This window comes from Thunnus albacares, chromosome 2 (genome assembly GCF_914725855.1).
Source record: "Thunnus albacares chromosome 2, fThuAlb1.1, whole genome shotgun sequence".
Taxonomy (NCBI): Eukaryota; Metazoa; Chordata; class Actinopteri; order Scombriformes; family Scombridae; genus Thunnus; species Thunnus albacares.
The window spans coordinates 26,050,080-26,338,437 of NC_058107.1; the positions used below are offsets into that span (position 1 = coordinate 26,050,080).

A 288,358-nucleotide genomic window follows, 5' to 3' on the forward strand; every position below is an offset into this window, starting at 1 on the left:
TAAAGTGAAGAGAGAAATGGCAGAGAAAGAGGCAGGGTGGAGGCAATAAAGATGACTAAATCTGTTCCAAATTGTACTGATACAGATGACAGAGAGCCAAGTATTCGAAATGAATGAAAACAGTAATAAGTCATTCGGACAGACACTGAATGAGTCCTGAGTGAGGAAGTACGGTTTAAAAATTTCTCAATCAACCACACTGACTACTTGGCCATCTGTGTGTTTACATGTGACCTGTTTCAATGCTCCTTCTGCTTTTTTTTTTTTTTTTTTTTTTTTTTAAGCAGTACCACATACCAGGGTCATGATCGCTAGACCTCGTTTTCTCACCTGATTTTCCTCAAGTCTTTTGACCATGACACGTCACATAATATGCACAAAGGCCATTTTCACACCTAGTATGTTTCTAAGAAATGATTTCTACTTCCCCTCTAATTCATTGCAGTGAGCTCTGTGCATTAGTTGTTGTTAGCAGTTAGATCATGTTCTCGCTCCATATGCAGCAGATGATGATACAACATGTTTGTTTACTCCTGAAAAAAAAAAATTCCTAAATTTCTGACCTGCAAAGGCCACTTCAGACCACTGCACCCAAGAGGTTTTCCATGATAGGCATCTTAAACCTCTAGGCCACCAAGACCTCTACTAATGCTTATTTTGGAGTCCTTGCATAGAATGAGGCAATGCTGCAGAGACTTTGACAACTTGACCTCTTTTGTCTCTGCTACTTGTTATTCTCTGTTCTGTGATTTGTTTCACTTCCCTCCTTTTGTTGCTGCACACAGATATGCTGTGAACTTAGTAGTTTGACTCTGTGGGTGTTTATTTTGTAAAAGCCTTTAAGACATGTTTGTCATAAAGGCCTGTATTAATATTAGGCTACATTCAGACTGCAGGCAAAAGTGGCCTAATTCTAGTTTTTTTGCTCAAATGTAACTATTTTGTTCATAAAAGTGTGAACAGCACAAATCACATGGAATCATTGACTGTATATAAATATGGATGTAATGATAGCTCCCCAAAAGTTGAGCCAAAACATCTCGATTGCCCCCCTCCGATGGGTGGCTGCAGTATAGGTCCCGCCCCCTCCATGTTAGCGGATGGGTCATGAGCCAAACAAAAATTAAAGTATTCTATCATTTTAGTTCTTATCATGCTGATGTTTGTCTAAGTGCTAATTTTTTCTGATATCTTTGTTTTTAATTTGTTATTTGATGATATAACAAGCCAGGGAGCAGGACAGCTAGGGGGCTTGTCCCACAGACCGCCATCCCGCCGCCTGATTCTACTGCACAGACTCCAGCTCCAAAAAATGATGTCACACAAGCAAGATGGCAGTTCCCGGAAAGCAGATATTTTGGCTTCACTTTTACATATCCGCAGGAAGTGGAGATGCGTCGTCCATATTTATATACAGTCAGTACATGAACTCTGTTCTTTTCAATTTTGATATGGGCCACTTTCATATGTGGTCCTAAATCAGATATAGGTCTGATTTTTTTGCAATGCGACCTCAGTCTGAACAGTCATGCGATTTTTACGTGACTCTAGATCGACATTCGCAACAATTCTGTGCTTGGAGGGAGTCACTCGGCGAGTACAAACATGGAAGACAGCTGCGATGGAGGTAGTAGTCAGTGGAGGGACTGTGAGGTGTTAGACCTCATAAGGATTTGGGATGAGACTTCTTCCACTGCACATCAACTTATAAATTAAACCATAGACGCTGACTTTAGTGGCCTCCATGATTACTTCCATACATTAGCGTCAGTTCAGGACTGTGACCGGCTCACAATAGAATCGGATCTTGGCCACATTAAAAAAAAAATAATGTGAACAGCCAAACAAAAAACAAAAAAAATCAGATCTGAGCAATAAATCCAAATTGAGCTTGCAGTGTGAACGTAGCCTTAGCACAATCATGAAATTGCCCTAAAATATTACATCATTTTCCTCATGCTTGACCACTTCAATACAAACTTTTCTTATAATCAGTAGTGTCAAAGCACTACTTTGCCACAATAATTCTGTGTAGAAAGTCAACTGCATAAAAAAAGTCCTGTTCTACTCCAGGACATGCTTTTACCCATCAACTGTGGTTAACTGACAGCTACTTTTGTCATTAGACAGAAATGAGGCCATGGTTTAAAGAGTTAACCATATTCTACAGAGAAGAGGAAATGGGTTACATACCTTACTATTCAATGAGAACTCTATCTTGGCCATCATCTTTTCAAACACCCTGTTGCTGTTCCCTAATATGTACACACTGCTGACCTCAACTCATAGTTAAAGAAGATTAGTAGGAAGGATGTAACGTTTTCAGTGGAAGCGCAGCAGACCTTAGCTGATGCAAGAGTGAGGCTTCTGGGTTGCAGACAGCCAATGGATGATACACTGTTGTACAATCAGCCCGCAAAGTTGCAAGTTTTGCAGCTGTGAAACTAATGGTGACACAGCTAAACAATGGCCTTCATATGTGTTCAGGTTTAACCGAGCAGTTTGATTATTCTCTCTTTATCTGTTCAGGCAAGGCGATTTTTGCAAACTAAAGCTTGGTAGGATTTTACAGTTATACTGGTTGCACAGGATGATACTGGTTGGCTGTTTCTGCAAAAGTAGAGAACACAGGTAGAATATCTCACCATAAAATGCTTCCTTGCAGGAAAACAAATAGGTGTCACAGGAACATGAAGAGCTTTTAAAAATGCTGTATCCAAAATACATTATATAACAACTGCAGCTTCTCTACTGCTGTATCCATGTCTCCCATAAATGAGCTGCTGAACTACAGTTGAAAACACTCACAGTAAGACATCAGCTAGTATAACAAGGGTTTAGCAGTCTTGTTAACTTCAGCGTGTGTCTACAGTACATACCATCTTCCTCCAGTGCAGCAGAGAAGGGTCTATTCTAGATACAGGATGTATGAGTGTACGTGTGCATATTGGTACATGTGGGTTTGTGCGTGTGTGTGTGTGCGTGTGGAGGGGGTGGGGGGGCGTTACAGACTGTGGTCCAACAGATCACAGAAAACCACAAGAAATAGAAGTGGGGGGGGGTGGAGAGGGGGTCGTTGTGGTCGGGCCAAACATGGAGCAACATGTCTCGTTATCTCTCTCCCTCTGCGTGTCCTAAACGACGACACGCTGAGAAGGGAACTTGTGAATTCTTAAGATCGTGTCATGCAACAAAGCCCACGACTTTTTCATTAGTATCATCAAACATACCAGGGGACACGTACGTCAATGAGGGAGTGAAAACTTGGCATCATGAAATATTGCGTCACTAAAGTTCCTGGATGTGTCCTGTCACAACAACCAATTCCCTTCCTGTACTTTTCAGAGCATGCTCAGTGCATGCCCCCTTGTGCCCCTCCAGCTGGCCCCCCCACAAGCCTGTTTCTATCTGCCTGGCCAGCCCAGCAATGACTCAGCACTGACTGACTGACTGACTACAGAACATACACACACACACACACACACACACACACACACACACATACACACACACACACATACAGAGACACACACTTCCTCTCTCTGTATCCCTCTGGGGGCTTGGCCGTCTCTGTTCCCATGGTTTTCTCTTTCTTTTCATCCTCTGTCTTCTGTGGTGAAGATCTCCAGATGTGTTTGGATTCATGTTTCCTTTACTTTTTACCTCGACTGAGGATCAAGTTCAAGTTGTGAGGGAAAATAAGGAGACTAATACAGTTTTGTGTCACCTTTCCTCTTATACACAACCTCTGACCTCAGCCACGGTGCTTTATTTTTGTGTTATCATTTTCCTAGACAGTATGCAGCAGGACATGACAGAATAAACAGGCCAACAACCCATTTCAAACATTCCAGCACAATAGAGTCAAAGTTCCTGCTTTACCCCCCCCCCCCCCTTCTTTCTTCCTCACCTTAACTCATCACCCCTACTCCTTCTCTTTCTCAGCGCCTACAGTCTTTACTATGACACACACACACCCACACGCACGCATACACTGATTGCTTTCATCATCTTTCTCATGTCCTTTACTGAAATCTGCCACAGCTTTTCCTGCATCATCGCCACCACAAGTAGCCTGAGAAACTGCTGCCAGTAAGTATATTTTTTGTGCTGAGCAACTGTGGGCAAAGTGGCTCATGTTGACATCAGTTGCAGGTCTGTGGCAAGAAAAAAAAAAAATATATAGCTGAACTGTCTCAAACATGACTGTGAAACTACTGATGCTGCAGCTCAACAACTTAAGATTAAAATAGCAAACAAATACGCAGAAGTCTTTCACATTCATGGGACAGATGTACGTGTCAGACAGGTGCTAGAAAGAAAAAAAAACTGTTGCTTGTGACTAACCAACATTTAGCAGTATAAAGTAGAACGTCTTTATCTGAACATCTGACCAAATGTGAATATGGAACAATTAGTTAATTGGCAAAAGTAAAAATTTCAAAACACTAGTTCAAGCTTCTCAAATGTGAGGATTTTCTGTAGGGCTCAAGGTGCAACCTGAAATGTATTTTTCTGTTCCATTCAACAGTCCACTACCCAAAGATATTCAGTACACTATCATAGAGGACTAAAAAAAAAAAAAAAAAAAATTTTACATTGAAGAAGATGGAACAAGAGAATTTTAGAATTTTTCTTTTAAAAAATTATTTAAAATGATTAATCAATTATGAAAATAGTTGCTGACTAAGTTTGTCAATGGATTAATCGTCAGACAAAAACAATTTGAAGGCGTCACCTTGGGCTCTGGGACCTTGTGATGGCCATTTTTCACAATTTTACTAATCAGCAGATTAATCAATAATAGGGAGGTTGACTCTTTTGCAACTCACTTACCTTAAAATGTAATTTTAGGCCCGTGATCTGAATTGTAATCCATTTTGGATGGATTACAAAGTGAATACCAATCCTACACAGGTCAGGTTAAAGGCACAGCTCTTAGCCTTCCTCATAAATGTGTTCCTCCTCTTGACACCAGAAGTGGAACTAACCTCCTTGTTTACTGGGGACAGCCTAAAACTGATTTTAATCGAGCAACAGGATGCATGAAAGACACACGTGAATTGATCTTGTCAGCACGAGTAACCTCATGACTCGTGTCAGCTCGCTGGGTTGATTTTTAACACAACACAACCTTGAATCAACCTCAGGCCATCTTGGGGGATGGACGTGTGATGCTGTGGTACTTTATGTCTCACCCATTCAACGCGCATACTGTAGGAAAGATCTCGCAACATGCCTGTGGTGACCAGTAAATAGTATACTGGCCTATTGGGAGTGGAGCCAACACAGAGCTTCCTTTAAACCAGCATTCCCTTCACAACACACACACAGTCAAGTTAAAGCCTCATGATGCCAACACAAACATTACCACTCACTACAACAGTAAGATTTCAACAACAAAAAAAAGAGGAGATTGCATTCTTTTTTTGTGCAAAACCAAGAAATTAATATCTACAAAGCCACACAAAGACTGAGGCTTATACAACACGTAGAGAATTATCAGTGCCGCTGGTGGAAGCCCTGTTGCAGGGAGGTCCTATTTATATCTCAAGAGCTTGGTATCAGCTCTCACACACCACTGTTCTCCTCGTTATCCCCAGTTGGGAACAGCTCTTGTTTGATGCAGTGGACACACACAAACACACAAACACACACAAACACACACACACACACACACAAAAAGAGGTCTCTGAGCTTTCAGGTCATGTATTCATAGCAGGAGGCAACCGCCATGACTGTGTGCTGAAGCAAGTTCAAAAGCTGCTCAAGATGCAGCACTTCTGATTACCACTAGATGCTGGTAGTAAAAACAAGTGGTGCTGGGTGCAAAGCAAAGGGGAAAAAAAACACAGACTTCTTGAGTAATACAATGTTTTTCTTCATGAAAACTCCCCAGTTCCGGCCTCTCAATTGTGAGGATTTGCTACTTTTCCCGGAGAAGATGCCCCCTTGACCTTTAGGAAGTAGTATTTTTCACTATTTTTTTTTAAATTTTATAAACAATGAATCAGTGAATTGAGTAAATAATCTGCAGACACATCAGTTACAACCCTACGTCACAGTGGTGATGGTGGTTGTCACTTGTTAGACCCAATTCAGCTCATGCACATCTCACTGTTAGGTTTTTATCTTTTCACTCACACACACACACACATACACACACGAGTGTGTGAGCAACTTGTCTGAGAATGTGTGCACATGTACACCCCCATGCGCCTTTTGGTTGTTTATTACTTCAAAAATAGGATGTGCTCCTAATTGTCATACTCATTATATAAAATGCAATTTACAGCAAGCCACATCCTTCTGACCTTTATATTGCCCGGGCCTTATTACCAAGATCAGCCGGATCCAATCTATTGCTTACGACTCAATTAGTCTGCATGGCATCAAGGCTCTGAGACATCAAACACTCCAGTTTTTACTGGAAAAACTGGAGTGGAAAAAAATGAATTCCACATAAAAAAATAAAAAAAATGCAGCAACATGTGCATCACAGGGTCTGGGATGAAAAACAGATTTTGTTACCTTTGAATTTTCATTGTCTGAATCACTGAATGAATCACAGAGCTGGGGATAAATTTACAAAGCCGGGAGAGAGTGAGTATGTGTGTACGGGCATTAGGGGGTTATTAGAAGAGAGAGAAGAGTGGGGGAGGCAGTAAGGAGTGAGGAAATCAAACAAGAAAGGAAAGGGAGGAGACAGAAGCAAGAGTCATAGGGACAGAGAGATGAGGGGATAATGAGAAGGCAGGCAGGAAGTGAAAAACAGAGCACGAGAAAGGAGGGAGGAGAGGAGATGGCGCCAGGTTTTGGAGTGAAGGTCCAGGTGGCAGAGCCAGAGAGGAGCAGAGACCAAAGGATCTCTGCTCTGCTCTGCCTGGGCAACAATCACAGCAACAGGAAGCCCTGCCCTGCCCTGGCAAGCAGGGACCAGTGCACACATGCAAAGACACGTTATACACACACACACATACACACACACACACGCACGCACACATACACCCACACACACCATGCCAAAATGCACGCTTACGTCAGCGGTGGAAAGACTAGACTACCCGACTCATGTACAAGAACTGCTTCTTAAAACACATGTGACTAAAATTAATTTATGTTGAAAGCTACAAGTTTTAGTAACAAGAACCTCTTTTGCAAACTACTGTTGTTACATTTGTTCATTACATTAACTGTACTATGAACATAACCTACCAACCAGTTCCTCTCCAGTTCAGGGATGTCTCCCACAGTGGTGATCATGTTCACTTTATAGGAATATTTTCTCAAAGACCTCCTTGCACAGTAAAATAGATTCAAAGAAATTTTAAAATTAATATTCATGTTATTATTCCGCAGTAGAGTAAGGGCCTCTAACATATCATTAGCATCTATGAGGAGGGGTGCAGAGCACAGTGCAGAGGTAAGTTTAGTGTAGGTTTAAGTTACAAATGTAAGCAGGCAGCAGGAATTTACTGAACTTTAATTTAAGCACGACTATCTGCCTATTCACCATGCTACAGTCATTCTGCAAAGATCTTAGTATGATTATAAGATGGAGTTGTAGTTCAGGCCTGAAACCGTTTCACGTTACGTTATGAACAAGTGTCACCTCCTCGGTTATGCATAGACAGGTGACAAACGAGGCCAAAGTGGAAACTGATGAGCTCAGTGGTGAAGTGTAAAATCCGAGCGGCGCACAACACCCAAAGTAGCGCCGGCTTTGAGGTCAGGGCACAAAATTAGCACCAGCTAACAGCCAAATGCTGGTAAAATATGCAAGTGGTTGGTAGATGCGCTTCACTCACCAGCCCAAAAAAACAATGGTAATCTATTGAGGCTTGTAAAATTTGCTAGCCATTTGGCTGGTGAACAAAAAAACTTAATTTTGCATCCTGCTTGAGGTTCAACAGTTTTGCTTTCTCCATAGTAAAACAGTGCCTTACACCAGCGAAAAGTCATTTTGCCACTGAACATGTGTAGAGGACTTAAGTGTAAGCTGCTCTTCATGGCTTGCCTTTACAAAACTATTGGAATGAAACCAAAAATCTCCTTAATTGAAAGTTAAGCTACAGACTTTAAATGAAAAATGTAATATAATACTTGGAATTTCCATCTAAAAGCTGGAAGACTACAATGAAATTAAAATGATAATCATATTTACTATTGATCAGTCGACAGAAAACTAACTCGGCAACTATTTTGATAATCGCTTAATCGTTTTAAGTATTTTTTTTTAAACAGTGGACAGAAAAGACAAAATCATGACTGTAATTACTACAAGAGTTGTTAAGCTCTGATCCATCCTTGTCTTCTATAAGTGCAAAAATTAATTTGGTAAAAAAACAAGAAGATATGCATAAGTGAAAAACCCACAAGCAACGATTATGAAAGTCTATTATGAAACTATTATGAACTATTATGAAAGTCCATTATAAAAGAACAGAAATTCCCACCAAAACAGTTACCATTCAATATTGTTATGACAAGCAAAGCAGCCGGCTTCACGTTAGCCAAAACACCAGAAAATGAACTGACGCCATGTGACCCATTTCCATCCCTTTCACTCCATGTTTTATACTTGAGTGCAACAAGCTGCTGTATATCAAGCAAAACTGACATGACCTGACAGCAGCTACACACAGTTTTTTTTTAAAATGTATTGTCTAATTGATCCGTGACATAAAGGAAGAGGTTTACATGAAAAAGATCTACAATCGCAGGGATGGGATTGGCCGGGTCTCCGTGTTCCTGTTTGTGTGAAGTGAGATGTGAAAGAGCTTTGATAATGAACAGAGCAGAAAGCGAGACGCACACAGCTTACATAATTGAAGAACATATTGTAAAGGAGGAAGTAGTGCTGAAACATGAGATAACCTTGGCCTTACTTCCCATAGCCTGAGCAAAGCATCAGCTGATTCAGGGTAAAACAAGAACAGGGTAGCCTGCAGCTACATCGCAACAAAGCTCGGCTGGTGTCTATTCCAAATATACACAATCAGTAATATTTCTTTCTGAATGCACAGGTATGAAAAAGAAATCGAAATGTTTATTTTTGCCCAACATTTAAGCCTGTTTTAAAACCTAGAATATTGTTATTTCACGTGAAGGATCAGCAAAACATCTTTTGAGTTATTATACAATGAAACATTATGTAAAAAAACAAAAAAAGAAACACTGATATGGCAACACTACAAAGTCAAAAATGTGGGGCCATAATTACACCTCCAAGTTTGGCATTTAGTGTTGCTGGAGCTCTTATTCAGAATGGCCTTAGGAAATTTATAAAGTAGTATAGCCTGTTTTTCTGAATCTCTTCAAAAAAACTAACCTTTTAATAAAAGAAAACAAGAGGTAGTAAACGCTGTGAACAAGTGAAGACTTATCTTTTGCATCGCATATGCGGTTTGTTGTTACATGTGTAGGCAAAAGACTATGTAGGTACATAGCGTTTTTGTTTTGGTCTGGGTATTCTCTAGCTGAGTCCTGCATTCCCACAACAATGCAGGCTCCGACACAACACAATGCTGCTATTCTTAAGACACACAGAAATAAAGCCTTGCTGCTTTCTGGCCATTTCCTGTGGCCTGGGAATGGAGAGGCAGGTTGGGAAAACTGAAATCACAAAGCACAATCAAGGACTTGAAGTATCAAAACTAGACAAAATCCGGTGGAAGCAACTATATAGCTAGGGTGCTGGGAACAGATTTCCCCCATCAGTGCTATAAAAACGTGGGGTTTACATTCCAAGGAAACAGCTTACAATACATGGACATTGCTGCTACTCTGTACTTACAAATACAGCACAATATCAACATTTTGTAGCCTGACAATCAGACTAAACTGCCATTTCGTTCCACTTGATTATTACTATTCAATCCTTCACTGTTATTATCTTGATCTTGGCAGTGATTCAGAGGGCTGGTACCAGGTTAAGAGTTTTATATATGAAACACTCCAAAAGACAAGAGAAAATGCTCCAAATGTACCAAATAACCTGGTTAAATTCTCACTAACAAGCATTCTTCCAGCTGTCCGGCATCCTACCAATGACTAATACAAAACGTCTATGTATGTACAGTCTGCAGTCTATCATTATCCCTCAAAGACAGACCCTGGCACGTTGAGGAAATACTAAAATATAGGGCTCCCAGACACATAATGACAGACGAAAAAGAAAAGAGAAGTTGAGTTTTGGCTTTGGTTGGATGTATGTGAGGAGGGGAGACTCAAGGAATGAGGTCAGTAGTGACTATCGGGCATTACAGATACTGCAGGCCTCAATGCTGATAAAACACAATGCACAATAAGATCTATATTAGAGGCTCCGCAAGCAAACATGCCATTTCAAATCAGGGCTGGGAAAAGTCTGAACAAATTTCTGTAGACTTAATCGAATTACACAAAATCATAAATAAACAGGAATTCCACCCGGTCCCTCAAATGCATTTTGTCTTCTTGTGTGTTGTCCATTTATTGCGCACTGCTACTATGTCTTAAAATCATTGAACTACATGTATGAACTGGTTGATAAGACAAAGTTTATATTGTGATATGGTACCATATGTTGAAAAGTTGAACTCATGTATATCACATTTGGTCAAATGATTTCTAAATGTCTTACTAGAACAAAATTAAAAAGTAAATATATATTCTTAAGTTTTGAGAACATGAGAACTGTTAACTACAGTTTGTCTTAACATGATTATGGATCTGATGAATGATAATACAGACTTATTGCCAAATGCCATAAATATAATGTTCAAATCACAGAGGTACAACCATGCTACATGATTAGGGATGCAATGAATGCTTATTTTCTTGATTGTTTGGTCTATAAATGTCAGAAGATAGTGAAAAACATTCATTACAGTTTTCCAGAGACCAAGGTGACATCTTCAAAGTCTTATTTTGTCCAAAATCCAAAGATATTAAAGTGGTTACTGATGAATTTTCTATTGACAACTTGACTAATTGTTTTCTGCCTTTCAACACAATCATAAAAGGGTCAACTGATGCAACTGACTCATACAATTCTTATTTTCCCAAATGTTAAAAAAGCAAATGCCATTTCTAAAATAGAAGTGAATGTATTAATACCTCTACTGAATCTGAATATTGTTTGAAAGTACAGAATGTGACCATATTTATTGCTATGCAGGGGATTTCATTGCACAAAGGGTATTGTTTAATGTACCATGGTCACTTAAAATAAAAGGAAAAGTGAATGCATGCACAGAAACTTTTTCCTGCACTTACACTTTTGAGTCCTAGCAAAATAAACACTGGCGGCGCATATTACAGAACATTAAATACGCATACACTGAATAACTAAACAGTTTAAGTGTGTTTCTAAGCTACAAAGCCACTAAAAACTGACCTCAACTTATTATTGGAACCCTTAAACACAGGCTTAGTTTCTGAAAAGTTGAAACAACTATCCATCATTCACAGCTCAGTCGAGTCAAATCAATACAGTTCAGCCAATTCAAGCAGAGACTCAAATGTTCCAGCCAGCGAGTACGACAGACATCTCTCTGAAATCCACAAGCACTTTGTGAATGACTCATCCCTACTCGTGATGCGTTTCTAATTCTTTGTGAATTGTCAGGACGCATGACAATATTTAAGATGTGAGATATGTATTCGATATATTATGTCTTTGTGTGTATGTGTGTGGAAGAGGAGAAGGAGGGATAATTGACTCCCTCACTCACTCTGATCGGCTGTGAATCATCTATAGCCATCTGACTTCCTGGTAGGCTAATTCAGCAGTTAGAAAACTTTTCCACATTGGGACTCATGGGGAGCCAACTGAGTTTCAGTGTTAGCACTTACAAAATACCACTTTCTGAGACGGGAATATCATCCAAGAATCCTGTGTTGGGCTCTACTCTGCAGGGACAGCAAATACTGTGCTTGTGTTGGGAATAAACTGATGTGACACTGTGTATTTTGCCGCCACATGCATGAGAATGTGTACTTTCACTTCAACATAGACATGACTCTCATGTCTGCTAAACACACACGCAGAGGAACAAACACACACAAAAAAACTATTTGATGTGTGTACGGATGCGCCTGTGAAACCTGGAGAAACTTCTCACGATTAAAAAGCAAACATTCAGGGTGTGTTTCTTTTCTAAAGTTTGACTGGAGAAGTTGGAAAAAAACAAAACTCTTGACCCCATCCACTATCCTCACAGTGTACACACACACACACACACACAATCCATTGATATATTGCAATCGCACGGGCAACAAGCACACACATGTTTTAAGCGACATCTTCGTACTCCTGCAGCAAAATCGAGCCTGTAATCAACATTTTTCCAACAACAAAAAGTGGGGTGCATTGGGGTAAAGACACGCAAGTACACACAAAGTCTCTAATTATTGCTGCTTTGAGGAAAAAAAAAACAAAAAAACATAGACACATGTGTGTCCCCCAAACACTTGCATGAACGCATGCACACTCGTGCAAAACAACATAACCCCTTTGTATGCCTTGTGTGTGTGTTTGTAGTGAGAATCCACAGTTAAGTCTGAGATTTAAGGCTTAGCTGTTTGGGTGGCCGAGTGCCGTGTGAGTCACATCACACACACACACACACACACACACACACACACACACACACACACACACACAGCTCAAAAACACGTGTGTTATGTTGTAGAAGGTCCCCATTGTCACCAGAAAAAGAGCTTTCTTTCTCTTCCATATTTCTGCCCTAATTTGTCTCTTCCTTCTTTATCCATCAGTCTTCTTTAGCAGATTCCTACTGCTGTCTGCCTGCCAAATTATCTCCCACAGCTCCTCTCTTCCTCCTTCTTTTCCGCTCTCTCTCTCTTTCTCTCCTTTCCCTCCTTTTCCCTCCCCTCCTCTCCTCTCCCCTCCTCTCCTCTCCTCTCCTCTCCTCTCCCTGCAGGGCCGCTGTGGGTCAGACCTCTCTCGTGGTCTCATCAGTGGATTTCTTAGAACCCCTGAGGGAAGCGGAAGAGCTGGCGTCCGATAACATCTCAGTTAAAGACATGCAACCATGACACTGTCTGATCCATGGCTGATGTTCGTGGCTGCAGAGCCCACTACTTTTTTTTTTTCAGTTGCATGTGTGCACACACACTTCAAATGTTCACAGAATATATTTGATAACAGCTGCACTGAGAAATTGCGAATGACTTTTCTAAGAAGCTGTCCAGGACATATTTTCTTTCAAGGAAAGATATGTCAGACAGTTTCCAGGACAATATTGTGTTGTAATGTGTAAAATCCCCAACCAAATAATCATGTCATGTTGGAGAAAATTATATTATAATCATGCTGGACAAGTGTGATCCCACTCTCTAGGGAGAATCCAAGATTTTTTCAGTGCTGCAAATGTAAGGCAGACATATTACTATAACCCATGATGATCAGATGGTCAAATAATTTATGATATATACATGATTTCCATGTGGTTCTAGTGCTAATATGTTTGAGTTTTATTGTATTCATGATAAGCTGTGTGTGGGGCCACCTACGTGTCTAAACAGGCAGATCAGAACTGCACTCCTGCATACAACACTGAGTAAAAGAGAAGTGAAGACAGTACTAAAATATCCAACTGCAAGAAACCAAGGAAGTCTGTAGAGAAGTAAACACTTTTGAAATTCATTAGAAACATTTGTGACTGTGTAAGCGACCTCTTTTCCAGGGTTGACGGAGTTAAACCTGTCTGCCATGGAAAACATGTACAAGCTTAACAAGCATTACCTCCCCACCCAAAAGACTGGTTTTCTCTCTTTTGTGCTTCAATGACTCAATGTGTGACAACTATTACATCTAAGTGACCGAATCAGCAAAGAGGGCCAAACTCAGCATGTTGCATTACTGCAGAATGTGAAATATGAACCCTGCAAACATGCTGCCATAATGCTTATGTGAGTCACGCCAGGTAATATGACACAGCTACTAACGTGATACTAATTTGTAAGTGTGGGTGATATGACGACAATACAATATGGTGACATGAGACCGTTAGTTAGACAGTTAGAGGTTTTGCCATACCGTTAATACTGTGGTAGCTTTCCCTGTAATACCTACAGGTGTATGAGGCTATAAATTATATTGGACCTTGGTTTGACAGGTACTTAAATTGCTGGATTGGCCATAAAACAGACATTACTGACTGATTATTTCATAGATTAACAGTTTGTTAATTGTTTTTCAGAAGTTGTACTATCTCAATATATGTGTATATATATATAGTCCACCCAATTACAGTACTGGCTGCCTGAGAATATTTTTGACATATTTTAACAAAGGCAAAGGTTCATAAATTCACTTTGATGTCATTCATTTTTCTCTGCCTCATCTCAGGGAACAGCACATGCACAAGAAAAAATTAACGCCCACTCTTGTTAATTCAAATAGAACGGCAGCCAGGTGTGAAAGTCAAACAAACAGTATAACTCTGTGTATATAGCAGCACCAACAACAGATAACTGTGGCAGTGAAGAGGTGGCTGACAGGCCAAGACTGTCGGTACCAAACCAGAGCTCATTCAAGGGTCGGCCATGTTGTCTGTTGGTCAGCTAACATTGAATGTACGGTTATCTCATGAATCGAAAAAGCTGCGGCTCTCCGAGTTTGATGTATAACTGTGATCAAAGCGCGCTGGCAGATGGCGGACGGCCTCCCAAGTATATATATCTGACCTTTGGGAGACACTGTGTTTGGATATTGTGATATGAAGGATTTTAGGATTTTATCCGTATCCCCCCACAGCTCTACTAATCTGGTAAATTTGGTCAGAAAATTTAGGAAACAGCTACAATTTCAAACCTGCTGCCTCAGAGTTTCTGAGCAAACAACAGAGAGAGAGAGAGAGAGAACCTTTTACTTTGAGGGAATATCCTCCTGTACACAAACCTGTATTTATCCACCCACCCACACACACACACGCATGCATGCACACACGCACGGACACACATACACGCACGCATGCACACACACAAGACATAAATAGAAGTGAATCCTTTCCAAAACACACACACACACACCCCAAAATTACTGTTTTGATTTACTGCTACACAACACTGGGTTGTGAAACCAAGTAGCTGCTCCCCACTTGTTCCGGTTCCGCATCCAGAAGTCATGAGGGGTGACCAGAGGCCGTATATAAAGATGGACATAGCACAGGCATGACGTCACCCGTTGGTTTGTATTGGAGCCAGTTTACTCTGCCTCTGATTGGCTCTGACCCTGATATTTTTACCCTAACCCCAACCATCTCACGCCTCATGCCTAAAACCAACCTAACCAACCAAGGCAACGAGTACTAGCCAATCAGAGGCAGAGTAGAATTAAATAAGGCAGTTACTGCTTATGATCAGCACTATCTTTTCCGTTTGGAGCCAGGACCTTCCAAATAAGGAGTGCGGGGTGGTTCCTTTCACGCACTGGAAACACGCCCTGCTACTCTGGACCAAAGCTAACGCTAACTTACCAGGAACACAGAGCGGTGCAGACTTGTGCTAACACTAGCTAACTAACATGGCAGGTATTGTCATCAAGCAACATGTCATTTGCCACTGACAGGCTCAGATTCTTATTATAAATGTCTGACAACATTATGACGCTGTCTTCCGGCAACAAGTCACCTCTCACTGGATTTCAGAACAAGACTTCTCCTTGAGCAAGACTTGGTTAGACAGAATAACTAACCAGTCAAGTGAAAGGTAAAGAGAAAAGTTTTATTTCTCTGTATGGTCCTTTCCATAATGTTGTCAGACACTTTTAATAACAATCTGAGCCTGCACTTTTAGTGGACGTACATTGATGGGCGCAATTGCCCTGAGGGATTACATTGCAGCCGGTTTAGAGGCTGTCTGCTGCAGCACTCTTACTCAACACTGGACCAATTCCAAAAAATGTTGTCCCCATTAGTCACTTAGACACAAAACAGTGATTAAAGCAACAAAAGACCTGAAAAGTTGTCCAGGAGGAAGTGTGTATAATGTATTGATTTAAGTATGAAAACTTCTCTATGGTGCCTGAGAACTTAAACCTCTGCACAAAATGATGGGAAAATAGGGTCCAGGTTGAAAAATACCAAAGTCTCCCTTTAACTGCCGCGAACATCATTAACGTTCACATTTCAAGTACACAACTTTATGAATGTGTTGGCTGTTTGTTTGAGGTATACTGAAGCAGTTGAGGTGACTTTTTATTAAATGTTTGGCTCAAAACTCAAGAGGGGGATTTTTAACAAACACCGCATCCCTGTGTTTTTCAAACCCAGCAACACACTAAGACAAAAAACTGGTCCACCAGAAAGACCACACACCCAAACACAAGAAAAAGTAATCTAGTGTATACAGTGAGGAATGCACTGACTTGTATATCCGGGAAACTACACAACCATTAAGCAAACACAGGGCTCAGCACAGGAGGGCCAACTCTTCAGGTCAAGACTCAACAGTTTACTACACCTGAAAGATAAGGGACACTCCTTTGAAGATAACCAACGCACCTATTTTGGATAAGGAGGACAGATGGTGAGTGAAGGGGACTTTTTATGACAAAAGTAGAGAAACCATCTCTCAACAGATAGATAGAGAGAGAGAGAGAGACAGAGAGAGAGAGAGAGGAGGGGTGGTCTACTACACCATTTATCCCCCACTTACAATGCTGTCCTTTCATCCCTTCCCAGGAGACTTAACAACCATTCACATTTGGTCTCATGTGACAACTCCAACGACTGTCGTTTACACTTGGCATCAGGTGACTTCAACGACTCTTAACGACTGCCGTTACACCAGCCAGGAGGCACTAACGAACCAAAGTGGTATCAATGACCTTGATAACGACCCCACAGAGCTTAAATACCTGGGACTCCCCGCCAGTCAGTTAGACCTGAAGAAGCCCCCGAAACATCTCCAAGTATCTACAACCAAGAAGTCCTCGATTCAACCCTCCTTGGATAACCAAGGACCTGGACCTGGAAGCCTCACAGACGTTAAAGTTTGGCCTTTTAAACATACGACGTACGTTGGGTTCTATATTGCGTCATTACCATGGCGACCACCAAAAGATTTGCGCCAAATTATACTGACTGACGTAAATAAACATACACTTTAAGCTACTAAAAGACACATGTGGTGTACATCTTTTGTGCCAATTATCCTCATTGATGAGCGGCCAAGCAGCTCACAGACAGAAACGTGTGCTTACTGATGTGACAGGACTTTTTTTTTTAAGAAAGAAAACTTGACTCTTTGACTACAAAAGTCTGCGCCAGCGCCACCATGAGAGGCAAAGCCCTTTAAATTGAACAAGAGCACATTTCTCGACGATTTTTTTTTTTAAATTTTGGACGGAAGCTATACCCACATTGAGGGATTATCTCCCATGTGGTTGTGTTAAGAAGAGTTAAGTGTTGTTTTAAAAGGCACTCTGAGACAACAAGGTAATAAAAGCCGACAGGAGTTCAGCTTCACAACATACTCACGTTCTCCGTTATCTCGGATGGGCACCGACCGCAGCACGACGACGACAAACCAACAGGTTGGACTTCGCATAACGGAAATGTGTTGAGAAGCATCTAAAGTAAGTTAAAACGACGTCGTCGAGGAGCAAAAGAAACTGGACATGAGTGGAGAAGCTGCACGCGGAAAAGACGGTCGCTTTCTCTCTCATTGTGAGTGCACGCGACGGTTCCTCCGCGAGAAAAAAAAATAGAGGAAAAAAAAAACTTTCAGGCACGAAGTTAACGCGGAAAAAAAGTGGTGACTCCTCATTTCCGCTTGTCAAAAAAATGTGTCCAACTGTCAAGACAGAGGAAATTCACAGTGTTACTTCCGTCTCTGCCTTTTCTTCAAAATAAAAGACGCATACAATGCAGATTAACCTTAAACCTACTGACTGTGGGACCCGCAGACCCCAGATGTCTACTTTTTGTCATATTATTCCTATTTTTCATGACTTTGTCAATCAGTTTGTTCCTAATGACGTCATATAATTGTTTTCTGTTTCTGCTTTAATTAGTGCTTTTTAAAAAATACCAATGTACTGGATCTCTTGGGGACCCCAGTCAAAAGTACCCAATTCCCCCGATGCAGTTTTAATAAATGGAACTATTTGATGAGTTCATGTTTGCCATGGGTCCTAATTTAAAGTATCACACATTGTCAGGGAGGGTAGGGTCATTTTGAAGGCTTTGCAGAAAGATTGTACTTGGGATAAAAGCTGCAATTTGTATTAAAGAAAAGTATATCTTTTCATTTTACACAATATGCGAATTAACTAACTTTCCTAAAATAATGATAATTTGTTTTACTGATGACATTAATTACATAACTAATAATGTTTTGAGAAGAAATAGGTTAACATTTTGCTACGATGGTTGTCTCTTATAGTAGTTTACAGTAGTTTATTCTCAGTAGTCCTTGTATGTCAAATATGTTGGCAGAATGTTAACCCACTAAGGGGGCTCTAGATAAAAATAACCTATTCAAATAAAAAAATAACCCCTACTGACAGTGGTGGAAGAAGTATTCACAATGTTTTCTTAAGTAAAAGAAGCAAAAACACAATCTAAAAATACTATTAAAAATTAAATTTTACTTTATAGCCCCCCTCCACTCAAAAATATGTTTTTCTTCTTGTTTCTACAGTTGGATGTTTGAGCTTCACTGTGTAGAATGATGTATGAGCAGAGTTTGTTTTCACATTCATCTGCTGAAAGTGGAAAGTTTCTCTGTGCTCATTGAAAATCTGATTTTAAGGGGTGGGCCTACGTTCATGATTGGTGACATCACAACTATAGTTTGGAGCCAATCGTGGTCCAATATTCAACTAACACAAGTGTGATGTGGAAACTTGAAGCCTCCAGTGCACAAACACTGAGTTTACAGTGAAGTAGGAGACATCTTGTGTCCATCAGTTAAACTTCTGAAATGAACAATACTTGCATATTCATAGATTCTGACATTTTTAATGATGGAGAAGGAATTCATGTAATTTTAAGGACTCGCAATGCAGCCAAAATGGGCTCTGTCAGAGTCACATTTATAGGAATATATTATTCTATTGGATAATATTACTGATGCATTAACATGTACGCAGTATTTTAATCTTGTAGCAAGCTAGAGTCCAATTTACCCATTTTATATAGTGTTGAGCAGATTAATTATCTGTATAACACCACACTGTATTTTATGTGCTGATAGGTTTTTAAAATCTTCATCTGCAAAGTAAGTGGTAACTATAGGCCAGCTGCTAAATAAATGTTGTGGAGTAAATGTACAATATTTCCCAATGAAATATAGTGGTTAAACACAAATTCATTTAGGAATATGCACACATGGCTCATCTCCAAGACAGGTAATCCAGAACCACCCTTACCATTTGAGTTCACATTGTGCTTTATACATAACATTTCCAAACAAATCTCCAATTAATCCAGCGTCTTCAGAGTCCTGAAGGTTCAGGGCCTCAGGGCAATTTCACGCTTTGCCCAGCTGGTAACTTAGCCTTGACAGTAACCCACTTCCTGTGCAACATGGTCCAGTTAAAACATTGTTTTGCCTCAGCTGATTTCACGCTGTGTTGGGCTGTATTCAATTTGGATTAAAAAGACATTACAACTTTGCCGAATAATCTTGCAAACCACTGCCAGCTAGACTTTATTACAATAAGTACAGTAGGCTATAGTAACCAATCAGCAGAGGAGAAACATAAAAGTACTGTATTTCCATTTTATGCCACTTTATACTTCTATTCGCCAACAGTCCAGGAGGGAAATCACACATCACATTGATTTGACACCTATAGTTAATTTGCAGAATAATGTTACAGACAAAACATACAATCTTGTCAACCAAGCAGTGGTTTGTTTTCTTCTTAATCTTCATTTTATTGCTCAAAAGTAATTTATTGTGGCTGATGAAATTCATTTCTGTATAATATTTGGCATTCATCAAGAACCACAGCAAGAATTACCAATAATGTCACAGAATAGATTTTGCTTTCTTGGAAGATACAAATTCTGTGCCTAAATTGCTGCTTAATTTCATAGACAGGCACTTTTTTTGTGGTTAATCTAATGTTTGTCTAATCTAATATGTGCTCTTCTGTAAACCCAAGCAGACTTGAGGGCTGTGAATAGACTAAGTGGAGCAGAATTCATTAAGCTTATTTAGCCTAATTTTCTTATTATATCAGACAACTGGGCAATGGTGGCCTAAAGGTTAGAGAAGCGAGCTTGTGACTGGAAGGTCATCGGTTCAATCCTCTGGGTGTGAAAAACTGGAAAAGCAGTGTTTGCCCCTCCCTCATTACCACCATTGAGCAAGGCCCAACCGCTCTAGTGGAGCTACTCAGTGGCCAACAGATCAGACTGTGGTTGTACTGGGCAGCTTCCAGCTGTGAAAGTGTGTAACTGCATGAATGTGATCAGGGTGTTCCTGTGAAAGAGAGGCCTGCTCTCAGTGAACTTCAATAACTTGAAGTAAAGGTTAAAAAAAATAAGCATGTGCAAAAGGTGAATATTTCCTTATTAGTGATACTCATTCTTTCTCTGCTGTAATTAGTATTTAAACATGTATTTGTTATTTTGAAGTGACTAGACAGGAAGTAGCTCTTGAGTTTCTGCTGTCTGCAGTCAGCAGCATAATGGATAAGTACAGTATGTGCAAGATGCCGAAACTATCTCCAACAAAGAGTCAGAGTCTGTTCAGATGCTGTACATTTGGTTCAGTAATTGTAATCTGCAGATGTCCGTCACTGCTTTAAGTTATTTTTCCATTTTACTATCCTACAGTATATATCATACCATATAAACTCTTTTCACACCATCACAGAACAAAATTTACATTTTTATCGACTCAAACTAGTACAACACATTGTTGGCTGCCAGTGCAACTCCACACACCTTACAGCGCTATAATGTGAGGAGATCTAAAACGTCACATTTATCTGCTGTTTTTGTGCTATTGCAAGTGATTTCCATAACATTTCACTAAGTACTACTTCTTATCAAGAAGAGGAAAAAATAAAACACATAATTCAGGTTATCTGACCTCCCCACACCTAGAAAACTAGACTCTCTTCTTTAGAGACCCAAAGCTTTGCAGGTTCTGGCAGACCATTAATCACATTCATCACCTCACTCACCAGGTGTGTAAAATAGTGGCTAACTGATCTGAAGTCAAGGGTCTGAGACCAGTCTAAAATTGTTGCACAGTGACACCTGGTGAGAGACAAGCTGAATAGCACCGATAGTGTGTCTGACTTCATTAGGTCAGGCATCTGCCATGCTGTACTTGTCTCTAAAAGTAACAATAGGACGACCTAACCAGCCATACGAATGTCTAAAAATGTCTTGCCGCAACTTTATTATACATAAAGGAAACAAATTTTGATAGTAGAAGAATAAAATGTTCACAATGTCGTAATAACAGTTTATTGAGTGGTATACAGCAAATGCTTAATTAACAAACATCTTTCAAGGGTACCATATAAGGACAATGTGTTAAATATTATTGGTTAATCAAGATAATACTCATAAAGTGTACATTAACATTACAAAATGTTATTAGAGTCATGGAATTTAGTGGGAAAAATGATTTTTGTGCATTTAAGTTGCATTCCTCATTTGGCACTCTTGAATAAAGACACGTATAATTATGATTTATATGGTTCATTTGACACATTCACAATTTCCTTTAAATATTGTTGCCAAAAAATAGACTCTTGCCATCTGCAATTATAGTAACCGTCTCCTTAAGTCAGTAAAATTGGCACTAATACAACCAAAATTTTAGATAATATATGTCAAAAGCATACTGCCTTGATATTGCCATTTAAAAATAACTCAATCCACACCGTACCAGTCTCTCCCACATTGTCGTTTCTGTACAAGCCGAGTGTATAACAGCAATGATAGTGCTGTGCACTGATGCAGACTGAAACAACTGAGCCATTGTCAAAAAGTGATTGCACCGAAATCAGCCTTTGGCAACAAAGAAAGAAAGAGAGAGGAAAAAAAAAACAAAAAAATAGCCGTACAGTTTTAAAAAAAGAGGAAAAGACAAACCCCTCCATCACTGTAGTCCTATGGTAATGGTTTCAAGTGCAGTAACAAAGTTATAAAAAGATAACATAAGGCACAAACAAGAATGTAAATGCTATGATTGAATACAGAAATACAGCTTGTGCAGTCACATTAAAAACGCCCATTTTGTAGACTGCTGGTGTTAACTTCCAACATGGAAGAGTTAAGTACTTGTATACAAACCAAAGAGGTTAGATGTTCACAGACAGTAACATTCAGGTTAATCAGCTGTAAAAAACACACCAACAGGGCGTTCAAATTAAGACGATTTGATTGCATAATGACGAAAGTATCACGGTTTTTATGAGTAAAAGTGTTAAATCCTCTAAGTTCAAAGATAAACAATCTCCTTTTATGAAATACAAGAGTCAAGAGAGAGAGAGAACTAAGTGACAAGCACTCTTATGACACAGCATCATCTGGCTGCTGGCTAACAAAGGCTAAAAATATCAGGGTGTGTTGCTCTGAGCGAGACATCCAGCTCCCACCTCGGTCCCCAGTGACTGTGGAGGGGAGGCTCTGACATTAGCAACCACAAGGCCTCTGGGGTGAGATGTGCCCTGGTGGGAATACAGAGGAGGATCTAGATTAGTTTTCCCCCCCGCCCTGGCTCTTAGCCCGAGAGTATTTTTTTCTCTAAAAGTCGATATATTAAAATGATCTTAAGGTTAAGATGGTTTAAAGTTATAGGAAACACCAAATGTTGAATTTCTAACTTGAAAGCCGTTAATTCTCGATGCCATTTCCATTTGGATTGTAAAAATGTCAACAACTGTGCAGACAGCTTCCCTGCTGTTACTTTAATGTTATCATTTCACTTCCCTTGTTCGAACACTCGTCTCTGAACGGTTGTGAATTGTTTCATCACCAACAGGGGAAAGCTCAGACCTCACCAGACAGGCACATCAATCATACAGCTGCAGGTTTTTCTGTTACTTTCACCGCTGTAAGCTTAGGTTAAATGTATCAACATAGCAACCTGAGCCATGTCGATTTGTTTTGTGCAACATATTTAGGATGTTATTTATGTGGCCTTCATGATTTCATTTGCATATAACAGAAACCCTCACCATTCTCTGCTTTTCTCTTTCATCAGAAATTTGTTTTTAGCTATTTTTAGAGGTTCTTACAGCTTTTAAGAAACTGACAAAATAATTGCACAAGTATATCTGGAGGTGAGAATGGCAAAAAAGTCTTAAAATTGGCAATATAATGGTAGAACAGTATATTTTTTTTATGAATTGTATTTATTTCAAGGCCAAACTCCACTCATTTTGTTGGAAAAACTGATGATTTCTCATATGTGGTTACTACTTTAACTGTATTCTTACATTTCTTGTATTTGTCCTTGGCAAACGACACTCTGAAAAACATAATATGTGTTTTCTTTCGTGGATTGTACGGTGATTAGTGGTAAAACAAATTGATTCCCCTGTGCCAGACAAGATCTGGAATCAATCACATTTTTCTTAAAAATATCTTTGTTGATTGATGGTAAGACTGCAATTTGCAATTAAGTCAGTGTTCTCTCACCTTTCTGCTGGATTCAGAAGGGTGTAATAATGCAAAATGTTTAGAAAAGAAATGATATAGCTGTGGGAAAAGAAATGATCCATCTCCGTCAGTTTACTGGCTCTGCAGCCACTGCACTCTCAGTTCCTCCACTTCTCTGCCATACCAGTCATGGAGCTTGGAGAAGCACCCAGTACCGGGGGAGACGGGGCTCTCCAGAGATGCTCCTCTTCTCCTGGGTGGCACTGGTGGAGCCCTCACCCCATCAGCCCCATAAGCAATCATACTGCTGTACCCAGAGTCTCCGCTGGCTTCCCAGGCCACACAGGAGGACGCTCCCTCGACAAAGCCGTTAGCCAAGGCAACTTGTGGTTTGCTCCATGCGACACCGTTCTCCTTGGAACACCCAGACATGAGCTGGACCTCATCCTGGAAGTTCCTTTGATTAGAGAAGGGGAGTGACAAGGGAGGGGCACTCAATGATGATGATGACAAGGAAGATGAGGATGATGAAGAAGAGGATGCCCCAGACCTTGATCTTGACACCTGGCTTCGCCTGGAGGACTTTGACCTGCCCTGCAGGCCTCCTACACCAGCCCCACCACAGCCACCTCCTGCAGCCTCCTGAATCTCCTCCAGCTGCCTCTCCAGCTCCTTCACCACCAGCCTCATGTAGTCAAAGCTGGCCCTCGACAACGCTTTCACCCACGACTCCATGGCTGCTTGGTTCTCAGCAGCCATCTTGTACACCCGGGCTTTGGCGCAATCAAACTTAATGGCGAAGGCGAACTCCTCAGCTGACTCACACAGCTCCACGGTGCATCCTTCAAGGACGATGACACCGATTGGCTCGCGGCTGTCGCGCTCCTCAAAGTAGAAGAGCATGTTGCCCTTAAGGACAAACCAGCGCCTGTGATAAGCTGTGTTGCGCTCACCCTTTTTGAACAGGAAGCCTGTTTTGTCTGGCGGTGAGTCACAGGTGGCATAGTGTGCCACACTGCGTTCATTCAGCTTCATCTTCACTCCTCCTCCTTTTCCACAGTGGATTCTTTATTCATCTGAAGGACAATGTAATGACACAAGTCATCCCCAAGGTTTAAAGGTTAGTTCATAGTCAATGATGCTGATAAGAGTCTTTCAGCAAATCTTTGCAACAGCTGATTCCGCTTATTAGTTGCTCTTTTTCTGCCTTATCTTGTGCTAATTTGTCTTTCTTGAAAGAAAAAGTCATTGCCCTCAGTGCTACATGACTGCATACTTTCTAGTTTATTGACATGGTAATATAGTAATAATTAGGCTGTGAGATGTTTTATTGTTTGATGTTCAGCAGGCAAGTCATCTATTAGCACTTCTCTTGTTACAAGGAAGTCAGAGTACAGGGTCAGGTATAAAACAAAGATTGCTGCATATGCTTGCCAACAGGACTTCAACCTACATCCTCCAGTCTCCTCCCCCCGGAGTTATCCTGTCAGCACTCCTGGCTAAAACAACAATGTTCGTCTACTTTCATTATATCTGCCAAAGTGCGCAGCAGTCATAACCTCACACATGCTGTTGCAAAAGTATAGAAGAAATACTGTATAGACTTGATTCTCTACAAATTTAGGTCAAGTGATAAGGCTGACTTATACAACAGGGTGAAATTCTTAGGTTATTCACTGTGCAATCACATGTGCAACTGTAAACTAGGACTCAGTCCTTCCCTCGGTGTAAACAACTAATCCAAATCTAATCTGGCCGTTAAAAAGGAAGTATTTAGGTTCAACCCTGGTGTAACTTCTACCCTAACTGACTTGTTTATCTCGCAGCTTTTACGTGTAGTGGTGCAAACACAAATGATATTTACTGTACAATCTAACTAGACAACATTGTTTTTACTTACGTGTCTTTCTCATATCCAGCTGACATCCACTCCTCTCCTCCCCATCACATCTGGAGCTCACAACTTAACATGTCTTCATCTTCTTTTGTCTTTCTCACGAACTACATACGAGAGCTGAAAAAGACAATAAAAAAAGTGGGAGGTTTGTTGACCAGCGACGAGTCCGAGTGGAAATGACGGCTCAGTGAGAGGTCAACGTGTGACTAAAAGCATGCTACGTTACAGATTAGCTGTTTTTTTTTTCCATCTCTGCGAGCCGATCATGTTTGGTGGCTATGATTCACTCTCAAGCGGTCACACGCTTTTGACACATCAGCACTTTGTGGGCATTTATCTCTGGCTACAGAAACAGTTTCAGTAAATATAAAAAAAATACACAAACACAAACCTCTGAAAACACGTCTCTCTGTGCCAACTAGCTTATCGCATTTAGCCACTTTGGTGAATACAAATGTGCATCAGCGTCAGCGTTTTGAGTCCACAGAGCCGTTGAGCACTAACGTTAGCTAACAGCTGGCAGTTAGTTAGCCTCACATTTAAATTACCACGATATTGACAACGTAAATGTTAATATTTATTACCTGCCTTCTTTCAATCAGTCAGATAATCTCCTCGTTGTTTATTTTTTTTTCCTTTTTATCCCTCTCCCTCCTCTCTTTTTTCTTCCCTTCTTCCATGTCACGTGACCAACATGGAGGGCACTTGCTGTGTTGAACGCGGCCAATTTGAGTGGGCGGGGTCGTTGAGACAGCGCATACTAAGTTTTTATCCGGATGAGCGGTGAAATAAAACAGGCGCACCCCGTCTTTGCCCTTGGAGAAGAGGCATTTGGACGGCTGCTACAGGCTGCTGCAAACACCTGCATGGCTGGACCATGGATGCTCCTCCTGACGGAGGAATAACGGACTAATAACGGACTCTTTATTGAGAATAGAATAGAATAGAATAGAATAGAATAGAATAGAATAGTGGTTTTCAAAGTGGGAGGCAAACAGTTTCAGGGGAGGCTCATTGAATGGAAGTGAAAAAAATATTACATTAGTTATCAAAAGGAGATCAGGTAGAATGCCCTACATGTGTGTGATTTTGTTGAAGAAATTGTTCAGAGATACATGAGTTTTGGGGAGTTTCACTGTTTTTCCCACTTTCCCAGACTCAGAAACTAATAAATGCCTTAGGACAGACTTTTTTTTTATGTATTTCATGTAGTCTGAAGTTGTGTCAAACAGCAATATGAGGCTATATTGGCTCAATTGTTCAGTGTCTATGGGATGAAATAACATAATCATGATCCCATAGGCATCCAGAAATTGAGCCAAACTAAGAAACTAAACTAAAAAGGGGAGAGGGGGCGGTTTTCTCCAAGTTTTGTCTGAGGGGAGGCCCACAGTCTCAGACTTTGAAAACCCCTGGAATAGAATAAGTATTTTACCACTTTGTCTCCACTGCCTGCTTTAGACATTTCTGACATCTATTAAAGATCCCCATCCAGACATGTTTTATGATATATAAAATACTCTGCTTTGAATAATAATTTGTGTCTGATATGTTTTTCCGCAAAAATATTCCGTTAACTAGTTAAAAATTATGTGTTCCTAATATTTTTCCACCCTCATATATGTTAATGGAGTGGATAAAATATTAGGAACACTTTTCAGTATGACTATACTGCAGTATACCACCATCACCCACTATGACCTCAATAATAAACATAAAGTAGAATCATTAACTTTCTGACAATGTCAACAAAAACTGAAAATGTATAAGTGTTTGTGCACGGAAGCCTTCAAATCTCCACATCACACTTGTGTAAGTTGCATATTGGACCAGGATTGGCTCCAAACTAGTTGTGATGTCATAAATCATGCTCATCTTAAACTGAGATTTAAGGTGAGCACAGATAAACTTTCCTCCTTCAGCAGATAAATGTGAAAACATCCTTCTAGTGTCAAACCATGCACATAATTCTTCACAGTGAAGCTCAAACATCACAGCCAGGTAACTATAAAAAAATGAGTTTAGGGGGACTTTAAGTATTTATTCTTTAAAGTTTATTTTTCTCTTCATCACCCCATACATTACGCTTGACTTCCAACTGAGAAGAAGGGGTTAGTGGAAAAATAACCTTTGCACACCTTGCGGTAAAATATTCATACTTTGGAAATTCTCCAAATTGACACAGCAAAGATGCTTAAATCTTTGTGTGCGTGCAGTGAGACTGTCCTGCAACAGAAATATATCAGTCCCTGTCAAGAATGATGGTGCAAAGTGTTTTATGCGACCTCACATTTTATAAAGAAAGCCATTTTTAGGCTAAAATGTGAGACTTTTACTTTGGATATTCTCCAAATTGAGACAGTAAAGATGCTTGATTCTTTGTGTACCTGTGGTGAGACCCCTCTGGAACAGGAATATATCAGTCCCTGTCAGGATGATGGTGCAAAATGTTTTTATGTGATGGAAAATGTCATTATGGAAGCCATTTCAGTGTACAAAGATACAACTTTTACCTTGGAAATTTTCCAAATTGACACAGTGTAAATGATAAACTGTGTACCTGCAATGTTATTTATTTATTCTTATTATTTTATTTATTTATTTGACAGATGCTCATTAATCAACAAGAAAATGAAATGTAAATGAGCCAGAGTTACCCTAAAAGGCTAAATTCCCTCTGTTGTCCCTGTTGTCTCAGCTAATAATAGAACTTAAGAGTTAAGGTTTAAGCTGCAAAATACTACAGAAAATGTGAAATACATGCGAACAATGTGTGTGTGCGCGTGTTTGTCAGGGATCAGATTAACTCACTTTGCTCCTTCCACTCTTTATGCACTGTGCACGTATTCTGTTGCCCTTGAGTCCCCCTCAGTTTAGTCCCCCCCCCTTTCTGCCCAAGGTGTGCAGTAATTTGATTAATCACACACTAATTTATTTATGAATATACACGATAAGTAATGAAGGTATTAAAACTAGATTTCTGACACAGAGTCCCTCTACAAGACGAGGCCTCAAGATTACTTAAAAATGCAGGAATAAAGTACAAATGAATGAAAAGTATTTCGCTTTTTTTTTCTTCAGCAATGACGCTGCTACACACAGCTGCCCAGTATAACCACGGTATTCATGTCCTACCGTTTCACATCGGGTGCTTTGCTCAAGAGCACCGAGGCGGTGAGTTACAAATGCACTTTTCTCATGTTCGTTTCCTCTGCAACTTTTTTCTGGATTTGAACCCATGACCATTACAGTCTCCAAGTTCACCTCTCTGTCTTCTAGGCTGCCACCGCCTAACTCTTCTGACACTGTCTTTCATTTTCATGGCACTGAGCTGCTGGCGGTGGCCTGTGTTATAATGTGTATGACCGTGACAAACCACTATGAATTCATTAGATTATCTTCTGGAGACAGCTGATGGCCTTTAGCACCGCCAGTCTGCTATCTCATCACACTAATCTTCAATTAACTGATGCAGCTGCTGATGCCATTTAATGTATTTTTCTTTTTGAAAGGTTCACTTGCACCGCTTTTTGGGAACTCATTTGCAAGAGCACAGTTTATGATAAAAGCGTACAGATGTAGAATCGACACTTTCTGCACTCGAAATTATTGTCCAGTCCGTAAAATACACACAGGTACGCAAACATTTAAGTGCAAAGTGTTTACTTCTCACAAGTTATTTTCCAACAGTTTGTGGACACACACACAACAAAATATTACTGATAACCTTTTGAGACATTCCAATCTTCTTTGACTCTTGATTCATCCAGAGTTTGGTCATGAATTCAGTCTCTGTGTCCAGTGAGAACAAAGAGGTGGCGTTTACAAGTGTGGTGCCTCCAGTCTGAATGTGGAGAAAGGCTGTGTGCATCAAAGAAATTCTGTTTGCTCTCCAGCCCACATCTCTCTCACTTTTATTGATCCAAAATGCCCCATGAAAATTTGTCCACAACTATATATTAATATTCTTCCTTTTTATTTGATTACCAATGACTTGTTGGCCTAAGAAATGTGGTAAAACCCAGGATATTTGTCTGGTTTATAGTGGCTGCAGAAGTAGAACCTGATGGACATCATATGAGGAAATGAGAGTGACATATTTCCTAACTCTGTAGCATGGAGAGCAGAGCACCCCAACTGACAGCCTCTCCACATATGCATAGAAAAACACAGTGATGGCAGGACAAAGTGAAGAGTCAGTCATGCATTCATTCAGCCCCATGCCTCCTATCTGATAAAGCACAACTAGGTATTTGGTTTACGCCATTTATATTCTCCACATTACATTTTCTCTCACACAATACCGCTCCCTCTGTAAAGTTTCTTTAAATGATGATACTGAAGCACTTGTTTTCTTCCGTACAAACACTATGCTGTTGCTATATATAAATAACTCATCCTGCTTTGCCCTGCCGAAAAGCACGCACCTCGAGGGAATGACAGCTTTCCTCAGAATAACTCTCAGTCATCCAACACAATATCAAAAATATCATCTCTTTAAATGTTAAAGTCTCTGTAGAAAAATGCCTGAAATATATAGATATCAAACATGTACATGTATATTTGTATACATATAAAATTTGATGCAAATTATTACTTCTTCAAGGATCCTTTAAAGCTGTAACTATGCCACACTGAACTGTATCTCTGCATGTTATCGTGGAAAAAGAAACGTAGCTTGCATGGCAGCAGTTGAGCACGTAGATTTTGATGTACAATGAACATAATGTCTGGACACAGATCAGTGACCACATCATCAAGTTCAAACAATTAGTCTTTCCAAAACTGCTCTGTGTATGTGTGATGTGCATACGGCACACACTGTACTGATACATACTTAACATTATTTTCCCCTTATCTGCAGTCCAGCAGAGCAGTGTTTTGCTCACAGTCGGATCTGTTGGGCTCCCTAGACACAAACAATTACAATTCTTAAAAGGCAAATTCCATCGGTTGAGTGGAGCTATTGATTTCCATCTGAGTATGCACAGAGCAAACGTCTGTGTAGACATCAATCAAATACTGGCTGACATCAATTCACCCCTGCATGTACATCTATAACTAACTTTTCTCTATCCTTTTTGATGAGCAGAGTTTCAGCAGCTTTCTAACTATTTCTATGTAACAAAAATATCATTTCCACAACTATAAATTCATCCATCTGTATGCACTTACATACAGGGACTATCATTTCTCTCTCCCCAGTCTCATAAGAATATTTCCTCCAGCTCCCGTGAACACAACTATGCCCGGAGGTTGTTCATTGCTCAAAATTCAAAGTATGAATTTGTCTGGAAGATCTTGTCTCCTGTTGGTCGAGAGCCATTAGCGCTTCCAAAATAAGGTTGATGCCTGGCCTCCTCCATCTGTGATCAGCCAGGGTCGATCAGTGTATGAAATAAGCATCCCTTCCACTTGTATCTCAAGGATCTCAATGGGCCCTGCGAAGGAAAGAGGAAACACATTAGTGTGGATATCAGACAGCGCGGAGGAGAGCCACTTGACAGAGCAGTCGCAGCACTGACGGTCGCTTTCCCAGAGCAAAATGGAAAGTATATAGCGAGGTATCGTTGTCCACACACACACACACATGCGCGCGCTCACACTCATACACACACACACACACACGAGTCATCAAAGTTAATAGGACTGAACCGTCTGGCACATTTTCCTCTATGGATTAAAAAGCCTTCCCTTTCATGAAAACACAATCACCTAGCCTTGTGGCTCTCCTTAAATAGCTGTCTTTTTTTTTTGTTTCTTATTCAGTTCTGGAGTGGTTCAACGAGCAGAATACCCCCATCTGGGTCATTGTGGCTTTTACAAAGCTGATCCGGAGATATTGTTTACCTTCACTGAGAAAGGTGCAGCTGATGCCTCTAACTTTTAACAATCTGCAAAGGAGCGTGAAATTCTCCGATTAAGTTTGCTTCACCACCAAAGCTCTCCAAGTTGCACCGAGCCATCTCACGCCCTTTTGCACTCTCGTACATTACATTAAAGATACGGACACGTATCCCTTTAACATTAAAATGTATGCATATGAGTGTGCACACACATTTTGACAAGGACACACGCACATGCCCACTCACTTTCCCACATCATGACTTTGCCTGAGTCACAGATAAAGAAGCACCAAGACGAGCCAGTATCCATGCCTAATGTGGACCAGATTTACTTTTCAATGTTTGGCAATGTAGGTCATGTCTAGTTTGTATTCGAATGAACTTTGCATACAGTATCTCCATTACAGATGTAACGCCTCTGGCATGCAACCCCACAATTATTTGGCTTTCATTTTGTTTAATGTCTTCCTCGTAACATTTTCATTTCCAATGACTATAATGAAATGTGGTTGATTGAGGGAAACAAAAATCAAAGTAAACGATGCGTGCAGAATGGAGATGAGCAAATAGACAACTGTGTCTCTTGGCAAACTATCACCACCGACAATCAGACGGAGAAACAACAGCTAATTAATATTCATTGGCAAAAATGTGTGTCTCACACTGACACATTTATTGAGTTTTATTGTATGCTGCGCACTTGCCAGGTTGGAATATGGGAAGAAGACAATACAGTCAGGACACATGTGACAATTGTGTTATAAGACAACAAATGAGAGTAACAGGTTTACATTTACTAATGTAACTGTGACAAATTCAGCATTCAGCTCCATGAGTTTGAATTAATCATGTAAGCAGCAGGTTTAATCATTTACCCCATGAAATGAAGGTGTCGCAGCAGTGACGTCAGCAGAACGTGGGGTTGAGACTGAAAACACACAACCTCTAAATGGCGGAGCTACTCAGTCATTAGTGGATGCATAATGAGTAGGAGTGGATTTTTTTTTTCATCCCTAGAAGGTCATTTGTAATTCAAAAGGTGCAAAGTGAAGGATGCAGAGGCAGCAGCTCTTGAAAGAAAAAGTCTGTGAACTTTGATTAAACATACAAATGGAAATGTGCCAAAAGGTGTTTGCTGTACTAAGTGTCAGATATGTTTTAATAATAGCAACCCCACCCACATGTATATAGAGATACATGTGCACAGGGAGATTGGTATGCATACAGCTGCTGCCGAGTGGGAGTGAAGCATCATCTGAGGGGAGAGAGAGATAGAAATGAAGAAAGAGTGAGATAGAGAGAGAGAGAGAGAGAGAGAGAGGTGGGCTATGAACTAGAGCTGTGAGCTGTGAGCTGTAGGGAGTAGGTCAGTGCGGTTGAGTCAGTCCTGACTCACGATGGAGGCGGTGAAGATCCACCTCCTCCCTGCCCATTACAACTCCATCCTCAAGCCTGGAGCAGTGGAACTCAGATAGCCATTACAAAAACGGTGAAAAACTCCTACAACCGTGGTCAGACGAGCGGTGTTTCTGTGTAACGGGAACGATCTCAGAACAAGTCACGGATGTATTAAACAATGAACGATGAATTCAAACATAAAGGCTCATATTTTGCGATGAGAGCTGGTTAGTCAGCGCAAACGCCAAAAGAGTTTCTCCTCCTTCCCACTGTGGGTCGATTAACATATGCACATGAGTGTGTTTCCTTCACTCATATATGATGTGACTGTTTAAACTGTTTTATGGAAAATAATGACCTTGAAATATAATTTCTAATGAATCTTAATGTCATATTATAATAGATAGAAAAATATGTAAATAATATACCTGATGAAGGTCGGATAGACAAAACGTGATCTGATAAATATTTCAGCAGCAAGTGAGACAGTGTTCGGGAGTTCTTCTAGTTGTTTTCAAGTTGCACCTTCCTCCGACACACCTGTCACATATTCAGGTGTTCAGACATTTTTTCCGATAGATATAAAAGTTAAATTTGTTAGTTCTGTGTGCTGAAAGCTTTCTAGTAGAGATTAAAAATTGGATATGTTGGATTTTGTTCCACTGGCCTCTCACACAGTGGCTCACTTGACATCATATATTGTTAAAGTGCCTCAATACACAATGCACACAGCTTTTCAGTGTGTATTAGTCCGTGCCAGAAAACCTGTTTTTTGACCTTGTGTACCAAAAGCGGGCAACAAATGTCTGGTCAGATTCATAATCTTTTTTACTTCATCATCAGATAGCAGATAAAAAAAAGGCTTTTGTAGCAAAAATATTTTTTCTCACAGTAAATAAAAGATATAGTTTCATATTTTCATATCGTACTGAAATTCAGTACTGGCATTATGGCTGCAAATAACGATTATTTTTATTATCAATTAATCTGTTTTTTCTTGATTAATTAATTAGTCGTTTGGTCTATAAAATGTCAGAAAATGGGGAAAAATGACGAATACTGTTTCCCAAAGCCCAAGATGTTCCTTATAGGCTAATGTCTTTTGTCTTGAACAACAGTCTATAACCTAAATATGTTCAGTTTACTGAACATAAAATCTACTCGATATATAAAAAGCTACATGTGTGCTGCAGCTAATTTTAGCTTGACTTAAAATTCAACAGAGGAAAAGTTGGAAAGTCTCTGTAATTACAAAAAAAAACACAAAACAAACAAATTAGTTATCAAACCTTTACAAACAACTTTGTGTTTCATCTCTGGCTTGTAGCCTGTATGCAACAGCAGGCTGTCTTAGCTTCAGTACTGTGGTCACTGGTCACTAAAGTGCGATAAATAAATAAATAAATACCTAGATAAATACAAATATCTTACAGGAAAAACACAGTGGTCAGGAGCAATGCTTTTGAATAAAATTAACTTAGAAATAACTTAGTTGGGAAAAAGACACTGATGTAATCATAAACGTATAAATTATACATGCAAGTATTATGCAAATGTGTGTCCTCAAAAGTCCTGGTCAAAAAGAAGAAGAGGAACATGCACAAGGAAAAGTAATATAAACAAAATGCAGTCGCCCTTATTTTTTCATTGTGTTCCCTTAATCACACAATGCCTGGTCCACAGTATCAGTGTCCTCGGTTCAATGAATAGTGCATTAGCTAGGAAGGCAGTACTACTGTATAGCAGCAAAAGCCCTTCTGATCTGCATCTATTGATGATACTGGCTACACTCCATTCTGTAGCACATTCTGCTCTGCGTGCCTGTCTCTGTGAGCGTGCTGCTGCCAGACTCATTAGGATCCATTAATACAAGGTAAATATAGTCAATGCTCTACACCGAGTGCAGTCATGTTGAAGACAAAACACGCATCCACATATGCTCTTACAAAAGAGTAAACGCAATTCATTCACTACAGCATCAGCTTCCACTGCATTACTGTTTTCTCTTTCACCATCTTTCTCTCTGCCTCTCTCCATCACACATGCTCTCTTTTCCCCCTCTCTCTCTCCCTCTCTCTCTCTCTCTGTGTCTGTCCCACACTTTTTTTTTCTCTCGCTCTGTGCCCTTAACCCCCATCCTCACTCTCTCATTCTCGTTTTTCCCATGGCTGAATATCCACTGATCCCTAATCCAGATGCCGATTTTAGATTGTAAGGCCAGCAAGGTCATGCATTGGATTTAGTCGTCAGTGTGTGTGCTACTTCATACACTGATTTTCTCAGCCTTATCCTCCAAGCTTCCCACCTCCACAACCTTTACACACATATAGTATATTATACACACACATATATATAATCTAAATACAGTATATGCTCTATATAAAATACAGTCTACTGTTTATGCAACACACCTGCACCCTCAGAACACAAAACCGCCCTTCCTCTCTTTCTCTTTCCTTATTTCCGTCTCTATTTTTTTTAGCTTTCTCACTCTCTCTCTCTGTTTATCATGAAAAATATGTGCAGCAGCAGAGCTTTGTCAAGGCTAATGTTGGTACAAAGGCTGTCTGAGGCAGTGCTGTTATCTCCTGTAGTCTAATCCAGCTAATTAAGGGCATCGCTGGGAGGAAGGTGCTACTATTCTCATCCAACTCCAGGGTATGCTGTCTCCCCAAGTCTGCCAAACTGACATGTGCTTTTACACACACCTATGCACACACACACACACACACACACACACACACACACAGAGACGTGTGCACACACACACATACACGCACGGTTAAAGATACCTTGACACTTGATTTGAAAATGATTAAAATTTCAGTCACATGCGCACACAGTTCACGCACATTCACAGCACACTAGCTTTAATAAATATGCCTCTTAATAAGAGCTAATAAAATGAAGGCTACCAACTGCTCATATAGACTGAGATGGTGTGATATTACTGCGGGTTTATATTCCCTTATGGAAATAAAGGCCAGCATGTTTTCTGCCTGATTATCAGCACTCAAGAGTAGAATTCATTAACTTACTGTCCATTTAGTCTCATAGATATCACAAGAAATAATAGCGGGGGTCTGTAGAAATGGGAGTAGCGTTGCTGAACATTAATTTTATTGGAAAATTAAATGCAGGATTTTTTTTTTTAAATTAGAATTTGCCACCAATCAAAATGTCACTTCTGTCACCTAACACACACTTCTCTCTCTTCCCCCCACTGATTTTCGCTCCCTTCTTTTGCTCCCGCAGTCTGACGCGTCAGCAAAATGTGACATGTACAGACAAGAGGTGATGAAGGAAGAGGAAGCATGAACTCGCTAGCCTATATCTCAACCTTCATTGTTCATCTAGACAGGCTTGGTAGAGATGCCACTACCTGTCTGCAATGACTTTTTAATGTACTGTACTGTACTGAGTGTACTGTACATACTGTATGTACTGTATGTGTGTTGGTGGTGGAAAGTTGTTTTTGTAAATGTACAGTACCAGTCAAATGTTCGGACACACCTTCCCATTCACTGGTACTGTATATATCAGTGTATGGGAGGATCTTTAGGGCTTTGGATGAAATCTAAGGGAAGTGGGTTTTCTTGTTTCATCCAGAAGGACATGAATTAATCAGAGCTGCTCTCTGAAGGAACTTCCTGAGTTTGAGACTCGTTAGTACCAATAGCTTCCAGAAAGACACAGATACAATTTAGTTTTAGGGTTGTCAGCAGAGTCACTCCTGAAATTTTAAAGTCCGTGTACATTTTGCCGTCAATGCTCACGGCCTACAAACATCACACTCCGCACACATACGCCTACGCACGCACCAGCAAATATATACACACATGAATATACATAAACAAATAAACTTGTATGCAGACAGATATGACTCAGTGCACACATGCAATTGTTCCTTTGTTCCTCCTTTTCTCGTCCTGACAAACACGCTTATACATGCACAAACACTCACCGCTTCTTCCTGATCTCTCTGTGTGTACATCTCAGAGCCTATGGCGATGCCTTTCTCTCTATTCCACTCCTTCTCTGCATCCTTTTGTTTCCTATTTCCCAACCCTTTCTCTCTCTGTTTGGATAATCCAAAGTTCATCTTGAGTAGAAAGCGCTCATAAAGTAGAAAACACTATGAATGATTCAAGAATGTTTAAGTTAGACAGAACAAGGGGTTCGGTGTCAAACTGTGGTTGTGGTTGATTTGCGTAGGATTGTTTTCTGGGGTTTGAGGGAAGTCGGGTGAGGAGGCACACAAGGTGGAGGAGTGTTCGCTTTCGGCGGGAAACTGTGGCTGACCGAGAGGCCGCCGTTTTCCAACATTAGTTCATGGGGAAGAGAATGAGGAGGGGGGGTAGGAGAGGAGGAAGAAGAGCAGCAGTGCACAGGGCTGAGCCTCAAGTCATTCAGCTCAGCCTGTAAGTGTAGTTCTGTGTCGTCGACATCGTATTGAAGGTCACAATCCGGGCAGTAGCCGTGGTACTGGACCTTCTCACTGAAACGGACACGCTCCCTCTCACGAGGTTCCCTGCTGGGGGCCTTGGGGCATTTGTTCTTTTCATGGTGGAGCAGAGGCATGGGCCGGGGCAATGTAGGAACAAGCCCTGACTCAGGGATCCCGCTGTCACTAGAAATGAAACACGGCGTGGAGGAGAATAACTCCCTGTTTGGTTTCAATGGGAAAACCCCACCATTCCTCAATAGAGACCCGTTAGCCTTGGATATATTCCCTGATAACACTAACGTTGGGTGAGGCAGATTCTTAATGTTGTGATCCTCGGCTCTCATCGGGGTAAGTCTGGGTGGGGGTAAGGGCGGGTGGGGTTTCTTGAGTACAGTCAGGACCGCAGGAGGGTTGATGGGGACCGGTGTGATGGGTGCAGGTGGTTTGAAGATGCAGTCATCGGGGAAGAGCTTCATCTTCTCCAGGCTGGAAGCGGTGGTGGTGGTGGTGGAGCTCGAGCTGGAGTTGAGCGTGTCGGTCTTTGAGCTGTCTGTCAGTCCGTCCTCCTCTAGTTGCAGGTCGCAAGTCAAGGTGTCAATATCGTGAACAACCTGGTGACAAGAAGAGGAAGATAGCTGAGGTCAGGAATAATAAACAATGTGGCATGAGAGAAAGAACTATCACTCTCAACAAGATAAAAAAAAAACCCCACTATGACACCAGTATCTGGCAGAAGAATGATGATCCTGATAGAAGATTGAAGATCAAGAAGAGGGGAGATGAAAAATGTGTTCCTGTAAGGAGTTAATGACTTTATCTCCTCAAGTTCTCAATTAATGAATTGAGAACCTCATTGTATAAAATTTAAAGAAGATACACTTTGATTTAAGAGATTGATTTATGAGATTAAAGACTGATTAAGATATCGCTATGACAACCACGCCAGGGTGAAAAGAAATATCACCACAATTTATGGGAACAGCCATGAGCCTGCCAGACTCCGACTTAAGTGATATACTGCAACAATCCCATGTACCATCACAACTGAGAGAGGTGACAATACCAACCATTTCCTGCAAGCCAAGAAGCAAAAAGTCATTTGTAACACAAAACTGGTGCTGAGACTGAATGAAATAGATATCGTCTACATAATAGCTACATACAGCGAAAGAGTGCAGAGGACAGACACAAACACAGGGAACAAATGGGAAAGGGTGCAGAAATGAAAAATAAATAGACTGTCAGTCTTCAATCAGGAAAAGTCAGCACAAATGTGTGTCATGTTCTCCTGAAAGTGAGCAAGTTAGAGATTGATGAGATTTTCAACCAAACTAAATATAATACAAATGCTATGAGAGGGAAAATCCATTTCTACTCACAAAAGTGTCATTTGTTTTAACAGCAGCACTCATGGTTTGAGTTAATTGCAAGTAAACGACCTTGCTGTGACAGAGATAAAAATATTTTATAAACAGTAGAGGACATTCAAAATAACATCAGAAATCTTCTCCTCAAGCAACACAACATAAGAGAGAAAACACTCTATCAGTGGCAGTGGTGCAATGATGTACCGCAAGGAGACGAAAGAAATGCACTGTGACAGAATACTTTTTAGGGAAAGGAATAGAGGCAAATAGAGAACAGTTTAAATATTTGAATGAATTTGCAATCTTGAAATGTAAGATGATTTATGAACACAGGACAAAGCAGACTATTATTGTAATTGTATTGTCAGTGAAAATGGCAGAAATACTCTGCTCAGTGCAGTGGAAATTAATGATAGCTTTTATCTCGGGACCGCATGTATACAGTAGATATTTAGATCCAAAGATAGTTCCTTTGTCCTTCAAGAGGAAATTTGTTTTCACAGCCTGAATAGGGAAATATTAAAGAACTGTTACAGCAGAAACTGGTTTGTTGGCACTCTACATGTACAAAGGCAACAAAGAATACTGGTAATAGTAGTAAGAATGCAGCGGCACAACATAAGATAATAGACTTACACTTGGAAAACTTTAATGTCCTCCGAGAGGCATTTTGTGGTACAGCACAGAACATATACACATTAAAAGCACATCAGATAAACAAAAACAACAGTAGTCCAACACCATCTATAGCAACCATAATAAATATCACCACAGTCCAGGCAGCCATTTATACAGTTATGTCAATAACTGTACACCAACAATTGTAATAAAAAATAAATAGTGAGTATACTGCACATCCCCTATGTACCCATGTATGTCACATCCCTTAGTCCATGTATTTCCCCAGACTCTCCATGGCTACCGAATCTTGTTTAATTGAGTTATTGCCATGGGAATAAATGAGTTTCTTGCTCGGTTGGGTCTGATCTTGGGGTATATATACCTCAGACCAGAAGTGAGTGGCTGGAACTCCATACAGACAAGGTCTGTATGGGATGTATCCATACAGACCTTGTCTGCCTTCTCAGTCAGCCTGGTGAGGTGTGGGTGGTACAAGTCAGCCTGTAGCTCCACCATGATTTTCCCACAGGTCTTCACAATTTCCCTAATCCATAAAACATACATACAGTACATACTGTACAGACACATGTATATTCTACTGTAACTGTACATACAACACATTCTTTCAGGACATTGTGCATAACTGAATTTGATTCAATATCCACTAATCAATATGCACCAATCTAGAAGGCCAACAAAGGACTGAATATACAACAAAAGCATGACATACTGTACAGTGCTATCCTTAGACAGTACACTAAGTGGAACACCTCTGGTTATTGTCTCCTTTCCTACAACTGATTACATTTCATTCACATAAAGCAAACATTTGCATTGTGGACACATCCATGGAAATAAAAGAACAGTAAGGACAAAGTTTCTTGAAATTTCTTGAAATTACATGTACACATAATAAATATTGCCCACGGGAACCATTAGCATGGGGGAAATCAATTTAACAGACCAAATGGACTTGCTGCTAGTTATCATCTGAGGTCATTTCCTGTCATAATGACTGCAATTCAATAATGAAACATCCATGTTCTTCAGCCATTTTTGGAAGTGTGTCCAAAAACCTTTGGAGAGGAGTTCCTGTGTGGTTCTCTTTGCTTGGTGGAGTTTTTATTACTTTGATGCCCAGAACTGAAGTCTTAGACATTTTATTACTGGCTGCCTGACCAGTGAGAATCCAGCACTCAGTGAGTCTGCAGGAAGTCAAATAAAAGTTAAGCTGAACACGCTTTAAGCTCATAGCATTATGACCTGAAACAGCTGAAATAACTTCTGAGGAAAACTCACCAGAAAGGAAAGTTAATGTACTTTCGTTGTGCATTCATGAAGTAATTATGACAATGGCAATGTGCTTATGTTCATTTTGCATTAGTCATGTTCATCTCAGAGTACCCAGTATATTAACCCACTGTAAAACAACATTACTATCATCTCAGGGTTTGAAATGCATGTCCAAAGAGTGGCTTGAGAAAAGGCTGAAGCAGAGATATGGAGAAACGGTAATGAGGAGAGAAACACAGACCGAGTGAGTGAGAGTGAGAGATAAAAAGAAAGATAGAAGGCCTGGGCAGCGACAGCGATGGAGCTAAACTCTCCATGCAGTCTTTAAATGGATAATTTGTTGGGACACACACAAGAGGTAATACCAGTATCCCAGTGTGCAGCCCCTGCTGTAGGCCAGGCAGCTTCAGCGGCTATGCCAAGTATCTGGGCAGGGTCTCTCATCAGAGCCAGACTCAGCTCCAGCCCTGTCTGTGAGTTATAACACATAATAATAATAATAATAAAAATAATAATAATATTAATAATTTATTGTATAGCACTTTTCAAGCTAGGAGCACACAGTGCTCTCCATAGATAACTGCATTTCAAATGGATTATACCCCACATACTGGCTTTGATAGTAACACCCCCTTGAGGTACGTGTTTAGTGTGTGCGGTGTCAGAATAACTGATCCTCTACACAATTTCCTGCAAGCAAAAAAGGAAAGAAAGAAGGAAAGAAAGAAAGAAAGAGCGAACGAACGAAAGAAAGAGGGCACATCACAAAAAAATCACAATAGACAGATTACTATGCCTTCTTGTTCTCATTTATCTCTGGCGCCTGCTGTGAGACATTGTAAACTGCCGAAAAACACAAAAGAAATCTAATTCAGCTCAAGTTGCAAAAACAGAGTAAAGGGAGCAGAGAGGCAGAAGGAGACAGATGCTGTGTCGACTACCCATCCATAATGTAGGAACCAGAGGCTGTACGCAATAGGGTTTTATTAGAATGACAGCCTGTCATGTTAGGGTGAGAGGTTCAGCACAGCGGGCTGGACGCCTGGTGTGTGGCCAGTGGAGGAATGTAAACATCAAAAGCGGGTTAAGACTGCAGGTTATTGCAACTGGAAAAAATAGATCTGAAGCAAGCACTGTAACACGTGAACGAAATCAAAGAAAATATGTCTTTGCACACAGGCACTGCCAAGATACAGAGCAACTTGCTGCAAATAAAATCACAATATGTCTACGTATAATCCCTGAATCCTTCAGAGACATCCTCCGCACCCGCCCTGACTTCTATTCAACACCCCTGTCTCTGCATCACTGAGATTTGAATAGCCAATCAGACAGCTCTGAGAGTTTTGATCTTTAACAAGGACTCTGTGGAGAGGAGAGAGAGAGGGAAAGATGCAGAAAGGAGGAAGAGAAAGAGAGGCAGACAACAAGAGATATAAAGAAAGGATGAAGATGAGCGGATGTAATAAACACAGACAAGAAGTAAAAGATTAAGAAAGAAGATAAATGGAGAGACACCGAGAGAGAGTTTTGAGAGAGATGAAAAGTGAAAAGACAACTGCTGTATTATTTGGCAGGAGATAATTCGCAGCAAACAACAGTCAGCATTAAGATGATGAAACGCAATGCAAAAGCGCCTTCCTAGTTGAACCAACTTGCACATTAAATATTAATTGTGATTAAATTTTTCTCACTTTCATCAAAGCCTGTGAATCAGGGTGAAGCTGTCCTGTCATTTCACAGCCCATATCCTCCTGTGCCAAATGTCTTTCATGTTGGAGAGAATGATCACATACATTAGTGGGCAAGGGGGGGGAGGAGGGGAGGACAGTCTGTATGTTTGTGTGAGTGTGTGTGTGTGTGTGTGTGTGTGCTGTCATAGCCTATTCCAGGCCCAAGTGAGGTGGACAATTAGCTTTTCCATCACCTCTCAGACATGGATGTTTAGAAAAAAAGACAAGAGCATCCTCAAGCCAAACCTGTAGAAATAACACATGGATAACACATGGCATGACTAGTAGTGCTTATATGCTAGGCGTTGTGTGTGTGTGTGTGTGTGTGTGTGTGTGTGTGGTCTCTCCTGGTTCATTTACCTCTTTCAGCTCTTTGGCTACATCCTTGAGGTCTCCCAGGATGGTTTCCAAATTCTCCACGATTGTCTTGATCTCCTTTTTCACTTTCACTTTGGAGACTACTCCTTCAGCCTCTGCATCTGGTGTCCCTGACATTCTTCAGTTTGCGGCACAGTCCGTTTCGTGAAGGATCGTGAAGTCAAATCCTTTGGTTGCCACGCTGCCACTTTGCCAACGCATTTTTATTTATTTATTTATTTTTTTGTTGTTGTTTTAGTCCTCTGTTCCCTTCACTTTTGCTCCTACATCACGGCCAAGAAGGTGCGAAGTGGCGTCGGGCAGCGCTCTATATCTTCCACTAGGCATGCGCAATAGAGCGTAACACAAAAATAACGGTTATGTCAAAATATTGTATCATACTGTCTGCCGAGACTGTCCACTCGGTTTTTTTTCTCTTCTTGCACCTTACACGTTCATGTCCAACAAAAACAACAACAACAACAACAAAAGGACGTTCCTCACATATCCTTCACGTCGAGAGAGCGCTAAATTCAACATTTTGTGAAGAGGAAGAAGAAAAAAAGAAATGTTATGGCCGCGTTAAAAAAAATAAATTGTGTCAGCTGTAGTGAATACAAGAGTAAGCTACACTAACGGTTATCCAAACCGTTAACACCGCCGGTCGTTAACCTAATGGTCCATAATCCTCAGGCATCGACAAAAAGGTAATACACTCCTCCTTTTTCCTCAAATATACGGTTCTGGTAATGATATACTCAGGAAAGCTGCCAGGTAACGACACCCCAGAGGCACTTTCCCCCGAAAAATACCGCGGCAGTTTCATCCTGTCTCCATCGCAGCCTCCTCCGAGAGTCTGAGCAGCCAACGTCTGGGCGCAGAGGATGCTCTCTCTCTCTCTCTCTCTCTCTCTCTCTCTCTCTCTCTCTCGCTCTCTCTCTCTCCCTCTCTCTCTCTCTCTCATATTCAAATTCAAAGGGCTTTATTGGCATGAAGGTTTCAAGAACAATGTTGCCAAAGCATCAAATTTGTCCACAATAATAGTAATATGAACATTAACACAACATTAAGATTGATATATGTTAATTATATGTATACAGTATATCCGTGTTTGTGTGTGTGTGTGTGTGTGTGTGTGTGTGTGTGTGTGTGTGTGGCTGCTAATCTGTATATAATAAACAAAAAAACGTACACAATATGGGATTTTCTGGATTGAGGGTTTATGTTTAGGGAAGGATGAAGGTGTACAGTAGTATTGAAATGAATCCTCAGTTAACAGTAATATTATGGGTCTATGTAGGAACAGAGTAATTCACTCAGTAACCATCTGTGTGTGTGTTTGTGTGTGCGTGTGTGTGTGTGTGTTACCTCTTGGGGACCTTTTCCTGTATAAACACCAACCTTGTCAGGACCAGAAGTCCTCAAGGGGACCAAAGCGCAGTTAGTGGTTAGTGGTAAAGTGTGAATTTAGGTTAGGTAAAGGTTAGGGTTTGGGTTAGGCTGTCCACAATGAATGAAAGTGTCAAAGTGTGCGTGTGTGTGTGTGTGTGTGTCTAGGTCATTCACTGTCCCTCAGATTGTGGCATGTTGATACATATTGGGCAGCAACATATGCCCTGTCTCCTTGTCCTCTGAGTATTTTTTTATATTTTGAGAGGTCATTAAGCTCTTTGAAATCTGAAATTACAGAGTTGAACTTGTTAAAGTGAATGCTCCTTATTTCATTGAGTGTTTTACATTGTAGAGCAGTCACCGCATATTCTGTTTGCTTTTGATTGCCATGATTTTCTCTCTCTCTCTCTCTCTCATTGCATGGCATCTAGTAATTTGTTGCTATTTCATAACGCATGCATGAGGGAGAAGGAGTACTCTAGATCTCATTTTAAGGATTGTAACAAGATAATTTATTTTTTTTGTGGAAAAAACATATCGGACACAAATAATTATTCAAAGTAGAGTATTTTACATACATTACATAAATACATCTTTAGTTTCACCCCCACTATAACCTAAAGTAAAAATGAATTAGGATTAGTCTGAACAAGAAATACTTGATGGGATACTAGCTCAAACAATAACATGTCAGTAACAAGCACCTGAAATATGCACTATGGGAACACAATACTAGCTTGAGAATGAATGATTGAATAGATTGATGAAATGTCAAACACCTAAGGTGTCCAAATAGTCTTAAAAGTCTCCTATAAACTCTATTCATAGCCTACACACTACATGTGATGTAGAGTATAAATACCAAAAATAACCCGACAAAGTCATAAAAAAGTATATATATTTTTAAAATAAATGCTTTGAAGGTATGTTAGGTTGTGAAATAAAATTAGGTCCTCATGAACATAAAACAGCAAGTGAGTATCAGCCGTCACACTGGAGTCGAGGTAAGGCGTCTATGAAAGCTCCCCAGATAAACAGTGTGGGTCTCTTCTTTACATTGTAGAGGATCATCTCTACAGTGGGATGTTACTTCATTGATCCAGTGTCTTTATGAGGGAGGGAGGTTAGATTTCCAGTTTACTGAAATGCATTTTTTTTCCCAGCTGTACTGGCAAGTAAAATGAAGTGCATACCAGTTATTTATTTTCAGTGGATTCAAGTATAAGTTATACTATTATACTACTATAGGTTTCCAAAAACTCTGCAATCACTGGGCAATGCCAGATCACATGTAAAGGATTTGTTATTTTACATTTCTGGCACATGGGTGAGATATTATTGTTAAATTTGTGCAGCATATGAATACTTAAAAATACTCCATCCACGGGGCCTCAATAGGCCACTTTCACTACAGCCATTCGGACACAATAACTGCAGGAAATGCAGGTGTAATCAGTAACATTAATTATGGCTGTGTTTTCTTTAATTTTGCCACTTCCAACTTCCTGGTATTTTGCTTGCTTGCTAACTCGTTCTGCTTACTTCGACACTTAGACGGAACACAGTCATCAATAATTTAATTAGATACACCTGTGCTTTTTCTGCTATACGTCAAAATGTCTGGTGTGAAAGTGGAATGAATATTAGACAGTTCACTAGACTGTGATGTTTTTTTTTCACATTCCCTCTATGATAATCGTGATTGTTAGAAAGAGTTATTCCTCTTGGACAGTGGGTAACATTTTGGCATGGACTACTAATCTTTCAGATTTCCTAGCTAATAAAATAATACAGAATGTTTAGCTCATGTATGTATGTTTAGAAGTAATTAAGATACATTTTCTCATCCTGTAGTCTGGGAACTTTACAATTATACTAAAAGTGCCCCAAACAGCTAGATTTACTATGATGTTTAAATATGAAAAATATTGAATTATGTTACTATTCTAACTCATTGTACCCTGAAATAACTTATAAAAGGTGCCCAAAGCGCTTAAAAAAAGCAACTGTATACTTCTACTTCATTACATTTACCTTACATATACATGTTACTGGTTATGTCCCAAAATATAACAAATAAAATATGATGCATTATTATTGATTAAATGAATATAAATATTAAATAAAGTAAATAAAGATTGAGCATATTTTTTTTTAGCAATTTTATTTTATTGATCTTTTCTGCTAAAAAATAAACTGATAAGCAAAATGTGATAGCCTATGCTGTGATGAATAATGTATTATACATGTTGTGACATGTATTGCTGATTTCTTCAACCCAAGCCAGTCTGCAAACATCCACGGGAGATTTTTATGTAAGCCAGCAAACATCTAATAGATTTTTTAATATACAAAAACAATTTGAGATTGACTATACATTAGACATTTATTAGCTTTTTAGTTGACATTTTGCATTTCCATAGTTTTACACACATGCTGAAATAATCTATAACAAGGCAATTAGGTTCTAAAAGAAAATAATATATTATAAATTAAATTTTAAAAATCAGTTGTCTTGTAATGTGTTTTATATTAAAGGAGAGGTTTTTCAAGACTGTCTTAAAACAACAGTCAGGTGTCCAAATGAACACTGAAAGAGGATTTCCTCGCTGTAATCATTTCTCCTGCTCATACTGGCTGTTAAAAGATCCCCTTCAAATGTGCATTCAATGTAAGTGATGGAGGCCAAAACCCACGGTGTGTCCACACAGTCATTTTGTGCAAAAATGCATTTAAAAGTTGATCTGAAGCTTATATGAGGCTTCAGCAGTCTGAGTTAGTCATAACAAGTGGATACCTGCCTCATTTACAGTCTTTTTAGCATCAAATTCCCTCTTTGTGTTTCCCTTTTGAGCTGCAGTGGAAGTATAGTAACAAAAAGAGGGACTTTGGCACTAAAAATACTGTAACACTGAAAGATATCTACTTGATTTGACTCATTTGAAGCTTCATATTAGCTTCAGATAAACTTTTAAATACATGTTTGCACAGAAGGAGGACTGTGGATTTTTGCCCCCCATCACTTACATTGTAAGTGCATTATGAAGGGATCCTCTTCTGAACAGGACGAATGATTACAGCAAGAAAAAACTATGTCATTGTTCATTTGGGCACCTGACTGTTGTTTTAAGACAGACTTGAAACTTTGTGAACCTTTAACACAAGGTTATGAATTTGCCATGAAATAAAATATATGCAGTACGCTGAAGGGTGAGGCTCCTAAATAGTTAATGTAATTCAAACGATGATTAACAATAATTTTGTTGAAGTAATAAAATATAAAACATAAGTAGTAAATATAGACTACATGTGAAAACTCAGCAGTGGTGACAACAGGGTTAATAAAATTGTGGTTTCTGATTGGTCACTGCTTAGACCGCCCCCTACGTTATTGCGGAAGTGGAACTTGTGGAAGTTCACCCTGCTGCTGACTGACTCTGGGAATCACTGTTGCTCCTCTACTTGCAACTGTTGGTGTCCTGTCACAGCTCAGAATCAGAGAATAATATCTCACAGGGATGTCTTTGTCATTCGAGGGAAGAGTCGTGCTTGTCACCGGGGCCGGAGGAGGTAAAACTGTCGTGCAACTGAGCTAACTGAGCGTTAGCTTTACGTACTTAAATAGGTTTCGCAACGTTAGCTACGAATGCTAACCCTCTAGTTGCAAAGATTTAATAAATATATGAGCCAGGTTATTAACGCAGCTAGTGTTTAACTATGAAAGCCTCCCTTTCTATTGCAACAGACATTTGCTAGCCCTCGTACGTGAATAACACAGGGATCAAAGTGCGACGCAAGTGTGTCAAAGGGCACATACAGCAACTCCACAACATACTCCTTAATGGGGGGGGGGGGGGGGGGGGGGGGTGTTGTTCTGTTAAAGGTATACTTATAGCATTTTACTCATATGTCTTCTTTCCCCATAGGCCTTGGCAAAGAATATGCACTGGCTTTTGCTGAAAGAGGCGCCTCAGTTGTAGGTAAGCAAAAGATCTTCATTTCAAATCGCTTCCTTCACTGGAGCAGGTGTAGTGGATGTGATCTCATGTAGCTTCCCTAGTAAAAGTGAAGCCTCGTTACCACAATGGGTGTATTATTTTTAGTTGCTTTGAAGAGATAGTTTTGTCAGTATGCATGTTTACAACTTAGCATAATTCCCTGAAGTGTTAGAACTGAACTGGACAGCAAATCTATGTTTCATTAATCAAATGGTCTATTTTTAGAAATCTTACTGAAATGTGAGCTTTTTACCATAAATTCATATTACTTGCTGCTCATATACAGAAAAGGAGCAGCAGTGATCTTAATCTGCACAAGGTGACATCAGAGCTTGAGTAGAAACCTGCAGATTATTGCTCCTGCATTGCACACTGTTAAAGATGACTGCTGCTGCTTAGAGGTGTCCTCATTTTGATTCAATTACGGATGCACTGATCCAATACATCTGATTGGTGACCAATCCACAGTAAATACAGTTTCTTTGTCAATGTCATTGTGAAAAAAAGTTATTTTTGCTACCAAGTTACATTCATTCAGTCACAGCAGGTTGCAAACTCAGTTTTTAGTGTTGCAGCAATCTGTATTTTAATGTGAACTCACTTAAAAAATAATCCAATGCTTTCCACACAGTGAAGTATCAAATTGGTTCTCGGTATCAGCAGATCCCGAGTTGAGGTATTGAAATTGGTATCAGGAGGGAAAAAGTTGGATCAGTGCATCCCTAGATTTAAGTGATTTAGAGATTACATATACCCCAGAGTGAGGCATGTTTCACAGAAATGTGCATTGCATTGATTGTTATGATATCCTTTCTTTTTAGAGTCAGCAGTTGCAGATGCAGGCATAAACATTTGCCCCAAATTAACAGCTTTCCCTGCTGCCTGGGCTGAACTTGCCCTTGAACTCTGACAAGGAATCAGCTTAGCTACACTCTTCTCCTAACCTAATCACTCGTGGAGAATTGCAGAACTCACCCCATTATTGCTAATCTCTTTCTTCTCATTGCAATAAAGTGAATGACCTTGGGGCAGACACTAAAGGGGGTGGAAAGAGTTCTGCAGCTGCTGATAAGGTGGTGGAGGAGATAAGAGCAAAAGGAGGCAAGGCTGTGGCGAACTATGGTGAGAAGTTTGGAATAGCTCTTCTCTTCTTCTCTTCTCTTCTGTTCTCTCACACATCATTATCACTGTTTGTTTCTATCTCTGCTAACCTTGTAGTATTTAGGTCATGTAATGCTAGTCTCAAAAGGAATATTGATTTCAGTCAGTCTGAATACCTCACTGATAAAGCAGTCAGTGAGTATTGTTGACAGGTGTATTTTCCCCTCTCATCTCTGTGCATCTTGTATCTGTAAGATTTTTTTTTTTTAATGAACCAAGCAAGACAACGCTTTGATGTCTTTCTTTCAGGTATTTTTGAACATGGCAAATTCGTTTGTAGATGTAATTCAAAGGTATCACTTACTAGAAAAGATGCCATACTTTTTACCCAGTTTATAACAAACGATGATACCCAGCAATCAATACAAATGATTTTAATAGCTGAATAACTAGTTTAAATAGTTGAGTTGTCTCAGATTATTACTCAACATACTGAGCACGAGAACTTTCTTTACCATATAATAAGACGCTCATAAATTTTATTATTGTAACTGTTATACTTTGAGTTGTCATATCTATAAGAAACATTTTTATAATTGTAGCAGAACTAACTGGAACAATAAATAAGATACAGTTATGCAGAACATTTCATCATTTTATCACTATCTCTGCTGTTACAGATTCTGTGGAAGATGGAGAAAAACTAATCCAATCAGCACTGGATGCATTTGGAAGAATCGGTTAGTATTGTCTTTGGATGAAAATCATGTGGCCATCAGAGTTTATTATTCACTTCATTACTCAGTTCAATTTAAATTATCTAAATGAAATGATAGTGATTTTAATATTGTTGTTTTTATTGAACAAAATCTTTTCTTCCAGATATTGTTGTAAACAATGCTGGGTGAGTCATTTCATGGCATTAATCACACTTTTTTGAGGTCTAATCACATCATCCGTTTTTGGAGTGGCCCTTTGATTGCAGTTAGCATATTAATAGGAGTTTGGGGCACTGTAATCATGTTAAAAAAATAACCTGAAGTTTCGTCACAAAGACTGAAAAGACTAAAATTCTTTCCTGCTTTTCTTTGCCAAGGATCCTTCGTGACCGATCATTTGCCAGGACGAGTGATCTGGATTGGGGTAATTAAATTATGTCCGATCTTTACATTCACTTCACTCTCATTAACTCATACTGTGTATGGGGTCATCTCATATCGTCACATTATTTCCTTTTGTTTGGCTCACCTCATCATGAAGACTGTGCCACCACGCTATAAGTAGAAGAACACATTTGTTTTATCTTCGGCTTCTTCTACTTCAAGCTACCTTATGCTTGTAAAAACAGATTTCCTGTGTGGGAGTTTTAAAAAACTACTTCCATCTGGATCTGAGCCACAAATGTGAAATAACTAAACTGTGCAATGGTATTTGTTTTGTGCTAATGTTTACTGTGTCATTCCTCTTACTCTGCATTTCAGACCTGATTCATAGAGTTCACTTGAGAGGCTCCTTTTTGGTGACCCGTGCTGCCTGGAACCACATGAAAAACCAAAAGTTTGGCAGGTAAGGAGTCAAGCTACTAATGTTTATTGATGTGGATGAAAACTGTGCTTTCCTTCTATTATGTGGGCAGGATTATTTTTGTAGATCCTACAAAGTACAATATCCTCAGCAGACAGATCAGTGGAGTGTAATCAAGATATCAGGATACATATAATGCTGTATGATGAAGCCCTGATTCAGACTCAGCTTAAGTATCAAAGGTACTCGGTGTTCTTTATGTGCCCCACTTCAAGTGGGCACTTGAGGATATGCATGTGAGGTAGTGAGTATATAAATCAGAGAATGTCTGCCATCACAGTATTATACATATTTTCTGACTCTGACTCTGACTTCACAGTGTAAAAAGAATAAAATCTGCATAATAATAAAAGCCTAAGACAGCAAATTTGAGACGAATATGCAAATTACTAAAGAAAGAAGGAAATTAGTTAATTTGGGTATGCAGCACTTAAGGTTGATCTCTGAATAATTTGAATAGTATTTAAATTGATGACTGTACAAGAAGCAGTAGAGATGTGTGCAGATTCATCTCATTCTTCCAAGTCATGAAGCGTCAAGTCAAAATTAAAATTTCCACTGGACTAAACTTGCAAAATTGAACACGTTTTGCCACTCAATCAAGAGCTTATTCACACATGGACTACTTCTTCATTTGTAAAGAAACATTCAGAGAATAATTTAATTTAGACTTGAAGTAGTGAAGATGTATCCAGATATGTATCGATCATATTTTAAGGCACCATCGATCCCTAATGGAATATGGTGAAGACATTGCTGACTTCAACAGGCGTCTAATGCAACTCGTGTCACTACATTAACAGAGCCTTGTTAAAAGGCCTCATTAACGATGACTGCAATCTAAAACTGGACAAATGGATATTATTAATCACACCTGTGGTTTTCCTTCTATGACAAGTAAAAATGTATGTGCTGCTAAAAGGGCCCATTGAGGTTTGCGTGTTTTTGAATTGTAATTTTTCAGAAGAAGGTCACACAAGCAGATCTGCTCCCATGTTACTTCAGGTAACAGATGCCCTTCCCAAGTGCACACAAGCTGTTCTACATGAATGGGAGAAGGCATTAGTCTGTGAAAATTAAAGTGACATTTTGCAAGAAGTGTCATTGAACTCAAGAGTGGCTTTTAATTGAGCAGAAAACAGTTGCAGTGAAAGTCGTTTTTTATGTTAAAGTTTTGACATAAGAATATTCTTTAACGTATAGGTTGACGAACTGAATATATATCTTGATAATTTCAGATTATAATAATATATAGTTTGTATATTTTTTTCTAATGTTTGATGGGCAAGTTTACAATTCAATCTTTGTATCTAGTCATCCTAAAGAAAATTATATTATATTCTGTATCATCAAAGAAATGTTGTGTGTTTGCTTTTGCTCCTCTAAATAACCATATTCGATCATATTCTGCTCTTTAAAAATGCAAATAAGTAGTTCTTGTAGGAACACTTACTAGAATGTTTGGGACTTTGTTATTCAAGTGTAATTGATTCATTAACTTTAGGCCATAAAAGTTAACGATTATAAAATATTTTATTATTGCCAATCTTCTCGTGGTGGTTGTACTATACACCATGAGTGTGTTGCAATATTGGTCACTGCTTTCTGATGACCAGTGAGATGGCGTGTTTCAGACGTCATCTACAGTCAATTTGGCGTTGGTGCTTAACCTCTTTACTTGTGCTTGACTGAGGTGAACTCCATGCGTGAGATTACTAGCAAAAATGTATTTACAAGACTGTGTGTCAACTACATGCATCTATTTCTACATATAGCATGTGTTCGATGTTGTACAAGTAAAATATTCAAGTAAATTTGCTGTACGCAGCGCTGTATTTGTGATTAAGCAGTTAGATGTTGTGTATGTGTGTGAGTGGGTTTGCATTACATGTCTAGTTGCCCACATATGTGTACTCCTGCATGTTTATGCATGCATGAAAAGAGCATACTACCTCGTGAGATTATGTGTGTATGTTGGATGGGGGCTGCCTGTATCTCCCATTACTCCATTGCGATGCCTGTCACTTTGCATTAACACTGACTTGTTGCCTTGGGATGTCTGTGGCCAGAATCATCATGACGACTTCAGCTGCAGGCATCTATGGTAACTTTGGCCAAGCCAACTACAGCGCTGCCAAGCTGGGCATGCTGGGACTGGCAAACACCTTGGCCGTCGAGGGACGCAAGTACAACATCCATACCAACACTATTGCTCCTGTTGCTGGGTCGAGGCTCACAGAGACTGTTATGCCCCCAGGTAGGCAGACAGATAAAACGACCAATATATTTGCATGCAATTGGTGTGTATAACACATACTGTGGTGTTCCACTAGGTTTTAGGGTGCACACACTCTCACAACAGGCTAAAATGGGTAAATAGATTCTAACCACAGCCACTCATGTAATGTTGATTTACAAAATTTGAGGCAACAGCACTCCCGTTTGACATGCAAATTTATCTTCTAATATTCAAGAGCTGTGTTTCTTTTGCTGTTCCAATAACCATGATGAAATCATGATCCCTGTGAGTGCTTTAAAAGTTTTAATGTATCACCCCTTGATTTAAACAGGTGGCTCTGGCCTCCTCATTTGACTGTAGGTGTTATTATATTCACAAAAATGCGAGCAAGTATGTCAGTTATAAATATTTCTTAAGATGATGTAATTCAGCATTGTGAAATTAGGCTCATAATAGCTCATAAACACGATAAAACAATAAATCCACTTTCAAAATGACAACTTTTTAAACATTATTTCCTGTTTTTTTAAAAATGATCTTATGAGCGCAGGAAGATTTTTTTTTCCAACCTACCAAACTCTGTGTTTGGAAATGTCTATACTTCATGAACATATTGTGCGTTCTCTGTGACTGCAGCTCTGTTGACAGGGGTATTAAGTGACAAATAAAAGGAATGGTTTTGTTTTCCTGCCGTGCTGGTCTGCAGTAGCATCTGTCACACTGCGCTGTGCCAACTGTCACAGGATGGCCTTACCTTAGTAAATGACTTGGTTCCATATGTTGGCTTTCACTGACTCAGGCTTTTCTAAAAACAAACAAGACAAAAAAAAAAAACCTAATCTTGAAAAACATTGCAGTGTGCAGTGAAGGAAGCGGGGTGCCTGTTCTTTAACCACCATGTTTTGGTGACAGAAGCAAATATTTTCTACAGACATATGGTGTATAGTATTAAATCTTCAATGGATCATATAGGGGAATTCACAGTGTTTGCCATACATGTTGGACTTCATTCCAACATATATGGGAATCTATTTCATAATATAGTTATTAATACTTACTTAAGACTCCAATATACATCCAGAAATACTTTGATTATTTTCGAGATCAGTTTAAACTTATTTTACCCAGATCTTATACTCTAATGCATTATAGGTAGATCTGTTTCCCTCTTCACATGCTAGTATAAGTGCAAGTTTTGTGTTTTGTCCAGTGGAAGAAGATTATATTAAATAAACTACACAAATTGGTGTGTAGTTACTAATTCTTACTGTGTAACAATCCATAACTGTCATGACATATATATTGCCTTTCTTTTGATTAATTAAAATAAAGATTCAGATTTCAGAGCAATTAATTCATCATGCACATACTGTATAATGTGTACTGTAATACAGCCTAGATGTGTACAAAAATCAAATTAAGGGTATTTTCTCCATATAATTTTCTCTCTCTCTCTCTCTCTCTCCTTTTGAAATTTGTTCGGAATAAACAGCATCTAATGTCTGATAGCTCTGTAGCACGAGGACGAATGCTTGAGGCGTGTCTGATAACTCAGACCATGTCCTTGTAGTATTTTCAAAATGAGCTTCATTATTGTAATAATACTCTAACTACTAAGCAAAAAAAAAACACTGAAGCAGATGCAATTCTTTGCCATTCAGTAAATCTGTGTTAAAAGATGTACATTTGTTTTGTTTATTTAGATCTCGTTGAGTCTCTGAAGCCTGAGTATGTTGCTCCCATGGTCCTGTGGCTCTGTCACGAACAATGCCAAGAAAATGGAGGACTGTTTGAGGTATCCAGAAAAAAAAAACACTCTCTTTCTCCTTCTTCAAGGTCTCCCTCTCACTGTACTGTCTGTACTGTAGCTTTGTCTAATTTTTTCTTCTGCCATTGCGAACAGCAATGTACCACTGACATGTTCAATTTTCATAAACAGACTTTTTTTTTTTTTTCTATTTCTGTGTGATGGCTCATCTGCTCATGTTTCATCTTCTTTCAGGTCGGTGCAGGCTGGATTGGTAAATGTGAGTACTGTGTAATTTTCCAGAGGAAACGTCTGTATACATCTATGATATTCATTAGCCCCTGGTTCACCAGTACTGTATGTGTGCGTGACTTTCGCTATTCAATGACCTCTTTTATTTGTGTGTGTCCATGTGTGCAGTGCGCTGGGAGCGTTCTCAGGGCAGCATTGTGAGACAGAAGAACCAGCCCACGTCACCCGAGGCTGTCAGGGACCAGTGGGACAAAATCTGTGATTTTACAGATGCTACGAAGCCTTCTAGCGTGCAAGGTCAGTAATATTCTGACATGAGGGGCAGTGGTGGCCTAAAGGTTAGAGATTGGAAGTTTGCTGGTTTGACCCCTCAACCGGCAGGATAAGTCTGGGCGGGAGAAAGTCATGCTGTGGTTGTACTGGGCAGCTTCCAGGTGTGAATGTGTAACACTGTGAGTGTGGTCAGGGAAACTTTACTGAATAAATAAATGTAATAAAAGAGCACACTTTCATACACAATAGCCTACATTCACACACACACACACACATAGTAGTATATAAAAAATATAAACCATTGAATTTAATAATACACATCCTAATTTTTTTTCTTTTACATATCACTCATTAGTTGTGAACATGAACGTTTATCTCCAAGTCAGAGACCACACAACCACCGTTTGAGATGTTACTAAGCCCATTTTTTACATTTGATTTCTTCAATTGAGTCCATATCTGAGTTGGATCGACTCCCTCCTCGTCACCCAGCTGGTCTGCTTTCACACTTGTTTGAATCATGCTGTGTTGAGTCAGAATGATTCAGATTGCAGCTCACTGTGTAGCAACACTGAATGTGATCAGAGCCATCTGATACTGACCGATGATGTAACCGTGCTCACTGTAAAGCTTAGTCCTTGGTCTTGGGCAGGTTAACTCCCTGATATTCTACAGTTACAGTTATCGCTCATGTTTGAAAAATGGATCTACTGTATCTTGGCACCTTGATAAACTGTTCAATCATGGTGAGGAGGAGGTGTGTGATGCTGAGGAAAGGTGTATTTCAATCTTTATTATGAAGCTATTGGCAGGTTTCCATGAGACAGCGTCTGATATTGATTGATAGCTATGATGTGAGACAAGATAGAAAGTTGTTGAATATTTGTTTATATTTAGTTAGAAACAGCAGACATAATTGAAATGCTTCAAACATCAAAGGATGAGGGCGGCGATTTTCTATATTTTTCGCATTGTCAACCAATTACGGAAGCATAACGCATTCACTTGAGAAAAAAAAAATTGCCCTGTTTTTCTAAATTAACGAGATACCTCAAAATCCTGACTGTGGTAACGCCGCTGTCTGAATTTCGTTGCACCTAAAGTAGCGTAATTATGGTAACGACGGCCTCTGAACGAGGCAAAGGTCCTGAAAGATGCGTTCTCTGTCATGATTTTTCTGTGCTCTTTTATGAACATAACTGTTCTTTTTCGCATGTTTGACCTGTTGTAAGTTTTAGGTTATCAGATAAATCCTAAAGACTGCTGGTCCAGATGTCCTCTCTAAAGTCGAGTCATTCCACTATACCTGTTTGTGGAAATTGCAAACTAAAATAACCTCTCAGCTCTGTAGGCGGTCTGGTGTGTTTGTTTCATCTATTTTTGGGCTTTGATGAAACATTTTTGCCTGTCCTGAGATGCCTTCACAAAGTCGACAAACTAATAACAAAACCATCTATATTACTTAAAGACGAGTATTTCCCAATGTTTCAAACCAAAACCAAAATAAAACTGGATTAAAACTAAACAGGCGGGACATGTTTACTTCAAGCTCTCAAGTAGGAATGAGAGCTTCTCTTGGGATTTTGAGGTATCTCATTAATTCAGAAAAACATAGCAGAATTATTTTTTTCTATGAAAACTTTTCTCAGAATTTCCAAGATAATTATCTTGTTAATTCAGAAAAACAGGGCAATTTTTTTTTTTCTCTCAAGTGAATGCATGACGCTTCTGTAACAAATCTCAAGTGCAGAGCCAAACCAACAATGAACTCATCCTACTTACATTGTGTGTGTATCTAAAGCCTGAGTTATTGTTTTCCTCTGTGCTGTAGACCTGCATCATTGTCCAGAAATAATTAAAAACACATCAGTGAGCCAGACCTCTGACCTGGGTGACATGTTCCTTCGTCACAAAGAGTACGGTCATGTTATTTTGTCTAGAAACGGCTCCAAAGAGTATTAACAGCGCTGAAATTTTCAGTCTCAGGAGAGATGTTCTGTCTGAGGCAGACGCCACTGTACGTGCACGGCAACGCAGTTCCGTTTACAGAGCTTCTCTAGCTTGTTGTGCCACGTTGTACATTTCTCAAAGAACTTCAGTACAAAGAGGTTGTGATATGTAGCACAACAAGCTAGCGAAGCTCTGCTGTTTGCCTTACACAGAACAACTGTCCAGAGACTGAAAACAGAACAGCTGTTATTATTCTTCAAAACCGTTTCTAAACTAACCGAAGGAACATATCACCCTGTGCAACGGTGCGGCTCATTGACGTGTTTTTAATAGTTTTTGGACAACAACAGAGGTCTACGACACAGAGGAATAAGATATATCAGGCTTTGGATACACACACAGTGTAAGGAGGATCAGTTCATGGTTGGTTTAGCACACGATAATTAACATATTGAAAATCTCCAGCCTTCTTCTTTAAGTCAGTGAAAAATAGCAATGAAGAAAGAGGGGAAGAAAGGTGTAGTAGTCATGCAGTCACACTTTGAATTGTGGAGGAAATTAAGCTTTTGTGAGAGTGGGAACCTGAAACAAAATCCTTCAGTTTTCAGGCAATTGAGCCATTTTACTATCTGCTCATCTGTATTTACAGAGAGTTTAGTAACACTGAGTGAGGACAAGATGGTGTTAGATATCAAGCGGATGAGGTGGAGGGAAAAAAAGTGAAGGTGAATACAATAATTAGTATGAACTAGAAGAGTGTTGTTCCCGTAAGGTCTCATGCAAACAAGAATGTGTCAAATATTGATTATTATTACCCTCTGCCTCCTCCATCCCTCTCCACGCTGTCAGATGTACATTTGAAGAAAGGGTGGTGGTGTTAACATTAAATGAACGGGGGTGGCAGTCCCACTGGGCGCTAGCGGGCCTCATTAGCATGGCTTTGTAGTGCCTCCTCATTTGTAGCTTATTACAGAGACTTGTTGCAGCCTCTGTTCTGTAACTGCCGGCCACTGATTGATGGTAATTAGTGTCTGTGGTCTTCCAAGTCAATTTTTGTTCTGTTTGCTGGTTGTTTCAACTGTCTTCCTTTGTTTGTTTTGGCAGAATCTGCAGAGGTTTTCATGACTTGTGCTACCTGGGTAGATGTATTTACATTCTGTTTTAAAGTTGCAAAATGAGGACAAACAGTGTTGACTCAGAGTCTTCAGTACATGTGAATAACTAATGTTAGAACAGAGTACGTGGAGCTCATATTCATCTGTTTTAAAGCTGCCCTGGATCAGTGCGTGTTAGATTGAAGTTCTTAAAGTGTGTTAACATCTCATTAGAGTTCTTTACTTAAATAATTTACCTTGAGATTAATAATTTTCTGTCATATTCCTTAGGCTCATTCCTGCAAAAGTACAGCTTTATTGACAGTTATGTGGTTGATGACTTTTCAAAGGGAACCCCACACATGAACTGATTTTCTGTGATTTTTTTGGGGGACCATCTTCTTTCCTGTAGAGGCTTCGGTATGGAAATGTTGATATAATTGTGATTTTTAGATGAGCGCTTCTATGTTATTGATAAATCAATACAACAAAGTAAAATTTAATAAAGAACCAATCCAAATTTAGTGTAACTAAAAGTTTCTGTCTGATGTCCAACCAATGAAACCAACAAATCTTGATGGAGATTTGTCATTTGTCAACAGTAAAATATATATATTTTACCTACATTAAAAGTATGAAATGTATATATTTAAGTTTAGGCACTTAATTTCATGTTGCCATTATATTAAATGAGAGTGACTCCATGATTTAGCACTGGGCTCCTATAACATTGTTGGACAGTTTTTAAAAGAAAGGATCAAGAATCAATCAATTTTAAATTTCAGTCAATTTTTTTTGACCTGTAAACACACTTTGATGTGCAAATCCAGCGGAGTTCCTCTTTAAATAAATCCTCCAACTGTTGTTGAAGAATAAAATTTGCTAGATGAGAGTTAATAGGATAATTTTAGCTAAACCACGTATGAAGAATGGGCCTCATGTACAGTCAGTTGATGGGTAGATTGCCGACAAGCTTGTTGACACAAGTAAAAGCTATCTGCATAAGAAACAACTATCTCTGTCTTTCTGCACGCTCTGTGGTATCAGAGACTCACTTTCTTCAGGTCAAAAGATCCTGAAGATCACTTCATCTTCCTGTATCTCAGTCTCTTGATTTGTCGCACTCATCTGCCATCTCTCCCCTCTTTGCAGAGTCTCTACAGTCAATCGTGAGTGTGCTGTCTCGAGTGGATTCGGAGGAAAAAGTCGGTGGCAGTCCAACCGCCGCCGCCGCAGCCGCCGCGTCTTCAGCCTCAGGGATCAATCCTGTGAGTTGAAATATTGCTTCTTTTTTTCCTTGACAATAACGTAAATACATATCAGACATGGAATATGCAAAGAAAGACAATCATAGTTGCAGTAAACATTATCATGACCTGCCTACACCTGATCCTTTTCTACCCGCACTCTTACTCATCCTCTTCTACCATCGTCCTTCTCTCGTCCTTTTGCTTCGTTATTTTCTGGCCTCTTCAGTTCTTAACCTTATTTTCACCACTGTTTCTCCACACTCATCAAATGTTTTCCTCCACCTCAATTTTTCATAGCGCATTACTCCTGCAGTGGTGTCAGTAATGGAAGGTTGACAATGACTTCTGAAAGAGCTTTAAACTCTCAGACTGTTTCAAACACGGCAACTCATGACTCTTTAATACCGCCTCATTGTACTTAGTCAGGGATGATAATTACCTTTTCAGCAAAGCTCCTACAACATAGATAAGTACTTAGATGTCTCCTGTAAATACGAAACGTCGATGCACAAGACAAGTGTCAACTCAAATTAGCTTTTAGAATGCAAGATACAAAAGACGTCGGAGCACAATGGTACAGCGATGGTTCCCGGGGATGGGCGCTTCCTCACTTCGCTGTGTTCCCTATCATTGAATCACAGCAAGTGAACTGGTTACAGCTCACACATGGCTGAGCTGCCTAAATAAAACATTGAGCCACAAGTATAATTGTATCACATCAAATAATTATCCACTTGGAACAGCCACCATTTTTTTTTTTTTTTTGTGAAGACAGGTGTAGCATGCAATAGTGAGAGTGCAACATTTTATCAACAGATTAATCTGTTTTGTAATATGACTTAAACTGATACTTAAACATTTACAATTTGTAGATTTATTTTTAGAATAAAAGAAATGGCTTATTAAGCATCGACCACGATCATCACGGTTTTATGACTGATAATTTATTGTGGTTGAATGCTTGGTTTAGTGCAGTGTGTAGTAGGGGTGCAACAGATACTGGTTATCTTATCAGTATTAAGCAATAGTTGTTTAAATATGTTATCAGTATCCGGACCAATGTCCAAATGAAACTCAGCGCATAAAAGCATTTTGTAGGGAATCAATTTGATAATCTAATCTAGTAATTTTTAGAAATTTATATGTCAAAATGAGATCATGGAAATTATTGTTTTTCTTTAAAAATGTAAATATTGTGCATTAAACTGAAACGACTAGTCGATTAGTCGGAAGCAGTTATGATAAATAATTAATTGTTAAAGTATGATGAATCCAAAATAAACCAAAGTAGTTAGTAAAGTGAATATCTTTGGGTTTCGGACTGTTGGCTGGAAAAACAAGCTATTTAGATATGTCATCTGGGACTTTGTGAAATTATGATGCACATTTTCCAATATTATACAGACCAAAGAATGAATCAAGGAGATTAATAGATAATGAAAATAACACTATAGTTGCAACCTTAATGCATCCTTTTTATCTTCCGCTTGTGTGGTAATAACCAGATGCTGACTTGTTGAGATTCACTTATGATGAAACGTCCTCTTTGACATCTGGTGAGACCTCAGCAGCACTCAACTAGTTGGCCTCAATAATATCATGATTCACTAGCAAATGTTAAATGATGTGCGCTCCATCTTGGGTGTAATTGTCCTCTCCACTGAGTCTCTGGCAGGGGGGTTTGTTTGTGTGTGTGTGTATGTGTGTGTGTGTGTGTGTGTGTGTGTGTGTGTGTGTGTGGACTTGAGATTTGGAACAGGGTCACAATTCAGCCGCAAGACAAACATCGTCATTGTGTCTTTAGCTGACAGCGTTGTGTTAAGTGTGTATGTGTAGATTGTGTATGTTTGTGAGTTGCAACACACATATACATTTTTTGCAAGTTATGCCCCTCTTTTCTACTGCTGTGCTTATATTTATTTCATGACATGCACTTCTCCAACTGCAGGGAAGTGTAATAATCTTAGATATTATGTTTATAATTAGATATTTGAAGCAAAATATCAGGAACATTACATCAACTCTAGCAAAGTTGTTTCTCTGTGCATTTACAGACGCTTGTGTGTCATGTAAGTATTCTCTTCGTGGAGTGTTTAAAATGTACTTATATAACATCATGAGCAGATAAAACTCATTCTCATAACACTCTCAGCATGATGAGTTCAAGTAAGTAAGGTTCAAATGAGCTTACATGTTTTGTATTAGTTCATTTTTATTTCAATGTCGTGCCTATATGTTTGGCCTACCTACATGTGATTACAAGACACGGCTGTATGTCAAACATCGAAAATATAACAATAATTTTCTATGTACAAAGCCTAAAGAAAAGCATTGATTATAAGGTTATACTGTGTGTACACAGTACATTTGGTTTCATGTAACATTTTTGTGCAAAACCACTTTTTGAAAATAAATTTATATATTCAATTTTACCCTTTATTTGATAGTATGTAGTTAGAGCAGACAGAGAGGGGGAACCACTAGTCTGCTAGGACTAACTAAAACTTACAGAAAATAGTATAGAACAAATAAGTTAATAAATGAAATATACAAATAATTGAAACGTTTTAGAAAGTTTTATGGACAAGGGGTGTTGTAGTTGGGGAAACGTTGACTTGTGATCTCAGTATTCCTAGCTAAGCTGCTGGCTAAGGCTTTTATAAAATGCTTTTTCACATTTTATAGAGAAGAAATAAGAAAACATGGTGTTTATGGTGCACAGGTTTTGTCCAGATTCCTTAGGAGCTCTGATTGAAAATTCATGATCAGTTTGAGTCTTGAATCGTTAGAAAGTTCTGCCAGAGGATCATAGGCTGGGATTATTAAGGGTTTTAAATGGCTTGTAGAGCAACTGAGGGCTCCACCTTACTTAGCTTTTATAAGGCTACTGCGATGTTCTGTTCAGGTGTTTCTGCCCACGTTGCTCGTTAACACAAGCAGAAACACAAATCGAACGTCCATTTCCAGGCACCGCTACCCTGGCTGCCAGTCAAATTCACGATCTGTTTTAAAATAGTGCTGATCACATAGAAAATTCTGCACGTGCCAGCCCAAGAGAACATTTCCGAACTGCTGATTCCCATAATTCGGTGAGATCCCACAGGTCTTCAAACTAATGACTACTGATGATTCCACAGATCACAGATTAAATCAAACTCTAAGCTCTGGGAGCAACTTCACATACTTTATTCTTACATCAAGTTCAATCTGAAGATGAATATTCAGTTTTGTTTACTCTCTGTATTTTGATGTCTGTCTTTTCATTATTATTATTTTCTCTGAATCTTACAGTATATTAACTTGTAATCACTTTTAAGGGTCAAATGTTTCTTAATAGTTTCTACTATTGCTCACTGTGTTCTTCTACTACTTTTATCATCTCTCATCTCGGTTTAGAAAGGTGCTCTACAAACAAATATTGATTAATTCACTCATGACTGTATGTATAGTATTTATTAAGGCATTTGTATTCAGAGTGTTGAGCTGTGGATTTAATCTACCATAATGTAAACCTTCTTTCTTTTCTGCAAACCTCAAAGTTGCATAGTAATTCTCTGTGTCTCAGTTACAGTATAACATTTCATTTTCATTCCCCCAATATGTTGTGTCAAAAAAGCTGACCAAGTAAATGTATGACTGCGCTAAAAGCCTCCCCTCTCCTCTCCTCTCCTCTCCTCTCCTCTCCTCTCCTCTCCTCTCCTCTCCTCTCCTCTCCTCTCCTCTCCTCTCCTCTCTTCTCCTCTCCTCGTTAGACTGAGGCAGTGGGACAAAAACTACCACCAACCACATTCAACTTCACCCATACCCAGTGCATCCTCTATGCATTGGGGGTTGGCATGTCCACCAAGGACCCAGACCATCTCAGGTGTGTATCTAAACTCATCTTTATCTATATAGTACCTTTCATACAAACATGCAGCCCAAAGTGCTTCACATAGCAAGATTAAAACAACATGGACAAAAATAGACAACAGTAAATAAAATTTTGCAAGACTGAAAATTACAACAATAAAACAATAAGATGTTGAAAATAAATAAGTCAATAAAATAAACACCAGGGATAAAAATGATACAAAGACAATGATTAAAACTTAAAAACTAAGCCTATAACATTACTCCAAATTGAAAGGCAGATTAAGAAGATGGGTGTTTAATTTCCTTTTTCAAAACACATCCAGAGGCTGTGTGCTCCACAGTTGATGGGCATAAAAACAGGCGGCACCTTCACTGGTACTTTTATGGGACACATATGGAACATTGGAAAAAAAAAAAGCACTGGAGGACCTCAGTGATCTGGCTGAAACATAAAATGAAAGACGATCTCTGAGGTAGGAAGGAGTAAGATCATTAAAAACTTTATAGACAGGTAAAAGAACTTTAATGGTCCAGTATGTAGAGTTTAGTGGCATCTAGTGCAACGGACATGGCAGAAATGGAATTCAATATTCATAAGTATGTTTTAATTCGTTTATAATGTTACCTTTAGAATGAGCCCTTGATATCTACATAGGGAGCGGGTCCTCTTCTACGGAGCCCACCATGTTGCACCGCCATGTTTCTACAGTAGCCCAGAACGGACAAACCAAACACTGGCTTTAGAGAGGGCCTTTCGCGTTTTTCATGAATTTCGTGGCCATCGTAGGTTCTCCTACACGCTTTTTGAGAGATCTTGGAGATCTTTTTGAGTTAAAAAAGGTCTGACTTTGGCAATATTTTTAAGATGAAAAAATGTTTTAATGACCTTGTTAAAATGAGAATTAAAATTTAAATCAGGGTCTAAAATCACTGCCAAGTTCGTGATGTGTGTTTTAATCTGTTTTCTAAGACCACCAATCATTGAGTGCATTTTTTTTTCTCTTGCTGCTATTAAAAGAATCTCAGTTTTTTCTTAATTTAGTTTTAAAAAGTTTTTACCCATCCATACATTAATGTCAGTGAGATGGGCAATGAGAGCATGCAGTGCATTGGGGTCATTTGGCGAGACAGAGATGTACAATTGTGCACCATCAGCATATAATGAAAACAAATTGGGCCGAGAATGCTTCTTTGAGGAATACCATATTCAGTACCATGAGTCTCTGATACATAAGCACCCAGGATGACAAAACTGTCAAACTGCCAAGTAAATAACACTGAAACCAAGCTAGAACATGGTGTGAGAGACCCACTCATTTCTCAAGTCTGTCAATAAAATTCTGTGATTGTATCAAATGCTGCACTGAAGTTGAAGGACACCCACATTGTTTGCATTCAAAATAGTTCTCAGGTCATTTACAATGCTGAGTAGGGCTTTCTCACTGCTGTGGTTTGCTCGAAGACCAGATTGGAGTTTTTCTAAAATGCTGTTTTTGATTAGATGATGAAGTAATTGATTGAAAACAATTTTCTCTAAAAGTTTACCAAGTTAAGGTATATAAGAAATGCGTCTGTAATTGTTTAGCTCTGAGTAATCTAGATTGAATTTCTCAAGGAGAGGTTATACTGTTGTTGTCTTGAAAGCTGTAGAGAAATTGCCTAAATTAGAAGAGGAGTTTATTATACTTGTTGTTACTTGGGAGAGGTTTTGTGGACAGGATTTAAACAGCTTGGATGGGGTCTAGAACACAAGGGAAAACTTCATCTTGCTAATCACTTCACAGATGGCATCTTTTGACATCATATGAAAGGATGACATCATACATGGAGACCCATAGGCAGATAGATCACAGGGAGTTTGAGTGTCTGCATTTACAATGCTGGCTCCAATAGAAACTATATTTTCTTTTTAAAAAAATGAAGCAAATTCTTCACATTTAAGAGTTGATGAGTTATTATGAAGACTGAGAGCAGGTGATGTGTTTAGGAGATTGTCAATTGTGGAAAAAAGCACTTTGGGATTATTTTGGTTTTCTGAAATAATCTTTGAGAAATTATCTTTCTTCTTTCCTGACTGCATTATTGTGAAACTTGATAATTTGATCTTAAAAAATGTCAAGGTGAGCATGTAGTTCACTTTTCCTCCATCGTCTCTCAGCTTTTCGACAATTTCTTTTCAGCTGACAAATTGCTGTAGTTTTCCACGGTGACTTTCAAATGAATTGCCTTTTTTGATTTGTGCTGGAGCAACTGTATCTAGTGAGAATCTTAATCTGTCAATAACTTCATTGTGAACGTTACTTTTCACAACAACAGTCTCTAGACAGTCATGATGACAGTAGACAGTAGAGATGATTTAGAAAGAGTGATGTTAAAAAAGACACAAAAATGATCAGAAACAGGGCTCTTGGCAATGGATGAAATGTCAACATCAATACCCCTAGTAATAACTAAATGCAGTGTATTTCCATGAATGTGGATGGCACTCTGTACATGCTGAACAAGATTGAGACAAGCAACCAGATCCAGGAAATCTAAAGCCCTCGAATCAGTGTAGTCGTTGACATGAAAATTAAAATCATCGAGAATGATTTTATCATGACTCGTAAGAACAATTGACATAAAATCATAAAACTGAGATAGTCACAGTGAGTACAGGCTGGTATGCTTTGATAACCATTACTAAGTATTCAAATGTTAGAAAACTGCCAAAAGAACCTTGAGTGCAGGTAAAACTACTAGAGAAAATAGTGGCAATCCCACCCCCTCTTTTATTTTGTCCACTGGAACATAAAAAGGTGAAATTAGTAGGAGAAGACTCTAATAATGTAGATGAAGCAGTTGAAGTAAGCCAGGCTTCAGTTAAAAATAAAAAGCTAAGACCATGTTCAGAAATAAAATCATTAATATAAAACATCTTGCAAGAGAGGGATCTAATATTCAAAAGTGCTAACTTTATCGGCGCGGGTTTGGGCCTCACTGGGACCGACTGTGTCAGGCCGATTTTCATTAGGTTGCGTGCGTTTCCGCCATAATGAGGGATCAGTGTGACATTAATGTGTGAGGCTGAGCTGTTGTGAAGAGCACCCCGTGTTTGTGTATTTGTGTGTCTGTGCTAGTGACTATTTTACTTTAACTGCCCCCAGGGGTCTGAAAACTCAACCTCTGTGAAATTGAACTGAAAGAAATGATCATCTCAGTGCTTTTGCAGTGCCATACCTTGACCTGCATAGAGAAAAAAAAATCCAGGCTTACAAACACTGTCCTCGTGTTGTGCTTGTGCTGTTATTTCTTTTTGTCTTCAACTGTAGACTATTCCTATGAAAGTGTGATATTTTTAACAGTTCAGTAACCTTTTCATGTAGGTTCCTGTATGAAGGCCATTCAGACTTCAGCTGCCTCCCCACCTTCGGGGTCATTCCCTCCCAGGCAGCCATGATGGATGGCGGGCTGGCCTCAATCCCTGGACTCAACATAGACTTCACACAGGTTGTAAAACGTACATGTTCATCGTTATGGAATTTTCCATCTTTAGGGGTTATTAATTGGGTTATACTGGGTCAAGCATGGGCTTGGAGGTCACACTAATATTCTTAAGCAGAAGGATACATTTTCTCCTTTCCTTGAGACTCAGAGTGTGACCTCAATTTATAATCCCTAAAGATGGAAAATTCCATAACATTCATGTTATGTTGCTTTGTGCAAATGTGTTTGACACAGTTGGGTGTACATATGCTGTTTATATGTTTATATCCATATGGTCACACAGTCCTAAACACAAGTAGAACAGTAGTAGTGCACACATTACTCACACCAATGGGGCTTTAAAATGTCCTTTGCCATGATTATACTGTATGTCACAGCTGTTCTCATATTTTTTTCACATATTTTTTGCATCAGGTATTACATGGGGAGCAGTATCTGGAGCTTTACAAACCTCTACCCACCTCAGGTATTTCCTTCAATGTTATTAAAGTACATACAATTTATTGCCTATTTCTATAGAAATTACTGTAAAATAAATGCAATAAAAGCTCACTTGGAGGATTTTAATGTGCATCATCACTTAACTGGGACCATTTTGAGTTCAATATATAAAACTGGTGCTGTTAGCTCTGTTAAAGAGGACATAATATGCACATTTCCAGGTCAATATTTATATTCTGGTTCTCTACAGGAATGTCTTTGCATGATTTACAGTTCAAAAACCCCTTATTTATCTTATACTGGCCCTTTATGCAGCCCCTCAGTTCAGCCTCTGTCTGAAACAGGGTCCTGTCTCTTTAAGCCCCCCCTCCTGATGACCCCACTCTGTTCTGTTGGGTTAGCTCTCGGAAGCTGCCCTCGGGCAGACTTTTGGCACCTCCAGAGGCAACATCAACAATTACAATTTAATTTAGCAGACGCTTTTATTCAAAGTGACGTGCATCTCAGAGTTGATACAGCAAAAACAAGGATCTAATTAGGAGAGAACAACACGAGTAAGTGCCATAAAGCTAAGTTCGAGTCCGATAAGACGTAGGTCAGGCAGTGCACAAAGGCAATGCATAGAGTACATAGAAGCAGATTTTTGCCTGGGTCTTTAGTCTTTTTCTTAAAGATTGAGAGGGACTCTGTGTATCGAACAGAGTTTGGTAACTTGATCCACCACCAGGGAACTACAGAAGAGAAGAGTCTAGCCAGTGTCTTAGGGCCCTGTTGTGGTGGTGGTACCAGGCGCCTTTCATTGGCAGAGCGTAGTGAGTGGGAAGGAGCATAGACCTGAATGAGGGATTTCAGGTAGGCGGGAGCTGTTTTAGTTGGTGTTTTGTAAAGGAGCGTCAGGGTTTTGTATTTGGGGTGATGTGCTGTTTTGGGCTGGTTGAAGATCAGCTATGCCGCCACGTTCTGGATCATCTGCAGAGGTTTGAACCTACATTATGGGGAGGCCTGCCAGTAAGGAGCTGCAGTAGTCAGTGTGTGATATTATGAGAGCCTCTAACAGGAGTTGTGCTGCATGCCCAGACAGTTAGGGTCTGATCTTCCTGATGTTATACAGGGCAAATTGACTGGTGAACCTTAAAGGTTAGTTGGTCAGCAATCATGACACCCAACTTTCGGGCATGAGTTGGGTTGATTTGAGCTGGATACTGATCTGTTTTCATATAGAGGGACTGGTTGAAATGACAAGGTGCTCGGTCTTAAAGAGGTTAAGTTGAAAGTGGCGTTCTTTCATCCATGTCGAAATATTGGCGAGGCATGACAAGATCTGAGCCAAGACTGTGTGATCTTCCAGCAGGAATGATAGGAAGAGCTGGGTATAGTCAGCGTAGCAATGGTTTGAGAAACCATGGGAGGTGGCATGATATGTCACCTTTAAGAACCCACAGGATTAAATTACCATATATTATTTAAGTCGAAAGTAAATGGTGAAATACAATTTCCAGGAAAACTCACCTCTGAAGCCACCATAGCAGATGTGTTGGACAAAGGATCTGGAGCTGTCATCCTCTTGGATGGTGAGTTTTTTTTTTTTTTTTTTTGCCCATCAGGGTTCACAACTTTAATGATATAGTGTATTTATTTCATATTCATTTGTTTTCATCACTTTTACATGCCTTTTTCTTGAAAGTTGCCTCTCAGGCTGAATTAATGAAAGTTAATTTACAGTCTATGTCTGCAGGGATTGAAATAATGGACTGAGAATGACTCATATTTCTGTTTGACAATCCCATAGAGATGGATGATATTAGAACCACTCTGATCTATAATTAATCCGACTTAAAACAAATAACATGGGACCTGAGGTTCCCTGAGGATTCATAGAGGGAACTTCTGTGTAATTTCTTGATACACACCAAAGCAGTCAGTTTCCGTAATCCTCCTAGAGTGAAAGCAAATTTATTCTGGGTGAGAGTACTATGCCACAGTAACATCCTGCAGAAGCAACCTTGTTTATCTTTATGCCTGTTTATACTGTATGTTGAATAGACCTAATGAAATTAACCAGCCGGTACACTGACAGTAGTCAGGGTGTGATTCATTCTGACAGCTGCTAATTGTTTCCTCACAGCCATTCTCCACATGGCTTTTTCCCTCCTGGTCTAATTTTACTTTTTAAGTGTGCTGTAATGCGTAAATGATGCTCAAGCAGGTTGTTTATTGTTATTCTTAATGTCATATGTGGTACTTGGTGTTGAGTGTCTGTTAGAGCAGTCGCCAAGCAAAGGATACTAACTTATACAGCACTCCTGTCTTCCTTTAGTCTACATCTACTGCAGATTTGGAGAATTCTTTAATAAGACTTTAATGTTCTGAAGCATAATCACCCAAAGCGTATAAAAAATAAAATATTAAAGGACTACTGTACTACTGTTAGAAAGTAAATTTAACCATTTAACTTTATGTAACTGGTAAAGTGCAGTTATAATTTTACAGCACCATGAGTATAAAATATTTCCTTACCTTACATAAGTGCAGTTTTGAGGTACTTGTACTTCACTTGAGTTTTTCCATTTATCAATTTATACTTGTACCTCACTACATTTATTTAACAGTTATTGCTTACTTTGGAGATTAAGATTAAACAACAGTATGTTAGACACAAAGCTATTATTTATTAAACCTGCAGTGACTGATTATTTGGCCACATGAGGGCGGCGGAAACAAGCTGTAACCACAACATTTACAAATTATCACCTTTTTAAAGTTGTTTTAGTGAAGTTGTTAGCAAAAGGTTTCCTATTTACACATCGAGCAGCAACATTAACTTTCATTTGGAGTGGTGTCTCAGGAAGTCTGGCTATTTACTCTCCTTTTAGCTCTGTTTATTGGCTAGTTAGCTGCTAAATGCTCTTTAATTTTCACCAGCTGACATTTGGTGCTTAGCAGGTAGCATGCATTGGATTTTTTTTTTTTTTAAGAGCTGCCTTCTGTGGCTTGACACAGCGCTATGAGAGTGAACCAAAATGGTAAAGCTGCAAGCCAGAAAATCAAAACAGTGAGCTTGAAAGATGCTTAAAAATCCCCATAGAGCTGAGAGAAAGAGCAGAGTCTGTGGAAAATCTCTGCGAGTTTGTCACTACAAGCAACACCATATAATCCATTTTTAATACAAAAATATTGACTATAGCTGCTTTAAGTAAAATTTTGAATGCACTTTGAATGAACTTGTAATGGAGTATTTTTGCTCAGTGGTATTGCTACTTTTACTTAAGTAAAGGGTCCTTTAGTGGAAATAATAACCACCACATTTCTGCTGTTTTACAGTGAACACCTACGACGGTAAAGAGCTGATCTGCTACAACCAGTTTTCAGTGTTTGTCGTTGGAGCTGGGGGCTTTGGAGGGAAAAGATCCTCTGAGAAAGCCAAAGTATGTTTTCCATATTTTAGTTGACTTTACCAAAACAGACATCAGGAATAAATGCTGCCTCATATTTGATTTGTTTTATCTCCTCCAGGCTCCTGTGCCTCCACCTAAACGCGCACCAGATGCTGTGGTGATTGATTCCACCACAAGAGACCAAGTGAGTGCGTCTGTGTGGGTTTTGTTGCAGAACAAATCAGATGCATAGATAATGTGTTGGTGGGGGAAAGGACATTTATTTTTTATATCTAAGTGCTGCTCAAATAACCATAACGTTTTAGACAAAATGTAAAGGTATGGCGGATCAGCGCAGCAGCAGAAGTGTTGAACAAGGTTTTCAAAAAAAGAACGCTGACTGTATGATGCAGCAGAAAATAAAAAAGAAAGGGGAATAAAAAACGAAATCCCTTGAGCAATTTAAATGACTGCAACTCTATTACTTCAAAGACATTCTTATTTTAGGTATCTCTTCTATTGCCTTCATGATAATTTAATTTCATCCCATATCTGTGTATGAAAAGTTCAGGGGTTTATGAATTAGATATAGATCTAAACAATGTCTGCTTACCCTGCGGTTACAGGCGGCCCTTTACCGTTTGAGCGGAGACTGGAACCCTCTTCATATAGACCCCAGCTTTGCTGCCATGGGAGGTGAGAGTGCACTTCTAAATCTTTTGTAATATGGATTAACGGGTTTTTCCCTCAAAAATGTCTTTTAAGTTATTTGGGGTTTAGGTGTAAATCTTTCCCTGGGATTTTAGGTCAGATGATGTGTTTTGATCTCATTTATACTTTACATCATGAGCTTTAAAATGTTCTTTGGTCAGGCTTCAAGAGTCCCATCCTGCATGGCTTGTGCTCATTTGGCTTTGCTGCGAGACACGTCCTCAAGCAGTATGCCGACAACGACCCCTCCAGATTCAAGGCTATAAAGGTAAGTCTTACCTGTGATTTAATAGTCACATTTAATATGTCACATTTTACTTATTCTCTCTAATTTTCTCTTCTGCGCAAACAAAATTCACAAGTCATCCAGATCAGATACAGATAGTTTGACAGTCTTTATACCTTAATCTTTCTATCTTAATGAAATTGACGTTTAATTATCATGGTGAAATCACCTAAAATAAAATAAATAACAAAAATTAAACTAATTGGAAAATCAATATTCTGTTCACCAGAGTATTCATGGCTCGCCAGCTCACTGAGAGGTTTGACACAATTTAAATTAAATTAAATTTTTTTAATTTTTTTTAATAAAATATGAAATAAATATTCTTAATGCAGGTCGCTGTCAGTGGGAACATCCTAACAGCAAATCAAACATTTACTTGTATAGCACCTTTTCATGCAGGTCTGTGCAATTTAAAGTGGTTTACATGTGACTGACAAGCTGATTATAAGACAGAACAGATGTGAACAGTAAAAGCAATTTGAGACTAATGCACGTGATTCCAATAAAATAGATTATAATTAAATAAAATAAGAACTAGATACAACAGACGAAGGACAAATAAAATAGATAAAAGAGAATAAAACATTATACAACACACAGATACAATACAATAAACGATTAAACAGAATAAATAATGCCTGTAAGATATTCTGATCAAAAGCCAGGCTGAAGAGGAAAATTCTATGTTTACGTTTAAAGATGTCGACACTTCCAGCTGCTCTCACATACTCATCACGTACTATATGATATTATCCGTCTAATTTGCTTTAGGAAGATGTTTTTTTTTCTAGTCTTTAACTTCGTGTCATATCATCTCCTCTTCATTTCTGTCATAGTACGTCGCTGCTCTGATTCCACGTCATCAGCAGCTGTATTCATATTCTTGAATTGTCTCGGCTCTTGATATGACCGCTGACACTGCTAAATTTGGTCTGTTTTCACCTGCTGGTGTCCGAAAGCAGGACTCAGAGTTCCGCAGTGGGTTATGTCATACTCTTGGTAAACATTTTTGTGAATTAAACTTGCCCATAAATGGAGCAGAACAGGTATCCTTATATGGCAGTTATTGGGTGTGTATCTCATGAAAAGGTTGTATTGATCGAGTTGAAACAAGCATTTTATGACAAGTTTGAACAGTTTGCTGAATCCTTGGAACACTTGCTTCACAGAAAAAAGAGATTTAGGATGAAAGAACAGAATACGAAAATGTTCTTGCATGAGGCCCCTTGATGTGCATAGTTTAGGTTGCACAGTGAAGACATGGGAGCTTTCCACTTCAATCTATCCGGCTTAACAGCCAAGTCATCTATCAAGCATTTATTAGGTCTTGTTAAATGCAATAAAATCATTAAAGTGCAGAGCCAGTAACTGCTCTGCCGTCTCTTCATCCCCCGTTTCTCTCGGTCAGGTTCGCTTTGTGAAGCCAGTGATGCCGGGCCAGTCGCTACAGACCGAGATGTGGAAGGAAGGCAACAGGATTCACATCCAGTGTAAAGTCAGTATTTCACAGCAGCGTGGGTTACAATCTTTATAACAGTTTCAGTGCTGCTCTCTGTTCTGCCGCATGTGTTGTTCTGATCAACTCCTCTCTTTTCATCCAGGTGAAGGAGACGGATGCGGTCGTGCTGTCAGGGGCCTATGTGGATTTACATGGTGCATCAGAGGCTTCACCAGAGAATCTCACTCAAGTACGTCAGTCTGAAATATCTATCCTCTTTCCATTCCTCTCATCAAATTACTTAATGGAGCCCTGAAGCTTCTCTTCTTTAAGTGCTGAGGATGATTTAGACTTTTGACGCAGCTGTGACGTAAAGATAAACCTCCAGATATCAAATGGCGACTGTTACTTCTACCTTGGCGCAGGGTGGCGGCCTTCAGAGTCAGCTGGTGTTTGCAGAGATCGGCCGTCGTATTAAAGATTTGGGGGCAGAGCTGGTCAAGAAGGTGAACGCTGTCTTCGGCTGGGAGATCACCAAAGATGGAAAGAACGCTGCACAGTGGAGTAAGTGCACAGAACGCACAGCACTGGAGGCTGGAGATGTTTCATTCATCGCTTTATAATTCAGTGTCATCTTGGGCAAAATACTACAGCTCCCTGAAGCGTCTCACTCCTGATTTGTTGTTGACTGTTGTTTTTTTACTTCCATCTTGACACGTTGTCAGCCTCTTCAGTGCTCCACTTAACACTCAGACATCACAGGCTGGAAACGTTATTTGCTCTGACACCAGCCCGAAAAACAAAGGTTGAAATATAAGCAGGAGCTGTAAAGTTTACAATTTAGTTTGACCCTGATTGGCATTTTGAGAAAAACTTGTCAAATGAATCATTAAAAGCGAGACACACTCGGTGTTACTGACTGAAACGTCACTTTTTTCTCTTGCTATTTTCTTCTAGCCATTGATCTGAAGAACGGTAGCGGCGCCTTGCATGAAGGCCCTTTCAGTGGGAAGGTGGATGTGACCTTCACGGTGTCGGATGAAGACTTCATGGAGGTGGTTCAGGGGAAACTCAACCCTCAGAAGGTAACAAACAAGACCCATTCAGTCCCAATGAACCTGTGTTGATGTGTCATGTTTTAACAAAGGGGCCACAGTATTTGCATGTTGTATTGTGAATGGCCTTGTGTTTTTGTGTCAAGTTTTTCTAGTAATAAACATTATGTTTTGGTGAGGTGCCTATTCAAATTTTGAAGGCTTAGAACATTATGATGGAAGTATATAATGGTCATTCACATGCTCAATTATGTCTCACAAGTTGTTGCAGCAATTTTGTGGGTTGATACCATTTGTTACACAGATTTGGTGCAAAACTTAACCATTTTTTACCACTCGAGAATTGATAAAAATGGTCAAAAATCCCTCCAGAATACCACATTAAGACACCAAGACCTTGAGGAACAACACAGAAAAATTCATGCTGTGATTTGCTGTCAAAAACTATTGACATTTGGAGATTTCTCTAAGAATTGCATTTTTTGGCGATTGGATGGCGAGCACTTCTGCTCTGGAAATTGCTCAGAAACCCCTTTTATTGTCAATATAGCTAGGAAGGCCAGACATCCTCTGAATGCCATCGGTCTCTAGTTTGTGGTTGTAAAGTTTCATGAAGCTGTGATTATCCAAGAGGTCACAATAGGTCATTTTGTACATTGAGGTCAAGTTTCAAAAAATGGTCTCACTACAATGAAATGGCTACTGTGGGGACTAACATCATCACACATGAATATAATTGGGCTCATCGAATCCACAAGAGTCTCAGCTTTCCAGTCATACTCAATTTATGCAATTCCAAAACTGTTTAGAGATCCCAGTATGCAGAAATATTCAAATACACCATTTTTAGAAAAGGCAAAAATAACACATTTGTACTGCATGCAAAAATATGCATAGTTTTTGCACAAAACTGCATGGGATTAGCATAAAGTGGGCATGTCTGTAAAGGGGAGACTTGTTGGTAACCATAGAGCACATTTTCATTCAGATATCTTGGAGGACCCAAGGGACCCCTTTGAAAATGCCAAAATTTAGCCTAACTTTGGAGCGTTATTTAGCGAGCAAGCTAGCATGACATGGTCGGTACCAATGGATTTATTAGGTCATCTAGTTTACCAGGATCTTCACTGTAGCTTTAAAACTGAGTCCGCTACAGCCTCTGAAAGACAGAAATGTCATCTGAGGACGCTGGCATCCTCAGGGAGCGGAAGAGGTTTGTTAGCATTTTAACTAAAAGACACTCTTGAGTTTTCCCAAACAGATGCTACATTGCACAGAAATAATGAGGTTTTTGGTGAAAATGTATCCCATGTTATAAACACTGCCATTCCCCAATGTTCAAATTCCTTCTTGTACATTTTAATTAAAGCGAACGTTCCTTTGAAGAGCCCTCCAAATCTGTAATGACGTCTTCCTTGATCTCTACATGTCAGATAAAAAATGAAAGACTCTGATCAAACAAAAATTCAGAAAGCACTCAGCGCGGGTAATCAATCGACGCTACTTGTTATGTCTGTAGCATCTCATCTGTCACAGGGAGTGGCCATCACTGTACAGAATTTATATGCTTCCCGGAGCGCTTGATATTGATCTGAGGCCAGTGTGTGTGTTCTTTACAAAGAGCGTTAGCAGACTGCGGTGCTGAAGATCCCTCAGGCAGGGTCTTTTCCAGCCCCTCAGACGATGAAAGCAGCAGCTGGAGAAAGATCAGTTAGTAGAGTTGAAAAGGACGCCGCTAACTGTCATCTAGGGTCATCACAGCTCGCCGTCCTGTGATGGATTCAAGCCGAGGAAAGAGTTGCACATTGTCACCGCTTCAGTAAAGAGACTTTTCTGCTTCACCTCTCGGCTCTGAACTATACGAATATGAATATTCTTTCATTGTTCTGCTGCCAAAGCAACAACGGTCATATTCCCGTTTGCCCAAAGACCTGGCTTGTTGTTTTTTCATCTGTATGAAATGTTAGCCGCAGGCGTCTTGGCCCTATTTTACTCCCCTGTGTACTAGAAAACAGCAAACCAGCAAGAAATCACAGGAGACTTGTGCTTCCTTTCACAAAAAAAGAAAATAAAACGCCTGTGTGTGTCTTTGTTGTTTTGCTAGGCCTTCTTCTCTGGCAAGCTGAAGGTTAGAGGGAACATCATGCTGAGTCAGAAGCTGGAGGTCATCCTGAAGGATTACGCCAAGCTGTGAGCCTCCTCAGCCAACCATCGAGATGACTTCAGGAACTAACCCAACCTACCAACCCTCTCCTTGGGTGCTTTCCATTTGTGCTAATGTGGCCCCTTCACTTCCCTCACTCACGCCTCTTCCTCTTGGTCTCAGCTCCTCCCAGCGGGGGGGCGCAAGAGATGCGAGGACGGAAGATTTTTATTGACCGAACTAGACATCCTCACTCAATCCAGTGTTGTTTTTGAGGAGAGTGCAGTTCCTCATGACGCATGGCATCTCATCTGTCAAATGTGAAGAACCAAGTAAATATTTAAAAGGAAGAACACCTGATGCCTGCTGCTTCAATACTGATTCTAGATGTATGTGCAGTGTCAGGTTACCACAGAATAAGACTGCTAGAAATAACACAAATAGTGAGGGAGCAATAAAAACAGCTATAAATGCTATGAATAAGATATACTGTGAAATGTAGTACAGCATCCTTTTCAGGCTCAGGCTGATATTCATAGGAATAATAACCTCCACTGTCTCCGATTGAACGAGTGATGCCATCCGGTTATAAAACGTTTGCATAGTATACACCTGTAGTTCCTCGCTGGAGGCCTCCTCGCTCCCCCGAGATGCATTTAAGGGGCTTGAACATCCTCAGTGAAGGTGAAACCGGATCAGTTTCAGGGTTACAGAGGAGCGAGGACGGGAGAAGAGCGTCATTAGCAGAATGGAAAGCACTCTTGATCTCTACTTTTCTTGTCCTGTTTCATTTATGTGCTTTTGCCTTTTTAGAATAGATTCTCATCTATGAATTAACCTTAACTGTAGTGATAAAATGCATACAGAGTTCTTCAAATGGATGGAGGCAGATATATATATATATATTTATATATATGAGGAAGCAATAATTCACTGTAATTCCAGCTGGTGAGAGTTTACTTGGTTGGGTCCTTGTTGTCCGTCCTCACCTAAAATGTGCCCTTAAAACAGCTGCCTTCATAGAAATTGAAATTAACTCAGTTTTACTTCAAGTCTCAGTTTTGACACCAATCAGTCGTCGTATTCCTGTATTAGGAGAAACAAGTGTCTACTACAGTGAGCTGAAATGCTGCTGTCTTCTAACATTAGGTGCATGTAATGCTTGAAGTGATCATCATAATCAGAAGCAGTTTTACGCTTGGACTGACTAAAGTCATATTTGAGTCGTCTATTATTTCATTAAGAAATTAAGTTTTATGTACCTGATACTGTAATCACAGCAGAACCTTTCTGAACTGTAAAGTAATGTAGAGTTTATTACCAGTATATGAAAGAATATGAAAATAATGATTTTCATTTAATTTTTAAGTAATCAGTGGAATTACAATGTGTGTTTTTTTTTGTTTGCTCTTCTATGGAAATAAAGTAATTCAGACTAAAAGCTAATTTCAGTATGTTTAATACTTAAAACTGTGGACAGTTATTGTTATAGTTTAAATTTACCTGTATCAAATTAAAATTATGTGGTTATTTAGTTGAAAATGAGATGTGTCATTGCTTTTGTCATACATGATGAATGTACTGCAGATCAGACCAAATGTCACAAAATGCAATGATATAATCAAGTCACTTGTTTTCAAAATTACAGAAAAACATCTGCTCGTTACATCATTTTTTTATTACATCGGTACATTTTCTGTATATAATACATCGATTTACACGATATCTTCATTATAAAATTAGAACTATCTGATCAAATTCACATTTGCAAGATCGAAAGAGGGAAAAAAAAAACAAAACAAAAAAAAAAAACAAGTCAGAGCAGAATGTGATGATTTTTGTTGATCAGACCAAGTGAGTTTGTTTATCATCATGCAACAGCTACACCCGACACACTGATGTAGTTCATATTAGACTGATCTGTTGGTGGTGTGAGTCTTGAAAGGAAAATAAGTAATATTATTTGGGGAAAAAAAAAGCACTTGCTTTGATAAAATTTATTTCATTCTTGAGTTTCTGCAGGAGCACACATAGTTTGGCTTTGATAAAATGTATTTTAACTCTCCAGTTGCTTTTGGAGTACACATCGTTTCCCGTTGTGGGGAAAACAAGAAATTGCACTGCGATTGTTCAAGCCCACATCATGAAATAATGGACAGAAAAAAGAAAATGGCAACCTGATAAGAGAGAGAAAGAGAGAGAAAAAAAAAGCAAGAAATAAGATTACATCTACCTTTTGATCAATCAGTCAATATTCCTAAATATGAACATATTTCATAAATATACCTGTGTGTTTATACAGAATTATATTCTTCATAAAGTGGCTTTTGTCATTACCCACTGTTCATCTACTGTACGTCTAGTCGTTATGATTATGCAATTATAATGAGACGCCTACTTTATGGATCTATGTATATACACAACTGCAATAAATCTGCTTCATCTAAAAAGGTTTTTCCTCAGTTTATCCTCCCTGAAATCAAAGCTAATGTACATTTCTTTCCCTACAGCAGCACAACAAGGTTCTCTGGGTATTTAGCTTTATAGATTACACTCCTTCAGACTAAACAGCTACAGGACAGTTTGCATGAACCCCTTCCGTATCTATGTGGAAGACATATCATAATATAAACCGAATCTAGATTACATTTCCGAGCATGTACTGAAGGCAATGTGCTGCATTTGGATGATATAAAAAAATCATCTGAGTGGTAGAAAATGAGTTTAGGTCATAACTAAGAAACTGAAAAGCAAACCAGTCTGCTAAATAAAATGACTTCAAGGCAAACAATATTGTTTCCAAGGCAGTTTTTCAATCATGGTCCATAAAGGGAAATGAATGAGTCAATGAAAGGGAAGTGCATTGTTATTGGAATAAAACATTTCCACAACAAAATAGAATTAAAACTTGTTCAACCCCCCCCAAACCCCTCTTTCCATTGTCAACAGCAACGATTCCTGAAGCTTCATATCGAACATTTCAAAAAACAAACGCAGCCAGGAGAAAAAAAAAGGTATTATTCATCATGTCCCATATTAACGAGGGCACTGTCAAATTAAAGCTACTTTGTGCAACTTAATAATAATATTATCAGGACCAACAGTACTACAGTAGTACTGCGCCAGCACGGCAGAAGTAGTTTTCAGAGATTAAGGACACTTAATAATAATACCACTGGTTAAATCTAGGCCGCGATTAACAAACACCATAATCTATATCTATCTATATATATATATTATTATTATTACCAAAGGCTTAACTTGGACTGCTTTTATTGACATCCAGTCTTGTAGTTATATGCATTACACTACATATCATTTAGCTTAATCTTTATGTGCAAATAGAGAAAGAGAAATGGCGCATTCAGGTAGTCCATGAAAAGTAGGAAAAAGGATCGTTGGCGGCACAGCTGTAAACTCAAGTCACAGATTTCAACTTCACTTGATTAAAGGAATAGTTTGACATTTTGGGAAAAGCGTTTATTTGCTTTCTTGAGGAGAGTTAGATGATAAGATCCCTAATAATCTCATCTCCGGTTAGCATAGCTTCTGTTAGCACAAAGACTGGAAATGGAGGAAAGCGCCAGTCTGGTTCTGTCCAAGGGTTAAAAAAAATCCATCCACCAGCATATCTGAAGCTCACTAATTAACATGTTATATGTCTTTTTTTTTATCTGAACAAAAGTGAAGAGTAAAAGCAGCAATTCCCCGTTTCATGGGGTCGGACTTTTTCTTGGCCGGGTGTATATACTTGCTGAAGTCTCTTCTGGTTGCCTAGCAACTGCTCAGAGCCAAGAAATAGTCACACATCCCTGTAAAATGACAAATCTGCATTTTTACACTTCAGCTTTTAAAGATATTAAACAAAAGGCAAATAACGTGTTAATTAGTGAGCTTTAGAGGGGCTGGTAGGTGGATTTTGTTAGTAGTTTGGTTGTTGTACCGTCTTTGTGCTAAACTAAGCTAAGAAAACGAATGTTTATTCCCAAAATGTCGAACCAACATACTTTTTTAAATTTCAGAGATGTGATTTGTTTAGTTTTTCCCCCTACTTTTAGAAAATCACATTGTTTCCTGTGTTCAATTCAAGTCAGGATGGAGCAGGGCATCAGCCAAATGCTTAAAATATTAAACATGATAACGATATGAAACTGACATCCTGTAAATTTCCTACAGTGCGGTTTTGATCGTTGAGAAACACATGATCCTCTGCTTTGCCACCCAAAACGATCATTTGCGTCCAAAAATTATACAATGGAGCACCAGAATGCGCCGGGAGTCCTTGTGACCGGATATAATGTGCTTTCTACGATGTCGACTGGCCTTAATGCTTTGTGCTGAACCGAGTTTGACAGTGATGTGCAGTCTTGCGGTGACCTTTAAACCCCGACAGGGAACGCTTATCGTCCCTGTGAGATACACTGCTGCATACACGGTCCCACTTTTATCACCTGAATACTCAGCAGCAGAGACGCCAGAAGAGCTTCTACTATCCGACTACTTCGCTACCAAAGAGAACTAAAGAGAAGGTGATACTGTATTTAGACCAATGCTGCAGCTTTAGACTCTTCACAGTCTCTTCTCGCTCCTGCTCCTTCTACAGTTCCTGTGCAAAAAAAGGCAGTCAGTCTTCTCTCCGTGTGCTGTTCAGCAGACACTGAGGTGGCAGTTTGTTTTTGGAGACGTCTCCAGCTGGGTTTCTGTCTGTTTTTTTTTTTTTTTTTTTTAAACAGTCTTTTCTGATTGAACGTGCCCTCGGTCGTCACCCTGTGCCCACTTTGACTTCCACTACAGTTCAGAACACTTGTGGAGGCTCCTGTGTGTGTGTGTATGTGTTTGTGTGTTCGTGTGTGTGTGTGTTTGTTTGTTTGTGTGTTTGTTTGTTCGGCTTTGATGCCAAATTCTGCTTCTCTCACAAAGCACAGCAGAAGCAGTCACTGCACGCTCACTCTCGCGCCCATGAAAGTCTATAAATCCTTTGTCATGAGTCATTTACACTGGTAGATGATAACACTTGCCATCACATGGCATCACCCCCCCCCCCCCCCCCGTCCTCCCCCCCTCGAAACTGAACTGATCATAAAAATGCACTTCACATTATTCAGTCAAACTGCCACATTTTTCTATATGATGAACTTGACGTCGTTCTTGAGGTTGCCGTGGTTGTTGTTATTGACAACACTGAAACGGTTGGGGAGGATCCTCATCTTCATGGTCCCGTCGGCGCCGCAGGAGAAGATGTGATTGGTCGGTCCCACCTCGATCTGCATGACACCCGTGCCGAGGTTCCTGAACAGCGACTGGCGAGCGTGTTCGTTCGGAAAGGTGTAGAGCGGACACTGCGTGGCCAAGTTCCAAACCTGAGGAGTCCGGGGAAGATTCAAACATAAACTTTACTATTTAGAAAGTTTATTGATTGAAGAGATAGAATATTTGTACATCATATTAAGAATAAGTCTAACAAATCCCATGAAAACAAAACCAGAAATGAATTTATCCTGTGAAGCCAAAGCCTGATAATAGATTATTCCTTTAAAAAACACACAGTCAAACCACACCGTTGCTTTAGGTGACATGTTCGTTCATTATGTTTAAAATGGGCACTGTAGTTGATTGAGTCCATAACATAAACACCACCCTGCTGCCAGAAACACTCTTTCTGCAGCAGTGTTTGAATTACAGGGGACCCGAGGGGGCTGGGGGAGGCTTAGTTCCCCCAAGAGTCCTGAGCTCCACCAGAAGCAACGAGATTTTGAGCTTCAGGGGAGGGATTTGAAAAGTTGATAAATAAGGATTAGCATGTCTAATGCTGCAATGAATGATATAACAAATACTTAAAATCCGATGTCCTGTCATTCATTTTAAATGTGTGTGCGCGACTTGGACGGTGTGACTTAGTCACGAAACATGATTGATGGACATGTTCAGATTGATTTTTATGTATCATGGCTCACGGGCTTCTGTTGTTTAGCACCTATGCGTAATTATTGTGTGTGTATTTGTTGTCAGATCAATAATTCTCCACGTCCGGTCCGTGCAGTTTTGCGTCTTCACCGTGCAGCAGCTTCTTTCATCGTTTCTGCTGTGCATTAAACCTAAGTTTCCTCTTTTTTAGAAAATTTCCCAAATTTCTCAGTAGGTGATGAGTTTGTTTTTTAAATTTTTCTTTGTAAGTATGAAAGCAATAGTCTAATTAAGTCTCTCTCTCCGGCTGTATTTCAGCTATATGTACTGTATATGAGCTACCATCATACCATCGTCCTGGCAACAACAGACCCCCCCCCCCACCCTGAAACCCACTGACTAACCCGGACAACGCTCTGCAGCTAAAACTAGCTCCCAACAAACGAATCCTGTTTGAGTAACGATTGCTAAAAACCACATTCTCCATCTGTTTTTAATTACTTTCTTGAAAGATGACGCTATACTGTCTATTTGTGACATATCGTGATTATATTTATTTAAATATTTACTTCAGTAGGAACAAATGAGCTTTGGGTGAGAGCCACAGACGGGGTAATAAAGTAGCTTTGGTCTTTTCTTGGGATTTGTTGACCACAACAAAAATGCAGCAGCCAGCATTTCCTGTAATTTGTTTTGCCTCAAACTGGCAGCCAGGAAATTATTAACACAAGATGAGCGTCCACTGAGAACAATGATTAGCTCTCAGCAACTTGCATTGTTTGATTCGTATTCCCAGCCTGGGAGCTTTATTATTTGATAAGGTATTTCATAGGCTCAAGTCTGTATATTTGCTAATCTTCTAGTTCTCTGGACCCTCATCAAACAATTTAACAGCTTATAGATTTGCAGCACACCCGTGTTAAATTTTCAATCAGCCAATATACAATTAATGACTTTAGATGACTAACATCACACACCGCCTTCGAGGTTTTTGTGAACAATCATGAACAGTCACTTGAATTTAAAGCAGATGTGCACTGCACCATTCCTTCCACATTTTGTTTGACGCAGTGGCTTCATCCTTGGAGTGACAGCTGTGTGATCTGCGCCAACATATTCAAGTCTATAAGATGAAAGACTTGCTGTCTCTGGAAATATATGAGCTGAAGACGGTTGCATCTCCTGCCTGCTGAGTCAAAACACTTACCTTTGTTTTCCACTTTCACCTTATATTTTAGTCTCAATCAGTCACACTGTTGTCCCGAGCAGGTGCTTAATCATAAGTGTGACTTTGGTTGCGAGTGACTTTGATGGTGCTCACTGTCTCCGTGGATAAATGCAACAGTTGTCTGATTGTCAATGTGCAGTAGAGGGGAGAGACTTTCACACCTGGGTGCTAAATGCCCTGCAGGACCGTTCTGTCAGAGTAGAGTTTACTTTGTGCTGAGGAAATGATCAAAACTGTTTTTATATATCGGAGTTAAGATTTTAGAATCACTCTTCCTGGTGAAGCTCTCATGTAAAATGAATGACTCTAAAACAAAGTCACAGAACTTCCATGAAGATTTTCCTCCTCTCTGTGTTGCTGATGCTCTGATCTGACTTGCAACAGACTTGAAATCGACAAACTAATGCTAATAAATATTAAAACTCTCCGGTTCCCTGTCTGGAAAATACCTCTCAAAATGTCATATTTTGAGCAGACAACATACCTTAATGTTGCCCTCAGCTGATCCACTGATGAAGCAGTCTTCAGTCGGATCTACGGCTAGCGCTTTGACCGGCGAGTCGTGGGCCTGGAAGCTCTGACGCTGGTGCCTGTGGGCAAGCTCCAGGACACTGATCCAGCCCTTCCTCCCACCTGTGATGAGCAGCTGCTGCCTGGGGGCCATCGAGAGCACGGTAGCACCTGACTCATGGCAGCAGAAAGCTGAGGAGTAAAAAATAAATAAAGTCGGGGATGGAGAGGATGAAAAACTTTAAATATACTAAAACTACTAAAAACTACAATTCCCAAGAGGTGGAGCTTCTACCACCAGGGTGTGCACAGGTGTACTGCATACTGCCAGTGAACGGGATCGAGAAGATTTAGCCAGGTGGAGATATATAAAAATGTACATTACTTTTTGTCATTCTTGTATTACAACTTCAGCATTTAAACAATTAGCAAAGCTGTTGCAGATTAATTTTCTCTCGCTTGACTAATCGATAAATCAACTGATCTAATTTAAATCTAAAAATACTATCAGTGAATCAGCTGATTCCTCAAAGAGGCTGTTCCTCTCGTCATGCATCTTACCATGTACGAGGCTGTTAGCAGGAGTCACCAGAGTGTCCCACAGACACACGTTCCTGTGGAGTTACAAAATCACCAAATTACTATTCAGTCCAACATTTTCATCAGACATGTCATTATCTCTGTTGGCCACAGCACAGTGGAGTTGAAAGGACGAGAGATTTAGCATTTAATTGGAAATTCATGGCACAAACTTCAACGTGCGAAGATAATTTCGCGGGCAAATGGAAATTCTCCTTTTACTCTCTTGTACCTGTTGTCTGTCGAAAGGCCCGCAGTAGCAATGAGAGAGGAGGAGCCCACGAAGACAAAGTCATGAGCTGTCTTGTTGTGGCACTGCAACGTCTGGCACAGAGACATAAAGAAGACGGTTAGTAATAGTGACAGTAATAGAGAGCCAGTGGAAGAGTGAACGAAAATGAAGACGACAGGAAGAAGGCGGGTGGACACTAAGAAGGTTTAGACAGACAAAACTAAAAACAAAAATGTTGGAAAAAGAAAAAAAAAAAGGGAGCACATTAATACGCTCGGTTGCTTTCTTACCAGATAAGGTTTTGGTGCGTTCCCACTTGTGTTGGTCTGCCAAAGACTCAAACCTCCATCAGCATCTACGATACCGAACTACACAAAACATTCAGAGAGCAGATATCAGGGCTTTGCTCGAATTAAGTTAAAATATTACTTTATTTAACAGAATGACAGCACTGTTCCTGTGTTAAGGTGATTTATGTTGTGCTCAACTTATCTTTCAAAAGATGTCAAGAGCCTTAAGTCCAAGCACCACTTACATAACTAAAATCAAGTGCTCTGCATGTTCTCTTTTTCCAATTTTTCTAAAGCATATTTCATTCTTTTGCCAGAACTGGCAGATAAGATAGCACTGGCATAGGACAGGCACCATCTGAGAAAATTATTAGCTTGAGGCGAGTGCCTGAGTTCAGAGCGGTTGAATCACTCAGCTGAGGAGCAATGTGTGCTGAAGCCAATCTCCCTACTGCGGTTCGTGCCTGAATGGCAAAGTTGTGAGAGGAAGTGTGAAAATGTTGCTGAATCTGACAGGCTCACATCACAATGAAGTCGTGTTGCAAAGCTGTTCTAAGTGTTCAAGCTTCCCCAGTATGAGTGTGTGTGTGTGTGTGTGTCTTTTTTAACCTTGTTTCCTTGGTGGTTGAATCTTATCCTGGTGACTCTGGAGTTCCCTGGACTTCTGAAGCAAATGATCTGCTGGGAATGACCCCACTCGAACATCCTCACGCTTCCATCCTGAGCTCCTGTCAGGTCTGAACAACAAAAGGAGGAAAAAAGAAAAGAAAAGAAAAAGCTCATTTTTTCAGTTCATCTTCATGAGCGTTCTGGTCCCAACATGAGGTTTTGGCTTCTCTTTGTTCCCTAAAATCCTTTGTTTTATTATTGATGGATAAAACGGTTTATTTCACACACACTTCAGCAGCTGCTCTTATGACCTGCTGGGAATGATTCCACCCAAACGCCTCACAACTGAATCCCCACACTCTACATTTAGTGGAAAACACAAGGTTGTAACATCTAGGGCTCACTCAGCCATTTCTAAATCAACTGCAGCACCAGGACCAGAAGAAAAGAACTTTGCCAAATATATAACTTTTACTAAATATCTGGATAAGAGAAACGTTTTGGGTGATGAAATCGTCCCCTGAAGGCTCTTTTTAACATGAGAAATATGGTGTCTGGATACCACGTTTAAGAGGCAGATACTCTTCTAATCTACTGACAGACATCTGAATCGTACTTACAGTATGGCAGTGTGGGATGGGAGGTCATTCTTCTCACATTGTTGATATTTCTCTTGATCATCTGGGGGAACAAAGTGAGGAGGAGGAGAATTTTTAGTAAGCCAATGTTAGTAGAAAACACTGCAGAGCTTCATTATGTTATACAGTAACATTTACAACAGAGTACACAGCTATGTAATAGTACAGAGCGTTGCAGTACTCTGAAGCCCTTTTTTACACGTTGAATATGTGACATTGTTGGCTGCATTTATCTGCAAAATAATGGCTTTTTTCCATTCACAGGTGTTCGTTATGCAAATGTTCATCACAGCTTTATTAATACATGACAGGACTGGAGCCACAATGCGTGAGTTTCTAAATGTTAAGTGAAAGTGAAAGTATTAATATAACAAAGGAAGATTTGATGCTTTAATCAATGACCAGCATTAGCGTGAGGGATGCACGCTTTGCTTCTCACAGTCAGTCCACTGATACTTTTTCTCATCAGTTTCATAATTTATTATTAGATGATTCTACTGCTTATTATGTCAAACTGTGTCCGAGCAAAGAATAACAAGATGTTGTGACTCTTATGGTATTTAATTCCTATTTGTTTACATGCTGTATCTAAAGTGTTTTCTAGATATTTATAATTTCAGCTGTGCAGCTGACATGGAAAATTGAAAGTATAGGGACAGAGTGCCGGTCTTATGTCTTGTGTTCAATTGCATTTCCCTTCCCTTCAACTAGTGTTTTCCATACCGTTGCCATGCATAGTTGATAAAGAGCTAAGGTTGGGTTGAGGTTAAGCGTCGCAGAAAATGACTGATTGGGGAGAATAAAATTGGGACTTTCACACAACACAGGTCTGATTTTTATTTGTTTTTTGGCTATGAGGTGTTTTTTTTAAAAACATTCACACATGAGAATTACTGTCATAATTATGTAAGCAGGTGCATGACTGAATGGGGCTGATCTGTGATTAAAATCATCTCAATCTGAAGGTCAGATAAACATCATCATGCCAACGTTCAATACATATTCACCATGAGCTAATATTTAATGCTGCATTTAAACTACAGAATAAAGTCCTCATATAGTATTAATTGCCTTAATATATTGTGGCTCAGTCACTACTTGCTGTCCTGTATTATGACTGGTGGCCTAGAAAGACAGATATTAACAATAATGTCTGCCAAGGATTTAATTTATGATTGTCTCTGATTTTTTCTTTTTATGATTATCTCTAAATGTATTCTGCTCCAAACCTCGAGCAGCTTTCCTGACTGGTTGGTTTAATAATTACGATGCAGAGTGGCTCTTACTGTCCAGTCTGCATATCAAGAGCAATGAGCGAGCTGGTAAATATCAACAAACATGACTCACGGCTGCTTGATTCAAAGACACTGATACCACCAGAACCAAATCAATCTCCTTGCGGCTAATGCCAAGTCCTCGGCTCAGTGAGACGGCTCATACATACTTTACATAAAAGGAGGATAAAATGATGGAGATTTGAGCCTGTTGTCTCATAAGCTCTATCAGTCAATAACATCTTAGTTCCTTTGTAAATCAATGAGGGAAACTAATGTTAGCTGCCATGATGCTTTTGGCAAACTGAGCCCAGACAAAGATGAATTATTAATTAAAGTCATTTAAACTGCTTTGAGGATTTTGCTTTGAGTACAAAGAGGGGCAGATTCAGAGCAACAGACAACATCAATTAATTAAAGAAAAGCAGTGAAGAGCATACTAAACCCATGGCACTCATCACTGTACTGTCTATGGAAAATTAAGGAACCATACTGGTGGTTTAGTCCAAGTACAGATTGCACATACTTGATTTTACAGCTACAGTAATTAAGTTCGTCAGCTTAATTTTTTGACAGTTTATTTTATCCTGTTCTGGTAATGCAGGTGCCTGAGACTTAAAGGGAGGGGTTGACCATTTGGGAAATATGTTTATAAAAGTAAAAATACATACCCATTATCGCTCTAGCCCTAATTGGACCATGCCAATACAGTGTACAAGTTCTATACTATACTGGCCCACAACCAACTGGTTTGTTTAGTGCTAAAATGTGCAAAGTTGTACGCTCAGTGGAATAGTATACTTTGAAAAATGGTCAGCAGCTATGTATAGTAGAAACAATTTGCGATTAACTACAAAAAAACCCCCATGCAAAACAACTTCAGTAGTCCTGTCCTCTGAGACGGAGATCAGGAAAATCCTCATTTAAGGGAATAATGAGGTGTGTCCAATCTTTTGACTGGTACTGCACACAAAAGCAAGAAAATGGCTCAGATATAATCATCGCATACGAATGAAAGTGTTAGAACTCACCACGGATGCTCCTCGGCCCGTCTGCAGGCCTCCCAGCCACGGCATGTTGATGGGTGTGCCAGGGGTACTGTGAGTGTACGGTGTGGTGCCGTGGAGGGCGGCAAAGTCATCGCGTGCATGAACCACCAGGAAGTCATCACTGCCAGCGCTGACAGAAGACAGAAAAACAATTACTGTAGGTATATAATGTATTTTCATGACATAATGTGGTTAAATCATACAAAAGAATACTCCAATGACTCGATGTCGTTCAGTTCAGACAGATCAGGCAGATTTGGCAGGAAACACTTCACAAAGATTTCAAAAAAGGATGGTAAGATGACTTTAGAGGAGAAAAATAACATAATTCAGATAAAAAGATGATGGAGTAGGCCATGCATGACGACGATAAGAACACATACTGACAGAAAATGACCTTGTTCTGACATAATAACGTAATAGCCCATAAAGAAGCAGCCAAACGTAATACATATAGATTATGCAGCACAGGCACACATAACAAAACAACACATACACCGCCTACACAATCATTATTGCACCGATCACACTGTCCCACTCCCAAACTCATTTTAGCTCAGATGGTATGAAGGTGAAAAGGTGAGTTTATGTTACTCCGGATGAACTCTTAAAGCCATTAGGACTCAGCGAGTACAGTATGCATTGCAGACTCGCTCGCACACACACACACACACACAAACACACACGCCCGGTCTCTTACCTTTTGGCTTCAGCCTCATCGTCATCGATCCATGTCAAGATCTGTGTAGCCAAGATGGATGACACATCCAGCTCCTGAATGTCATGGGTGGAGGCCATGACTAAACAATTACGATTTGCCTGGAGGACACAGAGAGAGAGATAGGAGGTGGGGAGAGCGAGAGAGACGGATGATAGAGGGGATAAGGGTACAGAAAGTAGGGTGAGAAATAATGTATGTGCAAATTCTGAAAAGTTAGAAAGACCACAAGAGTGAGACAAAGACTTTTTCCCCCAATTCTATTCTGCCTTTGGTCACAAAACCATCCATCTCTGTGCTTTTAATGATGACCTGAAGGTTGCACCTTTCTTTGATCCCTGTTGAGAAAAAGCCAACACCACTGCTTTCCTTTAAATGAAGTGCTGCGTTCAACCAACTAAAACCAAGAGCAGCACAGTGTGAACTTTTTTTCTAAAATCAAACAAAGAAAACATGGGCTCAACAACAACAATAACAACAAAGGGGCAAAGATACGGTGTTGAGTTGGCAAAAAGATTTCGGTGGAGTTGTGTGCTCTGAATTTGAAGGTTTGTTGGTCAGTGAAGCTATGATTTGAAATTCAGGTTTTTTAAAATTCAGTTTCAGACCTCTAACTTCTGACGAGAGGTCTGACTTCTAATGTTTTTATGGTTTTCCCTTTTTGAAGTCAGTAACAGAGAAAAAAAACTAAAATAATATAATGTAATGGAGAGATTTTTTGCACTGGCTACTCCATAACATTAATCAATTATGACATTACTGAACAAATTGCATCATATCTGTTATACTGGAGGTGGATGATCTGAGGTTTATGTAAAAAGATCAATATTAGCCAGATAGGCTGGCAAACCGATGCAGTCCATTGTTGGGAATACACTATACTCTTGTTCTGGTGTATCTGTCTTAAAGAGCCGTACCTTGTTGATGGCAAAGGCTGTGATGATGTCAGATTCCTTGTGGATGATGCGTGCCTTTCCTCCAGGGCTGCCTAGATCTGACTCAGTCTGCACAGACAACCCCACACACACACACCCACACACACACACACACACACACACACACACACACACCACCACCACAACCACCACAGAGATTCCATCATTACAGCTGAAACATTTGTAAATACTCCCTGCAGACAAATAACAGCCACAACTTCAGATATATTTCCCATCGTGCTACAGAATCAATGACCTGACAACATCCATGAGAGGGGTTGATAAATAAAGTGTCAAATTATTTTCTCTAAGAGATAACAGAGATGATGTTATAACAGAGCAAAGCCTCAGCCTATAAAGCCAACTCTTTTCAACACCATGTAACATGTGCGCTCTATGTTTATGTGTTTGTCTTGCCTTTAGTAGTTAGGAGAGGACATGTGAGGTGCATCGGGCCGCACTGTTAACCACAGCAGCCAACATAAGTGGGTTAGAGCCATTAGATAGCATGAACACAACCACCCTTGAGCAATGAGCACTGTACCATAAAGGCCCTATGGGATGTATGCAGCAGTATGGCAGGCATATTGTATAGAGATGTTAAGTCTTGATGCGAGAGTTACTCAAAATGAGACAGGCATCCTTTGAGCATGGGATTGAATTGAACTCTTTACAGCATTTATTCAAGGAGAAAAGACCACGTCTTTTTCTGTCAGATGGAATAAAGCAGAACTTGACTTACAGAAATCTAAATATGGTGGTTTGCCATTTTCGCCGAACACATAATCCCTGTGGGACGCAGATTCACTGTGACAGTGTTGGACCCATTAATCAGAACCTATTTAGCTTCATAGCTTGTCCTCCGAGAGACTGGGTTAATTAACACTGTGCCAAATAAAGTAGCTACAACGTGGCGGTCTGTACAGCGAAAGCCAGAAGATTAGGAAACCTCTATGAAGCATCAGTGTACAGTACGATTTAAGATTTATAGTTTGCATGAATATTTAGAGTGTTCAATGTAAGATTAATATCAAACACTGACAGGAACATGTAGAGTTCATTGCCCTGAAAACGCATGTACTGTAATTCTGTCAAGATCACAGTTTTAATGTTTCTTAGACTAAATGTGACAGGCCACACACTTACTATTCTACTGTAGGAGGCAAACACGAGGCACGTGATGAACATGTTCCCATATTTAACCAATGGCACATTTTGTAACAGCCACACATGTATGGTGACGTAAAGTATGTTTCATAAGGTTTCATAATATCTGTACAGATCACCAGTTTGTTTTACTCGTTTCTCATTCTGACAAATGAGAAGTAGTGTTGTTTAGAATGAAAACATCAGACATTTTTGTGAAAACGCTTCAAGAATTCTCAGATGAAACAATTTTGTGGTGTAGGCTGGTTCTCGGAGACTTTGACTCAGTGTAGTTTCTGCAATTAACTAAATTTGATCTGGTTAACACCACTGTAAAATGTGCTGGTAAACTCTGTGACCAGTCATACAGTTTTGAAACCAGTTATTAGCTGGTTTTCGTCAAGTGTGACCAAATTCATCAGTATGTTAAAGTCAAGCAGCCCTACATGAGAGATAAAACGTGTAAAAGTTTAGAGAAGATACTATACTCCTGACGGTTGCATTCAACCATCAGGAGTATAATCTCCCAATATCTATGACCACAAGGATTAGGCATTGCTTGAAATTTTTCAGTATCAGTGCAAATGCCTTAGTTTGCTGAACACAAATTCCCAAAAAGAAAGCAAAATAAATTTATCTGAGCAGAATAGCATGTTCTAAAAATAAAAAGTCTTAATAATTATGTTGAATTTAGGTAATATCTGATCAAAGTATGCGCAGACATGAGTAAGAATCTCACATAGCATACTTTTTTGTGTTTTCAATACTTTGACACAAGTGATTCAGTAATAAATGTGCACTGAGGTATGGTACAGAGCCCATCCCGCCCCACAACCATAAGCCATAATTTATCTGAAGCAGCAGTACCTGATAGTTTCCTGTCTCGTCCATCCCTGAACATTTCATATTGTCAGTCTGGTCCTCGACCGACTTTAATGATTGGGGGGAAGCAGCACAGCGCACAGGGTAGACATACACACACACACACACACAAAACACACACAACATACAACATCAAGTGATGAACCATGCAGTCAAACACACACAGATACTGAATTATTGTGCTGTTAATCAAACAGGCTGTAATTATTTGAAATGAAAGCATCATCATGCAACTGGAGGTAGTAATAATACATGTGGTTGGCATGCGGAACAAAAAAAGCACAAATGCGCCAACAGGGTGTAAAAGCAATATTAATGATGCAGTTTGCCTGTGGGTAAATACAGAGATGTGTTGTGGATTTTATCATAACAAAATAGTTAATGTGTTATTCAGTAACAATTAATCAAATGTTCTAGCTGTGCAATGTGGAGACAGTTCATGCGATGGCTTAGCACGATGCAAACATCGTGTACCTCGTTCGGGTCCCGTTTCTTGGTAAAGATGTTTCTAATGAAAGTCTCCTGCACTTCCTCCTGCTTGACCAGAAACTGCCACAGACGCTTCACTGGCAGTGCTGTATGATGGCTAGTTCTGGAAACAATACAACACCTCCTGCATATTAACTTTGATGCTCATAAATCAGTTGTATCAGTTCACTGAAGCACAATAAAATATGTTAAAAATATATTATTTCTGATTTGTGCCACTGGCGCTGATCTGAATCCTCCACATATCTCCACATAGCTTAAGGCAAGACACATCAAATGCAAATACTGTAACTGCTGTTCCTGCGTGAACAATAAATCCCTACGTACTGTATGAGTAATATGGAAATCTGCAGGGGTCACATCTGTTGAAGGATTAAACATCGACTCTGAGGAAATCTCGAGAAACAACTTTGAAACATATTTTACAGACATATCTGGTGCTGAAGGCAAACTGTAAGTCAGTTGAACTGCATCACGTTAACATTAGTCTCTAATGTTAAAAAGCTGAAGGGCATTTCTGAAGACTTGATGCAATATTGTACAGCATAAGACAATTACTTTGTTTTCGCAAAAACACAAATGTCTCTGAGGCGCTGAGTGAACGTAAACATGCGCATCAACAAACACATTAGGGCTGCCTCATTTAAAATTCTAATTAAACAAAAAGAAACACTTTCATCTTTTAAAACTTCTGTTTAAGATTTATGTTACAGATTGACTCGACAGTAAACGTGGCGCTACCTGAAGGGCGTGTTGGACGGCTCCAGGAGGGCCTTGTGTCTGAGGAGGGCGGGGCCGGGTGTGGCTGTTTCATCCTGCAGGTGTGTGGAGATGTACTTGGAAGGGGGGCCCCCGAAGACCTCCAGTCTTTTCTGCAGCACCTGCTCCCAGCGCTGCAGCGTTTTCAGCACAGCGTGACACAAAGGAGAGCCCACAGGCAGATCTGCGTTAAGTGGAAGCAGGCGCACACAAACAAGGAGAAAATAGGATTAGTTTAGACAGGCAGTGAAAAATGGCACGGCACTTATCTACATCCTGGACGTTAATACATCAGAGGTTGTATTATGTATTTTAGTTTTACCTAATAGATCATATCCTGCCATGGGGTAGAAGGACTTGAGGTTGACCAGCACCAGCTGAACCATTGCCAGGCGCATTAAACACCAACTGGAGAGAGAAGAAGCCATTACAAACCACATTATAGTTTTGAACATAAATACTTTAAATGGGTCCAAAGCTGATTTCTAAAAAACAAGGGCCATAAAGTTGTTATCAGACTGAATGTAGAGCAAAATTTAGAGGCAGCGTGATGACAAAGTCAACAGAAAAGCTGCAAACACACGCAAGTTAAGTCAAGGCGGCTTGAACTGAGGTAAAGACGAGTTGCTGTTTGCAGTAATATACACTCAGCGCTCTGTCATTACCTGTATGAATTGTGGTTAGAGTGCTCTCTTTGTGGAGAATTGGGGTCAAACACATCTTCATATTCCTCATCATCTTCATCTTCATCTTGACTGCCTTGGCTCTCCTCCGAGTCGTACTCAATTCTGTTTTCTGACGGTGGCAGCAACGGCTAAAAACACAAGAACACAACGATGAAAAAGACTTGCTTTGTGAATAATGTCATGGTACTTTCTAATTTCAGCTTAACATAAATGAGAAAAGCAATAAACATAAATACTTTCTTTCATTTGCTGCCAGTCAGCTTTAGCACATTATTATAGCATATTAATGTAGTTAGATGATTCCACATTACCAGTGTATTTCCATAAGATATAAACTACAATAATAACACGGTCAAAAAATTGTTGTTTTACATGAACCTTGAATATGAAACACTGTCAAAATGAAAAGCCAATTAATCCGAGCTAGACTCAAGAAAGAAAGGAAAGGAATCAATATGAAAGGGCCATTTTTAAACAGATTAATTGGTTATAATATTCTGTGTTACCTTGGCGATAAAGTAATCCCAAATGCTGAGCTCTGGAGGGACAAAACGTTCTTTAAAGACGGAGGGAGCTTCCTGTTCCACAACTGGTCCAGGCTTGGGACTGGACGCTCCCTCCCTCTCTATCCCGGACTCTTCCCTCGATCCGCTGCGTGATGACAGGAGCCTGAATCGTCTGGACTTCCTGTCTGAGCCGTCGTTGCCCGGTGAGGCTGGGGCATCAACGAGGAAAAGTTTGTTAAATTGCTACATCAGTGATTTCAGCTCCTATCACAACCCGCTTGTGCATCATATACAGGACACGCTTCAACTTACTACTTTGAAATACTCATTGTTTTGCCGATTACATTAACGTTAAATATGGAAACACCATCCTAGAAAATATAAAAAAAACAACACTACAATTTAAAATACCAACATTGTGTCAAATAAACTTAAAGTTGCATTACATAAAGTGCTGTCTGACAACTATGAGAGTAACACTGACAGTGTGAGGGAAACAGCTCCCTCACTAATAGGTTTATGGATTTCACAATGACCTACAGACGGGAACTCAATTAATTTAAAAGGGTTGATTTCATTTGTCTACTGGGTCACCTCCAAAAGAAAAAAAAACCCACACACAGAGACAGCCACTTAGGCAAACTGTCAGAAATAAAACAGATCCACTAAAACAATCCTCGCTAACCTGGTGGGGGTGATTTTGTTGGGCTGTTGGGTTTCTGTATGACAGGGGTCCGGGCACCTCCTCCGAACACTGTCACCCAGAGTTTGCTGTTGAGGGGATGGGCCACGATGCGAAACAGCTCGTTGCTGGAGTGAGTGGCCATGCCGTGAACGAACAGACTGAGGAAGACAGCAGTGAGGATCTCACAGAGCAGCACGGCTAAGCCTGGTTGACTCTCCTCACCTGCTGAGCTCAAGAGACGGATCAGAGAGGCAATACCTGGAGAGAGGGACGAGAAGACGGGAGGCAGGGAACAAAAAAAGAGAAAGACAGCCACGTTTGAGTGTGTAAAACTACAAGAACCTAAAAGAACTTTACATTTTGTAGTTTATATAGATAAATAGTGAATGAATTTAATCTACTGAAGTATTGTCTGTGTAGCCAAAGTCTGTTATATCTTATTGCTCTGTGCAATAGACCTCCATTGACATCAAAAAAGTATTAAAACACATTGATAGGCCACACCTTTGCACTGGGTAACATGTTCCCTAATTATGATTAACAATAATAAAGGATTAGTCAATGTAGTTTATTTTGAGTCAATCCCACATATGCTGTCCTGCTGCCATAAATAGTCACTAGTATATCAAATGTGTATTAATCTGCAGATGAAAATAGTCCGTAACAAATGCACTATTTACTCCTGTTTGATGTTTGCCAAAAATGACAGCGTCCAGCTGTTTAAGGAAATTACTGTAAAGGAAACTATGTATTCATGACCCCATTTTTTAAAGCTTTACATCCTCAGTAGGAACAAATGGGCCTCGAGCTGAATGCTACCGACAGGGTAGAAAGTTGTAAGCACTGACAGATGGACTACCAAATCATTGTTGGTTTTGGTCTTATATTCGTGGATAATAAGAAAAAAAAATGCTTACTTTCTATTAATTGGAGCAGAAAATGTATATAGTACTGTGTATATAGTACTATTTACCTGGCCACTGTGCAGGAGAAGTGTTGGGCTGAACAGACTCATCCATGCTGACTGTTCTGACTGGCTGCTTCTGGGACAGCAATACACTCTGATATACAATCCCTGTGAAATGGTTCACATGGCTGCGGGAGATGAAACAGAAAAAAAAAGAGACAACACACACAGTCAGTATGAGGCCACAAAGCAAAAACATTCATATTAAACTTGAAATGCTGTACTGAAAAGTGAAATTTTAAAAATTGGGTTAGGTGTTGTAAATATATAATGTCTAAATGTTTTACTTTTAACTTTGTTCTGGATTCTGGGATGCTGTTTCTAAGAAAGAGGCGCTGCTGTTGAGCTCTGTTCTGTCACGACATAAAATACTAATGGACTGCATCTCAGGTTATCTATGCAGTTTGGTAATAGAGAAGAAACACTGAAAGAGAGTGAAGAAAGTATCGGTTCTCAAGTCAAGTGGCTTTTCAACAAATGCACACACAAAAAAAAAAAACCTCAGATGGTTGGGGATGGAAATAGAGAATATGGAATGCTTAACCCACCAGGGAGTCTATTAAGTTTCTAACATCCAATAAATCCCCCTTTAAGCTTCTGTGAAAAAACCAATTGCCTCCACATCAAAAAGAATTCGAAAGTCAAAGGAACATCATTCAGAGGGAGGAGCGGCAGTGACTGTGTTGCTTAATGCACTTCTCACAACAAATTTAATCCCTCAAGTCACACGCGACACACACAATACACAGGTGCACTCACTTTGAGTATTTTTAGGCTTCAACCTGATGGACCTGTTGGCTGTTGGCCTGATCGGTAAATTAAATTAAACTGAAGTTAACATGATAACAGAGAGAGAAAAGACCAGAACACGGATCAAAATACCGTCTACTTAGCAGCAACACTCAACCCCCCACAACCTACATCCTGAAATACCTTTTAAAAAATTCACACCATCTCTTACACTCGTTCCCTCCCTCACACGCTCAAGAGGAAAACACAGAAGCACAATTTCATCAAACCTCTGCAGCGATACACCAGGAGAGTTTATATCATAATTACCATAACAAAGACGGTGTTAAATTAGAAATAGCCCTGCTAATTTAGTTAGACTACTCAACTCCCAACAGTATGTGATAGATGGCTCTGTGCGTGTGTGTGTGCATGTGCAAAGACCATGGTGGGTGAAGAATATGAAAAACCAAGCGGCTCATTTAATCACATTTCTTAGAATTGTGTGAGCTTTGACATACCAAGGTCAGAGAGCTGGATTTTAAAGAATTATGTTTTCTCTCTTATCTTGAAAAAAAATCTCTTTGGGGGTCACAGCACTGTGGTATCATGGGTCCCAGTCTGGTCAAACATTAAGTTAATGATTCTGTACAACATCAAGAACCATGAGAGACAATCACACAGCAACACAGCTGTAAGCCAAATCAGTAAGAAAGATTCCCTCGTGCTCCTTCCCTCCTCACCCATCCAGAGTTAAAATTCTGCCGGGCTGTTGTCAAAATGATTGGGAGTTATGCTACATACACGTCTTAAATAAACAATGTTCCTCCCATCTGTCAAAACCAAAAAATCTAATCAAGTATTTAAGATAAGAATGACAAACAGCAGCCTGGCAGCTTCCATAAATCATTCTGGAAAGCATTAAAACAGACAAGTGAGTGTCATATTTTTGGTTAGCAAGCTTCCAGCATGTTTTTCCTTTTTCTATGCCTTAAAATCACAACACTAGTCTACTTGGTGAAACCAGCCTAAATCATGACAAACGGAATAAAGATTATCTCTGTGCTAAAATGAAATCATGAAAAAAAAATGTTTCTTCTTTATCACATTTGTAGTGTTTCACTTGAACTGTATGTGCGTATTAACCTCTTGTTATAAAGTATGCACGGTTACCAGTAGTCATGTCCCTTCCCCCTTATTTCTTTTAATTCTGCTCCAATAACCCTTCGAACACACACACACACACACACACACACACACACACACACACACACACACACTCAAATGAAACCAGAGGATGCAAATTAACATTATTTTTGAAGCTTTTTGTCTTCTTGTTGTTTTTGAAAACCAAGTCAGATCACTCATGATAGAAAAATAATCCAGTGGTGGCAAAAGCCGTTAATGGAGTCGTGTCAAGGTGAAAATGGAAAAAGTTGTATCAAAGTTAAGCATCGCTTGAAGACATATAAAGAATTCAAGAAGCTTGCTCGGAGAGATGCTGCACTGCACTGTAGATACCCACGATGAACTCAAACTGTTCTGAGTCGGGCTGCATGACTGCTTTTTCAAAACACTAAGCCACGGCATGCAAAGATTTATTTCTCGAGATCCCCAAATCACTGTAAAGAAATGGATGGTTTAAAAAAAAAAAAAGAAAATCAAGGTTTGTGATGCATTCAAGTGTAAGAAGCTGCTGATAATGTTGCTTTGTGTAACAGTCCTAACAACATACAGTACTGTATCCTAGAGGGTTAATAGCCTAAAAATATTGGGACTAAGTGAGCTCGTTTAGCAAATGCTCATTAAAAATCCCTGCTTGAGACACTGACCTGTATGTGTGTCCATCACACAGACACTGATATATACAGGCAGACAAGGAGGCAGCCAAGGTGTGCATCACGTAGATCTGAAAAAAAGAGCAATGACACCAAAAAAAAGTGTTTAAATGAGGTTTATACTTTATCAGTTGTAAGGATTTTACACTACTAGTGGAGAAAATTCATACATTTTATTGTGTGAGTCATTGCAGACATCTCACAGTATCACTGCTCTCTTACAATAAAAATCACATTTCATAGCTCTCTCGCTGTCAAGAGGAATGTCCACACTTAACCGTTACGGTGGTAGAAATGCAATAAGTGACACCACCTCACCTCATTGTTGACAACATCGGGATGTGGAGGAGAGTCTAGTGCATTGATGGTCTGTAAGATGTCGTGAGTCAGGTTGGTCAGGTAGACGATGGGATTGGCCACCACGGTCTTTACGTTGGCTGTGCAAGCCATCAGGAGAGGGATAGAGGTGGGCTGGGAACACTGCGTCATCACTGATTGGATAGAGTCGTCCTGTGGGCAGAAGTTGGGGGGGGACATTTAATTACAGTATGTATTACAGTATGTACACTGAAAGAAAAAATTGTACATATTGTTTGGACAATGTTGATAATGCATAAGTGATTACTTTTCACCAAATTCTCACACCTATACACTGGGACATATATATATATATATATATATATATATATATATATATATATATATATATATATATATATATATATATATATATATATATATATATATATATATATATATATATATATATATATATATATAAATGTTACACCACAGTAAACCTCAAAAATAAGACACATTCAACATTCTCTTTTTTTTTTGTTTTGTTTTTTTTGTTTGCAGGTAACAGAGACAGCTCTCAAAGGGAGCTGGAACTGAGAGTTGCTGCTTTGAACTGTGAAACAAAAAGACTTTTCCTGAGCCATACTAAGACAGGATGAGCCAACTGTGAGAGTGTCATACATGATCCCATACTTAGAGAATATATGCGGTGTTTTTCAGTGTGTGTGTGTGTGTGTGTGTGTGTGTGAATGACATTTAAAGAGCGAAAAAGAAGCCAATGAAGGGGTGACTGGTTTTGTGTGTTTTCTAGATCCCCTAACATAATTCTCTGTGTGTTAGAAGACCACAGGCTTATTATGTTCCTCACGCTTGAAGAATCACATTCAGTTGTCACTAACCTCCTTAACAGAAGCTCTGACTGAAGCAAAGTCAAACGAAAAAACACAAAAAAATTCCTCAACAACAATGGAGAAATTTGACAAACATGGGACCAGTGCTGGGACAAAAGGAATTACTTTTATTTTAACATCAAAGTAGGAAAGTAGAAAGGACTCCGTATGCCTATCGACCATACTAACATTCAAGAGCATTGTTCCTATGTCGGCTCATTGAGTTGTTTACCTCCTAAAATTTGACTCAACCTTCTAATAGTCAGCCTAAGGCAGGACCTCCCTCAGGAGCTCTGTGAAGCCGCACAACCTGTCATCACATTGCTGGAGGTGTGCAGACTGTCACCAGCGCGCAGTATGTAGGTCTGAATGTGTGTGTCTTGGGAATCTGGTCGCGTTAAGACAAGCTTTTATATGGCTTTATGTTCATCTTTCATTCGTATTTTGCCCCTCATCTGCTCACTGTTCTTCCCTTCAAAGAGAATATTTAACAGTAAAATAATTCCTCAGTTTTGCTTGCTGATGTGAATGTTTTCACATGCAGCTAGTGTTATTATTATCACTTAACTGTGTTTTGTGTTGACAAAAATATATTCTGTTCACATTATTGTAATAAATTGTTAATTCATATCTAATTCATTTAACAGTATTTTATACATATACCGCATTTAGCTCGTTTTGTCATTTTATGTTCACAACCTCTGACAGACAAAGTTTGGCCGGACCATAAAATCTTTATTACCACTTGTTAGTGATGAAAAAGTCTTGGTTGCAAATATGAAGCAATGTTCTCAGTAGTATCTTTATGATAAAACCATGAACTACAACTGCACCAATGATTTTTTTATTTCTCAGTTATTATTTGTTTTAATTCAGTAATTGAAAAACACAAATAACTGAAAAACTACAACATACTTTGACAAGTAGTGTAACCAAAAATCTAAGCATAATTTACTTTATAATAAGAAGAGACGTCAAGACGTTACAGACATCAAGCAGCAAAGCATCTGAGAATACGTGACTAGCAAATGTTTTTAATGGACTGATAAATGACTAGTAATGAGTCATTATTTTTTATCTCATTGATTTTTGGATTTCAATCTGGATGAATAAATAGACACAAAAAATCAAAGCAGATTCCACAGCCAGCAAAAAAAAAAAAATCACAAATTCTAATAAATTTTCCAATCAAAAACTGTCAATCATTTACTAATCGATTATTTGACTAATTGTTTTATCACTTCTTCCATTACTCTATGAATCAGTTAGCATAGTTACTCAGAGGCGGCTATACAGCGACGCTAACTCGGCTGCCACTGCGAAATTGACATGCTGTGTCCATCAGCGACCTTAATTATGCATCTGATGTCATAATTACCTGGTGAGACTCCTGAAGCAGTAATATGAGCTCCATGCGTACAGAGGCCAGTCCTCCACCGTGTGACCCGTGCAAGCTACAGTAGCTCAGAAACATCCTCAGTAAGGGCTGGTTACTCTGCAGCCAGTGTCTCCTGCTTCTCTGGCTGTCACCACGTGGGCTCCCAGGCTAGAAAACCAATTTCACTTTATTAGTTTTATAGACGCATCAATCAACATTCCTATAAATATGCCAACTTTATACAGCTGGCTAGTGTTCAAACAAAAGCGATGGTATGCTAAAAACAACTAGGTTTTAAAACAATGTCCAAATAATCTATTCCGTCAACATATGCATGTACATCTGTAGGTTTTTGAAAAGCTTTTATCGGTAAATACACAGTAAATGTTCTGTGCAAGGTTGTGTGTGTATAATAAACTATGTTGCTGAAATTGAATCATAACACAGAAAAGAACAAATATTCCCAGCTGCATGTTTTGTACCCCGACAACAAAAAACAGAGGTCTGACTGTCAGAGATCCAAGGAAGAATGGTGCAACAATCTCTTCAAACCATGTTACAACATACCGTGCTTGTCTTCATTTTTTTTATTACAGTAAGTGTTGCATCGATTTCTCCTCATGAATATCTGACATATCTAGCAGCAGCCAGCTATCTACACCCACCTGTTCCTCCTCCACCAACCCAGAGACAGGGGCATCACCCTGGACAGACAGCTCTGGCAAGCAAGGCTTGTAGCTGCAGCAGTGCTGGAGAGCCACCACCTGTGGGAATCACAATTTTCTTTTGAAATCAATTTATCTGGAAGAATAATCATACATGGGTGGGAGTGAGAGCGTTACAACAGTTTTCACAGGATAAGGGAGACAATTTCATAAAACACGTCCACTTATTTCCACTTATTATGGTGTTTAAATGTAACCCAGCATGAATACAGAGAGAAAATCTTGAAACAGTGAACATGAAGACAGTGGAGATGTGTGGAGTTATGCGAGTAATAAACATTTTATTGAGTATCCACCACACAGATGGATATTATAATAACGTTTTAACTAAATAAACATTATGGATTTGACCTTTAAGTCTGTAAAAGTGTTAAAATATGTGTGTGCGTGCAATCACCTCTCTTTCTAACCACTGGTAGAGCTGGTAACGAAGCTTTCCTCCATCCAGTTCATACCCGGTCGAAAGCGTCCTCAGCTCATTGGTCATGATCTTCAAACAGGCGGTAAACTTCAGCTGGGCCACCAAGATGTCATCCGCGGGTGCTATGAAGTCACTGCTGTCCTCGCTGTCCTCTCCTGTCACCATCTCCATGAGTGGCGACATGGCATCCTGCGTGTCCTGGAACACACTGCTGCTGTCTGCAGTCCTGCCGCTCTTACCATTTTTAGTTTCCTCTTCATCCTCATCATCTTCGTCGTCTTTGTCACTGTCCCATTTCAGCTCCAGGGGCTCATCTGGGAGTGTCACTGACGGCTGGCTCCAGTCAAAACTCAACACTGAATCTGACTGGCTGTTGGATAAGCTGTCCCCGCCTGACTCGTAGCCGTTCAGAGCTGGCTGAGACCAATCCGGGTCTGACGTTTGCCCGTTCTTACTCCCCACGCTGTGTTCGGTGGCGATACCGGTGTCCTCCTGGTTGTGGAGTTTGGAATGCTTGCGGACTTTGGGCATCTTGGAGAGGACCTCGAGCGCTAGCATTGGGCAGCCGGCTTGCAGGTGTGCATATGCAGCTGTGAAAAACAGTCTTCTCTCCTCCAGGCTAATGGAGTCGGCCCTGCGACCCTCGGCGGTCAGGCCAACTTTAGCCTTGTCCGAGGAGCCAAAATGGCGACGAAGGAGAAGCGGGTGGGTACGGAGGTAGGTGTAGAAGTTGAAAACCTCAGGATTACATGTGGACACAGAAGAGGAACCTGTCATGGAAACAAAAAGACAAAACATTTTATCTGCTGCTGGTGGCAAAAATCAGCAACCTTTACTGTTTTGACCACAGTATTACCTGTGAGGAAAAGCTGTGTTATTGGATCAGATAGAGATGAAATGTTAATCAATAGTAGAGAAAAGACCAAAGATTTGCACCTATAACATACACAACATAACTACATTCTGTGGTCACTTAAAGGTAAGTAATGGGCGGCCTTGGGAGCTCAAAAACTGTTTAAAAAAAACAGTTTATTGAGAGGAGCTAGTGGACAAAAAGGTGACACTGAAAGTTTCCTCTCTTTCATCCTGAGGCAAAAGCACTATAAGACAACTCAATGTAAACTCAGTGAGGACAGCACAGAAACTATAAGATGGGAAAAACAACTTTCAACTGCTTTGAGAACATCATTTATGAAACACATGTAGCAGAGGGGGGTTAATCTGGGACTGGTTTGGCTCTGAAGTAAGGTTCATATTAAGTTCAGTTCTTCATTTATTCTTACGGCAAGCCGTGTATATTTTCTTCATTTAAACAGTCTTCTGTGTCTGGTAGGGTGCAATTACTTGTGCAATTTCACATATTTAAATGGAGGACCAAAATAGTTACACGGCTGTGACATTTTAGAGAAAGCAGAGGAGCTGACCTCGCAGTGTCAAATTACAATCTGCAAAGACCTCAGGCTACCCCTGTTTTTATCTGCAATGCTGCATTTGACACACCAGCATCCACAGCAGAAAAATGTTCACCTTCAGTATTTACTGGGGTATCTAGACATCTAGACAGATAAGACTTCTGACAGTGTACACTAACCAGCCTTGGATAAAAGCCCTTATTAATTTTTAACATATGTTAGGGGAGAGAAAACATTAAAATGCAATTTAGTGTAAAAATTAACTTATGCCTGCTTTCCACTGAGGTAATGGGGCACAAGGCAGAATATTACACTCAGATTTTGACTTAATGTATTCATTTTATTTACATGCCAGCAGCACTGTATTATTAATTATATATAATTAATATTGTTTATTAGGGACCAAGCACAAAAGGCAGAGGACTGCTGTAAAACAGTGGTCCTCGCCTAAGGGCGAAGACCCTATTGTTAGGGCCTGAGCCCCAAAGGGGCGAAGACCCTTTTGTATCTGTTCTGTTTCTTTCTTTCTTTCTTTCTTTCTTTCTTTCTTTCTTTATTATCTCGCCACTTCAGACCTAAATTTGACCCCCTACACATGGCCAAAAACACACCAAATTTGGCACGCACATCAGGTCTGGTGAAAAATTTGATAAAATGTAAAAATTATCCCCCAAAGTGCCAAAATGTGCTCTATAGTGCCACCTATGTATCTAATATGGCTGCCACGGCCCGTAGGAATGTCGTAGACATTCATCTCATCAAGACCTACAAATCATATGCTGACACCCCTGACCCAAATCCAACAGGAAGTCCACAATATGCCCATCAAAGTACGACTTTGTGCCAATTTTGGACCCCCAAGAAATGCTATCTCCTCATAAGGCGTTAATGGTATCGGCTTCAAACTTTAATACATGACTTATGACATTGTGCTGAACAGAAGTTGTTAAAAACTTTGTAGTAACTCGAACAGTTTAGATATTGTAAGCCCTGAAAGTTGTAGTGCCACATCACACCTTACAATGTAAACCAATGGGGAGGGAATCTTTAAGCATGGACTTTGTGTCAAACAAATGGTTCTGATGTCTGAACTATAAGTCTGACCACTTTGAAACCTGTATCAATGGATTCGTGATGAAATTTCCTACAAAAAATGTGATTTTTGATGTAGGATTGGGCCAAAGTCATGGGATTTATGAGGATATTTCACAAGAAGAGTGACATTCTCCTCTCCAACTGAGAGGGAGAGAGAGAGAATAGGAGGGGGAGGATGGGTGTGGGGGTTGAATGGAGCTCATTGAGTGAGAGTGACAGTTTAGTGATAAAGTGCTGCAGAAAAATAAAATCAAAACTAAAATTTGTAGCTCTATACTGCAGTTTTTCCTTTATTAGGGCCCAAGCACCTAGCGGTTCGCTCACACTCTCCATTCAAATATGAGTATTTTTCTGTGTCCAGCTGCAGTTACTTATTGTCTCTCCACACCTGACAGTACACATTTCAATCAAACTTTGACCAGGTCATGTGGGTTAAAATTCTTTACTTTTCTAAAAATAGACTTGATGAAAATTAGGAAAATAATTTGTTTTACATACGAACTCATCAAGAGTTTTCAATTTACTAATTGAAATTTAAGTGAATGAGCCCCAAATGATTTTGATGACACAGGTGTGAGCAAGACAGACATGTCTCACCCTGCAGAAAATTCTCATCCTGTCAATCAAACTTTCAAAATAAAAGCACACCACACTTGTAAAAAATATCCTTCATTTTTAAAAAGCAAAATGATCTGATCCTGACGGGCCAGAGTGCGAGGTCCCAACCAACGCTTCTTGCAGCGTTAATTAGTTATAATATTTGAACATTGTTTAGACCTAATGTTTTTACTTGATAAAAAGCTGTATATGTATAATATTAAGGTTAACATACAAAACTAACTAGGTCAAAGTTACTTTTATCTAGTTAGTGTAGATACATCAACTGATACTTATATATACACTATATTCTCTAAATATATTAAAACAATTGGTACTGAAAGAACAAAACAAAATGTAGCTACAAAATATATATTGAAAATAATAATATATATTTATGAAAAGTATTGATACAAATCACACACATGAAATCATCAAAAGATGTTGTCAATTATCAATACATGTGGTGCATCAACTTAGTCTGAATAATGTCATTTTCTTGCCTTCTACCATACATTAGTCCATCTTCACAAGTTCTCTCATTGTAACAAAACTGTGCAAATTACAACAAAACAACACATAGTTATGATGAGACTAACTTTTTATTTGTGATGATTTCGTCAGAAAATGTATTTCTTGTCTAATAAAAGAAACTAGGAGATGTGGGGTGTGCTTTCTTGTACTGAAATTGCAACTCCAGTGTTACAACGCTGCAGGACTGTACCGGCTTAATTTGAACTCTGCATGATAGAAAATAAATTCATAAAGCCAAACAAATGAGAAAAACACTGTAAACCTACCAGTATCAGATCTACTTTCAGTAGACACAGAGTTGGCGCTGTTAGCAGGCTGCTCGAGCAGAGTGTCCAAGGCTCTGCTGTAGTCCTCCAGGACCCAGTGAGCCATGCTCCGCAGGAACGGATCATGGTGGGCTGGAATCTGAAATACCAAACCAAGAATTACAAATGACTCATTGTGGGAAATTGTAGAAAGAACAACCACTAGACAGATTTTTCTTTGTGTCTCTGCAGTGTATGAATCGTCAAAAAAGCTGAAGATTCAAACATCAGCTTTTTTTAAAATAATATATTTTCTACGGTAAAAAAACAATAGCTTGTGGGGTCTGTGATATATACACATTGTGCACCTGTTTGTCTTGTCCCAGCACATGTCTCTGGAGGATCTTTTTGTAGGTGGATGCTGTCTCAAACTCAGACTCATACAATCTGGAGATCACCAGGGCGAGCTGTAGGTCCTGCATCTTCTCCAAACACACCTGAAAGAGGAAATAAAGTGAGATCTCACAGTTTTTATCATTTAAAAAATAGCTACCGGCACAGAACTGAACGGGATGAAACGAGATAAGACACAATTAGAGAAATACTGTTTATTCCTGGTACATGTTAATGCGGCAGGTAATAATGATCTTGTCCAGCTGTAGAAAATGAAAGGAAGGAACCAAAACACAAAAACAGAAGTTTGTGCTCACTGAAAGAGTTGAGCTGAGGTGTAGGTGTGCTTGTCCCCAACTACTAAGGTGTGAGGTGCATTTCAATGAGACTACCTCCAAGCCAGAGAGACTAAACAAAGTCAATGATATGATGCTCTTTGCCTGGGTGACGCTCATTTCCATAAAATGCTTAGAGAAGCTGCAGTTACTCACGCAGACGAAATATTGTGACTCATTGCTTCAGGGACTTTCTAAACAGAAATAACCTTGATGTATAAAAGGTTAAACAAAAAGGATGACCAGAATCAGTCCTCTTGATATGAAGGTAAAAAGATGGAGAGCTATATATTTCTTGTGAGGTTTAACCGAACCCAGAAATAAACTAAATAAACAACTCCATACCGCACAGTTATTATAAAACATTCTGAAGTTTATGCAGAAACAAACAAAAAATATGCAAATATATTTTTATGAAATGAAGGTAGTAGGAGGAATGTCCCCATTTATGAAGCTTCAGTAACGTGTGGTGCTGCTAGTTTATGAATGTCATTACTTGTTACTGAAAATTCCCACAAAAAGGAGGAAAGACAGCAACACCCAAGAGTCAACTGCCAACATCAATAATTCTTCAGTGAATTGTGCTAAAAGCTCTTGACAAAGACACCACTGTGGGAATGTATTGAGCTCTTTTAATAATAAAAAGGATGCCGCACACATGAGATATTGGAGGTACGGTCTGTTTTAGTGAATGTGCTTTCTCAGCGTACTTAGTAGTTTTATCAAACATTGCCCTTGACTATGAATTGTTGGAAAAAAGGGCAGAATTACAATGCCACAGACGTCCTGTAAATAAAAATGAGCAGCACTTGATTTAACTCATACTGAAAGCAAGCTTTCCCATTTAGGTTCAGCAGGTTGACGAGAAGCAATTGCAGTTGAAGGAACAAGTGCTTCCCTGCAAAGTTATTTTGTGTCATGTCTATTTTCCACTTGCCTCCACAGCATCCTTAAGGGAGCCGGCTAGAAGGAAGAAGGCTGCAGAGTGCTGGAACCGCTGCTTTCCCAACAGAGAAAAGGCATTTTTCAATGCTGCTTTCCTCCACCGGTCTTCGCTGAAGTTGTTGCGGAAAAAGTCTGTCATTTTGGCATTCTTCTGAGATCTGGAGAGAATAAAACAATAACGCTTTCTTCAGTAATCCGAAGAAGGGAAATATTGTAAAAGACAATGATTGTATGTGCATGTTTGTGCGTATGTATTTTACATGCAAAATCATGTCAGTTTTTCCTACCTGTACAGTCCCCAGACCACTGCCTTCTTCTTCAATGCAAGATAAAATATCGCTGCATCCAGAGGATCATTGTTTCTCTGAAAGGAAGACTTGGCAACCTGACAAAAGAATTGGAGAAAAAAAAAAAAAAATCAGTTCACACCTTCTCATCCTATACAGTTTTATCCACAGAACAAATTGAATCTTTATGGGTCACTTCAGGGAGTAGTTCATACTCAGTTATAGTACTGTGTTTTATAGCAGCCTCAGCAAAAGTACACATATTTGACGGCACTTCATTTCTAGTTTTATGTGATTATACCATCTTTAAAATTATTCAATAGAACAAGGTCTGTTTGTAGAGAAATAAACAAACAAATAAATAATAAAATGAAAATTGGTGCAGACTATGTATTGCTTAGTGTCCCTGGTTTGTTTCTTAGTATTTTTATGGGCATTTTATGCCTTTCGTAGAGAGACAACAGTAGAGAGATGAAAAGAAATGAAGGGGAAAAGAAACAGTGAATTATATGCAACAACGATGCTGCTGGATTTGAACCAGGGCTGTTGAGATTTAGTGTAAGTCCCTTAAACTACTGGGTGTCCAGGGCACCCTGCATCCCTTGGATGTTAAAAACGTCTACTGTCAACTGTGTCCAACCCATCTTTACTGCAGATACCATGATTAAACCTATGAGCCAAAAGCTATGATGTATGGTGCAAAGAATTTAGTTTCGAGTATGTAGAAGATTGCTTCATAAAAATGACCAGGCAGTTGAGTACCTCACAAATACATTTGATTAGATTAAACAAGGGTAAGGTGGAACAATATCTAACATGAATGCAAACATATTTAACAAAACTGCACAGAGGTATTGGTATTACTACTTTACACATACCTCATCTTTCACAGACTTGTTACTGAGACACAATCTGACAATTTGTCCGGCAAATTAGACAACTTATCATAACTAAACTCTCCATGGTGTCACTGATTAAGATTTAAAACACAGAAACCTAAACTGATGATATTTAACTACCTCATTAGCTGCCTCACCTTCTCAATACACCTGCGTAGCTTGTTGGTGCTGCGCAGCCACCAGCCCACCCCCATGGAGCGCAGCTCAGGCCAGGTGGGCTCTCCCTTCTGCAGGGCAGGAAGCATGTTGAGCAGCTCCTCTTCAGCTTCTGAGTGGAAAGCCCAGGCGTAATGACATGTTGACAGGCCTGTAGGGGGGAGAAAGGAACACATGACATTTATTTTAACATGTACATACATTTAATATACATTTAACAAGAGAAGTTAACCATGACTTGAGTGAGTAAATGCAGGAGTAAAGGTTACATATATTCCCAGCATTGGCTTGCCTATTTCAGTACAGTATGGTGCAGCACAGTGTTGTACTGCTGACCACTGAGGAGTTCAATGGGAGCTGACATGGATTAATTGCCCTGTTCAAGGGTAACTTTACTGTGGTAGTTAAGGGTGATGAATAGAATGTCTTGTTCACATCTTTCACTGAGACTTTTAGAGTCAAGAATTTACAATTGAGACCATCAGTAATGTTCTTTATAGAGCTACTGTCCAAATACCAAGGTGGGTACAGGAGCTTTATCTGAAGAGCACATTAAAGCTGCGTTTCGACCGCAGGATCTTTCCCCAGATACTAAGAACCTTTTGAGGAACTCAGTTTGTCTATACGCATTTCCACCAGAGGGACCAGGATCTAAATTAAGTTCCAAGGAGATTGTTTTACCCCCCAAAAAGTCCCTGCTTGGTGGGTAGTACTTTCCAAAAGTACAGGAGCTTTGGGGGTGGGGTGAATGAAGAGAGGGAGCAGCAGTAGAGAGAACATAGCCCATGAATGAGAGAAATAAAATGTTATTTTCTGATTGTTTCATGGCAGTTATGCTCTAAAGCACAAATACATAACCATCAAACACTCAACAGATGTTATATTGTGGAGACAGACAGACTCTTGTTTCAGTTTCCTCCTCTGCATGTCTCCTTTTCATTCATTCATTACATCCAACTCATGCAGCAGTAAAAACAAAGAACAGATCTGTGTTGTTGTTTCTTCATGTGTTAACACTGCGTCTCTAAATGCTTCCATCATTTTTAAATTCCTCATGGGTCTGATTTGCACGATATACCTGGTTCCTCAGATGCGATAGAAATGCAAACAGGACTTTAAAGTTCTGAGTTTCGTCGCTGGGATCAGTTCCTCTGGGTCCAAAGTACCTCGAACTTTTGGTGGAATCGTGGCTTAAGTGCCTTTTGGCCAAAGAACTATGTGTGTTCATTTTTAATTTAAACTTTCTGTTAATGTTAGATTAGAAAAGAGTCTCTTCATCAACCTGACATGACCCTGTATGTGGGAGGCTGTAGTCTTTGCAAGCCTGCTTGTGTCAACTTTGAAATGATCAAATGAAGAAGCACCTCAACCCCATCAAATTAATGTTGGTGCTGGTAGCCTTGAAGGAGAAGGACCACACTCACAGACTCATTTCATCAACTTCTTCTTTATGCCTTCATCAGGGGCAAAACAGGAATATTGGGTTGAAAACCACTTTTTATACATTCTCAATCATCACACAAGGCATCCTATAGAATAATTACATCATTCAGTAAACAAGCCATCATTTGTGTCACCTGTATTGTTACCTGTGTTTGTTTTACACATTATGGCACCATCTTGTGGTTAAATCAGAGCAAACTAGAAAATGAATTTCCTGGAGAAAATGTGTGTGATTGCTGAATGCTGAAAGATTTTGCCCTGCATTGCTGAAACTACTGAAAGCTTAAATGCATCACCCTGCTGAAATGAAGGTGAAATGTAAGAGTTGGAAGCTGATGTCCATTACCTAAAGAAGCTGGAAATGCTGAAATCTTAACTGAATTAGCTGAAAAGCTGAAATGAATTGTGTTGCTTTGCTGAAAATCCTGCGAGCCAATTTGTAATAGTGGCAGAGTTGGAAGCTGAAAATGCTGAAATCTTACTGAATTACCCGAAAAAGCTGGAAAGCATCGCATTGCTGGAAAAAAAAAACTGGATGCTGAAACATAATCGCCTACTGGCAGAACTGGAAGCTGAAGTGCAGTCCAAAAAAGAAAATCACATTGGAACCTAAAGAGCTGAGAACTTAATTGAGGAGGGGGAGGAGGAGGAGGAGGAGGAGGAGAGAGAGGAGGAGGATGAGGAGGAGGATGAGGAGGAGGAAGATGAGGAGGAGGAAGTGAGAGGAGGAGGAGGAAGAAGAAGAGTAAGAGGAGGATTAGGGGGAGGAGGAAGAGGAGAAGAAGGAGGAAGACGGAGAGTAAGAGTAAGAGGAGCAGGAGTCACACTGCTTAAAGAGTGGTATTGTATGAAAGAGCATAAATTTGTCTACATTTTCAATGTATAAATTGTGTATGGAGGTGAAATTTGTGAGACTTATAAGGGTTAAGGTGAGAAAGTTGAAGATTATAATGAACATAATGCTGAAATTTCTGTGCAATACACATAAACTCAAAAAACTGTGAGACAAAAGCATAAAACTGTACAAGATATCAAAGAGCTGAATAGAAGTATAATAGCTGAAAGTCTTGAAATGAAGTCTGTACCTGAAAGTATGCTGAAGTAGTTGAACCTTAAAGTGTGTTTGAAGGTGTCTCTCATTCATTTTAATGTAAAAAATTGCTGAAAAAAGCTGATTATTTTAAATAGTATAAAAGGTAATAAAAAAAGGCTAAATACAAGCAATAACGTCCTTGAAGAGCTGAACATTTTTGATATTTGAAGGGTTTTTACAGCTGAAAGGAATTGGAATAATAATAATAGTGAGAAGAACAATCAATTAATCAATCCAGCCAAAAGAATAGACAAAAATCTAACTCTAGTATAATTTCCAACAAACTGTATCAAAGCTAAATAATAATAGTTAAACTTAGCTCGCAAGGAAAGTGTGTAATGTGTAAAGCAAACACATGTAACAATACAGGTAACACAGATGATGGCTTGATTACTGAATGATGTAATTATTATATAGGATGCCTTGTGTGATGATTGAAAAGGTATAAAAAAAAAAAAAAGTGGTTTTCAACCCAGTATTCCTGTTTGGCCCCTGATGAAGGTGTAAGCTGAAACATCAGGCTTTGATTCAGCACAATGCTGTTTGAACAAAGAAGATGCTGAAATAAGCAAGTCTGTGTGCGGACCTCCTCCTTCAACCGTGACAACCGCTGGTCCACTGTACCTTGCCGTAGCAGCTGTGCTCGGTGTGCCGGGGGAAGGGAGGTAGACAGGAAGGTATGTAGCCTCACAGCCAGCAAGAACTTCAGACCGCACTCATCCAGTGTCTCTCCACCTGGTTAGTGAATGACAGATAACACTTATTACATATTCATAAGTACATAACCATTGTACATAACATTATTACAGGATATTGTGGAATGGTGCACTTATTTACTGCATTTCTATCTGTTTGGATATCCCCTGTAGTACCTTTGCTCTTGCCCTGGCTGTCCTTGAGGTCTGTGCTGGTGGTAGCGATGGTGTCAGCCAGCGCCATGAGAGACATCTGCTCCATACGAGTTAAGCCTGGCAAACTGGAGTGGAGGAGATGGCTGGACAGAACCTGGGCATGTTCTGGACCAAAGTAGGTTGGACTGTACTGGGACAGGTCAATTACCTACAGACAGAAAACAAGACAGAGGACAGTCTGTACAATGAATTATACTGTGTTTCCAATTTAAAAGGCAACAAATAGTAGAGTGAGGCAGGAAATAATACACATGCTTTTCCAAATACTTTAACCTTTTGACAAAATCCAGACAATCTGCCAGCAAGAGGCAAGATTTTCAACAAATTAGGCAGAAGCACTGTCACAGGCTGTGACTGGTCTGTCTGTTGAGACAACTTTATATAAAATGAATCTTGACATGCACACTTATGCAAGTCTGAACTACAAAAAGAGCCTAAAATGTTGCTGTCAGCTCTTATTTTTATACATTCTCTTTCAACTTAGCGCAAGTCAACAGAAACTAACCTTGTTCCCAGTTTCTTCTTGATCATTGTCCAGAGGGTCCAAGTCCACCATGCTGGGTGTATGAAACAGCTCATCATAAGCATCTGTGTGACTGGAACCATGCCCACTATCTCCGCTCACACTGCCCACTTTATCTATACGAAAACACAAGACAGAACCGATATCACACAAGGCACGCATTTCATGAGAGACATCCCCTCCTGCTGGGGAGACAGCAGATTAAATTAAAATACCAAAGATAAGGAAATCATTTCTGCTTTCATACTTCTCACTTTGTATCCCCAGAGACACAATGAGACAAAAAAAACTAGAACACAAATGTGTGATGGATAAAAGTGGTCCTTTCTTTTATACTGTTAATACAGTCTTTCTCTTTGTACCGGCTGAAGAGCAGTGGAGGAGATTTCTGAGGTTTGTCTAACTTAATATTCTCTGACAAAGTTACAGCAATCGATTCAATTCTCTCTACAGTATCTACCACATTTAGTAAGTTGCTCTAGTTTAGCCTTGTTATCAACAAGCACAGTTGTTTAAGATATATTATTATAGTCAAACATCTAAAGGATCCCTACCATCTCAGTTTAAAGTCTTTTTAAAATTGGTTTTAAATTGTATTAATTGCTTTTTAAAATAGTACGTGTTTTGGCTCCTGCTTTAAGTTCAGAGCTGTTATCACCTGCAGAGGCACAGTCTTAGATGGGCAGATGGAAACCTTTCTCAAGGCTAGATAAATTAAAATAATAATAATAATAATAATGATGACTTTGCAGCCATGGCACCTTGTGTAATATATTTTTTTTCTGGTGCAATACATTCTTGTAGCCCTGTGTCTAAAGTAAATTCACTTTAATTGACTTGCACTCACTTTTCCACTTCTTAAATTCAAATTATAATCAGTGAACAACATTTTTGCTTCCCTTTTTTTTGTCATTTTCCCAGCACATTTCTTAATATATGTTATTCTAAGCACTTCGCTTTACTCAGCCGATGTCAAACGCTATTGAAATACACACCAGGCTTTGGTGATGTGTCCTCATCAGCTGCCAGAAGGGCGTACAGAGGCAGAGGAGGGATGGAGCTAATCTCTGTGTAGTCTGTGGTGGAGTTCTCTGCTTTGCTGAACATCTTCCGATCCCTGGCCGTGCTGCCTCCAGCGCTGATGGTTCGAGAACGTACACGTTTCTCTGGGTTGGTGGTGTTGTCTTTAAGAGCCACAATTTCTCCAGCAATGCATTTCACCAGGTGAGAGAGGATGGCTTTGGCACGGTGAACCTTAAGGGAGATTAATTGTGTAACACAGATATATCAAAGTTTTGTGAGGCACCCAGAACAACTCGTCAACTTACTCACAAATTCATTTTTTTCAAATTAATGTTTCTGTCTCACTACAACTTCTACAAAGTTCAAACCTAAAAAATGAAATTAGGCCAACCAGGCTGCCCTGGAAATAAGAAATAACCAAAAAAAAGGAAAAATATATGTAAATATAGACATCATTCAGTAATTTCTTACCTTCCCCAAATCCATGAGCTCCAGTAACTGTACTGGGTGGTACTGGGGCAGGGTGGGATAGAGTTGGTGAGCTGCTTCGAATAGTCCAGAATCCTCCATCTCTACCGGCAGGTCATAAGCTGTTCTTTTCCCGCTGAGTTTCTGAGCCAAGCTCATCATTGATCTTGTAAGGGCCTTTTTGGGAGGTGCCAGTAAGGACATGGGAGCCCCTGGACTCAGGCCCTCCTCCTGGCTCTGTCTGACAGCGGAGACGATGGAGGAGACGCTGCTGCTGATGTCTGTATCTTGGACAATGGCAACATTGGGTTTGGGTGGTGCTGGGGGCTGCCACTGGGAGTAGACATGCATCTCACAGTCCATGCCCACTACTAAGATACCATCTCGTACCCAGGAGAGGGAGACTGGGATGGGTAAAGAGCCTTCGACAGAGGAGACCAGATCAACTGATCGAAGCAGAACAAGACGAGACAAGCTTTGGTCTCTACTGACATCAGATGACAGGCCGAGTTCTGGAGGTTTTCCAGAGAGACGGCCGTACATATAAATCTTTGTCCCAATACCAACAGTCAGAACATGTGATCCATCCTCTTGGGAGACCCAGTCCAAGTGAACCAGACTCTTACTAGTAGAACCAAGACAGTGCTCGTTAGGTATAGAGAAGTCCATGTTACTGCTTGGAATATTGGTATCCCCAGTTGTGCTATTGCTAATGCCATAACTAGCTGTGGGATCTGTGCTGTCCAGGACTAACGTCTGCTCAAGAATCCACTGCGAACCACCGGTGGACTCACACTGGAAGATGCTAATGTGGACCAGTGGTTCTCTAGTATTTGCTGGGTAAGGGCTTGGAGGGACACTTGCGCTACGCTGTATAGTAAGGGTTGGGGTCAGGTGGGTGTTGGTGTTGTTGTTGTGCACATAAGGGGAGGAAGCCAGGGTAGGGGGAGAAGTCAGCAGTCCATGAGAGTTCAGATGAGGTGTCAGGTTAGGAGATGTGTTTGGTGTCTGCCTGTAGGCAACTGCAATCCGTCCAGTGTGACAGCAGCTGACCTCTATCGGGCGACCTTGCACATTTACTGCGCTGCAATTGGGAATCCCCTCTTCCACAAGAAGAGGCCACTCTTCCCACTGATACATCAACTTGTCCATACCCGAGTGCTCTGTTTCTGTGACATTACATCTCCAGAAGCGCACCTTTCCATCAGAACAGGAAGTAGCGAGGAGGTAAGGTACGCGGCCAGTTGGCAGAGAACACGACGCGCTGAGATGACCTAGAAGGAGAGTTAACAACTCACTTTTAGGTAAGGAAAATGTGCAATGACATCGGTTTCATGGCTTAACAGTGACTACACTAAAAAGATTTGCACATCTACAACATGATTCTTTTTGTTCCAGATGTTTTATGAGATTCCTGAACTTAAACAGAGCTGGAAATTGTTATTCACTTTCCAATCTTGTGTAGCCACGATAAGACTGAAATCTGTTGAAATCTGTTGTTAGCTTCTGTTTTTCATTCCTATAATTCCACAAGTAACTTTTCTTTGGTCGATAGGACCCGTCTATACATTCCTGACAAGGTTATTTGAATCAATGTTTGCAATCATTTGTTCACTCAAAGATGATTTTGTACAAAATGAGGTGCCCATCGCAACCTACAATTTGCACCCTATTATTTGCTGGTGTCAGTAAATGCCTCGACAAGTGCATTTTATTGTTATCACACCTTTCATACAAAAACGCTCTGCGCCAGCCTGTGTGTGTGTCTCCTGCATCTCACAGCAGGGGTGAGTTCCTTGACTTATGTCATTTGTACAGTATGTATGTGTCCATTCCTTGCTGTTCCTCACCTGCTGAGGGTGTAACACTGATGGCCTCCACACCTGCTGGCAGAGCAATCTCCTGGCTGTAAAGCCTGTGTGTTGTGAGGCTGAGGCGACAGGCGCTCTGCAGATTGGAAGTGCAGGGTTTACTCTTCTGAGTTACTGAGGAACTGAACGTCTCAAAGTTAAATTGAGAGCTGTTCATCGAAGAAGCTGTGCTGGCTTCCTTCTCTGGTGTAGTGTCCTCTGTGTATACATAAACAGGAAGGGATTATGAAGATTATGAGACAAAAGATTGATGTCATACACAATTTATGTCTACAACCATTCCAAAATCATTAGACAGGATAAAATAACACGCATTTCTGAACTTTAGAACAGATTTAATGCTCACTATTAGATGTTACGGGTTCGTTGGGAGGATTTTAGTACTTGTGATGCATGCAGATATTCTCAGGTATAAAACTAAAAAGTGTCCTTTAGGCTGACATTCAATTATTTGACTGGGGACTGAACGAATAAAAGTGCTCATCCTGAAGCAATTCATTGCAGCGGTGAAATTTTCCCTTCATCCCATGAACTTTAATTCTTTTGTTAAAAATACTCACCCATGGTGACAGGTCGAGCAGCAAGATGGAGATGCCACATGTGGAGGAGCGAGCGCCCTGTCGGGGTTAATTCGACCACCACGAGGAAAAAACGTGCTGAGAAGGTTGGCTCGCTAGAGGCTGCGAGGAAATACACACAGGGAATATTAATTCACTGCGCCACAATCAGTCTTTGAGGGAGGTGCAAGTGTTTGATATAAAAACCATATCTGTGTTAAAGAATAAGAAAAAGTAAATTTAGTCTGTACCAGTATGAGCAGAATCAGGAGTTTCCTGTGCGCTCTCTGTTCTCTCATTGCCGAGGATCAGATCCTCCTCAAAAACATGCAGGAGCTGCGTCTCCTTTCCCTGCTGTAGAGGACAACAGCAGCCATTATCATACTACATCAGATACAGACACTGAATAACAGGCTTCATCCACTGTGTAGCAAATAGACACAAGCTGTGTTAATGTTACATATACACACATACACATGTGCACACACACACACGCACACACATAACTGCCTGAGGGGATGAGAGAAGCTTTGCTCTGCACCCGTTTTTGTTTTTTCATGGGTGACCTTTCGCTGCGACTCAAAAGTCTTCTGCAGAATGTTTCATGCTACAAACGGTCTAGAATTCAACTGTGGCTTTTAAATATATTAAAGTTTATATATGTTTCATTTCAGGGGAGAAGGCTCTGTTAATATATTTTTCATCCAAGACCTTTACAGTGTCTTTGTACTGTTAGATATGCAAGCTCCTCAGGGACGAAGATATTTTCTTACTTAAATACTGTACATTCCTCTTCATCTTTATGTATACTTACAAAGTCAGTAATGGCATCCAGCTCTATAATACACCCTGGTTTTGCTGTGGATTGCTGACTGATGATGTTGAACACCTCACCAACATATTTCTAAAGAGAAACAAATAACAATTTCACATTATCTGAGCATATTTAAACAATAGTATTGTATAGTTAAAACATACAGTTGCTATGCCAAATACATTTTGGCATAGCAACAAAACAAAATCAAAAAAACATGAATTGTCATATGAAGATTTATGATGATGACACAATGGCACTGAAATGACAATTGCTTTAAAAAAACAATAAGCTATCATATCCAATGAAGAGTCTCTACTAGGAAAAATAACAATTAATAGATCATGAAAATTAAATATCAACCATTGCCTCTTGTGGTACTCGACTGCTGTGCTAAGTGACATCATATTTCTCATGTTATCTTATCCTCCTATGACATTTTTCTTCAAAGGCTGACACTAATGAAGTAGCAAGACTGCACATTCCCAACATCTTATTACTTCACTGCCTCTGTAAAGGTCCAAGGGAAACACGGATGTGTTTGTCATTGGTGTGCTTAAAACACAAATCATATAATGCTGGTTGTTAACTTACTGATATCTCAGGATTGGAGAGCTCACTTAGGAGTTTCTTGGCTTCGATAACAGCCTGATATAGCCTAAGGGAGTAGCCGTCACTTGCAACGAAGCAGGCGCTGGGAGAGTTACAGTACACACCTAATAAGAGAGGAAAGAGGAAGAAAATGTTTTAACAGCATCTGCCATTATGATACTTTTGTTTTTACAAATAAATATAAGAAGACAAAGTCACAGTATATAGTTAAGTACGATACATTAAACAAGCAAATCCTCCTCCTCTTATTAAACTATGTACTTTCCTCCAACAATTTAATTATTGGGATCTTGTTTGAAAATGTAAAGCCTTCGTGGATTTTATGGAGTTGAAAAAAAGAGTTGCTTTCAGATGAGTTGTTTGTTTATCTACAAATGAGGGCAAAAAGGAAAGAAAAAACTTTTCTAAAATTTACATTTATGGGATTTTCACGTCCCAAAGCTAGTCTCATTTGGCCATAGTTAGTTAAACAAGAAACAACAACTTTTACTTCATATTGCTGAACCTCAATAACAATAATGAAAAAGAAAGCTGTGCTCATTTAAGTGGTCAATTGTAAAAGCAACAAAGAATGTAGTCCTCAGCAATTCCCAAGCTATAAAACTATGTCCTTACCTAAACAGCTGCTGGGGATGAGTGTTGGCAGCCAGGCTACATTTGCAAATGCTGATGCATGAAGAGAATTGATTCGAGCCAACTCAGACACTCCGCCTGACAAAGACAGCGGACCCACAGGGTCCACTCTCCACAAAATCAGCTCACTGTAGATAGCATTGGGATCCTGGGAAATCATACCCAGGGACACTCGGCTGGGCCGTGACCCACGGGGCAGAGAAGTTGAATGAGAGAAACCAGAGGAGCAGGCCTCTGGAGGCGCCAGGATGTTGTCTGCCTCCGGTGTCCTCAAGGCGTTGTGATGTGAGGTGGTGAGGAGGAGAGGGAGTAAGGAATGACAGGCCAGATCATTGAGGTGGAAACGGTGACCACAGTACCGAGACTTGTGTGAGACGCTGAGCACTGTGGAGAAAGCAGAGTCCTCTGCAAAGCTGACCGCCCACTGGTTAAGGGAGCCATCGGCGTGTTTGGAGATCATAAGCACATTGGGGGTGAAAATGCTTAGTCGAAGACTACTGCTGGGTGCAGCTTTCCCTTGACCTCCATAGCTAATAAGAGCGGATTTGGTTTGAGGCAGTGTGCTCCCAGGCGGTCGCTGTCTGCCATGTTGGATAGCCAGATCTACATTCTTGTTGCAGGCATACATAACGACGCTGTGACTCAAGGAGATTGCATCACCTGTAGGAAACGCTACAGGAATACGGGACACAAACGACACCTGTGAGAGAAAGAGAACAGTTAAAAACGTTAACTCACAGTTAGTAATAAAAGGGGCTCAGCCAATAGAGTCATTCTGCTTCATCTTGAAATAAGCATACATTATGAAATAGATAAAATTCTTCATAGTAATGAAAGTCTATTTGTCAAAGCTGACCAAATGTTGTACTCATGTGTAAGTGCTAATGAAGCAGATGACTCTGAAAATGACAAAGTCATTTTCCAAATGAATTAACTAATAACAAAGGGGCACAAATTCTTCTATTCTCCATTCAGGAAATTAATGACAACTGACTTTTTGAAATTAATGGCGTGACTAAGACAGTTATTGACACTTGAGGGAAACAACCTTCTTCATTTGTCTCTTCCCATATGTAAAGAAGAATAATATTCAACAATTCTCATGCACACATTCAGTTTTCTGTCTGCTAATAAAAGCAGCAAGGTTTAATCAACCTGAACTGAACTGTTGAGACAGACATATCATAAGGTTCTCATTATTTTACCACTAATAAAATGCATCAAGGGACTTCTGAATTTGATACTAAGTCACTCATAATTAGAATATAATTGTCTGAACGGTTGGATGAGAAGCCATTAGAAAAGGAAGTGGACCATCACAGCTGTCAAAATTATTCACAATCTTATTGAGATGATGAATTAATCCTATTCCCTGAGAAGCACTTCTCCAAATAGTGAATACAAACAAGTCACTTGAAAGAGTGACCAAATGAAAGGAGATGTTAGTTGATTAGTTTATAATGTTCCCATTCAACTATAAACAAAAAATAATTATTATTTGCTTTGTTGTTGTTTTTCATCCTAACACTGGTACGCTTCTGTATTTACTTATCAGTCTTTGTACACATGTAGAAGGTGAGCGATTAAATTTGTTGATTAAATCAACATAAATTACATTTTGTAATTTTTTAAAAACAAATTTAAACAACATCAGCAGTGAATTTACCTGAGCTTGTCTGAACATGCCTGGCTGGTATTCATCCAACCAGTCCACATGCCAGACTAACAGGGAGCCGTCCATGGGATGGATGCTGAATAACATGTCTGCCCCTTTATTCCACTCCTCTAACAACACGTCCACCTGGTGCTCCACTGCTGCGAGAGGAAGCTCTGCAGCCTCAGGTCCTTGGGGGTCATTTGGCCTGCTACTATGATCGTCTTCATCAAAGTTATCCTCATTTTCAGGCTCTGGAAGAGAATACAAACCAAAGTACTTACATGTAAATTCTGAAAAGGAGTATGCAGAATGCAATATGTAAAAGTGTGACATTTATATTGGAAAGTTATTTTGACAGTGTTGTATCATATGTGATGTGTTCATATGCGCACACCTTCAAGTAGTGTTTGTGCTTGATCCAAATATATTTTCTGTACCTTCATGGGAGCATTCGCTCTGTTGCTCCAGGCTGCCTCGGAGCTGCTGCAGGAAGACTTCCATAGCTAAAGTGAAATGAAGCTCTTTGTTGTTGAGCCAGTGGACAGTAAAAGGGCCTCCAGGTTCCTCATCATCCACAGCACTCAGAGAGGAGATGGAGGGAAGCAGAGGAATGTCTGCAACAAAGAATTTGGGTAAACAATATAATAAAACAATTAGAAAAAGGCGAAGAATAACAGAAATGGGGTATGCTAAAGCATACTTCAAGCATACAAATACAATCCTACAGCACTTCTCCGCCTGAAGGCTGAACAAATCTACAGGATTATGCCCTGATTCAGGTCAAATTAATCTGTCCCACAAAAACACAAATTACTCCTAGCAGTTCTCATTGAGCACAAATGTTCACTGGGATGTTAAAGAAACAACCTCAGGCAATTTACAAAATTTACAGCATATTTTACCATAAGAAATACAGAGGTGTAGCCCTCTGACCTGCAGCTGATTTTAATCAGGCAAAGCTAACTCTAACCATGAGGTCTCTATGGTTTAAGAATAACTACTGCCATACTGTGGGTGTTCTGCATTCTTTCCTTCTCTTTAAGAAGTACTTTTGACCATCTTGAGGCTTCAAATTCTTCACTAAATTTGGAGAATTTCTTTGGTGTTCCACAAAATGCTGGTAAAAAGGATCAACAAGATGTTACAGACAGAAATGTGTTTCAGTCTAACCTGTGGCAGGGTTGATGCTGGCAGCAATGTGGAAGTGGCAGAGAGCGTTGGCATGGGGCATGTTGCTGCTGCTCTTCTTGTGGTTGTAGTGTCGGCTCTGATGGTGGGGCAGGCAGCCAGTCAAAGAGGGCAGCGGCACATCCCGATAAAAGGGGGAGTGCCATGATTCTTGAAAATTCAACTGTAGGGAAAAGATTAATTAAACAAGTTAGCTAATTAAACAATTTTAACATGCTGTTCTTACATGCCGCATAGCCTAATACCAAAAAAAAGATGACTTCTGTGGATAGAAATGTTTATTTTATGAATGTAGACTGCCTTGATTTTTATTAAAGTGTTTTTTTTCTTATAGCTTACAAACATATGAAGAAATTCCAGAGAGACTGAGTTCCTGCATGATTCTCCACAGAGATTTATATCTTCTTAGATAACTTGAAAAGTGTTTATAGGGTGGAGCAGGGAGGTGGTAGCTACAGCTCTGCATTAGCCCTTTCAGACTGACAAAGTGACACAGGTTAAATCCACTTTGGGGAGTCAATCAACTTGTGTAAATCAACTGGGCTTCATGGCTCTCCTCCCAGCCTGAGTTTAGCTATTCAAGCTTTGGTGAACAGGTGTTTCTCTTAAGAATAGGAATTACATTTAATGTAATTTACTTTTAAACATCATTATAGTGCCCTAATTGTCTAAAAAAGAGAAAGTAAGAGATAGACAGAGCAAGGAAGAGTAAGTGAGCCAGAGAATTGTGATGAGAACTGAAACTAAAACTAAACTATATTTGTTACTTGGTTAATGTGATTCTGGGTAATTCTGTTGTTTCACAGTAACTTACAAGGAACTACAGGTCTAGATTTTAGTCTATGAATGGTCAAAAGAAGAGATTTATCTGTAACAGTAGTGTCATGAATAGCTGTCCAGAAGACAGAAATTCTTCAGCATTATGGCGATTAATTAACATAATAATGTGCTTGAATATCACAGACTACTCTTGTATGGAATGGGTGAAATAAAAAGGGCTGTATGACTGCAGTTTCTCTAAGTATTATTGAGATATGTGTCACACATTTGTCATATGCAAAGAGGTCATGTGTCAAACATTAACAAGAAATTAGTGTAAACTCACCATCTGATACAGTAGACAGCAGATACACACACACTTTATTGGTTTTACATCCTAGTGGGAAAATTAGATTGTGGTGGAAAATCCCCTATCGCCACCTCCTTCAGAGATTCTCAAACGGCACTCTTACAAAGAAACTTTGGGCTTCACTGATTTAGTGAGACATATTGCATTGTGCATTCCACCCTGAGGCATCAAAACCAAAAAACTTTAAAATAGGGCTCTCTCCATATTGTCCATCCATTCAGTTTTAGAAGAAGACAGTTACCTCAGACTAGAGATGCCATGATGACAGAATTTTCCCACCAATTAATAAACACGTGACAACACTGATGTTATTGAGATATTCGTTGATGACACTCAATATCCATAGAGCGCTTACTTTGATATTTAGTTTAGATCTTCCCCTTACTAAAGAGTTAGCACACGGGAGGGTTTCTGCTAAAAACAAGCACCGTGACCCAGGGAAACGTGAGAGCAGCTGCTCACTAACTGCTACATGTGTTAACAGCAGAGAGCAGGAGGGAAGACAGACGTCTCACTCCGCTGCTCTGTGCTGCGACTGCTGCTGCTGTAAACAGTCATGGAGCAGAAACTTTCAGTTTATAATTATTGTAGCGTCCATCATCTGACTAAGTATCGATAACACGCTTATTATTTTACAAATTAAAGAGTTTTTTATTTGAGAACGCTGATACACGAAAATGAACTAAATGGGATTTATTTCTTTAAAAAAAAGCAAAACGACCATATGGGTGGTGGCCAAGTAATGTAATCGACGTATGCCCAAACAGCATGTAACACCGGTAACACTGCCTACCGTGGCAAGCCTACCTCAGACTCAGATCGCCTGGATCATCCGGCAGTCTGTGATTTTCATGAAACATCCCACACGTGTACTCTTACAGGCTTTACTCAAGGCACAGTGGAGGAATTTGCCCTGAGTTCTGTAAGTCCCAGTGAGACTCATAACCATTTGAATGTCCATATTTAAATGGATGCAAGTATTGTGTTTGAGGCGTACTGTAGCTAAGCTGTCAGCAACAACCTAGGTCATTTAGAGCTGAAGACCATTATATGTATGAGTTAGCAGCAGCACAGAAAGGAGGCAGAAAGGAGGCCAGTATTCCTCACTGATGCTTTTAAGCCCTACAAAGCTTCAAAAACCATCTTCCAGCCTGATAGCCAATTAATTTTCCCTTTTAACTCCACTAAGCCTGTTTTTTCTATCTACTTTCTCCGTCTCCAAGTTTGCTCTTGTTTCCTTATCTCTACAGTACCGTAATGTGCTACACTAGCAATGGTGAAAGTATAGTAGCCTGTCTTCTACTTCGGGGCCTAACTGGACAAAGAAGATATCACAGCATTTGTGCCAATCATTTCCCTTACAAAAAAAATATGGAGATTCTTTATGCATTTTGTAACCAAAATAGAGGATATTCTCACTGTGATACAGCTATACAAATAATGCTCTTGATTCTGACATAAACAAGTTGCGTTGGCCCAAGCAAGCGCTTCTTTGAGGTTTGTCAACATTTAAATTTTTTGAGTGTTGTAAGAGGTCATCAAAATGTCTCAATCTGTGTGCCACACTGTCAAATTATGACAACTATATCGAAGGAGAAAGGAATGAAAGTTTGTCATTTGTACACCTACTAAACCATGTAGGTGTGTGTATCTGTGAAGGGGTACTAACATACTTATAGTTCCTATGGTATGTATTTTTTGAAGTTTCTATTTTGTGATATGATTTGGGTTCTTACTGGTCTTCTCAGGTAAATATATCTACATATTATTATAGTTAGTTAGATACATTTACTTAAAGCAGGCACCACATTAGATTTGCTTACTTCTTGTGTTGTTCTCCCTTGAGTCTTCCCATTGCAGGTGTTTTTCCTAGAGGGGCCAGCACTTCTCAGTTTATCACTGTGTTGGCCACTGGTGTGGTTGTTATGGTGACCAGACAGGAGGCTGTCACCTGGCAACAGAGTCTCTGCCCAGAGGCGACACACGCTGTCCTTACAGCAGGTGAGCAGAACATTACACACTGAACCTCTGTCAGGAGAGATGAAGAAAAAGGGAGGGGGGTGAAAAGGAAGGAAACAGACAAAGGGTTAAAGCTGAAGTCCACTGTAGGGCGCCACACTTGTCAGTAACGATGTTAATCATCTAACGCTTATGGTACTATTCAACAGCAGGTCAAAGGAGAAACACCAGTGAAGAGATAAGTTGGACGGAAGGGCAAAAAGTAAAGGTTTACAAGTAAGGTAATAACACTGATGATAAAAAAATGATTGAATCTAATCTTGTACATACTACTTAAGCGGATGGGAACCCTAAGGGCCTTCTAGGCCTTCAGAGAGGGCCAAACATATCAGCATTTTAAATGTAATGTCTTTTATTTAATAACTATTCTCTTCTAATTCTAATTTTAGCTTAATTTTCTAACAAGTTTGCTGCAGACATAAAAGGGTTACTATCCTTAAACTATGCAATTTTTGTTGTTGTTGTTGTCTCTAAGCAGAGAAAAGGTTAGCTGGCTCACTCACTGGTTAGGACTTCAGAACCAGGCCAGATGGCCATAGTCCCCATAGCTGTGTGTGTTTGTTTAGAAAGTGATGGATGAATTAACCAATCACATTTTGATTTATAGTAGGTGGGACCAAAAATCATACCACTAGGCCTTCCCAAAGCCCAGAGCTATCTTGCTTGTAGCTTAGCTCACTATGCATGCTGTAGTTGTGTTCGTTATGTCTTAATTCAAGGCTCCCTTGTCATGTTGTTTGTTTGGTAATGCTTCTGTTACATCTTAAACTTTATTATGGGTTCATTAGGACCATTTTGTGTACACATCTAGAAATTGTTTTCAGTTAAATAGTGTAACGCTAACTCTGCTAGCTTTGCCATTTTTCCTATGGGATTTCCCATTGTATTAATATGTTGTTAGCATCAGGTTAAGCAAGGATTAGTGTCCTGTCAGCCTAGTCCACCTGAAAACCTATTTGCAAATAGTAGTGCATTTACTGAAGTTCAAAGCAGCAGACCAAGTAAGTTTGGAGACAAATGTATTTTTTACTTTCACAGCACACATGACTGTTTGTAGTTTTGTTTGTTTGTTTGAGAGAGAGCTGCAAGCGGCAAACAGCTGTTTCTAGATGCCTCCCCTGCTAATTTTGTCAGAGAATCATTCATAAATTTGAAAAATATTTAGTGCTCTGCTAGTGCTATGTTCTTATGCGAGTGCTCTGATTAATAAATGTATTCTTTGATTTTGAAACAGTAGCTGTTCTAGCCTTTCTGAGGCTATCGCATGGTTAAATCAAATTTAAAAAAAGGCCCTCCTAGCAATTTTTAACAGCCACTCAGTGACTTCATCCTGGCACTGGGCCTGAGAGAGACAAAGGCTATTTTGATATCCACTGATAAGAATAATATATATTCTGGGTGCCCAGTTTTATATTTTCAGCTATTATCTTATCTTTGTATGGTGTTCATTTTGGAACCTTAAATGATCTCTGTGCTTTTTGTGACATGTTTACATTGTGTGTAGAGAAGACGCCTGAGGTTAAAATGATTGTTATGCCTATTCTTGTTTACTTTGCCTCAAGGCTAGTTAAAGTGTTGCTTATCCCTCACTCACAAAATCTTTTGTCCTGTTGCTGCTTTTTTGGTGTGGGTGTTTTGGGGACAGGACCTGTTCTTGGTAAACAGGTCCTGTCTAACCAGCAAAACAGGTCTTAAAAAAATAGGATACTGATTATTGTTTTAGCAATTATTCTGTAATCCTTCTTAAGGCTATGGTCTAGATGCTAGAGGGTAAACAATACTTCTTAACCTGTGTTATTCTTGTTGTTGCCTTGTTCATACCGTGGCATGTACTTGCTGGTCTTCCTCCAAGAGAAGCCGGTAACAGAGCGGGGATGGGCCAGGTAGACAAAGGAAAAGGCCAGCTCTCCCTGGACACTGACATTGCATTCTGGAGGTGTGTAAAGTCTGGAAACACTAGACTTCCACTTACTGGTGCTGTACCAAACCTTTACTAGGCAATCATCCTGAAGAGGAGAGACAAACAGAGATATATATAATTAATGCCAAGCAGTAGAAGTGTTCACCCAGGTTAAAGCCTTTGGGCTGTGATGCATGCAGATACAACAGCTCAGTTACATCAGAGTTTACAGAATTTGGCCTTGTCAACATGAATGGATAATGCAAACATTTTGACCAAATCAGATTTCATTAGAGTATGATGCACTAAAGGCTGACTTGTGCAGACTTGTGTAGGGCTGCAACTAACAATTATTTTCAATACAAATTAAGTGTATGATTATTTTCTCAATTAATCAATTTGCCTATAAAATGTCTGAAATTAGTGAAAAATGCCTGTTATAATTTTGTTAGAGCCCAAGGCGATGTCTTCAAAAGTCTTGTTTTGTACAATCAACAGTCCAAAACCCAAAGACATTCAGTGTACTTTCGTGTATAACACGGAAAAGCTTAAAATTTGCACATTTGAGTTGAAACTTCAAATGATTTTTCGATCATCAAAATTGTTCCTGAATGACTCTCTGTGAATTGACTAATAGATTAATCAACTAATTGTTGTAGCTCTAGACTTGTTTACATCAAAACATACACAAACCTAGGAACTCTAAGCTAACCTACCTGTCCAGCAGTAGCAAAGAATTCCCCATCAGGAGAGAACTTCATTAAACTGACCGGAGAGGCCGTCCTACAGACAAACACAAAAAGTTACAGTATTCTCAAACCTCAGTAATATTTAATAAACAAAAGATACAGTAAACAACAGCAACTTCTTAAGACACATTTCAACACTGAAAATAAAATTAGAACAAAAAATTTAAAAGTAAGATGTATCAAAAAGTAAAAGTGGTTTTATAAAAGCATTGTCTACATAATTGAAAATACTGTTGTAAATACAGTATATAAGATAAACAGGGGTTATCCCCTTTGAACAAATACAGAATTGTGGTTGAAATTTCCTGCCTGACAAAACGGAAAACAATACAATCACTGTCTTAAAGTCAAAGAGGAGCCAGCACCATGTGCATATTTTGTCCTTCCCAGTTCTTACTTGCTCTGCCAGATGCATCTCCATGAGGAATGAGAGTCTCTTGTGGTCAATTCTGTCTGCTTTTCTCCCTCTTCAGCTTCATCTTTCACTCCGTTAACATTAGACCACAACTGGAGGCTACTAGAGCCTGTTAAGAGAGTGCTACCTGGATATACAAAAAACACATTCACTCTTTCAGGAGAGATACCACACATCTTGCATCATACTAATGATTTTCTACTGGACCTACAGTAGCACTCTTTGAAAAAAATAATTTATAGTTAATGCTTTGAGGACATAAACATAATTGTTGATTTCTTGTGTTATGTTGTATACAGATATCCAAAGTACCTGTGGGGTGCCAGGCCAGGTTCCGTACCATGGACTGCAAAACAAACTGACCAGTCTTCTGCCATTGGCAGTTCAACTTCTGTGCACAAAAAAGACGACAATATTAAAAACAAAAAGGCAATAATGTTACAAAATAAGACACAATTTGAGAAAAAACATTTACTTTTGTCCTTGATATTAAGAGTTACAAATGCATAACAAAAACCAACAGTGAAGATGCTTTCATGTGAGCCACATGTGATCAGTAATACGAGGGAACTTCTGCAATAAAAGAGGTTCTGGGTTGTGTTCAGGATGAATAAAATCTTTCCATTCCTTGAGACTATTCTTTTGACCTCTCTATCCAAACACAGCTGTTCAACACTGAAAGAGCAAACCTAAGATTTCTGACTTTACTACAATACATGAATAAACAATGAATATATCAATGACTGAATGTGCACTTGCATTACAAATATTCTTCCCTGTTGACTTTAAAAGTAGTCCTTTCTTCTGTTTGGTTTAAAGTAACAATATTCTGCTTTACTTCAGATATCAAGAGACTTTAGCCAGGAAAAGAAAGGTCCCGTTTTTTAGGGTTGATCTGAATGCATGCATGACCAGAGTGTGACTGAAAGAAAATTCAAGCTACTCACGGTCAACGATGTGTCTTTTTGATCTGGGTGCTGAACTGGCTCAAAAACACACACAATGCTTCCATAGGAAGCTGCAATCTGTCAGCAAGGGAAAGAAAAGACAACATCTCAGACATTTGGTTCTAAAACAGGATGAAAAGGTATCACTGAAAACATATTTTACACAACCATATACTATCTCACATACTGCATTCCAATTTCATTTCTAAACATAAAAAATACTCAATTATCGTTGTAGATCATTTATAAAGTAAACACATTCGAGACAACATTTCATTATAAAATAAACAACTGCAGGTTGATGGAATAGAAACCACCTGTGTGTTGACAGAGCCTACTAATAGGCATATTTCTTGCAGAAAAGATCCCTGTTTTTCACCATTTAGGCAGTGAATAATGAGTGTACATCCTTATTCAAGAGTTCTTATTCAGGAAATGGGAGCTAACAAAAACAATCTATAGCTTACTATATAAACATGACATATCTCAACAGTAAATAAGAGTAGTCCCTGGACAACAATCCAAAAATACCTTGAGCCTATAACAACCCAGTGTTGAGTCAACATTTCCTCGTCTACCGCATGCACACCTCCCATTTCTGCATTTGTCAAGGCTACAAGCTCAAGAGCTTTCCATGGGAGCTACTGTCACAATGTTAAACAGACTGAATGGGAGAAATTTCTATGGCAGTGAACACAAATAACAAGCTTAATAAGGTCCAGGACTTAAATAATACAAGCTGTGTCTCTAATGGGGTAAATAATGTCGACTGTCAGAGAATGAATACCATGAAGAAGTGAGTCACACACATACACGTGTACATGTATAAATGGACACAAGCACACACATACAAGCCGTCACATGCATAATCACACAGTATCCTTCTAGACAGAAAATGGCTTGTGGCATTATGATACAGCAGGGAAATGTATATTCTTTTTATAGAACATTATAGTTAAAACGCAGTAAAAGCACAAAACACTGCAGCACAAAAAGTAACACTTTTTATACAGTAAAAGAACAAACAAAAGACTGTAGATCCTATCCAAGAAGTAATGTAATTAAGTAAATATATACCTAATCAGGGTGAAGCAAACAGCTGTTTTTTTCTTTTTCTATTGTTATGATCACTTTTCCTTCATATATATTGTTAATAAAACCTCAACTGACATTTTGAGATCATATTATGCTGGAAAAATACTTAAAATCAACATCTTTAGCTTGATTGTAATTAATCAGTGCTGTTTTTTAGAAGTTAATTTCATGTCATTGCTTTCTGGCAGAGGTTGCTCCCTGTGTCTCAGCATGCATTTGTTTTGAATACTAAAGACACATATGACCTGATCAAGGCCCTTGATAGCAAAAATAGGCAGAAAAGACATTAGAAATAGTGAGGCAATCTAACACAGAGTGCAAACTATATCATTATAAAAGTGGACCTGGTATTAAACTTCAGAATTAACCTTATTTGCAAAATAATGACGAAACTTTGCATTGCTTAATGACATTAAGCAATGCAAAGTTTGTGCTGAGTCCAAATTGTTGGTACAAAGTAAATTAAAATGCAGTGCAGAGGCCAGTGCACATTACTGGTATTATAACAAATTACACTATTAATATGATGAGACTGGAAGACACGTTTCATAGCAATAGGTCATCAACGCTTACAACATCCATTTGATGTCTTAAAACACTTATAATATGAGCACAGGGGAGCTGTGCTCAACATCTCTGTGTTAACTAACAGCATTGCAAATATCACAATGTGGAGGGGAGCAGTGAAGTGGACCTGCCAAGCATACCAACTGAGCATGCTCAAACAGATACTAGACCATGCTGGAGGCATGTGAGGTTAGTTCTGGCCTAAATGAATTGGATTAAACATCACATGAGGGGAGTGGTAAAAGACTGGGTAAGCACATTTTTTTTTCATTTGAATTAAATCAGACTTGTCTTCTGCTTTTACAAGGCTACCACTATTCCCAATTAAAAAATAAACCCAGATTACAGTAACAGCCTGGCAATGAGGACTTCTGTCTTTAACAGAATCATCAATTAAACTGTCAAATTTATGCAGATGTAGGAAAACTGTCTGTCTCCCTTTATATTTCAGTGCAGGACTGTTACTTAGTAACTAGGAGAAATACTGTGACTGTAGTAATAATACAGAATAGGTTGCTTTGGTTTCCATGTAAAAACCAGCAAACTCTAAAAGTATGAAAGTATGTCGCTTTGCTAATATTTGTGATTTAGGGTTTTTACTGAAAATGGATGTGATTTAGATAGAAATCCACCAAATTCTGAATTATTTTCCCTTGTAGTTATTAACATTAATACTAAGATATTAAAGAATTGAACTCAAGAAAAGCAACCATTTACGTGAACAACTCTGTTAAAGAAAGAATAAGCTGTGAACATTTTTTTAATATATTTTTTAGGGCAATTTTGTGCCTTTATTATAACGACGACTGAGAGGGTTGACAGGAAACGAATGGAGATCGAGATGGAGGTTGACATACAACAAAGGTCAGCTGCCGGAATCGAACCGCGGATGTTGTGGTTATGTGGCATGTGTCTTAACCAGCAGGCTACCGTGGCACGCGTAACCACATAAGTATTAATAAATACAGCCATACACAAACCAAAGCCTCATCTGGGGACCGCTTCTACTGTGGTCAGAATTCATCGGGTCAACACCAGGTTATGAATGTCAGCAACTGAAAAGGTCATATTATGCCAATTTCCCAGTTTAATATCTAGGAAAAACCAGGGCTCTGGGTATAACTAACCGGTAAATTGCGGTGGCCACCACTCAGGACAATGTTATCCAACCACTGGAGGTCTGTGCAATGACAAATATGCTTCCTGACACCTGACACACACAGCGTTTTCTCCACGACTCTCTCTCCTCTGCTCCGCTCTGCTCGTGTGTGTGTGTGTGTGTGTGGAGGGGCTAAGCCCCGCCCCCAGTGAAACACAGAGAGCAGAGGAGAGGAGAGAAACTAGTGCAAACATACATGATAGCAAAATGTGTGTGCATTTCTCAGTGCACTGGGCGTTTTGATACTCTCACAGTATTTATGTAGCACCTCGACCTGCATTATAATCAAAATCAAAAAAAGAATGGAAATCTCCCTTTCTACAATATGTCTCCTTTAATGGCTTAAAACTTACAATTTGTGAAGAGAAATTTTACAATCTCACAGAAGTTTCACTTCACAGTTAATAAAAAACCCTACAGAGATTCAACACACTGAGTGCAGAGATTTAAGTCTGATCTTTGGCAGCTTTAGATGTTAAATTGCATGGCAGCATTCGAACGGGCAAAAGGTCCAAAACTGTGGAAGAAAGTTCAGCAACCTAAACCAGCCTGGGTTAGAGGGTCAACCAATTGTGTTTTTCACATCTCATTTTTTTAACTTCATGAATTTTGGACACATTAAAAATCATACATTAAATTCAGTAAATTCAGCAAAACATCAAAACAGTGCTTAATCAAAATACACTGTAAAATTCTTCACTCTTGGTCCAAAATCATTTCTGCAACTGGGATTAACTCCAACACCGCTTTCCTTCACAAACTGTACCAGCAAACCAGTGAAGACAAAAAAAAAACCTGATCAATTTCCACATTTAAAATCAAAATAATTGGACTTTTGCTATAACAAGCAGGAATCGTACACAATAGCAATCCTCTCCTTGTCTCTGTGCTGAAAATGGACTAGAAAACACGCTGTGAGTTCAATAAGAAACACTACAAAGACTGCATGCAATAATTTTCTTTCACAAATCTGTCCCAGATGCAAATAACAAACACATCACACAAGATTTTTTTATACCCCAAAACCATTTGGGATATAAGATTATCAGTGACAATGTGCCTGCTCTATCACTGCTTGCTTCACTAGATGATTTTCCCCTCACTTGGGAGTCCATGACAGGAAGCTTAAGTTCATTAAAGAGCCTTTGATGGTGCAAACAAATGTCTTTCCTGAAAACATGAACTGCCAACACTTCATGAGAGGACAACATAGCTTCCCACTAATGTGCCTTCTGCAAAACAGTAACAGTTAAGTCTAAAAAGCACAATAGGCAACACAAATGACCTGGACATTTCAGCAAAATTTGGGTAAGATTAATTAGTTATGTACAATATTGTTGACACTGAACTGAACTTGCCTACCACATATTTATAAAAACAAATTCCACCAGCCCATGTTGTGAAGTCATTAAAATAAAGTGAAGTAAAAGGAAAGAAAATCATGTGAATGATTCTCAGTGTTTTATTTTTCAACATTTAACAAGTTCTTATAAGCGGTTCCCCCATTTTTGCAGTTTGACCTCTCACAAAAGGGGATAGCATTAAGGGTTGAGGATGAACATGGTGCATTATCACTCATTTTGCATCGTTAACACATGGCAGAAACAATTTCTGTGGCAAATCATTTATCTGCAATTGACCCATACAGCCTTTAATTTAAAATGTCTGACACCTAATGAAGGATCCTTGGGCTCACGTAGATGAAAGTTGTTGAACAAACAATGTGTACTATTTAACTGGATCCATGAAAAACCTTGTACTGTAATACACTGGTATAGAAGTTTTTACAAAGAAAAGGCTTAGTGCCAAGATAAGAGGAAATGACAGCAGAGGTACAGTTACTTGCCTAATGATTTGAGTAACACTGGATTGGAGTGTTCCTGATGTTTCTATGTAATACATGGCAGAAGTAAAGAAAACTGTATTTTAACTCAGGGTCATTCCCAAGAGCACATCAGCCTGAGTGCCCGACATCACAGAGCAGCACTCCATTACTCTTACCTGTCCTCCCTGCAGTGAGCAGTCGACACAGCCAACCTGGATATTGCCATGTTTGGCCCCTGGGATGATCTGCAGTCGCTCAAAGTCACTGCCCAAAATCACCACATCACAACCAGACGCATAGGCCTATAAACAGACAAGGAGAGCAGCAAGGAAGGAAGAGAAAGAGCAAGAGAGAGAGAGAGAGAGAGATGAAAATGACACTCAGATCAATCCAGAGAGAATTGCATGAAAGGTCACTTCAAGTGTACTTGTCCTGGAGCCAGTGTCACAGCATCAAACATGCCACCATACGACAGCTCTGGAGTACAAGAAGATAAGATTAGAATTCTCCCCTCAGAAGGGGATCTTCACGTGAGCTGTGATTCACTGTGACTATGCCTCCTTCACAAGAGGACAGGGGACATAAATAGTTCTCCTATTGATCCACTCTCTGAATAGCATGGAGAAAGTATCTCATATAGTTTTCAGATCACAGAGTGAAAAGGCAGCCAGAGGTGCTGTGCTGGTATTTCAGAAGTTTAACACAGTCCTAAAACCTAAACAAGGGGTTCCTGCAGTATAGAAAAGTGCTTTTTTCACTATTAAACATGATCTAAATTACACAGCAGTTAGCATCCCTAACACAATAACGTAAGCTATCTTCGTAAGTTATTTTAAATTAGCATTCATAATAAAGCATTGGGTCAGGCTAACTCATGATATCATTGCTATTTTGCAGTGTTTTAGTGTCTAGTTCCTCTTCTTTTATATCATGGTGTAAACAATTTGAGCATCTTAATCCCCCCTGGGAATGAAGCCTCTACCATATTCTACCTAGTTAGTTATACTTAGAACTGAAACTTAGAGTGTCTGTCTCCACAGTGTAACATCTGTTGAGTATTTGGTTATTTATTTCTGCTTTAAAACACAACCGCTGTGAAACAATCAGAAAATAACTTCTTATTTGTCTTATTCACAGGCTTCTCGCTACCACTGCACCCTCTCCTCGCTTTACCACCGCCGCTCTCTCTATCTCTCTCTCATTCGCTTGCTGGTGCTCTCTGCTCACTCTCTCTTTTTCTCACATCAGTCGTAGAACTGTTGATTCATACAATATTGAATCTAAACTGTCATATATTGTGAGTATATTGACTTAGCAGGTGGAGGTACTATTCCTTGCTATCAGCAAGAACAGATGAATGAGCTCAAAGAAAATCATATCATCTATCTGCTATGCAGCTTTAAAGATGATGAACAGAAACACCTTGGGTCAATACATTACATTTGTATTACAATATCGATGATATTGCTGCATCCTGCACCACACTGTACCACACTTGATGAAAGTGTGTGCTCCTCAACAATACCATTCTTTAGAGTTGTTTGGCATTGAAACCAGAGTATACATGAGAAGAAGTTTTTTTTTGTTTTAGGAGAAAAGCTGACACCTTTGTCTTATGTCCAAGTTACTTTGCAAGATGGACCCAATACTTAAAATTGTGTACTACTGTACAACTAATTATGTAAAAAATATACTTTCCTATGTTCTGCTGTCCTAATATAATGTCATGAACTCTCCACCTTAGAGTGTAACCAGACTGACATGGTTTCTGATAGGGTTGGCATGTTAGCTGCCCTTTCATTTTATGTGACCGTTTGCAAAGCATTTTGGACTAAGAAAAACAAGAAGCTGTTAACACTTGGTTTTAACATGTGTTTCGGTGATCCAAACACAAGTGGACAGCCCAGACACGTCACTGTTCACACCTGTGTCCATCATGCGTCTCCAAGGTGTCCAGCTGACCACTTGTGTTCAGATTACGTTACTGCCTACGTCACTTCCGCTAGAAGGTCCACCGGCCCTGTGCACAGTTATTATGTCAGTCTGTCACCAGACAGGCACCAGATTTGTTTCGCACAGGCTAGCTAAGCAAATAAAAAAGTTTCAAGAACTAATATACATGTACGGGCTATTCCAACTGTTGAGATTGGCAGGAAAAAGTCACTTGGCATTGGTGTGCTGTCACCAAAACAACCATCATGTCCTGCATTGATGACGTATTTTCCTTTTACGTCCTTGTGCGTTTACACTACAGAAGATATGTGGTCAAATGCATCCCAGACCACCTCAGCAAGTGGTTTGAATGATTGGATCACAATGTGTCTTGGTGGTCGTTTACACTTGTATTAAGCACTGGCCACTTGTGATCTGATAACCCAAGACGTATTTTAAAACTAAGTGTAAACAGGGTCCAAGTATCATTAATGGATCCTTTGTTGCACCTCAGTAAACTCAAGTTTGTTCCCCAAAACATAGATGACCAGAACTCCAAACTTAAGTTAAGCCGCGTTTCCACTTGGAACTTTAAAGTCCTTGTAGTTGGGTCCTGTTTCTGTTTCCACAGCATCTGAGGATCATGCAAATTAGACCCATGGGGAGTTTAAAAATGATGGCAGTATTAAGAGATGCAGTATAACACGAGGGAACAACAACGCAGATTTGTCTTGTTCTTTGTATTTACTGCTGCATGACTTGCAGAATGAATGAATGAAAAGGAGGAAGAAAATGAAACTGAAAATAAGAGCATCTGTCTCCACACTGTAACATCTGTTGAGTGTTTGATGGTTATTTGTGCTTTAGAACATAACCGCCATAAAACAATCAGAAAACAACGTTTTATTTGTCTCATTCATGGGCTTCGCACCGCTCTCTCTCTCTTTCAGGAAGCCAACAACAAAGCCTAAGTTTAACTTTAACACTAACAAACGAAATGTTCACCCTTTGTCCTAAATTGGTCCTAAATCAATACGAGAGTACAAGAGAGCAGGTAGAGGACCTCAAAAGGTTCTTAGTACCTGGAGAAGGTTTCTGCAGTTGAAATGCGGCTTTAGAGGCATAAGAATATTTCACATCAATGCTCAGTATCCAGCCAGGTTCTAATCAGGATCACCACCTTGACTTATTCTTCATCCATGCTATAACACTAAAATTTATAAAAGCTTTTCTTGGCATCAGTGTTGTTTCCATACTGTACCGCTGCTCTACCAAACACATTTACATTAAAAAACAACTTAATTACAGAAATATGTTCTTCTTTGTGTCAGATCAGTTTGGCAAACGCCTCAGAATTGGAGCTCCCTAATAGCTGGTATGGAAATGTTTCCAGAGCTTGAAATATCTTACCGTGAATGGCACATTGTTGACGCTCCCTACAGAGAAACAATTGTCTCCAGGGTTGACAGCCCCTGTGAGAACCTGATGGAGATTCATGACTCTTGTTTATAGTCCCGGTGTGTGGTCCTCCCTTCTTCCTCCTTTCTCACAACACCTTCCCACTCCAGGTGAGAATCATGGGAAACCATGTGAAGGACGTGTTCATCTTCATCTGTAGCCTGTAATTTTACATCAGTGTCTCTACAGACAAGCTGTGAGGGAGAGAGGAAAGGAGAGATAAAACAGAAATATGTAAACAGGGAATGTTTTGGTTTAGTACCCATCAAGCCCAGAGTATAGTACTGACTTCCAGACAGGGATGCAGTGATTAACCGATATCACTATTAACCACACTTTAAAACATCATGGTTTTTGTAACTGTAATGGCTCAGCTACACTGAGTGTTTTGGTCTCACTCTCAAAAAAGGGACATTATGGTACATTATTTTTCTATTAACAACAATTGTACTGTGAGGAAAATTAAACAAAATTAGACAGTTGTGTTAAAAAAGTCCATAGGTGCAACCAGTCTGGCAGACTTCAGGTGGAACCAAAACAAACCTGGTTCAGGTACAAAAAGTTACACATGCTGTCATGAGAGCGAGTCCCCTTATTTGTGTTTAAGGGGGGGTGACATTAGCTAAGGAGACGAGGAGTGTTCTGGCAATGGCTGAAGGACCCAACATGGAAGCATTGCATCCACCAAAACGCCTTAAATTGTCAGTGTCAGGCCAGGAGGTTGTTCAAGAAGACGGATCTCCAATTTGTAAAACTTGCTGCTGAAGGATCCAAAAACTCAAACTTAATGCAACATCTGCAAGATCACCATCACCACCAAGGTAACACACTAAGTAATAACCAAGTTAAAAAATCATTACTTTAGTGGCAAGTTACTGAAACACTGAGCTGGAAGGGAATGAAATATGTGTCACTTACAATCAACAAAGTAGCGGCGAGTTAAATGTTGGGCTTTCAGTGCGATGTAAACAAATGGCAATAAAGCAGGAAAAACAGCATGTTATTCCCTCAAGGGCTTCAATGTAACTATTTACATCCTGTTTCTTCCTCCCATCTGCATTGAGTAAATGCTAGGATGGTAGGTATATACGTCAGGTGTAGAAGACTAACTTAACATTAGGATCTTGTAGACTTCCAGCACTACATCATGGGAACTAATTAATTGAATTCAGCGATTAATAACACCTGCATAAGATGTCCTCAATTTCTTTCTTTGATTTTTAGTAAGACTGAAAAAAAAAAAAAATTTTAATAACAAATTTAAAAAAAAGGTATGGGTGACTGACTGATGGATCACTGATGATAAAAACACTTCGGTTTATTACCTACATTAGTAATATTTTCCTCTGGGGGATTAATATATTAATATATATTAATATTTTAGATATTGCAATGTCCGATTGGACTGCAATCAAAGTTCATCTTGGCATGGATTATTTATTTTCATTTTTCTTATTCACTTTTAGCGTAAGACGACTTCTGATACTGCTACAGTTCAACCCACTGTTGCAGAACGCTTGATGAAGTGTGTGTCTTATGCTCCCTCTTCAAAATGAAACATGCTCATGTGATTTTATCCATCCGTAGTATTGTGAAATAAATGAATGTATAATAATCATGAAACCGTGACTTCTCCTCAGACTAAAATCATACCATCAAAATCTATAATCGTTGCATCCCTATGTTCACATCCAAATGTTGACAGCAAACATTCAGCACTAGTAATGTTATCACTGAGGAACTAGATTAATTATTACTATTTCACCATATTGTGCATATCAAGCGTTCTTAAACCTTTTCTGCACCAGTGCAAAACAGAATAATATCAGTCTCACAATGGGACCCTGACACACAACAACATACTGGTATTGTTGTGAGAGGAACCACTACAGGTAAGCATTAAACCTATCTGGCATTTTGGTGTGAAAGCTCATTTGATCCAGGTGACCTGTCTCCTCATTTAAAATGCATGCCATTTTGTGTGTCAGCCCTTTTAGAGGTTATCATCAAACGTTCTTTCACTGCACCAGAAATGCAGTCAGCTTGATTATGAACAAACTACTGAGCATGCAAAGAAACGTAATGGCTGCCGGGGTGGGTACAAACTAGAGAGGTCTGTTTAACTACAGTAAACAGAGAGTGTGACAGATAAGACGAGGTGAAGCTGTGCAAATCCAGTGTCACATCCGTTCTGTTGGGAAAAAATATTTGGAGTGGTGAGATTAGCTTCTGTACACTACACAGGTAGAAATGGGAGAATAATTCTCCGAGCATGACTGAAACAGTGTATTTGAGAAGGCAACAGTGTGACTGTCACAGCAATGGAGATGAAAAGTTAAGTCATTAGAGTGTTTAGGCGGATAGATCACAACTCTGACGCATATCACAGTGAATATAAACTTCTACAGAGCCTCTGAGTAGGGATTAAGTGATTGAGGTGGATGGAGAGTTAGTAGGTAACACCTCATAACAGACAGTAAGAATAAGACTGTCTTTTAAGAAATGGCCCTGAAAGTACAGTTTCTGCATGCTAGCAACAGCAGGCTGAATAAGTATAAAAAGGCCACTAATGAAAAGGGTGCAGAGCAGGTGTCAGTGAGCAAAGTGGGTCACCTTACTGCAGGCTCGCACCTTACTCCATCACTGCAAGACCAGTTAATCCACTTTGTGGGTTCTACTAGTCTTTGTCACTTTACTTTGCTCCAGACACAATCGACGAAACTAACATGCACAGAACAAATGAGATCATATTACATGTCTAAAAGCTGTACTGATAAGATATATCCCACTCTTTGGGCGCAAACTGCATAACTTGCTGTTCAGACGATGTATTAGCAAGAAACAACAGTCAGATATGAAACTGTTATGTTAACGTTACATCACAAAATAACATCTCTTCAGTAAGTGGGAAAACAAGCCATTGGGTGCCAAAGTTTGGCCTACAACATAAACACAGAGTGCAGCAGTAACGTTAGGCTATTTTATAACTGGAGAAAATGAGTTATGTGTCCTGTGCTGTGGCAACTCACGTGATAATGTTTCACACGCCAGCGCATTAAAACATCGCTAATGACAACACATCTGACTAACGTTGTGCCACCCGCTCAGATGAAAAGCATATTTAGTTGAGTTGCTCAGTTATTTTAAACATACACTTCATACATTATCTAAGTTACCTGTTTCGAGTCCTTGAATCATCATGACGGTAACTTAGCTGTCAAGTTAAGCTAGCCATCTTTGGATAAAAAAAATAAACACCGTAACACAACTGCTACATCAGGATATTTAGCGACTCACCTTGTGCTGCTACTTTGTGCTAAGTCCTGTTGATATATAGACAACAGTTACCCCGTTTTCAGATGCTGTCTTTGAGAAATTTAGCTCTCCAAGTAACGTTAAATGTTAGGTACTCGGTCTCCTCAGTTAGCTAGCGTTAGCGCGCACTAGCTTGTGAAGCTCTCTTTTTAGCGAGCTCTTGAGCTACAAAGCTAGCTGTAGAGCACCTACTGCACACATTTAGTGTCCGACAACCTCTGTTTGCCAGGACGATTATTTATTTAACTCTCAAATACTAACCATAAGAAGGAGCCAACCTCTCCCCAAGGTTAGCAAATAAAACGCTTCATAAGAGGAAGCTTTTCCTAATGTTGAAGATGTGTCATGATAATGACTGTTTCGCTGCAATGCATTATGGTCCTTGTAGTCGCGCTGTGAGTGCAAACCGACGTTTCAGTTGTTGTCAGACAGGACAACATGACCTGGCCGTTGTTGAGACACTCAGACTTTCCCAATAAATTGTGGTGTAATTACTTACATGTTGTAAGTTGTTTTTACATTATGTTGGACCTGCCTTGTTCAAATGAATCTTTAAAATGTTAATGTAGGCCAGGAAAATGTAGTCTACCAGTGTCCCCAAAATGTTTACAAACTTTCAACAATTTAATTTAATAGATTTCCAATAGAGCATGACCATACTGGATTTTTGATGCTAATATACCGATATTTGAGAGTGAAATGTAATTTTTCTCATAAACTCGTGACTAGAGATCTTTTAATTTTGTTTTTTAAGAACTAACTACTTACAACTGAAAAACAAACCCGCCATTGCTCTTTGATCAACAAACTATGCAATGGAGACACTCTCTCTAAATTCCTTTAAACTTATTTGTTATGTTTGCAATGTATTATTACTTATTGGCCAGCATATACAGTACACAGATACATATATATGAGCAATAAGATAATATTGGCCAATATATAGACCTAGACTTTATCAGCCCTGCCAATTTATCTAACTACCTTTAACTTGCAACCACTTTCTGAAACTGAACCCTCCAGGTGTCTAGATGTGCTGCCAGCATGCTTGAAATGAGAACTGTGGAGATGTGGAAACTGACTGAGACATCTTACCCAGTGATGTCACACTGTACTGACACTTCTACATCACCGCAGTCATATGAGAGGTTAAACCACCAGCGGTAAGCAGTTGCTCTTTAACCATAACAATATCTCTTATAAATCATACAGCAAATATATCAATGTGTGTAGTATTTCACAGCAAACTATATATTCCATGATGATGTTTATCAGAGGCCTGCAGTAACAGAGCTACAGTGCTGTTTGTGCCATCGGGCACTAAAAACATCACTCTCTCATGTGCAATCATGACATACTGTTTGATTGTGTATGCTTTGATCATCTGCTTGATTGTGGAAAAATATATTTGTCTACTGCCTTATACTTGCAGTGTTCCTTATGGATTCTATTTAGGCAATTATATTTTGCTTTAAATTATGAAGTCTTTATTTTTGTTGAGGGCTATAAAATGTTGGTCAATATCAGACAGAGGTTTATTTTCAATTCTCAATATTCTAGAGTTGATGAATTATATTCCACAGTTATTTACAGGGTTGTGAATGTTGACCGAGCTCTAATCTTGTCAGAGAATATCTGTAAGCGGCAACATCATATCAGTTTTCCGTGACCGTGACATGAAGGATAGAGAGCAGGTGGGATGTGTTTGAAGTCCTTGCATCAAATCTGAATAACCACTGAGTGTCACTGTTGCTCAATGCACTGGATCCCAGTTTACTTTGACTAGTCTGAAGTGGTTTGACTGGACCGAAATTCATACTCTTGTGATCTGTGCATATAGTAATTGATGCTTTTTGTTTGTTTGTCACTCCCTTTTTACATCTTAGATATAAGCATGTATAGAGATTTTGCATTATTACTGTTTTGGTCACAAAAAACATGACAAATAGTTCTTATTAAATTATCTGAATGGTTGTCATTGTCTCACAAAAGACAAAAACTCCCTCATTGCAATATCACATTTAATAAACACAGAATGAATACAGCATGTACAATTTTATAGATATATTCTACATATAATCAGTTGCCAGCTCGCTTCTAAATATTTGCACTGTATTTCCACAAATTCTGCTCAAGCCTCACTGTAATGGGCGAAATTCTGTTAAATTGGGAGGTGAATAGGGGTTTAGGCTTCAAACCCAATTAAAGCATGTGGAGATAAATAGAACAGACATTCTCCATGAATAATTAAAATGGCTGACATGTCACTGACATTAGGGAACGTTGGCGACATTTATTGTCATGGCAGTTGGATGGCGGTGATGATGAAACTGTTGACTTCTTGTTGAGGAAGTAGGTCACAGCATTATTAAAGTGCTAAATGTGCACTAACTGTGTTAAATATTGCATTGCTTTTCAGGTTTGACACACACGTGCACGACTACTGTCTCACCACTGGTAAAATTTATGTGCACTCGAAGTAAAAAAACTGACAATGCTCTTGTGCACAGGATTGTGCCACACACCCACACACACAAACTATCCATCCTGGTGTAATATTGTCATCCTATCTTGCTTTACTATCTCTGTTTTTCCACCAGTGAATTTGACTTTGAGCATTATTCACAGAAAAAAAAGAAAAGAAATAATCCTTTTCATTCTGGTGTATAAAGGATATTGCTGTTCAGTGTGATATTGAATTCTTTGAGAGCCTCATACTTGCTAGAAATACTAAGATGCAGACACCGCAAAAAAAAAAGAAAAAGAAAGAACTCACTCAAATGACACTGGAAATAACTGTGATAAAGTTCGGCTGAAGGTTTAGTTTCCATTTACAGTGAGCATCATGTATTTTTAGCCTAACTTGGTAAAATATCTGACCATCTCTGCACATGATCCAAGATATATTTGGCAGCATCCAACAAAACCTGCAAGATTGTTAAGCTGGAAAGGAAATGGGCAAAGTCAGCATAGTTTTTAAATAATGACAGTAAAAAATAGACTTTGAATCTACACAGTTCATGTCCAGTCCAAGTCAACTGTTGCTGAGTTTTAGTATGATGCACGTTGTATTTGCCTTTATTGCCAGTATATTTGACATTAAACACTGATACATATCTTTGATTTCTGCTGTCCAACAGCAGTAGCAATACGAAACACTTTTAAAGGAAAACTGGGTGAAAAATAAGTAAAGCTGCTTCTTGATTTTTGATGTTTTTTGATGGTGGTTTTTAAATTTTCATATAATTTCAAGGGAGAGGAAATAATATAATGAAGAAAAATGAAAAATTGAAAGAATGGAATTATTACTATTATTATTATTCACATACTGTTGTAAACATGAGACACAAGAGGGCAGTATTGAAACATATAAAAAAATCAATGGTGGCGAGGCTGCTATATCTGTCAAGGCGCTGCAATTTAACCTCACGGTCTGAACTCACACTTGGCTGCTGCATAATCCTATTGTTACATGTGAGGTAGGCTCTGCATTGCAAATGCAAAAAACAGGCTGGAGAGAAAATACCCCAAACCACTGGTCTGCTCTGCTCAGTTTTAACAATCATGTAGAATTTATTTTCAAATTACGCCAACATAAATCTTGATTATCAAGTTTGGGTCTCGCTCCAGATAACATGAGCTGAGCCCCAGCTGCTTTGGAAGGTTGAATCAATCCTTCCTTATGCATAATCCATGAGTTTTTATTTTTCCCTTGAAATGTGAGTTGTCTCTTTGAAGTGCTTTGTGGTATTATTATACTGTGGTTTGACGAGTAATAATGTTGATGTCTCGTATGAGCTGTAATTACTGGATCTGGAGGTAGGAGGGCAATGCCAAAATGGGCTTGATGTTTCACTGTGGTCATGCTTTGATGTCGCATGGGTTGGTGGGGGGGAGTGGGAGGGGGTGGGGGGTGGGGTTGAGGCTAGGCAGCTTTTTCCACAGGGGGAAAATACCCACGAGTTGCTGAACTTTGTCTGACAGACAGGGACATGTGTAACAAAACCATAATGAAGCATAATGGCAAATAAAACAACTGTTCTTTTCAAGAGACAAGCCGTTTAGCATTTGGCTTCAGTAATCACAAAATGATAAATAGTCTCATCTCAGGGTAATTATGTGTATCCTTTAAACACTCATCAGATGATAAGCTTTCATTTTGGTGAATATGTGTAAAACTGCACAGAGAGGGATAATAGGCTATATTTGCACTCAGTAAACCAAACCAGCTGCACTGCACTGCATGATAATATTGTTTTTGTTAGTGCCACCTCTGGCAGACTCTCTGTGTTTGTAATCCACCCTATCTTTCCCCTCTGTACTACAATTTCAACACTGTCCTTCATTTCTGCTTAATGTGGTGACCTGAGTGAAAGCGTCCTTGGCTGTGAGTGTTGTTGAGTCAACTGGAGGTGTGTTTATGTGTGTGTGTGTGTGTTTTTGGCTGTCAGCATGTGTGATGGCTTGCGTACATCAGTGCATGTATCCATCTGTGCGCGCGTGCACGTGGACATGTGTGCGTCATTGCATGAGGTGCCTGTGAGTGTATCTCCCGTGTGTTTGTGTTGCTCTTGAGCACAGCCTCATCCTGCAGAGGTGACTGTGAAACGATGGGAACAGACAATACCGTCGGAGGAAGAGGGGTTAGCGGGCAGGCGGCAGGATATCCCATCACATTAGAGCTGCTGCTGCGCCCACTTCCTTCAACTTTTCCCCAGCAGCCGGATCCAGGACGAGGTCAGCAGAGGTCAAGTAGGCTCCTCCCTCTGTCATTATCCTTCCATCACCTGCCGTCCTCTCTGTGCTGACAACAGAACTTTCTCTTCTCCCTTCGCCCTTTAGTCCTGACACCAGCTTTAGCTCTTTATGGCCCTCACCCTTTCCCTATTCTCACCATCTGACTCTGCCTTTATGATTTTCCCATCTTTTTCTCTCTCCATCTGTTCCCCAGTTCTCTATTCTTTCTCAGCCTTTTATTTGTCTCTTTTTGCTCTTTTGATTGCCCTGCATCCCTCTAAATTTCCCTCATTTTCTCTCACAGATATAGAGAACTCAGGGGTCCCTCTTTCTGACACCTTTTGTTGAGTCTGCAGCTGATCTCTAGATTGCGACAGAGATACTATGCACTCTGCTTTCAGAGACAGACTGGAGAATGAACCAAATTCTTTCAGGGGAGAATCACTGGTAGGTTTTTAGCAAGAGAGGAGAGGACTAGCTGTGTACTGTGAGTCTTAGAGCGCAGCCTAATGTGTGTCAAAAATACAGCTGAAATCTAGGGCAAGTGGTAATGCAATATAGATGTTATGTCATCATTAATATTTCATGATACACAACAATGTACTGTAACAGAATAATGTATGGGTATTGACTAAAGTGAGCAACAGAGGTGACGATTTGGTGTCTTCATATTCTGTGTCATTCAAATTTAAATGGAAATCTTTCAGCCATCTGAGCAAAACACGACAGCTGCCTCGAATCAGAGCAAACTTCATTCACTTAATTCACTTTTTAAACAGCACATGGTTCAACATTTTAACACGATGGTTCAATATTTCAGCAAGAGTTCTATCTTCATCCAAGTATCCCACTCAAAACTCAATATTGGATCTTAATTATCTGATTTGAAATCTACAAGGTTGTGCGCATGTATTCTTTATAGAGCTCTCCTTGTTCCGAGCACCAAGACACTCATTGACTCACACGCATTTGAGCTGCATTCGCCTAGATGTGTTTTGACTGTGTTTGAGCTCAGGTCTCTTCATCATCAGATTCTTTGCCATCATTCTTTGCCTGGCTGCCTCCTCCTGTCTGAGGATGTGGATTGAACTTGCTTAATGAGGAGGATTTTTTTTAACATGATTTAAACAGAGATCACAGAGCAGACATCCAGAAGACGTCTCTCTCAAGCAACACACACCTGATAACATATCAGATACACAGTGTAGAGACACTGTAGGTTAAAAAAACACTTTCACGGGAAATTATTGTTATTTTTGACATTAAATATCAGTCAAGTAATGAAGGAAATACTTTTTAGTCATGTGTATGATATATAATTTAGATGAATATCATGCTATTTGGTAAGTACAATTTACTGTACCTGACCTCAAATCAAAAATCCCATCACGTTTAAACCACTAAACACTGTATTTTCTTCAACATCATTATCTGTTAATAGTAAAATGTGCAATCCAACATTTAGTGGCTATGGCAGATTGTTACGGCTGTTGAATATACCTGTAATAGGCTCTGGTTGGGCCATTATCCTCCATGATATCTGGTTATTATCCCTGTCTGATTTATGCTGCTTCTGTCAACCCTTACCCATGGTGACCTACATTCACTTTCATCTCACCCATCAATCATTTAGCAGTTCAAAGCCAAGGTCTGTCTGTGGAGGAACGCAAAGAGCTTGATCATAATGGCATTAATTCTCCAGTGACACCATAAAAAAGTAGCCAATAGTATGTTTCTAAACGTGCTTTCACTGTACCACTGTGGATAAAACAGAATACAAACTACAGTACATCAAGAGATAATTAACAGGAAGCAGATCATTTTGACAATTGCCTCCAACGTCCTCTGGAGTTATCTGTTATCAAGGCCTGTAGTGAATGCAAATGTACTTTTTCAAGTTCAAAGTCCAAATGCAATTAAATCTTTTCCCTCCTATACTATTACATGGACCCCCATTCATTCACCCCCAAATAACCACAGTACTGAGACAATTCAATGGAAACATCCCCTGCAGATGTCAAAGATAGTGTAACAGAGTGACTCAGTAGACAAGAATCATAACACAATATGTAGCTCATTGGCTTTTATAAAGCCAAAGTTATTTACACACTGCAAGGGGACAGACAAAAAGAGACAAAGACAGAGATAGACATGCAGACATAATGTGAGTGAGAAGGAAAGACAGAAAGATGCCCCGGACTGAAAAATAGATGAGCACTATGGGTGTGTAAGCGGTGGCTGGATGACTTATTCAGTAGGGACTGTGTGTACATGTCATTAAATCAGCTGCACCCACCCAGGTAGACTTAAACCTGGAGCTCAGGGAAAAGCTCCAGACATTGGGGTCAACGCAGGATCTAGATTTTGGATCTGGAGCAACAGCTGCGATGAAGATGGGAATGATAATATAAAATGTCAGGGGAACATCTGTTTCCACTTTGTATGCCACTGTAGTTCTTCCGATTGATACTGTACTCCGCAGCATCATTTCCTCATAAAATCGATTCCGCCCCACACTTGATATGCATTCATAAGTGCAACAAGTAAAGGTACACTGTACTTCCATGGTGTGTACATAAATACCGTGCTTGCTTACGTAGACAAGACCAAGGAGACAGAGGTAAGCTATGCTTCCTGCAAAGATATGGGATAGAATATAAAATTGGGCAAACTTGTTGACCAAAACCCCCCAAACCCCAACATTTAATCATGCTGTTTCAATGTAGATACAATATTTTCACACTTTCAAATGATGTATACCTTCCATGACTTCCTTGTAGGTGGAAAAATGAATGTTAATTCTCATTTTTCATTTTTCTAACAACTGGAACTGGTAGTCAAACTGGTATCACCTGAAACTGAGTCTTGACTGCCTGATAAAGCGTACTATGTCGCTTGGAAATAGATCAGGGTTATGGATGAAGTTCAGCCCAGGAGCTAGTTGGAATGGGGGCTTGCCTAGTCTATATAGGTGGCCAGGATCAGATGAGATGCAGCAAAGACCGGTCTGGCCTTGGACTAAGGTTTTTTTTTTTTTTTAATTTAGACTGGAGTTGAAATGTGCTGCAATCTGCAGCTCACTTGTGGCAAAAGCTAGCTTTCCACAGTTTGTCCAGCTTCAGGCTACTACTGGGCTGTCCTTGGTTGTGAGAAGAAAGCTTGTAGAAGCAAGGCCAAGAAAAACCCATACGGATGAAACAATTAACAAGCAATTTACAAATCAACACCATCAGGATGGATGCAGTCATAAATAGGTAAGCTATGAGAGAAATGAATGAATGAATAGGTAAAATATTAAGTAAACAAAACAAACAACAACATGGAAAAAAATGTAGAAAAGAGAAAACTAGAGGTAATGTTTCTCAGGGAAATTTAACATATTTATATATCAAATCCAATACCAGGATATTATATATAATAATATATATGATATACATACAAACCACTTGTTATCACGCCATCAAAAGTTCTATACTTAGGTCACATGGTAACATCTTTAGTGAAGGAGGAAAAATGTAGTAAGTGAACCTTGAGTTTCTAATATTTTACCACAGAAAAATAAAAATAAATCCTGAAATATTGCTGTTTGGTTATGTGATGACCGAGGTCTTCCCTTTCCACCTGACAGCTCCATTTGCAACTGACGTCAACAACCTTTTTCCAGCAGCATGACGTCCATTTGTGAGGTAGATGAGGGAAGAGGGCAGGACATAAGCTCATATGCACAAGCACTCAGCCCCCCCCTCCCACCCAACACACACACACTGAGTCTCATCTGAGATTCAAAAGACTATGCTCTCTAACTGTCACTCCTAGTTACAGACCTATCATGCAGAAATGCTGACTTATTCATGGCTTTCATGCAAACCTGGATGCACAGTGGAAACTGAAGCTGGCTGGGGCAAGGCCCAGCAGGCTGGTGTTCGTGTGTGCATGTGTGTGCGCGTGTGTATTTGTGTGTAAGCATGGTCTGTCTTACAGTACTTTGCTTACTGTACCTTACTTAGCCATGCCTTACATCATTTTACCATTACAGGTCACACACACACACACACACACACACACACACACACAAACACACACATACACACAAACACACACAGAGTATATATATATGCTGACGTAGATGTCTCTGGTTTACACTCGCAGCCAATCTCATCTCTAATAAGGCTTTTACGTTTTTGGCAACGGCTGACTATATGTTGATGACAGGATGTGAATACAGTTTTTGTGGGGACTAAGGGAGAATACATTATATCCCTGCATTATATCATCACATTTTCATATTACAGCATGTTCACTGATAGTAGCTAAGAACATGGTTTACAGATGGTTTCGTAATGCCTAGATAGTCAAATAAAGGACTCTTAAACCACTGGTAGTATAACAGCATAAATGCTAGCAGGTTAAACAATAATAAATGATTATACAACATTATAAAATTTGTGACATGAACATCCACACACTCACGGAGGGTTGCCTACTTGTTGCTGATACATGTCAATATTAAGAGGTAAAAACTGTGTTAAGTAGCAGATCTTTATGTAACAGTATGAAAGTTTAGCAGCAAGCAGTCATCTCTGAATACAAATCAGCTACGCAAAACCTTTTGGTAACAGCAGCGCTGCTTCAATGGTAGTGCTGATAGAGGAAAAAAAAAAAGGACTCAGTCGACTAGAATTTTCTTGGAGACCAATTAAAATGTTGTGAAAGTGTTGCTTGCCAGTTGGATGGTGCTAAAAAATGTGAGTGCTCTTGTGACACTGGGAGGATTTTATTTCCTGTAATACTTAATTATCATAACACAAAACCCCTCCAAACTCTCTCTGTGTGTATTATTACTATATGTATGTTTGTGTGTGTGGGTGAAGGATCTTTACAACATTGAATTCATAACTGGGGCATCTGAGTGTCACTTTCTACAGTGTTTCTTATGATACATTCCAAGCTCCACTAATCATTGTGGGTGCTGTATGCATGGATATGTGTGTTTCTGTGTTGAGATGTGTGTATATACACACATACTGTACATGTATATGAGTGCATATTTGAGTGACATCTCCCTGAGATGACTGTCAGTCATCTAATGATCATTATTCAGTTGCTCAAGGGCAACACTATCTCAGTTTATTCTATTTTTTAAAAATATATTCCTGTCTTTATGCTGAAACTGACATTCTATCTTCCAGGATCAGATGAATATTGCTCTTGATTTTTTAGGTGTTTGAAAGCTACTTCACTTGGAGCAGATGACACATCAGATGTACAGTGAACATAAACACACAAGCATGCATGCACGCACAAATGTACTCATGCAGATGGCATATATACAGAGGAATACAGAAATATATGCCTTAGTTTTGTGTACTTTTTACATATTTTAGTCAAGGACAAGACTTGCAACACAAGTATGGCACTATATAGACAGGATGTGGATGGTTTACGTGTATTTCTGCTATATCTGTAATCTGACATCATGATTTTAGTTACCATATAATGTAGCTAATGAAATTTTGATTTGGTTTGGTTAATATAATAGTTCATTCCAAATTGAGATCCATGAACTAATTGTTAAAAAAAACCCCATCCTGCTAAAATTATTAGCAGGAATTAAAAAAACACAGCTATGAATTCTAACTGAATAACTTCCAGACTTCAGTTATATATTAGTTCAATTTTCAGGTTAATTATTTGACAAACCTCAGCTAGAAACAGGCTCAAGGGCTCAAAGGTTTAGGAGTGAAAATATGAAATCATTTCCCTCTCAAGCCTAACATACAACTGAGACACCTAGGCCTCTGAGGAAAATATCAAACTATGAAACACAGTAGTGAACCCATGGTGCCTGTTTGTAAAATTATTTGTGCATATTTTCCTGGGCTCCACATTTTAAAAGCAAATGTTTCTCCTGAGGAAAAGCTGATTTGATTCTGTGTGTCAGTAAACATTTAATGGTGCTTATAAATTGCATATTACTCACTCAAAAGTACCTAATTTTGGAAAGTGTATTAATATATCCAAAACCTTTAGATAGCAATTTCTCACAAACATTTATGGTATGGGATACTTTCACCCTTTAATGCAAGATCACCTTTGAATTCTGAGAGAAAGTGCTACCGTTTTTACAATTTTGTGTATCTCTTGACCTTACAAGTACATTTCAAGTATTAACACACTTACAGTATTCACAATAAGTACTTTATTAATTAATATTAATAATTAATAGAAACATCTGTCTATAATTCATAATTATCTACAATGATAGCAGCAAGTAATTCCAATTGCTCTTGTTATCTTGTGATTGTACAGTTGTTGAGTGAATGTTTTTGTGCCAATACAGTGTTTGTGAATATTAGAGCTTAATTAATATCAGTAGTTTTACTGAAATATGACTAATTTTTCTCTTTGACATTATTTCATAGCGTACTTTGCAACATATTAAAACTCAGCAGATGGATTTCGTTAACTGTCCACCTGCCCAAATTCATCACAAACTGTTGATAAAATGGCCTGGCACTATTCGCAGTGAACAGTCAGACATAGCATTTTTCAACCAAAACAATTAAGTTATAATTCCAAGAAAAGTAATAAGGTAATTCATAATCTGAGTAATAGTAACAGCACTTCTGCTTTAATAGAATATTTTGTTCCCTCTTCCTTTGCTGGAAGTGCTGCAGCCTCATTATACAGTGTACTGGACCTGCACACTGTTTCCGAGAACCCACAGTATCACTTTCAAGCCTGTAGCTGTTTACCAGTGTTAGGCTAGATCCTTATAATCCCCATTTTCCTGTCTGTTTTCAGCATGATCCACAAGTGAATATCAATTATGAGATGACAGACACAGCAGAATACAGCCTATGCTATGAATGCAGATGCAGCTGTCGGGCTCCCAGAAGTCACATATGGAAAGCTTTAGCAATCAGTAGTATGGTAGCCACAAATTCTTGACGTAACTATATGTTTACTCCTCTCCACTTTTCACCCTTTGGGGAAAATGATCATGCTGCAGTGCCCATTTAAGTACTAAGAGGAGAGGTACAAGACAGATTCAGTGATTGGCCTGCAGCAGCACAATGGCAGTTACCACTGTAAATGGTCTTTGTGCCTTTCAGCTGTCTGTATGATCCACAGGTGAGAAGCAGCCATTAGGACTCTGGCAGCAGCAGCAGTGGCAGTTTTAACAAATGATGCTCTTCCAGTGGTCCAGCTGTAAAACACAAAGCTCAGCAGGCTGCAAACAGGCATCCTATCACCTACATCATATAGTCATATAAAGGCACAACAAAACTCCTGTGACTCTGCAGGCTGAGACCTGAACCAGTCCTACAGACACACTACAGGCTGTCTGTGGTTTTTTCATTTCTTAACCAGCATTTTCTAAACCTATTGATGTTTGATTAAGGTGATTATGAGTGCGTATATGTTTGAATTATGTCTCTTTAGGTATAAACATACATGCATATTCAATGATAAGATGAGTACTGCAGTCATGAAATACAACTAAATATGGTATTTACTCAAATATAAGTACAATTTCCATTACCTTATATGTGAATTTACACTTGTATACAACTTCATACATTTATTTGACAGCTGTAGCATACTTACTAATTTGCTGACTCTGATTTTACACACAAAACCTATGATCATATAAAATATAATGCAATTTACAGATTAAGCTACCCAACAGTATGTTCAGTTGTTAAACTTCACTGCAACCAGCTTAGATATTTCTTACATGAGCGTCAGTAACAATGAAACCAAAACAATATAATTACATGTATAACAGTATAAACAGCAAGACTCTGCATGATGTGTACTTTTACTTTTGATATATACAATTAGCTCATAATATGTCTGTACTTTTACTTAAAGAGCCCCTCGAGACATGTTTTAAGACATATAGAAACACTGCTTGGAACAATAATGTATGTCTGACATGGTTTTTCCACATAGATTTTCCACAAATAAGTATAATTACCACTTTAAAATCCTTAAAAAGAAATTCACTCCTTCTCCCTCATTAAAAATTACAGAATCTATTAATATGCAAATATAAGATTAAGAATAAGAGTAAAGATTGAACCAGTGGTTCCCAAACTCTTTGGTTGTAACCCCTTACAAAAAAAAGCAGTTTACATTTGGGGCCCCTTGTCACTTTTCGGATGTTTATTGGTTATTAGCACTTCCACCAAAGAGACATTTCCCCTCTAAACTTCTCAGATTTGAATTGTCATTTAAATAACAAAACAGTTAAAGACCCAAATAAGTACAATTATCCAATATTCCACATAAAAAATTACCGATGAGAGTTAAGTTAAAAAAGAGTCTAACCTTTGTGTAGCAGGACTTCTCTTTTTCCTTCTTTCCAACCCTGCTAATCATCTGACAACCCCACACATTTATCATGTGACCTTTGTGAGGTGGCCTGACCTTCAGGTTGGGAACCACATGACTAAACAACTGAGCTGTCTGGAAAGTACTAAAAACAAGTGTTGCATACATGTTGATGCATCAGTATTAACAATCTAATAATGTAATAGAAAACAATGTATCAGTCACAGGGGCTGTTTTTGTGTAGCACTAGTACTTTCACTTTTGATGATAATACTTCTGTATTTCTACTTAATTTTGCAATGGAATATTTTCACATGAATTCATTGGTAGATTCACTTACGTAAAAGCTCTGAGTAATTCTTCCACTACAGCTGTGGTGTGGCAGTTTTTCATTGACAGGGGAAAAGAGGAGACAAGAGGTGAAATGTTACAGGCACAGGAAATTGCTGCATGTTGTTATAAAGATTTTATTGCTACAAAACTGTCTAGAGGAAGGCGAGTGCAGTTCCTTTAAAATCTTTAAGGCAAGAAGCCAGTTAAATAAGCAGAGGATGACTGTGACACTGGAAAGGTAATGTTTTAGATCAAGTAGCAGGGGTTGGAGAGGACATGCTGCTATACTGTAAGAGCTGCTGTAATCTAGTCAGGAGAATATAAAAGCCTGAGCTGAGTCCATGAAAAGTCACTGGTGCATGCTCTCTGTCTGTCCCAGTCCGGGATGTGATGGTTGCTCCATTTCAACCACTTCTTCTCCACACACAGAGTCCTAATGCACCTGGGACGACTTTAGCAAGATAAGTGAGATAAGCTCTGACACGAGCATATTTCCAGAGTTCAAACTAACTGGTGTGTATCTTGACATTATTGAGCTGGAATTATATCCTGCCCGCCTCCCACACTTTGCAACACTTCCACTTCAAAGTGTGTGTGAGAGAGTTTTAGAGAGCAAGAGAGATAAAGAGACAGATTAAAGAATATAAAGATGGAGAGGCTGTGTGAAATACAGAAAGGTTATATGTAGTTTGTTGTGGTTAGAGGCTTGTAGCATTTGCATGACTATTGATGTTATCACAAAATGTTTTCCTCAATCGGTGTTGTGTACAGTATCTATAATGATTCACCTGTGTGAACAGCACATACAGTATAAACCTGCACTCTCTCTTAGGATGTTACTGAACTCGAACAAGCCTGCCAAACGTTAAATTGTAAGACGTGATACATGAATGCACTTCAGGCAATTAATTGCCAAATAAGTGCTTGGATTTGCATATGCCTCAACCACATTTGAACCCCAGTCTGTTTATAATAAGATATTTTTGAACAAACTACATAAACAGAATCCAGATCTGCCTGAGTGAATGTTAAAAAAATAACAAACTGACTATGCTTTTTCCATCTCGTGCACGGCCCCGCATGATGGTTTGATTGCATGATGGTAAGCGAGTTTTGTTTTTAAAGCAAATTAAATGATAACAGATGAAGAGAGGATTGGCAGGCACAAGCACATTAGGAACAACAGTATAGTGTTTGGCACTGGGCCTGTGTAGGTAGCACTGTATTGAGCTGTTACAGTAACAAGACAGCAATGGTGCCTGACAGGCTGCTACTCAAGAGCGCAATTACACAAATACATTACACACAGACACACAGTCACACACACGCACACACACACACACACACACACACACACTACTGCTTTCACAGGTGGCCTGTTATTGTATAATGATAATCCCAAAGTCTCACACACATGAGCTTTGTCTTTCTGGAGCTGATATACTGTATATCTATATATGATCTAGATGTCTACACAGGTGTGTGCACTGTAATGTAATGTCTGCCAGTGTATGTTTGTGTATCTGAGAGCGTTTAAGTACTTATGTTTGTGTTTTGTGGCAGGCTTGCAGTTTTCTATCTGACAAATTGGTGTTGATTTTGGTTTGGTTGAAGGCTAAGGTGTGTGTGTGTATGTGGCAGAGAGAGGGTGGGTGTGTGGAACCACTGACATCAGATTGTAGCCTAAATGTACCATGGATTTAAGCAACAACTTTTTTTTTTTTTTTTTTTTTTAACTTTGCTGTACTTTTCAGACTTTACCTGATGGCCCCCTCTGATGAGATCGGAGCTAAATATATGAGGGCCCATTTGCAAAACCCAAAAGCATGTGTTTCTGTGTGCGTGCACGCATGCTAGACTGGAGACCAGGGGGGGGACCACCAGGGAAGGAAAGGCGGCCCTGAGACTGGAGACAACAGACAAGAGAAGCTTTGAACCTGATCACATCCCGATTTGCCTCGGCAGTGAGGAGAAAAACAACACACAAAGTAGTCCTGCGGGTGGCACAAAGGAGGACCTGCATCTTTATTGTGTCTTCAAAATTACCAGTGACAGTTTGCATGACACAGAGCCAGCCGACCGACCTGCATGGCTACATAATGCCAGTTAAACTGAATTTCAATTCCACCTCTTGACATTTTTTCTTTTTTTTCCAGTGTCGAAACTATTATTAGCGTCCAGGCTTTCTCCTTCTCCAACGCGCATTCTTATGAAATGCCGCTGCGTAAAAATAGAAATACAGTTGTCCATAACTGGCACCCATTGACACAATAGCTCCCGTTCTGGAGACGTAGCTCCTCCCTATGTATGTGTGAGAGAGAGTCTGTGTGTGTGTAGCGGGTGGGTGACAGCTGGGCTCGCTGCGCTCTGCTCCAGTCTGGTAAGAAGCTTCATCTCCAAATAGGATGACCGTCGGCTTTTGTGGAAGGGACTGCATTCAGCTCCGTAGCTAGTTCTGGGACACCCGGTTGGTTCCGTCCGTTCAGTTTACCTGAGGGGAGTTTAAAAGCCAAAACGTCGTTTTTTTCCTCTCTAGTGTGGATTTCCGATGGATATTCCGATTTGAAGAGGTGTGATTCGAGCGCGGCATGTAACAAAAAGAAGCGCAAGAGAAAAGTAGCGCTCGTATTGTTGTTTTGAAACGGGCACCGTCTGAACTGCTTTGAGAGCCATATCTCATGGATTACTAATAGACAGAGCCGTACAACCACTCCGAGGCATATCCATTCATGAGCTGAAGGTAAGATTTATTTGTTTATGTGAAACTTTAAGTGCGCCTCTAGCCTGTAACAGTCTTTCTCCAGCCCCGGAGGCTTGTTTTCTGTGTAAGAGCAGGCTGCCGGGCGACAAGTGCACAAGCCTCACAGGGTTACTTTATCAACTTCGGGTGATGACGTGTATTTATAAAGCAATTTGAAAGTTATTGAAAATCACAAAGTGCCTATTTTGAATTCAAATGATGACTGCGATGCTTTCCCACAAGAAAAATATTTTCTGCCGATATAAACAGACCTCAGTTCCGTGCGTAATCCCTCTTACGCTGTTTACTACCCATATGGAATAAATAAGTGTCAGTCTCAGAGGATCTTGGCCTATTGCATATCGCGTACATCGCATAAATTCGAGCAAAACATTATCAGTAGACTATCTTCCAAGGTAGCATAGGCTATATGAAAATGTGCTGTGTGGGAACTTACAGGAGTCGGACCGACTGTTGTCCATTGACTCCTCCGTCCAACGATGTTTTTTAAAGCTCGTTTACTCTCAGTAGATGATTAAAAACTACAGCCACAAAACTACCAGCTGTAGATCTAAAATAAAAATGAGAAATTGCAGTAATTTTATGAGCCTAATAACATATTCATGACTGATTTGTTATGAAAACGCACCAACACTCAAGCGCTTGCTCCATTATTACAGAGCATGATGGGATTTTCATTAGCAATTTTTTAAAAATGTGACTGAAAATTCAGAATTAGAGCAGTAATTTACATGTAGATTAATGACGCAGGCAGGCTGTGTTTACAACCGTTCCTTCTATTCAGTTCTTTCTATAAAAGTCTAATCTAAATCATGGGGATTTGATGTGGATTTATTGGATATTTTACATGTGCACATTATTCTTTTTTATTGTTCTTACTGTAGGTGAGTTACTCAGATAGCTGTGACTTTCTCTCTGTCTCTCCTTTTCACAAATATATACTTGCGAGGGTATGTTCAGGGATTTCATTCTACCAGGGGGCGTAGTGGTCACTATTGCTTTGGCCCAAAAGATCAATCAAATATTTGTAATTCTGACCAGGAGACAAAATTACCCTGGTCTCAGAAGTGGATTTGCCATTAAATGAAGTGCTGCTGCACATTGTTTCTTTAACAAGCTGGGAGAGGAGATAGAGGCCTCACAAACCACATCCAGCAGCCTGACTGCCAACACCCAGTCACTCCCAATGGTTTTCCTCTCCTCTCCTCTCCTCTCCTCTCCTCTCCTCTCCTCTCGTCTCCTCTCCTCTCCTCTCCTCTCCTCTCCTTTCCTCTCCTCTCCTCTCCTCTCCTCTTCTCTCCTCTCCTCTCCTCTCCTCTCCTCTCCCAGTATGAAAGACCTCCCCCTCTTCCATACGCACTGATAAAAGCTGAAAAAAGGATTTGACAACTCTAAATGTGGGTTATAGATTATGAAGCATGCAAGGGTGATGATACAAATGGGTGAATCCAAGGAGTATTGAATGGCCATAGCAAACTGTGCCTCTTGTCAGCTGATTTTCAGCAGCAGCACATGGTGTTTTGGAAACATGATATAAGCCTTTACAAAAAAAAAAAAAAAAAGGGATTTTATGCCAACTCTGAAATGAAAGGGTGTTGTGTTTCATCAGTTTTTTCCTGAAATCACTGGAAATATTCTGTACTCATGCCTATTGTATGTTTTTTTTTAATCTGTGACCCTATGTTTTTTGCACTCGGTATGCATACTGTGCTGGAGGTATAACACATAGATCTTGAATGTGAAATAACAGAATGCTTTAACATTTTTACCACCACTCCTCCTACAACATTCGCCTCAAGGCATTCAAATGTCCTGGAGGCATTTTTTGAGATGTTGTACAGGCTTTAAATCCCACCACACTGTTTCATAAAAGCAACAACACCACAAACCCAGAGTGCTAATCCTGCTATTAACACTTTATACACTGACATGTTGTGTTGCTGAGACATGAATTACAGCATGATTACCTTTGTGACAGCAGCCTGCCTTTTCTCTTCCCGGAGCGGCAGAATATAGCAGGGCGACCAGAGTTCTTGCTTGTATTTGGAGCAATGCTCCGTGGAGCGTTTGATCCTCCGATCCCCTAACAATAGCAATGGGGATGGCATTGTGTGTGACTGATGTGAATTTGTCACACTGTATGTGTGTACATGTGTGTGTGTGTGTGAGAGAGAGAGAGTAAGAGAGAGAAAGAAAAAGAGAGGGCGAGAGTTGGTATTTAGCTTCGCCAGTTGAGGACAGATACAGATGCTGCCTGAATACAGTAGGTCTGAATAATTGATAAATGGCTTTACTCCTGTTCAAATGAATTGGCCTTCTATTATAAACAAGACCGGTCAGCTGCCATTAACCAATGGTCCTCATTCAGTTAGTGTCAATACCAAGCATTCAATAGTGTGTGTATTTATGCATATTTTATAAAAGCCATGTTTTATTGATGATCGTCCTCAGTGTGTGGGCTGATTTTTTTTTTTTTGAAAGAATTAGAGTGCGAGAAAGCATCAAACCCCTCTCACTCATCTGGATGTGATTTATTGATGCTTAACCCATTTTCCAGATTCCACATCTTTCTAAATTGCCTCTGCTTCAATTATGCCGCCTTAACGCTGAATGACAAACCCGCTATAATAGGGAAACAGAAAAAAAAAGAGGATAATCATGAGATTGCGTGTATGTTTTAGCGCATTTTGTTGTAGAAATACAGGTCAGCATAATCAGAGAAGCTTGTGTATTTTAATGGAACTGTCCATCACAGGTGTTACATGGCACATTTGCTGATTTAGTTGCACTCGAGTTTCTTTTCAGTAGATTCAGATTGAGTGGGAGTCTGTTGTGACTCAAGAGGTATAAAAAGAAAAAGGAAGATATTCTAACCTGCTATAACAAATTACACAACGCCCTCCCCTCTGTATAAACATTTTTTTGCTTAACCTTTTGCTGCTCCATCTCGCTCATCTTTTTTGTGGTTATGATTTCCCTGACCCTCAGAGGTTGAACTCATTATTTGATAAATATTTTATTTGATCCAAGAAAACATACTGAATGATATCATACAGGATAAGATGAGATGGCAGACCCGTGTCTAAGTTTTCTGGTATCAGTTTTGTTTGCATATTTGATCTTGTGGAGAGCCAGCACTTTATTTGCTCAACACACCTCATCCTTCATAGTTAAATTGAACACATTGTCCACTGTTTATAGAAGGTGATAAATGATATCCAGTATACTATAGGGACCTAATATATCTCACTGTGCAGGATGGTCCAGTGTGCTCTATCCACATATAGCATGGCTCATTGAAAATGTAATCACTCGCTAATCACTTGCTTCAGCATGTTGTTCCTTGTCTCTCTCACACACACACATACACATGCATGCATAACTTTCCAGTTTCCAACTTTCATTATGTTGTTCTAACTCGCTGCTTTCTTCCACTTAACCTTAACCCTTCCAGCTCCCTATAAATGACTCTACAGTTTATCCATTGGATTAACCGTCCATGTATTAACCACTCTTCGTACTCGTTACATTAGCATAATTGATTGAGCGTGTTGTGCATGCCAAGAAAGCCAGAGGCATGAAGGACCAAGCAAAAGGCTTATTTTGGGCTGGGCGCCGCTTGCCAGTGGCAGAATTGGCTGAGTGTCTGTTGGTGTTTTGGCTGTTGCTCCTTGGCAAGACTTTGTTGTTAGAAATTAAGTGAATTAGAACGTGATAGCCAGCCCATCTAGGAGAAGATTGTTGAGGAGCCAAACTTTGCCAAATGGTTGCCAAATGAAAACGCATCCACAGGAACATTTGCAATCGGCTTAAAACATCAGGTTTCTCTTCATGGAAATTTTTTATTTTAAATACTTAGTACATGTTGCATTAACATGCGGTAATACCTTTGTCACAGCTGAGTTTGGTTGCCTGTCATTACTGAAATGGAATGGAAAGGAAATGCATTTGCAGAGATAATCCAAAAGCATCAGGGCTTTGTGCGATTGCCTAGGAGAGGGATGAATGACCGGCCTTGAAAAGAGCCAAGTCTTGTACTACAGATCAGATGATGTAAACTGTGATACACAGCGTAAAAATATGATGTCCTAGTTCCAGTTCTGCCACTGTGCTTTTACAGGTGAGAGCAGCCAGCTGTGAGTCGTGGAGACAGCAGTGTATTAGGACTCATTAGGTCCGTCTTGCTCTGTGGTTCTTTCTGTGGTTAGTTTGCTTGTTGGCAGCCAATAAGGAGGTGCATGTCATGTGGATGTTAAGCATCAGGAAAACTCTGCCACCTCTTCATTTGCTTCTAACTCTGCGGGAGCGGCCTTTAACGTACTGTGTCTATGTGTCTTTCTGTGTGTGTGTTGTGTATGTCAGACCCTTTCACATTTTCTGTGTGTTCTACTACCACCACAAAGCACCGAGGGTGGCTAATGGTGGGGGGGGGGGTTTAAGTGTGTACTCACTGTGTGTACTCTCTCGGCATGTTTGTGTGGCGTTGTTCGAGTGCATCTGTCCCTCCTCCCCAGGCCCCAGCGATTGGCACTGCATCTCTCATCTATTAATCATAGAGAGCGCTTGCTCTCTCATTCCGTTGCCATAGTTTCAGGACCTGAGACAGTGTTGGGGTGCCTGGCTGCCTAGAGAGAGGAGAAGTGAGGGGAAGAGGAGGAGAGAGGAGGGAAGGAAAGGAAATTAAAGGAAAGAGGTGTTACTATAGAGAAAAGGAGGAAATGGTATAAACACCAGAGTGAGGGGAAGGCGGAACAATTGAAATAGAGCAGAATAGGAAAGAGGGGAAGTGATTGAAAGAGCAATGGCAGGCTAACACACTGAGCAGGTCCTCACACCGTGGACGAGTATGCTTCAAGAACCAAAATGGATTCCATTTTTATCTCAGCAGTGAACCCTCTATCTCCTTCTGAGCGTTCATCTTTTCAGTCTCTCTCTCTCACACACACACACTTATATATATATAATCTCTCTGTCTCTCCGCTCTTTGTTTCCTAAAGAGAGCAGAAGAATATTTTCACAGTAGGCATCATCTTGTGAATAGTGTGCTCATGGGACTGGTGTATCACCAGTGTGTTACAGTACATTGAGCGTCTGTTATTTCACCTTGCTTTACAATGGAAAACGCTTTCAGTGAGCTGAGATGGAAGATGGGCCAGGGCCTCCTGTTTCATGCTCAGTTGGATGTTTTGATGGTAAATCATGCTGAATTCATGTGTTATTCAGTGATGGATTACAACAGAAATCGGCCTCTATGGAAATTTCCAAGGCAAGGAGTACCTCTCGCTATCAACCCTCATTTCTCTGTACTTATCTGTCTGTCTCTTGTTCTTCCTTTTCCAATCCTATTTTCTTTCTCCTCCACATTTAGACTTCCTCTCCGCTGTGCAGAAGAAATACTGAACATGCATTGTTACTTTCAGGGAAGCTGCTCTTGTTTTGGCTGTAGGCTTTGTACCTCCCATATGACCTCATAATCTCATTTGGGTGTTTTAATGGCTAACCATGCACTACCGTGGTGGTTGTATTATCGCCTTGTCTCATCACATCATACCCTGCTTGTGAGCATTTCCAATGGGAGCTTTTGGAGTGGAGCCGACCAGCAGCACTGTAATCATGGGATTCTCAGCACACAGAACCACCCTTCACTCAAATGCGTGTACACAATTACACATCAACTCACTCATAAATGCACACAAATACACATGTAAGTGCACCGGGGCAATTTCTTTCATGTCACTAAGAGGGAAGAGGAATGAAGAAAGCTTGCCATTGTTGCAGTGCCAATGGGCAGAAACCCAAGAATACCTGATTGTAGAGTACACTGTAATTCTCCCTTCACCATGTGTGGACTTTCTACTGGGGAATTACCATCAGGGGACAGAAGGACAAAAAGAAGGAGGAAGTGAGAGGGTGCGTTTGCTCTTTGTGATGATGGCACCGAGGTGCTTTTGTGCCTTTGAAGTGATGGGATTGCAGGTGACATCATAGCGGTCGCATTCTCAGGTGCAGCAGGTGAATTAATCCAGGTGGGGGATGGGGTAAAGGTGTGTGTGTGTGTTTCTGCGAGTGCAAATCCGGCATTTTAATGCCCCTGAGTATCCTGTGAAAGCAGGCATGCATGTGTGTGTGTGTGTGTGCATCAGCCATCAAAGCAGAAGAAAGCCAGTGTGTAAGGTGATCTGTATGCTCATGGCAGAGCAGCAGTCATACTCTCCCAGAGGCTATAAGCCTCGCTGAATGTGGAACAAGCTGCTTCTTCTTCCAAAGCCCCACTGTTAGTTTCCACGCGCGGGCCAAACGAGGCTAGACAGATTCAGTTTATTATCCATGTTTCTGGATTTCCTCCATAGCAACATTTCTGTTCAAATTATCTGTCAGCAGGGATATCGTTTCACATAATCTAGTATCGATTTCTACCCTGTGATGCAAACATACGAGTTGGCCCTAAAACTGGCAAGACCTGCCCACCTCAAACAAGCAACGACTGATATCCTAGACAGCAGGTAATTTGTAACAACCATCCCTAGCTCATCTAACATAGTGATGATGATGATAGATTACTTGTAATTGGCCCTGGGTGAATATAAATTATTTCCAGGCGACTGGTAAATCTTTACAATGACATGTAGTTATTCTGACATATAAACACAAGACCTAATAAGGAAATGCTTTTACATTTAGCCATATGAAGGCAATCAAAACAATTACATTCAAGCTGTGGATATTACTCGCTAATATCCGAAACCTTACACAACCAACATTATTTTAGTTTATGTACACAGTCTCCCTTAAAGCAAATATAAAAATACTGACTACATGTGTTCTTTGGAGTTCCCTTCAAACCTTGTTAAGAAACCAGTCCTCTCCTGGTCACAGTGGCTGGCAGACTACAAGTGATTCCCCCGAGGGTCCTCTATTTCAGAATCCAATCAGGCAGAACTCGGAACAATATTACCTCTGTGTGTGTGTGTACATTTATTACATAGCTAATGAACAAATTGCAGCCATGTGGCATGGTCTGGTGGCGTGGCCAGTGAAAAAAGAAACACACACAGGCTTGCAAGCACCACACACAGATATACTCACACACACACAGACACACAGACACACACACACACACACACACACACACACACACACACACGCCCAACCACAAGGCCCCCAGTGTTCTTGGCCTGTCTGTCCATCAGCTCATGCGGAGCACTGGGCTGGGAGTACTTATCATCACTCTGCTGAGTGGAGGCCTCACAAAGGCCCACTCACGTCACACACACACACACACACACACACACACACACACACACACACACACACACACACACATACATGCACACAATTCAGTCAGCACAAGGAGACTGCTCAGCAGCCCGGGCTGCAGGACTGATTAAACGTATGGTGTGACAGCAGCCTGAGCTGACACTGGGAGGAAAGCAGACTACTAGCAGGCAGGTAGACAGGCGATTCCATCTCCTACAAAATACTTTTATATACCACTGATTTGTTTTGTCAAAAGGGAAAACTATGCTTTGGGGGAAACATAAATGCTGCCTGAAGGAGGCCATGTGAATAGTTGAACACATAAAACACAGGATTTTCACACCAGAGACCAGGGTTCTTGTGCTGTATTCCACGTGTTTTTAGGTTTTGGCGAATAAAACACGTTAAACTGACATTAACTGATTTTTTGGCCACTTGGGGGCAGCGGAAACAAGTTGTTAATGCAACACTGACATATTATCACATTTTAAGTTGATAAAGTGAATTTTTTAGCAAACAGTTTCCTATTTACACATCCAGCAGGCACAGAACACAGCCGAGTGGATCTGCAGAGTCAGGTGATAATTATCGGTGAATTAATAGTTACGTGTGAGCTTGTTCATATGCAAGTAGTCATGTAATCCATTGTTAATGTAGAGATATCAATTACAGCTGCTTTAAGCTTTGGAAAAGATAATATTTTTGGCTACTTAATGAAAAAGACAAATCATTCTGTGTCATGCTTCATGTCTTTGTAACAAATTTTCCTTAGCCATAACTAAGTCCTCAAAGTCTCCTACACATGACCAAAAGAAGCCATATAATGCTTCACATGAACCTTTTGTAGTGTAGTGAACAGTTAGTCAATGTTTCTATACTGATAAAAAATGTAATTCAGGTGGCTTTATGTGTTTGCTATTGCAGATTACTTGTGTATGAGACCAAGTTGAGGAAGGAACATTTTGGGAGAGCACCAGGCTGATAAAATGGCTGTTAGACAGACAGTGATGGAGATATCCAGTACAAGCAGATAATCAGGGGTTAGGGGGCAAGGAGGAATGTACAGAGTTAGTGAAGAATCTGGGATATTTAAGCAGACAGGTAAAGAGGAAGACAGCCTGTCGGAGAGAGTAATAGAAAGAAGCCGGACAGTTGGCAAGAGAGGCAGGCAGTGAGACTTTGAGGCACACAGAGCGAGAGAAATGCGACACATCTCCCTTTCAAAATGAATTCTTGTGAAAAGAAATAATATTTCACCTCGCCCCCATCCGTCCCTCTTTAATCTGGACAAAAGTTGCTCTGTATGTGGGCAGGTAATCAGGCAAGCAGGTTGATAGGCAGGAAGACAGACAAGCTGTGAGGCAGGAAAAGAGAAGTTGTGCATTGCATGATAATGTATTCATTCATCCCCCACTCTGATAATGTTCACAGCATGCTTGGCTTGATTCATTCATCACAGTCTACTGGGGGGGCTTTTTATTTGTTTATTATTTGTTAAAAAGCCTCTTTGCTTTTCTAAACCTGTTAAGGTTTTGATTTGTGTGCTGACTGGATTATTCAGGAGGTGATTGCTTCTGGGTTTGTGCAGGTGTGTGAGGGTATGTGCATGTATTTTAGCTAGCGTCTTGTTTGTGTATGTATACACCCTTGTATAATTGGGTGTGTGTAGAGACTGAAAATTCTGCAATGAGGCCTATTTTGGTCTCTGAGTAGTTTGGTTTGATTGGACAGCATAGCAGCTGCATACTGAAATGCTGTGTCTTTTGATCTGCTCCCATCCTCAACTAATGTGGGACTGTCTCATCTGTTTCACTGATACGTTATCTGTATTTGTGTCTTGTGGGATCGGTTTAATTTCATCCAAATAACCAACAAATCTTCTGTTTATTGATTGTGGTATTATACAGCAATTGAACCCTTGATTATTTAATTGGGTTCGGAGTCTGAGGGAGGAGGTATGGCTATGCGCCCGGCTCTTCTGAAGAGAGTTTGATGAGTCAAAACTGCTCAGACATCACAGCAGAGAATTATTCCTGTTTTTGGATGAGATTAATAGAGCGCGTTTTTTTACTCGGTATTGAACCCTGTTTGTATAAAGGCTTTAAGCTGCTGCTCTCAGCTGCTTGACTGGTTAGGTAAAAAAACAGATGATGGCCAACTCATCAGTCACCCCTTCTTCAGTATATCTCCTCCTCCTTATCTTTCTTTTTCCTTTTCCGTGTTTGTGTCAGAGTAAATGTGAGCTAACACTGGGTGCATGAGATCTAGTAATGCTAGCTAGCCTGGTAACTAGATAGGAACACATGACAGCAGGTGAGGCTATCTAGACTTACTATCCGTAAATCATTTACATGGCCTTGCTGCTTCTCACAAACCAGGAATGGCTCTTTTACAACTTTGCACGATTAATTTTATCTGATACTCTGTCTTTTGTGTTTAATTTAAATCAATATCAGAAGATTGTAGGGCTTTTCATCTGTTTATGTTTATATAACAGTTAATCACATTTGGAGGTGTCATTAAAAAAAAACAATCTTTCTTTTTATATCCTCTTCAGTTATTAGAAAGAGTAGTGTTGCTTTTGTCTGAGTGTTTTTAGAAAGCAAACACATGGCTCTACTACCTGGTCTCCATGTTGAGTTTACACAGCAAAATTACAGTACGTTACATCACCACACATGACAACAAAGAGAGGAGGTGGGATGAGTCTTTGGAGATGGTGCAGCTCTGACCTAGATAAGATTGAGAGTGTGGAGTGTTAAGTCGATCCTGTGGTGTAGTCCTATTGTTTTCATCCAGTCTGTACCTGACTTTGATCCTCATCCTTCCCTTGTGCTGCGCTGGATTTGCGTCTCTGTTCAGTCCTGTGAGGCACAGTCATCCAGGGCCAGCCGAATTCCCTCAAGCAGACCGGTTGATTGTTGCAGACTCTATCTAGAACAAACAGGTTTTCATGCAGCCAGTCGATAAGATGGGACATGCTGTTGTGTTCTCACTGGCGCCGCTGCAGCAGTCATTTGTTTCACACATTAACAGGTGAAGGACTTAGTGTGCGTCTTTGCAAGTGTGTACGTATATATGTGTGTGTGTGCTCTTGTGTTAGTCAAGCTGTCTAAGTGTGGGTGACCCAGACTTTGGTAAATGAACAGTCACAGATAGCACAGGCTGCTCAGACAAAGATATTTCATGTCATTACAACACTGTGAAGAATGAGGATGTGGCAACAAATGGAATGATTTGTGTACATTGCCAATGATGCATACACACACACGCACACACACACGCGCGCACAGAGGTCCATGCACTTTTTATGCACACCTGCAGGCCCTTACATGCCCACATAAACATAAACATGTGAACTCAATAAAGCAAGACCAAAACCAATAAACCTGACACAGCTGAGCAATTAGGTGACAGGTTTGAAATACAATCCATAGAATCTAGTACATAACTGGCATTCTGTCTTATATTTATTTATGGCTGCCTTGGTCTTACATGCTTCAAGTAGAACATATTGACTATATCATCAAACAGTATATATGGTGCAGTTTCGCTTGTGGGCTCAAGACAAAATGAGAAAAGCTTTTTTTTTTTTTTAGCCATTTTAGTACCACTTTCAAGCACTTTATTTAAATTTCATAGAAGCGACTCACTTACCTATAAGTGTAACCCACTCATGGTTCCCTACTTTTTAATATTTGAATAGTTTTTTTTTTTTCCTGCACCATGAGGTATGCTGATTTTGGAGGGCAGGCCACTGCGGGGTTTCAGATATTTTCATTTCCACTTCAAACCAGCATCTCAGTCTTGTTCAGGGTGATTGTCTGTAAGAAGCAGCCTATATGGCCTCAATTACCTGGGGAGGCTGTATTTCTTACCTCCACCACTTGCATAATAAGGCGTGACTTTCTATTTGAGTGTGCTCATTGCTTGTCCCACCCTGGAGGCAGTCAGATAGTTATTCCTTCATCACGGTGATTTCCATGCTTGTAACACTGGGCTAATTACTATAGTAAATACTGCCTGGGCTGTGACTACAGCATCAACTAAATAGAAGGGGTGAGCACAGGGGAGATGCTTTTAATGAATTGATTGTTATTTGGAAGCCTCTGCGAATGATTGGAGTCAGTCTGACACAACAGAACTGAGAGTAGCACTATTTTTATCCAAAGCGCCTCAGCATGGATGAATCAGTCTTGTAGTGTGCAAACTTTTGACAGGTACTAGGATGTAGTGGCAGCACTTCAGTCAATTTAGGATAATCCGAAATGAGCAAAGTCTCCCATTCTGTCCTCACGGAGCAATTTCTCATCCGCTTTTCATCCTTAATTCCTTGTGCCACTATATTGAGATTAAATAAAGATTGTGGTTGGGGGAGATATCGATTTTAGTGGCTAGAACGTTAGCCGATTCTCAGGAGCTTTTTATAGCCATTAGCGATGGTTATTCATTCCCTGGGATGCATTGTGTTACATTTAAGGTGGGTGTAGGAGCGGATGGCGAGATTGTAATCAATAGAAACATTAATACTGTTTTTGCCCTGCATGTCTTTCTTCGCTCCTAAAGAACAACCTCTGCCTTCCTCTTTTAGACTAAACAGCCGCTATCATGAGTTCCACTCATGGTTCAAATGAGCTTAGATATCGTCCTCATTTGATGCGGTCATAAGAGTGCAGTAACAAAACCATAGAAGGAAGGTAAGTCATAGGAACAGCTTGCTGACTACAGTAGGCCTGCCATATGCTTCAAGTAAACAGAGCTAAAAGGAGATATTATTCACAGTGGGATGTAATGAGGAGCTGAATGCAGAGAAAAGGGGGGCACCCGACAAGTGAAGAGGCTTTGGTTACCCTTTTAACTGATAGCTATCGCTCATACGGACAGATAGAGGAGCGCACCTGCATCGCAGCTATTTGTATGAAAGGACAAATAGTGTATTTTATTACCTGGCAGATGATGAAACTTTACCCATGTCTGGGGTTTTTTTATGGTGGAGTTTGATGAACAAATACATGTGAGCGATAACAAGCTTTGGACAAGCTTTTATGGCCCCTGTAATGGTTAGCTGGAAATTCTAGATGATGTGCTCAAGAATGCACACACACTCACATGCAAAGGCACACAAATGTGTAGGTATGTATGCACTAGTAAATATATATCATAGTTATAGCCTCTCAATGTCACGCATACATCCACAGCTACACGGAAGCACACATTACCTCAGGGTTAAGACATGCAATGCTATAGACTGGGTTACGTATGTGCTCCTCTCTGGTATCTACTATCAGGGTTTTGGGCTGGGTTCTGTGTATCAGGTATCGGTGGGTCGGACATGTGCTGGGAGTCGGATGACTTTCTGCTCAGATGATGATCTGATCCGTGAGAAGCCTGATTCTCTGACTCAAGTTTTCTTTGTTTTGTTAGTGTCAGATGCCTGCTTGAGACCACAATTTAATGATGAAAAGAGATCAGCCAGGTTGTATGAACTAGAGCTTAAACTATTAGTGGATTAATTGGGAATGAAACAGAAACTTAATTAATGGTTTCATAATCGATTAACCGTTTCAGTCTTATATAATATACTGCTATCAAGCAGAAATACACAGCATTTGTTGGTTCCATCTTCTCAGTTATAAGGATGTGATGCTTTTCTTTGTCATATATGATAGTAAACTGAGTATCTTTGGATTGTGGACTGTTGGTCTGATAAAACAAGCACTTTAAATACATCACCTTGAGCTCTAGATAATTATAGGGGCCATTTTTCTTAATTTCTGACATTTCATATACAAAATGATTAGCTAATTAATTGAGAAAAGAATCTGCGGATTAATCTGTAATGAAAATAACCATTAGTTGCAGCCCTATTATGGACCCTATACCACTAATCCAATGTACAGGTGGGAGATAATGTTCAAATATAATGTGAAATATACTGTTATACCATTTATACAGAAGTAATTTTCTCTCTAACATCTCTGACCATTGTGAGCAATGTTGGCAATATTAGACCCACAGGATTTTTTCCATTATTGTGATGAAAAACTTTACTTTACTGGCTCAACCAAAAAGACAATGAATATGTATTATATAAACAGTTTCTAAATTGAATTGCATAATTTTAATATTACAATACATACCCATATCATCATATAAAATAATGTGTAGACGAGTGAGATAGACAGTTTTATCCATAGAGCCCGTCCCTAGTGCAATGATGGTATCTAAAATTTAATCAATCTAATGCTGTTGTCACAATGAGATTGGTAAACCTTGCAGATTTAACACAAACAGTAAATTGTTCTGGCTGATGGTTTCTGGCACTATCATTCCCCGCAACTCAACTGGGAGTACTAAAACAAGGTACGATACAATATTGCTACATAATATAACACTTTGTTACACCATCTGTTGTTTCCAATTCCTTTCAATTACAATATGTTCATGAATTTCAACATAAAAGTGCGGCCAAACTAAGAACACTGAGTCACGGTTTCTAACAGAGGGACTATTTACTCTATTATGGATTTTGGCAGTATGGTGAATATAAAGTTTGTTCTTCTTTGTGATGTGATGAAAAGACATGTCAGAGTGAGTGTAGGTAGATCTGTTTATGGGGTGTATTCTGTGTTTCCTGCTTTTAAAACATACTAAAGATCTGATTTTTCATCTTCAAACAGAAAAGAACATGATTCCACTGAGTGTCGTTGAGCGTTCAATCTTAACCCATCTGACTGCATTTCCGCCCACCCACCCTGCGGGCTGAGGATGTAAGCTATAGTGGTCGATCACAAAGAGCCATTCAACAAAACTTCCTCCCCCAAACAGATCAAATGTATAGATAAGACAAACAAACTCATGTTGGGTACCCGACCGAATCATACGATATTTCCCCCCCCATCTCTGTTTCAGTCGATACGGCAGTTCTTTTGAATGTGGCAGATGATTCTGTTCTCTCAGCCTTTAAGGTATAGACACGCAGAGAAAAGTATCAGGTGCTGAGAAAAGCTGATCTACCTGCCTGAAGGCTGTGAATATCTAGATTTGTCTCCACAGGATATATTATTTACATTTATCATTTGGTTTTGTGCACAAACAGATATTTTGACTGGGTGAGACAAGACAGCAAAATAAGGTGACATCTTTGATAATAAACAGTCACTGCTGTGTTTGCAGTTCAGTCCCCAGAGAGAGAGAGAGATGACACTGCAGCCTGAAACAACAGTTTCATTCAGTTTCTGTTGATTGTGTGATTTGTTGTTTTTTGTCTGTCGCTGTTGCTCTTTGCCTCTTTGGTAGCTCAAACTAATTACCTAGCTCGTTTTCTATTTACTCTATGCAAACCTGTTGTCAAAAACCTCAACAATTCCTGCGCATTAGTGGATGTTTCTCAGAAAAGCACTTGTTCCCTTCCTTCTTCTTAAAGATTGCAGCTGTTGACATGCTGCGAGATTTGGAGTGTTTCTGTGAGTAGGAGGTAAATGAGGAGAAAAGAGAAGAGAAAACACAGTAGATCTGCCTTTGGTGGAGGTTGGCCTCTCAAGTGCACAGTATGGTGCTCTTGTAGTTGAAAGTGTGTGCATGTTTTGGCGCGAACACGTGTGCGAGTGTGTGCACATCAAAGTTTTTGTTTCATGTATTTTCTCTGTGCTTATGCCCACCCTGCTGCGAGCTCGTGTGTACTTAGGTGTGCGTGAGTGAGCGTCTTCGCTTCTCCGTCGACCCCCTATGATGTAAATATTGCAGCGCTGGGAAAGCGGGGCCAAGCGGACCCGGGCCGGAGCAGAGGCGAAGCAGGGCAGACAACCTGCACACAGACCTTTCTTTATATCCCATTAATAACAGAGTTCCACGAAGGACAGCCCGAGGCCAGCGAAGGTCTGTCAAGGTAGTTCATTGTGCGAAAGGAAGTGAGTTGTTCATATGGTAATAGCTGTTGGAGCGGGTTCCTTCAAAGCCCGTTTGTTTTAGTGAAAGTTGTAGTCACTCATTGAGGGGGACTGGATGGAATGTGACAGGGTGCACTGCTGTTTAGTTACTGTAGCTGAACTGACCCTGAGAAAGGAGAGCGAAGGCGGAGGGAGGAGGAGGAGGAGGAGGAGGAGGGCGGGAGGAGGGTCAGTGCAGAAAGGAACAGAGACGAAGAAGAGGAGGAAGGGAGAGAATAAAAAAACGGACAGAACAGTAGGGGGGCAAAAAACAGAAAGGAGACGGACGAAAAGAGAGGATGCTTCATTATGGCAGAGGCAGTTCTCCGCTTGAATCTGTTTATCTATTTAGTCCAAAGGAAATCTTATTGGTGAATGCACCGCACAATGAGATGGATTCTTCTGAAGTCCCTTCTACTAATGAGCCAACTTGTCCAGAATCATCATCATTCTAATTATTTCCTTCATTTTTATTTACTGTTCCATTTATGGTTTTTCTATTTATTGCATGCTGATTTGCTGTTTTGTTTTCTGGGTCAGGGAAAAGCTGACTCTTGTCTTTTCTCATTAAGCTACGTTAAGATAATGGTTATAAAAATGTTGTTTCTCTGCTGGGGAACATTTTTGAAAGGTTTCAGTAAATTTTGCCGACTTGGGATGATTGGTTTCAAAATGACTGTGTGCTGTCACATATTTAGAAAAACCAACCAACCTGGTAACCTGAACAAACATTTTTTTCTCACATTTTTTTGTGATTAATGAGTCATTGCATTTTTTTCTGTTAATAATGTACCCACTGAGATCATTTAATCTTATCTTAATGTGTACTCAGGCTCAGCTCCACCAGGATTTGTCCCTTCGGAAGAGGAGGCTTTGATAATACCTTGTTTGTCTAAGCTTTCATATTTGATGTCGAGTTGTTTCTCTTTCTAAAGAACACAAAGTGTTAAGTGGACAGCAATACTGTGTGTGTGTGTGTCAGTGCTCGTGTGTGTGTGTCAGTGCCAGTTTGACTGTCTGACATCCCTCTGAAGCCATTACAAGGTAGGTCTAATCTGACAGATGTGATGATGGATGATGACAAAGAATCACACCCCCCACACACAGACTTGTTGTGCGTGGGCTGCATCACCACCTTACACCGTGATCTTTCACTCAAACCCAAAACACCAAATAAGACTGGCAAGGCCGCAGACAGAGACAGAAAGAGACAGAACGAGACAGATTGTCAACCCTGTCCCATTTTTCTATCTCCTCAGTATGAAATCTCTCTTCTGTCTCCGCTCTACCCGGAGGTCACGAGCTAATCAAAAATGTAGAGACCTCCACAGACCTTGGCCAGACTCCCCATTATTTGGGTTAAAGCTGAGCTGCAATTGGTGGAGCTATTTTAAGGCACTGGCTGCTGCTTGCCCTGTACTTCCTATATCTCTCAGTGGGAACACAGAGTCATTGATCTATTGCCTCGCAGCCCTCCCGCACCCCCACCTCCTCTTAGTGAGAACCCACAAAGCAGCAGCTTTCACCTTCAGATGGCATACTAGCTATACTGTAAGGAAATATCAGTGTGAAAAGAAAACGTTTGAAAACGCTTTAAGTGACACAATCAGCTTCACATCACAACAGTCTGAACCTTTTGAAAGAATTTCCTGCTTACTGGTTGGTAGACAGAGGCTATGAATTGTAGTTCATAAATTATGGACTTCTAGACCCTTGCCTTTGCAGTGTTTGGGAATAGAAAAATATTCCTCAGGTATGTGAACTGAAACAAAGATAAAATGGTTCCTGACTCTCCAGCCAAGCATTAAATAGCCTGGCTGAGCACTACTGCTGATGATGATGAACAAAGAACCTATGTGCCTCTCTTTGAGGGTAGATATTTTTCTGTTTCTGTTTTTCTGTATTGCTGCTGCTCAGAGGGGAGTATTCAGCTGCTTTTTTTTTTTTTAATATAATGACTTTTTGGAGTGGATCATTTAACTGAAGAGTGACTACGCACATTCTCTGTATTGGATAAACCTCTGCACTGCTTGGGATTTGGAGCCGTTTCTATGGAAAATACTGATTATGTCATACGTTTTAGGAAAGATTTGGCACAGAATCCGATAACATGATCTATAGATGCCACTATGACGCCTGACTCTGCTATAATTTTGAAGAAGTTGTGAGGTTACTGTGCAAGCTTCACCTGTTCTGGCTTGTCGGCTTCTCTGGACACAGTTCAGTGACATTGGAGAGGAGGGTTAGCAGCAGGAGAAAGGATTTCTGGAGAAAAGTCATGTCCACAAATATCCCACATTCATCTTCCTCTCTCTGTCTCTCTCAGTCTGACTCACTCTCTCTCTGTTTCTCTTTTCTCTTGCGTTATGTTCTCTAAGCTCTCTGCCAACGGTTGGTCCAGAAGAGGTGAGAGGAGAAAACGACACGTTTAATCCTGGAGTATGTGTATTTGTGTATTAGTGTTCTTAGTGAGGGTTAGTGCCAGACTGTGTGCAGCTTGCATGCCTAATCTCTATAAAAAGTCAATACAATGTAACTGTTTTTCTAAGAGACGAGGAGACTTAAGGGATGTTTGAATGTTAGAATAGATGAAAGTTGAAGGCTAAGTAATTCACAAGAAATCCTCTTGAGTCTGAGTTGAGATGTAACGACTTTGGTTAGTTTTGACTAATGAAAAGGTTTACCCAACGTACAGGCATGGAGAAATTTGCCCTTTTTGTTAATGCTCATATTGAAATGAATATCATCAGATAGCATTCAAAAACCCTCAAAAGCTAATCCAGTGCCAATAAGCAGTGGGGGAGGGTCTTGCTCAAGTGATAATGCAACTATTGAGACATCTCGTCACTGTGACATGTGTTTTGGTTCACCAGCAATCGGGGCTGCTCATTCAAAAGTTCCCCCTGCGCCTACTCAATCACCACTTTAGTTTACATAGCCTGTCCCCCTGTCTGAGGTTCCTGCTGCAGACTCTCCTGCTATGTCTTTGTTTGTTTTGGTAATGGATTCCAAGTTGCTATTGTTGCTTATGTCACTTGGTGATTGATGGGAAAAATTCACCTTCTCTTAACCCCCCCCCCCCCCACGTTTCCCCCTTCTCCTCCCAAAGCCATCCTTGTGTGCCTTCCAGGATGAACACACATTGAGCAGAACAAGTTCCATCCTATTCTCCTGACAAAGTGACTCACTGGCATCCGGATGCTCGCTTTTTTGGACCAGCGGGCTGTGCCTTTAAATCACGAAGGAGACCTTGCTGAAAACAAGGTTGAATCTGTGTGGCTGTGACAGTGCAGCCTACCAAAGGGCAGGCTGAGATTATATGCGTGGACGGTTTGGGGGTCCCTCTATTCATCGGCCATGTCACCCCATGGGGGAGGACTAATTGGTGGCCCCAGAGAGCCCCCTGTTTTGTCCCCGGTGCTCACAAAGGCATCGGGGTGCGGTCGCCTAGAGGATGGGGGTGGAGGGAAGCAGCAGCGGGGACGGAGAGATGAGCAGGTTTCCCATAGAATAGTTGGCTGGGATGAACTGGAGGGGGGCCTCGCTGCTGGGTTGCAGGGGGACACGACACACTCATTCACTCACTCACTCACTCATTCACACACACACACACACACATATATAGACACACTCAGTGGGGGACTCTGGTGCCAGTTGCTGGCCTCCTCCTCTACAAATGATCCAAGGCTGACCCACATAGTCAGCCATGTGTGAGGCTTCCCTTTATCCCACAGCCCAGTTGAAACATTGAGTTATGGGTGTTCTCTGGTGCTCCCTGCCTTCTCGGCTGGGACTGCACTGGGGCCCCATGTGGGCTGACATTGTTCACCCCGACCCAAGGACAATGAAGCTGTTGGCTAGGCCGAGAGAGAGAGGGAAGGGAGGGGGGGAAAAATGGGTGGAAGAAGAGAAAGAAAGAGGGAGACAGAGAGAAAGAGATTGAGATGGACAGAGTGAATAATTGACATAGGAAAGGAATGGATCGGAGGTACAGATAGAGAGATAGGAGATATAGAGGGTGTTTGAGGTAAAAGATACAGAGAGAGATTGCATCTTTGTTAACACAAGGGGAAGAGATAAGAAACTTTGACGACAAAGGTGAAGGGAGACAGAAAGATAGGTATGAGAGATAGAAAGACAGCAAGACAGATGGTGAGACAGAAAGACAGAGCCAGTATGAGAAAGTATTGATTGCAATGTGTGCTGGGTGTCTTCAGCTGTCGTAGCTGGATCCAGAGCGAGGTCGTTAGTGTCTGCAAAGCATGGAGCCATGGACATTAGTGGCTCTTTAACAAACTCTGTATTGATTGGGACTTAGAGGAAGACTTACATGTATACCGAGGGATAATGTCCTGTATGTAATTAGCGCCACTGGTCTGATAGTGGAGCCGGTGACATTGCACAGGACATAAAGGCTGGAGGAAGGAGGGAACCATTACTCTCAATAAGAAGGATGTTCTTTTTCTTTTTTTTTTTTCTTAAAGTAAAAGCTTCATTTCATAATTTCTCTCACAGCAGTTTTTATGAGCCTTTTAGCCTGTTCACCCTCACTGATATTCAATCTAGATTCAGGGCATTTTATTCAGTTAAAAGCAGCTGATGAAGCTTATACTAATAGTTTATCTTAAAGGCATAAAGAGGATAAATCAGAGAATGGGGAGCTACAACTCTGTCATGGATCATTTAACGCGTTCTGATTCTCTCCTCGCTTCCGCCATTTCTCTCCCTCCACATTGGACCATGATTAGTGGTGGGCCCAGCTCTCAAAGGGAGCTGTATAATTGACAAATGACTTTAGCTAATCAAGTGATTGTGGTGATGAGAGAAAGTGTTGCCTCATATGCTGCGTCGCAGGTCAAGCATGCACACAATCAAGTATATTCACAGATGACAGATGTTGCAAGAAATGTTGGTTTTTTTTCCGTGCCTGCTGACCTGATATTACACTGTTGCTCCTTTTGTGAAGATCACACAATATAATGAGGAATGTAGGAGATGTCTACTGAACGCGTAGGATGATTGCATCTCTGCATGCGCACTTCCCAACATACAGAAGATTAACACCCACACTGTTTCTGAACTAAGATGTTTACATTACCCAAGACAAACATATTCATCTGTCAGGCCTCTTTTTCTTGAAGAAGTCCCTCTGAGCTATTTGTTTTGACGTTTTGCAGCATTGGCGTTCATGGATATAGATGAAAGATGGTGCTGAATCGAATGATAAAAGCCATTTGGTTTCGACAACAGTCCTACAGGCAGCTGATGTGTGTCAGCTGTCATGTATTTAGATATGTTTGCAAAGATCAAACTCTCATTCATGTTGGACAGTAAAGACTTTTTGCGGAAGTCTTAGATGGCATCTTTAGAAGGAGCTTTATCTCAAAGGCTTTGTTGCAGTTAATTGCTTGTAGCATGACATATTGTATGGCTAAATATTTAGTTAGTATAAATGCTTTTGTGCGCTTCAGTCACTTTTTTTTTCATTAAAGTTCTTATTCTATTCTCGGCTTATACTTTTGCTCAGCTTACCTCCTAGTTTGACTGGTTTTGAAAAACAAAGGATTACTTCTGACTCAGTGTGTGTGTGTGTGTGTGTGTGTGTGTGTGTGTGTGTGTGTGTGCGTGTGTTTGGTGAGGGGTTTCGTTGATGAACAATCCTCATATATTGTACATACTTCCAGCACACACACCACACCAAACCAGTAGCATGTCATCAAAAGCTCAGATTTAAGCGCTGTGTGTACGCAGCATGCTCGCTTCTGGAACCCATTTTAGAGTGGGGTAAAACCACATGAAAGGTCTGCCCCTCTCCTTCCGCCCATACCCCCATCCTGCTTCCCCCTGCTGCTGTTAGAAGATTAGACAACTTTACTGGATCTTATAATCAGAGATGTCAACCACAGATGAAAATGCCCAGCCAAATGCATTTTGATAGCTCCCAAGAAGAGGGAGACATATGCAGGTCATTACGCTTTTTGCTCAAAGACAGCTGCTGCCTCTGAATCTCAGGACTCCCTGAAAGTCTCTGGCATAAATGGAAGGTAATTACCATATCAGAGATCAAGACTCTGGGCTCTGACACCACTTTTTCAATTACTCAGAAAGGTTGTTAAGATGCAAATTCAACAAAATGGCTGAAACCCCCAGAGAGGGATACAGTTTCACACCCAAAGACGCTTCTTGAGTTTCTTAGCTCATCGCATTTTGACAGACAAAGAGAGATAGAGAGAGAGAGAGAGAGGAATAGAAATAGAGGTTGGATGAGGTGATGCAGGTTATCTATAATTCATTCTTTTTGTTAGCGTGACAACCCAACTTCTCGTTTGAGCACAAACTTCTCTTAATTGTATATTCTCGGGGAGGGGGTGGTGTTTTCACTTCTAAGCATGCAAAGTCACCTTATTAAACCTTGATGCAGGTCTAATTTAATGTTGATGTCGTGCAGAGAGTTTGAAATCTGAAATCTGGTACATATTTTTTTCGGAACAGGGACTCCTCCTCTTAATCTGTCTTCATGACAAAAGCGTTCTTTCATCAAATATACATGAGAACGTTGTCCTTAAACTATGATCTGTAGCCTCTTAAAACGGATATTTATCCAGAGAGTGTTTCCTCGTCATCGCATATGAAATCACCTCATTCAAATTTAATTTGCAAGATTCAAACTTCTAATATTTAGCTTCCTCAGATAATATATTGCAGATGAATTATGCATCAGCAATGTACAGAACGGTACTGTATGTCTCCTGCATATGCAAATCTGTGATTGTGCCTTCAGCACACTGAAAGAAATGATTCATAGTATATGTAAAGGAAATAATACACAGAATACATGTAGTCATGACAAACCAAACATAGATGAAAGAAAAATGTTTGTATTGGAAGATAAAAAGACTTGCTTCTCTTTTCTTAACTCAACCAAGAGTGGTTTGAGCTGACCGCACAACTGACCATGTATCTGACTAACCAACATTGGCATCCTTAAAAGTCTGGTGCTCTTGCTCTTGCTGTCGAACCAGCAAGATACGGTATGAATGATTTGAACAATGCTTGAAAGTGGCACAGCTTGTGTTTCTGGTCTTGAAACACTGAACCGTTTGTAGGCGTTGAAGAAAAGAAGAAGATTTTGTCCAACCAGTCCTGGTAGCGAACAGCAAAGGCATCCTGAAACTTAAAATGTCCTCTGTCTTCGACTGATCTGCCCGGACAGTGTGTGTGTGTACTGTTTGTTTCTTATGGCTCCCTGTGGGGTAAATATGGATACAAGAAATGGCAGCAGAAAAGATTAAGGGGAACTCAGCATGAACAGTAACTGAGAGATGTGGAGGAGCAGCCTGGTTAGACTGGTGCTGCCAGGAACGCTGGGAACACTGTGAGTGTGTGTGTGTGTGTGTGTATGCCAGGGCCTGGAGGAGGGAAGTCTCTCGCTGAGGTCATGCCATGTAGGCCTCTCCACTGGGGCCCACCCTGCCTGGCAGCCACACACACACACACACACACACACATACACACGCACACACACTGGGGCTAGTGCCAGATAGAGAGTTGAGGAGACTCCACGGCTCTGTTGTATGAATGGCTGTCTGTTAACTCTGTGTTGCCCTCATCATGATGGCCTAATTATGACGGAGCTGGATTGTGTGGGTATGGGTATAGTATGTGTGTGTGTGTGTGTGTGTGTGTGAATGTGTGTGTTTGAGTAACTGTGAGAGAAAGAAAAAGCAAGATAGAGAGAGAGAGAAAGAATGACAGATACAGGGACATAAAGGCCTTGTGCGTTCATGTGCAGCTTGTTCATTCAGTGTGTGTGTGTGTGTGTGTGTGTGTGTGTGTGTGTGTGTGTGTGTGTGTCTGTGTGTGCGGCCATGCTCCCAGGGTATTCCTATGTGCCGGATTGCTGGAGTGTATCAACAGGATGTTTCTTGTCAGTGAACACTTAAGGTAGGATGTCTTCATACTGTGAAGGAAGAAGAGACTCCTACAAGCACCGGAGGGCTTATGTAATCATTCATTAGGAATACATATTATGCACATATACATAAAGTTTGCTTGCTTTCCGATTGTTACTGCCGTGCCCAATTTTTCCCTCGACAATCTATACAGAGAGCTCATGCATTATGCAGATCACACAAGAGGACCAGTTTGCTCTGTGAGGGGAGAGAGGAAAGCATGACTCCACAGCGAATTATTATAGCACACATGCCACAATGTTGTTTACACATTCTTATATATTCACAAAGAAAAGGCAAGAGACATGCGATGATTGGAGTTTGTGTGTGTGTTTTTTTGTTACTTTTCCCTCGCTTCCTCCATCAATGCTGTTTCTTAGAGTTAATAAAAACACTTTGGTGGCAGGGGGGGGGATTTATTTGCATTTCCATGCCATCCCTGTCTTTGTTTTCCTTTGAGTAAACATGAGTGTATCGCATGTGTAGTGCCCTCTCTTTCCTCACCCACCACTCTCTCTCCCATTCCCTCTTTAGTCTAGCACTTATCCCACTTCTCCCTTGTGTAGATTATTTGTGGTGCCTTCTCTCCTCACCCCTCTTCACCCCCCACACATTAACAAGAAGCCTCCATATTTACACCCAACTCTCTTCTCCCTCATGCCCTAGTTTCTCCACCCTCTTTTCTCCGGTAGTGTCATCCCCCTCACTCCTGTGTATCCCTGGTGTATACTCCCCTCTCTCGTTGCCCGTTTATGCCGCTCTCCATGGATGGAGCCCCCGCAGCCCCCATGACTCCCATTCACTTATTGGTGCCATTGCAGCGGCATAATAACTTTTAATCGGCAGTCCTCCCTGTGCTCCCAGTGTTTCATTATGGCCTTGGCACCGCTCCCTGCGCAGGCGGTGGTGATTGTTGCAGGAACCGCTCTCAGTGAGCTTCTGTCGGTCTCTTACTTGATTAGAAGAAAATAAAGAATGGGCACATGAGGGAGGAAGCAAGAGAACTGAGAAAGATAAAGACAGAAACTGAGCAAATGACATATTTGCTTGGGGAAGAGTGCCCTGTAGAGTAAGAAAAAAAAAGAGATGGAGGCAACAAACTATTAGAAAGAGAAACAGCATCTCACTCAGAGTTTTCTGGAGTTTGAGAGCGTCGGCCGGCTTGCATAGTGAGCCAGCAATAGACGTCACCTTTGCTTTTAAAATAGTTAATCTGCTCCTGAAGGGACAATGACTGCTTTAAGTCCCTCACATCTCTCCCTCGCTCTCTTCTAAGTCCCTCCCCTGAGCTAAAACCCTCCGAGGCACATTGCTCGGATTAGCTTGTGTTGTTGTTGCATCTCTTCAGCACTATAGTACCAGCTCTAGATGCAAATACATATTATATGCTTGGAAAGCCATGCATATGAGGGTAAGATGCTTATCTGTGAATAGAGTGGGGGGTTGATAAATTTGTGATTTGTTGGTTTATATAGTGTTGATAAAAAGAAAACATAAATCTGGTGATGTTAAAGGATAATGTAGTATTGCTTTTAAAGGAGCATACACAGTCCCAAGGCTTCAGATGACACTTTTAGTCTCTTTGTTACACTTGAATAAAAAGCAACAAGAAAAAGAACTAAAATCAGAGCTGTTTTGTAATCTGGGGATTTAACTTGTGTAGCTTAAAGTGCAATATGTGCGTGTTTGTGAGCGCAGCCACCAGGGGTTCCTTAAAAATAGTATTAAATGTTGCAAATAAAGGTCTTTGGGTAGTAGCCCAGTGGCTGCAATTTTTATGTCATTTCCCTCAGACTGTATTCAGGCTCTGGTTAGGAGGGCAATTTTATCCCGACCCATCTGAAAAATGTAAAACAGATGTGGTTGGCTGGATACCGTAGTAGTACAGTATATTGTACTGTGCTTAATTGCTACTGGAGATACTGTAATATCACAGAGATAATGAAATGAACTGTACTAGCATATCCTGTTTTTTAAAAAAAGAGATTATATCTTGTACGGGCTTTAGATTATCCTGTCCATTTGGATTAATATGATTCAGCGCATGCATTTTAGTGATCTGGTCAGACACTTATAGTCACATGTAAATACACCATTCAAATCTGTGAATCCTCTGTGAATCACACTGTTTTTAACATGGTTCTATGCAAATACAAGGTTTATACAGATACAATGTTTGACATTTATTTGACTCATTTAATATTAAACTCTCAGTATAATCTTACCTTAGAGTGAACTATTGAATGCCTAGAAGTGTAAAAGAACATTTTACTACTGTTAAACACAGTGTTTATGTTAATTTAATCTAAAATCTCCTCTACTTCCGTGACAGCTGTTGTTTTTGAAACCTGTCACCTTTGACCTCTCCCCTCATACAACCCTCCTCCTGTAAGTCAGCCATGTGTCTTTGTGACATGCTATGCTGCTATGGCACGAGGGGATTGGCTGCTGATGCCTGTCGGTGTTGTCTTGTCTACCAACAAAACCAATAACATCAGCCAGTCAACACACACCAAGGGGAAACAGTAGAAGGGCCATTCTAATTCACACAAGTACTTTTGTCAGCACCTCCGTTGTCAGTTTCAGTCATTTTTTTGACAGATAGAAATGGTGTCAAAGGGCAAAGCACATGTCTATGCTTCAGACAATATGTCAAATGCAGTCATACCTGTATGTCGTAGATTGATTCTACAAAAAAATGGCTTAGATTCAATATGACATAAAGATATAGACAGCTCCTTTTTACCTGCTTGTAGCTCTACCCCCTAGAGAAACAACGCTTTGAACAAGCTTTACGTGCTAATTCAAGACAGGGGCTGGCTGCTGAGAAAACCAGCTCTCCTATCTACTCACCAATCATAAAGTAATATACCCCGCCCATCCCAAATATTTAGACATTCAGGGTCTAAGGCTGCCTCATCTGCCTGAAAACCTACACTAAATTACCTCATAAGCATCCCGAGTAATTGTCTCCTAACCTGTCAGTGCATGATTCTAATTCATCACATTAATATGCCACAAGAGAACAAATCTCTACAGCATCATTTCACAGATGGCTTATCTTTGCAGAAGAAAAATGAAAATGAAGAATGAAGTCTTCTGGAATGCTGCGCCGACTTGGTTCCTTCAGAAACTGCTGAACTGAAGTGACTACTAATTAACAACTTGATCTGAGAAAGAAACAAAGATAGTAAATGATTAGACGCACAGTATATAAATTTGTTTTACAGGTACTAACGAATTCAGTCTATTATTGTTGAAGTTTTTATCTTTTATAAAGGTGCACTGGAGGGATGCTTGTAAAACAAGGTTACAGCAGAATGATAGGACACCAAAGTCATGTCCTTATTATTATGTTTGGAAATTTGGGGGTTTTAATGACCTGTAGTGACATTTTACAGATACACAGACATTACACATGGTGAGTTTTGGCTGGTTCTGGTATTTTTTAGACTAAAGACTAAAATTTCAAAATATAGTATATAGTTTTGTATTACTCCCAAAGAACTATATTGTGGAGTTTGGTGTAGGCTTTGAATCAACATTTGGGAAGATCAAAATTACAGAAAATATAATTGAACAGTTAATTCAATAAATAAAAAGAAAAAAATAACAATCAGAAAGTTGCTTTGGTGGCAGCTCTGGGCATTTGGATTTCAGTATTCCTGAAATCCTGGTTGTTTCTAGTAGTATGGATTGTATGACACTACTTCTATTCCATGTATGGAGTTTAATAATACTTATTTATTGTTTTTAAATGAATAAGAAAAATACATCTCTAGATCTGTTTAGATGTCATAGAACAAAGCACCCGTATTTCACATGATTGCACATATGCAGGCAGGTTGAACAACCAGTTAGGGAGCCTGTTTTTTGAATGAATGAATAAATAATACAAGCTGAGAAAGAACCTAGGATGGGTATTGCTTTGCGCTGTGTAAGATTAAATGCAAAAAAAACCTACTAGCAGTATTGGTAATTATCCTATTGTTGTGTTATCCTTCTTCTACAGATTTAGTTTAACACAGAGTTTTAAGGTAAAGATAATAATCCGCAGATCCTTTTTCAACAATCAGACTAGAGGATCCGTACTGCTGCACTTTAGCTGATAAGTCAATTACACAAAGACAAAGTTTGCATTTACAATAGCTGGCTCCTCAGAGGTTTGGTTTCGGGGAAAAAGATCAGCTTTTGAAACCTTTAAAGAACCTGACATGGTGAAAAAAACAAACAAAAAGAAAGGCAACTTTATGATTGCTAAGTTTGTTGAAGTCCCTTCCACATGAGTGGGTCTCTAAATTCTTGAGAAGTATTTTTGTTAAGCCAGCCTGATCAGGGTATTAAGCCCTAGCATTGTCTGACAAGATAGCTCCTTTGCATTGTTTTTTGTCCAAAAATTGCATGTCAGTGGAATTAAATGCACAAACAGTTAAAAGGTTTAAGTTACCGGATGAGCAACTTGATCCTCTTATGTCTTTAGGGGCCCTAACTCTGTCAGTAAAGCACAGATTTCATTGTTGTAGCTAGCAGACTGTAAAGTGCAGTCTTCTAGGCTTTCTCTGTGATTGCGTGCACGTGGAGTCGCGCGTGCATGAGATGGTGATGCTACTGGTGGTGATGGTTTGGATAGGATCATATCTGGATGGATGAAAGGAGGATTGGATGGAAGGGAGGGGCAGGTTACCCCAGGGACTCATCAAAAGAAGACAGAATGAGGGAAACAAGAAGAAAGGATAAAAAGGAGGACATTGCTGCCTATCCTCCTTTTTTCTCTCCAAGGCCAGTGTGACATCAGCTAAGGCCCTCTTACTGTTGTTGCTTTTTAGCTGAGTGGATATTTGAACCTTGAGCAACCCTCTCCCCTTCCCTCTCCTCCTCTATCTCTTCCTCCCTCCAGCTCCTCTTCGCTTATTCGTTCTGTGTCTTCAATTCCATTAAGTTGATTTACATTATTCAGACGAACTCATTAATCACATTTTCCACTGGATATAATCTGCTCGTCAATCTGAAACCTGGTGAGGTTGAGTGGAGGGTAGCGAGGGAAAAAAATAAAAAAAGAAGAAAAAGAACAAGTGAGGTAAGGAAAAATGAGGGAGACAGATGGATTATGTTCTGCTGGAGGGTCACTTGGACAAAACAGCCAAACCAGTGCAGTTCACATGAGATTGCGCTCATCTTTATAGATATTTTGTCTGTGTGAGGAGAGCCAGACTTGTGTTTATCTCAGGAGCCAGATGGACATGAGAGAGATAGAGAAACACAGAGAGAGGAAGCGAGAGGTAAAGACAGAGAGGGAAAGCCAGAAATGGGGGGCAGAAATGGGAAGAGGAAGACAAACTAGAGAGAGAGAGAGATAGAGAGAGATGGTGAGTCGGGGGAGGCTCCAGCCACAGTCTTTCAGTCGATGATGATGAATTACTTTGATAGAGACAATCAGGATGAAATGTTAGTGTGAGTGTGCCAGAGGATGCAGTCACAGCCAGACTAAGTCCTCCTATGGGGAAATGAGATGGTTAGTAGAGCGCGCACACACACACACACAAAGGCAAAGTACACAGGATATATAGTCATGCAACAAATCACTGAGGAAATAGAAGTTGTATTTGCTGGTTGCTTGTTCATGTATACTGTATACTGTATATTGCCGCGGTGAGAGAAGACATGTATGAAATGCCACTAACCTTTGTACACAGGTAGGTGTGTGTACAGTATGTCTGGGCACTGTTTGCTTCTGGAAGTAGAAGATATTCATACAGTGCACTAGAGGCTGTGTGGGCTGCTGGGCTTGCCTACAAATCCATGATTTCAAATCTCAGTATGTACTGTCAGAAAACAATTGAAAACTTTTGGGTAGTAACATCTGTTGTTTTCATACTATCTCTGTCTAATGATGGAATTTTTGCAGTGTCAGAAAATTTTGGCCATCTCCTTAAAGGATCGCACATTTTCAAGTCCGTCATAAAACAATAGTTAGGTGCCCAAATGAACACTGACATATGTTTTTCTTACTATAATCATTGCTGTTCATACTGACCAGTAAAGCCCCTTTTTCCACTACATGGTAACAGCTCAACTCAACTCGACTCAACTCTACTCGCCTTTTTTGGTTTCCCATCTGGCAAAAGTTGTGGATAGTACCTGGTACCTGGTCTCTGGTATCTGGTATCTCATACCGACCTTTTTCGGTATCGCCTCCATTGAGGTTCCAAGCAAATTGAGCTGATACTAAAAGGTGACATGAAAATGCTTCAGACCACTGATTGGTCAGTCATTTCTCTCATACTGCTTCTCTCATACTGCGGCTTTCTCTCCTCGCTCGACCACCACTGCACTGTCTGTCTCGCTTGCTCTCTCTTCTCAGCTGAAAAAAATTACAGCCGTGCTTGAAACACAGCATTCACACATGAAGAAAAAACAATACAGGTTTGTCCTGTTGTATTTAATGCTGCATGAATTGGATGTAATGAATTATTGAGAAATGCAGTGGAGGAAAATTAAACAGAAACTAAGAACGTCTGTCTCAATTGTGTATCATCTGTTGAGTGTGCTATGTTGTGTGTATTTGACCAATCAGCAATGGTCATCCCTGCAAACCCTGCCCTACATTGAGGGGGTGCTATCTGTAATGGAAAACAAAATCAAAACAGTAAAGCGAGAGGAGTTGAGTCAAGCCAGTACCATTTAATGGAAAAACAGCATAAGAGATCCCTCCACAATGGGGACAACATCTACAGTCCTCCTTTCATACAAAATTTTTTAAAAGTTTATTTGAAGCTAATATGAGACTTCAGTCGTCCAAATTAGTCAATACAAGTCAATATCTTTCAAAGTTTCTGTCTTTATAGTGCCAATTTCCTTCTTTTTGTTATGATCCTTCCACTGAAGCTGAACAGAAAAACAATCCACTGAGATACAAAGAAGGAATTTCTTACTAAAAAGACTGTAACTGCAGAACTCAGACTGCTTAAGCCTCATACTATCTTCAGATAAACTTTTAAATAATTTTTTGCTCAAATATGCATGCATATTGACTATTGGCTGACTATTGTTTTAAGGCACACTTGAAAAATCCTATCCTTTAACACTGCTGCATCGTCTAAACGGATTTTCCCACTACTATTTTTTAATAGAACGAGCAAAATCATCAGTCATGTAGAAATGACTAAATAAAGGTGTACAGCGGTCGTAAATCAGCGTCTTCCAGCTGTCAATCATTCAGGTTTGAAAAAGCGTTGCTGTTCTTTTGTCTCTTTCAAATACAGAAGTGTCTGAGTCAAAAAGCTTCTTCCCTCCACATGACTCATCAAACTCAGAAGTGGACTGACATGATAACTCTTCAGCCACTGTATAAACTGCCACGATGTGTCTGCTTAACCAAAAAAGGAGACTCTTCTCGCTCTTTCTCCTCTCTCTCAAATCCACCCCTTTTCTAGCACACTTCATCAACCATTTCCTAACTTCTCTTTAAACTCCCTCCTCAGATCTCTCTATGAACTGTGGGAGCGTATAATTAAGAGAAGCCGGTTTAAACCATTTTATACCTGATGTACTGTAGGTTTGTTGTCTGGCAGTCAGTCAGGCAGACAGAGAAGGAGACAGACAAAGAGAAAGGCAAAGAGGCAGGCAGGCAGAAGGGGAAATAGGAATTTTTTTTTCATGGTTTTGATTGAAAGGAAGCAGTAATCTTGGCATTAGCTTAACATCACGGTGAGTGGGCTTGACAAGCTCAGGTTTCCCTCGGTGCCTCCGCTGTGTAAAGCTCTGGAGCTGCAGGTAGGCACACGCCCACCATCTGAACGACTGACTGTAACACAACACCTGCAAAGGGCAAGCACATAACCACATGTCGGATTGCACAAATACTCACAACAGCCCATCACTGCAGTCTCCTCTTCACTCTCTTCACACCATCCTTCATTATCACTCAGACTGAGAACAATAGGTCAGGGATGATGCTCTCTCCATCTTCAGTCTGGTTCCCTTCTCTTCTATTTTCCCCTCCTCTGTCCTTAAACTGACAGGAAGTCGTAAACGCAGATCTTTAGATGTTTCCCGAGTGGGGTAAGGCTAGAGGTTATAAGGTTAAGATGAAAGCCAGAGGAATTAGTTGAGGTTTTTTAGCTGAAGCCTTGCCTGCGGTGTATTCTTATAAACTCTGTCTAACGGCAAGTGGCTGAAATAGAAGAAGTCTCCCCCCTCCCAGAACAAAAACACACAAAAAAAGTAATCAGAATTTGTTAGCGTGAAATGGGAGGCTGTTAAAGCTTTTATCACTTGAGAGGAACAACACTTAGTGAGTGATGGTGTGAAAAACAGAAAATAGATAAGAAAGAATAATTGTGTCCTCCACCTTCCAGATTGCAAGTTCTCAGCAATTATGCGGCGTTATCGTAAACTGTAAACAGGTTTTTCTTCCAGTTCACTGCTTATTTGTACTGTGAAAATTATACTACTTATACAAATCCCATTTCCTTTGTTGAGCTATTCTTAATGGATTATGATGAATCTTTTGTTTAGTCTTGACCACACATATTTTTCATTGTTGTTGGGTGAAATACTTAGAAATTCAAAGTGTCAGCCTTGATGGATAAAGACAAACAAGCTGGTTTTATCATGACAGTTAATTTGAATTTAACTATATGGTTAAAAAGGTTCATTCAATGATTGAAGGACTCCCTAAACCTATTCAGTCAAGTATGTAATCTCTTAATTGCAGTTAAAAAATGAAGTGTTTTCCAGGACCCAGAAAAATTTGTTTAATATATATTATGGGTTTTATCTTTTCATTTTTTTGTCCTATCAAGATATGGAAAAAAGAAAGCAGTAAACACAAAGTGAGCCCAGTGCTCTTTCATTTGTTGTCTGTTCCTGGAAAGCTGCTAGCCTGATTTGGCCTGGCCTGGTCCAGCTCAGCTCAACTCCCACAAGGGAAATTTATAGCCATGATGTATAGCCCAGGCCACTGAATTAATGCAACATTTCCATTAGAAAAATTGCATGACACAGCTGATATAAGAAGTTAGTGATCACAAAGACGCTGTGACACAGCATGGAAAATTACTTATCGGAGAACCGTCATATGCTTTACTGAAATTTGTGACGGGAGACAGAGACGGCAATGTACTGTACGTTCCCCTGGAAGGAGAGGGCTCCTGGAGTGAGATGCGGAGAAGGATCTTGAACCCTCTAAATTTCTCATGTTACACTTGAAAGAAATTATAACACAAATGTCAATGAGGTTCTGCATTTTCCAAAGCTTTGACAATTGAAAGGAGGTGATTCAGATGTAATTTCATACAGTTTTCCACCAGTTAGTACATGATTTTCAAGTCTCTGAAGTACACCCAGTTTTCATTGTAACCGTACACTGTAATTACAGCATAATTACTGTGCATATGAGAAACGGTGACATGAGTGCTGGTTCAAACAGCTGTAAACACAAGGTCAGAATCTCTTTGTCTTCATGCCATACTGGACTGTATTGTCTTATTTCTGTCTTTTTTATTTAAATTTTATTTTCTCTTGTAAAATGTCTTTTTGTGACAAGTCCAGGACTTGTGCGTCAGTTTCAAAATGACCTAAAACGGCGAACATTTTTAGTTGTCACACATTGTTACATTTACAATTAGCATGTGTACAGTACTTTTAGCTAATGCCACCTAACCAGCCAAGCGTTTAAAGTGCTATGGGCACTTGCATTAACATTACATCATTTACAGTAGTAGGCTACAACGGGACAAACATCGGGAGATTTGCGTTTTTTTTCCCCCCCTATGCTGAACACAATATTTTTTAACTTGATTCACTTTTATCCTGGGGCTGTCTTTTATTCTTCTGCATAAATGAACTTGTGGAGCCACAGAGCTGCTTCTCTGTATTGATTTTGTGGTCTTGTTATAAAGAATGTACCTCTCTTGTGGCACCAGTATTCATACAGCTCATTACATGAACCTGGCATTCAGTGTTCATTATCTTATGCTTCAGTGCCTGTCATGCAAATGCTCTCAGCTTTATAACTTGTTTGACATTAAAAGCATCACGTTCTATTTATAACTTCTTGTTGCGATGTTAATTATTGTGGAATGAGCTTGTACAGGATCCACAGTACTATATACACAGCAGCCATAAATACTTATTAAGTTAACCGAGGTTAACTAATAAACCAGCCCTATGTACGTAAAATCCTAAAGGGATTGTGTTTGCATGGCTCATAGCTAATTGTTAATGGATAATTAGCCTGTGCTACTGAGTAGTCTTTGTAGTAAATGGATTCAGCATCTTGCATAGAGAATTTATTTTTTATGAAAGGCTTTTGCTTGATTGTATCACACGTCACAGCCGTGTTAAGATCATAAACTCTACTATTTGTTGACTATTCGAGAGAGTAATGCAAAATCTTTACTTGTGATTTACTTTTTAGGTCAAGACAATGCACAAGAACATATTAAAATGTTAATATTGTCCATTATAATTGTTACATGTCTACAGCCTGCCACTGAGCAGGTGCTTGCCTGTTGCTATGTCATGAGAAGTGTCTTACAGCTGGCTAATACAGACATGCTAGTCTACAGCATCGTGGGCATAGCTACACGCTAAGATGTATAATTGCACTAATTGGCTTGGCTCTAATCAGGTTTACAGACAGAGACATTGGTTTCCTGAAGGATTACATGCTTTACATCACTTCTCTTGTGTATCTTTCTTTTAAAAACATTTTCTCTCCTATCTCCTATATGTGATTCCTCTCTTGTCTCTGTCTTTCCTCCTACAGTGTAATTTACTGGAGGTTGAAGCAACACAAGCAACAATTAGCCTTCAACAGTCTTTTTCTGAGTTTATAACTATAGAACATCCTGTATTGTGTTACCTCATCTTGTAACATAATGGTAATGGTAATGACAGGCACCACTCTGCTGCAGACTGACAACATTTATTTGCAATAAAATGTAGAGCATTGCGTAATACATTTCCTTTTCATACACTTTGTTTTCACACTGCCAGAGCGTCTCAATGATCTGCCTGCCTGAGGATTGTCATCTCGTTCATTAGTTTGGAGCTGAATGCTGCATGCTGCATCACTCCTACAATATGTTCTGTGGAGATAACAACATTCAGACAGATTCATTCTGTACATTGGCAATACAACAGCTACTGTGGTATAATGTGTTGTCAGTCAGTGACTGTGGCCTCATGCAGCGGCAGGATTGAATGTCCTGGTTTATCGGAGATGATTCATAATGCTATTGGATATGATGCACTAACAGAAAACAAGATACTCTGTTATCAGTATCACAATATCACAGGCTAACACAGAACGTAATTGTATTTAGTTTATTCCATCCTCCATTATAAATATATGTTTCCTGTCATGGAGGAACATGGAGAGAATCAGAGTCTGTGGGATGAGGTTTTATTCTATTCTGAAGATGTATTCGACGTTTAGTTGCAGGGAAAGGCAGGGGAGCTGAGAGAAGGAAAGGAAAGAGGACGAGAAAATGAAATGTACAGAGTCTTACTGAACAAGGTGGTTTCTACTAAGTGAATAAGAAAGAGACTGATAATGAGGGAGACCAGGAAAGTGTGTGATAGTGGTGTGCTCTGCTCTCCCCTGACCCGTGGCCAGCACATTACCTTAATAGAGATTAGCATCATGCTCAGTCAGATCTGATAGGCCGCTGTTTCTGTAGAACGGAAGGCCAGCTAGCCAGTTATCAGCGAGGACACAGACTCAATCACTTAGCATAATGGAACCTGCATCAAATGAACTGGGAGCTCAACAAGAAATATGCCATTAAGAGAGCCGAAATAATTTTCTGTGATGGTAAAACAGAAAATGAAATCATGGTACATTTACAGAGTTTATGAATGAAACAGATGCATGCTATATCAAGCTTCATCGCACGGCGTTATTTACAACATAGCATGGCATTTTTTATGGCTTTTCACACACACATGAACATATAACTGATGATATGCGTATGCTGCATTTCATTGCATTGCAGTTACTAAAAATGCACGATTGATGGATCGTCGGAATGCGGCACAACATGCTGCAAAGCTTGCTGAACAGGCAGAAGAGAGAGGATTTCGTTAGGTACACAGCGAGGCACAGATAGAGATGGTATCACACCTTGTATAACTCTGAAGAACACCTATTATGAAGAAGCAGGAGGCTGTGAGATGTGAAAACTGCACCAGATGGATACAACAACAACAACAGAAAACCATCACACCTCTTATTCAGTCCCTGTAGGCCACCCTCATATCCTGTGTCTGCTTTTCCAGTTTAGTTGCAAGGAGAGGAAAAGAACACAACAAAAACAGCTGCATAAGTTGAGTGATAAAGCAAATGCAAACCCCCCCCCCCCCCAAAAAAAAACAAAAACACAGTGAATGTACATATATAGCCTTGTCATTACACAGTGAATTCTTGGAGGCACTGAGAGTTGAACTTATCTGCCAGATGTCTTGACATCTCTGCCACAGTGCTTTACCACAGTACAAGATTATACAAGACTGCTGTTTTATCATTAATGCCTCTCTGCCTCTGTCCCAGACTAGAGGTCATATCAGTTGGATTCATATGATTTTCATGGATTCATACATACATGCTTTATTGATTAAAACTTTATGTCTGTTTAGTCAAGGTCCAGCAAGTAAAGGAAAAATGTCCATTTCTTTCCTCTAAATCTTCTTGAGCTGGTTATATTCATAGTAAAAAACCATTTAGTGAGCTGCCATTGAATATTGACTTTGAGACTTTTCTCATTTACAACTCAGGCCTGTCGAGGAAAATGGTCCATCCAGCTCTTGGGCCAGAATTAAAGCTATTGTTTTATTGATTGCTCATCCACTTTTATTTGTAGGAAAACTACCTCAGGAACACAGTGTCCCTCAGCTACTTCTCCCATACTCTTTTAAATACTAATTTCTGCTATGACTCAAAGAACTTATGCATGAATTGCTGCGAGTCTATCAAGCCTCCTCTCTTCCCGTTAGTGAACCAGTTTTTTTTTTTCCTCTTCTAGAAGTTACATAAAAAATCATTTTAGGGCTCATGCATTTTGGATTTGGAAATACTTAACCAGACAGACAGAAATGGATTTCTCTGTTATGCTTCCCCCTGCTGATGGCTTAACTGATGTTTACCAAGGACGAAGGCCCGAGGAGGATGTGCTTAACCCCTTCCTTGAAGTGTCATCTGCCCCTGCATTTAGTTCATCCTGTATCAGATTCACATCTCCAAACATATTCTCAAATGTTTTAAACCTCAGGCAGCCTAATTTAAAGCATTACTCGACTCACCAACCTTACAGGCTGGAAGTCTCAGGTCTCTATCATGATTAAGGATAGCATGACATAGTGCAGCATCGCTTGAAGACACCCAGGCACCCTGAAGGCAGTTGGCCTTCTAAAATGCGAGTTTCCAAGTAAAATGTGCATTTTACCGTGTGACAGTTTCAACGCCCCATCACTGCTCCACAGGGCGCTGTGCTTCAGTCATTCCAGCATCTCTCTCTCTGCGGAGTTAATGTGGCATTTAGCTCAGTGACATTCTGATGTTTTTTTTACTGCTATTTCTTCTCTGCCGCACCTCAGGAGAAACACTGAGTCCCGGTTTTTATCGCTCAGCTCAGACTCAACACTAGGCGGGTGATCTTTACTCAAAGTGACCAAGTACTGTACTGTATGGATCGACAAAAGTATGGCCTTATGATACAGAGTAAAGGGATAAACAGGGTGATGTCAAACAATCAGAAAGGCAGGCGGAGTAGCATCAGACCAAAGAGATAATTGGATCAAAAGAGAGACAGAGACGGCCATGTGCTACCAAGCATGTCCTTATCAGCAGCAATTTTCTTTGCTTTGCCCACACAGCTCTGTATCAGCTGCCTCCAGATTGATTAAGTTGCTCCACTTGTAACATCGCGAGCGGTGATTGACAGGCCTGGAAAAGGTTCTGATATTTAAATGCGTAACCTCGTTCTTTTTTGGGGTCAATCTCTTAAGCACCAGTTGAGTGTACGTTTGTGTGTAGTCGGGCTTTGTGTTTGTATGTGTGTGTGTGTGTGTGTGTGCGTGTGTGTGAATGTGACTGAGTGGGGGATTGTTTTGATTCATAAATGCTTCTTTTAGACAAAGCGAGGGAGCAGCTTGCACCACACTCACCTTTTTCTTCTTTGCCGCCATTCTTGAGGAGATAAAGAGAAGTGAAAAGAGAATTATGAGGATGAAGGGAGAGGAGAGGGGGAGGAATGATGGTGATACCGTAACAAATGTTTTCATTAAGTCTGTGAGAGGTAGTATGGGAACATAAGGGACAAATGGCCATGTGGGCATGAAAAACAACTTGTGAAAAAGAGAGAAATAAAGATGAATAGAATAAAGAGTATTTTGCAGGTATAGTTGCATGATATTTACCATTTATTGGGTGTGTTAAGTAATTATATTTTTAGGCTAAATTAACTCCATGTAACCTATTCTTTGTCCTCAATGTTCAGCTGCAAAAGGTTTTCCAGAGTAAATTTGGGAGCTCGTCTCAGCCCCAGTAGCCTAACAAGCTCTTGACCTACTTTTAAAAACAATGTAGTGAGTTGTAGGTAGTTATCTCCTCTAATCTTTCTGCCCGGTTGATTTCTGCGGGTGGCAGGGCTGGTGTGATGTCAGAGAACACCCATCAACATCCCTCTTCTCCTCTCCTCTCTGCTTTGCTGTCTTTTCCTCTCCTCTGCTCTCCCGGTCTCTTTGCATTCCCGTCACACGTTTTCTTTTTAATTCTTTTTGCTTCTAAATCTATGGTAATTTGCTGCAAAGAATGTCCTCAATACATTCCAAAAAAAAAAAAAAAAAGGATACCCATTGCTTTGCAGCAGATAATTGTTTTTAATGAATAAGACGCACAGAGGCATGTCCAGGCCTAATGGCTTTCAGATCACAGAGTTAGAGTTATAAAGATAGCAGCTTATCTCCAGTCAGTGAATTTCTTTGTGAGGTTGCTGTTGTTCCAAGTTGGCGCTTTGCCTCTGTTCTCTTGCTGTTCTTCTGTCTCTGGTTCCCTCTGGTTCCCTCTCGTCTTTTTGAGTCTTCTTTGGCTCGCTTCCAGAATCAATCCGTCACCTCTTTAAAAGGGAGACGTTCTTGCATTTGGGCTTCTGTTTCAATAAAGGGCGAACAGCGACAGGGTGCCTCATTCACGTCCATTTCATTGTCTTTTAATAATCAAACCATGATGGATTACCTCCATGCAGATATTCATTTGAAAGCAACATCTGAGGGATCAAAAAATGGGGGAGGAAAAGAAAAACACCAGTATGTTTTTTTGATAGCTCAAGGACTGTTTGTGGGAGCGTACATGCAAGTGTGCATGTCTGGATTTGTGTGTTTATATTGGATGCTAGTTTGGCTCTTGTTCTCAGATAGACAGGCAGGTTCCTCCCTCTCGCTCTTTCTCCGTTCCCTCCTCTTATCATGGCCTCCTGGGTTCAGGCAGACAGCTCCTCCTGTCTTTTCTCTCTGATTTATCAGGCCAGGGTTGACAAGTGTAAACACCTGCCAGGCTATCCACCCCATTTGGGAGCCCTAGGAGGTTGGATGTATTCCATTTTATATCCCCATATGGTGGATCAATGCATTATTCTCACCTTGCTGTCTTTCCAACCTTCTCTGCTTGGTCTTCTTCTCTACTTTCACACCTAACCCCAAACCCAATTTCCTCCAGTCTCTCCCTCTCTCCCTTCTCTTTCACAGCCTGTCTGTGAACAGGTGTTACTATATAGATGGCGGACTAAAACTTTGTTAGGTTTAGCAATATGGTATTTATATGGCTGAGTTGTAAAAGTGTAGGTCTGGTGTTGGGGGTGTTGCGTTCACACTCGTGTGCGAGGTGTGTTTCTGCTCTGTAACACCGTGAGATTGTCACACAGCCGACACTTCTGAAGTTGCTGGAATTACCCTGCCGTCATTCATCCGCCTGTAAAATCACTTTGGCTTTTATTCAGTTCCAGCAACCATGAAAAGCAGTTGGAAAAGCAACATACAGATAAAATATGACTTTCTCTCATCCTATTTACTTCTTTAATTCATGTTTAAAGGATCAGTGCACCCAACTACAAGCCAACTTCTTTCTACTGAAGAAATAGTTGACAGTTAGTAGATGTTGACAGTGAGCTCTGTGGATGATTATGAGTAACAGGGACGAATATGTTTCCTCATAATTGGTTAAACGAATGCTCACACAGAATTTGTGGTTTTCTGCAGCCTTATGTAAATATATCCTTTACAAAATTCCTATCAAAGATGCAAATAGCAGCTGAACATAATTACAGATACATAACAGCACAATGCCAGTTAGCTACCCCTTCTTTCTGGCATTTCTGTCATCTGTAAACCCTTCAGCACCAATCTGTGGACATTATCCAGGCTGCCAAATATAAACACAAGCAAGCTGCACTTGTATCAAAGCTGTCAGACAACATTTATAAGAAACAGCGACTTCACTGTAAAAATCATATATCATTCATCATCATTCATATGGAACACTTCCTCCAGACTAGACTATGATAATAAAAAAAACACGTCCAATCAGACAAGCCTCTATTGTTCTCAGTAATGACAACGACTTGTCTGAAAAGATCATATTCACTCTTGCACAATTTGATCACGTGACATAGCAATGTGTGAAGATGGAACAGACATATCTATGTCCTCGACACACAGGTCAACCATTCTTCACAGCTGTGCTATGTAAAGCCACTTATATACATAGCAGCTATTCAAAATATTTGACAAGGACTCAGCGACTGATTGATGGCCATGAAGAAAGCAAACACAAACGCATGCAGAAGCTTTATCAACAGGTCTGCTCTGTTGTAATTAAACGGCAGTCTCTCACTTCATCGCACAGTTTGATGGATAGCACAGCAGGGACCTTCAGCAGATGAATATCTTGGACCTTCTCAACATTAAGTGTGTGCATGCATATATGTGTGTGTGTGTGTTTGGAAGAGTGTGTCCAATGTTTCCAAAGCATGTGTGTCTTAATCTGTGTTTTTTGCTTATAATTGCACTTAGCTAGACTGACAAACTAAATGTCGGGTAACATTTCCTTCCTTTTCCCAGGTGAGGCCCCACTGTGGTTGACCTTGTCGCTCTAATAAATGCGTGTTATTGTGTTTGTGTTTTAGCTCCGGGTACCTATAGCTAACATGTTGATGCAACAGCAGCAATAACATCATTAGGCCTGATCATGTGTTTATTGTTAAAACTAATGTAGTTTGGGTTGGTTACCCTCATGGGGCTGCTCAGTCTGGGGAGGGAAAGTGGATGTATGTATGCATATGTGTGTGTTTGTATGTGTGTATAATTGCTTCTCTGCTTTGAGTTGCCTGATGTTGTGTATTATTAATATAGTTTGAGTTTATGTGCGTTTTTCTCCAAATTTTCTGCTTCTAGCTGTGTGCATTTGCTTCTTGCAAGGATAAAAGGTGACTGAATGAGTAAGTGTGTGTGTGCGTGTACGCATATGTGTGTATTAGTTATTCATAAGATGGTGGGGTCTGTAGAGGGATTCTGGGGGGTCCTTGTGTTTTTATTACCTGCTGGTGGCCTCCTGCCAGGATCCAGCTTGATTAACTCTCCCCTCTCTCCCCTTTCTGCATTACACACACACACACACACACACACACACGCACACACACAGCCAGCTACTTTATCACTGAGAGTGTGCGGGAGGTGTAAGGGAATAGTAGCTAAGGTTCTCAAAACGTTATTATCTATTAAAAGCCTGAGGAGGAGGCACAGGGCTCCTCTGTTACTCTTTATGTCTCCTCTTTGGTTGTTTTTCAAGGAGAGCTTTTACAGGAGAGGAAATCCGCACACTTCACTTCTACCTGCGCAAGTGGTTTTCGGTAGTAGGTAATTTATTGTTGGAAGTTTGAGCACATGTTTAATCCTGGATTCCTGGATTCCTGATTTCAGTGTGTGTTTGTGTGTGCTTGAACAGACATCTACGGTGGTGTACAAAAGTAGCATTTTAGATTAGGATTTAACACACACACACACACACACACAGAGTCACACATACACACAAGGAAGCAATTTGCTCTTCCACAAAAAGAGTGTAATTCGGTAAAGACAGACTGTGTCTCGCTCCCTCCTGTTACTCATGTGTGGCAGCTGGTAATGAAAGGGCCATTGGAAGGCTTAGGGTTTCACTTAAGTCATTTTGTGCTCAATTTATTTTGTGTATCACAGGAGGCAGTGTGAAATGGTTTGACTAACAGTTTTTAGCATTCTATTACACCCCATTGATATAGATGGAAGATGTGCCTCGCCTTCAACAGCTGCTGATTCTCAGCACGTGCAAGATAAATGTCTGGAGTATGATTAATCTCCTGAGATTCATTTCTAAGAACAATAACAGTACAAGCATTGGCGTATATATTTATATATATGGAGCTATTGTAGTTTCACGTTTGATTCTGACATAATCAAGTCCTGTCTAAAAATATGATTATAGAATTATTCCCATTTATTAGACAGAGCTGGAACTTGTTTTCTTCCTCGGTACAACCTCCATTTGTCATTCACTGTCTTTCCAGCTCCTTCAGGGCAAACCTCGCTGCCCCACGCCACTTCCCTGCTCATCAATCAGTCAATTACTGAAGGACTTCCGGGTCAAGGTTCAGGAGAAAAACACATTTCAGTCCTCCATAGAGGTTTACCGTACTGTATAGAGAGAAGAAAAAGAGTGGCAGTCAATTTTTTTTTGAATTCAGACAAAGTACGAATGCACAGCTAAAGTGTAGCTCAGTCAACCTTCGCCGTATGATGAGCGTGAGGTTGAGGGAAAATCCATTTCAGTATTTTTCTCTTCATAAAATATAGAGAGCAGTACGAAAAAACCCCCAACAATCTACGGATAAGAGGAGTAGGCCAAGCACTGAGAAAGAAGGGAGGGGAACGGAGCGGCTTGTGAGATCAAGGTCGTATCCAGGCTTTAGTATTGGTATTCTCCTCAGTGTTAAAGTGATTCTCCCAGTGAATAGTGTTTTCATTCCTCTCCTGAATGAGATTCACGGGAGCATGGAGAGAGAGAGAGAGAGAGAGAGAGAGAGGAAGAGGGAGAGAGATGGAGAGAGAGGAATGACAAAGAAAAGAGAAAGTAATTCCCCCTCCCTCTCTCTCTCTCTCTCTCTCTCTCTCTCTCTCTCTCTCTCTCTCTCCCTCTCCTTCCTCCCCCCCTGTTTGTTCCCCCTTCGGACATACAATAGCGAATGAAAATACAGCGTGGGATAAACAACTTTTATCAGACTGGAGCAAATGAAATTGAGTATTTTATTCAATTCTTCATCCCTGAAGCATCCCTTACACTATCTACCCGGCAACATCTCACCCCTGCAGCTTCAACGAAAAAAAAAAGAAGAAGAAGAAGAAGGTGCTTTATGCAAATTAAATGCTTTATTCTTGATTAGATTACAGACGCAATAATTGTCTGGGATGATTTATGGGTGTAATTTGTTGCCACAAACGGCAGTAGGAAAAGCTCAGTTGCCATGGTATATGCAATGAAGACATTACATCAACACAATTCTGCTATAAAAACCACGTCAGTGGGCACATATACATTACATTAGAAAATTAGCTTCTAAGGATGCAGTGTTTTCCAAGATTTTAAGAGAAATAATCAAGGAAAAACATCCAGGTATTTCTTCTCCTGGAAATTGGCAATGCAACAGCCTCACAATTATTGCGTGAGAATAGAGAGTCAACAGTTGGCATTTAAGTTAGATTCTCAAGTGTAATGAGAAGTGAGATGAGGAGGAAAGGAAAGAAAGTGCAAACCTCCAGGTGGCTCTTTAACCATTGCTGAGTTAAGAGTGTTTAATAGCCATACTGATGCACCAATTTAGCCTGCAGTAATCATTGGCCTGTAGGAGTTAGGATGTGGGAGTGCTACCCTTGTAGGAGACTGACAAGTGGGAAATTAGGTACTTGCCACGCCATCCTGCCCCATCTCCAGGTACTGCAGATTTACAGCAGGCTAATCTCAACAAGAGCTCTCCCATTTCACTAAGACCCTGTCACACACACAGAGAGAGAGAGAGGGAGAGAGAGAGAGAGAGAGAGAGAGAGAGAGAGAGAGAGAGAGAGAGGCACAGAGATCTTCTCTGCCTGACATCGATCTATGACGCATATTACCACCCTAATCCATTTAATTCTGTTTCGCTTGCAACGCGACTCACTTGAGTCATCGAAAATGCATTTATAAATATATCTCTGACAGATTGCAACGGGGCCATGCAAAATGCACAAACAGCTAATTCAGGTGGACTTGAACTTGTTTGGCGAACTCTTTTCTTTTTCTGCCACTTCTCGTCTTCCCACCGGCTTCTGCGTTCTTTGTGTGAAACAAAGAACGCAGAAACCGAGTAATTGAGGAGGCAGTCAGGTGAAAACAGATTTGTTTGACAAACTTTGTTTTTTTCCCTCCCGCCTTCCCCGTCACTTTCCCTTCATCCCTCTCCATCTCCTCCCTCTTCTCTCTCGTTTACCATGTCTGTCTCTCTTTGTACAGGCTGAGGTAAATCTGTAGCAGAGGACCAGCAGCAGCAGCAGCAGCAGCAGCAGCAGCAGCAGCAGCAGCAGCAGCAGCAGTGTTGGTGCGACCATGAGGTCAGAGGCCTTGTTACTCTACTTCACGCTACTGCAAATAGCCGGGGCGGGCTTCCCCGAAGACAGCGAACCTATTAGTATCTCACACGGCAACTGTGAGTATATACTTATGTCTTTTTCTTTCTTTCTTTCTTTCTTTCTTTCTTTCTTTCTTTCTTTCTTTCTCCTGCCTGTCCCTCCTCTCATATAACAAGTCCTCCCTCGCTCTCTCCCTACACTCTTTTCTTCTCTTTGTCTTCCACCTCTTACCCCACTGCAAATCCCCCTCTCACTATCTCTCTCACTTGTTCTATCCTTTCACTCCTCAACATCCCTCTCAACCCTTGCCTCCTCTGCAACCCCCACCCCTACGCTGACTACATTGTGAAGGCATGGAGTGTAATTTGGCGCCCAAGGATACAACCCTCTACACACAGTAAAATGAGGACTTAAAGCAGCATTTGAAACGGAGCCCACCCTACATCAAAGGATAATCCGCTATTTTTCTGTTGGGCTCCTAATGCTGTGTGTGATAGTGTAAACACTGTGGCAGGCTATAAAGATACGGTCATTGTTTCCTCTGTTTCTCTCTGTGTTTTTCCCTCTGTCCTGCCTCATCCTACTCTCTCTGGGTGTAACGCTGTACCTCCTGGCCAGGAGAGCTGAAACAGTAGCCAGCCAGCCAGCCTCACATAGACCTGCTCCTCTATCAGACTGTTTATTCAAACAAAGCGCTTTCATCCAAAGCCACTAACAATAGAACGATTGCACGGTACAGTGCAGCACATTGTTAGCCTACAATTTATGGCCACAGTAGGAGCTCAACCAACAATTGTGGTGGCGTTTTCTAATCCAGCTAAGACACATGAGTTGACATTTGACCCAAAACCTGTGGGACAACTGACAAAAGCGGTGAAATGTATAAAGTCCAAATTCCTGAAGTTATTACGTCGGGATAACACCCACAGGGGTTAATTGTTTTACTGGTCTCTTCTCCTTGCAGACACAAAGCAGTATCCAGCGTTTGTGGGCCACAAACCTGGCAGGAACAACACGCAACGGCACAAACTGGACATCCAGCTCATCATGATCATGAACAGGACTTTATACATCGCTGCAAGGTAAGTTTACACTGTTATCAGAGGAATGGTGACATATGACAAAAGCTTCAGGAGATTCTCAAATACTGTAGAAAGACAGATTGACAAGGAGACTTTTTTTGTGGAATAAAAAAGAGCAGGTCTCTGTAGATTAATATTAATTAAGATGAGCAAGTGTGGTTCCAACAGGATTATTGAATCCTTCATCATTCTCTGATTGAAGTTTCAGCTATGAATGATTCTCATCGACTGTTGCCACCTGAAGATTCAAAACTGTGAACATGTGATCCCATTTTAAGTTGATAATCTCTGAGGGCTGCGGGATTTGCAGCAGTCAGGCTGGTGAACTGAACTTTGGAGCCCTGCTGTGTGTGTGTGTCTTTAAAGTTTTGGGAATCAGGAGGGACTAATTCAGAGCAAAACGCTCAGACTTTAAAGCACTTTGCTGTCTGGACGTTTTCTTTCATTACCTCTTTGTTGTTTTTTTTTTATTTTTTTGGGCTCACCGTCTGCCAAACCCCTTTTACCTCGAAAGATGTCCCTCAAGACTTGTGCCCTGTTTTTTCTAGGCATCCAGGGAGATGTGGAAATGCGCACAAACACACACATGCACTCTGCCGATGAATAAAACTCTAATCTCAAGAAGAAGAGTTTCCAATTTTTCAGAAAAAATCATCCACATTTGTTGGCTAAATGCCACCATCCCCATATGTGTTTTACGCTTCATATCAAAAACTGCCTTAATGCACATTCGGTGTTGTCGATAAACAGTAATACAGGAGTAATCCAGTTTTGACTCTTTATTTGTTGGTGGCCTAGTTGCCCCCACAGATCGATTTTAAAAACTCTTCTTCCATGTCTGTCACCTGCTTTTATTGCTTTCTCTCTATCTGTCAATGTGTTTTTCACCGGCGTGTCTTTATTTTTGTGTGACTCAACTTTCAGATAATATAGCTCAATTACACAATCTGGAGCCACCGAGAAAGTCGATATTGATTTTGTCATCTCTCTTGTCGTCAGTATTTTAGAATTGTTCATGTTGCTTTCCTTCACGGCAAATTGAGCTGGGAAAAGTCAGTTCCATGTCCACAAGCATCGACAGGCAGGTTTTACCTTCAATGCAGGCTTTAATGTGCAGTATGATGTTAAGGCAGAATCGAAAAGATCTCAATAAAATGGATCCTTATCTTCTTGTGTTGTGCCGTCCATGGCTAATTGAGTGGCAGGCTTGATTGGATACTGTTGAAAGCCACAATAGGGGTCTTTCTTTGTTTTCCTCCCAAGCATGTCAAATTAAGTGGCTAAGGGAGGCTGCTGCTTTAAGTGGCAGAGCTTTTTAACATATCTGTGGTCATTAAGAGGAAGTGTGTGGAGAGTGAGAAAGGAAACAGAGTGAAAAGGGGAGCCTGTGTGTCTGTGTGTGTGTGTAGTGGGGTGGGGTGCCAGAGACTTTGGTCTGCCTGTTGCCCACCTGCTCCACATGGGGTGTCAGGGGCCTGAGGGGTAGGGGAAAGAAATGAGACACAGAGGGTTTATTGGTTGTGGGGTGTGTATAGTAGAGCTTGTGAGAGAGAGAGAGAGAGGGTGTGTGTTGCCCAGTTTAGTATGCTGACCAGTTGTCGTATAGATTTAGAAGTGATTTCTTGAGTGTGATGTGTGGACGCATGTGTGCATGTGGATATACGTTTAGAATGGCGAACATGTGTTGCCTATGGGCGTGGTTGCTACATGTATGTGTGTCTGTCAGCCTGTGATCCTGTCTGAGTTTTGCATATGTTTGTGCGCTCAAGCGTGTGCGTGTGTGTGAGGTCACCTGGTGCATCTGTCCCACACTTGCATACTTGCTTAAAGCAGACGGGAATTCTGCCACATGGTCGGGGGTATGTGACCCCTGAATAACTGGAATGGCTGCCTTAGATTAGACCAAGCCGGATGACTGCCATTGATCCTGACACAGAGACGAATGCTGGAGTCGATAACATGGACACACAGATGACGGCCTGCGCACAAATACTCATCAGCGCTAAAGGGATATCAATAAAGACATGTAAAAGTTGAATGACAAACAGTTTAAGGTGAATGGCAGAGACAATCACCACTTCAGAAATCAATGTGAAAGCAAGCCAACGGTCGACCCGGCGAGTCAGCCCGAGCCACGAAACAACGGACAATGCTGCCGAAAAAAACGAGGAAACATCAATGGCTGCTTTTATGATGGTTGTCCAGTCAAATGACTTGTTTATTCTGGGGCCAGCATCACACAGCTTTGCCATCATGCCTCTAGACCAGTGAGCCTCAGTTCTTGGTGCGCAGCAGCTTGCAGATGGCCACTGTGAACACGGTCCAAAGCCCAACACTGTTTCAGGCTGTTTTTTGAATGGCTGCTCAGTGTATTAAATCCCTTTGGCTCCTGCTTTCAGGCTGGCAATAAAATCACAACATTTTTTAAGCTGTGAGATGCATACAAACATAGCAACTGACAACATTGTAAATAGACAAAAGTGGCTTAATCCATACAGGGAAAGTGTCAAGTCTTTGGCAACAGAGGAACTCAGCAACAGATGCAGTGATTGATAATTCATCCTTGGTTTTGAGCGGTGAATGAAATGTATTGATTTGGTGGAATCAGATGCTCTTTTTGCTGGTCTGTTTCTGCAATTATATATGGACAGATATTTAAGAAGGTGGCCTCTGTTAACGAGGTCTTATAGCTTTTCCCGATATGTGTAAAATATGATTAGCCTTCTCAGATTCATATGTATTGAAAGCTGATTATGAATTCAGGTCATGACTAGTTTAGTCCCCTAATATTCTGAATCTTATTCCATGACTCGTTTTCTATCAGGTGCATTATCCAGAGGACAGTACAGCCTGATAAGACAGCAGACTTCTGTCTTTTCATATGCAAACTATCAGAAAAGCCTCTTGTTTGTTCAATTTTAACAAGATGTGCTTTGGACTGAGGATAGTGTTGATTTCTCTCACTTCCCCTCAAATATCTGTTGTTAACACAAGAGATGCATACAGTAGCAAATCTTCTGCTAACAAGACCCTCTTTAAACTGCTCTCCGCATACAGATGCAGTTGCACGCAGAGTTTTAGGAATAAAGATAGGTGCTAGTTATGAATAATAGCAAGAGATGTTTTTTTTTGAAGTCATAGTGAAGAACATTGTTGTCTTATGTGCAACTGCTGTTTCATACACTTTTATGGTAGCGATCAGCTGTACATTATCCATGATAAACAAAGACATGATGTATGTTAAAGTACAGATAATGAACATAAAGACTTTTGCAATGTACAAGATCAGTGGTTTATATGTGTCTGCTGTCATGGCTGTTGTCAGTGTTTAGCAGAAGAGTCACGTTCACTAAAAGCAGAAAACTGTTCTTGATGCAGTGAGAGATGGACGCAGGAGGATTCCTATTGGACCATATTTCATGGTCAGGGTACACTATGTACAGCATTCAGAGGGAATTCATCGTGGCGCAATGGGAGATATATCATTCTGATCTCTGGAAAAAAAAATATATATGTGTGTGTGTATGTGTGTCTCCGTGTTTGAGACTTTGTGAGACAGGGAATGTTTATGCATATGGGTGTGTACAGCTGAAACCATAGCAAGACATGTCATTCTCTCCACTGTGTGTGTGTGTGTGTGTTCAATCAATTGGTTTGATTGAAGCCATTTGCCATGCAGCAGACAGGCAGACTTATCCGAACTATAAAATCTATTCTGAGCCTTTTTTTTTTTTTTTTTTGCCTTGGGGATATCAAACTGATCGTTGTCAGCCTTGAGGATGCCAGTAGAAATCATAAGTGTGTGTTCATGGATTTCTATCTTTGTGAGAACCACTTTGAGTTTTAGACCTTTAGAGTGAGGATATGTTTGCAAGATGAGCTACATTTAATCCATTCACACTTTTTCTAGTTGTTTAAATTTTTGGTTAGGATTGGCATTAGGATTAAGTTTTTCTGCTACCCAGGTCCTGTTTTTGTAGCTTTGGACATAATTTCTATTGGTTGCTGTGTCCTTATTAATGGATAGTAATTGTTGAGATCTGGGAACAAGTTCAAGATAAAACCGATAAAATTGAAGGTCAGTACACTGGAAGGGTTGAACCAGGAAATTGCTTAACTATAATGGATGCTTACAAGGACAGTTTGCGTAATAATCTTTGTTTTTTCTTTCACAAATAAGTTTGGCTGAAAAACCTGTGTGGTTACCTTACATCATGTTTTTTCCCCATCTTACTTCTTTTCAGCGATGCCGTCACGTTCCAAGATCTCAGCAATTAATTTAATGAGCACAATGTTATTGTTAAAGAGAGGAATGATGGCTAAAACTATGAAAATGCAGCCCAGGTTGTATGAAACAGGAATTTCCCTTTGAGGTTAGAATAAGGTTCGAGGACATGAGGAGAAGAGACATGCAGAGAATGAGACCAGTCTTTACATAATTATGCATGTCTGTGTGTGTGAATGTGTTACTGTATAGTCGTGCCTGGCAAGCATGCCCCAGGTCTCTCCACATGCAGGGCATAGTCGCCATTCCTGGCCCTCAGTCGGCCTTTACCATGGTAACACCAACCACACTCTGTTTACACCCCTCTATGAGGCTGGGAAGCATGGGAACCACAGAGAGAATGTGTGTGTGTGTGTGTGTGTGTGTGTGTGTGTGTGTGTGCGCATGAAGGAGAGAGACAGTGTGAGAGAGAAAGAGAGCAGAGGGACCTAAATATGTGGTTGCTGTTAGCAGTCACACACACACACACATACACAAGCACACACAGACACACATTCAAAAATACAGATTACCTTCTCTCACTTGAGTCCTCTGGAACAGTTGTGCCTCTGTGGCCGCTGTTCTTCCCTGTCGGGTCTCTTTGGGTCTCGCAGTGGAGGCCACTAGAGTCTCCATTATTGTAGCTGCACCAAATCCTGTTAAAACCCACTAATGACTGGGATTACACGGTTGCCTCCTCTCCCTCTCCTCGTAGCACCAGCGACATCCAGCCACGTCCACACTCTGAAACAAAGCTTGCCGCTCCAGTAATTGTAATCACCTGAATTAAAAGTTGGAGCAAGTTTGAATGAGTTTTTCAAAAATACTTTCGTTTCTCTCAAGATTTGAAGCTTTCTAGAAAGTCATTTTACATCATTATATATCTTGCAGCGGTCAAGATCGATTTTTAAAAACTAATACACACAAATTAGCTCTCTAACAGTAGAGGCTGAAGTTATACGTTTTTAGAGAGGAGAAGAAGTATTAACAGCAGGTTGTATTTTGGTTTTGAGGAGCCTACAAACACTGAATTCAGCCCTTCATAATAATATTATCAAAATATTGCACTTGTCCTTGTCCCGTTGACAGTCTTTTATACAGCTTTGATTCTACACTGGATGCTCAGCAACACTGTCTTTGGCTGCTATCACTATCAGTGGCAGCTGTCAGGACTAATCTAAATTAATTTCTTAGGTTTAAAACAGTTTTGTATTGAGTTTGGACAGAAATATGTAGATATTTTTCAAATATTCTGCATTAAACAACACTGTGTTATTTGTGCCATCCCCTTATCATATGTTAAAATGATAGCAATATTGCTTAATGCTTCTGTTTGTTTGTGGGCACAAATTATTAATTCGTGAGCACAAATTAAGTAACTCAAAAGCACAAATTACTAACTTGAGAGATGGAATTATTCATTTGGGAGCACAAATTACTAATTACCTTACTCACTGGGCTGCATATAGCTTCAAAAATGGAGATGTGAAAAATATTCAGACTAATGAATACTTTTTATATCAATAAATCCAAAGAAAATCACGTCTTCTATGCAGAATGTATGCTTTCCTAATTGCCAGTGCTCGTACTCAAAACATGTCCCCTTATCCCACTGACCCCGCCACACTCAAATACACACATACACTCATATACACACACACAAAAGGAAATGTGGAGAGAATGTAGAAGACCATAATGAGAACTTCAACCTTCGAAAAGAACAACCTACCTCAGCTTGGGGGTGAGTGAACTCTGGCTTGTTGTATTTCATGCCACCACATCACTGAGGGCCTCTCGATGCCCTCAGCCCATTCAGGACCTCAACAACTCCCTCCAAAGCCCAAAGGTGCCTGCTGGCTTTCCCGGTTCCCTCCCATCCACTTTGTGAGGAGGATTTGAACCAGTGAAAGCCACAACAATGCACAATGGGCCCTCCTCTACCACCCATGATCCAGTCATGAAGAGAGAGAAATATGGGTGAGGAGGGTGATGAGAGAGAAAGGGTGGGAGGTGGAGAGGAGGGTGGACATGCAAGCATTTAGTTTGCGGAAAGAGGGGTGGTGGCACAAGGTGTGGGGTGCATGCTAATGGCGTTCCTCTCTTTTCTGCTACCGGAGTGCCAGATAGTTTGACAAAGGCCCAGCAGATGGACCAAGCTGGCCTGCAGTCACCCCAGAAGAAATGCGCTGTTATGAAAACGACATTCTTCCACACAAAGACGCTGTGTTCTCATGGCTACGCATGGCTACATGTCCATCGGAGACCCTCTATGTCACTCTATTGCACTCAATCTAACACTTTTCCCCACACTCAGTTGGTCCACTGTCTTGCCTTGATCATTCAGCTCTTCCTCTCTTTCTGCACCCATCCTTGCATAATGCCCCCGTATTTGTGTCTGAGAGGATATTTACATACCTTCCACCCTACTCACACATTTTTGTCGCTGAATTTCGGGAAGCGAGAAGCTCACTCCAAATGATTCATATTGACGGCCAATGTTCTGCACTTATCCGATGTCAAAGGCTTCTGTTATTTCATTTTTTCTCTGAATTTCATGGTGTTTCGTATTTCACCGCTGACAGCACAGCCCCTAAAGACCCTTATGTTTTGTGTTTGCTTCAGAGTTTACAGTAGAGAATGAGAAAATGATGGGAAAGAGCACAAAGAAATCCTCAGAGTGGATTTCAGTAAATGAAGTCACGTCTAAAAAGCATCTAACCAAAGGTCAGATCACCCAAGACGAACTTTGGCTGGACAGTAAGTTTAAAAGTGAACCAAGTTGATTTGGGTCCAGAGGTTGGCCATAATTATACTGTAGTGTGAATGGACTCAAGACTAGAGACTCAGATGATGTTTTTGGACTCAGTCTGGAACTTGTTGTGAAAGTAAATCAAGATTCACCAAGAAATCTGACAGTGAAGGCAAAATCAGAGGGAGTTAAACCCATTGTGAAGAATAAAATAATAGATTAATTAGCACTGACATTGCTTTTACAAACAACAACAGTTTTTACTCACATGCAGCAGATATTATACAGGAGGCGAGATGTTTAGGTCTACTTGTCCTGCTTTTATAAGTTATTACAAAAGTTTATTTGAAGGAATTCACCAGATATTAAATCTTATTAAAAAAAACCCAATATGCCTGGTTCAGTCCACATGGTATGCCAATTAACTCATACAAGGTTTTTCCTTCTCATGAATAATTTTAAAAGAGAAATGTAAATGTGCAGCTACATCTGTAATGTAAATAGCATCTATTCTAGAAAACAATAAACAATGGATCACCTATATTTGTATTCACAGTGGACTAGAGTGTAAATGGAAATTAGGTTGTATGATTATGCTTTGCCACATTTTTGCCCGAACAGAACAGCAGCTTTTACTCAGGCCACTTGTTTAGTCTGAGCTACACCCAGCAGGCAAGAGCTGTCTTGAAATCTGACCTCGGCATTAAGCTGCAAGGTCAGTAGGACGCTTGTCTTTTTCAGGTCTGGAAAACTTGTGACATATTTACAAAAGCTCAGATAAAATGTCGTCAGTGAAGCCACTGAAGTGACTGTTTAATTTAAAGTGTGCTACTTTAAAAGTAATGCCTACATTATGTCAAATCATTGCCGTGCATTTTCTGAAACACACTATAGGTTTCAGATTTAATCTCAGCACCAAATAGTTCCTGTTTATTTCATCACACTGTGAAAATAAACTGTCCCTGTTGGTGCTTCAACCTTTAAGATTTCAGCGAGGACACTTTAAACAACAAGAAAATACCAGTACCAACCAATTGCTTATTATCTGTTGTCCTCTGTGTTTCATTATTGAATAATATTGAATATTGTGAAAGCTTTTTGTCCAAGGAAGTCATATGTCAGACCCTACCATGTGACAATAATGTAACTTTGGTAGGAAATAAAGGCAATGAAATGTTGGCTGTGGTAAATTATGTATTTTAAGCAGGTTTCAGCTCCCTGCAATATGATTTTCATAGCTTATTAAATAGAAACCACTGGCTGCCTGGGAGGTAGGAAATCAATTTTAAAACTTCAGGTTTTCTTTGGAAAAAGGTTGGCAATAATGTGAAGTATATATGATTTGTTGTTAATGGTCGACATCATACAATACCACCAGTGTAGTCTTGTGACTATGAAGTCTCTGCTTTCTGTCCTCTCTTTGTAACCATGAAGTTACATAGATGTGACTCAGAGACCAAGAGGAAGAGGATATGTTGTAATATGAGTTCAGGTGCAGTGGTGAAGAGGGGAAAGGGGGCATGCGTGTGTTTGTGTGAGTGCATTGGGGTAAAAGAGTGGGGGTAGGGAGGGGGGTCTCCTTGCACATGTGTGTGTTTGGAGAGCTGGTGTTGACACAGACACAGCCACTCCATTGTCCTCCTCCATCTCCAGTCAGGATGTTTGAGGGACACCTCATCGCTTGGCTCCCTCTAATCTCTGCTGGAACCGAAACCCTGTGGCTGGAAGACCTTGGCCCTCGAGGACGCTGTCAGCACCAGGACAAGAGAGGCGCAAGATAGAGAGCATAGTTGGGAAGGTTACTGGTGAAAATTATGGAGCAGGAGCAGTCAATTACAGATTACTCTTGAGCTGTTTTAAAATTGCAGGCAGTAAAATAACCCACAGGATTACACTAAATCCGCCAAGTAATCCCCTGATTTATTAGCTTCTGATTTAGTTTTGTCTTTTTTAATAATAAGTTTCAATTTTAATATAAAGATATAAGTGAACAAGTTACTGAACTTTAGGAGCCATTGCTGAACATAATAGTGATATCATCCATCACTATTATCACCCATCATCTTCCTTTTCCATTAAAGGCTTCTTCTTCTCCGTATTCCCTCTCCACCTATCTTAAATCTGATGGTTCAGATTGTTGTTTAACTTGAGCAAATTACAGTTGCCATTTTTAATAATGACATTTACTGTAGTCCCATTATTCTGTTTGGTTACCCTGGCAGCAAGGTGAAAGAGACACTGAAAACACAGTTCAGGAACCCTGGAAATTCAATCCAGATCTATTAGCCAGAGTAGCGCAATGGTAGTCCTACCAGAGATTCTTAATGAAAAACATTGTGTAGCAGAGTTTGCGGTTTTGGCTTGAAATACTCTATTTTTAGTCATGGCAGACTGCACAGTGACAGTCTGCATCTGGCATTTGCTGGAGCAAGTGAACTTGAATCGAGGAAGGGCAGGGGATGCATCTCAGTAACCTAAAGTGGTGGCATAAGAAGGATAAATGGTGACAGAGAACAAAGCAGAAATTTTATTTTTGACAGAGCTTTCATGGCCTCACCGGAAATGTGCCCTCTCCCGCCAAGGAAGCGGCTCTGTTTTCTTAATTTCAGCTGCTCTCAAAGATTAATTATTCAATTTAAGCGCCATGGTTGATAATGTACAGTAGACTGAGTTTTATCCTCGAGGAGATGACGGTGGCCCCCAGGAAAGCGATATAAGTGGATTCATTTCAAGATGCCTGTTCCTCCAAAGACTTTATTAGATTTAGTTAATGAGAGAGCAAGGCAGGCTGGCTGGCTGAGCGCAGGTTGGGGAGCTGGAACGTAATTAAGCCGTGAGTCTGACGATACCACTGTTACACACTTTGATTAAAAACACGTTCAACAGCTAATCTCCAACAAATTAAAGTAGTTACATCGTTTGGCACGGTCACCTTTGGTTCTCGCCTTGAATGAGGTAAATCCCCCTTTCTTTCTGTCTCTTCCGCTCACACCACTTCTACACCTTCAACCCCTCGCTGCGACCCCCCTCCCCCCTTGTCTGCACCCTAATTCTCCACGGTAAGTAGGTGTAACTACATGCCTGGTCAACCAGCCGGTCTGTCTGTCTGAGATGTAGTTAACCCTTGTGGGTTTTATGTCTTCCATATGCCCTGCTGGGGCCTATAAGGCTGGACTGAGTAATACAGGAGAACCCTGTGTATTTCCAGGCCAGCACACATAAGTCTTCTTGTCTGAGCTATAATGAGTGTTAGTATAGATTTCCTGTGGCTCAAACACTAGGCTTAATTGACCTGAACAGCTCTGAGTGACTTGGCACCTCTTGTCTCAACCTTCCCCTCCTCCCTTACCCCCCACAAGACCTTTCTCTGGGACAAAGAGGCTTTTGTCCCCGGGCCTGCGCCGCAGCGCTCTAAACCTTTGTTGACCGTTTCTGTCTGACAGAGCAAATATCTCTGGCCTCCTTTTGTTTATTGTCATGTTTTGAAGTTTGAACAAAGTTTATACAAAGCCCCATTTTCTGACGTTGTTTGCTGCCTGCAGGGGGAAAACAGAGGGAAGAAGAGAAATGGGTTTATTGTTTGTTGAATTTTTGACTGTCTGCTGCTGTCTGACCTCTTATCTTCTCGTCTCTCCCCCTCTGTCTGTCTCTCTCTGTCTCTCTCCTTTCTCTCTTTTTCAATCTGTCTCTGCTGCCCTCTCTCTCCCTCTCTCTCTCTCTCTCCCCCTCCCTCGATCACTCACAGGGATCACATATACACAGTGGACACAGAGACTGCCAACAGTGACGAGATCTTTTTCAGTAAGGTGAGTGAGACGTCTGTCAGTTTGAGGACGTGTTGTTCTCAGCGTGCCGTGATTGACAACGTAACCCTAATAACCCGGTGTGTTACTGTGTGTTACGCGTGCACGTGGGTGCGTGTGTGTATACTGTGTGCCTGCCAGCAGTCTTACTCACACGCTCACCGGCGTGAGCCTGCCGTGTGCGCCTTGGTGACCCTGTTAAGAAGATTATCCAATCAATCAGCTAGCAAACTGCCTGCGTCATCCACGCTCATCAGTGGGACAGCGGAAGGTCTGATGGGTGTGTAACGGAAGCTGAGAGGACAGTAGATAAAGTAAGGAAGAGAGAGGAAGAGGAGGAAGAGGAGGAGGATGAGGGAAAGTGGGTAGAAAAAGAGTAAGAGAGGAAAAAAGAGGGAAAAGGAAGATGAGATGAATTGCAGAACGGCGAGAAAGACAAGTGGGATCCAGATGGGAATGAGATCCCATTGTATATTTTCAGATTATTCAAAAAGCACTTTATATTTACATAGACCCCCGGCTGTAATAACCCACTCTCCATTCCATTTTAACCACTCCTCGCTGGCATCACTTGCCCTTAACATAATGCATGCAAACAGAATTCAAACAAGGCCATTCTTGTGTATACAACAACCCGCCATCCCTCCACCTCATCCACTTCAATGTCAAAGCCCAGCGAATGGGTCTTAATGAGAGCAGGCTGCAGATGAAAGGCTGGTGGGAGAAGCGCAGATTGATTGATGACTGAGGGTCTTTAATCAGTGGCCGAGCTCCAGACATGTTGTACAACAGCAGCGAGTACGAGGCGGCCTGAACCAGCGGCTCAGTGCTGATGCTCAGGCCACACAGGACAAGACCAGAGTGGTGTGTGTTTGTGTGTGTGTGTGTGTGTGTGTGTGTGTGTGTGTGTGTGTGTATGGCTGGATATCAAATATAGCTTAGCATTTACTGATAAGTGTGTGTGACAATGACAGAGAGCGTATACGTTTGTGTGTTTGTAGCTGACTGACAGGTATTGGCTAGCGCTGACCTACAGGCCAAGATAATGTGTGTGTGTGTGTGTGTTTGTGCAAGGATGGCCAACCTATCAATCAACAGAAATTAGCTCTCAGCTCTGAGGTGAGATCCGTCCTTGGACTGATCCAGAGTCAGTGTCGTATTTCCTTCTCCCTGGCAGAGAATTGGAAGTTCAAGGAGGTAAAATGATCTCCAGTCGGCATTTAGAATAAAGTTCACCTCGGTGCAGGTGCCTCATGAGGGGAATCAATGACCAAGAATCCAAGATGATTATTATTGATCACGGTATAGATTGGCTATTGAGCTCTGTACCTTCTGTTTTTTGTCCTCCTACCTCAATGTTTATCTTGTTTGCCTTCTGATTCTCCTTCTCTTTTTCTTGTTCTGTCCTTTACTTCGATCTTTTTTTTCCCCAGAAAATGACATGGAAGTCCAGGCAAGCAGACGTGGACACCTGCAGAATGAAAGGGAAGCATAAGGTAGAGAAAACACATGAGCTCTGCTACTAAGACACTTGGTAAAGTACTGTGCTTACACCCTAACTTCATTTATAGGACAAATATCACCCTTTTCGTCACAAAACACTTAGTGAATCACACATCATACAATGCAGACAAGCTGCCACAGATCTAATTGCTCACATTCTCTGGTTCTTTCTCTCTCTCTCACACACACACATTAAGAAAAACAGGAGACCATGCAGGTGCAATAACACACTTCCTGCGGTTCATATAACCTTCAGCTATCACAATTTATAGAGCACATCAGTGAGAATCTTCCTATCAAATGGAAGTATTAAATACATTTTCTCTGGAATTAAAGTAAGTTCTAACAAAATTGTGCACAGTGAATAATGTCTTCATTATTCTTCTAGAAAGACATTGCATGGCACAATAAAATCTAATGTCAATAAGTCTTAACGTATCATGAGGAAATGCTACATTTCATGATTATACTCTTAATGTCTGCTGCACATCTGTAGAGCACTACATGCTGTGCTTCAAAAAAAAGAAAAGAAAGAGCCACGTGTGGCTTTCAGTGTAAAAGTATCTGTAATAAAAGATATACAGATGTCACCATGGACCTTCTTTCTTCTTTCTCTTTTTGTTTCTCTCTCGCCCTGCGCTCTCCGAAGGATGAGTGTCACAACTTCATCAAAGTCCTCCTGCAGCAAAATGATGACACCTTGTTTGTTTGCGGAACAAATGCTTTCAACCCATCATGCCGATCCTACAAGGTAGGGAAGCACACGCACGCACACACAGACTCATTCACACACATATCTAAACAGCTCTATCGTGCTATATTTTTGACCTAAATGAAACGCATTTGTCATACACACACACACGCACTGTGCACATACAGTCTCTTAAAGCTCTCCTCCCTTTTCCTCGCTTTGTCTTTCTTTATCTGTCACAAACACACACACACACACACACACACACAGTCAGGGATATTTTTCACATACAACTCCAACCATGTGGCAGTTGAGGGCGGTCGAGCTATGCAGCAATGGACATAGATGGATGACTTTCAGAACTCAGCAGGCCCTCCTCCGATGTCTTTATCTCCAGGTGTACTCTGACATGCTCAATTTAGAAGCAGAGAAACCTAACTACCTACCTTCTTACATACACACATATATACTCACACACACTGAAATGCAAGTGAAGGCTCAGTCCTGAAATTCGACTCAGCCTTCCCCTGTAAACAGAAGCTTGCCAGGTCGTATCCATACGGGCATGTCTGGAATAGTTTCAAGATTCCTTCAGTCTAAGCAAAAACACCTTGTGAGAATGCATTTTAATGACCTCGGGTCAAGAGAGATAGCAGGTAGACATTTAGATTGATTTGACTTAATGGGCAAAAAAGGAGATGTCAACAAAAGATAGACATGGAGAGAAAAGAAAGATTGGCATGCAGGGAAGCAGATGGACAAATTGGAAAACCCACACACAAAAAAACACAGATTTTAAGGTATACAGGTAGGCAGAAAGACAAACAGCAGACAGGCTGTCTTCAAACTGCTACTGAAAATGTCCCAATTTTTTTTCTTCCCTTGGGACATAAATCTGATGTTTTTTAATGCCTCGGTGTGAAAAGTGAGCAGCATTGCCATTACAATGAGTAATCTTGCCTCATTCAGAAGACAATTTTCATACTTCTTCAGCTTGGCTGACCTAGTGTTAGGAGAGCAAAATATAATAGTGGAAAGAAAAAGCCAGTCTAATTGGTACTTAATTACATTTTACTATAAGGCTTATACTATGTCTGAAATATACTCAAAACCAACAGAAATGCAGGAAAAGTGGTTTCAGCATCATTGTCATTTCATTCAAGTATCAGGAGCGGTATTGCAGACATTGTGACTATGAGCCATCCAACAGACATCAGATATGAACAATGTCGTACAGGCAAGAAAGAAAGACAGGAGGTCAGACAGAATGACTCAGAGGCAGTTCTGTCCTGAAGGATACTGTTGTTTGGTTTGTTAGGATGTGATGCGATGGTCACAGCACACAAAGATGTTATCTTGGTGGCCTGTGGGGAAAACTCTCCTGCTTTGGTTCACTAGATCTGTTTACCAGAAAAACAAGACATCTCCGCTTCGTTGCCTTTATGGTTCAGCATGCTAAGCACACACCGAGTGGATGTCTTTCAATGCACTGACTCCTCCTGCAGGGAAAGTGGAATTTATGTCTCTGCATTTATCAGGCGTGGTTAGCTTTTATAACTCCACCAGTTATGGTGTCAAGGTTTGTGTTTTAGATGTTACTGCACTGACATTGATTCTAGTCTGGGTAAAGTGTTAGAAATACATTGTGGTTTGGTAAAATGGCCATGCACACACACATGCACACCTACCTTTGCAAACATATAAATCAGTGCATAGGCTTACTTATGTATATGATTGGTCATTCTAATAAACAATATGGTACAGCATAATAAAATGCAATGATTTTATTCAAGTATTCATTCAAGTATTTTTCCATGTTTCAGATGTGTTCAACCCAATTAGCCTTTGCATATTTTAGTGAGTCAATCTTATATTCTTGCAATTCCACTTTCCCTTGAAAAAAAATTCCACCACTGTAATTTTTTAGTCAAATGTAATAGCCATTTCAGTTCAGGGAATAATTGAATCAATATGGCCAATCTGATTAAATGTAAAGGCTTTTTTTGTCAAAGCATTTCAAATATTGTTAAAATTACCACTGATCGCTGGCTCACAAACATGCAAATGCACTTACTTGGCTGGGCACAGAGGGGAAAAAAACAGAAGTATGAACCCATATAAACACTGACAACTGTGCAAACATGCAAACATACAACACACACATTTTACAAAATAATCACACACACACACAAACACTGTACTACTGGCAGGCTGGCAGACTCTCTGGGCAGATACCAGACCTTTGATGGCATGCTGAGCTTATCCACTCTGCCTTGGTCAAAAGTGTGTGTGTGTGTGTGTGTGTGTGTTTGTGGTTAAATCCACCTTGGCCACAGTTTGCCTCTCCATCTCCCCAGTGTGACAGCACTGAAAAGAGCTTCTGTTTCGGGGCCAGCCTCATCCCACATTAATCAGCAACGCGGGCGGGAGGGAAGGAGGGATGGAGGGGGAGCAGAGGTGGAGGGAGACAGAGGGGTGAGGCGGAGGGGGCAGGCAGGGCTCCCGCCCAAACCAGCAACACCCCACGCTGTCTTCTGTTCTAACACCTTTCTCGCCGGGTTACCTCTTTATTTTTGCCCCTTTCTGATTTTCGTTTTTACAAACCTACCAATTTTCTCTCTTCTTTAGCTTCTTCTCGCTACCCGTCCTTCACCTTCTGTGTTGGTGGTGTCAACACCTGGGTACACACATACACACACACACACACCCATACACATGCATACAGAAAAAAAACCAGACAAAACACCATGGCAGCTATGGCACAGTCTTCTCCCTCGGTACCACACAGCACCCAACTTCTCTTCTCCTATTCATCCTCCCTCCCTACTGCCCTCCCCATTCTCTCCTGCTCTCCTGCCAGCCTTAATTCCTCTCTCCCTCCATTGCTCCCACCACTCCACCATCTTTCCCTCTGTTGCTTTCTCCCCCTGTCACTCCCTTGCTGTGTTGTAATAATAAACACCCCATCCAGTTGGGCTGATATATGACTAGAGTCAGTTTCATCGCCTGTTGCTGGGGCAAAAGGGGGGGGGAATCAATGGGGAGTCAGTGAGTGGGGCTTGGAAGCAGAGGGTCCCAGGTGATGCATCCTGGACATGATACTGGTGAACTGAGGCTACTTACTGGGAAATTTCATCTGTGCCAAGTTTCTACATTTGAAATATGATTTGTAATAAGAAAAAAAATTCCACACACACACACGTACAGATTTTCCAAAAGCTATTTGACTGACATGATGTTCATTAACATATATTTTCAAAGGTAATTAATTAATAATTGTACATCAGTAAGAATACATAATTACCTAATTATTGTTTGATGCAATGCTTCACCAAAAGATCAATCATTTTACAAGTTGAAGGTTCAGATAAATGAGGTTTTTCCTCTGTAGGTTAAGATGACATATTTCTTTCAACAGCTGCAAAGACTCCAGTTTCCTGCTTGAGAGTAAAAGGTGGTCAGGGAAGGGGTTCATCCTCCCAGAGCTCAGAAACAGGTTACAGAGAAATGGGCCATGACTATTAATCTCCCAGGGAGATATGTCGTTGTTTGGTTTACACAACCTCCTCTGGCCCAGGTGTGAACTTGTGCACTTTACCCTTACAGACAAAGAAGGTTGTGCAGGTGGAAATATGGACTGCAAAGAAATGTGTTGGGACTCAACTACAAACTGGAAGTCATCAATCTGTAAATTTATCAATGTCCAGGATGGGTGATAGAAAGGTTTATGCAGTTTTTACTGTAGTTTTTATTGTCTTGTTCTCCTTTATGTTGATTAATATAGCTGGCTAGTTACACCAATCAATTAGGACAAAATTATGAACCAGATAAATCACAGACCTTATCTCTATATAGATTATTTTGCCAATTACAGTAGATTTGCATAAGGATACTCTTTACTATACTTAATCTATAAAATAAACAAGTCTGAAACATTTCAAGGAAACTGTTCCAAGTACACAATTAATAACTGGGACGTTGGCTCAGTTTACCCCAAGTTTGTCCTCAGTAAAGATTTCACAAATCCCTCAGCAATGATAAATAAATCCCATAAAAGAGTATTTTTAAAAACAACAGACACAGAAGCAGAACATGTCCCTCACCCTGAGAACTGAAGCTGATGCTGAACCAATTATAACACTCCTGATGGGCATGTTTTGGATCTACATTGTGTTTGTCTAATTAATTAGCATATAGCCTATGGAAAACACCAATGAGCTGTTGTAGTAATTAATTCATCTAGATACACTACACCCCGAGCCAAGGTTACTGTACATTTGTCTGCTAAGCTACAGTAGATCCCTACAGAACGATGTGTTGTTAAGGCAACACTGACGAAGTGTGACAGTGCCGCTGTTCCCTTCCCATTACTTTGAATTGTGTTTCTACAAAGCTGAAGCGCTTCTTTTTTCTTCCCAGCTAGTGGAGTTGACAGCATAATAAGGTTTGCCTGGTAAACAAGGTAACAAAAATCCATCTGGCTGTTTAAACATCAGATTTCTTTATGGTAATATTTAAAAATGTTGTGGCTCATCGTGGCAGTTTTATGGATTGCTATTGCCCCTTTTTAGAAATATTGGATATTGTTTTGGACAAGGCTAACAGCATGAAAGTGAGCAATCTTCTGGTGTTTCTCTGCTCATGAAAGCTTGACAGGAGACTGGAGCTGTACGTATATCTGCGGCAGGACTGGGAGTGTCTTCCTCTGTTCAAACGGCAGGAATAGATCAGTGACAGGCAGCCAAGCTCAGTAGACAGAGGTCACTGCCTCGGTGAAATCAACTGAGGAGATGGAGGGGCGGGGGTAGCTGCCGTGGCGTGAGAGATATGTGAGTGTTTGTGATATGTCAGAAGAGGAGGGAGTGTTTGTGTAGCTGTACGCCTCTTGTTAGGTATCTGACAGAGAAGCTGCTGACGTTTCAAGCTTAACCGAGTTGCCCGTCACTCCGTATGACCAGACGCTCTGATTCAGTGGATGCACCTGACCTTCAGCTACTTGTGTCCCTTATGATTAACTCAGCCTAATCTATAATTACTGTCTCCCCTGTCTAATAACAATATATGTCTTCAAACCAGCTTGCCTCCATATATTATCCTCCTATAATTTCTGAAGAAACAGAAGGAATGAGAAATCGAGAAATGTGCTGCTGCTGCTGCTGGTGGTTCTGTGTTTGTTGTAAAAGGTCACTTGTAATTTTCTCTGCCAAATCAGCCTCAACAATTTCTCTGGCAGGCTTTTCCAGCGTTGCGCCGGAGTGTGTGTGTGACCTTTTTAGTGGGCAGATGATAACCATTTCCGCCGAGACAGGAATAGAAAACAAAATGACCTGTTTAGAGACCAGAAAGGGCGGCGTAAGCACTTTGCAGCCTTGGCAAGCTCTGCTTCTCTTTGTCGAGAGAAAAGGAGAAGAAGTGAAGAAGTGGAGTACGAGCGAGATAGAGATAGAGAAGAAAAATGATTATGTATTATGAACTCCGTAGGCAAACAGTATGTTCAGTAATCTTCCCTGACCTCAGCCTCTGGCCAGTGCAGTGTGTTTGTGTGTATTCCTGGTCTTTAGCCAGGGTAAGAGAGAGTCCTAAGGCGTGCTGGGGAAGACAAGCCTACCCATGGTGGGATGATAGCGACCTTTCACCCACATCACAATCTCCGCCAGCACCCCTGCCAATTGCACTGCACCCAAACTGGGCGCAAAACAAGAAAATTGTGTCTAAATTCTGATTAACATCATCCCACTAATTCTGTAAACTAGACCGATGGGCAAGGCCTCGAAATAGCTTATTGAAATGGGACTGCTGAGTTTCTGAGCATTAGCCATTACCTCTGTGCTAGAGAAATACCACTTTTACTTTGTTTAGGTGCCGGATTTTTTTCCTGAAATATACCACGTCTTTCCTTACTATTTAAAAACTACTGTGGTTTAGTAAAAAATTATCACATTCGCCGCTCAGGGCCCTGGGCTCACCCATTTTTTCTCTTCCCATTTATTTCCCCTTCACAGCAAAAGCACAAACTTTGGAAATCAGGGCAGGGGAAAGCACCGCAGTAAATGGGTTAAAGATCTGTCTTGAGGGTTGTTAAAACTCTTCTTTAACACCAGTACAGTTGAAGGATAAAGTATGGCAGGGGGAAGCAAAACACATCCACCCATACTGTGAAACATGTTGCTGTGAAGTGGAAAATGGCTGTTTTTTTTTTTTTTTAATCTCTCTCCATGACAGTTTCCCAGATACTCCCAGATGGGCTGCTTTGAAAGCTCTCAGTGGGACACCAGAGTGGCATCCACAGGGTTTCAGTATAGGTCAGAGTTAGATGGACACACTCCTGGGCTGGGCACCACAGTTTTTTTTTTTGACTCTTTTACTCTGACTCACACCATGTTGCTCCTCTTTAACACAATATTTTTGAGTCGTGAATTCAGATTGTGACAGTTTTGACAGTTAGTACATTTCTCATTCTCACCTTCTATCTGTTTTTCATCTTTTCAAACTGGGAAGCAACATTTCCTTTCTTGGTTGTATTTCAAGTCCATTGTTTTGTTTGACAGCACAATGTTGTTTTGACCCTCTCTTTTGACCTTTCACCTCATTTATGACCCCAGATGGACACCCTGGAGGCTCTGGGAGAGGAGATCAATGGGATGGCACGCTGTCCGTATGACGCCAAGCACGCCAATGTCGCCCTCTTTGCTGGTAAGATTAACTGCATCTGTGTATGTGCAGTTTTACATATTTATCAGTATTCTGAAGTGCTTGATTAAAACAATCATCACTATGATTTTCCGTCTTTAAGCCCTGTTCTTTCGCTTACATGAGAGAAACTCTTCACAAGCTTCTGTGAGGTGAAAATAGATTAAGTATGTGTGATGCTACGACTCACTGACTGCCATGAGGCAAAAACATTAATCAAAATTTTCTCCCATCTGCACTTATTAAACACTGGAACATGTCTGAGCTAGATGGGAAAGTTGAGTCTATTTGAGTGAGGGGGATTAGTTGCGGTTGTATTTAAAATTGTTTTTAATACTCTGTGGTTTATTCTAATGGCAACACTCCCGACAACATGTCGAGAATGAAAGCCAATCTGTGTTACATGCACTAGAGCAAATCGCAAAACTCCGGGCCACATTCGCTCTGCGTTAGGAATTCGACGCTTATTAGAGCCCATTGGAAACACATCAATAGCACATTGTGGTAACAGAAAAAACTGAATCATCTTCCTCTCTTTCTCTTATTGTGCTTCTCTGTCGACCTCTTTGTCTCATTTTCTTTTTTTTTTTCAAAATGCATAAGATTAAAAATAAGTATGGATGGAACCCAAATGAGTCAGCTTTCCGTTGGCGGGGTGCGATTCTTCTGAGGCAACCTACCCACAGGCTGCTAAAGACATTCAGTCCCCCATTCACATTCACTGTGAACCGATTTATGGCTGTATTGATGAGCTGTCCCTGCCTGTTTAAAGTCAAGGAGGAGAGTAAACGCCTAGGTTGACCAGTTAATGTGTAGCAGAGCTGCTTGGAAGGGGCTGGAAGCACTGAGTAATCAAGAGGGTTCCTCTCACTGCTATCCTTTCAATTATGTAGTTTGAGTTTCCACTGTGGTTATAGCCATGGCAGGCTGAGGTCATGCTGGTGGTGGATTGTGTCGTGTCTTTGTGTGTGGAGCATGTGTGTGTGACTGTGGGTTTCATGGGGCTCTAAGAGTGTGTGTGATGTAGGGTTTCAGTTGGTTTGCGTGTTTGATGTGTGTTTGAGCGAGTGAACAATTAACATCTTTTAAGTGTGTGTATAGCCTGTTTGTTGTCCATCAGAGAGTCTTGTTGGTGTGATTCATTCATTTTTCCAGGTGTGACCATGTGAAACCTGTTTGTGTATTCGGTCACAGAGGTAGGAATCTCTGAGAGGCTTTGTATGTTTCTCTCTTGACTTAACTTCACTCTCTTCACCTTTTTCTCTTCATTAATGGCTCTTTCTTTCTCTCTTCATTCTTCTCCCCTCTACTCTATCTCAATCTTTCCTCCTGATTGCTCTTTCCTTCTCTGCGTTCCCTCTCCAGATGGCAAGCTGTACTCGGCCACCGTAACAGACTTTCTAGCGATCGATGCGGTCATCTATCGTAGCCTAGGAGACAGCCCGACTCTGCGCACTGTCAAACACGACTCCAAATGGCTGAAAGGTGAGTGCAGGACACACAAACAAAGTCTCTGTGGGTGGAAAGCACCAAGCTGACTGACAAGTTAGAAAACAAACTCGGGTTTGGACATGCATGCTTAACCATGTGTTTGTGTTTTTGTGATTTATTTGTGATGTGTGTATATACGTCTTCGCACTTGTGTGCTGAAACTAGGTATGAAGAGCAGCACTTATGCTAATCCTACACGCTCTGTTTGATTCAGTCATTTTGCCAACCTGCCCTGGTAGAGTTGATGTAGCCAGGAAATTGCTCTGCCTTGGGGAGAAACAAGCATAAGTCCAGCCTGTCAAAACTCAATAGAGAGATCCCTCTTTCTTTGCATGCAAATTGTTTCACTGATATGATGGATGATAGATCGAGGCACTCAAGGCTCACAGTCGGTGCTTTTCTGCATAATGTGAGATATATTCTAGCTGTTTACTGTGAAATATGGTGTCAGAACTGTTTTGTCACAGCAAAACGTCACTTCATCTCATATTTTATTACTATTTTTTTTGTCTGTAGAGCCCTACTTTGTCCAGGCAGTCAATTATGGAGACTTCATCTACTTCTTCTTTCGGGAAATTGCTATGGAGTACAACACAATGGGGAAGGTAAGCACAGGCCCTATTGTTCTGCAATTGTTTGAGCTCTAATCAGAGGTGACTTCCTATTTACTGGGAGAATCAGGAAGTGCCTGAGAAAACTAACAGGATATGGGTGTATCACATAACTGGAAGGAGGCTTTCAGGAGCTGTAAAGTGGCCAAACATTTTTCAGTAACAGATAAACACTGAACAGGATGTGGTACCTAAAATAGATTCAAAAAGAAAAATCTGTGGATGTCTGGAGATCCCATTTTGAAGTCTAAATATACCGCTTGAATTGCACGTCCGCATCCGTCCGACATTGCTCCTGTTTGACCTATCTTCTCAATGTTTCCCAGGAGGAATTCCACCCAAGTGTCTATGAGAAATGAGACAGAGTGGTAGAGAAGACGAAACAGGCTTTCCTCAGGTTTCACAAAAGAGGGACAGTTACAGACATTTTTCTATTAATCTCCTCATTTCAGTTTTGGACCCTGAGAAAGTTTAATTGGGCACCAGGTAGAAGAAAATACAATATGGAAATGAATTGCTCAATACCTATTTTTCCGAATAAATGAGAGAAACACACAAAAAAGAGTGACAATGATAGAGGATGGATGAGGACAGAGAGGAGGTAACGAGAAACACAGAAAGAATGGATTCCCTGCCAGAAGTGACAGGCATGTGTTATAAAGAGCATGAATACAGATCAGGCCTCTCAATCTGCTGGGTGTTTTGAAAGCAATGTCAGTATAATTATGCATGTTGTGGAAGAGCTGATGGTGCAGTGAGCAATTTAACATTTAGTGAATGATATTCCTTCATCATCATACAGTAGATTGGCCTTCCTCAACAATATAAACAGTCGTCTTTGGTTTTGTGTTTGCTTTAGTATTAATGTTGGATTGTAACATCGTTATCAGGGAAATACAAAAAGGATAACTGTTTCATTAAACAAGTAAATTAACAAGCCTCGAGTAAGGTATTTGTTCATGTGAGTGATCTGTGTATTTGCCCAAGTAACACACAGATAAAGCCTGTGTTCAGCTATCTTCAGTGAGTTGAAATGTGACAGACTGAACTGTAATATGTAAAGCCGACATAATTCCACTTTCAACTTGACAGGTTCACCTGTTTGGTATAATACATTTTCTGTAATCTCAATGCTCTATAATCTCACGGTGTGAGAGTGTAAGAGCATGTGTGTTTTTCTTAGCTTGAATTGTGTGTTTTCCGCATGCATATTTGTATGTGTATGTGTGTGTATGTGTATGTATAAATGAGGGAGTGGAAGGTTGTGGTGTTTGCATGAGTGAGGGTGTGTGTGTGTGTGTGTGTGTGTGTGTGTGGTTGTGTGGGTGTGTGTGTGGGGATCTGGTTTAAATGCATGTTCGCTCCCATTCACACTGTTTACTCTAGGTTGCAATTTCAGGTCAGGGTTAGATTTATTGCTGTTAAGTATAGTGTGACAACAACTAATTACAATACTGACTACATGATTTTACAGAAGAGTTGTAATTACAGCACTCGCTCCTATTGAAGCTGTATACTTTGAATATTCTGTTGCCAGGTGCTGACTCTTTAACAACATATCAAATCCACCAATTTACTCTTCTCTGTCTTTCATTTGCTATAAAGTGATGAAATGTTGGTTTAAGACACTGGCGTCTCCCACAGATTTTTGTAATTTAAAAGGCCTAGAAGGGCTTATAGTAAGATCCGTTTGGAACCAAATTAAAAAGTTTCTTGAATATTTTACATATAAATGCTAAGCACAAAATAATAATAACTGATACAAAATTTAGTGCTTGGTAAACACCACTATGAGAAAATTATGGTCTGTTATGGGTTGCTTTCACTTCTTTATCCAAGTGAGCAAGTAAGTAAGTGCAAGTTTTGTCAGTCCCATCAAAAAAACAAAACAAAACAAAAAAATGCATTAAAAATGGACAAAAAAACTAGATGATGCTTTCTAGATGCAAATTAGAATAATTTATTTCATATTCAAAAGGTGAAAAGGTGTGAAAAAAATGTGAGCAGTTTTAGTCATTAGTTATTATAAGCTGTTATGAGGCTAAATTGTTAAACCAAATCCTGTCCTCATGCAAAGCATTTAGAGACTGTAAATGTCTATTGTACTTATACAAATGTCTATTCAAAAGTATTCTTTTAATCTTAACCTGTGTGTTGGTCAGGTGGTGTTTCCTCGGGTGGCCAGAGTTTGTAAGAATGACTGGGGCGGCTCGCCTCGTGTCCTGGAGAAGCAGTGGACTTCATTTCTCAAGTCTCGACTGAACTGCTCTATCCCCGGTGACTCCCACTTCTACTTCAACATCCTGCAGGCCGTGACAGATGTCATTCACATCAATGGGAGGGATGTAGTGATGGCAACCTTCTCCACACCTTACAACAGGTACGCTGAAGAATTAGCAACAGATAGAGGTGATTTGTGGAGGTCATTCATTTTATTTAGTCATCCATCTTCTTTTCCTCTCACCTCTTCTGAGTTCATGGGTGTCAACAACTGTTTTGCAATTTCCATTTATTAACCCAATTATCTTTCTCAGCTTGAAATACTTTGAAAATGCCCCCAGTTCATCAACATTATGACAGTCTGACCTTTATTAATGCTAGAGACGTGTGCCACTGCTGTTCCTCTTGGCGACTTGTAATCTAGAGGCTACAGGGTCAACATCTTCTGTCAAAACAGTTTTACTGCCCTTTTGACATGCAGGTGCTTAATCTTATTTTTCTTCTTACAATTCATATTCAGAAGCGCTTTCATATTCAGTGGCAGGAAGAGTTGTTATCTAAATTGAAAATTGCCACAAAGCCATAGCGCTTGGCTGATAGCTTGCACATATTGTAATTTTCCATTTTATGGCTGCTTTTTAGCAGATAAGACAATTGCTTGTGACAATGCAATTGAGCATGGTTAATGGACATTAAAACCCAATGAAGCATAGCCTCTGAAAATTTCTATAAGCGCTAGTTTTGATCCTGGCATTAATTTTCCATTTCATAGTCGGAGGATGAAATTAGAGGGAGCAAATTCAGACTGCAGGCAGCACTCAGAGATTGTGTCATGTAAATGTCTGTCTGGGTGTCTGGCTGGGTTGCTGCCTGGTCAAGTCACTTGCTTACTGGTTGGCTCGCTCACCATTTATCTGCCTTGTTAGCAGCCTGGTATAAACAGACATATGACTGTCTAACTTTCTGTATATATCCAATGCAGAGGGTAATTACTATAATTTCGCAGCTAAGGCGAGAATTAACAGCTCTCTGACCTTGCTCTCTATAATACTGCCCTTGTGTATGCTGTCTCCCCAATGTCTACATGATGAGTTTAACCCATGATGCAACAGCCAGAAAATCCAACCAGCATAAGAGAGAGAAAGACGTCTCACTTTAATAGAAAGTCTGATAGAGAATAAACAATTCCTAGTTTTTATTTCTGAGTGCAGATGGTTGAAAAATAGAAAAAGTGACTCAGCAAACAGCTATGCATTGATTCCACTCAGACAGAGAGAAGCCAGTGGCTCCATTGCTATCACAAGACGGGTTTTTTCCCCTTAAATGAATAGCAATAATAAGATAATCTGTTGTCCATATTTTTTGCCCAACAGTGTACTTGTGATGAACTTCGTCTCAAGGCTTTTGGGGAAACCCAGTCTCAGAGGAGAAGGTTAGGGAATGTGTTTCCTCATGGGACTTGGCAGGCACATGTAACTGATAGGCTACTCTATTTAATAAGACTATGCAATATATAGCCTACACTAATCTGTAATACAGGAACTAGAATAATTGCCAATGATCCATGTAGAAGACTGGGACATTAAGAAACATGGTCTTGTATTGAAGTGCAGAGCTGTTATTATAGGTATGATAAGGAAAAATGTTATTTCATTCTTACACAACCCTGTTTAGTTACGTGGTTTACATATTTGGACAAGCAAGCTTGTTTTATTGTTTGTGTTTTAAAACTGTATGTTTCACTTGTAATGTTCCAAAAGATAAGGTTTATGGGATGAAGACAAACTGCTGTGCTTTGGCTAGTGTAACTCTATTTCAGATAATAAGTTTGGCTTGGGGTACTATAAACTTTCCCAAATCCAATAAAGAGCAGGACAGAGCTTCTAAGGTTAGCTAGCCCCCCAGCCTATGATCACAACCTGAAGGCCAATATCAACACCTGTAGATATCTTCTATCATACAGGATTTACACCACACGATTGCAACAATACTTTCCTGGGCCAGGAGCAACAAAATTAACACATTAGCCTACAATGGCACATACGGCCCCACTTCCACCAATACAGTTCTATGATTCAGATTCTTCCATCAATCACACACATACACACACACACACAAACACACACACAAACACACACACACACACACACACACACAATGATCGATTCATACTGCTCTGCATAGATAGACCTATAATAAATAATAATATATGTAACATGTATCATACAGGATTTCCACCATATCACACATCCTGGCATAGAGACACAATGATACAATAGCCTAATATTTTCCAAAAACATCCACTGTCAACTACTTCTCATTGTATAAACACAACACCTTGGAGACAAGAATATATACCTTAAATTAGGATCGTCCAAAATGTGTGAATAATATGAGATTTACTCCGTTTTTAAGGCTTAAACAGGATATGAACAAGCAGGCAGACCTTATTATGTGTGTAGTCTGATTAATAAATGTATTATTTGATTTTGAAACAGTAGCCTTAGGGCTTGTGTCCTGTCCATATACCGTTTCGAAAAATGGTATATGGACAGGACACAAGCCCTGGGCACTGGGATGAACCTGAAGCGCTTGTGCAGTGAGAGAGAAAAACCTCTCGCCACACAAGTGCTTCATCCCAGTGCTTCCCAGAGCCCTGCCATCACTTTTCTGCCAGAAAAAAACACTATATGGACACAAGCCCTTATGTTGTTGTTATTTAGCCTCGCGGTTAAAATTAATTTTATTTTATGAAAAAAATTGCCCCATTTATCTTGGTGCCTGGCCTGAATAATTTTAACAGTTAGGTAAAAGTATGGTTGAAATAGGTAAAAAGTAATAGATAAATTGTGGGGCTGCTAAACTGGTAACCTTCCCGCCAATGGGTCTCTGCCATCCGCATCGGTTTCGGGCTCAAGTGGAGATGAGGGTGGGGCAGTTGAACAGGTGGATCTGGCAGTTGCAGGGCTCTGGTTCTCTGCCTCAGTTTCATGCTCAGCTGAACTAGTAGTGTTCAGCTGCCATGTTACTGTCCTCCTCCTCTTCGCTGTCAGCATCGTCCTCTCCAGGCTCTTTGCTTGCAAGCTGACTTTTGAAAAAAGTGTAGATAGACGGCATGTTTTTCTGAAGTTCAGTGTCTCTGATATCCTTTTCTTTTTTTGTCTTTCTCTTTGCTGCTCCACTGCTCTACCATTTATTATCCATGATGTTTGAAGCGTCTTTCACAGCTGGCCAGCCGGCCTTGCTGCTAAATTCCCACGGTCACCACCTGACCTGACCTGACTCATCATCATCATCATCATGATACAGACACAGCCAGCAAACCAATCACAATATATTTTTTTCTTATTTGCAAATAAAGTAATTTATTTGATTAGATTTCAAAAAAAAAAAAAAAAACAAAGCCAGGATGAGGCCACAGTTGGTGGGGGTTTGGAGGCCCCCGGGCACCGGCCTAATCGGCCTGGTGGATAATCCGTGCTTGCACTCTGATATAGTAGTAGCCTATCAAGACCCAGCTTCTGAGTCTGTCTGGTGTTTTCTAAGGTTGTAACCTGTAACCACACAAAATAATGTAGTGTGAAAAACTCCTTGGAAGTAACGCCAGGTTAGGTTACTACTATACTAGTTAGTTGGACATGGTAGATTTTGCAGTGTACTTTAAAAGCCAACAAACACACTATGTAGTCTGTTTCTTACAGTTTTGATGTTGTAATTTTGGTTTTGGGAAGGCTAATAAAAGACATGACCTTGCACACTCTTTATACAGAAAATTGCTGAGCTTTTCAGGCCTTACGTGCCTAGTTATGGTTGCTAAACTATGATTGCTATGACAGTAACTCTTTGTGGGAGCAATTTAGGGAACAGTCAATTGGCCAATTTGAATGACTCATTTAAAGAAATGGAGGAAATAACAAAGTTGTATCCATAAAATACATCTTGTTTTATAACACGGATGTTTTCTGGCAATTGTCACAACATTTCAAATTTGATTGTATCACCCAGTGTAAACATGCCACAGCTAAAACGAGTCATCCTCGAGGGATTTTACCCCTCCGGAAGGAGATTGTAAATCTATTTTTCTGTCTCCTGGTGATAGACCAGACTTGGCAAGGTGTTTCTTTGATATGTTCAGTCGAGAGGTTGTTTATGTGATTATTTTTGTGTTTGTGTCATGGCAGCATCCCAGGCTCAGCGGTGTGTGCCTATGACATGGCGGAGGTGGCCAACACGTTCACAGGGCGTTTCAAAGAGCAGAAATCCCCTGACTCCACTTGGACGCCTTTTCCTGAAGAGAAGGTTCCCAAGCCAAGGTACAACAGCAGTTAATTAACCAGTGCACACACACACACACACATACACGTTTACGCTAACACACACACACTCACAAACACATGGGATTTAACACAGTCGCACACACATACAATATATTTAGTCACACAGTCTCTCTTCCTCTCTTTCTTCTCACATTCCCTCTTTCTTTGTCTCTGTCTGTCTGTCTCTCTCTCTCTCTCTCTCTCTCTCTCTCTCTCTCTCACACACACACACACACACACTCATATTTATTCATTACCTAGAAAAGGTTATATACATGGCCCCCTAATCCATGCATAAGACTTGAAGAACAATATCACCACATTTTTTACTCATGCAGCACCATTTTCCAATACAGTACATTGCCACTCTTTTTAGTCGGGGATTACAATATCACGTTGCGTCACACACACGACACACCACCTCTCTTCACCGTTCCACCCCTAACCCATTACCTCACCTCTCCACCACACGCAGCTGCATCAAAGAAGGGCTCAGTATCAACAAATGAAGCATGAGATCATTTTACAGATGGCTGGCTAATTCCACAAATGCACCAGCCTGATCAATCTCCCCTCTATTGCTTGCTAATTAGTGCGCTAAGAGCTGCTCTCCTCTCCTCCGGAAAAAAAAAAAACAGATTTACTACAAAGATCTGGGCCACGATAATTGTTAGTACCCCGTGTGTGTGTGCGTGCCTGCATGTGTGTGTGTGTGTGTGTGTGTGTTCCCATATGGGTGAGGAGGCGGTTCCTCACCAACAGAGAGCCTGTACAGTACTCTTTGTGCATGCATTATGTGAATGAGTGTATATGTGTGACTTTACCCACTTCCCTCAATTAGCATGTAATTACTTGTTTATGTTCAACAAGGTCAGACATTGCAGAGATCAGATACACCCAGCGTTGTTTTTGCTGTGATTGATGTGATTGATTTCATTTCCATCTTCTGGTGGGTTTCAGACTTTTTATCTGCAAGCAAACAGACGGAGAGTTGTAACAATGCCACCTAAGTCTGCCCCTGCAGCAGACTGTTCCTCCATGTGCTAGACTCTCTCTGACTCATTTAGAGATTCTGTGTTTAAGAGATGTCTGTTTCTGTTCTGGTCTCCATATGTCCAGTCAGACATAAATGTAGCTATACAGCAACAGAAATGTTACAGCACTGCCTTCTTTTCCAATGACAAGTGGTTCAGCAGATGCTGCCCCCTACTCTAACGACATCAATTTGGAGGTCAGTTTAACACTAGCAGCAGATAAGTGGAACTCATCTATCAAAAGGAATTTCATTTCAGGCTAAAATAGTGTACCATGAGTGGTTTAAAAAAAATTCAAATATGTTTGGACTATAGTTTTCTCGCTGAAGCACCTCACTTTCTTCAGCACTTTCATAAAAGCTCTTTGAAATTGTGTCCTTTTCCTGTGTAGACATGATGGGTATATGAATGCATAGAAAGGCTGAATGATTTTTCTTCATTATTTGATTTCCTTAGTATTCGTACCTGCAGATCACTACTTTTAAAAATTGCAAAAACGATGGTTTTCATGGGAAGATGAATTGACATGTTTCATGAGAGCACACACACACACACATATATATATATATATATATATATATACAGTATTTTTGAGTGAGTGATGAAGTTACACCATTGATCGGCCAGCCCAGTATTGGGAGTTTCCCCATGGGGCGTTGCTCTTTCAAAATGAATCAGTGCAAGATGTTGGAAGCGGAGGACAGCGGCGCAACGCAGAGTGGCTGTGTTTCCTGGTGCGTTTAGATTTTATGACTGAACTAATACCAGGACACAAGCTTTTTACTTCTCTGACGTTTTCACATCACAAATGTTAATGAACAACAGTGTTAAAACACGAGTCTTGTAGCTGTTTTATCAGTTTATTGTGGGGCGGCTGCTTTGCAGGTTTTCTTGATTTGACTGTAACTGCGGTAACTGGGTGAAGATAAGCCTCCTGAATTTGCACCCAAAATGCTGTCAAAACTTTCATTTACAATTTCCACCGCAACCATTGACAAGGAAAGAGGCAGAAAAAAGGCGCATAAAGGCATGAGAGAGAGAGTGCAGCGAGTTAAAGCACCCCAAATAACAATCACTCTGACAAAACACTTCATGCAGAGTGAAAAACAATAGATATGAAAGTATATTAGTCATATACTAGGTTTTGACCTAGTATACGACTAGAGTTTTGTTTAGGGTTTGGTCTTTACATGTTGACAGTGTCAGACATTCAGTGTCCAGCTGGCTAATATTTCTAGGACCTGGTGAGGATTATGTGGTGTGGCAGAGTATCAAAGACCATGCAGTAAAGGGGTTTTACAAGCTCTCAGAGGTGAGATGCCTGCAAAGGGGATATGCTATCAAAAGCAGTTTCTCTTTTACAAGCAGCTCACCAACTCCCTGTAAAAGGATCAGATAGATAAAATGTCTTAGTGCTCTACCCTGAGTCCAAAGAAAAGAAGACATCTTGAGACCTCTGCTCTGGTCAAAGCCCCCTGGAATGAGAGTTTAGTAATTTAAGTCTACACTCTCATTGATTTTAGGGAAGTAGAACTTTCTGCCTTCTTTTGGAGTTCTGGCCATGAAAATGAAAAATGCTCATTCCCCCTATAGTCAATGTGGCAGTATTTCTTTTGTACTTTTTGTTCCATCTAATTTTTCCTTCATCCACTCACCATTTTTCCTCTCCTTTCCCTCTCCCACCATCCAACTTCCTCCTCCTCCACTCCATTCACAGGCCTGGCAACTGTGCCGGCACTCCATCCATGGAGAGGTACAAGGTGTCCAATGAGTTCCCCGATGACACACTCAACTTCATCAAGATGCATCCTCTGATGGACGAGGCCGTGCCCTCCATTGCTAACAGGCCCTGGTTCCTCAAGACCATGGTTCGGTAAGTATTACACACTCCAAAGGCCGTTGTCATCAGAAGTCTATGAGGCTCTTCAACCCAGGACAATAATTACGTGAAGTGCTGCTCTGAGAGTCAGGCTCATTAAAACACAGTAGTACTCCACCACAAACCAGCCGGTGACCTATTTTCGCTGTAGTAGAGGAAACAGTGATCTGCACTATACTATCATTCTCCCAGAGTGACCACGTAGTAATGTGATGAAGACAGAGTACTCAATTTGAATTTGCTTTGATATTTTTAGTGTTAGTTGTGTGAGAAGTTCATATTTACACTTAAAAGCCATTATTAAGAGGCGGATTTCAACTGTGTTCTCCGTTGCAAATTGCTTGTTTAAATCCCTTTGAAGATATTTCTATGAGAGGACACTGGAGTAAAAAGTTGAGGGGTTTTTTTGTGCTGTGGTTAGCTTTTCTCCAGAGTTTCTGGAGTTGAGCCTATTTCCCAAAAGCCAGTGCACTGTGGTTGATGCTGTTTGATCATAAAGGTCTCTCTGACTTTTAGCTGCACTCATGGGTGTACTGTAGATTTGGGTATGGACTGTAGGGACATGTCCCTACTAATGTCAAGGTGTTGCTGAATTCTCCCTACCAATATTTTTACCAATTTCAAACAATCTTGCCATTTTAACTCCACATTATGTTACCAGTAAGATCTCTGCAGAGTTGCCAGGTTTGTGTGTTTTATGCAAAAAAGTATTTTATTATGATAAAGAGTAGAAGAGGGGGATACTTGACTTGATTATCCGTTAACCCTTAACTCCAAGCTGTATTACACATTGCTGACTAGCTGCAGCCCAGCACACACCTGGTAGTAGTAGATTCTGTGATGGACAATGGTGAATTTGAAGCAGTTAATAGTTACTCATAGCTTAAATGTTTTAAACATAACAGAATTGAAAACATCTTCACTGGACAAAACTAACATCATAGTTAAATGTCAGGCGTTAGGTGTTGATAGCTGATTTATGATTCTTGCTCAGACATGTCATTAAAAAACTATTACTGTAGGTGAAAATTGCTCCCAAAAGCAATTTAAGACTTCAGGTCCTTTTTAAAGAAGAACTGGAGTGTAAGTAACAGCCAGGCTTAGCTAAAAGAATGTTCTGTAATCAATGATTAATATTCTTTGACATTATCAGGAGAAATATTTATATAACCCCATCCCTCCCTGTTCAAAGAGTGGATGCGTTATTATTGCATATGAATCATTACAACACGGTGAGCTCTGATGTTGCAGAGACACAGATGGGTGAGCTGCAGCCCTTCAGGTGAGCTCTGATGAGATCTAGCCATAAGTTCAGGAGTTGAATGAAAAATAACAAGTAGAAGTTTCTGAGATGATTCAAAGATATCAATCAGCAAACTGAAAGAAGAGCTACAGAATCTCAGGTGAGGTTTGAGAACCTTACAGCAGATAGTTGGTTCACATTACCAGCAGGTACATTATTTTTCTTGTAGCAGTTATTGTGGAAAATCTATCATATGTCAATTTTAAATATTGCCTGTTTCAGGCAAGTTATATCAGTATATGTGTGTGAAAGAGAAAAGAGAGATAGAGAGCATGTGCACATACACTACTGTTTATTTTGGGCATTTTATAAAAATAAAAAAAAAAGTCCCTACCAAAGTTAAAACCAACTCTACGCCCTACGCAGACATTTCCCGCCAGCCTGTATGGGAATACGACAGCACACCACCATCCCATCAGCAAGGCAAGACTAGCTGACAGAGCATTTGGTAAAAAGTAAAAAAATCTTGTCTAGTTTTTCATTTGGACCTGATTCTGAATTGCAGCCACTCAAGACTTAAGGTTAAAACTACATGCCAGGCCTTTGACAAGCCTCAGTGGTGGTAACATCACTTAAAAGATGAGTTACATTAAAAATTCTTCATAGGTTTTACAAATGATTTGCATCGTATCACATATTGCTGGTACTTTGCTGAGGTCTGACCTACATACTATGCTGGCTTAGTCAGAATATGCTCAGAAACAGCTTTCATCAAGGTTATCTCTACAACCCTCTCTGTTCATGAATAACACAGCATTTCTGTCTTTACATAATCAGGAAATCAGATTATTTTATTTGAAATGACACCACAGCAAGCAGAGCCTTACATACAAGTCAGAGGCAGTAGTTAAAAGCATTACGTAAGCTCAAAAAGCATCATGAGGGCATATTTGGAGGAAGGAGAGGCATTATGATACCTGTCACAATCTGTATGTGGAAAACTATTCTTGAGATGAAGTCAACTGGAAACCAAATCAGTAATAGGGTTTGATCCCTGTTACACCCTGGAGAGGACACCCCAATATCCAGCTGGAGCCTTTGCTGCAAATTTGGAAAAGCTTTTCTGTCTTGAGACTTGTGCTGTGGCAGGGATCTCAGCTGGCTGGGTACAATGAATCGAATGGAGGGGGGTAGGCACTCTGAAGAACCCCCTCTTGAGATTTTTATTATCCTGAATAGGAAAGACAGTGAATGTCTTAGTCCTTGAGATCGTATTATTTTGCTGAAATCAAATCCCATTGACACAGTCCTTGGAGCTCCTGTTATGCTTGAATAGATCAAAATCACATTGGACCTTGAGATTGCTGTTATTGTTGATTGGTTATAACCATTGCACAGAGCATTTTAAGAGATAACGAGAGAATGGGATAAGAGGATTTGGCCTTGTTTTGTAATGGATTCATGGTGTAAACTGTACTCTCTAGTAAGGCAAAAATTCATCACACCCAAAATGAATTCTTTCTCTCTTTTTTTTTGTTTTTTAAAACATTTTTTAAACTAATGTGTACATTTTCATCTTCTTTTACATAGAGAACACTTGGTAAACCAATAATGAGGGTAAAAGTGGACTTTCTTGATTTCCAGATAAGCTCTCATATTTAATCTTTAATTCCCATCTCCTTCAATTAAAAAATCATGAAAACAAGCATTTGCATAATACACCTTGATGTGCAGATATGTACCTTTTTGATAACTTAGAGTTTCTTGGCCCTGGAACAAATTGAGAGATAGATACCAGAATCTGTGATGCTATGAAATCAGATGGTAAAAGGAAATAGCCTCAAGAGGTATTTATTAAAACCTGTTATTTGATCTGTCTGAATTTTCCTTGTAACATCAACAATCACAGATCCCAAACGCATTGACTGGCAGCTGTCTAATTTTCTAACTTGAATCTGCTTGGTGTGTTTTATTTCTAATAATGAATTGAAAATTGAGTTTTATGCACATCCACCTGGTGCTGAGCCAAACTGTGAGATCAGCAGCTGTCAATTAGACAAGAAAGTAGAGCTCACAACTGTTGTCTGCTGCTTTAGCAACTTTTTTGTAATGTTTTTCTTTTAGGAACCACCTGACATGCCTTATGGCAATCTGATTGAGTTTCTAATGAAATAACAATCAATTAATTAATGAGATTCAGGCTCTGTAATCTCCCCTGCTGTTCCTTATTCTCTTTTAGACTTCTGACGTGTGTGTTGGAAGGTACATCAATTGATTAATTGATTATATAATTATTTTTTTGGATATTGTATTCATCCTTTATTTTCTAGTTGGTAGTATCTGTCAGTACATATAAAAATAACCTCTCAACTCTTTGAATGTGGTCCAGGATAAAGAGTACTGAACTGGGATAGAGGTGAAAATTCAATCACTGCTGGTATTGCTCATCACCATCGGTTGCTGTTAATGGGTAAACTTGTTGCTGTGTTGGTGGGCAAACTGGTTAATTAATTGACTTATTGATTGGTTAATTGATTGTGCTTGGTATTCCCTATTCCAGGTATCGTCTGACGCGCATCATGGTGGACAATGAGGCGGGTCCCAATAAGAACCACACAGTGGTCTTCCTGGGATCGGAGAAAGGCATCATCCTCAAGTTCCTCGCCAAGATGAACAATGGCTTCCTCAATGATAGCCTCTTTCTGGAGGAGCTTAACGTCTACAACCCTGAAAAGTATGTTGCTTTGGGTACATATGTGAACTGTATGTGGGTGAGAGATGGTGAGACACTGAGTCTGAATGTTGGGAATAGGGAAACACATGGATACTGTTGCTAAAAACGAAGGAGGGTCAGTTGTGTGACAGAGAGAGAGAGTGTGCGTGTGTGTGTGTGTTTTCATGTTTCCAACCATCCAACCATTTCCCAACTCAGCCAACCCACCAACCCACCAGCTCCATCAGTACCAGTCAGTTCCCCCGACCCCAGCTATACAGTGAGCCAGCCAGATGGCTACTCTATCATTTAAAAGAGTTTTATCAGGTTACACTTTGCCCAACCGCCTGCTACTAAATTAAAGACATAGACCCTAAGGCTCTGGATAACGTAGCGCTGTGGTTCCCAACCGCAGTGGAGCCCAGCTCCTCCAAAACCTTGGCTGATTAAAGGAAACACACATACACACACACACACACTCACTCACATTGAGGTCTGTGTTTGTCTTCAGGGCCAGCCTGGGATTTCTTGCTAATACATTACGCGGCTGTTGGTGCATGTATGGATGTGAGTGTGTGAGTGTGTGTATGTGTGTGTCCTCACGTTGGGTACGGTGGGGTGAGGGAGTTAAGCATTGTTGTGTATTTGGAGTAGAAGTGAATAAGGAAAAATCAGCCACAGTGTGACCCTGCCAAAGCAAATATTTATTTAAGGGGTAATGGATGAGGGGGAACGAATGGCAGCACAAACAGAGGTGAAGACCAGAGAGAAGAGAAGGAAATAAGCAGAGTGGAGAATTTCTTATTGTATTAGACAGCTGAGCAGAAGAAGGGAAGGAGAGCGAGGACTTGATAGGAGGGCTTTCAAGGTTACCACTGTTTGTTATCCAACATGCTGTGGCCATGTGACGAACCGTATGGAGGGGATGAAGGGCAGGCCTTTGCCTTTTTTTGCCTCTCTCCTCTCTGTATCTCCCTCTTTGTTTCTCCCTGTCTCGCTATGGCTGGGGCCGAGCATTCGTCAGCTGCTGGCCATCTGGCTTTACTAGCGTACAGTAAGTGACTTTGCCCGCCTGCTTCCCTGCCTGGCTGGTTGGCTGGCTGGCTGGATCAGCGCAGGCCCGATTGTCGTGCATTACCCAGTGTATATGGACTCTAAGCCCTAATTGAGAATGTTAATGCGGCACCAGAGCACTGCGAAGGGGAGATTAAATCCCAGGAGCTGGATGGCGGGATGGAGCGAGGAAAGGATGGAGAGAAGGGATAGAAAGATGCTTGACACGCCCAAAGGGATTAGAGTGTGCTCCTATGGGGCCGAGTAGACAAAGAAGACTAGCAGGGATGGAGGAATGGAAGAATGGTGGAGTGGGGGGAGGAGAGGGTTTTGTCAGTGTTAGTGGGTTTTACAGTTTAGTGCGGTGTTATTGCTGACTGCTCACACTGCCCATCTGTCTGTTTATCTGTTGTATCTGTATCACCCCTATCTTTATCTCTCTTTATCTCCGACTCTGCTCCTGACCCCATGTTCTTGATTCCAGCATTATCTCTGCTCTCCCTGACCTCACAGTTTGTCTCTCTGCCGCATCTTAATCTTCCTCTTTTTTTTATCTCTTTAGAAGAAAAGTCAAATTTCATTTTGCGACTTCTTGTGTCTCTCTTTAACAAACTTTTCACTAGACTTTGTCTCTAAATACCCAGACGGTTAAGTTGAAGACTAAGAATAATCCCTACTTATCCTCAACTGACGGCTTCTTTTTCTTGTCCTTGTTCCTTTAGATGCAGTATAGATGGTGTGGATGACAAGCGCATCATCGGCATGCAGATAGACAGCAAGAGTCACGCTCTGTGGGTTGCGTTTACCTCCTGTGTGGTTAAAGTGCCGTTGTCTCGCTGTGAAAGGCATGGAAGATGCAAGAAGTAAGTTTGATGCTTACAAAGTGATGAAAGGCAAAAACTATTCCAGCATACAATATGCTGCAGGACTGATGATGTTTTTGTGTTTCATCCAGATCCTGTATAGCCTCCAGAGACCCGTACTGTGGTTGGGTGTCAGAAGGAGCCTGCAGACAGGTGGTTGGCAACACCAAGTAAGTAAACACAATCATGGTCATGTTAACATGTTAATTCCTGGCATAGAGAAAGTTAGTAGGCTGACATTTGGTGCATTTCCAAAGCTTGGATGGGATGTCAGCTACGACTCCTAAAGAGTATTTCCATAAGAAACAATCAGCCACTAAGCTTTAAGATCTGATTCACGCTCCTTTAACTGTGAACTGAAGCTAAAGATTACACTTTATAGAAACCTGATGAAAACATTCAGCAGCTTCTGGGTGAATTCTGAATGAATTTGGCAACTATGGTGCAATGTCTTGTTCCGAAAATAGCATTTTGAATTTGTTACAGCTCTGCCTTGTGTCTCTTTGTGCTGGTTCATGGGTTCTGTAGAATTTTGAATCATCCACCATACCACACTAACAGGAATTCTTCAGAAACATCTGAAATAATAAAACAGATGGCCATCATATAAACATTTTGTATCATTGAATTAATTAGGAGACACGATGCTTCTTTGATGAGAACCATATTGGACGTCATTGAAAATAACTATGAAATGGAAATTTACAGTTGGAAAGAGTACTTACAGAAGCATCTCCTTCCACTCTCCACATTTTTTGACATAACCTCAGAAACTTTGACATTAGTTTTACAGTTTGTCACCTCTAAAATCATCGCTCAAGTCTCTTTGAAGCCTGCATTAATAACGAATGCTAACATAAAAAGTCTGTGTTCCAAGCAAGTTTTATAATACAGTATCTTACCTTCTTCGTCATGCCTGGTGGCATTTCTCTCTCGATTTGTCGTTTCTGTGATCTTTCTAATTTTATGGTGTGTAAGTGCAATTTCCTCCAGCTGAAAGGGCTATTGGAAGGATGAATGGAAGGAAAGTGTTGTTTGCCCCGGGCTTGGGGTTGGGTACGTGGGCTGGGGAACGCTCGATGGTCGCGGTAACTATAATTTGTGGCTGTAGCTATGACACAGAACCAGATTATGCTTTCTGAACGAACAGCATATGGAGTTTTGTGGTGGGAAAAAACATTTTACAGATGAAGTCATAACAAAAGGACCAGCACTCCAATGGCTATTTGACATTGAATGAATTTGATCCCCCTGCTGCAAAATGTTTGGTCTGTCATGCCAATACACCAAGGGCACACATACACACACACATACCCTCATGTACGCACAAAATTTGCAAAAAAAAACACACAAATGCTACCCATCCTTTTGTTATTCTGCAAAGCTGAGCCGGTGGACTGTTCTGATTGAGTTTCCACTTTGGAGCAGGAGCCGACACAGAGGTATTAAGAGGGCGGACGAACTTGCTCCTTTACTGTACAATATTTCTAAGTGAGGGAGAGTGGGGGATTAGTCCCGGTAGGATCTGTGGCTCTGCGGTGAGCTATTCAAAGCATTTGCCAGGCAGGACAGAAGGAGGAGAGAGTCAGAGGAATTTTTGTGTTAAATAAAAAAATCTTTCCTCATACAAACAGGTCCCTGACGAGAGCAGACTTCTTTTCCTTAACATCAGTCTCCCTCTCTTATTTTTTCTTTCCCTCATTAAAATGAAAACCCTGTTGCAGCACTATCTCTTCTCCTGTTTCCTAGTCTGTCAGTCTGTGTTTGTCTACCTAACCGCATAGCTATCTTCTTACCTGCGTATGCCCATCCCTGTTTGTGCATCTATTTTTATCCATCTTTCTTTTTCTATCTTTCCCCTGCCATACTCTTTCTCTCTTGCATGCCCCCCCCCTCCCCTTTCTTCTTCCATCTGGCCTCGGCGCTAGTGTGCCAGCTTTCCCATGTGGAGTTATGCCTCTTATACCTACTGCCTATAAACAGCTTGGACTCTGGTCTCCTGCAATATGGTCCACAGTCACCCCCCTGTTCATGCATATGATCCCATATGAGTCCGTATAGTTGTTATTATGTAAACTAGATACATGACTGTGAGTCTGTTTACAAATCAGCAGATTAACAATTATTTGTCAATTATTGAGCCATTGTCACAGCCACTGATCCTGACTCTTCTCTTAAGATTACACATAGACAAATATACAGCATAATTACCTAGTGAGCCCCTGATTATTGAAGTCTGAGTTTACTGCAGGTATTCCTTTGTAAATCAAAGCCTCGGATCAAAACGAAAGGCAGACTTTCAGGAAACATTATGCATACTTACTTTACACTGTATGTACAGTATATTAAGTCCCGGTTGCCCATTCACTTCTGATATGAATAATTTATGATATTATGCCTGACCTGCATTTCAGCAACCAAGTCCCCTCTGTGCAACCACACATCTCACATAATAATCACATCTGATGCAAGATAATATAAAAATGTGGCCCCTGGCTGCCTCCACTTATGTACAGTGCAGTTTGAATGTGATTTAAATATGCATAATGCGGTTGCAGAGGGATCTTAACCCTGAGCTGAACCGTCTGTAGTGTCACATTCTAACACATTGAACTTCTGTTGCTATAATGTAGCCACTTTGGGACCTGAACCCTTTAGCTGAGGGTTCACACTATGGATCATTGACTGTCACATGTACCAAATACACTGCATCTGTAGTGGGACTATTCATTGTTAAACTATCTTGAGACCAGTGGGATTTAAACGTGTAACCTTGTAAACTTCATTTCGGCACAGTGTCATCGCAGTCGATAATGTTATTATCAACCTATACTGGAAACCGTGACCTAAAGGTTGCCAATGTTTTGGTCATGTCAAAAAAAAAGCCAAATAACAGCAGGGTGGGGCAGGGTGATGACGACAGCAGGGAAATCCGGTAGATACTAAGAATGCTCGCATGGCATTTGTGCTTAGACAGGTTTAATTGTGCAACTCTGCTGCTCTGTTTTGTGATTATGACTGTGTCTGATAAGCAAATCAGATAAGCAGATTAAATGTACCCCCAGATATGAAAAGAGGATGCTGCTTTTGTTGTTGCTGTTTGCATGGCTGTTATTGTGTTTGCTTTTCAGGGGAAATACGTTATCGAGAGGGTCAAATTTATCATCTACATCCCAATTAAGGTTCTATCAAACTGGTGGGAAAGATGACTAGTAAATGGATTCATGAAAATTTTCAATCATTTCCAGCATATAAATAAATATACATGAGGTACTGTTTGGCTCTACTGTGTTTGAGAGCAGAACAGCCAAAATCCAATTGTATTTTCCTCCCAAAATCTCCTGTACTTGTCCTTGTCAAGTGATGACTCTGATCAGGGGATAGGGGGGTGATGTGGTTTTGGAAAATCCTTCTTCATGCTATAATTGTGACCAGTGGAGGGTGAGGAAGATGAGAGGCGGGTGGACAGGCAGGAGGGAAAGAAGGAGGAGGAGAAAGGGGAGGCTGAGGAGGACTGTGAAAAGCTGTCATGCATGACTGTGATCCTGGTTGACAGTTGGTCCGCTCTGTTTCACAGATCTCCTTACTGCCTGCTTGGTGGTCTTTCAGGAAGAAAACAGGTCTCGGTGCAGATTGCATCAGAAAATAACATCTTCGAAACTCTCTCTCTCTCTCACCCTCTTTCCCCCCTCTCCCTCTGTGTCATATGATGGCCCTCAAGCATGGTTACCCCTCACTGCCCTGGTCTTGGCCCATGTGATTGGGACTACAGCCTCATATCTCTACTGAATCTCAATTATGTCGAATACTGGGAAACAAGAGAGAACAAATTGAAGATCTCATGAAAACAGTGTTGTGTTTTTTGCTTCCTTAAAATGTACTTTATTAAAGCTATACAACCTAACATAACATTTTTATCACAAATAAAACATAAATCTATTTCTATCCACACTTCTAGCAATGAGTCCCGTGCCAGCTATGGATTTACAAGCCTGCCAGCATTCTTCATAACCACTGATTTTGGGCCTCCAGGGTACTTGCTAGGTGTTCTTTGATTTTATTCCAGAATAGAGCTCCCTGCGGCCTACACTGTGTGCTAGCATTGGATATGCTGTGCTTGGGGGTATTTTTGTAGTAGCTGTCCTATAGCTTTGTGACTTTGTTAGGTGTGGCGAGCCTGCATGGCCTGGCCTGTTTTCCACTGCTGACCATGATGTCTCTGTTCCCCGCAGATCAGCCTTTGAGCAGGACGTGGAGCATGGTAACACAGATGGCCTGGGAGACTGCCAAAGTAAGCAGGCCCTCTTCACTCTTATCTTTCCTTCTCTCTTCTAAACCCCCCCCCCCCCCCCCACCACCACCACCACCACCATTCCTCTCTTCTCTGTTAACTCGTCTCCCTCTTCTCTCGGCCTCCGTTTCCTTCTTCGCTGCTGTCACCTTTTTCTTCCCCCCCCCGTCTGTTCCGCCCTCACGATCCTCTCTTTCAGCCTCTTCCATCCATCTGTCCCTTTTGACTCTCATCCTCTTCTGTCCTTCCCCCGCTGTTTCTCTGGTCCTCTGGTCAATAGAGTGTTGTGTCCTGTTGGGCAAAGACTGGGTTCCTTCTTGCAAATCGCTACGATAACACAACACAAACATTCATGTGACACACAGGGAAGGGATTTTACTTGTGAGCAGTCACACAAAACAAGACACAAGGCTCTCCACTCAGTCAGTCAGCCTCAAAAGTCTTGAAAGGTCTCTTTCTCTCTTCAACACAGCAGCACATACGGTGTGCAGACTGTATATTCATCATTTCTGTCCAGAATAAATGTTTAGATTTGTCAATTTTTGACTGAGCTGCTCGGTTTGCAAGAGAGACTTCAAAACAATCTGATATTAACATCTCTCATCGTAGTCCATTTCATTTTAATTTCATCTGTTTGCTCAGAGTAAATGAAGCCAGGGCATTTTTCCTTCAATTTCATCAGTTTGTTTAGTCAAGGGAAGCCGTAGCATTGGACCTTCATTAGCCGTAGAAGCCATATAGATCACCTCTGATTAGAATTTAGGAGAATATTGAGCAGGTGGTCGATTCTGAATTACTTTAAAAGTCATGGCTTTTGATCATGTTAAAACACAGGCCCTCTTTACAGCAAGCAATAACACATTTCCCTTTCATTTCTTCTCTTCTTCTTTCAGATACCTTCGTGGCACTCAATGGTAAGTATCCTACGTCTACTGTAGAGACAATCAAATAAAAGAGAGGAGGGCTGCATTTCATCTCCCCTGACTATTTAACTTCAGCCACACCTCTTCATCTAGTCAATCAATCATTCCCTCTCAAGCAAATGAAAACTCCTCCTACATGTGTAAAGACGGGTTATTAATGACTCAAGGATTTAACTGGATTCATTTCACTCCTTCTTTCTGATAGACATTCCTTCCAGTTATGAAGGTAATGAAACATTAAAGCACTTCTCATAGTAATCCTCCTTATCCAGCCCCTGTGGTGTTTAGTAACAAGGACGTAGAATTAGAAATCAGAAATGTAGAATTAAAAATCTTTAACGCTGATTCTGATTCTATTAGTTCTATTAGACCTTCTCTCCCTTCGTGTCCCCCTGTCTCCCTCCTCTTTATCCCTGTGCGATTGCATCGATTAGTCCTGACCTTTGCTTTGCTAATTGGATGGATATGGTTGTTGGTGGTTTAAGGCCTTGATGGTGAAGAAATGCCTCAGCATGCGCATTAAACAGGACATGTGTCGACAGAGGGAGAGAGAGAAATTAAACTGGCCTGTTTAGAGTCAGGAAAAGATCAGATATGTCTCTGCCAACTGCGATCAAGCGTGTGAATTTGGCACAGACTTTGAAAAAGGCTAATGTAAACATGCACAGACATACTGTACATGCATTCGAACGTTTTAGTGCTGGCTTCTTCTCGCTCTCCTAATCACACAACACAATGTCACAATCACTCTTCAGTGCTGGCTGATTTGTACCATTTTCCTCACTCAAGTCTTTTTAAAGAATGATAAACAGATGTGATTAGCCTGCAGCAAAGTCACTCTTATCCATAACACCCACACCTACACTCACAACCCCCTTATTTTTATCTAATCGGGGAGTGTATTAGTTTGGTTTTCAGTGAATCTCTCTCTCTCACACACACAGATAGGCGCACATACCTTGCAGCTGCCAGATCAAAACAGTCAGATCCATACAGAATGACAAGAATAGATATTTTGAAGTAGTTCCAAAAAGCCCAGTTCTCTGTCTCTCTCTCACCCCCCTGTGGCTGTACCCCCACTGTGATTCTCCCTCCTTTTGGAAATCCAGGGTCACGGAAAAAGCCTCTGTGTGTTGGTGTGCACCCCTATAGTGCTAAATATGCTCCCACAGGCTTGGCTGTGTGTTTCCAGGCACACACAAACACACACACACACACACACACATACACACTCAGACAACACCCAGTTTACACCCTCAAACAAAGTCTCAGCCATTGCCCCAGCCCCTCAGTCTATCTGTCAGTGGTTGATATGGATTTGAAGATAAATAAATGCCCCCTCTCCATTCTCCTCTCCTCTACTCCAGACTAGACATCCTCTCCTCTCTTTTAATCTGTAGAAAGAGAGGGATGTGCATCCGTCGGCAGTTTAGAGCCCCCCACCACACCCCCCGATCCGTGGAGCAGCTCTGAGGCTCCGAGCTCTCTCTCTATGTGTGTCATCTGCCTGAATTGTACTTCCCCTGGCGGTAGGGGAATGAATTATAAAATAGGCCTGTCACACTAATCTCTCAGCCTTGGGCCAATAGTTAAATAAATCATTTTAATGATTGCCACGCCACACGGAGGAGAAGGAGGAGGAGGAGGCTCTGGGTGGTGTTGTGTGCGGGTGTCTGGTGTGCGTAGTCTACCAGCAGCATCAACGTCAGCCCCCTGAAATGCCTCCCCCTTCTTCAAACACAAACATAAACACATATTGAAATGGCACTTCCGCAAATACACACACACACACACACACACACACACGGCTGTCACCTCCTCTGTGGAAAGAGCGTGTAAAATGGGAATTGGGGGCTGAGCTCCACAGAGGCTGTTGATAAAAGTGTTGTCACTCTTCATATAGGGAAGATTTCATCCTTAAACGAGTGGCTTAAATACATTATATAAAATATAATATATAGCTTGTGCAAAATTGTGTAGGGTGGCTTAAGTGGAAGCATGTGGGATGGTAACGTGATTAGCATGGTTCAAAAATAAACAGTCAGACAAAAGCTTAGTACTTAGCACAAATTCTGCTTATAAAAGAAGACGGTAAAACTGAGACAGGCGGATGCTGGAAAACACACAGATCGTCGGAGAGTTGTGCATTGATAGATAGGGAAGAGATAGGTATAATCCATCATCTGCATGAAAGAGTACTTTGTTACAATTGTCAGATGTCAGATTTTCAGGTGTTAGAGCACTTATAGTGCATTCATTTCCACAGAGAGATGTCCAGTGTGTTCTATTCTTGTTATAGCCTCTCATCATGTGTGTATCGTCCTGGCTGTGTTATGATACCCTCTTCAACTGTTGGCCAGTAGTTAATTTAGCCATTAAGGAATTTAATTACAGGGTGGAGTCAGATCAGAGAAAATTCATTAACTCTTAATGACATATTTCTGATGATTGATCTAGCCATGTTGCTGAGGGCCTTGCTAAATAAAGACTGTGCTGTGAAACATTTAGGGAGATATTTGATTTAAAATGAGGAGAAAGAAAGAATAGAAATAAGATGGGAAGCAGGGAGAGGGAGACGCAGAAGAGACTGAAGTTTTAACAGTGTGCATCATCACAAAATTAACATTGCTACAAAATTGATTCAAAAGCTAGATTTAATGTAACAGAAAGCTTGAAAGTGCACGGACAGAGTTACAGTTGAGGAAAACTTACTCAACGGGAGCGATGGAAGGAAAGTTTGTCTCTTGTCCTTCATATCAAAGCTAGGCACCCTATGGTGGTTGTGGAGAAATACGATTGTACTCTGCTCTGTTCTGACAGGCCCGACGGAGCTTTAACATGTCAGTCAGAACAGGAGGGAAGAGAGTGAGAAAGACACAGAGAGGCAGAGAATGACATAGAAAATAAAAGAAAGGACATGTCTATGCTGAGAAACACACACACACTGAGACATACACATTTGCTAATGAGACGCCCAGGGTCACTAGGGAGAAACACTATGTTGCCTCACACAGCCCAGCAGCTGTCCTTGTGTGTGTATGTGTCTGCTTCAAAGAAGGAAAAGATGTGTATGTGTGTGTGTGTGTGTGCACGCACCCCTGCTGCACATGCACTGAAGCCTCTCCCTCTCTGCCCTGGCATCGGTTAACCTGTGTTGTGTCCGGCAGGCCACCATCATCACCACCATCACCACACCCTCTCACTCCCCACCTCGGCCCTACCTGAGGCTGCTGAGGGCCCCCTGGGGCGGGGCCGCATGGTGGAGCGGAAGGACCCCCCCATGAGCTCTGACAAAGGGGAGGACCCCTACATGGCCGTGCCCTCTCAGACTCAGCCCGAAGCCAATGGTAAGCCTTGGAACGCAACAGTGAGCAGTCAATTTGGTCCATTGTCACCTGTGGCAAGGGAGGTGGGGAGGGAAGAGAGGAAGGGGAGGGGAGGGGTTTGCGTAATTGAGATTTACGGCTGCCTGGCTGCTTCCAGCTGACGAGGTGTAGAGATAGTGGATCGCTTTCTCTCTAGGGGACAAATTGCCTCACACTGTGCACGTAAAACCCCCGCAGAAAGACAAACACACCTATACGATACAGTACATACATATGCAGACACATGCTCACGCACATTTTGTGCTCATTAAGAAGCATGTACACTCACAAAAACGCTCACGCGCACGCTCTGTGGGTTGGATTTATTATCCGTGGACTCTAATGTCCCACAGGAGATGTAATATCCAGACCATTACGCTCTGAGAAGGAAGATGGCGATGTATTTATTTCCTCGAGAAGATGGCCCAGGCCCCAGCTCTGTCATGCTTTGCGACACAGTGACATGACATTGAACGCCCTTTTATCCTGTGTTAACAACCTGCCTAATGCTGTACTGCCTCAAGGACGGCTCGCTGGATAAATGAGTAGAGAAAAGCAGAGAAGGAAAGGAGATGAGAAGGGGACGACACACATTGGGAGGGGGGAAAAAAAAGGGTCACCGCTGTGCTGCACATCCATGTTTTGTCCCTTAATAAAACAGATAGACCTATTACATATCCCATTAAAACAACATGCAACATATCCCTGCTACATTATATAGTTCATGCTATTAGAGTCACCATGGCCTTGAGGAGATATTGATTATTAATAACGGTGATTCATCATGAGCGTGGCCTCGTAGACACCCTCTATAGACATACAGTATATAAAGAAAGAGACAGAGAGAGAAAGAGCAGCTAATGAACTGAGACAAAGGTGAGATTTTTTTTCATTGAACTTTAAATATGAATACACTTCAGTGCATCTCTCATAATTAAAAACACTAAAATAAGGCTTCATGGCAGTTCAGTCTGCCACATTAAACGTTCAAATATCCATCGTCTTTGAATAAACAGAGGCAGAGACCGCAGAATGTCAGCTGGAAGCAGTAAAGCACCCGTAGATTGATCCAAGCACAATGGTGGCAGAAACTTCAGACAGCATGCCTACAGCCAGCATCACAACATGCTGTCGCTCCTCTTGCTTTTACCTGAGCAGGTGTAACATTACTCGAACCTCACAAGAAATAGTGAGGAACGCTGTACTTTGAGAGTCACAGACTTTAAGCTAAAAGCCGTCTGGCAATCAAAAAATGTTCCAGGAACTTTTTTCCTTTTTTTTTTTATTGGTGGGGGTGTGGGCTTTCAACAGAGCATGCTCAGGTAACTGCAACAAGGCTTCACATTTCAAAACATGCTTCCTGCTGTTTTTTTCTGTATTATCATTATTATTATTATTATTATTATGATTTTATCTGACACCTTTGCAGCTTGTTTCAGTATTTATCAGTTCTATTTCAATTTCAGCTCTACAGTCTTTTCTTTTTCCTTTTCTCTAAAAGTCAACTCTGATGAGATTTGTTTGAGTTTCTTGTGTCAATTTCTTGTGAGCAGTTCTTGATATTTTGCATGGCTTGGTCTGAGACTACATTTTCTTTTTTGCTATTTATATATTTGCCTTTTTCCTGCCTTGATTGCTTTGATGGTATTAAGCACAGTTTTGCCTCCATGCAGCTTAATGCTTTTACAGCATGGCAAATTGAGCACCACAGTCAACAGTATTCATTTCCCGCTCCACCCATCCTGCCTCCTCTTCCTTCCTGTCGCCCTCAGTATTACTGGCTTCAGGTGTCAACTGTACTGTGAAAACTTAGCAAACTGCATGACTGAAAGTGAAAATGGAACCAATATAGGAGAAATGATTATGGAGTCAGAAACTAAGTATGTTGGAAAAGTAAATGAGTCCTTCAGTCTGCATTTTAACTGCAGCGATAGACTCATGCACCCACTTTACAGGAGAAATAAGGAATAAACATCTAACTGCACCATCAGTATTTCAAATTAAGTAAAAAAGTTGAGTGAAAATGTATTAGCTCATGTCCAAAGTCGTTAGCGAGCTTGTTCGTGATTTAAAAGAAATTACAATTACTCCCCAACTTTTTCATTTGCAGTTGAAGCATTGTGGAATCTTATCTGCTAATGAATATTACAGTGCTGCCAATATGTATTAGGCCAACACCACCAGAGTAATTAGAAATGCTGTAAAGTGATGAGTATTCGCACACTGATGATATTTAGCACCCAACAGCATCATTATCTAGCGTTCCAGTGGGGCCATCGCAGTTGCCAGGTGGCTGCTTGTGTTTCACAGTACATTTGAGCTCGGTGTTTGTCTGTCTGTCTGGCCCTCATCTGTCTCTGTTATAATTTTCCTCCACTCCTGACATCTAACCATACACCTCTCCCCCTACGCCTCCCATCACTCACCCGAACCCCAAAACCACCAACCCTGCCACTTTCACCATCTGCTGCCATTGTGATCAGTCTCCCTTCCACAGGACCTTTCATCTGACTGGGATGGCATGTTCCAAGGCTATACCTTACCTAGTGCAAATTAATTCCCGAACCAATTTATGGAGCCTCCTCCCCCGATGCCCCTCCCCCTCCTGTCTCTCTCTGTCTCTTTTCCACCTCCATTTCTGCACCTCCTCCACCTCCTCTGTCTCTCCCCTTGTAGACTGTCTCCTCTCCAACTGGAGTCGTATCTCTTCCCTTGTCTGCAGGAATGAATCCTTGCCCTGCCCCCCCCCCCCCCCCCCCCCCCCCCCCCCCCCCCCCCCCTCGCTCTTCCCTGTTTCTGCCTTCGTATCTCTCTCTCTCTCTCTCTGTCAGACTCAACCCCCCCCCCGTCCTCCTTCGCCCTTACATCCACCCTCCCCCAACCCGACCTGTAGCCACTGCTGTGTTGCTCCAATTTATGGGTTCATTACAGCAGCTATCCAGGGGAGAAGGAAAGGGGAGAGGTGGAAGGAAAGAGGGATGGAGAGAGACGACGTGGGGGAAGAGGCATGGGAAATGAGGGAGGAGAGATGGCAAGAGAGCAAAGGAACACACATGATAAAGATTTATTAAAGAGAACAGGACAATAATGTAGCAGTGACGGTTATAAGGGAAGAGAGAGGGGAGGCAAACTGGCTGAAAGATAGCATTGCACAAAAGGAAGAAGTGGAATAACCTAGGACACAAGATGCAGTGAATATTGTAGTTGAACAGAGTAGCAACAGCATTTCTCTCTATCCCTCTGAGTCATTTGTTCTCGCATTCGACCACGGTTTTAACCCTGCAACGTCTGCGCTCTCTATTTCATGTTGACCCAGCTAACTCAACTCATTTCAGACTTAAACTGTATTTAGAGTGAAACAATGTTGGAACGAATATTGAAAATCGACAAGCGAATCTGGTGAGATGTTTTTGTTTTGTCATGTCATACTCATTATGATTCACAGGATTAGTATTCACAAGTGTCAATTCAGAGAAGAGGATGCTTGATAAATACAAACTAGATTAGTTGGATTTAATGTGTTATCGTTTTAAACATCATGCTTCCAAAGCTGCGCAGCATTTTGATGATATTTCTTTGCCATTAGAGGGGAACCACCATAGCTTATTGACAAATATGATTTCCCTCCATGTCACAGTAAAACCAACCGTCTGCTGGCTGCTCTGCAAGGGTTATTTTCAGCTGTAGGCAGCTCCCTGGCACCTGTATGCCAAGGTGAGACTTGTATAATAGAGGGAGAGTATGACCCCTCTCACACAGGGACACTGCGCTATTTTTTTTTTTCCATGACAGAAAGTCTTCATAGCCAGAGCGTTTCACTTCATCTCACTTTCTGGAAGCCAGTTAAAGAAACATTTCAGCATCGTTACCGGGGATGCTATGTCAATCTTGAATGTTAGCTTTAGTTATGGAAACAACAAACTGTCAAATATGTCCAGTAGTGGGAAGAAAAATGCCTTTTTTTTGGTTTACAGTCAAATTCAGGTTTCAAACTTTCTTATAATGCAGAGAATTGTTATGAAGGCTGTTTGTCCTTGACTCCATTAAGCAGATTTGTGACTTATATCTTAGTGTATCTGGAAAAATATAGGTTTTGTATGGACTACTGGTTGAAACACTGATTTATCTTCATATCGGCTCGGCAAACGGCAACGAAAGAAATAACGAGAACTGACAGGAACAAGAGAATAGTGGAGTAACTTTCTGTTAAATAAAAGTGTGTATCAGGCATTATACTTTCAGCAACAGCATTCTTCTACCACTTGTGAGAAAAAAAGAAAGAAGAAGGATTTCCCGGTTGTCTGATTTTTACCTTCCTTTGGAGGTGAGGCTACTAGATTTTAGGTAATAGAAACTCTAGTTTAACATGAACTCTGCTCACCACCAGATTATGCATTTGAGTTTTCCAGGAGCTTGTGAGCACGCAAGGCACAGAGGACACTGGGTAAATTTAATGTTAGTAGTTTCATATGTCTTTACAATAGAATGATAGGATTCTGCTTAATCCTATGAAATAAGATGATAGGATTTAGGTTGAAAGTTGGTGAAGTGGCCCTTTAACGCAAGAAGACTGCACTCAAGGGAAGAACATGTTTTAATCAAATAATCTTACGACTCATATTCCTGTCATTCTTACACCTTCACTATTATTATAAATACAGGACTTTGTTGTAGTGTTCTCTACTGGTCAAAGATTCTGATAGGCCTTTGTGAGGCAGATGAATAATCTGCAGCTCATTGTGAATCATAATAGAAACAGTGGACTGGATGTTTTCCCGGCATTACGCACTTCCCTGACTGACGTCAAGCCATAAGCCATAATTTCCTCCACTGATTAGCTTATTGTTCTCTCAGACTGCTTTTGTTTTTTACACGCATTTGCTGCTTACTTCTCCATTTTTGTGTTTTGGTTATGCTTTTCAGTAAGACTTCTCGCTATTACTGGCTCACACAAAAGCTTTGCTTTGTCATTTGGCCATGTGAGACTGAATCTCATATCACGGCAGCTCATCCCTTTGTGCTTTTGAAGCTTGTCTAACCCACATTCAGCTGTCATTATTCTACTTTGAACTGAATTTAAATGGTCATGTTCACGTTGTGTCCATGAGCCACTCGTCAATTAGACACAAGCCAAGTCTTTGTTCTCATTTGTACTATGCAGGGCCTGTTGTTGTATACTAATAGATTTCTAAAGGATTATCAATACCTGCATTTATAACTGGATGAATTACAGCACATACTATATTCACATCACACATAGCACTTTAGTCATCCATAGAGGTCAGAGGCCTGTCAAACATTTTCAATAGTCAGTGCACGATAAAATAGCACTACACTTCAATGGGTGAACAGTGACTCATCAGGATTGAGTATTAATTAAGAGCGGTCAAATTTATAAGTTTAAGAAAAGTCACACAAGAGTTCAAAGCAAATCTACATTTAGGAATGGCTGTCAAGTAAAAACCTTGTATCTAGAATGTCGACGTGGTAGCTCTGAAATTCAGAAATAACTGGATTAATTGTTTTGGCTGTGTTATTCACACTGGGCAGTGCCTCTTAACAAGTCGATCACCCATTAATACAAACAGTTCTAGCGTCAATTTAAGAAATCATTGAGCTGATGAAAAATGTTCCCAGGGACGTTTAATTTGAGCAGATTGCCTGTGAGTACTAAAAACTACACTATGTATGCACGGAGGTGGATAGGTTAGTACGTCGCTGTTAATACCTGAGGTGCAGAATGATATAATTAGGGGTTTAATTATATCTTAACTGGCTCATTAGTATACAGTACACTGACTCAGGATTGTCTGATGAATGCTTTAATTCTGAATAACACCATTGATGCAAGTGCCTCTTAAACGCAAACATACACAACACCTAATGGGATAATACCCTAAATGGGGATTAAATAGAACTTAATTAATTACTGTCATCATTTTAACAGCAATGTCCTTTTAAAAAGATGACAACAAGCAAGTCCTTGAAAGCAAATAGGAAGTTTTAAAGGCTCTTGCGGCAGTGAGGGCAGAGTAAACACAAGTCAGTGAACATTTGCTGCTCCTCTCCTTCATCTTTCCTTCTACTTCATTACTTCTTTATTTGGCAAGGTCCACTGTTTTGCCTTTCAACAAGTGACATGTCGGTGAGTGTAGTTGAGTCTGGTTAAGATTTTTATCATTTTTTTCAGACAATGTCTGTGAGTAACGGCCGTCAGTCAGAGGTTAGCGCCCTCTCCGTAACCCCTCTGTGATGTTTAACTGCCTTTGAAGTTTTCCCAACACCAACACAAAGACAAGCTCTGTGGGCTTAAGTCAGTTGGTGCTTCTGAAGAGATTAAAAGAGTGTAAGAGTGTGCATGTGTGTCAGCCAGACACACAGAGAGAGTATTCACAAGTTCCAGCTACACCGGATTACAATGTTTCTGATTTACAAGCAAGTGTTGCCGACCCAGGCTGTTTTGACAGTGAGAAATATCTGAGTATCTGAGATATGTGTTCAATATCTGAATGTTGAGGCCCAGGGCGGTGTGAAATTCAAATCAATTCAACTGCTGAGTGAAGTGTGGAACTGTAGGATGCCTTGCGCTGCATTCTGGGGTTGAGGCGAGAGTTGAAACCAGAAGATTATAAGTCACTGTAAAGTCAGAGCCCCAACAAGATGAGACTAAAGCAGAAAATCTGTGGGTTTGAACAACTCTTTGATACTTTTCAAGGTCGTGTTGTGAAAGTTTTGAAAAGTATGCCAAGATCACAAACAGGCCTTTAACAATGAGCGACGCAGCCACCTTGATTTGAAGCCCTGAAGTCCTGTGATTCGACAGAGACAGCTCCAGTGTCCTCTGTGGCTACTTTCATTCTCTTTGATGTTTAGGGTGAGAAACAATTTCTCACATGAAAGATGGAGGTCTTCAAAGTTTTCTTTTTTCTTTCTTTCTTTCTTATTTTACCCAAGGCCTTGGGCTAAGTATCCTCCGGAAGTGCGTGTAAGTGCAAAAGACAAATGATGGATAGAATGGGAGAAAAAATGAGAAAAATAATGAAAAGATTTTTTTTTTTTTTTCAAGAAAAGATGCAGACAGGAAGAGCCATGCAGTGCAGGTTAAATAGCGCTTTAACCTCGGCTCCCACACCCGGAATAGAAGACAAAGATCCAGCTCCGCAGTTCGCCCCCTTCAACAAAGTGGACAACCCGTTTGGCTCTGCTGCCCCCGGCTTTGTTAGTCAATGTGAAATCCAAATCCCTGGTGGAAGAAAGTTAACCTTTAGTGGCAATAAATTCACTGTCATGAAAATTCACAACAGTTTTGACTTGCTCTTTCAGCATGTAAGCAAAGCAGACAGAGATGGATGAATGTATTTACATTTATCAAGGATTATGGAAAAAAGAGAGATTTGCCAAAGTATTTGTTTATGCTTGTGCTTTCATTTTCTTACGTAAATGTTTTTTTGGGAGATTTTCAGGGCTTCTCACCTCAAGTGAAGCTATATTGTTTGCCAAAAACGTTTAACCCAGCAGCTCTCAAACAGCACCCGTCACCGTTTCTGCCAAAGGATGATAACTCACAAAGACCACAAGGTTGTAATTACAGCCTTCCCAGTTTCCACTGAATAGAAGACTTAGCATATGGAGGCTGAGCAGTATGAAAGGAAACCCTCTGAAACAAGAAGAAAGTCACAAAAATGATTCATTGTTTCTTTAAAGGAGAGAAGTAGCAGAAAGTGGGAAAAAAAAGATCTAAGTGAGGACAGAAGAAAGTCAACAAAATGAAAGATAGCAGAGAGGAAAAGTATCTCTCTTGTTGTCAGATGTTACTGAATGAGATGGGAAGCAGATGTTTTGTCAGACAGGCAGGCCATTTGGTCACACGAGTCCACAGCATAACACATGTCAAACCTTAATGTTTCACTGCAGATAACACTCATCACTTCTTGCACTATCTACACAGCAGGGCACATCCTTGATAAGAGACAATTTTGGCCGAAAAGACGCTTTAAAGTCTTGTTAAACACTAAATGAGATATGGCGAAGCTGCAAGTTGTCAGCACTCTATTCAGGAGAAAAGTGACATTTTGTTTTTACAGTAAATGAGGAATGAGCTGAGCAAAAGTATCATCTCTGTTTTTCTATCCATGTTGAGACTGAGGCATCGGTCAGTGCTTAATTCTGGCCAGGAAAACAGGTTTTAAGACGTGTTTTTGGACTAATGAAGTATGACTGCAGCGAGTAAGGATTATGGATGTTAGTTTAAGAGAGTCTGGATTTCAGTTCCATGAGAACAGATTACCATGCTGTCTCTGTGTCTGTGTTATGTCTCACTGAGGAGACACAGAAGATATTCTCTGAGTACGTCCTCGGTGACACAGCCGAGCTGAAAAGCCTAAACACGATTACCCGGCCCCTTCAGGATTTTACAGAAATATTGCAACGCTTCATTTTGTGGCATCTTCTTTCAAAAAAAAAAAAAAAAAAAAAAAAAAGAAAATAAACTGTTTCAATATGCAGAGCAGATTGAAACACTTTTATGATGAGCTGCAAGAAAAGTGAGGCAAACCATGAAAACAGCAAATTGTAAAAAAAATAAAATAAAATTGCCATGATTTGCTTGTTTCCTCAGAATGGAGTATTTCAAAAATGTTTCCACATGTATATACTGGGCACAGAATAATATATATTTTGATACGAGACAAAGAGTGCATTTCACACGTGTATCTGAGTCACGTTATCATCGCCCACAAAACCAACGGTGCACAGTGGGAGCTTTTTACGTGATAGAGCCCACCTGTCTAATCCTCTGTCTGTGGTAACTGATCTGTGTTGGCCACAGGTCATGTGTGAACGTATTATAAATCTCTCTGCTGCAGACTGGTGTGTTTAACCCAAGGAACAGAGCGCTGCATTAGATGTCTACATTCATCAACAGGCTGGAGGTTATCATTTGTGTGCATGTGTGTGTGGGAGGTGCATGTGTTTGTGTGTGTGTTCGTGTGTGTGTATGTGTGAGCAGATTACTGTTGACCCCATTTTATTACACACAACCTGCTGCTCCCACTCTCCCACCGCTAGAATACTTCATAGCTGCTTTTATTGAATTATCTTTTATTTGGCCGTATCGCAGCCTGTCTTTGCCAGTCTTTGAAAGTGGCGCTTTCATAAGACACTGATGACACAGCTCATTGGATTTAGCGCCTAATCAGAGGCTTTTTAATGTATTCTCTGTGATTCATGAGATTGGATCCAAGCTTTATGAAAAGTCTCCCATTTGCATCTATGAGAAGAAAGGGTTTGGGTATTTCAGGCTCCTTTATCTCCGTTCATATCTTTTTTCATTTCAGCTGAAGGTTTTATCTGGGATTTAAAATGTGAATCATAATCACCCCTCCGAAACACATTTTGAGTCTAAGATTGGATTTTCGGGAAATATTGAATGTTGCTACTTCAAGCTACCATTTGTGCCCGATTTGAATAGGTGTTCCTTATGATGGGATAAACGCATCTTCATTTGCATGTTTTTCATGAAATTATTTAAACCTTTAATCTTTTTACCCAGAAAATATCTTTTAATTATTGTAATTCAATATTATTTTCTATTTTTTTGGCTAGTCTAATAATATGTATCTTTCCCAACAGCTCTATTTTTCTCACAAGTTCCCACAACACACAGCAGCAGCAGTAGTATCAATTCTACTTCCTGTAGTGTGCCTGTCTGAATGTCATCTCTGCATCTCTCTGCAGGTGTGATCCGTGAGAGCTACCAGAAGGGTCGCGACCAGCTAGTTCCTGTGACCCTGTTGGCCATCGCTGTCATCCTAGCATTTGCCATGGGGGCCATCTTCTCTGGCATCATAGTCTACTGTGTCTGTGACCACCGGCGACGAGACATGGACCTGACAGGCCGCAAGGAAAAGGACAGCCACCACCTCCACTCCCGCCGGGGATCCATGAACAGTGTGACCAAGCTGACGGGCCTGTTTGAGACGCAGGCCAAAGATGGTCGCCCTGAGGCGATCCTCACCCCTTTGATGCACAACGGGAGACTCACACCAAATGGGAAGATGCTGATCAAAGCGGACCAGCACCACCTGGACCTCGCTGCTCTGCCAACGCCTGAGTCCACTCCCATGCAGCCGCGTCGCAAGCCTAGCCGGGGCAGCCGTGAGTGGGAGAGGAACCAGAACCTCATCAATGCTTGCACCAAGGACATGCCACCTATGGGCTCCCCTGTTATCTCGACAGACCTGCCCCTGAGGGCCTCGCCGGGCCACATCCCCAGTGTGGTAGTCCTGCCTCTGCCACAGCATCAGCACCAGCTCCAGCCTCATCTCCAGCAGCACCAGCAGTCTTACCAGCACGAGTACGTGGAGCAGCCCCACCACAGTGACCTGAGCATGGGTCACAGTGTCATGGACGACCAGGGGGCCACCCTGGAGTACAAGACAGTGAAGAGCCCTTGTCACAACCTCAACATGGTGGACCCAGATGGGGTGCTGCCGCCACGTGTGCCCCAGCGAGAGGCCTCCCTCACCATCCCTCCTGCAGTCCCACAGATGGGCAAACGCCTGGAGGTCCACTCGTCAGTCTACGGGCTCCGGAAAGGATCAGCATCCTCCGCTTCCGGATCCTCTGCCCTCAAGAAGCACAACACCAACTCATCTAACTCCTCCCATTTGGCGAGACATCACAGCTTCAACCGTGTGGAGACTCCACCCCCTGCACCCCAGAGGGTAGACTCCATACAAATGACAGCACAGGGCATATCTCTGTCACGGCAGCCTGGAATGAGCTCCTACGATTCACTGCCTCGAACGGGCATCAAACATCTCAAGCCTGATGTCCCTCCCAAACCCTCTGTAGTCTCACTCTCAACAAAAGTCAAGTCCAGTGACTCCTGCACATAGTCAGCTAGTTATCTAGTCAGTCCAATGTGAACGGACAGTAGTGAAAGGGTTTTTTCTGAAATAGAGAAAAAAACAGGGAATACTGTACAACTTGCATCTCCTTTTAGTGTTTTTTGTTTGGTTGGTTTTGGTGTACAGTACAGTGGAAAATGCAATACAGTTTTTTAAAGGAAACACTTTCTTTTTATATAAATATGTAAATATTATAAAAATGGTTGTCGTCATTTGTTGCCGTCATCGAGCACATGCTCTGGCTGGCTCCCAGTTCCTGTGTAAACACACATGGGAACACGTGCTACTGAAACAGAAGAAGATGCCCTGAATATTTCATCCAACGGTGCCCTGTAGCATCTAAGACGGTGGCTCTCTTGTTTGTGGTGTCTTTGGCCACCGGGACTTCAACTGATACTTTATCATGCTGGTAAAAGCACATAAGAAGGCAGCACCGGGGTTTGGAGAATCATTGTTGTACAGTACCTTGAGGGCTGGGGAATCCGAGCGAGCAAGCACTTGGACCCAGAGACTGAGCTTGGACTGAAAGGACAGATAGCGGCCTGAGTTCTGTGGGAAACTGTGAAAAGCCTCTCAGTGTTACAGCAATCAAGTCCTGCCTTGGTTTGACTGAAAGCCTGGGCCAGAAGAATCTTCTACTGTACTGGTTACTGAATAACACATGACTGTTAATACTAATAGCTTGTTGTATTTATTTTTATTAAGTGCTTTTGAAAAAAAAGACTGACTTTCTAGGCTCGGTGAGAGAGAGAGGACAGAAGAGAGATCTTTTAATATTAATTAATCAAGTGTGATGAAAAAAAAAACTTATTTAAAGTCATTAAACTGGAGCCAGTAGAACTTTCTTAATGACTAAAGGTCCACTAGGTCTTACTGTGTGCTCAGTGGGACCTGCAGCTTGAGATATATGTGACCTCTGTGAAGAGGAGGAGATATTTATTTAAACTGTGCCAGACAGGGACTTTTACCTTCATGGACCAGAATTTCCATTGTTTTAGACCAATCATAAAAAAGACTTCCTGAATCTCACCCTTTCACTCCTACAATGAGCACCCTCCCTCCCCCCCCCTCTCCAATCAGCACTGTGGTTTTGTGTGAGTCAGTAACATTTGTCCTGATTGGTTGCTGGCCTACCTGTGCCATCAAAGCTCACTGTTGCATGTTGCAAAGAAATAAGAGATGCAGCTGCAGCAACAGTATGGGAATCTGCATACACACATACAAAAAAGAAGCTGTAAGTGACGCCGCGAGCAAACGAAGCGGTGCCTCCATCCCGGAACGTATCGTCTTTTCTAGCGGCGTCACACAGATGAGCAGGCGAGAAAGAAAACTATAAAAACATCTGTATTGCCTGCTTCTTTTTCCACATGTAAATTTGTGCCTTACACCCTAAAGTAGTGACAATGTTTTCTTTAATAGCTGTTAACTTTGTCTCCTTGTAGTATTTTTTATTTTTCTTACATCATGATATTTCCCTGGTTTGATAAAAATGCAATTAAAGAATGTAGGTGTTATTGTTGTAATTCTGGTCCCTAGACATAACACACTTACAGTCCAGAGGGAGGAGAGGAAGAAGGATAGTCTTTCTTCTTTTACTCTTTCCCTCTCTCTCTCTCACACACACACATGCACACACACACACATATGCACACACACACACACACACATACACTCATCTTTGTGGTTCATTTCTGATTGTGCCATTAATGCGCTTAAAGCAGCCCTTTATGTTGTGCTGGCAGTGTCGATGAAGACGTTGTGAGTGTTTTTGATTTTCTATTTTATACAATTTAAAAGTCCTGGTATTTGTTTTTACTTTTATTTTTGCTGTCTGTTTGTTTGGAGTGATGGTTAATTGACCGATTAACTGAACAATTAACATTTGTTACTTGAGAAGGCCAATGTACGTGTATCTTTCCCGTGCACTGCAATGATAATGCAACGACAACACTAGCAAACGTACAGTATGAGATACACACAAGCACCCGGTGTACTAATACAGCCCTAGGCTTCTTATGTGTATCCTAACACTCAGTTGTTAGGCAGTTGCATAAACAGGCTGGTTCCTGTGAAGAAAGTTGACATTTTAAAACAACAATATTAACAAATGTACCTTATTTAACCCCCTTTTTCTAAGAGAAAAGACAGTTTGAGGACGTTTTATAGATATTTTTTGTTTCGCTTCACTAACTCTCATTCTCAAGGCCTTTAAGAGTGGCTGAGAATTTGACTAATACCAATCCGACCTCTTTTTTTTTTTTTTCAAATTTTCAATAGGATTTTTATTGATCACCACCCCCCCTCCTTCCCAACACTTAAATCAACAGAGCACTCCCTTAGTGTTGTATGTGTAGATAAGTAAAAGTTTTCTTGATATCAAGCAATTTTCTGTTTCTCAATGGAGGAAAGCCAACTATGTCTCAATCCACAGCTAACATGAGAAGGACGTGTAGGATCTGTGACCTGACTAACGTGTACATAGACGCTTGCAGGGTTCTGTTGCAAATGACCGAGGACGAGTGGGAGCCGGGAGGAAGTTGCCCCTTCAGAAACATGGTCTGGGGTCAGTTGAGACAGTTATCCCAGCAATTACTTACCACGATTAGTAAGTAAGAAAGGGTGTATTTACTCCAGACTTCCAGAACCCCACTGCATTGTAGACTGGTTACTGGGCGCTCCAAGGCCCTATTTACACCCTCCAGTGTATTGAAGAGTGCATGAACCAGCAACTTTCCCAGGCTTGGATTAATGCTGATATACAACTTAACATTTCTTGTATAGAAATGTTCAATTGTGTCAGCTCTCGCCTTGGAGAATTGTCATGTCCATACAGAGAAAATCTGTCCGGTTCAGAAGGTTATATGTCCACATCCTGTGTAGACGAGTCAATTTAGCCGTGGGTGCATTTAAGATTCTGTAACACGGAGCGTTTTGATGTCAGACAGAGGTTTGAACTTTTTAAAGACTGGATTGGGTTTGACTGTGAAGGCTGCTGTGGACAGTGAGGTTCTTTGGTGTGTGCCTTTTTGTCTTTCACCCTTGTTATAATACACTGCTATTAGATGCAAAATCATCTCTCTTCTCAACTTCGAAAACCTTTTAAACTTTGTAAGCTTGTAAGATATTGTGACGTTTTTTGCCCTACTCTCTCCACTTCCTTAACATCTGATTCACAGCTTAATGTATGTTGTAAAGAAAAAAACTCTTTAATTTAATGCAAAATGTAATAAAAAAAAAAAAAGAAAATAAAATTCTTGTCATGAAGACTGATATGTCCTTGACTTTTTCACTTGTTTCTCTGCCTGAGGTGGTTATCTTTTCACCAGGAACATCTTCTTTAGTTGTTGAATTTTATACAACACTGTTTGGGGAAGACCAAGCCCGGTGTTTGAAGGTTATTTCAATCGAGAATCTGCTCTAAAGAAAATATTGTACTTTTATGACCTCACCATTCCTCTTGAGAGTAGAATGGAAACTGAAAAGAAAATGATTTCTTTAACTTCATAGACATCTATTAAGTAAAAGTAAGACTAGGTTATAAATAGAGGGAATAGTCCTGCTTTGTTCTATGATTGATTATGTCACTTAAATGAAGATTAGATTGGAGGCAGCTTTCTGTTTGGCAGTCTGGTACAGGAGGCACTCTAAAATCACCCTTCAAACTACAATACATAATTGTCCAAAAGGGCATTAAGAGTTTAGTGTTGGTTCAGGGTAATCCATTTTAATTCCATAAAGGAAATCAATAAACTCTTCAAATATATTCTGAAGGTGATGGGTGATGTGGTCTTTTAATTTGATTTAAAATCCTTTGCAGCTGCATTCAGAACTAACTGCGGAAAAGTAAATGTTTTGATATAAAGTGCAGCATATAAGGAGCGATAATGATCGAAGTGGAGTAAATTCTCTTTCTCAAGGGCAGATAGAAAATGCTAGACTTTTGAAATACTGATAAAAACGTGGACAAAACACATCTCACGCTTGCTGCTCTGATCAATATTTTTAGATGACAATGCACAATAATCGATGAAGTGACTACGTGTTGAGTGAAGTGTTGCTTGTAGTGATGAACCCACAGATAATCTTCACTTGACCCCGCAGTTCACCTTAGTTCTACTTACTTTCAGCTCATTCTTTTGGGCTTACCGGCTCGCAACTTTTTTTTTTTTTTTTGCTTCACTCTCACCAGCGTTGTTTCCAGATGCAGCATTTTGCTGTGAAAAAGCTCTGATAAACCAACTGTACACACTCTGCCCTGCACCGAACGGCAGAGAGACAAAGTTAGCAACTAACAAGTAACTTGTGAACATAGTGGCAGCTAAATAAACATTTGACCACACTAGAACCAAAAAAGAGAGTGAATATTGGACTTACATACACCAGGTGGTCAGAGACACAAGTCCAAATTAATCCTAATGTTGCTCCGAATCTGCTAAATGTAAAGAAGAACATTTTTGCTAACAATTTTGTTGTATGTCAGTGTTTTTCAAATCTGTAATGCCAAGATTCTCCTTGGTGTCAGTTTCTGAAGGTACAGATTCAACCTAATCTTATCCTAACTGACTTGAGGAAGAGGAGAAGGTTGTGTGTATCATTTACTGTACATAACAATGAAACAAGTTATAGCACATGCCTGCTTAGTAAGCAGTTAAATGGAGAATGGAAACTGAGGAAAGAATATTATTAGAACTTGGTGGAGAGGGATATTAAACTACTTAATGCGAAGGAGAAACCCATTTAAATATAAAAACTGCTCCCATGTCTCACATTATAGTACCTATTACCTTATTACATTCATATCTCTGGTTTAAAACAGATCATGAAAACAAATCTCATCAGCAGCAGAGAATCGGTACTGACTAATACTTATCAGCACCAACTGCACCAATGGCATAATTTTGCCAAGAATGGTGGCTTTGGCAGGTAGTTTGACACCCCTGTCTTTGATCCTCAGGTGAGTCATAAGTTACAAGCATTGGTACAAGTCAGACTGTGCATGGAGATCAGATAACCAGGATGTGGTGGTGCTAATGAGGCCTGTCGGTGCCTTCACAATGCGGCATTGTGCAGTCTCCACTGAGGCAGCAGTGTGTTGTTGTACCACTCAGAGATCAAAATTCTGATTTTCACCACTAAGTCTATTCCAACATGACAGGAGCACAATCATATCTTATGGCGACTAGTGTGAGCCTGTCTTATCACAGAGTTAGTCAGAGTGTGGCTTGATAATCTGAAAGGTTGACATCTAAGGGGTCAAAACAGGTGAAGTCTAGGTCTTTGTGGGTGTGGGAGGGGGTTAGATAGACACAGAGATGAAAAGAATATGCCATAGTCAGGACAGATATCAGGCTGCAGTTTTGAAACATAATCTAACGCATGTAACCTAATCTATGTTAATAATAATCCTACATAAATTAAAATCCCGATGTAACAGAGTGGTTCTCTTACTTCAACATACTTTAGTTAGTGAATAATTATTTGTTTCTCACTTGTCTTTAAGTTATGTTGTGTAACTTTTTCTTTGATAAAACTACAATCAGTTGTATATTCACCTTTACAAAAGCAATCGCCATTGAAAAAATTATGCACACTGATGTGCTGTGAGATGACAGTATTTCGTTTTTATGCTTGGAGTTCACAGTCTGATGTGTAGATACTGGACAGTATGAGTATCATAACATGTTGTGCTGTTGTTGTTGTTGTTGTTGCTGTTGCTATGTACAGTTTATTCTATTCATGGCATTATGTTCCTATAATTGAGGATAATTTGACGGGCATGTACACACGTCCAACATTGTGTGTTGTTCAATGTTGGGATGGTGGTTGGACAAGAGTGATTTATTTCTATCTAGTTATATTTCATACATCTTTGTATATACCATCATGAGCATGTTAATATTCCATTATACAATCACTTCATCAAAATGTACACTCATTTGCCGGTTTATTAGGTGTTTTAGGTGAGAGCTGTTTATAATATTCAGTTCACCCCATGAAGTAAGTATAAGAACAAACTAAAAATAAGGAAAATATCTCAGTATAATACCATACAAATCAACAGCACCACAAAATACAGCCACCAGAATAACCATAAAGGTAAATCAACACCTTAATAAAAAAGTCTCATCAAAAACTGAACATTGAAACCTTCATGAAGGTAGGATTTATTGCATTAGTTATAGCCGGGTATATCTAATATACTGACAACTCAATATACTGAAACCTGTCAATGAGGGATTCCTTGGTATTAACTGTCCCTGCATGTTCAGTCTGTGTCACAGCAGATTCCAGTAAAGAATAGAAAACAAGCTGTGAGGTTTCTGTGGTTTTGTGGCTTCATTCACTCACACTTTAATGCATGTGGTCATTTAGAAGTTAGTATGACTTTCTCTTTGATTAGCAGTCGCTATGGAAATGCCACACACTGCTAAGTGTAAATCTTTTCAGTGTAAATCAGCAGAGATCACACTGGCTTGTCACCTGACACTATGACCTGTCAATCCAAGAGCTTGGTTGCTCTTTTCGCAGCCAGCAACAGCTACAGAGGGAAACCTGCCAGATTTTCCAACAATCCCGACAACAAACTCACTAGCCAGTCAACCATTAAACCCTCCAGCTAGCCTTTAAGTCAACCATCTAGTCAATCATGCAGCTATTCGGCCCCTGCCCCCATCAGTCCCACACAACTCTAATCCACCCTGGCCGTGGCCTGGCAGTGCTCATTTCGAGTGCCCCGCAATCTGTGGTCACAACAAGCTTAGCCGCGTGCTAATCCTCGCCTTCCCATCCAGATATCATTATCCCAGCACTGATACTGTCTGCATCCGCCGCTGCACTTAATGGCACACATCCTAGGTTTTTTATGCATTCTTCTGCCAAAATATGGTTGCTACAGCTACAACAGCTACACAGACACAAAAGAAAGAAACACAAAGGCACAGAAAGATAGACAGATAAACAAACGGAAGAGATAATTATCTGCCTTGTCAAAAAAAAGGCCTGCATAGATTTAAATAAAGTCAAAATACAGACAGGGAGGCAGACACATGTTCCCACACACACATTAACACACCCCTGAGTAATGTGTCCCCTGTGAATTAATATGGCTCTCTATGAGTCATTAATGGGGGTCAATAAGCCCCTTAATGGCCATTTCCAGTGTTGGTTGGTTTGTCGTTAATGTGTCATGTTATAAGTGAATGTGAGCCTCATAGTGGAGTCAGTGTGTCTGTTTTACAATCACATGAATGTGTGTGTGACTGTCTGGTGTTCAGCTGGTGCAATGTGCAGGGCCGCACTGTTGCTAAGATAGGTCATGTCCTCATGTGGTCATGTGGATATTTTATAAGCTTTACAAGTTTTTTTTTGTTTGTTTGTTTTTTTTTAAATTTGACCACTTTTAGGCCAATAAATAAATAAATTGCTCAATGTTTCTCTTCCAATTTATTCCTGGCATTGTAGAGATGGTAGTATTTAGACCTCAATTCAGGTCATTATGTCAAATAATACTATAAAATAATTGAGTTTAGGTTATTTTTGTTAAACATACAAAACATATAATGTGACAATTAACTGAATAATGAAAAATATATGGAAAATTCAAATGACAGAAATAATAGAGAGATAGAGAGAGAAAGATGCATTTTGGGGAACGTAGAATAAGTTTGTTGTTAATAGCTGTTCTGAATGGCTATACTTGAAGGCAAAGTGAAAAACTAGCTGTCATAGAGACGTGTGAGATGAGATAATTATTTAAATAAGGAGATAATGGTGCACACGTTAATACAGTCTCTCCTGGAAGGCGTTCATAGTGTTGCACTCGTTTGTACACATCAAAAGTGATAGCAACACTTCACTGTGTGAAGAATTAAAAAAAGAGCTCAGGTACAAAGTTTCTCACCTCCACATACTGGGGCAAGACCTTGGAAAGGTAGGGGGCGGGGGGTATTCGGGGTGGAGGGTTTTTTGGTTTCTGAAACTGTTAGACCATCTGACAAGCACTTCTGTTGGAGTATACTGGAACCTTTACACTCAAGAAAAATATTTCTTAGACCCTGGCTACAGCCCTGACACTCTACAGTCTCACTGTCTGAGTCTGATTTCCTAGTCAGTGTGTTGTGGTGTGTGTGTGTGTGTGTGTGTGTGTGTGTGTGTGTGTGTGTGTGTGTGTACAGTAGTTTTCTTTATGAATGCCTCTAATCCTGGACTCAGAGGAAAAACAATCTTCCGGTGGAGATGCAGAGCTTATTGCCGCTGTATTGTAAACTGGTCCCGACAGACTACGCCTCACAATAAACTTGAAAATAAATAAAATACTGGATTAAATTTGCCTAGTTTTACTGAATTTGTACTTTTGTTAAGTATTATAATGGTACAGAAAGTCAAACCTTTGTCATGTTGCCTCTTGCTGTTAAACCCAGAGAGATTTTAAAAATGTCAGATCATAAAGCATCACAGTGGTAATCTCTGCTTTGCTGAGCATCTTTGTGGTTTAATGGTCAGTTTTTCTAGCTGCACCTTATGTCTTGTGCGCAGAACAATATCTGCACCACTTCATATTAAGCTGATTAGGTCTCGCAGTAATCTGGACGTTGGCCAAAATACAGAGCAGAGCAGACATTATTGCCTTGTCGAATACATAAAAGCCCACTGGAGACATTATACCCTTGTAGGAAGCAAATTAACACATCTCAAGCATTTAAGCAGTACTAAATGTACCTTTAAGGCATTTAGGTGGCCTTGTTGTGAAGAGGAGAGACCCATAAAAGTGGAAACAATGAAATAGGCCTCCATGCCGCTGCTGTTGTTGTGTTATGAAGCCTGGCAGCCACAGGGTACCAAGACAAATGTGAAATTCAAAGAGAGAGTGGGATTTAAATTGTGACATTATCCAGATATGCTGTACAGAGTAAAACTAGACAGATTTAATATCATTGTGTGACTGTGATGCCATAGTTTTCTGATTATATAAGTGTACCTGCATGCATCTTTCTGAGAAATATGATGCCCACATTCATACAAAATTCAAAATGCGTGTCATTCCTATTCCATTAGCAACCTGTGTTCTGTACATGAACTTAAACTAGAAATCCATTAAAATTTCCTTGAAAGCATCTCATGATATGATGGCTCACTGAGGATGCAAGATGCACGGAAGGGACGCAATGCACGAGGAAGAACGTTGTGATGATAACAGCTTATGCTTGTATGATTTCCAGCGCACTACAGCATGCATCATTCAGCTCAAACTTCTCAGAAACCGAGAAGAATCCAGCAGAAGATTCTCAGCGAGGATTCACAGGAACGAGGGCGAGAGCAACTGTCTCTCACACTCTGAAAAAAGCCTTGGGCTGTGAAGAAGCAGCAAGAGGAGTATACCTCTGAGACTTCTGATGGCAGAGTGAGCGGGGAAAAGAGCCAAGCCTTGTTCTGCCGCTATAAGCCCTGCACTGCATACACTGTGAAATGAGCAGGGGAGAAATTGGCAGTGGGAATAAGGGCAAGACGGTGTAAATTTGGAGCACAAAAGGCTTATAGGGGCACTGTGCATGCATCCCTGTGGCCCCGTATGCCTGTGCATGTACACACACACACACACACACACACACACACACAGTAACGTATGCACGGGGCTTAAGAGGTGGCTGAGGAGAATGACTGGCAAGGGGATCAAAACAAAGCCCATGGGTGATGTTGGAGGGGAGTTCATGGACTTGGGATGGAAGGTTGCTCTTCATCTGACAGTCATATGCACATATGAACGTATCGTGCACACACTCACACATATATACCAGATGTCTAAGAGCATAATGACCATAAAAGAAGGAGAGATAGACCAAAAAAGACACACACTACCAAGAGAGAAAAGTCAAACTCACATGCATTAATTCACACATACACACACACAGCGCAAGGCTGTAACTGGCTGATATTGCCAGGAGTGCAAGGATAATCCTGTGAAACTGTGTTTGTGTGGAGAAACTTAGTTTCAGTGGCCATGGAGAAAACACCCTCCAAACGTTGAGGGAAGACGCCAATCAACTTTATACCACAATAATCTGTGACCTGGTTTCTCAATGCTGTCAGCCTCTTTGAGGGGTAAAAATAACTACAACACAGCTACATCCAATTATTTTCTTTTAGGGCATCCCAACGTTTTCTGTAAACATGCTATTTTCACAGTCACAGTTCAGAGCCACCACTGGCCCGATCAGAACACCATATGGGTACAATAAATATAGTGTGGAACACATAGTGTGAGTTGTATTTACAACAGGCTTTAGAGTGATGTAGACTTCCTCCAGCAGTGTTGGTGCAGTGATTAGCAATCAAATGTGGTTATAATTTAGGAAGAGCCAAAAAGTCAGAATTTATGGGAGTACAGCTCCCATCAATGGTGTCATCCTGTGAGGAGCCCTGAGTCACAACCGGGGTGTCAAAGATATAAAAGAGAAATGTCACTTGATTAAGGATTTTGCATATGTTGTTAATTTTGCACAGGAAGGAGCAATCAGTGTTTTTGAGTATAAACAGCTCTCTCCCGAAGCTATAAACATTCTGTGCTGTAAGCTAAAAGGACTGAAAGTGAATACAGAACTGATTTTGTGGAAACGACAGTTATAAAACTATCAATTTGAAGTCAGGAAGCCATTTAAAGAGCAGAAGGCAGGATTTCAATGTCTCAATAAAATGTGGCACAAAATAAGATTTGTGTTTATTTGCAAACCTAAGACACATCTCCTGAAATTCATAACTTCTGGCTTTTTCCATTGATATTGTTAACATTGAATATGTAAAAGTAATGTTACAGAGGCTAAAAGTAATCAGAATACTACTACTACTATTAGTGAATTTGGGTATTCCTTATGGACACTCAACATGTTTAATATTAAATAACACAATAATAATTAAAATTAAAATGAATAATTAATATTATTGTGCACCTTACTACTGGAATGAACAACAAAATAAACTGAAGTTATAGGCACATATCCCTCTAAGAGACCTTTAGTGAAATTTTAATAATAAAAGTGATGACTGCTTTGTGTGACCAAATTATCCTGTTCTAATATTGTTTATTATGTAACTTGTTTGCAGGTCTCTCTTGTAAAAGATATCTTGATCTCATTAAGACTTTCTGAACAGATGAAGCTTAATTATCTAATAATTTCATAATGCTGCATTTCCATACAAATTATTTTTCTGTCAATCAAACAGGGCGGGAATAGTTATGTGATTGGCTGTGTGCTCATCACATCAGACCAAACCAACAGCCATTTTTAAAGGGGCTATAATCAATATTTTTCTATACTAACAACATATCAAATGACAATGTGTAATGTTACATATGTTTCTTGTATGAACCCACAGAGAATTATCAGCCAACCCTGCTGAGTTTCAGCTCATTGTTTAGCTGTCTGGCTCCAACTTTACGTTTTGGTTCACTCTCACTGCTTTCATAGTGTCGTTTTTGGCCTCAACAGGCAGCCTTTTAGTGAAAAAGCTCTGAAAAGCCACTGTACACTATCTGCTCAGCACCAAACTGCAAACAGACACAGTTAGCGACTACCGGTGAACATAGTGGAGCATTTAGCAGTTAAAGTGCCAGATGTTTCCCTCAGGAGTTGATAGAGACCAAAAACAGAGCTACAAGACAGTGAATATTGGACTCTCATTCTTCAAGGTGGACAGAAACACAACTCCAAATGAATGATGATGTTGCTCTGTAACTGCTGGGCGTGTAAATTAGCAACTGTTTTCTAACAAGTTTGCCATATCAGCTTAAAAGGTGATGATAAATGAATGTTGTGTTCACAAGTTGTTTCTGTTGCCCACAAGCGGACAAAAAAATCAGTTATTGCAGGTTTAAGGAAAACATAAGAAGATGTAAGTGCAGGCCATATAAGTGCAGCTTATATCTTTAACTGATGTATTATTGGTATTTGTGTTGATTCACTCACATACATATTTAATCTCACATGAGGACATTTATTATTAGAACTCCACTATGGTCCTTGACCCAGAATTTGTGTCCGTGTCCCTGCAGTCATCAAAAACGTGAGAGCAGGAGGTCAAAAGAGTAGTATGTTAAAAGTCTCACCTCCCTCTCACCCTCTCAGGCCACCGTGACAGGGGACAGGAGTGAAAACATGCACGTGTGAAAGCTGCCACATACTTGTTAATTTGCTGACGGGGTTTCATCCATCTACTCTGACTGAAGGAACAGAGTTTGTCATCTTGTTATGCTTTTCCACCCTGTGGAAATGTACTCTAACATTGTACTTCACTCAGGAACACTCAGAGTGCATCTGCTTTCTTATGCTTCAACTGGGTTTATTTTAGTCACATCATTTATTTTTATTTTATATAATCTTTCATTGTATATTTATTCCGTGCAGCCCTTGCCCTGCTGTTGCTCTCCCTTTTGTGCCTAAGAGTTTTAGAAAGAAGTCTTCAGATTAACACAAGCATGGAAAATTAATAATCATGTCATAGAAATTCATGGAGATTCATGAATGTTTACTTTTACTCCTCTCCCTAAGTGCCGGTCACTCAGGAGAGGAGAAGTTAACTAATGGATCAAATGGAAATGCAGTAAAAGATATGAGAGTTTAGACAGCTCACAATATTCGGCTGATGAAGTTGTTTCTGCAAAACATTAATTTTCCTCGGTTAAGACTAGTTAAGGACAGAAAATGTAAATGGACATATACATCTTCCCCCCAAAAGGTGTACAAATAATCATACACTTTATGGAGATACATGGGGACCTCAAGAACTGTGATTGGTTATGTTTTCTCCTGCACAATTCTGACACTGGTAGAAATTGTTTTGTGTGAATACAACATGAAGCAAATTGAAAAAGGTTATCTTCTCACACATCTAGCAAAGTGGTGGACCCTCCCATTTTTACTCATATAACAACAACAACCTGTAGGTTTCCATGGCTGGATTCCAGTTAACCCTTTGCATCAACCTGATAGTGATACTATATGTAAAGTCAGGTATTCACCAAAGTTATTACAATGCACCCTATGGAGAATATGAATGTCTGTATAAAATTTCATGGGAATCCATCAAAAAGTGGTGGAAACATTTCACTAAAAACCACAAATGTTAATGTCATGGTGACGCTAGAGAAATCAAGTCACTACAATTGATCTGTATCAAAATTTGTGCCAATCTGTCTCGTAGATGTACAGATATTTTAGTGGATATGTGAAAATTTTGACCCGCTAGGGGAAGCTATACTGAATAGATGAAAAGTTAGGAGATGACCAATGTCATTAGGAGTCATCCTCTGTGCGCCAAAGAGATATCTGTACCAAATTTAATGGAAACACATTCAGTAGTTGACATCATTTTTCACAAAAAACTAACTAAACTGTGCTGCTATCATGGTTAAAAATCAAAATAAAGCTTTTATGCTGTTGATCACTGGATTACAGAAAGTTATAGAGATGGAAATATCCACAGAAGACACACAGAGATTTTTACCGGAATTAATTCCACTTCTATTGATGAAAAACTACCTGTGGGTGCACTGCACCCACATTTAAAAAAGAAAACATCTTACAGAAAGATGAAGATATCCATCATCCATCCATCTTACATGCTAGTCATTCACCCAGGACCATAACGGGAAAGACATGGCGCCTGATGGTGGCTGATAACTGTTGTCTGAGAGGATTGTCTGGGCTTGTCAGACACAAAAGTAAGGAAACATGTTGCCTATGAGTGTGATCCCACCTCTCCTTTTTTGCTGCCGTACCCTGAGAACAAGAACATCTAACTGAGATCACAGAGGGATTTGTGGGCATGTATTACCATTTACCAGTTATACCTGACACTGAATGGTGGAGGCTAATTCAAACTATTTCATCATGCTGGTATCACTGAGTATCATGAGAGTGCAGTAATCTTAATACAGTTTCAGAAGTGTAACAAGTTTGAAGACAATACTGTCTGACCTGAGGAGATTGTCTGATTCAGACATCCAAAAAATCAGATGAAAAATGTGGAAGGCTTGGTGTGAAATTCATTTCTCTGTGTCTCTATATCTGTATAAGCCTTTCACTTTTCTGTCTGAGATGGAAACCAGAAAAGGACAGCCTTGACACTGAGACGGATAGATACTGTAGCAAGATTATCTAAAGGTCTCCAGCATGGGGAGGAGGAAAATTTAAAACACTCTACATAAGATCTGTAATATAGCCAGAGGTCAGACTTGGTGCAAAGTAAAGCATCCTTACAATAATAATCATATTTTTTTGGTTAAATTCAATTCAATTTTATTTATATGGCAACAAATCTCAACAGAAGTCATCTCAGGGCACTTTTCACATATAGCAGGTCTAGACTGTACTCTTTATTTTAGGGAGACCCAATATTCCCCCATGAGCAAGCACTTGGCAACAGCGGCAAGGAAAAAAACCCCTTTAACAGGAAGGAACCTCAAGCAGAACCATGATCCATAGCTTAGAAAGGTGATCCAAGCTCATGGTCCATAACCAGGCGGTCCACGACCATGATCCATAGGAACCTGTGAGATGAGAAAGGACAAAACTCTGGGGAAGAAGCCAAGTTAGTAACATGCATTAATGGTACATGAATGTGTACAGATGGAGAGGGGGAGGGGGAGAGAGGAGCTCAGTGTATCATAGGAAGTCCCCCAGCTGTCTAGGCCTGTAGCAGAATAACTAGGGGCTGGTCCAAGGCGAGATGAGATGAGATGAAGAGAAGGTGTTTCCACAGGAGATGAGCCTGATAGCTGACGGCTCTGCCTCCCATTCTACCTTTGGAGAATCTAGGAGCCACATGTAAGGCTGGGAACGCACTGTTCTAGTGGGGTAATAAGGTACTATGAGCTCTGATAGGATGGTGCCTGACCATTGAGGGCTTTGTAGGTGAGGAGAAGAATTTTAAATTCTATTCTGGATTTTACAGGGAGCCATTGCAGCAAAGCTAAAATTGGAGAAATATGATCTCTTTTCCCAGTTTTTGTCAGTACACGTGCAGCTGCATTCTGGACCAACTGGAGAGTCTTTAGAGACTCGTTAGGGCAGCCTGATAATAAGGAATTGCAATAATCCAGCCTAGAAGTAACAAATGCATGGACTAGTTTTTCTGCATCTTTTTGAGACAGGATTTGCCTGATTTTTGCAATATTACGTAGATGGGAAAAGGCAGTCATTGAAATGTGTTTTATGTGGAGGTGGAGGAGATATTCTGATCAAAGATAACTCCCAGATTCCTTATAATGATGCTGGAGGCCAGAGTAATGCCATCCAGAGCAGCTATATCATTGTTTGTCATTTGTAACTTTCACCAGTGGTGTCTCTGTGCTATGATGCACTCTAAATCCTGACTGAAAATCCTAAAATAAGCTATTGTTATGTAGAACATCACAAAATTGATTAGTGACTGCTTTCTCAAGGATTTTACAGAAAAAAGGGAGGGTTAGATATAGGTCTATAGTTGGCTAAAACGCCTGAATCAAGAGTAGGCTTTTTAAGAAGTTTAATAACAGTTACTTTAAAGGACTGTGGCACATAGTCTGTTACAAGATAGATTGATTATATCTAGTAAAGAAGTGCTAACTAAGGGTAAAACTTCTTTAAGTAGCCTAGTTGGGATGGGGTCTAAGATGGATTAGATGAAGAAATTGTTGAAGTTAGTTCAAGAAGGTCAATTGGAGAAAAACAGTCTAAACATATATCAGGTGTTAGAGCTGTTTCTAAGGTTCCTATGTTTGGGGATAAATCAGTGTCTATCCAGGGCAGGAGGTGATGAATTTTGTTTCTAATAGTTAGAATTTTATCATTAAATAAGCTCATGAAGTCGTTACTACTGAGAGCTATAGGAATACATGGATCAATAGATTTATGACTCTGTCAGCCTGGCCAAAGTGCTGAAAAGGAACCTGGGGCTGTTTTTATTCTCCTCTATTAATGATGAGTAATAGGCGGGTCTGGCCTTGCAGAGGGCCTTCCTATATGTTTTAAGACTATCTTGCTAGACTAAGCGAGATTCCTCCAGTTTGGTGGAACACCATATCCTTTCAAATTTTCACAATGTTTGCTTTAATGAGCGGGTTTTGGGAGTTATACCATGGAGCTATGTTTTATTATCTTCTTTTTTAAAGGGGGGATGGAATCGAGTGTCATTCGTAATGAGCTATGCGGCACTATCGACAAGATGATCAGTATGGGAGGGACTCAAGTTAGCATGTGGGTCCTCTGTTGTATTGAGACATGGCATTGAATCAAATGCTGATGGAATCACTTCCTTAAATTTAGCTACAGCACTATCAGATAAACTTCTAGGGAAAACATTTTTGTCTAATGGCGTGTAGTTCAGTAATAGGTTTTCAGTTATTAAGTAACGCCCTGACAAAATAGGATTTTGTGGAAAAACTATTAAATGTTTAATTTCGATGCCATATATCAGAACAAGGTTGAGGGTGCGTTTATGACAGTGAGTAGGTTTACTTACACTCTGAGAGAAGCCAATTGAGTCTAATAATGAGATAAACGCAGTGCTAAGGCTATCATTATTGATGTCCACATGAATATTAAGGTCACTTACTATAATTACTTTATATGTACTAAGGACTAAGTTTGATAAAAAAAAATAAATAAATAAAAAATAAATAAATTCAGATAAAAATTCAGAGTATGTGCCAGGAGGACAGTACACTATAACAAATAGAACTGGCCATAAAGTTTTCCAGGTTGAGTGTGAAAGACTAAGAACAAGGCTTTCGAATGAGTTATAATTAAGTTTAGATCTAGGGTTGATTATTAGGCTTGACTTCAAAATGTCTTGAGGAATGTGAGTATTAATATGACTGGGTTCATTTAGGCTAACATATTCTTCATGACACATCCAGGTTTCAGTAAGACTAAATAAATCAATTAGATAATCTGAGATTAGATCATTTAATAATACAGTTTTAGATGACAGAGATCTGATGTTTAAGAGTCCACATTTAATTTTCCGATTTTCTTGTACTATTGCAGTGGTGGTTTTAATTTTTGTCAATTTTTTATGAATTACTCCTCTTCTGTTTACTTTAGATTTAATTGATTTAAGTGGTTGGGGAGCAGACACAGTTTCTATGTGGTTTTGAGTGGGTGACTGCTTTAATGGAAGCACAGAGAAGCATGTAGGAATGCAGCGCTGCCTCCTGGTCTCAACTCTGGGTTGTCATGGTTTTGATCTACTAATAAAGTCAGCCATATTTCTAGATATGATAGAAGCTCCATTCAAAGTGGGATGTATGCCGTCTCTCCTAATCAGACCAGGTCTTCCTCAGAAAATCTGCTAATTGTCTATGAAGTCCATGTCGTTTGCTGGACACCACCTCGACAGCCAGCGGTTGAATGATGACATGCGGCTATACATGTCATCACTGGTCTGATTTGGTATGGTTCTGTGGATGTATGCACTGTCATTAACTAGCCAGTTGATCTCTTTGTTAATTCACATTAGTGCAAATGTGTCCTTAGCAGAACACATTTGAATAGAACTAGAACTAATGGAAGAGACAAGCGGTTCACCAGCTCAGTATATTAAAAGAGCAGCAGGAGTGAGAAAAATATTACAGTACGTGGGAAGAACGGCTGCTTGTGTAACATCTTTGGCTCTGACACAGTCGAGGAGAGTCAGCCTCGGACTGAGGACCTAGGTTGTGCTGAAACACGCCCACAAGAATAAATTCACTATAATGTACGGAGTTGACCGGAAAGGTCATCGGATGTTATTTTGCTCGAAGACTCCTGAGGTGAGAAGATGCAAAAAAATGGGTGACCTCAAGTAGATAGATATGATACTAGCAGGTGAGAATATTGTAGGTATAGAGGGATAGCTATAAAAGAGCACAGCAATATTGTGATGTACTGTAGATATGATGCACATATGCACAATATCTTCCACTCCATTACAGTTTGCTGCCATTAACAGCAAGTACACAGATAGAAGTAACATGTCACTGTTCAAATTTATTATACATATTTATATATAAAACATAATGTGTTGGAATACAAGATTATCTCCATATAAGTTATGGATGAAGATGACACATATAGTTTATCCTAAAAAGTGATTTTTCAGCACATGAGTAGCTTAAATGTATTCCACAGACAGATATAAACTGTATATATACTGTATATAGTTTTCTGAACCACAGGCCTGTGTAAGCATTTCCCCTGTGCCAGTGAGCCACCTCCCATATCTTCATACTTTACAGCCTCTCTGTGGTGTTCAGTGTGTGCATGCACACGTAGCTGTGTGTAGTGGTGGCTGTCCTCCTAAACTGCAGTTCTGATATGAAAAAAACGATATCTTACTGAACCACAGATGTGGCCACTGAAAGCAGTCTCTCTCTGCTCCCCAGAGGAATAGTTTTTAGAAAATCCTGCAGAAGCACTAAGCACTAAGAAATATGAGAAGAAGATGGCTAGCAGTTGATAGCAGCTACAGACATTATTATAAGGGACCCATTTAACAATAAATTACTGTGTTTTCATCGTTCAATAAATAATGATAATTACCTTATTATTATCACACCTTTACGCAAAGATGCAGTGCTAAGTGCTTCATATAAAATGGTTAAAGGTTGACTCAAAGAAGCACTAGAACAGTAATTATTAACCCATTTGCAAAGGGCCAAAGAATCAGGGGTTGTACTCTGTCCGCTAGTTGCTAATACTTCTTTGAAAAGAAGTATTTACATTGATCATTTATATCAGTGTATTTGTATATTTTCCTTAAATTATTGCTCTTTTCATTTTTTTTGTTTCCAATTTTGATCCATATGTCAGGTCTGATTTAACAAAAACTTTAAACAGCAGTGTTGGATCAGGGCTCTTGACTGAACACTGAATCTGCATTAAGCATCGTGTGTTCAACCAAACTTTAGCAGATATGAAGTATGACGCCTTCTTGGAGTCGCTTATTGTCATCAACACTCTTGATTAGATTTTTGACAAAGGTCTTTTTAGGTACGCCATTCATGTTTATGAATATCACATTTCACATGATCATATATACAGTATTTGTTATCATCTATTGATGGTGGTTATCAGCTGCAGAATCATTAGCATCATGTTGACTGATTGTTGAGGTCTTATACATTTACTATCAGAATTGTTTGGCATCATATGGTGATTGCTGACTGGTTGCATGTGTATGAAGTTTTACTCATGTTGTGGGGACATGAATCTGTTTGCACAGTCACATATGAGGACTCACCTCCCGTTTGGGGACAAAAAGCAAGACCCCATAATGTAAATCATTTGAAGGCAGGTTAGGATTAAGTTATAGTTAGGGGAAGTCTTCGGGAAATGAATGTAAGTCAATGTAATGTCCTCTAAAGTGATGAAAACACGACTGTGTGTGTGGGTGTGTGTGTGGTGTCTGTCACTGGTCAATGTTTGTGTCTGAACTGGCTCCATGTCCTCTGCTCTCATATCAGCTGGGATGAAGAGCTGTGTACAATCCATCAGCAAACAGCTGTGACTTACTGCCCGTTGGTTGGTCAAGGTCACTTCTCACACACACACACACACACGCCTGGTGTAAATATCCTTTTCGCAGGATATATCACCACTAGGGTGACCAGGCATCCCAAAAAATTCGGGATAGACCCGAATTATGAGCAGTTGTTCCGAATCTCGAATTCTGTCCTGTTTGTCCCGTTAAGATGATCGTAATAGATAATATGAACGAACTAAAAATGAGAGCTGTCTGTCAAAAATGCTGGGGAGACCTAACTTGGTGACACAGTAATATTGAAAAATGCAGCACTGAATGTATTGTGTCTTTTGGAGTGCTGCCAAATTGTCATGAATAATTAATAACAGAACGGAGATATGTGCAACAAGCTGCTGCTGTCAGCGGAATAAAATGTAGAAGACTCTAAATTCAAATGAGAGAGCCCTTTCATTAAATTATCAATTAGACTAGTCTACATGAATTAGTAGTTCAATAGTTTGTTTTGTTTTTTTACTCTCTGAATCCGTGAAAATATTCTGATCAAATCAGTTAGGCTATAGGCTATAATTCCTGCTTTTAGTTATTAAAAAAATGTCAAAGCAAGCATAAAAGTTGTTATCTCTCTCTAGAGACACATCAGCACTTGAGGTGGGGCACAGGGGGTGGACTTGTAATCTGTCATAGTTCTCAGACCTTGCCACATGCTTCTCGGATTGCCCTAGTGGAATTGTAGTTTCACATAGTCCCTTTTTGCCTCCTTTACTGTTCTTCTTACATTGTAGGTTGCTGCTTTATAATTGATCCATGGTTTCTGGTTGTGGAAAGATTTAACTGTAGTTTTGGGTACAGTTGCTTCTGTTGTTTCACAAATTAAATCCACCACAGACTCAGTGAATCCATTGATGTCATCGGTGACAACAGTGGTGGTTTCCTGGGACGTGCTCCAGACTGCGTAATGTAGTGCAGACTACAGGGTGGGCTCTGATTGGCCTGACCACTTCCTGACCTCTTGCGTCACTGGTGGCATGCGTCATAGTTTGTTGACATACTTTGACCGCGCGGTCACTCTTCCTGAACATGGGTAGCGATTCTGCTCTGTAGTTTTTGAATGGTGTGTAGCAGTGATCCAGATTGTTTGTTCTCCTTGTGGCATAGTCAATATGTTCTCTCTCAAGGTTAGCCTGACTGAAGTATCCAGCAACAATGAGTGCAACTTCAGGATTACCAATCTGTGAGCAGTTAAAGTCTTTGCAGAGATCTGACAGGGTCGTCTCTGTACTTGCCTGTGGTCGGATGTAAACCGCTGTGATAATGACCGATGTAAATTCCCTTGGTTGAAAGTGCTGTTTGCATTTGATTTGACAATAACTGCAGATCAGGTGAGCAGTAACGGGACTGCATTTTAATATTCCACCTATCACATCAATCATTATTCATCATAAAACACAGAACCCTCTGTTCTGTCAGATCAGTATACTGAAAAAGAGTCACCTGGTTTAATAGTGCTGTCCAGTATTCCAGGATTTAGCCAAGTTTCGGTAAAACAAAGGACATTACAATTCCTGATATCCCATTAGAAACAAATGCGGGCACGAAGGTCATGCAGTTTATTATCCAACACCTGTACAGGGGCTAGTAGGACACTTGGCAGAGACGATCCATGTGGCCAGGAGCACAGCTGGTATTTAATCCCTCCAAATTTACCTCAGTGTTTCCTTCGATGTTGAGATAGATGCAGAGCTGGATGCAGCGATGGTCTTGCTTGTCTATGTGGTCGGGATCATAGCTGGTGTTTATCGCCTTTGCCTTTTCCTTGATGTTTACTCCAATGTTTACATTTGAAAATCTTAACTGGCCAGGTAGCAGAGTCGGCAGGAGGAGAGTTTACAAAGTGGTGAGTTGACCATTTCCCTATCATGATGAGTGACTCATGGTCATACGTTATCATTGTCCAATATTATTCACAAAAAGTAGAACGAATATTGTAAAAATAAACATATAGAGCATAAATTTGCTTGCATTAAGCAGAGCTAGTGGAGAAATGACTGGATAGGTCCATGCCTTCAAGAACAGTTAATGCTGTGTTATTAAGTAAAAGAGAAGCTACATCAGGCTAATTTTAATTTAAGGAAAACACCAATGGGATGTCCTGTTGGCAAGTTGATGTATGCACCAGTAACATTAAAGGTCATGGGTTAAAATGTGGTTAATGTTTCATTTATTTCCCCTTTTCCCATGAGAGCTGTCATTCCCTACCATGTGTTGTCTGACAAAGCATACAAATAGCTATGGAAAAGTAGACAAACATATCTCACAGCTGCACGTCATTTGTTGAGTTTCAAGTTAGTTTAGTATGGTGCCCTTCTTCTGTTGTTGTCCAGCATACGATTGGCTTTTAAGCAACCACTCAAGAAGAAGGGATCTCAAGTGAAATTGGCTAATATTGTGTCTGACTGTCAATCACACAATCAGAGCCCATGTTCCCACCACATTTCTTTTAGTGGCATAAAAACCGAAAAATGGCTGAGCCCAGTTTCGAGATGCCCTCTATCTGAACAAATTGATTTCTTGTCGTAATGTCCGTCCAGTTAATTTATCTTTAGCAGCTGAGGCTTTGTGGAGAGACTGGCTAATTGCTGTTGCCTCAGTCAGAGCTGTCACAGCCCTCGGCAAAGAGCGAAGCCAAACACTGGACCAGAGAAGGACCGGGCCATCTAGAGAGACTTTTTTTTTCTGTGAATTGGTCAAATAGTGAGGCAACTGCAAGTTCAGAAACACTCATACAAAATAAACCCCATAAAGTTCCATGCTGTTCAGTAGTCCTGCTGTAGTCCTCTTTATCTCAACAGATTAGCATAATTTTTTTTTCAGCAAAAATGTACCCCTTATTAATGATTTATGTGTGAAAACTTTACAGATGAAAAGCTGAAAATATTAAAATAAAGATGAAACAACATATGTGGGCGATTGTCAACATTAATAACATGATTTATTGGATTTTGATTTTATATATTTATTTATTAAAGGTTTGATAATTTTATGCTGTTATAATTGTCTGTTTTACAGACAAAACAGATGGCAAGCTCATCTCCCGCAGTAAACGCTTTTCATTTATTTATTTGTCTCTGTGAACACCTGGATTGTCTGAGGAGATATGATGTATTTCCATTTTGAGACTTTGAGCATGCTCTAAAAATAAAACTAATGCTATTTTCCATCACATGCACAGGTTAACCTTTATCCCTACCCAGGCTGTCGTTGTGTGGTCCTTGGCGGGGCACACACACCCTGCTGTTGTTGCCATGATGCTGCGCCTCTATATTTAATTCAGACCACACAACTCTGTGTTGATAATAATTGCGTGGATTACCTGGAGCTATAATCACATGATGTGTGACGAGGAGAAGGTAAAGCACGGGCCATCTGGTCTGCCTGGGTGCAGCTGAGCCAACACACACATACTGTATCTATACAAACCAGCAGGACACACACACACACACACACACACACACACACACTAGCACTGACTTACTGTCAAAGGAATGCATGCATAGAAGACGAGCAGAGAAAGCATAATTCTGATTTGAATTAACCTGTAAGTGAACCTGTAGAAATGCACTTTGAACAGCATATATTCCAATGTAGTACATATCAATTTCTTCCTATTCTATTAAATACTGTCTATTTTCCATTCAGTGTCATGCACTGCAATCTCTAAGCCAGTGACTAATTATGTCCTAATTGAAGCTACATTTTTTAAAACATCAGTAAAATCTACAAAGAAAGAATAAAGTTGCTCTTACCATGGAATAGAAGAGGTGAGAGGTGAATTCCACCAAAAAAAAAAACACATTTTATTATCATAACGTGGGTTAAAATGTGTCTTTTTCACTTCCACCTTCTTTATTCTTTTTCTTTTTGGTATTTCTTTATTAAATGTATCCTGTCAAAAATAAAATTCTTTGAGAAACATCAAATTCAAGTTAACAAGGTGAAAATGAAAGACCTTGAAGAGAGGCACAAAATACCTGCACAAATTATCAACTATGTTTCAGAAATATTGGTGTTGGCTCTCTAAAACCCACATTGTCCAAACTTAAATGCATATAGATATGCAGTAACATATCAACATGCATCTACTGAGACAACCAACATATTTAGAGTCGGTATCTATCTTATTATCCTCCTTTTTCTTGTCCTTCATCTTCAAATGGGATCTGTATCCATTGTTTTCTTCTTCCTACCTCCTCATCTTCCCCCATCAGTGTTGCATCATCTAACATCTTTTCTCCTCTCCACACCCCTCCACCCTGCTATCACATCTCTCCATCTCTCTCCTCCTCCTGTCTATCAGCTCAGCCACCAACCTGTCACTTAAACCTTAGAGCTATGGGACACAGCTGCTGGATATCAGTAACCCCTATGCACACACACACAGGCACACACACACATGATCCCCTGCTACCTCTTTGGACTATAATCAGTGAGGTCTCAGCTGCTGGTCTGGCCATCTCTTCTCTGAAGGGTTTGAGATCAGTCAGCCCTGCAGGGTTAGTGTGTGTTTCTACCGTGTGTTCAGATTTTTCAAACATTTGGGGACAAATTTGAAATTTAAACCAGTTGACTGGGGATGACTTGTCTTATTAGAGACAAATTAACTTTGGTACATTCTGCTTTTCTGACTGATTGTGTTGTTCAGTGACGATGAGTCGGACAGATAAATTAACATTATGCTGCATTCAGGTACCTGAAATACCAAAGTAAAGTACAAATAAGAAAACACACACAAAAACTGGTAAATATGGCAACAGTAGATAATTTTGATGATCTTTACGTCGCAAAATATGCATTCATAACGTATCATCAACATGTAAAATTATACCTTTAATTTAAACTTGCAATAAATGATCTTTTGCTGACTTGGGGGCAGAAGAAAGAAGCTGTGAACACAACACTGACATCACCTTTTAAGTTGACTTCAGCAGATACAAAGCAACATTAGCATTAATTATGAATTGTGTTTCTATCACCTGATGAATTTAAGTCCAACATTCATTCTCCTTTTAGCTCTAGTTTGGTCTCTATCAACTTCTGGGGGAAATGTCTGGCAGTTTAGCTACTAAATGTTCCACTAAGTTCACTAGCTAGGTGCCAACTTTGTTTGTTTATTTTTTATGTGCTAGGCAGGTAGTGTACAGTGGCCAAAATGCTGTTAGACAGTTAACAGTAGAGTTGTGGGCCTTAAAACCAAAACAATGAGCTGAAAGACACTGAAGTGCACAATAGAGCTGAGAACTGCAGATTTGGGTGATAATTCTCTGTCGGTTCATCACTATGAGTGACATATTCATACATACATACATGTAGGTAAAAGTATTGATTATATCCGCTTTAAATATTATTTAAAAAACTGGCTGTTTATAATGAATATATAAGAAATATGTGAGAGGCAGGGCATGGGGGAATATCTGTAGGTAATGGGCTGGTCAGTTATTATCATTTTTTATTCCATTCCTCCACTAGGATTGTGCGTGTATGCTATGGTTAGGTCTCCAAGGAATTAATTTACAAGTCGATGCAATGCCCCCAAAGGAGACTTAAACCAACGCTTTATATAGTATGTCGCTGTGGGAGAGAAAGAACGGCCGAGAGAGCAGCTCAATAATCTGTGCGTATGTGTGTATTTCTGTGTGTACATGTGCCAGCTGCTGTTTGTCAGCCTGTGCATATGTAGTATTGTATGTGCATGTGTGTGTGTGTGCGTGCGTGCGTGCGTGCGTGCGTGTGTGTGTATGTTCTCCGAAGCCCTGAAGGTCAGATGTGAGGTGATTATACTTCAGCTGCATCCAGGTTTGGAGCACAAACGGCTGCACTTCCACATTGATTTCCTGTCACTCCAGATGGAAATTCATACTGTACACCAGATTGGACCATCTCTGCCCCCTCTCTCTCTCTCTCTCTCTATCTCTCATACACACACACACACACACACACACACACACACACATACATACACACACACACACACATACAGACTAATCATCCTCAAACTGATGAATGATTCCAAAGTTAGCGGTTAAAAGGTGAGGGATCAGGCTGTGTTTCTGACAGGTCACTGATGGTTTCAGTGGACAGCTGGAAACGTATTCTCTGGGATGTGGATGAATTGTCAAATGAGGTTATAAGAAAAGGTTTCATCTGGAATTTTAATTCTCAAATTTAAAAACGGCTGACATGTCATTGAAATTCAAATGACCGCCTCCCCAGTATTTCTCAATCTTACCACATGAATATGAATGGAGTGATAGCCTCCATCTGATTCTTCCTTAATATGCATGAGAGGAGAAGACTTGATGAATTGCTCAAATCTATGTACTGATCCCCATTTGCGATTATCGGACCAAAAAAACCAATTGTTCTATAATGAGAAGCATTTACACCCACAGTGGATGGACTTTTAATGTTATTTGGGTTCCATCCTGACCTGGCCTTGTTACATGAGGGGTCAAGGGTCATACATCTTGTGAAGGGAGCATCCGTCACACTTGGCATTTCGCATTGACCTCTGCAAAGAGTGTGCGTTGTGAAAGCTGCAAGGGCGGGGCGGAGCTGAGGAGCTGCTGACAGTTCATCAGCAAAGGTGCAATGAATGGAAACGCACGTAAACACAAGGACAAAAGCATGTTACTTGGACACACACACACGCACACATCCGTACCCATTTTGCCCCACACTTCCCCCATCCCACACACATTTAAAAAGCTTTTTATTTCAGGCAGTGATTGCGGGCTTTAAACATTACTTCTGAATGGGTCTACCATTAAGGCTTGTTCATTGCCGTGCTAACAGCCCTGTTGCCAATGACAGGTCAGGGCTGAGTAAGTGGAGCCACATGAGTGATGACATCAATGCTTGATATTTATGCAAAAAGCCGGACCCCGAATGAAAACCGTTATTTGGCGTCATGCCATTTAATGGATTTCAGCCGACTGCATTTGAACTGTAGTCTATAATTTTACTTTCTTGACAAACAGCTTGGCAACTCTGAATTTGAAAATCTTTTATAAAATAGGGTCAGTGGTAGAAACTCTTTTTATGTACAATTCTAAGGTGCTTACCTGAGTATTTCAGTTTATAATAATTTATACTTCTACTACACTACTACCCAGAGGAAAAATGTTGCCCTTTATTTACACTACATTTATTTGACAGCTGTGGTGACAAAATTACTTTGCAAATTAAGATTTTAGAAGAAAAAATATGATACATTGCTCTACATTAAAATTAAATTAACTAATTCATATATTGTTGGACCATTTAAAGTTATATCCACCTCAAACAGGTATAACATTTAAATGCTGCTTACATGTTAATGCATCAGGAATCAGTGGTGGAGGAGGAATTCACGTCCTTTACTTCAGTAAAAGTAGCAAAACAACACTGTAAAAAGGCTCCATTACACGCACAAGTACTGCATTCAAAATGTTACGGAAGTAAAAAGTACATAAATATTATCAGCAAAAAAGTCTGCGAAGTAACTCAATATAGTACTCATTATACACTGTCAGTATTATACTATATAAAAATATATATTTTAATGTTATCTGATTGAGTTTGCACAATTTTATTTTACATAATGTTGGGTATTTTGTATTTTATAAGTGTGTCATAGTTTTTTAATGTAAAATCTTATTTTTTAAAAAAAGTAGTAACTACAGTTGTTAAATACATGCAGTGGAGTAAAAGAGTTATATATATATAGTGGAGTTATAGAATTGTGTCATAAAAGTGTCATAAAGTGGAAGTAGTTAACTAAAGTACAAGTACTTCAAAATTGTACTGAAGTACAGTACATACCACCACTACCAGAGCCCCTGGGTATCTTTACCTTTGATACTTTTTGAACATTTTGTTAATAATTCTTTTGTACTTTTACATAAGTAGAATTTTTTAAAATAGGTATTTGTACATTGTGGTATTACTCCTAATATGAGCACTTCTTCCACCGCTGCATAAAATTGCTACCGAACAATAGTAAATTTCATCCACTGTGACTTTGTGCTGTAATTTTAAGCCTTTCATTACTGTGTATTTGTGTTTCTACAAAAGGGGTTAGATGGAGATGACCTGTGCATTTGTTGAGTTGCTTTCCAGCTGTAAGAGTGTTTTCTTGCTTTTTCCCTCTCTCTTCCTCACACACACACACTTCTTCCGTAATTGATGTGGGAGATGAGGCTCCCTAGGGGTCATCCTCTCTCTCTTCATCCCTCCCATTTTTCCCAGCTGTTCTTGGCTGTCTCCTGCTCACCTTCTCCTCTCCTTCTTCTTCTTCTTCTTCTTTCATTACCCCCCCACTCCATCCCTGCCTTTCATCTTGTCCATCCATTTACATGCCTGCTGGCCCTCATCCATTTAATGTGCTGACAGCGCTGGAGGTTACAGGTTCGGTTCCAGCAAACCACTCATACTGTAGCAAGATGCCTTTCTTTTTTCACGTCCTCTCCGTTTACCCTCCTCCTGTGTGCCTCTGTATCTATATCTGAATCTCAGTACAAATTCACCCTGCCCCCACATGCATGTACCACACACACAAAACCCTCACTTTGCAATTTGCAGACACGCATACACACCTTGTGTTCACTCGCTCTTGCTCTCTCCCCTCAGAGGCTTTTATCACACCGTACCCGGGTCCCTCTCCAGATGTTAAGTGTCTTCCTGGCTGGTGGAGATAGTAACGCACACACACTAGATAGCAATGTAGAATTACTGTGAGACCACTACCACCATTTGATGCAATATACACACACACATGCACACACACACACTAATGTTCATATTAGCTCAGACCTTGCTGGTCACCCTTTGTTAATCTTATATTTTAATATACATTGCGGGCAATATATCTCACCGAACATAATGCATTTACATACAGTGTGTCTCAATTTATCATACATGACAGTCTTACAGTCTCTTTCTAGGTAATTGAGGCATAGTGTGACTTTATGTTGCATTAAATTTATCTTTATTGGACTTATTATTAGGATAACTGAAATGGAACATGTTTTATTGCTAAAATTAAAAAAAAACTTCATAAAACCACTCCAACTGTCCTATGAAAGAGTACGTCTTTTACTCTCTGTGCTATTCATATGAAAAATTTTATGCTACACTTATGTAGCTCATTAGAATATCTTGATAAATGCGAACAAAAAGAGTTGACCAGCTCAACTCGCTCCAAATTAAATTAAGAGACAAGAGAGATTGAAATCAGGATTTTTTTAAAATAATTTTGAAACTGTCGGAAAGTTAAAGTTGTTGTGATTGGTAATGTTCAGAATAATAAGCAGATACTTAAAAATTCACTGAATTCACAAGCTTTTTTAGAAGAATCCCTAGCCACTGAAGAAAATTACTCTTGTAAATGAAGGTGCCTGAGCCGGCTGGGTTGTGTGTGCATGTGTTATGGGTCGTGTTGTAGCCTGAGGAGGGTGTCTGGTGGTTCTGTCTGGTTAGGGTGCCTTGCAGGCAGGCCTGGAGCCCAGAGAGGGCCCCCTGCTCTCTGGGGATGATCTGACCATCCTCCAATCACCAAGCCAGCAGATGGTGACGGACTGAGGACTGATTGGCATAGACTGCTCTCTGAAACGTACTCTGAAAACAACAGTGATATACTGTAAGTGGTCATACAGCAGAGCAACAATGAATAAAACATTGAGCTGTGACTCCTATTTGACTTCTTCATGTTGACATTTTTTTCTATTGCAAAAAAAAAAACACAAGCTCTTCAATACAAGAATCACAGCTGACAAATACAGAAGAGACTGAATGGATTTACATTCAGCGGATATACTGAAGTGATTTTATGTGGCAAGAGAGAAAGACTATTTTAAGACACCTCTGCTTTAATACTACACAGCATGGGGGAGAGTGGCAGGGAAGATGGGCAGAGAAAGACATGAAACAAAGTCTGTGAGCTGGTATCAACCCTGCAGTACCCAAGAGTATATGTCTTTATATTGTACACAGTAAACATGAGTGCCTTTCTGTCAAAACAAGACAAAATCACATTCAGTTGAACAGATACTGTTTTTACATTTTTCTTCAGACAATAAACAGTGTATTTAGTCAGTAAAATACATACTTTTTGCAAAAAGGTGAATCAATATGAACTGTTCTCTCATAACAATAAAACACAAGCAGTTCTGAACATGTTTTATTGCTTTATGAGAAATATCAGTGCAGCTGGAGCCTACCATAGGTCAATGAGATTGATATGATGTATAGTGAGGACTGTGACGCAGTTAAGATTGGGGCAGTGAAGTTTTGAAAGTTTGACTTTTAAATGCTCATATGGATGGGTTGGATTTCAGACAGAGAC

General features: G+C 40.3%; 6 protein-coding genes across 13 annotated transcripts in view; 2 read left to right on the forward strand and 4 right to left on the reverse strand.

The window, feature by feature from the left end:
• sh2b3 (SH2B adaptor protein 3) overlaps positions 1 to 18,176 on the reverse strand; it is a 55,358-nt gene extending 37,182 nt beyond the window's left edge. For both annotated transcript variants that reach the window (XM_044375279.1, XM_044375287.1), the window contains exon 1: positions 17,493 to 18,176. The gene's annotated coding sequence lies outside the window, so the exon portion shown is untranslated. The remainder of the gene's footprint in view (positions 1 to 17,492) is intronic.
• Positions 18,177 to 21,432: 3,256 nt separating this feature from the next.
• pheta1 (PH domain containing endocytic trafficking adaptor 1) lies at positions 21,433 to 26,203 on the reverse strand. Of its 3 annotated transcripts, XR_006407420.1 has the most exons (4): positions 26,073 to 26,203; positions 25,492 to 25,605; positions 23,631 to 24,667; positions 21,433 to 22,657 (listed from the first exon to the last, which is right to left on the reverse strand). XR_006407420.1 is itself a non-coding variant. In XM_044375298.1 (3 exons), the coding sequence occupies exon 3, from the start codon at positions 24,624 to 24,626 to the stop codon at positions 23,724 to 23,726; it is 903 nt and encodes a 300-aa protein (XP_044231233.1). In that variant the 5' UTR covers positions 24,627 to 24,667; positions 25,492 to 25,605; positions 26,073 to 26,203; the 3' UTR covers positions 21,433 to 23,723. The 3 variants fall into 3 exon arrangements, 2 of the variants coding, with proteins under 2 accessions (XP_044231233.1, XP_044231241.1); XM_044375298.1 differs by having other exon boundaries at positions 21,433 to 24,667; XM_044375306.1 differs by lacking the exon at positions 26,073 to 26,203 and adding an exon at positions 25,880 to 26,037 and having other exon boundaries at positions 21,433 to 24,667.
• Positions 26,204 to 29,134: 2,931 nt separating this feature from the next.
• Positions 29,135 to 43,257, reverse strand: prr16 (proline rich 16). The gene is made up of 3 exons (XM_044375366.1): positions 42,554 to 43,257; positions 36,697 to 37,790; positions 29,135 to 30,929 (listed from the first exon to the last, which is right to left on the reverse strand). Exons 1-2 carry the CDS (start codon positions 42,686 to 42,688, stop codon positions 36,918 to 36,920), a joined length of 1,008 nt encoding a protein of 335 aa, XP_044231301.1. The 5' UTR covers positions 42,689 to 43,257; the 3' UTR covers positions 29,135 to 30,929; positions 36,697 to 36,917.
• On the forward strand, positions 43,231 to 78,374 carry hsd17b4 (hydroxysteroid (17-beta) dehydrogenase 4). 2 transcript variants are annotated; one of them, XM_044375354.1, is made up of 25 exons: positions 43,231 to 43,257; positions 47,869 to 47,922; positions 48,955 to 49,062; positions 49,722 to 49,781; positions 49,924 to 49,945; positions 50,138 to 50,184; positions 50,523 to 50,607; positions 52,695 to 52,882; positions 54,568 to 54,659; positions 54,867 to 54,891; positions 55,032 to 55,160; positions 59,333 to 59,448; positions 63,183 to 63,295; positions 66,651 to 66,774; positions 67,186 to 67,237; positions 68,712 to 68,783; positions 70,534 to 70,637; positions 70,726 to 70,791; positions 71,213 to 71,282; positions 71,459 to 71,565; positions 72,995 to 73,081; positions 73,188 to 73,274; positions 73,450 to 73,588; positions 73,982 to 74,109; positions 76,184 to 78,374. In XM_044375354.1, exons 7-25 carry the CDS (start codon positions 50,585 to 50,587, stop codon positions 76,271 to 76,273), a joined length of 1,812 nt encoding a protein of 603 aa, XP_044231289.1. In that variant the 5' UTR covers positions 43,231 to 43,257; positions 47,869 to 47,922; positions 48,955 to 49,062; positions 49,722 to 49,781; positions 49,924 to 49,945; positions 50,138 to 50,184; positions 50,523 to 50,584; the 3' UTR covers positions 76,274 to 78,374. The 2 variants fall into 2 exon arrangements, with proteins under 2 accessions (XP_044231289.1, XP_044231281.1); XM_044375346.1 differs by lacking the exon at positions 43,231 to 43,257 and adding an exon at positions 47,322 to 47,512.
• On the reverse strand, positions 77,882 to 141,147 carry LOC122998419 (dmX-like protein 1). 3 transcript variants are annotated; one of them, XM_044375326.1, is made up of 51 exons: positions 141,052 to 141,147; positions 137,428 to 137,669; positions 134,262 to 134,387; positions 129,440 to 129,517; positions 128,805 to 128,883; positions 128,475 to 128,619; positions 128,045 to 128,111; positions 127,250 to 127,434; positions 125,233 to 125,437; positions 122,263 to 122,443; positions 121,530 to 121,706; positions 121,102 to 121,343; positions 119,418 to 120,135; positions 118,785 to 118,906; positions 118,191 to 118,280; positions 117,628 to 117,730; positions 117,380 to 117,499; positions 116,799 to 117,017; positions 114,952 to 116,222; positions 114,453 to 114,711; positions 113,440 to 113,573; positions 112,896 to 113,082; positions 112,648 to 112,758; positions 109,469 to 109,638; positions 108,433 to 108,530; positions 108,138 to 108,303; positions 106,841 to 106,969; positions 106,494 to 106,632; positions 102,566 to 103,359; positions 102,109 to 102,207; positions 101,444 to 101,611; positions 99,194 to 99,385; positions 98,870 to 98,946; positions 96,315 to 96,436; positions 95,342 to 95,599; positions 94,657 to 94,865; positions 94,130 to 94,278; positions 93,787 to 93,872; positions 93,447 to 93,648; positions 92,691 to 92,808; positions 92,202 to 92,264; positions 90,171 to 90,257; positions 89,236 to 89,354; positions 88,518 to 88,665; positions 86,195 to 86,255; positions 85,575 to 85,702; positions 84,966 to 85,043; positions 84,676 to 84,767; positions 84,426 to 84,478; positions 83,839 to 84,056; positions 77,882 to 81,582 (listed from the first exon to the last, which is right to left on the reverse strand). In XM_044375326.1, the coding sequence occupies exons 2-51, from the start codon at positions 137,512 to 137,514 to the stop codon at positions 81,346 to 81,348; spliced, it is 9,366 nt and encodes a 3,121-aa protein (XP_044231261.1). In that variant the 5' UTR covers positions 137,515 to 137,669; positions 141,052 to 141,147; the 3' UTR covers positions 77,882 to 81,345. The 3 variants fall into 3 exon arrangements, with proteins under 3 accessions (XP_044231261.1, XP_044231253.1, XP_044231268.1); XM_044375318.1 differs by having other exon boundaries at positions 140,773 to 141,147; XM_044375333.1 differs by lacking the exon at positions 92,202 to 92,264 and having other exon boundaries at positions 140,773 to 141,147.
• A 15,102-nt stretch (positions 141,148 to 156,249) lies between these two features.
• Positions 156,250 to 259,956, forward strand: sema6a (sema domain, transmembrane domain (TM), and cytoplasmic domain, (semaphorin) 6A). Of its 2 annotated transcripts, XM_044375379.1 has the most exons (19): positions 156,250 to 156,940; positions 200,674 to 200,866; positions 201,754 to 201,871; positions 212,630 to 212,690; positions 214,121 to 214,183; positions 214,840 to 214,941; positions 221,484 to 221,574; positions 222,937 to 223,056; positions 223,579 to 223,667; positions 225,836 to 226,053; positions 230,075 to 230,206; positions 232,961 to 233,116; positions 236,926 to 237,099; positions 238,854 to 238,994; positions 239,087 to 239,164; positions 243,227 to 243,285; positions 244,179 to 244,199; positions 247,376 to 247,555; positions 257,309 to 259,956. In XM_044375379.1, exons 2-19 carry the CDS (start codon positions 200,767 to 200,769, stop codon positions 258,469 to 258,471), a joined length of 3,066 nt encoding a protein of 1,021 aa, XP_044231314.1. In that variant the 5' UTR covers positions 156,250 to 156,940; positions 200,674 to 200,766; the 3' UTR covers positions 258,472 to 259,956. The 2 variants fall into 2 exon arrangements, with proteins under 2 accessions (XP_044231314.1, XP_044231321.1); XM_044375386.1 differs by lacking the exon at positions 247,376 to 247,555.
• Positions 259,957 to 288,358: the final 28,402 nt, after the last annotated feature.

Coding starts and splice junctions, on each gene's coding strand:
- LOC122998419 (XM_044375326.1), bottom strand. CDS start 137,514: ATGAATCTCCATCAGGTTCTCACAGGGGCTGTCAACCCTGGAGACAAT. Junction 90,258..92,201: donor ACGAGACAGGAAACTATCAG/GTACTGCTGCTT, acceptor TTGTCTGTGCAG/ACTGAGTCAGATCTAGGCAG. Junction 85,703..86,194: donor CCATCCCACACTGCCATACT/GTAAGTACGATT, acceptor TTTGTTGTTCAG/ACCTGACAGGAGCTCAGGAT.
- sema6a (XM_044375379.1), top strand. CDS start 200,767: ATGAGGTCAGAGGCCTTGTTACTCTACTTCACGCTACTGCAAATAGCC. Junction 226,054..230,074: donor TTCTCCACACCTTACAACAG/GTACGCTGAAGA, acceptor GTGTCATGGCAG/CATCCCAGGCTCAGCGGTGT. Junction 244,200..247,375: donor TACCTTCGTGGCACTCAATG/GTAAGTATCCTA, acceptor TGTGTCCGGCAG/GCCACCATCATCACCACCAT.
- prr16 (XM_044375366.1), bottom strand. CDS start 42,688: ATGTCAGGGACACCAGATGCAGAGGCTGAAGGAGTAGTCTCCAAAGTG. Junction 37,791..42,553: donor TAGCCAAAGAGCTGAAAGAG/GTAAATGAACCA, acceptor TCTTGTCACCAG/GTTGTTCACGATATTGACAC.
- hsd17b4 (XM_044375346.1), top strand. CDS start 47,461: ATGTCTTTGTCATTCGAGGGAAGAGTCGTGCTTGTCACCGGGGCCGGA. Junction 47,923..48,954: donor AAGAGGCGCCTCAGTTGTAG/GTAAGCAAAAGA, acceptor ATTGCAATAAAG/TGAATGACCTTGGGGCAGAC. Junction 70,792..71,212: donor ATTCCACCACAAGAGACCAA/GTGAGTGCGTCT, acceptor CTGCGGTTACAG/GCGGCCCTTTACCGTTTGAG.
- pheta1 (XM_044375298.1), bottom strand. CDS start 24,626: ATGAAGCTGAATGAACGCAGTGTGGCACACTATGCCACCTGTGACTCA.